Genomic DNA, 288,358 nt, shown 5'->3' with positions numbered 1-288,358 from the left:
CATCAAGTACAAATCTTCAACATCGGATCCTTATCAAATCAAGTTATTATTCTTTAACATCGGACTCTAATCAAACTATTCCTCAATTCAGTAATAATAAAGACTTTTCTGTTACCCAAGCATTCAGGCGCCTCACTCATTACCGTGATTCCACATCCTACATGATGAGACCTTGGCTAAAGCCTCTCTAACCTCCCATTCAGCCTTCCACGCCTGTTCCTACCCAGACCAACCCTCAGACGTGACAGGGAGGAATAGAGGGAGATGAACGAAATAAAGCAGGAAGAATAGAGGCATACTGGAGGAATAGCGGGAAGAATAGAGACATACTGGAGGAATAGTGGGAATAGAGGCATACTGGAGGAGTAGTGGGAATAAAGGCATGCTGGAGGAATAGTGGGAAGAATAGAGGCATACTGGGGGAATAGCGGGAAGAATAGAGACATACTGGAGGAATAGTGGGAATAGAGGCATACTGGAGGAATAGTGGGAATAAAGGCATGCTGGAGGAATAGTGGGAAGAATAGATGCATGCGGGAGGAATAGTGGGAAGAAAAGAGGCATACTGGAGGAATAGTGGGAAGAATAGAGGCATACTGGAGGAATAGTGGGAAGAATAGAGGCTTACTGGAGGAATAGTGGGAATAGAAGCATACTGGAGGAATAGTGGGAAGAATACTGGAGGAATAGCAGGAAGAATAGAGGCATACTGGAGGAATAGAGGCATACTGGAGGAATAGTGGAAAGAATAGAGGCATACTGGAGGAATAGTGGGAAGTATAGAGGCATACTGGAGAAATAGCGGGAAGAATGGAGGAATAGCGGGAAGAATAGAGGCATACTGGAGGAATAGTGGGAATAGAGGCATACTGGAGGTATAGCGGGAAGAATAGGCATACTGGAGGAATAGCAGGAAGAATAGAGGCATACTGGAGGAATAGTGGGAAGAATAGAGGCATACTGGATGAATAGTGGGAAGAAAAGAGGAATAGTGGGAAGAATAGAGGTATACTGGAGGAATAGAGGCATACTGGAGGAATAGTGGGAAGAATTGAGGCATACTGGAGGAATAGTGAGAAGAATAGAGGCATACTAGAGGAATAGTGGGAATAGAGGCATACTGGAGGAATAGCAGGGAGAATAGAGGCGTACTGGAGGAATAGCAGGAATAGAGGCATACAGGAAGAATAGCGGGAAGAATAGAGGCATACTGGAGGAATAGCAGGAAGAATAGAGACATACTGGAGGAATAGGGGAAGAATAGAGACATACTGCAGTAATAGTGGGAATAGAGACATACTGGAGGAATAGCGGGAAGAATAGAGGCATACTGGAGGAATAGCGGGAAGAATAGAGACATACTGGAGGAATAGCAGGAAGAATAGAGACATACTGGAAGAATAGCAGGAAGAATAGAGACATACTGGAGGAATAGCAGGAAGAATAGAGACATACTGGAGGAATAGGGGAAGAATAGAGGCATACTGGAGGAACAAAAGGAATAGAGGCATACTGCAGGAATAGTGGAAAGAATAGAGGCATACTGGAGGAATTGCAAGAAGAAAAGAGGCATACTGGAGGAAAAGCAGGAAGAATAGAGGCATACTGGAGGAATAGCAGGAAGAATAGGGGAATAGTAGGAACAATAAAGGCATACTGGAGGAAAAGCAGGAAGAATAGAGGAATACTGGAGGAATAGCAGGAAGAAGAGAGGAATACTGGAGGAATAGCAGGAAGAATAGAGACATACTACAGGAATAGTGGGAAGAATAGAGGCATACTGGAGGAATAGTGGGAAGAATAGAGGAATACTGGAGGAACAGAAGGAAGAATAGAGGAATACTGGAGGAATAGCAGGAAGAAGAGAGGAATACTGGAGGAATGGTAGGAAGAAGAGAGGCATACTGGAGGAATAGCAGGAAGAATAGAAGCATACTAGAAGAATAGAAGGAAGAATAGAGACATATTGGAGAAACAGAAGGAAGAATAGAGACATACTGGAGGAACAGAAGGAAGAAGAGAGACATACTGGAGGAACAGAAGGAAGAATAGAGACATAATGGAGGAACAGAAGGAAGAATAGAGGCATACTGGAGGAATAGCGGGAAGAATAAAGGCATACTAGAGGAATAGCAGGAAGAATAAAGTAATACTGGTGGAAAAGCAGGAAGAATAGAGGCATACTGGAGGAATAGCGGGAAGAATAGAGGAACAGTGGAGGAATAGCGGGAAGAATAGAGGGAAACTGGAGGAATAGTGGGAAGAATAGCGGCATACTGAAGGAAAAGCGGGAACAATAGAGGCATACTGGAGGAATAGCGGGAAGAATAGATGAATACTGGAGGAACAGAAGGAAGAATAGAGGCATGCTGGAGGAACAGCGGGAAGAATAGAGGAATACTGGAGGAACAGAGACATACTGGAGGAATGGCAGGAAGAATAGAGGCATACTGGAGAAATAGCAGGAAGAATAGAGACATACTGGAGGAATAGCAGGAAGAATAGAGGAATACTGGAGGAAGAGCAGGAAGGCTAGAGACATACTGGAGGAACAGAAGGAAGAATAGAGACATACTGGACGAACAGAAGGAAAAATAGAAGCATACTGGAGGAACGGCGGGAAGAATAGAGACATACTGAAGGAATGGTGGGAAGAATAGAAGCATACTGGAGGAATAGAAGGAAGATTAGAGACATACTGGAGGAACAGAAGGAAGAATAGAGACATACTGGTGGAACAGAAGGAAGAATAGAGGCATACTGGAGGAATAGCAGGAAGAATAGAGGTATACAGGAGGAACAGAAGGAAGAATAGAGGTATACTGGAGGAATAGCAGGAAGAATATAGGAATACTGGAGGAACAGAAGGAAGAATAGAGGCATACTGGAGGAATAGAGGCATGCTGGAAGATAAGTAGGAAGAATAGAGGAATACTGGAGGAACAGAAGGAAGAATAGAGGCATACTGGAGGAATACCGGGAAGAACAGAGGCATACTGGAGGAATAGTGGGAAGAATAGAGGCATACTGGAGGAATAGCAGGAAGAATAGAAGCATACTAGAGGAATAGCAGGAAGAATATAGGCATACTGGAGGAAAAGCCGGAAGAATAGAGGAATACTGGATAAATAGCGGGAAGAATAGAGGTATACTGGAGGAATAGCGGGAAGAATAGAGGAATACAGGAGAAATAACGGGAAGAATAGAGGCATACTGGAGGAACAGAAGGAAGAATAGAGACATACTGGAGGAACAGAAGGAAGAATAGAAGCATACTGAAGGAACGGCGGGAAGAATAGAGACATACCGAAGGAATGGTGGGAAGAATAGAGGCATACTGGAGGAATAGCAGGAAGAATAGAGGCATGCTGTAGGAATAGCAGGAAGAATAGACATACTGGAGAAACAGAAGGAAGAATAGACATAATGGAAGAACAGAAGGAATAACAGAGGAATACTGGAGGAATAGTGGGAATAATAGCGGCATACTGGAGGAAAAGAAGGAAGAATAGAGGCATACTGGAGAAAAAGCAGGAAGAATAGAGGAATCCAGGAGGAAAAGCTGGAAGAATAGAGAAATACTGGAGGAATAGCGGGAAGAATAGAGGAATAGCGGGAAGAATAGAGGCATACTGGAGGAATAGCAGGAAGAAAAGAGGAATACTGGATAAATAGCCGGAAGAATAGAGGCATACTGGAGGAATAGTAGGAAGAATAGAGGCATACTGGAGGAGTAGTGGGAATAGAGGCATACTAGAGGAATAGCAGGAAGAATAGAGGCATACTGGAGGAATAGTAGGAAGAATAGAGGCATACTGGAGGAAAAGCTGGAAGAATAGAGGCATACTGGATGAATAGCAGGAAGAATAGAGGAAAACTGGAGGAATTGAAGGAAGAATTGAGGAATAGAAGGAAGAAGAGAGGAATACTGGAGGAATAGTGGGTTGAATAGAGGCATAAAGGCGGAATAGTAGGAAGAATAGAAGCATACTGGAGGAATAGCAGGAAGAATATAGGCATACTGGAGGAAAAGCCGGAAGAACAGAGGCATACTGGAGGAATAGTGGGAAGAATAGAGGCATACTAGAGGAATATTGGGAATAGAGGCATACTGGAGGAATAGTGGGAAGAATAGAGGCATACTGGAGGAATAGTGGAAAGAAGAGAGGCATACTGGAGGAAGAGCGGGAAGAATACAGGCATACTGGAGAAATAGTGGGAAGAACAGAGACTTACTGGAGGAACAAAAGGAAGAATAGAGGCATACTGCAGGGATAGTGGAAATAATAGAGGCATACTGGAGGATTAGCAGCAAAAATAGAGGTATACTGGAGGAATAGCAGGAAGAAAAGAGGCATACTGGAGGAATAGTAGGAAGAATAGAGGAATACTGGAGGAACAGAAGGAAGAATAGAGGCATACTGGAGTAACAGAAGGAAGAATAGAGGAATTGTGGGAAGAATAAAGGCATACTGGAGGAATAGCAGGAACAATATAGGAATACTGTATGAAGAATAGAGGCATACTGGAGTAATAGGAGGAAGAATAGGGGAATAGTGGGAACAATAAAGGCATACTGGAGGAAAAGCAGGAAGAATAGAGGAATACTGGAGGAATAGCAGGAAGAAGAGAGGAATACTGGAGGAATAGCAGAAGAATAGAGGCATACTGGAGGAAGAGTGGGAAGAATAGAGGAATAGCGGGAAGAATAGAGGCATACTGGAGGAGTAGTGGGAATAGAGGCATACTGGAGCAATAGCAGGAAGAATAGTAGGAAGAATAGAGGCATACTGGTGGAGTAGTGGGAATAGAGGCATACTAGAGGAATAGCAGGAAGAAAAGAGGCATACTGGAGGAATAGTAGGAAGAATAGAGCCATACTGGAGGAAAAGCTGGAAGAATAGAGGCATACTGGATGAATAGCAGGAAGAATAGAGGAAAACTGGAGGAAATGAAGGAAGAATTGAGGAATAGAAGGAAGAAGAGAGGAATACTGGAGGAATAGTGGGTTGAATAGAGGCATAAAGGCGGAATAGTAGGAAGAATAGAAGCATACTGGAGGAATAGCAGGAAGAATATAGGCATACTGGAGGAAAAGCCGGAAGAATAGAGGCATACTGGAGGAATAGTGGGAAGAATAGAGGCATACTAGAGGAATAGTGGGAATAGCGGCATACTGGAGGAATAGTGGGAAGAATAGAGGCATACTGGAGGAATAGTGGAAAGAATAGAGGCATACTGGAGGAAGAGTGGGAAGAATAGAGGCATACTGGAGGAATAGCGGTAAGAATAGAGGAATAGTGGAGGAATAGCGGTAAGAATAGAGGCATACTGAAGGAGTAGTCGGAATAGAGGCATACTGGAGGAATAGTAGGAAGAATAGAGGCATACTGGAGGAAAAGCTGGAAGAATAGAGGCATACTGGATGAATAGCAGGAAGAATAGAGGAAATGAAGGAAGAATTGAGGAATAGAAGGAAGAAGAGAGGAATACTGGAGGAATAGTGGGTTGAATAGAGGCATAAATGCGGAATAGTAGGAAGAATAGAAGCATACTGGAGGAATAGCAGGAAGAATATAGGCATACTGGAGGAAAAGACGGAAGAATAGAGGCATACTGGAGGAATAGTGGGAAGAATAGAGGCATACTAGAGGAATAGTGGGAAGAATAGAGGCATACTGGAGGAATAGTGGGAAGAATAGAGGCATACTGGAGGAATAGTGGAAAGAAGAGAGGCATACTGGAGGAAGAGTGGGAAGAATAGAGGCATACTGGAGGAATAGAGGAATACTGGAGGAATAGCGGGAAGAATAGAGGCATACTGAAGGAGTAGTCGGAATAGAGGCATACTGGAGGAATAGCAGGAAGAATAGAGGCATACTGGAGGAATAGTAGGAAGAATAGAGGCATACTGGAGGAATAGTGGGAAGAATAGAGGCATACTGGAGGAATAGTGGGAAGAATAGAGACATACTGGAGGAATAGCGGGAAGAATAGAGACATAATGGAGTAATAGCAGGAAGAATAGAGACATACTGGAGGAATAAAGTAAGAATAAAGGCATACTGGGGGAATAGTGGGAATAGAGACATACTGGAGGAATAGCGGGAAGAATACAGGCATACTGGAGAAATAGTGGGAAGAACAGAGACATACTGGAGGAACAAAAGGAAGAATAGAGGCATACTGCAGGAATAGTGGAAATAATAGAGGCATACTGGAGGATTAGCAGCAAAAATAGAGGTATACTGGAGGAATAGCAGGAAGAAAAGAGGCATACTGGAGGAACAGAAGGAAGAATAGAGGAATACTGGAAAAATAGGAAGAATATAGACATACTTGAGGAATAGTAGGAAGAATAGAGGAATACTGGAGGAATAGCAGGAAGAATAGAGGTATAGTGGAGGAATAGCTGGAACAATAGAGGCATACTGGAGGAACAGAACGAAGAATAGAGACATACTGGAGGAACAGAAGGAAGAATAGAGGAATAGTGGGAAGAATAAAGGCATACTGGAGGAATAGCAGGAACAATATAGGAATACTGTATGAAGAATAGAAGCATACTGGAGTAATAGCAGGAAGAATAGGGGAATAGTGGGAACAATAAAGGCATACTGGAGGAAAAGCAGGAAGAATAGAGGAATACTGGAGGAATAGCAGGAAGAAGAGAGGAATACTGGAGGAATAGAGGCATACTGGAGGAATAGTGGGAAGAATAGAGGAATACTGGAGGAACAGAAGCAAGAATAAAGGAATACTGGAGGAATAGCAGGAAGAAGAGAGGAATACTGGAGGAATAGCAGGAAGAAGAGAGGCATACTGGAGGAACTGAAGGAAAAATAGAGACATACTGGAGGAACAGAAGGAAGAATAGAGACATACTGGAGAAACAGAAGGAAGAATAAAGGCATACTAGAAGATAAGCAGGAGGAATACTGGAGGAATAGCAGGAAGAATAGAGGCATACTGGAGGAATAGTGGGAAGGATAGAGGCATACTGGAGGAATAGCGGGAAGAATAGAGGCATACTGGAGGAATAGTGGGAAGGATAGAGGCATACTGGAGGAATAATGGGAAGAATAGAGGAATACTGGATGAATTGCAGGAAGAATAGAGGCATACTGGAGGAACAGAAGGAAGAATAAAGGAATACTGGAGGAACAGAAGGAAGAATAAAGGAATACTGGAGGAACAGAAGGTAGAATAAAGGAATACTGAAGGAAAAGCAGGAAGAATAGATGCATACTGGAGGAATAGCAGGAAGAATAGGGGAATATTTGGAAGAATAAAGAAATAGCAGGAAGAATAGAGGCATACTGGAGGAATAGCCGGAAGAATAGAGGAATACTGGAGGAATAGTGGGAAGAATAGAGGGAAACTGAAGGAATAGTGGGAAGAATAGAGGCATACTGGAGGAATAGCAGGAAGACTAGAGACATACTGGAGGAACAGAAGTAAGAATAGAGACATACTGGAGGAACAGAAGGAAGAATAGAGGCATATTGGAGGAACAGCGGGAAGAATACAGGAATACTGGATGAATAGCGGCATACTGGAGAAATAATGGGACGAATAGAGACATACTAGAGGAATAGAAGGAAGAATAGAGACATGCTGGAGGAACAGAAGGAAGAAAAGAAGCATACTGGAGGAACGGCGGGAAGAATAAAGACATCCTGAAGGAATGGTGGTAAGAATAGAGGCATACTGGAGGAATAGCAGGAAGAATAGAGGAATAGTGGGAAGAATAGAGACATACTGGAGGAATGGCAGGAAGTATAGAGACATACTGGAGGAATAGCAGAAAGAATAGAGGAATACTTTATAAATAGCTGGAAGAATAGAGGTATACTGGAGGAATAGCGGGAAGAATAGAGGTATACTGGAGAAATAATGGGAAGAATAGAGGCAAACTGGAGGAACAGAAGGAAGATTAGAGACATACTGGAGGAACAGAAGGAAGAATAGAAGCATACTGGAGGAATGGCAGGAAGAATAAAGACATACTGAAGGAATGGTGGGAAGAATAGAGTCATACTGGAGGAATAGCAGGAAGAATAGAGGCATACTAGAGGAATAGCAGGAAGAATAGACATACTGGAGGAACAGAAGGAAGAATAGACATACTGGAGGAACAGAATGAAGAATAGAGGAATACGGGAGGAATAGTAGGACGAATAAAGGCATACTGGAGGAATAGCAGGGAGAATAGAAGCATACTGGAGGAATAGCAGGAAGAATAGGGACATACTGGAAGAACAAAAGGAAGAATAGAGACATACTGGACGAACAGAAGGAAGAATAGAGGCATACTGGAAGATAAGAAGGAGGAATACTGGAGGAACAGAAGGAAGAATAGAGGAATACTAGAGGAATAGCAGGATTAATATAGGATTACTGGAGGAACAGATGGGAGAATAGAGGAATACTGGAGGAACAGAAGGAGGAAGAGAGGAATACTGGAGGATAGTGGGGACGAATAGAGGCATACTGGAGGAACAGTAGGAAGAATAGAAGCATACTGAAGGAATAGAAGGAAGAATACAGACATACTGGAGGAATAGAAGGAAGAATAGAGACATACTGGAAGAACAGAAGGAAGAATAGAGACATAGTGGAGGAACAGAAGGAAGATTAGAGGCATACTCGAAGATAAGCAGGAGGAATACTGGAGGAACAGAAGGAAAAACAGAGGCATACTGGAGGAGCATACTGGAGGAATAGCAGGAAGAATAGAGGCATACTGGAAGATAAGCAGGAAGAATAGAGTAATACTGGAGGAACAGCGGGAAGTATATAGGAATACTGGAGGAATAGCTGGCAGAATAGAGGAATACTGGAGGAACAGAAGGAAGAATAGAGGAATACTGGAGGAACAGAAGGAAGAAGAGAGGAATACTGGAGGAACAGAAGGAAGAATAGAGGAATACTGGAGGAATAGCAGGATTAATATAGGAATACTGGAGGACCAGACGAAGAATAGCGGCATACTGGAGGAACAGAAGGAAGAATAGAGGCATACTGGAGGAATAGTAGGAAGACTAGAGAATTGCTGGAGGAACAGAAGGAAGAATAGAGGAATACTGGAGGAATAGAAGGAAGAATAGAGACATACTGGAGGATCAGCGGGAAGAATAAAGGAATACTGGAGGAATAGCGGGAAGAATAGAGATATACTGGAGGAATAGCAGGAAGAATAGAAGCATACTGGAGGAACAGAAGGAAGAATAGATACATACTGGAGGAACAGAAGGAAGAATAGAGGCATACTGTAAGATAAGCAGGAGGAATAGCAGGAAGAATAGAAGAATACTGGAGGAACAGAAGGAAGAATAGAGGTATACTGGAGGAATAGCTGAAAGAATAGAGGCATGCTGGAAGATAAGCAGGAAGAATAGAGGAATACTGGAGGAACAGAAGGAAGAAGAGAGGAATACCGGAGGAACAGAAGGAAGAATAGAGGAATACTGGAGGAATAAGCAGGATTAATATAGGAATACTGGAGGAACAGAAGGAAGAATAGAGGAATACTGGAGGAACAGAAGGAGGACGAGAGGAATACTGGAGGAATAGTGTGACGAATAGAGGAATACTGGAGGAACAGAAGGAAGAAAAGAGGCACACTGGAGGAATAGGAGGAAGAATAGAGGCATAGTGGAAGATAAGCAGGAAGAATACAGGAATACTGGAGGAATAGAAGGAAGAATAAAGGCATACTGGAGGAATAGCGGGAAGAACAGAGGCATTCTGCAGTAATAGTGGGAAGAATAGAGGCAAACTGGAGGAATAGCCGGAAGAATAGTAGCATACTAGAGGAATAGCAGGAAGATTATAGGCATACTGGAGGAAAAGCAGGAAGAATAGAGGCATACTGGATGAATAGCGGGAAGAATAGAGGAATACTGGAGGAATAGCAGGAAGAAGAGAGGAATACTGGAGGAATAGGGGAAGAATAGAGACATACTGGAGGAACAGAAGGAAGAATAGAGGCATGCTGGAGGAATAACAGGAAGAATAGAGGCAGACTGGAGGAACAGATGGCAGAATAGAGGAATACTGGAGGAACAGAAGGAAGAATAGAGGAATAGTGGGAAGAATAAAGGCATACTGGAGGAATAGCAGGGAGAATAAAGGAACACTGGAGGAAAAGCAGGAAGAATAGAGGCATACTGGAGGAATAGAGGAAATCTGGAGGAATAGTGGGAAGAATAGCGGCATACTGGAGGAACAGAAGGAAGAATAGAGGCATACTGGAGGAATAGCAGGAAGACTAGGGACATACTGGAGGAACAGAAGGAAGAAGAGACATACTGGAGGAACAGAAGGAAGAATAGAGGAATGAATACTGGAGGAATAGAAGGAAGAATAGAGGCATACTGTAAGATAAGCAGGAGGAATACTGGAGGAATAGCAGGAAGAATAAGTGAATACTGGAGGAACAGAAGGAAGAATAGAGGTATACTGGAGGAATAGCAGGAAGAATATAGGAATACTGGTGGAACAGAAGGAAGAATAGAGGCATACTGGAGGAATAGCAGGAAGAATAGAGGCATGCTGGAAGATAAGCAGGAAGAATAGAGGAATACTGGAGGAACATAAGGAATAATAGAGGCATACTGGAGGAATAGCGGGAAGAACAGAGGCATCCTGGAGGAATAGCAGGAAGAGTAGAGGCATAATGGAGGAACAAAATGAAGAATAGAGGAATAGCGGGAAGAATAGAGGCATACTGAAGGAATAGTGGGAAGAATAGACGCATACTGGAGGAATAGCAGGAAGAATAGAGGCATACTGGAGGAACAGAAGGAAGAATAGAGGAATAGTGGGAAGAATAGAGGCAAACTGGAGGAATAGTGGGAAGAATAGAGGCAAACTGGAGGAATAGTGGGAAGAATAGAGGAATACTGGAGGAAAAGCGGAAAGAATAGAGTCATACTGGAGGAAAAGCGGGAAGAATAGAGGCATACTGGAGGAATAGTGGGAAGAATAGAAGAATACTGGAGGAACAGAAGGAAGAATAGAGGCATACTGGAGGAATAGCAGGAAGACTAGAGGCATGCTGGAAGATAAGCAGGTAGAATAGAGGCATACTGGAGGAACAGAAGGAAGAATAGAGGCATACTGGAGGAATAGCGGGAAGAACAGAGGCATACTGGAGGAATAGCGGGAAGAATAGAAGCATACTGGAGGAATAGCAGGAAGAATATAGGCATCCTGGAGGAAAAGCAGGAAGAATAGTGGAATAGTGGGAAGAATAGAGACATACTGGAGGAATGGCAGTAAGAATAGAGACATACTGGAGGAACAGCAGGAAGAATAGAGACATACTGGAGGAATAGCAGGAAGTAAAGAGGAATACTGGATAAATAGCGGGAAGAATACAGGCATACTGGAGGAATAGCGGGAAGAATAGATGCATACTGGAGGAATAGCAGGAAGAATAGAGTAATACTGGAGAAATAATGGGAAGAATAGAGGCATATTGGAGGAACAGAAGGAAGAATAGAGACATACTGGAGGAACAGCGGGAAGAATAGAGGAATAGCAGGAAGAATAGAGGCATACTGGAGGAATAGCGGGAAGAATAGAGGCATACTGGAGGAACAGAAGGAAGAATAGAGGCATAATGGAGGAATAGAGACATACTGGAGGAATAGCAGGAAGAAAGGAGGAATACTGGATAAATATCGGGAAGAATAGAGGCATACTGGCGGAATAGCAGGAAGAATAGAGGCATACTGGAGGAATAGTGGGAAGAATAGAGGAATAGCAGGAAGAATAGAGGCACACTGGAGGAAAAGCAAGAAGAATAGAGGCATACTGGAGTAATAGCAGGAATAATAGACATACTGGAGGAACAGAAGAAAGAATAGAGGCATAATGGAGAAACAGAAGGAAGAATAGAGGCATACTGGAGGAACAGCGGGAAGAATAGAGGAATACTGGAGGAATAGTGGGAAAAATAGAGACATACTGGAGGAATGGTGGGAAGAATAGAGGCATACTGGAGGAATAACAGGAAGAATAGAGGCAGACTGGAGGAACAGATGGCAGAATAGAGGAATACTGGAGGAACAGAAGGAAGAATAGAGGAATAGTGGGAAGAATAAAGGCATACTGGAGGAATAGCAGGGAGAATAAAGGAACACTGGAGGAAAAGCAGGAAGAATAGAGGCATACTGGAGGAATAGAGGAAATCTGGAGGAATAGTGGGAAGAATAGCGGCATACTGGAGGAACAGAAGGAAGAATAGAGGCATACTGGAGGAATAGCAGGAAGACTAGGGACATACTGGAGGAACAGAAGGAAGAAGAGACATACTGGAGGAACAGAAGGAAGAATAGAGGAATGAATACTGGAGGAATAGAAGGAAGAATAGAGGCATACTGTAAGATAAGCAGGAGGAATACTGGAGGAATAGCAGGAAGAATAAGTGAATACTGGAGGAACAGAAGGAAGAATAGAGGTATACTGGAGGAATAGCAGGAAGAATATAGGAATACTGGTGGAACAGAAGGAAGAATAGAGGCATACTGGAGGAATAGCAGGAAGAATAGAGGCATGCTGGAAGATAAGCAGGAAGAATAGAGGAATACTGGAGGAACATAAGGAATAATAGAGGCATACTGGAGGAATAGCGGGAAGAACAGAGGCATACTGGAGGAATAGCAGGAAGAGTAGAGGCATAATGGAGGAACAAAATGAAGAATAGAGGAATAGCGGGAAGAATAGAGGCATACTGAAGGAATAGTGGGAAGAATAGACGCATACTGGAGGAATAGCAGGAAGAATAGAGGCATACTGGAGGAACAGAAGGAAGAATAGAGGAATAGTGGGAAGAATAGAGGCAAACTGGAGGAATAGTGGGAAGAATAGAGGCAAACTGGAGGAATAGTGGGAAGAATAGAGGAATACTGGAGGAAAAGCGGAAAGAATAGAGTCATACTGGAGGAAAAGCGGGAAGAATAGAGGCATACTGGAGGAATAGTGGGAAGAATAGAAGAATACTGGAGGAACAGAAGGAAGAATAGAGGCATACTGGAGGAATAGCAGGAAGACAAGAGGCATGCTGGAAGATAAGCAGGTAGAATAGAGGCATACTGGAGGAACAGAAGGAAGAATAGAGGCATACTGGAGGAATAGCGGGAAGAACAGAGGCATACTGGAGGAATAGCGGGAAGAATAGAAGCATACTGGAGGAATAGCAGGAAGAATATAGGCATCCTGGAGGAAAAGCAGGAAGAATAGTGGAATAGTGGGAAGAATAGAGACATACTGGAGGAATGGCAGTAAGAATAGAGACATACTGGAGGAACAGCAGGAAGAATAGAGACATACTGGAGGAATAGCAGGAAGTAAAGAGGAATACTGGATAAATAGCGGGAAGAATACAGGCATACTGGAGGAATAGCGGGAAGAATAGAGGCATACTGGAGGAATAGCAGGAAGAATAGAGTAATACTGGAGAAATAATGGGAAGAATAGAGGCATATTGGAGGAACAGAAGGAAGAATAGAGACATACTGGAGGAACAGCGGGAAGAATAGAGGAATAGCAGGAAGAATAGAGGCATACTGGAGGAATAGCGGGAAGAATAGAGGCATACTGGAGGAACAGAAGGAAGAATAGAGGCATAATGGAGGAATAGAGACATACTGGAGGAATAGCAGGAAGAAAGGAGGAATACTGGATAAATATCGGGAAGAATAGAGGCATACTGGCGGAATAGCAGGAAGAATAGAGGCATACTGGAGGAATAGTGGGAAGAATAGAGGAATAGCAGGAAGAATAGAGGCACACTGGAGGAAAAGCAAGAAGAATAGAGGCATACTGGAGTAATAGCAGGAATAATAGACATACTGGAGGAACAGAAGGAAGAATAGAGGCATAATGGAGAAACAGAAGGAAGAATAGAGGCATACTGGAGGAACAGCGGGAAGAATAGAGGAATACTGGAGGAATAGTGGGAAAAATAGAGACATACTGGAGGAATGGTGGGAAGAATAGAGGTATACTGGATGAATAGCGGGAAGAATAGAGACATACTGGAGGAATAGCAGGAAGAAAGGAGGAATACTGGATAAATAGCGGGGAAGAATAGAAGCATACAGGAGGAATAGAGGCATACTGGAGGAATAGCAGGAAGAATAGAGGCATACTCGAGGAATAGGAAGAATAGAGGAATACTGGAGAAATAACGGGAAGAATAGAGGCATACTGGAGGAACAGAGGCATACTGGAGGAATAGCAGGAAGAATAGAGGCATACTCGAGGAATAGGAAGAATAGAGGATTACTGGAGGAATACCAGGAAGAATAGACATACTGGAGGAATACCAGGAAGAATAGACATACTAGAGGAATAGCAGGAAAAATAGAGACATGATGGAGGAGGGCGTGAGACTGATATGATGGAGGAGGGCGACAGACTGATATGACAGAGGAGAGCAACAGACTGATATGACGGAGGAGGGCGACAGACTGATGTGACGGAGGAGGGCGACAGGCTGATGTGACGGAGGAAAGCGACAGACTGATATGACGGAGGAGGGCGCCAGACTGATATGACGGAGGAGGGCGCCAGACTGATATGACGGAGGAGGGCGACCGACTGATACGACGGAGGAGGGCGACCGACTGATATGACGGAGGAGGACGACTGACTGATATGACGGAGGAGGGCGACCGACTGATATGACGGAGGAGGGCGACAGACTGCTGTGACGGAGGAGGGCGACAGACTGCTGTGACGGAGGAGGGCGGCAGACTGATGTGACGGAGGAGGGCAACAGACTGATGTGACGGAGGAAGGCGACATTGATGTGACGGAGGAGGGCGACACATTGATGTGACGGAGGAGGGCGCCAGACTGATATGACGGAGGGCGACAGACTGATATGACGGAGGAGGGCGATAGACTGATATGACGGAGGAGGGTGACGGAGGAGGGCGATAGACTGATATGACGGAGGAGGGCGACAGACTAATATGATGGAGGAGGGTGACGGAGGAGGGCGATAGACAGATATGACGGAGGAGGGCGACAGACTAATATGACGGAGGAGGGTGACGGAGGAGGGCGACAGACTGCTATGACGGAGGAGGGCGACAGACTGCTATGACGGAGGAGGGCGACAGACTGATATGACGGAGGAGGGCGCCAGACTGATATGACGGTGGAGGGCGCCAGACTGATATGACGGAGGAGGGCGACAGACTAATATGACGGAGGAGGGTGACGGAGGAGGGCGACAGACTGATATAACGGAGGAGGGCGACAGACTGCTATGACGGAGGAGGGCGACAGACTGATATGACGGAGGAGAGCGACAGACTGCTATGACGGAGGAGGGTGCTAGACTTATATGACGGAGGGCGCCAGACTGATATGACGGAGGTGGGCGACCGACTGATATGACGGAGTAGGGCGACAGACTGATATGACGGAGGAGGGCGACAGACTGATATGACGGAGGAGGGCGACAGGCTGATATGACGGAGGACGGCGACAGACTGATATGACGGAGGGCCACAGACTGATATGACGGAAGAGGGCGACAGACTGATATGATGGAGGAGGGTGATGGCGGAGGGAGACAGACTGATATGACGGAGGAGGGCAACCGACTGATATGACGGAGGACGGCGCCAGACTGATATGACGGAGGGCAACAGACTGATATGATGGAGGAGGGCGAAAGACTGATATGACGGAGGAGGGCGACAGACTGATATGACGGAGGAGGGCGACAGAATGATATGACGGAGGAGGGCGACCGACTGATATGACGGAGGAGGGCGACCGACTGATATGACGGAGGAGGGCGACAGAGTGATATGATGGAGGAGGGCGACCGACTGATATCACGGAGGAGGGCGACCGACTGATATGACGGAGGACGGCGACCGACTGAAATGACGGAGGACGGCGCCAGACTGATATAACGGAGGGCGACAGACTGATATGACGGAGGAGGGTGACGGAGGAGGGCGATAGACGGATATGACGGAGGAGGGCGATAGACTGATATGACAGAGGAGGGCGACAGACAAATATGACGGAGGAGGGTGACAGAGGAGGGCGACAGACTGATATGAAAGAGGAGGGCGACAGACTAAAATGACGGAAGAGGGCGACAGACTGCTATGACGGAGGAGGGCGACAGACTGCTATGACGGAGGAGGGTGACAGAGGAGGGCGATAGACTGATATGACGGAGGAGGGTGAAAGACTAATATGATGGAGGAGGGTGACGGAGGAGGGCGACAGACTGATATGACGGAGGAGGGCTACCGACTGATATGACGGAGGAGGGCTACCGACTGATATGACGGAGGAGGGCGACAGACTGATATGACGGAGGAGGGCGACCGACTGATATGACGGAGGAGGGCGACAGACTGATATGACGGAGGAGGGCGACCGACTGATATGACGGAGGAGGGCGACCGACTGATATGACGGAGGACGGCGCCAGACTGATATGACGGAGGGCGACAGATTGATATGACGGAGGAGGGCGATAGCCTGATATGACAGAGGAGGGCGACAGACAAATATGACGGAGGAGGGCGACCGACTGATATGACGGAGGAGGGCGACCGACTGATATGACGGAGGACGGCGCCAGACTGATATGACGGAGGGCGACAGATTGATATGACGGAGGAGGGCGATAGCCTGATATGACAGAGGAGGGCGACAGACAAATATGACGGAGGAGGGCGACAGACTGCTATGACGGAGGAGGGCGAGAGACTGCTATGACGGAGGAGGGTGACGGAGGAGGGCGATATACTGATATGACGGAGGAGGGCGACGGAGGAGGGCGACAGACTGATATGACGGAGGACAGCGGCAGACTGCTATGACGGAGGAGGGCGATAGACTGATATGACGGAGGAGGGTGACGGAGGAGGGCGACAGGCTGATATGACGGAGGAGGGCGACAGACTGATATGACCGAGGAGGGCGACAGACTGATATGACGGAGGAGGGCGCCAGACTGATATGACGGAGGAGACAGACTGATATGACGGAGCAGGGCGACAGACTAATATGACGGAAGAGGGAGACAGGCTGATATGACGGAGGAGGGCGACAGACTGATATGATGGAGGAGGGTGACGGCGGAGGGCGACAGACTGATATGACGGAGGAGGGCGACAGACTGATATGACGGAGGGGGCCACAGACTGATATGACGGAGGAGGGCGACAGGCTGATATGACGGAGGAGGGCGACAGACTGATATGATGGAGGAGGGTGACGGCGGAGGGCGACCGACTGATATGAAGGAGGACGGCGCCAGACTGATATGACGGAGGAGGGCGCCAGACTGATATGACGGAGGAGGGCGACAGACTGATATGACGGAGGAGGGCGATAGACTGATATGACGGAGGAGGGCGATAGACTGATATGACGGAGAAGGGCGACAGACTGATATGACGGAGGAGGGCGACAGACTGATATGACGGAGGACGGCGACCGACTGATATGACGGAGGACGGCGCCAGACTGATATGATGGAGGGCGACAGACTGATATGACGGAGGGCGATAGACTGATATGACGGTGGAGGGTGACGGAGGAGGGCGACAGACTGATATGACGGAGGAGGGCGACAGACTGATATAACGGAGGAGGGCGACAGAGTAATATGACGGAGGAGGGCGACAGACAGCTATGTCGGAGGAGGGCGACCGACTGATATGACGGAGGAGTGCGACAGACGGATATGACGGAGGAGGGTGACCGACGGATATGACGGCGGAGGGCGACAGACGGATATGACGGAGGAGGGCGACAGACTGATATGACGGAGGAGGGCGACAGACTGATATGACGGAGGAGGGCGACAGACTGATATGACGGAGGAGGGCGACAGGCTGATATGACGGAGGAGGGCGACAGACTGATATGATGGAGGAGGGTGACGGCGGAGGGCGACTGACTGATATGAAGGAGGACGGTGCCAGACTGATATGACGGAGGAGGGCGACAGACTGATATGTCGGAGGAGGGCGACCGACTGATATGACGGAGGAGTGCGACAGACGGATATGACGGAGGAGGGCGACCGACTGATATGACGGAGGAGGGCACCAAACTGATATGACGGAGGAGGGCGTGAGACTGATATGATGGAGGAGGGCGACAGACTGATATGACAGAGGAGAGCAACAGACTGATATGACGGAGGAGGGCGACAGACTGATGTGACGGAGGAGGGCGACAGGCTGATGTGACGGAGGAAAGCGACAGACTGATATGACGGAGGAGGGCGCCAGACTGATATGACGGAGGAGGGCGACCGACTGATACGACGGAGGAGGGCGACCGACTGATATGACGGAGGAGGGCGACCGACTGATATGACGGAGGAGGGCGACCGACTGATATGACGGAGCAGGGCGACAGACTGCTGTGACGGAGGAGGGCGACAGACTGCTGTGACGGAGGAGGGCGGCAGACTGATGTGACGGAGGAGGGCAACAGACTGATGTGACGGAGGAGGGCGACACATTGATGTGACGGAGGAGGGCGACACATTGATGTGACGGAGGAGGGCGCCAGACTGATATGACGGAGGGCGACAGACTGATATGACGGAGGAGGGCGATAGACTGATATGACGGAGGAGGGTGACGGAGGAGGGCGATAGACTGATATGACGGAGGAGGGCGACAGACTAATATGATGGAGGAGGGTGACGGAGGAGGGCGATAGACAGATATGACGGAGGAGGGCGACAGACTAATATGACGGAGGAGGGTGACGGAGGAGGGCGACAGACTGCTATGACGGAGGAGGGCGACAGACTGCTATGACGGAGGAGGGCGACAGACTGATATGACGGAGGAGGGCGCCAGACTGATATGACGGTGGAGGGCGCCAGACTGATATGACGGAGGAGGGCGACAGACTAATATGACGGAGGAGGGTGACGGAGGAGGGCGACAGACTGATATAACGGAGGAGGGCGACAGACTGCTATGACGGAGGAGGGCAACAGACTGATATGACGGAGGAGAGCGACAGACTGCTATGACGGAGGAGGGTGCTAGACTTATATGACGGAGGGCGCCAGACTGATATGACGGAGGAGGGCGACCGACTGATATGACGGAGTAGGGCGACAGACTGATATGACGGAGGAGGGCGACAGACTGATATGACGGAGGAGGGCGACAGGCTGATATGACGGAGGACGGCGACAGACTGATATGACGGAGGGCCACAGACTGATATGACGGAAGAGGGCGACAGACTGATATGATGGAGGAGGGTGACGGCGGAGGGAGACAGACTGATATGACGGAGGAGGGCAACCGACTGATATGACGGAGGACGGCGCCAGACTGATATGACGGAGGGCGACAGACTGATATGACGGAGGAGGGCGAAAGACTGATATGACGGAGGAGGGCGACAGACTGATATGACGGAGGAGGGCGACAGAATGATATGACGGAGGAGGGCGACCGACTGATATCACGGAGGAGGGCGACCGACTGATATGACGGAGGACGGCGACCGACTGAAATGACGGAGGACGGCGCCAGACTGATATAACGGAGGGCGACAGACTGATATGACGGAGGAGGGTGACGGAGGAGGGCGATAGACGGATATGACGGAGGAGGGCGATAGACTGATATGACAGAGGAGGGCGACAGACAAATATGACGGAGGAGGGTGACAGAGGAGGGCGACAGACTGATATGAAAGAGGAGGGCGACAGACTAAAATGACGGAGGAGGGCGACAGACTGCTATGACGGAGGAGGGCGACAGACTGCTATGACGGAGGAGGGTGACAGAGGAGGGCGATAGACTGATATGACGGAGGAGGGTGAAAGACTAATATGATGGAGGAGGGTGACGGAGGAGGGCGACAGACTGATATGACGGAGGAGGGCTACCGACTGATATGACGGAGGAGGGCTACCGACTGATATGACGGAGGAGGGCGACAGACTGATATGACGGAGGAGGGCGACCGACTGATATGACGGAGGAGGGCGACAGACTGATATGACGGAGGAGGGCGACCGACTGATATGACGGAGGAGGGCGACCGACTGATATGACGGAGGACGGCGCCAGACTGATATGACGGAGGGCGACAGACTGATATGACGGAGGAGGGCGATAGACTGATATGACGGAGGAGGGTGACGGAGGAGGGCGATAGACTGATATGACAGAGGAGGGCGACAGACAAATATGACGGAGGAGGGCGACAGACTGCTATGACGGAGGAGGGCGAGAGACTGCTATGACGGAGGAGGGTGACGGAGGAGGGCGATAGACTGATATGACGGAGGAGGGCGACGGAGGAGGGCGACAGACTGATATGACGGAGGACAGCGCCAGACTGCTATGACGGAGGAGGGCGATAGACTGATATGACGGAGGAGGGTGACGGAGGAGGGCAACAGGCTGATATGACGGAGGAGGGCGACAGACTGATATGACCGAGGAGGGCGACAGACTGATATGACGGAGGAGGGCGCCAGACTGATATGACGGAGCAGGGCGACAGACTGATATGACGGAAGAGGGCGACAGGCTGATATGACGGAGGAGGGCGACAGACTGATATGATGGAGGAGGGTGACGGCGGAGGGCAACAGACTGATATGACGGAGGAGGGCGACAGACTGATATGACGGAGGGGGCCACAGACTGATATGACGGAGGAGGGCGACAGGCTGATATGACGGAGGAGGGCGACAGACTGATATGATGGAGGAGGGTGACGGCGGAGGGCGACCGACTGATATGAAGGAGGACGGCGCCAGACTGATATGACGGAGGAGGGCGCCAGACTGATATGACGGAGGAGGGCGACAGACTGATATGACGGAGGAGGGCGATAGACTGATATGACGGAGGAGGGCGACAGACTGATATGACGGAGAAGGGCGACAGACTGATATGACGGAGGAGGGCGACAGACTGATATGACGGAGGACGGCGACCGACTGATATGACGGAGGACGGCGCCAGACTGATATGACGGAGGAGTGCGACAGACGGATATGACGGAGGAGGGCGACCGACTGATATGACGGAGGAGGGCACCAGATTGATATGACGGCTGAGGGCGACCGACTGATATGACGGAGTAGGGCGACAGACTGATATGACGGAGGAGCGCGAATGCAGGTATGGTGAGGTGTAACAGAATACGGGTATGGTGAGGTGTAACAGAATACGGGTATGGTGAGGTGTAACAGAATACGGGTATGGTGAGGTGTAACAGAATGCGGGTATGGTGAGGTGTAACAGAATGCGGGTATGGTGAGATGTAACAGAATGCGGGTATGGTGAGGTGTAACAGAATACGGGTATGGTGAGGTGTAACAGAATACGGGTATGGTGAGGTGTAACAGAATGCGGGTATGGTGAGGTGTAACAGAATGCGGGTATGGTGAGGTGTAACAGAATGCGGGTATGGTGAGGTGTAACAGAATGCGGGTATGGTGAGGTGTAACAGAATGCGGGTATGGTGAGGTGTAACAGAATGCGGGTATGGTGAGGTGTAACAGAATGCGGGTATGGTGAGGTGTAACAGAATGCGGGTATGGTGAGGTGTAACAGAATGCGGGTATGGTGAGGTGTAACAGAATGCGGGTATGGTGAGGTGTAACAGAATACGGGTATGGTGAGGTGTAACAGAATGCGGGTATGGTGAGGTGTAACAGAATGCGGGTATGGTGAGGTGTAACAGAATGCGGGTATGGTGAGGTGTAACAGAATGCGGGTATGGTGAGGTGTAACAGAATGCGGGTATGGTGAGGTGTAACAGAATGCGGGTATGGTGAGGTGTAACAGAATGCGGGTATGGTGAGGTGTAACAGAATGCGGGTATGGTGAGGTGTAACAGAATGCGGGTATGGTGAGGTGTAACAGAATACGGGTATGGTGAGGTGTAACAGAATGCGGGTATGGTGAGGTGTAACAGAATGCGGGTATGGTGAGGTGTAACAGAATGCGGGTATGGTGAGGTGTAACAGAATGCGGGTATGGTGAGATGTAACAGAATGCGGGTATGGTGAGGTGTAACAGAATGCGGGTATGGTGAGGTGTAACAGAATGCGGGTATGGTGAGGTGTAACAGAATACGGGTATGGTGAGGTGTGACAGAATACGGGTATGGTGAGGTGTAACAGAATACGGGTATGGTGAGGTGTAACAGAATACGGGTATGGTGAGGTGTAACAGAATACGGGTATGGTGAGGTGTAACAGAATACGGGTATGGTGAGGTGTAACAGAATACGGGTATGGTGAGATGTAACAGAATGCGGGTATGGTGAGGTGTAACAGAATGCGGGTATGGTGAGGTGTAACAGAATACGGGTATGGTGAGGTGTAACAGAATACGGGTATGGTGAGGTGTAACAGAATACGGGTATGGTGAGGTGTAACAGAATACGGGTATGGTGAGATGTAACAGAATGCGGGTATGGTGAGGTGTAACAGAATACAGGTATGGTGAGGTGTAACAGAATGCGGGTATGGTGAGGTGTAACAGAATACGGGTATGGTGAGGTGTAACAGAATACGGGTATGGTGAGGTGTAACAGAATACGGGTATGGTGAGGTGTAACAGAATACGGGTATGGTGAGGTGTAACAGAATACGGGTATGGTGAGGTGTAACAGAAACAGGTATGGTGAGGTGTAACAGAATACGGGTATGGTGAGGTGTAACAGAATACGGGTATGGTGAGGTGTAACAGAATACGGGTATGGTGAGGTGTAACAGAATACCGGTATGGTGAGGTGTAACAGAATACGGGTATGGTGAGGTGTAACAGAATGCGGGTATGGTGAGGTGTAACAGAATGCGGGTATGGTGAGGTGTAACAGAATACAGGTATGGTGAGGTGTAACAGAATACGGGTATGGTGAGGTGTAACAGAATACGGGTATGGTGAGGTGTAACAGAATACAGGTATGGTGAGGTGTAACAGAATACAGGTATGGTGAGGTGTAACAGAATACGGGTATGGTGAGGTGTAACAGAATACAGGTATGGTGAGGTGTAACAGAATACGGGTATGGTGAGGTGTAACAGAATGCAGGTATGGTGAGGTGTAATAGAATGCGGGTATGGTGAGGTGTAACAGAATACAGGTATGGTGAGGTGTAACAGAATACGGGTATGGTGAGTTGTACAGGTATGGTGAGGTGTAACAGAATACGGGTATGGTGAGATGTAACAGAATGCAGGTATGGTGAGGTGTAACAGAATACAGGTATGGTGAGATGTAACAGAATACAGGTATGGTGAGATGTAACAGAATGCAGGTATGATGAGGTGTAACAGAATACAGGTATGGTGAGGTGTAACAGAATGCAGGTATGATGAGATGTAACAGAATGCAGGTATGGTGAGGTGTAACAGAATACGGGTATGGTGAGATGTAACAGAATGCAGGTATGGTGAGGTGTAACAGAATACAGGTATGGTGAGATGTAACAGAATGCAGGTATGGTGAGGTGTAACAGAATACAGGTATGGTGAGGTGTAACAGAATACAGGTATGGTGAGGTGTAACAGAATGCGGGTATGGTGAGCTGTAGCTGATGCAGACAGAGGTAGTGAAGTCCAGCTGGGAGTGAAATGAAGCAAGGTGCAGGGAAACAGCAGGTTCAGGTACTCAGGCAGGTGGGAAGGTATATGGAGGGTGCAGGGTAAGTCCAGCAGGTTGGAGCAGGCAAGGTTCAGGCTAGAAGCGTATAACAAGTAGACAGGTAAGGCACAGGTACTCTCTCTCAGCAGCAGCTGAGAAACACGTTGCACTGGCAAAGGAAGGAAGGCTCTTGACCTTCCTAAATACTCAGTGCCGCCCTGTGACTGGCTGGAATGAGCACGTGACCTACCAGGATTGGACAGCCGGGATCACATGGCCGCAGGCAAGATGGCGGCGCCCATGCCAACGGAACCGAAACATCGCCAGACCTCACCAGGCCTAGTGACAATGTGCGCGCACAGAACCATGCGCAGCCAATGCCCCTCGCCAAACACCAGCACCGCTGCCAGAGACCCCCAGCCATAATGACCTCACAGGTAATACCCGGTGACTACCATGCCAAGAAACCCTGGCCATGACAGTGCCATATTGATATGATGGAGGAAAGCACCAGACTGATATGACGGAGGAGGGCACCAAACTCTAACATCGGCGTTTGGAACCGCTTACCTACACTCAGGCTCCTACCACTGGCACCTGGAACCGCTTCTGCTGTGTATGCGTTGACGAGCTGTGGCCCCATCTCCTGATTGGTGTCGGCTGATAGCTCCTGATCCCTCGCAATGTACCAGGCTCTGTACGGTACCTGGCAGAAGGCTTGAGGTACCTGGGCTCAATCCAGAACAGCCGGAGAACGGAATAGCGATTTGCGTAATTTTGTTGGTCGCAGGATTCAGATGGAGTTGTAAGGCAAACATGTTTATTGCTGAATAGTCTTTAAAAAGACCCTTCCCCTTAGCTTCAAAGGGGGTACAGCATACATAGATGATACAGCAGTCTTGATGTTCACAAAGATACGCACATACAGGGCTCGCATGCCCTTATTTTATGCCACTCCAATATACATTACCACAGGGGGTAAGTCTGCCCTGTGGTATCCAACCAATCACTTAAGTGCATGTGCTACCCACATGCACATTTAACATGGTCTCCTATGACCAGTGGGGAGTGGTCACTGCCCTGTGCCTGAGCCCACCTGCAGAGCTCGGTACACCCTTGGCTCCGTCCCGTCTGCAAGGGACAAAGTTTTCCCTCCAAAACGGATTTCCAGGAATCTGCTAAGGGACCATGCCTGCCACCTCTGCCTGAATCTGTGCGCCAAAAGGTGGGCAAGCAGGGTCCCCAGGCACAGTTTCCTGGCCATGGAGGGGAAGCCCTTTTGGTGCTCCCTGAAATCAATTATCTGGCTGCATTAGCTTCCTATGCATCTCCTTATACCATCCCCAGGTATGAAGCTGCATAGGAGGACATTTTATTTCTCTGGAAGTGGCTGGGGGTTCCAGCAAACCACATAGAGCCCTGGATACCCTGTGACTTCCACTGTACTCCCAGGCAGCAGCTGTTCCCCTCTCAGTGCTGGGGGTACAGGGAGCTCCCAGTCCCTAGCTGGGAGCGCATAGCACCGGACACGGACACCCCTTATACTGGGCGCCTAGCGCCAGACAAGCGATATACTGGGTGCCTAGTGCAGGACGCTGCTTATACTGGACCTTTAGCACAGGACACGGCTCATACTGGGCGCCTAGCGCAGGACACGGCTCACACTGGGCGCCTAGCGCAGGACACGGCTCACACTGGGCGCCTAGCGCAGGACACGGCTCACACTGGGCGCCTAGCGCAGGACACGGCTCATACTGGGTGCCTAGCGCAGGACACGGCTCATACTGGGCGCCTAGCGCAGGACACGGCTCATACTGGGTGCCTAGCGCAGGACACGGCTCATACTGGATGCCTAGCGCAGGACACGCGTTATACTGGGCAGGTAGCGCAGGATGCGAGTTATACTGGGCGGGTAGCGCAGGACGCGCGTTATACTGGGTGGGTAGAGGGGGACGCGGGTTATACTGGGCGGGTAGAGGGGGACGCGGGTAATACTGGGGGCCTGGCGCAGGACACGGGTTACACTGGGTGGGTAGAGCAGGACACGCGTTATACTGGGCGGGTAGTGCAAGACGCGGCTTATACTGGGAGGGTAGAGCAGGAAGCAGGTTATACTGGGTGGGTAGAGCAGGACACGGTTTATACTGGGCAGGTAGCACACGAGACGGGTTATACTGGGCGGGTAGAGCAGGACGCGGGTTAAACTGGGCGGGTAGAGCAGGAAGCGGGTTATACTGGGAATGTAGAGCAGGACGCGGGTTATACAGGGCGGGTACAGCGGGACGCGGGTTATACTGGGAGGGTACAGCGGGACGCGGGTTATACTGGGAGGGTACAGCGGGACGCGGGTTATACTGGGTAGAGCGGGACGCGGGTTATACTGGGCGGGTAGAGCGGGACGCGGGTTATACTGGGAGTGTAGCGTGGGTTGTGGGTTATACTGGGCGGGTAGAGCAGGACACGCTTTATACTGGGCGGGTGGAGGGGTACGGGGGTTATACTGGGTGGGTAGAGCGGGACGCGGATTATACTGGAGGCCTGGCACAGGACGTGGGTTATAGTGGGCGGGTAGAGCAGGAAGCGTGTTATACTGGGCGGGTAGAGCAGGACGCCGGATATACTGGGTGGGTAGAGGAGGACGTGGGTTATACTTGGACGGTAGAGGAGGACGCAGGTTGTAGTGGGAGGGTAGCGCAGGACGCGGGTTATCCTGGGAGGGTAGAGGAGGACGCGGGTTATACTGGGCGGGTAGAGCGGGACGCGGGTTATACTGGGCGGGAAGAGCGGAACGCGGGTTATATTGGGCGGGTAGAGGAGGACGCGGGTTATACTGGGTGGGTAGAGGAGGACGCGGGTTATACTAGGCGGGAAGAGGAGGATGCGGGTTATACTGGGCGGGTAGAGGAGGATGCGGGTTATACTGGGAGGGTAGAGCGGGAAGCGGGTTATACTGGCCAAGTAGCGCAGGTTATACTGGGCGGGTAGAGAGGTACGCGGGTTATACTGGGCGGGTAGAGCGGAACGCGGGTTATACTGGGAGGGTAGAGGGGGATGCGGGTTATACTGGGTGGGTAGAGGAGGACGCGGGTTATACTAGGCGGGAAGAGGAGGATGCGGGTTATACTGGGCGGGTAGAGGAGGACGCGGGTTATACTGGGAGGGTAGAGCGGGAAGCGGGTTATACTGGCCAAGTAGCGCAGGTTATACTGGGCGGGTAGAGAGGTACGCGGGTTATACTGGGCGGGTAGAGCGGAACGCGGGTTATACTGGGCGGGTAGAGGGGGATGCGGGTTATACTGGGTGGGTAGAGGGGGACGCGGGTTATACTGGGAGGGTAGAGCGGGACACTTGATATACTGGGCGGGAAGAGCGGGACATACACGGGGGCGGGTAGAGCGGAATGCGGGTTATACTGGGCGGGTAGAGGAGGACGCAGGTTATACTGGGCGGGTAGAGGAGGACACGGGTTATACTAGGCGGGTAGAGGAGGACGCGGGTTATACTGGGAGAGTAAAGGACGTGGGTTACACTGGGCGGGTAGAGGAGGACGCGGGTTATACTGGGAGGGTAGAGCGGGACGCGGGTTATACTGGCCAATTAACGTGGGTTATACTGGGCGGGTAGAGAGGTAGGTGGGTTATAATGGGCGGGTAGAGGGGGACGCGGGTTATACTGGGCGGGTAGAGGGGGACGCGGGTAATACTGGGGGCCTGGCGCAGGACACGGGTTACACTGGGTGGGTAGAGCAGGACACGCGTTATACTGGGCGGGTAGTGCAAGACGCGGCTTATACTGGGAGGGTTGAGCAGGAAGCAGGTTATACTGGGCGGGTAGAGCAGGACACGGTTTATACTGGGCAGGTAGCACACGAGACAGGTTATACTGGGCGGGTAGAGCAGGACGCGGGTTAAACTGGGCGGGTAAAGCAGGAAGCGGGTTATACTGGGAGGGTAGAGCAGGACGCGGGTTATACAGGGCGGGTACAGCGGGACGCGGGTTATACTGGGAGGGTAGAGAGGAACACGGGTTATACTGGGTAGAGCGGGACGCGGGTTATACTGGGCGGGTAGAGCGGGACGCGGGTTATACTGGGAGTGTAGCGTGGGTTGTGGGTTATACTGGGCGGGTAGAGCAGGACACGCTTTATACTGGGCGGGTGGAGGGGTACGGGGGTTATACTGGGTGGGTAGAGCGGGACGCGGATTATACTGGAGGCCTGGCACAGGACGTGGGTTATAGTGGGCGGGTAGAGCAGGAAGCGTGTTATACTGGGCGGGTAGAGCAGGACGCGGGATATACTGGGCGGGTAGAGGAGGACGTGGGTTATACTTGGACGGTAGAGGAGGACGCGGGTTGTAGTGGGAGGGTAGCGCAGGACGCGGGTTATCCTGGGAGGGTAGAGGAGGACGCGGGTTATACTGGGCGGGTAGAGCGGGACGCGGGTTATACTGGGCGGGTAGAGCGGAACGCGGGTTATATTGGGCGGGTAGAGGAGGACGCTAGTTATACTGGGCGGGTAGAGGAGGACACGGGTTATACTGGGCGGGAAGAGGAGGATGCGGGTTATACTGGGCGGGTAGAGGAGGACGCGGGTTATGCTGGGAGGGTAGAGCGGGACCCGGGTTATACTGGCCAAGTAGCGCAGGTTATACTGGGCGGGTAGAGAGGTAGGCGGGTTATACTGGGTGGGTAGAGCGGAACGCGGGTTATACTGGGCGGGTAGAGGGGGATGCGGGTTATACTGGGTGGGTAGAGGGGGACGCGGGTTATACTGGGAGGGTAGAGCGGGACACGGGATATACTGGGCGGGAAGAGTGGGACATACACGGGGGCGGGTAGAGCGGAACGCGGGTTATACTGGGCGGGTAGAGGAGGACGCAGGTTATACTGGGCGGGTAGAGGAGGACACGGGTTATACTAGGCGGATAGAGGAGGACGTTGGCTATACTGGGAGGGTAGAGGAGGACGCGGGTTATACTGGGAGAGTAAAGGACGCGGGTTATACTGGGCGGGTAGAGGAGGACGCGGGTTATACTGGGAGGGTAGAGCGGGACGCGGGTTATACTGGCCAATTAACGTGGGTTATACTGGGCGGGTAGAGAGGTAGGTGGGTTATAACGGGCTGGTAGAGCAGGACGCGGGTTATACTGGGCAGGTAGAGCGGGATGCGGGTTATACTGGGCGGGTGGAGCGGGACGCGGGTTATACTGGGACGGTAGAGGGGGACGCGGGTTATACTGGGCGGGTAGCGCGAGACGCGGGTTATACTGGGAGGGTAGTGCGGGACGCGGGTTATACTGGGAAGATAGCGCGGGACGCGGGTTATACTGGGCGGGTAGCGCGGGACGCGGGTTATACTGGGCGGGTAGAGCAGGACGTGGGTTATACTGGAGGCCTGGCACAGGACGCGGGTTTTACTGGGCGGGTAGAGCAGGAGGTGGGTTATACTTGGACGGTAGAGGAGGACGCGGATTGTAGTGGGAGGGTAGCGCAGGACGCGGGTTATACTGGGAGGGTAGAGGAGGACGAGGGTTATACTGGGCGGGTAGAGGAGGACGCGGGTTATATTGGGAGGGTAGAGGAGGACGTGGGTTATACTTGGACGGAAGAGGAGGACGCGGGTTGTAGTGGGAGGATAGAGGAGGACGAGGGTTATACTGGGCGGGTAGAGGAGGACGAGGGTTATACTGGGCGGGTAGAGGAGGACGCGGGTTATACTGGGAGGGTAGAGGAGGACGCGGGTTATACTGGGCGGGTAGAGCGGGACGCGGGTTATACTGGGCGGGTAGAGCGGAACGCGGGTTATATTGGGCGGGTAGAGGAGGACGCGGGTTATACTGGGAGGATAGAGCAGGACGCGGGTTATACTGGCCAAGTAGCGCGGGTTATACTGGGCGGGTAGAGAGGTAGGCGGGTTATACTGGGCAGGTAGAGCGGGACGCGGGTTATACTGGGCGGGTAGAGGGGGGACACGGGTTATACTGGGAGGGTAGAGGAGGACGCGGGCTATACTCGGCGGGTAGAGGAGGACGCGGGTTATACTGGGTGGGTAGAGGAGGACGCGGGTTATACTGGGAGGGTAGAGCGGGACACGGATTATACTGGGAGGGTAGAGCGGAATGCGGGTTATACTGGGCGGGTAGAGGAGGACGCGGGTTATACTGGGAGGGTAGAGCGGACGCGGGTTATCCTAGCCAAGTAGCGCGGGTTATACTGGGCGGGTAGAACGGAACGCGGGTTATACTGGGCGGGTAGAGGGGGACGCGGGTTATACTGGGCGGGTAGAGGGGGACGCGGGTTATACTGGGCGGGTAGAGGGGGACGCGGGTTATACTGGGCGGGTAGAGGGGGACTCGGGTTATACTGGGTGGGTAGAGGGGGACGTGGGTTATACTGGGAGGGTAGAGCGGGACGTGGGACATACACGGGGGCGGGTAGAGGGGGGATGCGGGTTATACTGGGCGGGTAGAGCGGGACGCGGGTTATACTGGGCAGGTAGAGCGGGATGCGGGTTATACTGGGCGGGTAGAGGGGGACGCGGGTTATACTGGGCGGGTAGAGGAGGACGTGGGTTATACTGGTAGGGTAGCGCGAGACGCGGGTTATACTTGACGGATAGAGCGGGACGTGGGTTATACAGGGCGAGTAGAGCAGGATGCGGGTTAAACTGGGTGGGTAGAGCGGGACGCGGGTTATACTGGGGGCCTGGCACAAGACGCGGGTTATACTGGGCCGGTAGAGCAGGAAGCGGGTTATACTGGGCGGGTAGCGCAGGACGCGGGTTATACTGGCCAAGTAGCGCGGGTTATAATGGGCGGGTAGAGCGGGACGCGGGTTATACTGGGCGGGTAGAGGGGGACGCGGGTTATAATGGGGGCCTGGCACAAGACGCGGGTTATACTGGGCAGGTAGAGCAGGAAGCGGGTTATACTGGGCGGGTAGCGCAGGACGCGGGTTATACTGCACGGGTAGAGCAGGATGCGGGTTATACTGGGCGGGTAGAGGACGCGGGCTATAATGGGCGGGTAGAGGACGCGGGTTAAACTGGGAGGGTAGAGCGGGACGCGGATTATACTGGGAGGGTAGAGCGGAACGCGGGTTATACAGGGCGGGTAGAGGAGGACGCGGGTTATACTGGGAGGGTAGAGCTGGAAGCGGGTTATACTGGCCAAGTAGCGCGGGTAATACTAGGCGGGTAGAGCGGAACGCGGGTTATACTGGGCGGGTAGAGGGGGATGCGGGTTATACTGGGTGGGTAGAGGGGGACGCGGGTTATACTGGGCGGGTAGAGGGGGACGCGGGTTATACTGGGCGGGTAGAGGGGGACTCGGGTTATACTGGGCGGGTAGAGCGGAACGCGGGTTATACTGGGCGGGTAGAGGGGGATGCGGGTTATACTGGGCGGGTAGAGCGGGACGCGGGTTATACTGGCCAAGTAGCACGGGTTATACTGGGCAGGTAGAGGGGGATGCGGGTTATACTGGGCGGGTAGAGCGGGACGCGGGTTATACTGGCCAAGTAGCACGGGTTATACTGGGCGGGTAGAGGGGGATGCGGGTTATACTGGGCGGGTAAAGCAGGACGCGGGTTATACTGGGCAGGTAGAGCGGGATGCGGGTTATACTGGGCGGGTAGAGGGGGACGCGGGTTATACTGGGCGGGTAGAGGAGGACGTGGGTTATACTGGGAGGGTAGCGTGAGACGCGGGTTATACTTGACGGATAGAGCGGGACGTGGGTTATACAGGGCGAGTAGAGCAGGATGCGGGTTAAACTGGGTGGGTAGAGCGGGACGCGGGTTATACTGGGGGCCTGGCACAAGACGCGGGTTATACTGGGCAGGTAGAGCAGGAAGCGGGTTATATTGGGCGGGTAGCGCAGGACGCGGGTTATACTGGCCAAGTAGCGCGGGTTATACTGGGCGGGTAGAGCGGGACGCGGGTTATACTGGGCGGGTAGAGCGGGACGCGGGTTATAATAGGGGCCTGGCACAAGACGCGGGTTATACTGGGCAGGTAGAGCAGGAAGCGGGTTATACTGGGCGGGTAGCGCAGGACGCGGTTTATGCTGGACGGGTAGAGCAGGATGCGGGTTATACTGGGTGGGTAGAGGATGCGGGTTATAATGCGCGGGTAGAGGACGCGGGTTATACTGGGAGGGAAGAGCAGGGCGCGGGTTATACTGGGCGGGTAGCGCAGGATGCGGGTTATACTGGGTGGGTAGAGGATGCGGGTTATAATGCGCGGGTAGAGGACGCGGGTTATACTGGGAGGGAAGAGCAGGGCGCGGGTTATACTGGGCGGGTAGCGCATGATGCGGGTTATACTGGGCGGGTAGAGGACCTGGGTTACACTGTGCGGGTAGAGGAGGACGCAGGTTATACTGGGAGGGTAGTGCAGGATGCGGGTTATACTGGGCGGGTAGAGGACGCAGGTTATACTGGGCGGGTAGAGGACGCGGGTTATACTGGGCGGGTAGAGGAGGACGCAGGTTATACTGGGAGGGTAGCGCAGGATGCGGGTTATACTAGGCAGGTAGAGGACGCAGGTTATACTGGGAGGGTAGCGCAGGATGCGGGTTATACTGGGCGGGTAGAGGAGGAAGCGGGTTATACTGTGAGGGTAGAGGAGGACGCGGGTTATACTGGGAGGAAAGAGCAGGACGCGGGTTATACTGGGCGGGTAGAGGACGCGGGTTACACTGGGCGGGTAGCGCAGGATGCGGGTTATACTGGGCGGGTAGTGCAGGTTGCGGGATATACTGGGCGGGTAGAGGAGGGCTCGGGTTATACTGGGCGGGTAGAGGAGGACGCCGGTTATAGTGGGAGGGTAGCGCAGGACGCGGTTTATACTGGGAGGGTAGAAGAGGACGCTGGTTATACTGGGCGGGAAGAGGAGGACGCGGGTTATACTGGGAGGGTAGAGGGGGACGCGGGTTATACTGGGAGGGTAGAGCGGGACGCGGGTTATACTGGGAGGGTAGAGCGGGACGCGGGATAAACTGGGCGGCTAGAAGGGGACGCGGGTTATACTGGGCGGGTAGAGGAGGACGCGAGTTATACTGGGCGGGCAGCGCAGGACGCAGGTTATACTGGGCGGGTTCGGCAGGACACGGGTTATACTGTGTGGGTAGAGGAGGACGCGGGTTACACTGGGCGGGTAGAGGAGGACGCGGGATATACTGGGACGGTAGAGGAGGACGCGGGATATACTAGGACGGTAGAGGAGGACGCGGGATATACTGGGAGGGTAGCGGAGGATGCGGGTTATACTAGGAGGGTAGCGCAGGACGCAGTTTATATTGGGCGGATAGAGGACCCGGGTTATACTGGGAGGGTAGAGGACGCGGGTTATACTGGGAGGGAGGGGGGACGCGGGTTATACTGGGCGGGTAGAGGGGGACGCGGGTTATACTGGGCGGGTAGATCGGGATGCGGGTTATACTGGGCGGGTAGAGGAGGACGCGGGTAATACTGGGAGGGTAGCGCAGGACGCGGGTTATACTGGGCGAGTAGAGCGGGACGCGGGTTATACTGGGCGGGTAGAGCGGGAAGCGGGTTATACTGGGCGGGTAGAGGGGGACGCGGTATATACTGGGAGGGTAGAGCCGGACGCGGGTTATACTGGGAAGGTAGAGGAGGACGTGGTTATACTGGGCGGGTAGAGGAGGACGCGGGATATACTGGGACGGTAGCAGAGGACGCGGGTTATACTAGGAGGGTAGCGCATGAGGCAGTTTATACTGGGCGGATAGAGGACGCGGGTTATACTGGGAGGGTAGAGGACGCGGGTTATACTGGGAGGGAGGGGGGACGCGGGTTATACTGGGCGGGTAGAGGGGGATGTGGGTTATACTGGGTGGGTAGATCGGGATGCGGGTTATACTGGGCGGGTAGAGGACGCGGGTAATACTGGGAGGGCAGAGCGGAACGCGGGTTATACTGGGTGGGTAGAGGAGGATTTGGGTTATACTGGGAGGGTAGCACAGGACGCGGGTTATACTGGGCGAGTAGAGCGGGACGCGGGTTATACTGGGCGGGTAGAGCGGGACGCGGGTTATACTGGGCGGGTAGAGCGGGAAGCGGGTTATACTGGGCGGGTAGAGGGGGACGCGCTATATACTGGGAGGGTAGAGCCGGACGTGGGTTATACTGGGAAGGTAGAGGAGGACGTGGTTATACTGGGCGGGTAGAGGAGGACGCGGGTTATACTGGGCGAGTAGAGCGGGACGCGGGTAATACTGAGCGGGTAGAGCGGGAAGCGGGTTATACTGGGCGGGTAGAGGGGGACGCGGTATATACTGGGAGGGTAGAGCGGGACGCGGGTTATACTGGGCGGGTAGAGCGGGACGCGGGTTATACTGGGCGGGTAGAGCGGGACGCGGGTTATACTGGGCGGGTAGAGGGGGACGCGGTATATACTGGGAGGGTAGAGCGGGACGCGGGTTATACTGGGAAGGTAGAGGAGGACGTGGTTAAACTGGGCGGGTAGAGGAGGAAGCAGGTTATACTGGGCGGGTAGAGGAGGACGCGGGTTATACTAGGCGGGTAGAGGGGGACGCGGGATATACTGGGAGGGAAGAGGGGGACGCGGGTTATACTGGCAGGGTAGAGGAGGACGCGGGTTATACTGGGAGGGTAGAGGGGGACGCGGGTTATACTGGGCGGGTAGAGCGGGACGCGGGATATACTGGGAGGGAAGAGGGGGACGCGGGTTATACTGGGAGGGTAGAGGAGGACGCGGGTTATAGTGGGCGGATAGAGGAGGACGCGGGTTATCCTGGCAGGGTAGAGCGGGACGCGGGTTATACTGGGAGGGTAGAGGGGGACGCGGGTTATACTGGGCAGGTAGAGGGGGACGCGGGTTATACTGGGAGGGTAGAGGGGGACGCGGGTTATACTGGGAGGGTAGAGCGGGACGCGGGTTATACTGGGAGGGTAGAGGGGGACGCAGGTTATACTGGGAGGGTAGAGGACGCGGGTTATACTGGGAGGGTAGAGGGGGACGCGGGTTACACTGGGCAGGTAGAGGGGGACGCGGGTTATACTGGGAGGGTAGAGGGGGACGCAGGTTATACTGGGCGAGTAGAGATCCGAGTTATACTGGGAGGGTATAGCGGGACCCGGGTTATACTGGGAGGGTAAAGCAGGACCCAGGTTATACTGGAGGGTAGAGGACGCAGGTTATACTGGGCGGGTAGAGGACGCGGGTTATACTGGGCGGGTAGAGGAGGACGCGGGTTATACTGGGCGGGTAGAGGGGGACGCGGGTTATACTGGGCGGGTAGAGTGGGACGCGGGTGATACTGGGCGGGTAGAGCGGGACGCGGGTTATACTAGGCGGATAGAGCGGGACGCGGGTTATACTGGGCGGGTAGCGCGGGACGCGGGTTATACTGAGCGGGTAGAGCGGGACGCGGGTTATACTGGGCGGGTAGAGGGGGACGCGGGTTATATTGGGCGGGTTCTGCAGGACGAGGGTTATGCTGGGCGGGTAAAGGAGGTCGCGGATTATACTGTGCGGGTATAGGAGGACGCGGGATATACTGGGCGGGTAGAGGAGGACGCCGGTTATACTGGGATGGTAGAGGAGGATGCGGGTTATACTGGGTATACTGGGAGGGTAGAGGACGCGGGTTATACTGGGAGGGAAGCGCAGGACCCAGGTTATACTGAGGGTAGAGGACGCGGGTTATACTGGGCGGATAGAGGAGGACGCGGGTTATACTGGGAGGGTAGAGGAGGCGGGTTATACTGGGCGGGTAGACACGGGTTATACTGGGCGGGTAGAGGAGGACGCGGGTAATACTGGGAGGGTAGAGCGGGACGCGGGTTATACTGGGCGGGTAGAGAGGGACTCGGGTTATACTGGGCGGTTAGAGGGGGATGCGAGTTTTACTGGGCGGGTAGATCGGGATGCGGGTTATACTGGGCGGGTAGAGGAGGATGCGGGTAATACTGGGAGGGTAGAGCGGGACGCGGGTTATATTGGGTGGGTAGAGGGGGACGCGGGCAATACTGGGAGGGTACAGCGGGACGCGCGTTATACTGGGCGGGTAGAGGAGGACGCGGGTTATACTGGAAGGGTAGCGCGGGACGCGGGTTATACTGGGCGGGGAGAGCAGGACGTGGGTTATACTGGGCGGGTAGTGGGGGACGCGGGTTAAACTGGGTGGGGATAGCGGGAAGCGGGATATACTGGGCGGGAAGAGCAGGACGCGGGTTATACTGGGAGGATAGAGCGGGACGCGGGTTATACTGGGAAGGTAGAGGACGCGGGTTATACTGGGCGGGTAGAGGAGGATGCGGGTTATACTGGGCGGGTAGAGGAGGACGCGGGTTATCCTGGGCGGGTAGAGGAGGACGCGGGTTATACAGGGCGAGTAGAGCAGGACGTGGGTTATACTGGGCAGGTAGAGGGGGACTCGGGTTATACTGGGCGGGTAGTGGATGACGCGGGTTATACTGGCAGAGTAGAGCGGGACGCGGGTTATACTGGGAGGATAGAGAGGGACTCGGGTTATACTGGGCGGGTAGTGGATGACGCAGGTTATACTGGCAGGGTAGAGCGGGACGCGGGTTATACTGGGCGGGTAGATTGGGACGCGGGTTATACTGGGAGGGTAGAGGGGGACTCGGGTTATACTGGGCGGGTAGAGGAGGACGCGGGTTATACTGGAAGGGGAGAGCAGGACGCGGGTTATACTGGGAGGGTAGAGACGCGGGTTATACTGGAAGGGTAAAGCGGGACGCGGGTTATACTGGGCGGGTAGAGCTGGACGCGGGTTATACTGAGAGGGTAGAGCGGGACCCGGGTTATACTGGGAGGGTAGAGCGGGATGCGGGTTATACTGGGAGGGTAGAGCGGGACGCGGGTTATACTGGGCTGGTAGAGCGGGACGCGGGTTAAACTGGGCGTGCAGAGCGGGACGCGGGTTATACTGGGCGGGTAGAGAGGGACGCGGGTTATACTGGGAGGGTAGAGGGGGACGCGGGTTATACTGGGAGGGTAGAGGGGGACGCGGGTTATACTGTGCGGGTAGAGGAGGAGGCGGGTTATGCTGGGCGGGTAGAGCGGGACGCGGGTTATGCTGGGAGGGTAGAGGGGGATGCAGGTTATGCTGGGAGGGAAGAGGGGGATGCGGGTTATACTGGGAGGGTAGAGCGGGACGCGAGTTATACTGGGCGGGTAGAGGGGGACGCGGGTTATACTGGGCAGGTAGAGGGTGACGCGGGTTATGCTGGGCGGGTAGAGGGGGACGCGGGTTATACTGGGAGGGTAAGAGGAGGACGCGGGTTATGCTGGGAGGGTAGAGGAGGTCCCGGGTATTACTGGGAGTGTAGAGGAGGACCCGGGTTATACTGGGAGGATAGAGGGGGGACGCGGGTTATGCTGGGCGGGAAGAGGGGGACGCGGGTTATACTGGGAGGGAAGTGGGGGACGCGGGTTATACTGGGCGGGTAGATCGGGACGCGGGTTATACTGGGAGGGTAGAGGACGCGGGTTATACTGGGCGGGTAGAGGGGGACGCGGGTTATACTGGGCGGGTAGAGGGGGACGCGGGTTATGCTGGGCGGGTAGAGGGGGACGTGGGTTATGCTGGGAGGGTAGAGGAGGACCCGGGTTATACTGGGCGGGTAGATCGGGACGCGGGTTATACTGGGAGGGTAGAGGAGGACGCGGGTTTTACTGGGCGGGTAGAGGGGGACGCGGGTTATACTGGGAGGGTAGAGGAGGACGCGGGTTATACTGGGAGGGTAGAGGGGGGACGTGGGTTATGCTGGGAGGGAAGAGGGGGACGCGGGTTATACTGGGCGGGTTGATCGGGACGCGGGTTATACTGGGAGGGTAGAGGAGGACGCGGGTTATACTGGGTGGGTAGAGGGGGACGCGGGATATACTGGGAGGGAAGAGGGGGACGCGGGTTATACTGGCAGGGTAGAGGAGGACGCGGGTTATACTGGGAGGGTAGAGGGGGACGCGGGTTATACTGGGCGGGTAGAGCGAGACGCGGGATATACTGGGAGGGAAGATGGGGACGCGGGTTATACTGGGAGGGTAGAAGAGGACGCGGGTTATACTGGGCGGATAGAGGAGGACGCGGGTTATCCTGGCAGGGTAGAGCGGGACGCGGGTTATACTGGGAGGGTAGAGGGGGACGCGGGTTATACTGGGCGGGTAGAGGGGGACGCGGGTTATACTGGGAGGGTAGAGGGGGACGCGGGTTATACTGGGAGGGTAGAGCGGGACGCGGGTTATACTGGGAGGGTAGAGGGGGACGCGGGTTATACTGGGAGGGTAGAGGACGCGGGTTATACTGGGAGGGTAGAGGGGGACGCGGGTTACACTGGGCAGGTAGAGGGGGACGCGGGTTATACTGGGAGGGTAGAGGGGGACGCGGGTTATACTGGGCGAGTAGAGATCCGGGTTATACTGGGAGGGTATAGCGGGACCCGGGTTATACTGGGAGGGTAAAGCAGGACCCAGGTTATACTGGAGGGTAGAGGACGCGGGTTATACTGGGCGGGTAGAGGACGCGGGTTATACTGGGCGGGTAGAGGAGGACGCGGGTTATACTGGGCGGGTAGAGGGGGACGCGGGTTATACTGGGCGGGTAGAGCGGGACGCAGGTTATACTGGGAGGGTAGAGCGGGACGCGGGTTATACTGGGCGGATAGAGTGGGACACGGGTTATACTGGGCGGGTAGCGCGGGACGCGGGTTATACTGGGCGGGTAGCGCGGGATGCGGATTATACTGAGCAGGTAGAGCGGGACGCGGGTTATACTGGGCGGGTAGAGGGGGACGCGGGTTATATTGGGCGGGTTCTGCAGGACGAGGGTTATGCTGGGCGGGTAAAGGAGGTTGCGGATTATGCTGTGCGGGTAGAGGAGGACGCGGGATATACTGGGTGGGTAGAGGTGGACGCCGGTTATACTGGGATGGTAGAGGAGGACGCGGGTTATACTGGGAGGGTAGAAGACGCGGGTTATACTGGGAGGGTAGCGCAGGACCCGGGATATACTGAGGGTAGAAGACGCGGGTTATACTGGGCGGATAGAGGACGCGGGTTATACTGGGAGGGAAGAGGAGGCGGGTTATACTGGGTGGGTAGACGTGGGTTATACTGGGCGGGTAGAGGACGCGGGTAATACTGGGAGGGTAGAGCGGGACGCGGGTTATACTGGGCGGGTAAAGGGGGACTCGGGTTATACTGGGCGGTTAGAGGGGGATGCGAGTTATACTGGGCAGGTAGATCGGGATGCGGGTTATACTGGGCGGGTAGAAGAGGATGCGGGTAATACTGGGAGGGTAGAGCGGGACGCGGGTTATATTGGGTGGGTAGAGGGGGACGCGGGCAATACTGGGAGGGTACAGCGGGATGCGGGTTATACTGGGCGGGTAGAGGAGGACGCGGGTTATACTGGGAGGGTAGCGCGGGACACGGGTTATACTGGGCGGGGAGAGCAGGACGTGGGTTATACTGGGCGGGTAGTGGGGGACGCGGGTTAAACTGGGCGGGGATAGCGGGAAGCGGGATATACTGGGCGGGTAGAGCAGGACGCGGGTTATACTGGGAGGATAAAGCGGGACGCGGGTTATACTGGGAAGGTAGAGGAGGACGCGGGTTATACTGGGCGGGTAGAGGAGGATGCGGGTTATACTGGGCGGGTAGAGGAGGACGCGGGTTATACTGGGCGGGTAGAGGGGGACGCGGGTTATACTGGGCGGGTAGAGGGGGACGCGGGTTATACTGGGCGGGTAGAGCGGGACGCGGGTTATACTGGGCGGATAGAGCGGGACGCGGGTTATAGTGGGCGGGTAGCGTGGGACGCGGGTTATACTGGGTGGGTAGCGCGGGACGCGGGTTATACTGAGCGGGTAGAGGAGGACCCGGGTTATACTGGGCGGGTAGATCGGGACGCGGGTTATACTGGGAGGGTAGAGGAGGACGCGGGTTATACTGGGCGGGTAGAGGGGGACGCGGGTTATACTGGGAGGGTAGAGGGGGACGCGGGTTATACAGGGAGGGTAGAGGGGGGACGCGGGTTATGCTGGGAGGGAAGAGGGGGACGCGGGTTATACTGGGCGGGTAGTTCGGGACGCGGGTTATACTGGGAGGGTAGAGGAGGACGCGGGTTATACTGGGAGGGTAGAGGGGGACGCAGGTTATACTGGGCGGGTAGAGGAGGACGCGGGTTATACTGGGAGGGTAGCGCAGGACCCAGGTTATACTGAGGGTAGAAGACACGGGTTATACTGGGCGGATAGAGGACGCGGGTTATACTGGGAAGGTAGAGGAGGCGGGTTATACTGGGTGGGTAGACGCGGGTTATACTGGGCGGGTAGAGGACGCGGGTAATACTGGGAGGGTAGAGCGGGACGCGGATTATACTGTGCGGGTAGAGGAGGACGCGGGATATACTGGGCGGGTAGAGGAGGACGCCGGTTATACTGGGATGGTAGAGGAGGATGCGGGTTATACTGGGAGGGTAGAGGACGCGGGTTATACTGGGAGGGTAGCACAGGACCCGGGTTATACTGAGGGTAGAGGACGCGGGTTATACTGGGCAGATAGAGGAGGACGCGGGTTATACTGGGAGGGTAGAGGAGGCGGGTTATACTGGGCGGGTAGACGCGGGTTATACTGGGCGGGTAGAGGAGGACGTGGGTAATACTGGGAGGGTAGAGCGGGACGCGGGTTATACTGGGCGGGTAGAGGGGGACTCGGGTTATACTGGGCGGTTAGAGGGGGATGCGAGTTATACTGGGCGGGTAGATCGGGATGCGGGTTATACTGGGCGGGTAGAGGAGGATGCGGGTAATACTGGGAGGGTAGAGCGGGACGCGGGTTATATTGGGTGGGTAGAGGGGGACGCGGGCAATACTGGGAGGGTACAGCGGGACGCGGGTTATACTGGGCGGGTAGAGGAGGACGCGGGTTATACTGGGCGGGGAGAGCAGGACGTGGGTTATACTGGGCGGGTAGTGAGGGACGCGGGTTAAACTGGGCGGGGATAGCGGGAAGCGGGATATACTGGGCGGGTAGAGCAGGACGCGGGTTATACTGGGAGGATAGAGCGGGACGCGGGTTATACTGGGAAGGTAGAGGAGGATGCGGGTTATACTGGGCGGGTAGAGGAGGATGCGGGTTATACTGGGCGGGTAGAGGAGGACGCGGGTTATACAGGGCGGGTAGAGTGGGACGTGGGTTATACTGGGCGGGTAGAGGGGGACTCGGGTTATACTGGGCGGGTAGTGGATGACGCGGGTTATACTGGCAGAGTAGAGCGGGACGCGGGTTATACTGGGAGGATAGAGAGGGACTCGGGTTATACTGGGCGGGTAGTGGATGACGCAGGTTATACTGGCAGGGTAGAGCGGGACGCGGGTTATACTGGGCGGGTAGATTGGGACGCGGGTTATACTGGGAGGGTAGAGGGGGACTCGGGTTATACTGGGCGGGTAGAGGAGGATGCGGGTTATACTGGAAGGGGAGAGCAGGACGCGGGTTATACTGGGAGGGTAGAGACGCGGGTTATACTGGAAGGGTAAAGCGGGACGCGGGTTATACTGGGCGGGTAGAGCGGGACGCGGGTTATACTGAGAGGGTAGAGCGGGACCCGGGTTATACTGGGAGGGTAGAGCGGGATGCGGGTTATACTGGGAGGGTAGAGCGGGACGCGGGTTATACTGGGCTGGTAGAGCGGGACGCGGGTTAAACTGGGCGTGCAGAGCGGGACGCGGGTTATACTGGGCGGGTAGAGAGGGACGCGGGTTATACTGGGAGGGTAGAGGGGGACGCGGGTTATACTGGGAGGGTAGAGGGGGACGCGGGTTATACTGTGCGGGTAGAGGAGGAGGCGGGTTATGCTGGGCGGGTAGAGCGGGACGCGGGTTATGCTGGGAGGGTAGAGGGGGATGCAGGTTATGCTGGGAGGGAAGAGGGGGATGCGGGTTATACTGGGAGGGTAGAGCGGGACGCGAGTTATACTGGGCGGGTAGAGGGGGACGCGGGTTATACTGGGCGGGTAGAGGGTGACGCGGGTTATGCTGGGCGGGTAGAGGGGGACGCGGGTTATACTGGGAGGGTAAGAGGAGGACGCGGGTTATGCTGGGAGGGTAGAGGAGGTCCCGGGTATTACTGGGTGTGTAGAGGAGGACCCGGGTTATACTGGGAGGATAGAGGGGGGACGCGGGTTATGCTGGGCGGGAAGAGGGGGACGCGGGTTATACTGGGAGGGAAGTGGGGGACGCGGGTTATACTGGGCGGGTAGATCGGGACGCGGGTTATACTGGGAGGGTAGAGGACGCGGGTTATACTGGGCGGGTAGAGGGGGACGCGGGTTATACTGGGCGGGTAGAGGGGGACGCGGGTTATGCTGGGCGGGTAGAGGGGGACGTGGGTTATGCTGGGAGGGTAGAGGAGGACCCGGGTTATACTGGGCGGGTAGATCGGGACGCGGGTTATACTGGGAGGGTAGAGGAGGACGCGGGTTTTACTGGGCGGGTAGAGGGGGACGCGGGTTATACTGGGAGGGTAGAGGAGGACGCGGGTTATACTGGGAGGGTAGAGGGGGGACGCGGGTTATGCTGGGAGGGAAGAGGGGGACGCGGGTTATACTGGGCGGGTTGATCGGGACGCGGGTTATACTGGGAGGGTAGAGGAGGACGCGGGTTATACTGGGTGGGTAGAGGGGGACGCGGGATATACTGGGAGGGAAGAGGGGGACGCGGGTTATACTGGCAGGGTAGAGGAGGACGCGGGTTATACTGGGAGGGTAGAGGGGGACGCGGGTTATACTGGGCGGGTAGAGCGAGACGCGGGATATACTGGGAGGGAAGATGGGGACGCGGGTTATACTGGGAGGGTAGAGGAGGACGCGGGTTATACTGGGCGGATAGAGGAGGACGCGGGTTATCCTGGCAGGGTAGAGCGGGACGCGGGTTATACTGGGAGGGTAGAGGGGGACGCGGGTTATACTGGGCGGGTAGAGGGGGACGCGGGTTATACTGGGAGGGTAGAGGGGGACGCGGGTTATACTGGGAGGGTAGAGCGGGACGCGGGTTATACTGGGAGGGTAGAGGGGGACGCGGGTTATACTGGGAGGGTAGAGGACGCGGGTTATACTGGGAGGGTAGAGGGGGACGCGGGTTACACTGGGCAGGTAGAGGGGGACGCGGGTTATACTGGGAGGGTAGAGGGGGACGCGGGTTATACTGGGCGAGTAGAGATCCGGGTTATACTGGGAGGGTATAGCGGGACCCGGGTTATACTGGGAGGGTAAAGCAGGACCCAGGTTATACTGGAGGGTAGAGGACGCGAGTTATACTGGGCGGGTAGAGGACGCGGGTTATACTGGGCGGGTAGAGGAGGACGCGGGTTATACTGGGCGGGTAGAGGGGGACGCGGGTTATACTGGGCGGGTAGAGCGGGACGCAGGTTATACTGGGAGGGTAGAGCGGGACGCGGGTTATACTGGGCGGATAGAGCGGGACACGCGTTATACTGGGCGGGTAGCGCGGGACGCGGGTTATACTGGGCATGTAGCGCGGGATGCGGGTTATACTGAGCAGGTAGAGCGGGACGTGGGTTATACTGGGCGGGTAGAGGGGGACGCGGGTTATATTGGGCGGGTTCTGCAGGACGAGGGTTATGCTGGGCGGGTAAAGGAGGTTGCGGATTATGCTGTGCGGGTAGAGGAGGACGCGGGATATACTGGGCGGGTAGAGGTGGACGCCGGTTATACTGGGATGGTAGAGGAGGACGCGGGTTATACTGGGAGGGTAGAGGACGCGGGTTATACTGGGAGGGTAGCGCAGGACCCGGGATATACTGAGGGTAGAAGACGCGGGTTATACTGGGCGGATAGAGGACGCGGGTTATACTGGGAGGGTAGAGGAGGCGGGTTATACTGGGTGGGTAGACGTGGGTTATACTGGGCGGGTAGAGGACGCGGGTAATACTGGGAGGGTAGAGCGGGACGCGGGTTATACTGGGCGGGTAGAGGGGGACTCGGGTTATACTGGGCGGTTAGAGGGGGATGCGAGTTATACTGGGCAGGTAGATCGGGATGCGGGTTATACTGGGCGGGTAGAAGAGGATGCGGGTAATACTGGGAGGGTAGAGCGGGACGCGGGTTATATTGGGTGGGTAGAGGGGGACGCGGGCAATACTGGGAGGGTACAGCGGGATGCGGGTTATACTGGGCGGGTAGAGGAGGACGCGGGTTATACTGGGAGGGTAGCGCGGGACACGGGTTATACTGGGCGGGGAGAGCAGGACGTGGGTTATACTGGGCGGGTAGTGGGGGACGCGGGTTAAACTGGGCGGGGATAGCGGGAAGCGGGATATACTGGGCGGGTAGAGCAGGACGCGGGTTATACTGGGAGGATAAAGCGGGACGCGGGTTATACTGGGAAGGTAGAGGAGGACGCGGGTTATACTGGGCGGGTAGAGGAGGATGCGGGTTATACTGGGCGGGTAGAGGACGCGGGTTATACTGGGCGGGTAGAGGGGGACGCGGGTTATACTGGGCGGGTAGAGGGGGACGCGGGTTATACTGGGCAGGTAGAGCGGGAAGCGGGTTATACTGGGCGGATAGAGCGGGACGCGGGTTATAGTGGGCGGGTAGCGTGGGACGCGGGTTATACTGGGTGGGTAGCGCGGGACGCGGGTTATACTGAGCGGGTAGAGGAGGACCCGGGTTATACTGGGCGGGTAGATCGGGACGCGGGTTATACTGGGAGGGTAGAGGAGGACGCGGGTTATACTGGGCGGGTAGAGGGGGACGCGGGTTATACTGGGAGGGTAGAGGGGGACGCGGGTTATACAGGGAGGGTAGAGGGGGGACGCGGGTTATGCTGGGAGGGAAGAGGGGGACGCGGGTTATACTGGGCGGGTAGTTCGGGACGCGGGTTATACTGGCAGGGTAGAGCAGGACGCGGGTTATACTGGGAGGGTAGAGGGGGACGCAGGTTATACTGGGCGGGTAGAGGAGGACGCGGGTTATACTGGGAGGGTAGCGCAGGACCCAGGTTATACTGAGGGTAGAAGACACGGGTTATACTGGGCGGATAGAGGAAGCGGGTTATACTGGGAAGGTAGAGGAGGCGGGTTATACTGGGTGGGTAGACGCGGGTTATACTGGGCGGGTAGAGGACGCGGGTAATACTGGGAGTGTAGAGCGGGACGCGGATTATACTGTGCGGGTAGAGGAGGACGCGGGATATACTGGGCGGGTAGAGGAGGACGCCGGTTATACTGGGATGGTAGAGGAGGATGCGGGTTATACTGGGAGGGTAGAGGACGCGGGTTATACTGGGAGGGTAGCACAGGACCCGGGTTATACTGAGGGTAGAGGACGCGGGTTATACTGGGCAGATAGAGGAGGACGCGGGTTATACTGGGAGGGTAGAGGAGGCGGGTTATACTGGGCGGGTAGACGCGGGTTATACTGGGCGGGTAGAGGAGGACGTGGGTAATACTGGGAGGGTAGAGCGGGACGCGGGTTATACTGGGCGGGTAGAGGGGGACTCGGGTTATACTGGGCGGTTAGAGGGGGATGCGAGTTATACTGGGCGGGTAGATCGGGATGCGGGTTATACTGGGCGGGTAGAGGAGGATGCGGGTAATACTGGGAGGGTAGAGCGGGACGCGGGTTATATTGGGTGGGTAGAGGGGGACGCGGGCAATACTGGGAGGGTACAGCGGGACGCGGGTTATACTGGGCGGGTAGAGGAGGACGCGGGTTATACTGGGCGGGGAGAGCAGGACGTGGGTTATACTGGGCGGGTAGTGAGGGACGCGGGTTAAACTGGGCGGGGATAGCGGGAAGCGGGATATACTGGGCGGGTAGTGCAGGACGCGGGTTATACTGGGAGGATAGAGCGGGACGCGGGTTATACTGGGAAGGTAGAGGAGGATGCGGGTTATACTGGGCGGGTAGAGGAGGATGCGGGTTATACTGGGCGGGTAGAGGAGGACGCGGGTTATACAGGGCGGGTAGAGTGGGACGTGGGTTATACTGGGCGGGTAGAGGGGGACTCGGGTTATACTGGGCGGGTAGTGGATGACGCGGGTTATACTGGCAGAGTAGAGCGGGACGCGGGTTATACTGGGAGGATAGAGGGGGACTCGGGTTATACTGGGCGGGTAGTGGATGACGCGTGTTATACTGGCAGGGTAGAGCGGGACGCGGGTTATACTGGGCGGGTAGATTGGGACGCGGGTTATACTGGGAGGGTAGAGGGGGACTCGGGTTATACTGGGCGGGTAGAGGAGGACGCGGGTTATACTGGAAGGGGAGAGCAGGACGCGGGTTATACTGGGAGGGTAGAGACGCGGGTTATACTGGAAGGGTAAAGCGGGACGCGGGTTATACTGGGCGGGTAGAGCGGGACGCGGGTTATACTGGGAGAGTAGAGCGGGACCCGGGTTATACTGGGAGGGTAGAGCGGGATGCGGGTTATACTGGGAGGGTAGAGCGGGACGCGGGTTATACTGGGCGGGTAGAGCGGGACGCGGGTTAAACTGGGCGGGTAGAGCGGGACGCGGGTTATACTGGGCGGGTAGAGAGGGACGTGGGTTATACTGGGAGGGTAGAGGGGGACGCGGGTTATACTGGGAGGGTAGAGGGGGACGCGGGTTATTCTGGGAGGGTAGAGGGGGACGCGGGTTATACTGGGAGGGTAGAGCGGGACGCGGGTTATACTGGGCGGGTAGAGGGGGACGCGGGTTATACTGGGCGGGTAGAGGGGGACGCGGGTTATACTGGGTGGGTAGAGGGGGACGCGGGTTATGCTGGGCGGGTAGAGGGGGACGCGGGTTATGCTGGGAGGGTAGAGGGGGACGCGGGTTATACTGGGAGGGTAGAGCAGGACATGGGTTATACTGGGAGGGTAGAGGGGGACACAGGTTATACTGGGAGGGTAGAGGACGCGGGTTATACTGGGAGGGTAGAGGGGGACGCGGGTTACACTGGGCAGGTAGAGGGGGACGCGGGTTATACTGGGAGGGTAGAGGGGGACGCAGGTTATACTGGGCGAGTAGAGATCCGGGTTATACTGGGAGGGTATAGCGGGACCCGGGTTATTCTGGGAGGGTAAAGCAGGACCCAGGTTATACTGGAGGGTAGAGGACGCGGGTTATACTGGGCGGGTAGAGGACGCGGGTTATACTGGGCGGGTAGAGGAGGACTCGGGTTATACTGGGTGGGTAGAGGGGGACGCGGGTTATACTGGGCGGGTAGAGTGGGACGCGGGTTATACTGGGCGGATAGAGCGGGACGCGGGTTATACTTTGCGGGTAGCGCGGGACGCGGGTTATACTGGGCGGGTAGAGGGTTACGCGGGTTATATTGGGCGGGTTCTGCAGGACGAGGGTTATGCTGGGCGGGTAAAGGAGGTCGCGGATTATACTGTGCGGGTAGTGGAGGACGCGGGATATACTGGGCGGGTAGAGGAGGACGCCGGTTATACTGGGATGGTAGAGGAGGACACGGGTTATACTGGGAGGGTAGAGGACGCGGGTTATACTGGGAGGGAAGCGCAGGACCCGGGTTATACTGAGGGTAGAGGACGCGGGTTATACTGGGCGGATAGAGGAGGACGCGGGTTATACTGGGAGGGTAGAGGAGGCAGGTTATACTGGGCGGGTAGACGCGGGTTATACTGGGCGGGTAGAGGAGGATGCGGGTAATACTGGGAGGGTAGAGCGGGACGCGGGTTATACTGGGCGGGTAGAGGGGGACTCGGGTTATACTGGGCGGTTAGAGGGGGATGCGAGTTATACTGGGCGGGTAGATCGGGATGTGGGTTATACTGGGCGGGTAGAGGAGGATGCGGGTAATACTGGGAGGGTAGAGCGGGATTCGGGTTATATTGGGTGGGTAGAGGGGGACGCGGGCAATACTGGGAGGGTACAGCGGGACGCGGGTTATACTGGGCGGGTAGAGGACGCGGGTTATACTGGGAGGGTAGCGCGGGACGCGGGTTATACTGGGCAGGGAGAGCAGGACGTGGGTTATACTGGGCAGGTAGTGGGGGACGCGGGTTAAACTGGGCGGGGATAGCGGGAAGCGGGATATACTGGGCGGGTAGAGCAGGACGCGGGTTATACTGGGAGGATAGAGCGGGACGCGGGTTATACTGGGAAGGTAGAGGAGGACGCGGGTTATACTGGGCGGGTAGAGGAGGATGCGGGTTATACTGGGCGGGTAGAGGAGGACGCGGGTTATCCTGGGCGGGTAGAGGACGCGGGTTATACAGGGCGAGTAGAGCAGGACGTGGGTTATACTGGGCGGGTAGAGGGGGACTCGGGTTATACTGGGCGGGTAGTGGATGACGCGGGTTATAGTGGCAGAGTAGAGCGGGACGCGGGTTATACTTGGAGGATAGAGGGGGACTCGGGTTATACTGGGCGGGTAGTGGATGACGCGGGTTATACTGGCAGGGTAGAGCGGGACGCGGGTTATACTGGGCGGGTAGATTGGGACGCGGGTTATACTGGGAGGGTAGAGGGGGACTCGGGTTGTACTGGGCGGGTAGAGGAGGACGCGGGTTATACTGGAAGGGGAGAGCAGGACGCGGGTTATACTGGGAGGGTAGAGACGCGGGTTATACTGGAAGGGTAAAGCGGGACGCGGGTTATACTGGGCGGGTAGAGCGGGACGCGGGTTATACTGGGAGGGTAGAGCGGGACCCGGGTTATACTGGGAGGGTAGAGCGGGATGCGGGTTATACTGGGAGGGTAGAGCGGGACGCGGGTTATACTGGGCTGGTAGCGCGGGACGCGGGTTAAACTGGGCGTGTAGAGCGGGACGCGGGTTATACTGGGCGGGTAGAGAGGGACGCGGGTTATACTGGGAGGGTAGAGGGGGATGCGGGTTATACTGGGAGGGTAGAGGGGGACGCGGGTTATACTGTGCGGGTAGAGGAGGAGGCAGGTTAAGCTGGGCGGGTAGAGCGGGACACGGGTTATACTGGGAGGGTAGAGGGGGACGCAGGTTATGCTGGGAGGGAAGAGGGGGACGCGGGTTATACTGGGAGGGTAGAGCGGGACGCGGGGTTATACTGGGCGGGTAGAGGGGGACGCGGGTTATACTGGGCGGGTAGAGGGGGACGCGGGTTATACTGAGCGGGTAGAGGGGGACGCGGGTTATGCTGGGCGGGTAGAGGGGGACGCGGGTTATTCTGGGAGGGTAGAGGAGGACGCGGGTTATGCTGGGAGGGTAGAGGAGGACCCGGGTATTACTGGGAGTGTAGAGGAGGACCCGGGTTATACTGGGAGGATAGAGGGGGGACGCGGGTTATGCTGGGCGGGTAGAGGGGGACGCGGGTTATACTGGGAGGGAAGAGGGGGACGCGGGTTATACTGGGCGGGTAGATCGGGACGCGGGTTATACTGGGAGGGTAGAGGAGGACACGGGTTATACTGGGCGGGGTAGAGGGGGACGCGGGTTATACTGGGCGGGTAGAGGGGGACGCGGGTTATGCTGGGCGGGTAGAGAGGGACGCGGGTTATGCTGGGAGGGTAGAGGAGGACCCGGGTTATACTGGGCGGGTAGATCGGGACGTGGGTTATACTGGGAGGGTGGAGGAGGACGCGGGTTATACTGGGCGGGTAGAGGGGGATGCGGGTTATACTGGGAGGGTAGAGGAGGACGCGGGTTATACTGGGAGGGTAGAGGAGGACCCGGGTATTACTGGGAGTGTAGAGGAGGAGCCGGGTTATACTGGGAGGATAGAGGGGGGACGCGGGTTATGCTGGGCGGGTAGAGGGGGAGGCGGGTTATACTGGGAGGGAAGAGGGGGACGCGGGTTATACTGGGCGGGTAGATCGGGACGCGGGTTATACTGGGAGGGTAGAGGACGCGGGTTATACTGGGCGGGTAGAGGGGGACGCGGGTTATACTGGGCGGGTAGAGGGGGACGCGGGTTATGCTGGGCGGGTAGAGGGGGACGCGGCTTATGCTGGGAGGGTAGAGGAGGACCTGGGTTATACTGGGCTGATAGATCGGGACGCGGGTTATACTGGGCGGGTAGAGGAGGACGCGGGTTATACTGGGCGGGTAGAGGGGGACGCGGGTTATACTGGGAGGGTAGAGGGGGGACGCGGGTTATGCTGGGAGGGAAGAGGGGGACGCGGGTTATACTGGGCGGGTAGATCGGGACACGGGTTATACTGGGAGGGTAGAGGAGGACGCGGGTTATACTGGGCGGGTAGAGGGGGACGCGGGATATACTGGGAGGGAAGAGGGGGACGCGGGTTATACTGGCAGGGTAGAGGAGGACGCTGGTTATACTGGGAGGGTAGAGGGAGACGCGGGTTATTCTGGGCGGATAGAGCGGGACGCGGGATATACTGGGAGGGACGAGGGGGACGCGGGTTATACTGGGAGGGTGGAGGAGGACGCGGGTTATACTGGGTGGATAGAGGAGGACGCGGGTTATCCTGGCAGGGTAGAGCGGGACGCGGGTTATACTGGGAGGATAGAGGGGGACGCGGGTTATACTGGGCGGGTAGAGGGGGACGCGGGTTATACTGGGAGGGTAGAGGGGGACGCGGGTTATACTGGGAGGGTAGAGCGGGACGCGGGTTATACTGGGAGGGTAGAGGGGGACGCAGGTTATACTGGGAGGGTAGAGGACGCGGGTTATACTGGGAGGGTAGAGGGGGACGCGGGTTACACTGGGCAGGTAGAGGGGGATGCGGGTTATACTGGGAGGGTAGAGGGGGACGCGGGTTATACTGGGCGAGTAGAGATCCGGGTTATACTGGGAGGGTATAGCGGGACCCGGGTTTATACTGGGAGGGTAAAGCAGGACCCAGGTTATACTGGAGGGTAGAGGACGCGGGTTATACTGGGCGGGTAGAGGACGCGTGTTATACTGGGCGGGTAGAGGAGGACACGGGTTATACTGGGCGGGTAGAGGGGGACGCGGGTTATACTGGGCGGGTAGAGCGGGACGCGGGTTATACTGGGCGGGTAGAGCGGGACGCGGGTTATACTGGGCGGATAGAGCGGGACGCGGGTTATACTGGGCGGGTAGCGCGGGACGCGGGTTATACTGGGCGGGTAGCGCTGGACGCGGGTTATACTGAGCGGGTAGAGCGGGACGCGGGTTATACTGGGCGGGTAGAGGGGGACGCGGGTTATATTGGGCGGGTTCTGCAGGACGAAGGTTATTCTGGGCGGGTAAAGGAGGTCGCGGATTATACTGTGCGGGTAGAGGAGGACGCGGGATATACTGGGCGGGTAGAGGAGGACGCCGGTTATACTGGGATGGTAGAGGAGGACGCGGGTTATACTGGGAGGGTAGAGGACGCGGGTTATACTGGGAGGGTAGCGCAGGACCCGGGTTATATTGAGGGTAGAGGACGCGGGTTATACTGGGCGGATAGAGGAGAACGCGGGTTATACTGGGAGGGTAGAGGAGGCGGGTTATACTGGGTGGGTAGACGCGGGTTATACTGGGTGGGTAGAGGACGCGGGTAATACTGGGAGGGTAGAGCGGGACGCGGGTTATACTGGGCGGGTAGAGGGGGATTCGGGTTATACTGGGCGGTTAGAGGGGGATGCCAGTTATACTGGGCAGGTAGATCGGGATGCGGGTTATACTGGGCGGGTAGAGGAGGATGCGGGTAATACTGGGAGGGTAGAGCGGGACGCGGGTTATATTGGGTGGGTAGAGGGGGACGCGGGCAATACTGGGAGGGTACAGCGGGACGCGGGTTATACTGGGCGGGTAGAGGATTACGCGGGTTATACTGGGAGGGTAGCGCGGGACACGGGTTATACTGGGCGGGGAGAGCAGGACGTGGGTTATACTGGGCGGGTAGTGGGGGACGCGGGTTAAACTGGGCGGGGATAGCGGGAAGCGGGATATACTGGGCGGGTAGAGCAGGACGCGGGTTATACTGGGAGGATAGAGCGGGACGCGGGTTATACTGGGAAGGTAGAGGAGGACGCGGGTTATACTGGGCGGGTAGAGGAGGACACGGGTTATACTGGGCGGGTAGAGGAGGACGCGGTTTATACTGGGCGGGTAGAGGGGGACGCGGGTTATACTGGGCGGGTAGAGCGGGACGCGGGTTATACTGGGCGGGTAGAGCGGGACGCGGGTTATACTGGGCGGATAGAGCGGGACGCGGGTTATACTGGGCGGGTAGCGCGGGACGCGGGTTATACTGGGCGGGTAGCGCGGGACGCGGGTTATACTGAGCGGGTAGAGGAGGACCCGGGTTATACTGGGCGGGTAGATCGGGACGCGGGTTATACTGGGAGGGTAGAGGAGGACGCGGGTTATACTGGGCGGGTAGAGGGGGATGCGGGTTATACTGGGAGGGTAGAGGGGGATGCGGGTTATACTGGGAGGGTAGAGGGGGACGCGGGTTATACTGGGAGGGTAGAGGGGGACGCGGGTTATGCTGGGAGGGAAGAGGGGGACGCGGGTTATAATGGGCGGGTAGATCGGGACGCGGGTTATACTGGGAGGGTAGAGGAGGATGCGGGTTATACTGGGAGGGTAGAGGGGGACGCGGGTTATACTGGGCGGGTAGAGGAGGACGCGGGTAATACTGGGCGGGTAGAGGGGGACGCGGGTTATACTGGGAGGGAAGAGGGGGACGCGGGTTATACTGGGAGGGTAGAGGAGGTCGCGGATTATACTGTGCGGGTAGAGGAGGACGCGGGATATACTGGGCGGGTAGAGGAGGACGCCGGTTATACTGGGATAGTAGAGGAGGACGCGGGTTATACTGGGAGGGTAGAGATCGCGGGTTATACTGGGAGGGTAGCGCAGGACCCGGGTTATACTGAGGGTAGAGGACGCGGGTTATACTGGGCGGATAGAGGAGGACGCGGGTTATACTGGGAGGGTAGAGGAGGCGGGTTATACTGGGCGGGTAGACGCGGGTTATACTGGGCGGGTAGAGGAGGACGCGGGTAATACTGGGAGGGTAGAGCGGGATGCGGGTTATACTGGGCGGGTAGAGGGGGACTCGGGTTATACTGGCGGTTAGAGGGGGATGCGAGTTATACTGGGCGGGTAGATCGGGATGCGGGTTATACTGGGCGGGTAGAGGAGGATGCGGGTAATACTGGGAGGGTAGAGCGGGACGCGGGTTATATTGGGTGGGTAGAGGACGACGCGGGCAATACTGGGAGGGTACAGCGGGACGCGGGTTATACTGGGCGGGTAGAGGAGGACGCGGGTTATACTGGGAGGGTAGCGCGGGACGCGGGTTATACTGGGCGGAGAGAGCAGGACGTGGGTTATACTGGGCGGGTAGTGGGGGACGCGGGTTAAACTGGGCGGGGATAGCGGGAAGCGGGATATACTGGGCGGGTAGAGCAGGACGCGGGTTATACTGGGAGGATAGAGCGGGACGCGGGTTATGCTGGGAGGGTAGAGGAGGACCCGGGTATTACTGGGAGTGTAGAGGAGGCCCCGGGTTATACTGGGAGGATAGAGGGGGGACGCGGGTTATGCTGGGCGGGTAGAGGGGGATGCGGGTTATACTGGGAGGGAAGAGGGGGACGCGGGTTATACTGGGCGGGTAGATCGGGATGCGGGTTATATTGGGAGGGTAGAGGAGGACGCGGGTTATACTGGGCGGGTAGAGGGGGACGCGGGTTATACTGGGCGGGTAGAGGTGGACGATGGTTATGCTGGGCGGGTAGAGGGGGACGCGGGTTATGCTGGGAGGGTAGAGGAGATCCCGGGTTATACTGGGCGGGTAGATCGGGACGCGGGTTATACTGGGAGGGTAGAGGAGGACGCGGGTTATACTGGGCGGGTAGAGGGGGACGCGGGTTATACTGGGAGGGTAGAGGGGGGACACGGGTTATGCTGGGAGGGAAGAGGGGGACGCGGGTTATGCTGGGCGGGTAGATCGGGACGCGGGTTATACTGGGAGGGTAGAGGAGGACGCGGGTTATACTGCGCGGGTAGAGGGGGACGCGGGTTATACTGGGAGGGTAGAGGGGGACGCGGGTTATACTGGGCGGGTAGAGGAGGACGCGGGTTATACTGGGCGGGTAGAGGGGGACACGGGTTATACTGGGCGGGTAGAGCGGGACGCGGGTTATACTGGGCGGATAGCGCGGGACGCGGGTTATACTGGGCGGGTAGCGCGGGACGCGGGTTATACTGGGCGGGTAGCGCGGGACGCGGGTTATTCTGAGAGGGTAGAGCGGGACGCTGGTTATGCTGGGAGGGTAGAGGAGGAACAGGTTATACTGGGCGGGTAGATCGGGACGCGGGTTATACTGGGAGGGTAGAGGAGGACGCGGGTTATACTGGGCGGGTAGAGGGGGACGCGGGTTATACTGGGAGGGTAGAGGGGGACGCGGGTTATACTGGGAGGGTAGAGGGGGGACGCGGGTTATGCTGGGAGGGAAGAGGGGGACGCGGGTTATACTGGGCGGGTAGATCGGGACGCGGGCTATACTGGGAGGGTAGAGGAGGACGCGGGTTATACTGGGAGGGTAGAGGGGGACGCGGGTTATACTGGGCGGGTAGAGGAGGACGCGGGTTATACTGGGCGGGTAGAGGGGGACGCAGGTTATACTGGGAGGGTAGAGGGGGACGCGGGTTATACTGGGAGGGTAGAGGAGGACGCGGGTTATACTGGGCGGGTAGAGGGGGACGCGGGTTATACTGGGCGGGTAGAGCGGGACGCGGGTTATATTGGGCGGGTAGAGCGGTACGCGGGTTATACTGGGCGGGTAGCCCGGGACGCGGGTTATACTGGGCGGGTAGCACGGGACGCGGGTTATACTGAGCGGGTAGAGCGGGACGCGGGTTATACTGGGCGGGTAGAAGGGGACGCGGGTTATATTGGGCGGTTTCTGCAGGACGAGGGTTTTGCTGGGCGGGTAAAGGAGGTCGCGGATTATACTGTGCGGGTAGAGGAGGACGCGGGATATACTGGGCGGGTAGAGGAGGACGCCGGTTATACTGGGATGGTAGAGGACGCGGGTTATACTCGGAGGGTAGAGATCGTGGGTTATACTGGGAGGGTAGCGCAGGACCCGGGTTATACTGAGGGTAAAGGACGCGGGTTATACTGGGCGGATAGAGGAGGACGCAGGTTATACTGGGAGGGTAGAGGAGGCAGGTTATACTGGGCGGGTAGAGGAGGACGCGGCTAATACTGGGAGGGTAGAGCGGGACGCGGGTTATACTGGGCGGGTAGAGGGGGAATCGGGTTATACTGGGCGGTTAGAGGGGGATGCGAGTTTTACTGGGCGGGTAGATCGGGATGCGGGTTATACTGGGCGGGTAGAGGAGGATGCGGGTAATACTGGGAGGGTAGAGCGGGATGCGGGTTATATTGGGTGGGTAGAGGAGGACGCGGGCAATACTGGGAGGGTACAGCGGGACGCGGGTTATACTGGGCGGGTAGAGGAGGACGCGGGTTATACTGGGAGGGTAGCGCGGGACGCGGGTTATACTGGGCGGGGAGAGCAGGACGTGGGTTATACTGGGCGGGTAGTGGGGGACGCGGGTTAAACTGGGCGGGGATAGCGGGAAGCGGGATATACTGGGCGGGTAGAGCAGGACGCGGGTTATACTGGGAGGATAGAGCGGGACGCGGGTTATACTGGGAAGGTAGAGGAGGACGCGGGTTATACTGGGCGGGTAGATCGGGACGCGGGTTATACTGGGAGGGTAGAGGAGGACGCGGGTTATACTGGGCGGGTAGAGGGGGACGCGGGTTATACTGGGAGGGTAGAGGAGGACGCGGGTTATACTGGGAGGGTAGAGGGGGGACGCGGGTTATGCTGGGAGGGAAGAGGGGGACACGGGTTATGCTGGGCGGGTAGATCGGGACGCGGGTTATACTGGGAGGGTAGAGGAGGACGCGGGTTATACTGGGCGGGTAGAGGGGGACGCGGGTTATACTGGGAGGATAGAGCGGGACGCGGGTTATACTGGGAAGGTAGAGGAGGACGCGGGTTATACTGGGCGGGTAGAGGAGGACGCGGGTTATCCTGGGCGGGTAGAGGAGGACGCGGGTTATACAGGGCGGGTAGAGCGGGACGTGGGTTATACTGGGCGGGTAGAGGGGGACTCGGGTTATACTGGGCGGGTAGTGGATGACGCGGGTTATACTGGCAGAGTAGAGCGGGACGCGGGTTATACTGGGAGGATAGAGGGGGACTCGGGTTATACTGGGCGGGTAGTGGATGACGCGGGTTATACTGGCAGGGTAGAGCGGGACGCGGGTTATACTGGGCGGGTAGATTGGGACGCGGGTTATACTGGGAGGGTAGAGGGGGACTCGGGTTATACTGGGCGGGTAGAGGAGGACGCGGGTTATACTGGAAGGGGAGAGCAGGACGCGGGTTATACTGGGAGGGTAGAGACGCGGGTTATACTGGAAGGGTAAAGCGGGACGCGGGTTATACTGGGCGGGTAGAGCGGGACGCGGGTTATACTGGGAGGGTAGAGCGGGACCCGGGTTATACTGGGAGGGTAGAGCGGGATGCGGGTTATACTGGGAGGGTAGAGCGGGACGCGGGTTATACTGGGCGGGTAGAGGGGGACGCGGGTTATACTGGGCGGGTAGAGGGGGACGATGGTTATGCTGGGCGGGTAGAGGGGGACGCGGGTTATGCTGGGAGGGTAGAGGAGGACCCGGGTTATACTGGGCGGGTAGATCGGGAAGCGGGTTATACTGGGAGGGTAGAGGAGGACGCGGGTTATACTGGGCGGGTAGAGGGGGACGCGGGTTATACTGGGAGGGTAGAGGAGGACGCGGGTTATTCTGAGCGGGTAGAGCGGGACGCTGGTTATGCTGGGAGGGTAGAGGAGGAACAGGTTATACTGGGCGGGTAGATCGGGACGCGGGTTATACTGGGAGGGTAGAGGAGGACGCGGGTTATACTGGGCGGGTAGAGGGGGACGCGGGTTATACTGGGAGGGTAGAGGGGGACGCGGGTTATACTGGGAGGGTAGAGGGGGGACGCGGGTTATGCTGGGAGGGAAGAGGGGGACGCGGGTTATACTGGGCGGGTAGATCGGGACGCAGGCTATACTGGGAGGGTAGAGGAGGACGCGGGTTATACTGGGAGGGTAGAGGGGGACGCGGGTTATACTGGGCGGGTAGAGGAGGACGCGGGTTATACTGGGCGGGTAGAGGGGGACGCGGGTTATACTGGGAGGGTAGAGGGGGACGCGGGTTATACTGGGAGGGTAGAGGAGGACGCGGGTTATACTGGGCGGGTAGAGGGGGACGCGGGTTATACTGGGCGGGTAGAGCGGGACGCGGGTTATATTGGGCGGGTAGAGCGGGACGCGGGTTATACTGGGCGGGTAGCGCGGGACGCGGGTTATACTGGGCGGGGTAGCGCGGGACGCGGGTTATACTGAGCGGGTAGAGCGGGACGCGGGTTATACTGGGCGGGTAGAAGGGGACGCGGGTTATATTGGGCGGGTTCTGCAGGACGAGGGTTTTGCTGGGCGGGTAAAGGAGGTCGCGGATTATACTGTGCGGGTAGAGGAGGACGCGGGATATACTGGGCGGGTAGAGGAGGACGCCGGTTATACTGGGATGGTAGAGGACGCGGGTTATACTGGGAGGGTAGAGATTGCGGGTTATACTGGGAGGGTAGCGCAGGACCCGGGTTATACTGAGGGTAAAGGACGCGGGTTATACTGGGCGGATAGAGGAGGACGCAGGTTATACTGGGAGGGTAGAGGAGGCGGGTTATACTGGGCGGGTAGAGGAGGACGCGGGTAATACTGGGAGGGTAGAGCGGGACGCGGGTTATACTGGGCGGGTAGAGGGGGAATCGGGTTATACTGGGCGGTTAGAGGGGGATGCGAGTTTTACTGGGCGGGTAGATCGAGACGCGGGTTATACTGGAAGGGTAAAGCGGGACGCGGGTTATACTGGGCGGGTAGAGCGGGACGCGGGTTATACTGGGAGGGTAGAGCGGGACCCGGGTTATACTGGGAGGGTAGAGCGGGATGCGGGTTATACTGGGAGGGTAGAGCGGGACGCGGGTTATACTGGGCGGGTAGAGCGGGACGCGGGTTAAACTGGGCGGGTAGAGCGGGACGCGGGTTATACTGGGCGGGTAGAGAGGGACGCGGGTTATACTGGGAGGGTAGAGGGGGACGCGGGTTATACTGGGAGGGTAGAGGGGGACGCGGGTTATACTGGGAGGGTAGAGGGGGACGCGGGTTATACTGGGAGGGTAGAGCGGGACGCGGGTTATACTGGGCGGGTAGAGGGGGACGCGGGTAATACTGGGAGGGTAGAGGAGGACGCGGGTTATGCTGGGAGGGTAGAGGAGGACCCGGGTATTACTGGGAGTGTAGAGGAGGACCCGGGTTATACTGGGAGGATAGAGGGGGGACGCGGGTTATGCTGGGCGGGTAGAGGGGGATGCGGGTTATACTGGGAGGGAAGAGGGGGACGCGGGTTATACTGGGCGGGTAGATCGGGACGCGGGTTATATTGGGAGGGTAGAGGAGGACGCGGGTTATACTGGGCGGGTAGAGGGGGACGCGGGTTATACTGGGCGGGTAGAGGGGGACGATGGTTATGCTGGGCGGGTAGAGGGGGACGCGGGTTATGCTGGGAGGGTAGAGGAGGACCCGGGTTATACTGGGCGGGTAGATCGGGACGCGGGTTATACTGGGAGGGTAGAGGAGGACGCGGGTTATACTGGGCGGATAGAGGGGGACGCGGGTTATACTGGGAGGGTAGAGGAGGACGCGGGTTATTCTGAGCGGGTAGAGCGGGACGCTGGTTATGCTGGGAGGGTAGAGGAGGAACAGGTTATACTGGGCGGGTAGATCGGGACGCGGGTTATACTGGGAGGGTAGAGGAGGACGCGGGTTATACTGGGCGGGTAGAGGGGGACGCGGGTTATACTGGGAGGGTAGAGGGGGACGCGGGTTATACTGGGAGGGTAGAGGGGGGACGCGGGTTATGCTGGGAGGGAAGAGGGGGACGCGGGTTATACTGGGCGGGTAGAGGAGGACGCGGGTTATACTGGGCGGGTAGAGGGGGACGCGGGTTATACTGGGAGGGTAGAGGGGGACGCGGGTTATACTGGGAGGGTAGAGGGGGACGCGGGTTATACTGGGAGGGTAGAGGGGGACGCGGGTTATACTGTGCGGGTAGAGGAGGAGGCGGGTTATGCTGGGCGGGTAGAGCGGGATGCGGGTTATACTGGGAGGGTAGAGGGGGACGCGGGTTATGCTGGGCGGGTAGAGGGGGACGCGGGTTATGCTGGGCGGGTAGAGGGGGACGCGGGTTTATACTGGGAGGGTAGAGGAGGACGCGGGTTATGCTGGGAGGGTAGAGGAGGACGCGGGTTATGCTGGGAGGGTAGAGGAGGACCCGGGTATTACTGGAAGTGTAGAGGAGGACCCGGGTTATACTGGGAGGATAGAGGGGGGACGCGGGTTATGCTGGGCGGGTAGAGGGGGGACGCGGGTTATACTGGTAGGGAAGAGGGGGACGCGGGTTATACTGGGAGGGTAGAGGGGGGACGCAGGTTATACTGGGAGGGAAGAGGGGGACGCGGGTTATACTGGGCGGGTAGATTGGGACGCGGGTTATATTGGGAGGGTAGAGGAGGACGCGGGTTATACTGGGCGGGTAGAGGGGGACGCGTGTTATACTGGGCGGGTAGAGGGGGACGCGGGTTATGCTGGGCGGGGTAGAGGGGGACGCGGGTTATGCTGGGAGGGTAGAGGAGGACCCGGGTTATACTGGGCGGCTAGATCGGGACGCGGGTTATACTGGGATGGTAGAGGAGGACGCGGGTTATACTGGGCGGGTAGAGGGGGACGCGGGTTATACTGGGAGGGTAGAGGAGGACGCAGGTTATACTGGGAGGGAAGAGGGGGACGCGGGTTATACTGGGCGGGTAGATCGGGACGCGGGTTATACTGGGAGGGTAGAGGAGGACGCGGGTTATACTGGGCGGGTAGAGGGGGGACGCGGGTTATAATGGGGGCCTGGCACAAGACGCGGGTTATACTGGGCAGGTAGAGCAGGAAGCGGGTTATACTGGGCGGGGTAGCGCAGGACGCGGGTTATACTGGACGGGTAGAGCAGGATGCGGGTTATACTGGGCGGGTAGAGGACGCGGGCTATAATGGGCGGGTAGAGGACGCGGGTTATACAGGGAGGGTAGAGCGGGACGCGAATTATACTGGGAGGGTAGAGCGGAACGCAGGTTATACAGGGCGGGTAGAGGAGGACGCGGGTTATACTGGGAGGGTAGAGCGGGACGCGGGTTTATACTGGCCAAGTAGCGCGGGTAACACTGGGCAGGTAGAGCAGAACGCGGGTTATCCTGGGCGGGTAGAGGGGGATGCGGGTTATACTGGGCGGGTAGAGGGGGACGCGGGTTATACTGGGCGGGTAGAGGGGGACTCGGGTTATTCTGGGCGGGTAGAGGGGGACGCGGGTTATACTGGGAGGGTAGAGCGGGACACAGGACATACACGGGGGCGGGGTAGAGGGGGATGCGGGTTATACTGGGCGGGGTAGAGCGGGATGCGGGTTATACTGGCCAAGTAGCACGGGTTATACTGGGCGGGGTAGAGGGGGATGCGGGTTATACTGGGCGGGTAGAGCGGGACACGGGTTATACTGGGCAGGTAGAGCGGGATGCGGGTTATACTGGGCGGGTAGAGGGGGACGCGGGTTATACTGGTCGGGTAGAGGAGGATGTGGGTTATACTGGGAGGGTAGCGCGAGACGCGGGTTATACTTGACGGATAGAGCGGGACGTGGGTTATACAGGGCGAGTAGAGCAGGATGCGGGTTAAAGTGGGTGGGTAGAGCGGGACGCGGGTTATACTGGGGGCCTGGCACAAGACGCGGGTTATACTGGGCAGGTAGAGCAGGAAGCGGGTTATACTGGGCGGGTAGCGCAGGACGCGGGTTATACTGGCCAAGTAGCGCGGGTTATACTGGGCGGGTAGAGCGGGACGCGGGTTATACTGGGCGGGGTAGAGCGGGACGCGGGTTATAATGGGGGCCTGGCACAAGACGCGGGTTATACTGGGCAGGTAGAGCAGGAACCGGGTTATACTGGGCGGGTAGCGCAGGACGCGGGTTATACTGGACGGGTAGAGCAGGATGCGGGTTATACTGGGTGGGTAGAGGACGCGGGTTATAATGGGCGGGTAGAGGACGCGGGTTATACTGGGAGGGAGGAGCAGGGCGCGGGTTATACTGAGCGGGGTAGCGCATGATGCGGATTATACTGGGCGGGTAGAGGACGTGGGTTATACTGGGCGGGTAGAGGAGGACGCAGGTTATACTGGGAGGGTAGTGCAGGTTGCGGGTTATACTGGGCGGGTAGAGGACGCAGGTTATACTGGGCGGGTAGAGGACGCGGGTTATACTGGGCGGGTACAGGAGGACACAGGTTATACTGGGAGGGTAGCGCAGGATGCGGGTTATACTGGGCAGGTAGAGGACGCAGGTTATACTGGGAGGGTAGCGCAGGATGCGGGTTATACTGGGCGGGTAGAGGAGGAAGCGGGTTATACTGGGAGGGTAGAGGAGGACGCGGGGTTATACTGGGAGGAAAGAGCAGGACGTGGGTTATACTGGGCGGGTAGAAGACGCGGGTTACACTGGGCGGGTAGCGCAGGTTGCGGGATATACTGGGCGGGTAGAGGAGGGCTCGGGTTATACTGGGCTGGTAGAGGAGGACGCCGGTTATAGTGGGAGGGTATCGCAGGATGCGGGTTATACTGGGAGGGTAGAAGAGGACGCAGGTTATACTGGGCGGGAAGAGGAGGACGCGGGTTATACTGGTAGGGTAGAGGGGGACGCGGGTTATACTGGGAGGGTAGAGCAGGGCGCGGGTTATACTGGGAGGGTAGAGCGGGACGCGGGTTAAACTGGGCGGGTAGAAGAGGACGCGGGTTATACTCGGCGGGTAGAGGGGGACGCGAGTTATACTGGGCGGGTCGCGCAGGACGCAGGTTATACTGGGCGGGTTCGGCAGGACGCAGGTTATACTGGGCGGGTTCGGCAGGACGCGGGTTATACTGTGTGGGTAGAGGAGGACGCGGGATACACTGGGCGGGGTAGAGGAGGATGCGGGATATACTGGGACGGTAGGGGAGGACGCGGGATATACTAGGACGGTAGAGGAGGACGCGGGATATACTGGGAGGGTAGCGGAGGATGCGGGTTATACTAGGAGGGTAGCGCAGGACGCGATTTATATTGGGCGGATAGAGGACGCGGGTTATACTGGGAGGGTAGAGGACGCGGGTTTATACTGGGAGGGAGGGGGGACGCGGGTTATACTGGGCGGTTAGAGGGGGACGCGGGTTATACTGGGCGGGTAGATCGGGATGCGGGTTATACTGGGCGGGTAGAGGAGGACGCGGGTAATACTGGGAGGGTAGAGTGGAACGCGGGTTATACTGGGTGGGTAGAGGAGGATGTGGGTTATACTGGGAGGGTAGCGCAGGACGCGGGTTATACTGGGCGAGTAGAGCGGGACGCGGGTTATACTGGGCGAGTAGAGCGGGACGCGGGTTATACTGGGCGGGTAGAGCGGGAAGCGGGTTATACTGGGCGGGTAGAGGGGGACGCGGTATACACTGGGAGGGTAGAGCCGGACGCGGGTTATACTGGGAAGTTAGAGGAGGACGTGGTTATACTGGGCGGGTAGAGGAGGATGCGGGATATACTGGGACGGTAGCAGAGGACGCGGGTTATACTAGGAGGGTAGCGCATGAGGCAGTTTATACTGGGCGGATAGAGGACGCGGGTTATACTGGGAGGGTAGAGGACGCGGGTTATACTGGGTGGGAGGGGGGACGCGGGTTATACTGGGCGGGTAGAGGGGGACGCGGGTTATACTGGGCGGGTAGATCGGGATGCGGGTTATACTGGGCGGGTAGAGGAGGACGCGGGTAATACTGGGACGGTAGAGCGGAACGCGGGTTATACTGGGTGGGTAGAGGAGGATGTGGGTTATACTGGGAGGGTAGCGCAGGACGCGGGTTATACTGGGCGAGTAGAGCGGGACGCGGGTTATACTGGGAAGGTAGAGGAGGACGTGGTTATACTGGGCGGGTAGAGGAGGACGCGGGTTATACTGGGCAGGTAGAGCGGGACGCGGGTTATACTGAGCGGGTAGAGCGGGAAGCGGGTTATACTGGGTGGGTAGAGGGGGACGCGGTATATACTGGGAGGGTAGAGCGGGACGCGGGTTATACTGGGCGGGTAGAGCGGGACGCGAGATATACTGGGCGGGTAGAGCGGGAAGCGGGTTATACTGGGCGGGTAGAGGGGGACGCGGTATATACTGGGAGGGTAGAGCGGGACGCGGGTTATACTGGGAAGGTAGAGGAGGACGTGGTTATACTGGGCGGGTAGAGGAGGAAGCAGGTTATACTGGGCGGGTAGAGGAGGACGCGGGTTATACTAGGCGGGTAGAGGGGGACGCGGGATATACTGGGAGGGAAGAGGGGGACGCGGGTTATACTGGCAGGGTAGAGGAGGACGCGGGTTATACTGGGAGGGTAGAGGGGGACGCGGGTTATACTGGGTGGGTAGAGCGGGACGCGGGATATACTGGGAGGGAAGAGGGGGACGCGGGTTATACTGGGAGGGTAGAGGAGGACGCGGGTTATACTGGGCGGATAGAGGAGAACGCGGGTTATCCTGGCAGGGTAGAGCGGGACGCGGGTTATACTGGGAGGGTAGAGGGGGACTCGGGTTATACTGGGCGGGTAGAGGGGGACGCGGGTTATACTGGGAGGGTAGAGGGGGACGCGGGTTATACTGGGAGGGTAGAGCGGGACGCGGGTTATACTGGGAGGGTAGAGGGGGACGCAGGTTATACTGGGAGGGTAGAGGACGCGGGTTATACTGGGAGGGTAGAGGGGGACGCGGGTTACACTGGGCAGGAAGAGTGGGACGCGGGTTATACTGGGAGGGTAGAGGGGGACGCAGGTTATACAGGGTGAGTAGAGATCCGGGTTATACTGGGAGGGTATAGCGGGACCCGGGTTATACTGGGAGGGTAAAGCAGGACCCAGGTTATACTGGAGGGTAGAGGACGCGGGTTATACTGGGCGGGTAGAGGACGCGGGTTATACTGGGCGGGTAGAGGAGGAAGCGGGTTATACTGGGCAGGTAGAGGGGGACGCGGGTTATACTGGGCGGGTAGAGCGGGACGCGGGTTATACTGGGCGGGTAGAGCGGGACGCGGGTTATACTGGGCGGATAGAGCGGGATGCGGGTTATACTGGGCGGGTAGCGCGGGACGCGGGTTATACTGGGCGGGTAGCGCGGGACGCGGGTTATACTGAGCGGGTAGAGCGGGACGCGGGTTATACTGGGCGGGTAGAGGGGGACGCGGGTTATATTGGGCGGGTTCTGCAGGACGAGGGTTATGCTGGGCGGGTAAAGGAGGTCGCGGATTATACTGTGCGGGTAGAGGAGGACGCGGGATATACTGGGCGGGTAGAGGAGGACGCCGGTTATACTGGGATGGTAGAGGAGGACGCGGGTTATACTGGGAGGGTAGAGGACGCGGGTTATACTGGGCGGGTAGACGCGGGTTATACTGGGCGGGTAGAGGAGGACGCAGGTAATACTGGGAGGGTAGAGCGGGACGCGGGTTATACTGGGCGGGTAGAGGGGGAATCGGGTTATACTGGGCGGTTAGAGGGGGACGCGGGTTATACTGGGCGGGTAGATCAGGACGCGGGTTATACTGGGAGGGTAGAGGAGGACGCGGGTTATACTGGGCGGGTAGAGGGGGACGCGGGTTATACTGGGCGGGTAGAGGGGGACGCGGGTTATGCTGGGCGGGTAGGGGTTATGCTGGGAGGGTAGAGGAGGACCCGGGTTATACTGGGCGGGTAGATCGGGACGCGGGTTATACTGGGAGGGTAGAGGAGGACGCGGGTTATACTGGGCGGGTAGAGGGGGACGCGGGTTATACTGGGAGGGTAGAGGAGGACGCGGGTTATACTGGGAGGGTAGAGGGGGGATGCGGGTTTTGCTGGGAGGGAAGAGGGGGACGCGGGTTATACTGGGCGGGTAGATCGGGACGCGGGTTATACTGGGAGGGTAGAGGAGGACGCGGGTTATACTGGGCGGGTAGAGGGGGACGCGGGTTATACTGGGAGGGTAGAGGAGGACGTGGGTTATACTGGGAGGGTAGAGGAGGACCCGGGTATTACTGGGAGTGTAGAGGAGGACCCGGGTTATACTGGGAGGATAGAGGGGGGACGCGGGTTATGCTGGGCGGGTAGAGGGGGACGCGGGTTATACTGGGAGGGAAGAGGGGGACGCGGGTTATACTGGGCGGGTAGATCGGGACGCGGGTTATACTGGGAGGGTAGAGGACGCGGGTTATACTGGGCGGGTAGAGGGGGACGCGGGTTATACTGGGCGGGTAGAGGGGGACGCGGGTAATGCTGGGCGGGTAGAGGGGGACGCGGGTTATGCTGGGAGGGTAGAGGAGGACCCAGGTTATACTGGGCGGGAAGATCGGGACGCGGGTTATACTGGGAGGGTAGAGGAGGACGCGGGTTATACTGGGCGGGTAGAGGGGGACGCGGGTTATACTGGGAGGGTAGAGGAGGACGCGGGTTATACTGGGAGGGTAGAGGGGGGACGCGGGTTATGCTGGGAGGGAAGAGGGGGACGCGGGTTATACTGGGCGGGTAGATCGGGACGCGGGTTATACTGGGAGGGTAGAGGAGGACGCGGGTTAAACTGGGCGGGTAGAGGGGGACGCGGGATATACTGGGAGGGAAGAGGGGGACGCGGGTTATACTGGCAGGGTAGAGGAGGACGCGGGTTATACTGGGAGGGTAGAGGGGGACGCGGGTTATACTGGGAGGGTAGAGGACGCGGGTTATACTGGGCGGGTAGACGCGGGTTATACTGGGCGGGTAGAGGAGGACGCAGGTAATACTGGGAGGGTAGAGCGGGACGCGGGTTATACTGGGCGGGTAGAGGGGGAATCGGGTTATACTGGGCGGTTAGAGGGGGACGCGGGTTATACTGGGCGGGTAGATCAGGACGCGGGTTATACTGGGAGGGTAGAGGAGGACGCGGGTTATACTGGGCGGGTAGAGGGGGACGCGGGTTATACTGGGCGGGTAGAGGGGGACGCGGGTTATGCTGGGCGGGTAGAGGGGGACGCGGGTTATGCTGGGAGGGTAGAGGAGGACCCGGGTTATACTGGGCGGGTAGATCGGGACGCGGGTTATACTGGGAGGGTAGAGGAGGACGCGGGTTATACTGGGCGGGTAGAGGGGGACGCGGGTTATACTGGGAGGGTAGAGGAGGACGCGGGTTATACTGGGAGGGTAGAGGGGGGATGCGGGTTTTGCTGGGAGGGAAGAGGGGGACGCGGGTTATACTGGGCGGGTAGATCGGGACGCGGGTTATACTGGGAGGGTAGAGGAGGACGCGGGTTATACTGGGCGGGTAGAGGGGGACGCGGGTTATACTGGGAGGGTAGAGGAGGACGTGGGTTATACTGGGAGGGTAGAGGAGGACCCGGGTATTACTGGGAGTGTAGAGGAGGACCCGGGTTATACTGGGAGGATAGAGGGGGGACGCGGGTTATGCTGGGCGGGTAGAGGGGGACGCGGGTTATACTGGGAGGGAAGAGGGGGACGCGGGTTATACTGGGCGGGTAGATCGGGACGCGGGTTATACTGGGAGGGTAGAGGACGCGGGTTATACTGGGCGGGTAGAGGGGGACGCGGGTTATACTGGGCGGGTAGAGGGGGACGCGGGTAATGCTGGGCGGGTAGAGGGGGACGCGGGTTATGCTGGGAGGGTAGAGGAGGACCCAGGTTATACTGGGCGGGAAGATCGGGACGCGGGTTATACTGGGAGGGTAGAGGAGGACGCGGGTTATACTGGGCGGGTAGAGGGGGACGCGGGTTATACTGGGAGGGTAGAGGAGGACGCGGGTTATACTGGGAGGGTAGAGGGGGGACGCGGGTTATGCTGGGAGGGAAGAGGGGGACGCGGGTTATACTGGGCGGGTAGATCGGGACGCGGGTTATACTGGGAGGGTAGAGGAGGACGCGGGTTAAACTGGGCGGGTAGAGGGGGACGCGGGATATACTGGGAGGGAAGAGGGGGACGCGGGTTATACTGGCAGGGTAGAGGAGGACGCGGGTTATACTGGGAGGGTAGAGGGGGACGCGGGTTATACTGGGAGGGTAGAGGACGCGGGTTATACTGGGCGGGTAGACGCGGGTTATACTGGGCGGGTAGAGGAGGACGCAGGTAATACTGGGAGGGTAGAGCGGGACGCGGGTTATACTGGGCGGGTAGAGGGGGAATCGGGTTATACTGGGCGGTTAGAGGGGGACGCGGGTTATACTGGGCGGGTAGATCAGGATGCGGGTTATACTGGGAGGGTAGAGGAGGACGCGGGTTATACTGGGCGGGTAGAGGGGGACGCGGGTTATACTGGGCGGGTAGAGGGGGACGCGGGTTATGCTGGGCGGGTAGAGGGGGACGCGGGTTATGCTGGGAGGGTAGAGGAGGACCCGGGTTATACTGGGCGGGTAGATCGGGACGCGGGTTATACTGGGAGGGTAGAGGAGGACGCGGGTTATACTGGGCGGGTAGAGGGGGACGCGGGTTATACTGGGAGGGTAGAGGAGGACGCGGGTTATACTGGGAGGGTAGAGGGGGGATGCGGGTTTTGCTGGGAGGGAAGAGGGGGACGCGGGTTATACTGGGCGGGTAGATCGGGACGCGGGTTATACTGGGAGGGTAGAGGAGGACGCGGGTTATACTGGGCGGGTAGAGGGGGACGCGGGTTATACTGGGAGGGTAGAGGAGGACGTGGGTTATACTGGGAGGGTAGAGGAGGACCCGGGTATTACTGGGAGTGTAGAGGAGGACCCGGGTTATACTGGGAGGATAGAGGGGGGACGCGGGTTATGCTGGGCGGGTAGAGGGGGACGCGGGTTATACTGGGAGGGAAGAGGGGGACGCGGGTTATACTGGGCGGGTAGATCGGGACGCGGGTTATACTGGGAGGGTAGAGGACGCGGGTTATACTGGGCGGGTAGAGGGGGACGCGGGTTATACTGGGCGGGTAGAGGGGGACGCGGGTAATGCTGGGCGGGTAGAGGGGGACGCGGGTTATGCTGGGAGGGTAGAGGAGGACCCAGGTTATACTGGGCGGGAAGATCGGGACGCGGGTTATACTGGGAGGGTAGAGGAGGACGCGGGTTATACTGGGCGGGTAGAGGGGGACGCGGGTTATACTGGGAGGGTAGAGGAGGACGCGGGTTATACTGGGAGGGTAGAGGGGGGACGCGGGTTATGCTGGGAGGGAAGAGGGGGACGCGGGTTATACTGGGCGGGTAGATCGGGACGCGGGTTATACTGGGAGGGTAGAGGAGGACGCGGGTTAAACTGGGCGGGTAGAGGGGGACGCGGGATATACTGGGAGGGAAGAGGGGGACGCGGGTTATACTGGCAGGGTAGAGGAGGACGCGGGTTATACTGGGAGGGTAGAGGGGGACGCGGGTTATACTGGGCGGGTAGAGCGGGACGCGGGATATACTGGAAGGGAAGAGGGGGACGCGGGTTATACTGGGAGGGTAGAGGAGGACGCGGGTTATACCGGGCGGATAGAGGAGGACGCGGGTTATCCTGGCAGGGTAGAGTGGGACGCGGGTTATACTGGGAGGGGAGAGGGGGACGCGGGTTATACTGGGCGGTTAGAGGGGGACGTGGGTTATACTGGGAGGGTAGAGGGGGACGCGGGTTATACTGGGAGGATAGAGCGGGACGCGGGTTATACTGGGAGGGTAGAGGGGGATGCAGGTTATACTGGGAGGGTAGAGGACGCGGGTTATACTGGGAGGGTAGAGGGGGACGCGGGTTACACTGGGCAGGTAGAGGGGGACGCGGGTTATACTGGGAGGGTAGAGGGGGACGCGGGTTATACTGGGCGAGTAGAGATCTGGGTTATACTGGGAGGGTATAGCGGGACCCGGGTTATACTGGGAGGGTAAAGCAGGACCCAGGTTATACTGGAGGGTAGAGGACGCGGGTTATACTGGGCGGGTAGAGGACGCGGGTTATACTGGGCGGGTAGAGGAGGACGCGGGTTATACTGGGCGGGTATAGGGGGACGCGGGTTATACTGGGCGGGTAGAGCGGGACGCGGGTTATACTGGGCGGGTAGAGGGCGATGCGGGTTATACTGGGCGGGTAGAGAGGGACGCGGGTTATACTGGGCGGGTAGAGGGGGACGCGGGTTATACTGGGCGAGTAGAGATCTGGGTTATACTGGGAGGGTATAGCGGGACCCGGGTTATACTGGGAGGGTAAAGCAGGACCCAGGTTATACTGGAGGGTAGAGGACGCGGGTTATACTGGGCGGGTAGTGGACGCGGGTTATACTGGGCGGGTAGAGGAGGACGCGGGTTATACTGGGCGGGTATAGGGGGACGCGGGTTATACTGGGCGGGTAGAGCGGGACGCGGGTTATACTGGGCGGGTAGAGGGCGATGCGGGTTATACTGGGTGGGTAGAGAGGGACGCGGGTTATACTGGGCGGGTAGCGCGGGACGCAGGTTATACTGGGCGGGTAGCGCGGGACGCGGGTTATACTGAGCGGGTAGAGCGGGACGCGGGTTATACTGGGCGGGTAGAGGGGGACGCGGGTTATATTGGGCAGGTTCTGCAGGACGAGGGTTATGCTGTGCGGGTAAAGGAGGTCGCGGATTATACTGTGCGGGTAGAGGAGGACGCGGGATATACTGGGCGGGTAGAGGAGGACGCCGGCTATACTGGGATGGTAGAGGAGGACGCGGGTTATACTGGGAGGGTAGAGGACGCGGGTTATACTGGGAGGGTAGCGCAGGACCCGGGTTATACTGAGGGTAGAGGACGCGGGTTATACTGGGCGGATAGAGGAGGACGCGGGTTATACTGGGAGGGTAGAGGAGGCGGGTTATACTGGGTGGGTAGACGCGGGTTATATTGGGTGGGTAGAGGGGGACGCGGGCAATACTGGGAGGGTACAGCGGGACGCGGGTTATACTGGGCAGGTAGAGGAGGACGCGGGTTATACTGGGAGGGTAGCGCGGGACGCGGGTTATACTGGGCGGGGAGAGCAGGACGCGGGTTGTACTGGGCGGGTAGTGGGGGACGCGGGTTAAACTGGGCGGGGATAGCGGGAAGCGGGATATACTGGGCGGGTAGAGCAGGACGCGGGTTATACTGGGAGGATAGAGCGGGACGCGAGTTATACTGGGAAGGTAGAGGAGGACGCGGGTTATACTGGGCGGGTAGAGGAGGATGCGGGTTATACTGGGCGGGTAGAGGAGGACGCGGGTTATACTGGGCGGGTAGAGGGGGACGCGGGTTATGCTGGGCGGGTAGAGCGGGACGCGGGTTATACTGGGCGCGTAGAGCGGGACGCGGGTTATACTGGGCGGGTAGCGCGGGACGCGGGTTATACTGGGCGGGTAGCGCGGGACGCGGGTTATACTGAGCGGGTAGAGCGGGACGCGGGTTATACTGGGCGGGTAGAGGGGGACGCGGGTTATATTGGGCGGGTTCTGCAGGACGAGGGTTATGCTGGGCGGGTAAAGGAGGTCGCGGATTATACTGTGCGGGTAGAGGAGGACGCGGGATATACTGGGCGGGTAGAGGAGGACGCCGGCTATACTGGGATGGTAGAGGAGGACGCGGGTTATACTGGGAGGGTAGAGGACGCGGGTTATACTGGGAGGGTAGCGCAGGACCCGGGTTATACTGAGGGTAGAGGACGCGGGTTATACTGGGCGGATAGAGGAGGACGCGGGTTATACTGGGAGGGTAGAGGAGGCGGGTTATACTGGGTGGGTAGACGCGGGTTATACTGGGCGGGTAGAGGACGCGGGTAATACTGGGAGGGTAGAGCGGGACGCGGGTTATACTGGGCGGGTAGAGGGGGACTCGGGTTATACTGGGCGGTTAGAGGGGGATGCGAGTTATATTGGGCGGGTAGATCGGGAAGCTGGTTATACTGGGAGGGTAGAGGAGGACGCGGGTTATACTGGGCGGGTAGAGGGGGACGCGGGTTATACTGGGAGGGTAGAGGGGGACGCGGGTTATACTGGGCGGGTAGAGGAGGACGCGGGTTATACTGGGCGGGTAGAGGGGGACGCGGGTTATACTGGGAGGGTAGAGGGGGACGCGGGTTATACTGGGAGGGTAGAGGAGGACGCGGGTTATACTGGGCGGGTAGAGCGGGACGCAGGTTATACTGGGCGGGTAGAGCGGGACGCGGGTTATACTGGGCGGGTAGAGCGGGACGCGGTTTATACTGGGCGGGTAGAGCGGGACGTGGGTTATACTGGGCGGGTAGCGCGGGACGCGGGTTATACTGGGCGGGTAGCGCGGGACGCGGGTTATACTGAGCGGGTAGAGCGGGACGCGGGTTATACTGGGCGGGTAGAGGGGGACGCGGGTTATATTGGGATGGTAGAGGAGGACGCGGGTTATACTGGGAGGGTAGAGGACGCGGGTTATACTGGGAGGGTAGAGCAGGACCCGGGTTATACTGAGGGTAGAGGACGCGGGTTATACTGGGCGGATAGAGGAGGACACGGGTTATACTGTGAGGGTAGAGGAGGCGGGTTATACTGGGCGGGTAGACGCGGGTTATACTGGGCGGGTAGAGGAGGACGCGGGTAATACTGGGAGGGTAGAGCGGGACGCGGGTTATACTGGGCGGGTAGAGGGGGACTCGGGTTATACTGGGCGGTTAGAGGGGGATGCGAGTTATACTGGGCGGGTAGATCGGGATGCGGGTTATACTGGGCGGGTAGAGGAGGATGCGGGTAATACTGGGAGGGTAGAGCGGGACGCGGGTTATATTGAGTGGGTAGAGGGGGACGCGGGCAATACTGGGAGGGTACAGCGGGACGCGGGTTATACTGGGCGGGTAGAGGAGGACGCGGGTTATACTGGGAGGGTAGCGCGGGACGCGGGTTTTACTGGGCGGGGAGAGCAGGACGTGTGTTATACTGGGCGGGTAGTGGGGGACGTGGGTTAAACTGGGCGGGGATAGCGGGAAGCGGGATATACTGGGCGGGTAGAGCAGGACGCGGGTTATACTGGGAGGATAGAGCGGGACGCGGGTTATACTGGGAAGGTAGAGGAGGACGCGGGTTATACTGGGCGGGTAGAGGAGGATGCGGGTTATACTGGGCGGGTAGAGGAGGACGCGGGTTATCCTGGGCGGGTAGAGGAGGACGCGGGTTATACAGGGCGGGTAGAGCGGGACGTGGGTTATACTGGGCGGGTAGTGGAGGACGCGGGTTATACTGGCAGAGTAGAGCGGGACGCGGGTTATACTGGGAGGATAGAGGGGGACTCGGGTTATACTGGGCGGGTAGTGGATGACGCGGGTTATACTGGCAGGGTAGAGCGGGACGCGGGTTATACTGGGCGGGTAGATTGGGACGCGGGTTATACTGGGAGGGTAGAGGGGGACTCGGGTTATACTGGGCGGGTAGAGGAGGATGCGGGTTATACTGGAAGGGGAGAGCAGGACGCGGGTTATACTGGGAGGGTAGAGACGCGGGTTATACTGGAAGGGTGAAGCGGGACGCGGGTTATACTGGGCGGGTAGAGCGGGACACGGGTTATACTGGGAGGGTAGAGCGGAACCCGGGTTATACTGGGAGGGTAGAGCGGGACGCGGGTTATACTGGGAGGGTAGAGGGGGACGCGGGCAATACTGGGAGGGTACAGCGGGACGCGGGTTATACTGGGCGGGTAGAGGGGGACGCGGGTTATACTGTGCGCGTAGAGGAGGAGGCGGGTTATGCTGGGCGGGTAGAGCGGGACGCGGGTTATGCTGGGAGGGTAGAGGGGGACGCGGGTTATGCTGGGAGGGAAGAGGGGGACGCGGGTTATGCTGGGAGGGTAGAGGGGGACCCGGGTTATACTGTGCGGGTAGAGGAGGAGGCGGGTTATGCTGGGCGGGTAGAGCGGGACGCGGGTTATGCTGGGAGGGTAGAGGGGGACGCGGGTTATGCTGGGAGGGAAGAGGGGGACGCGGGTTATACTGGGAGGGTAGAGCGGGACGTGGGTTATACTGGGCAGGTAGAGGGGGACGCGGGTTATACTGGGCGGGTAGAGGGGGACGCGGGTTATACTGGGCGGGTAGAGGGGGACGCGGTTTATGCTGGGCGGGTAGAGGGGGACGCGGGTTATACTGGGAGGGTAGAGGAGGACGCGGGTTATGCTGGGAGGGTAGAGGAGGACCCGGGTATTACTGGGAGTGTAGAGGAGGACCCGGGTTATACTGAGAGGATAGAGGGGGGACGCGGGTTATGCTGGGCGGGTAGAGGGGGACGCGGGTTATACTGGGAGGGAAGAGGGGGACGCGGGTTATACTGGGCGGGTAGATCGGGACGCGGGTTATACTGGGCGGATAGAGCGGGACGCGGGTTATACTGGGAGGGTAGAGGAGGACGCGGGTTATACTGGGAGGGTAGAGGGGGGATGCGGGTTTTGCTGGGAGGGAAGAGGGGGACGCGGGTTATACTGGGCGGGTAGATCGGGACGCGGGTTATACTGGGAGGGTAGAGGAGGACGCGGGTTATACTGGGCGGGTAGAGGGGGACGCGGGTTATACTGGGAGGGTAGAGGAGGACGTGGGTTATACTGGGAGGGTAGAGGAGGACCCGGGTATTACTGGGAGTGTAGAGGAGGATCCGGGTTATACTGGGAGGATAGAGGGGGGACGCGGGTTATGCTGGGCGGGTAGAGGGGGACGCGGGTTATACTGGGAGGGAAGAGGGGGACGCGGGTTATACTGGGCGGGTAGATCGGGACGCGGGTTATACTGGGAGGGTAGAGGACGCGGGTTATACTGGGCAGGTAGAGGGGGACGCGGGTTATACTGGGCGGGTAGAGGGGGACGCGGGTAATGCTGGGCGGGTAGAGGGGGACGCGGGTTATGCTGGGAGGGTAGAGGAGGACCCAGGTTATACTGGGCGGGAAGATCGGGACACGGGTTATACTGGGAGGGTAGAGGAGGACGCGGGTTATACTGGGCGGGTAGAGGGGGATGCGGGTTATACTGGGAGGGTAGAGGAGGACGCGGGTTATACTGGGAGGGTAGAGGGGGGACGCGGGTTATGCTGGGAGGGAAGAGGGGGACGCGGGTTATACTGGGCGGGTAGATCGGGACGCGGGTTATACTGGGAGGGTAGTGGAGGACGCGGGTTAAACTGGGCGGGTAGAGGGGGACGCGGGATATACTGGGAGGGAAGAGGGGGACGCGGGTTATACTGGCAGGGTAGAGGAGGACGCGGGTTATACTGGGAGGGTAGAGGGGGACGCGGGTTATACTGGGCGGGTAGAGCGGGACGCGGGATATACTGGAAGGGAAGAGGGGGACGCGGGTTATACTGGGAGGGTAGAGGAGGACGCGGGTTATACCGGGCGGATAGAGGAGGACGCGGGTTATCCTGGCAGGGTAGAGTGGGACGCGGGTTATACTGGGAGGGGAGAGGGGGACGCGGGTTATACTGGGCGGTTAGAGGGGGACGTGGGTTATATGGGGAGGGTAGAGGGGGACGCGGGTTATACTGGGAGGGTAGAGCGGGACGCGGGTTATACTGGGAGGGTAGGGGGGGACGCAGGTTATACTGGGAGGGTAGAGGACGCGGGTTATACTGGGAGGGTAGAGGGGGACGCGGGTTACACTGGGCAGGTAGAGGGGGACGCGGGTTATACTGGGAGGGTAGAGGGGGACGCGGGTTATACTGGGCGAGTAGAGATCTGGGTTATACTGGGAGGGTATAGCGGGACCCGGGTTATACTGGGAGGGTAAAGCAGGACCCAGGTTATACTGGAGGGTAGAGGACGCGGGTTATACTGGGCGGGTAGAGGACGCGGGTTATACTGGGCGGGTAGAGGAGGACGCGGGTTATACTGGGCGGGTATAGGGGGACGCGGGTTATACTGGGCGGGTAGAGCGGGACGCGGGTTATTCTGGGCGGGTAGAGGGCGATGCGGGTTATACTGGGCGGGTAGAGAGGGACGCGGGTTATACTGGGCGGGTAGAGGGGGACGCGGGTTATACTGGGCGAGTAGAGATCTGGGTTATACTGGGAGGGTATAGCGGGACCCGGGATATACTGGGAGGGTAAAGCAGGACCCAGGTTATACTGGAGGGTAGAGGACGCGGGTTATACTGGGCGGGTAGAGGACGCGGGTTATACTGGGCGGGTAGAGGAGGACGCGGGTTATACTGGGCGGGTATAGGGGGACGCGGGTTATACTGGGCGGGTAGAGCGGGACGCGGGTTATACTGGGCGGGTAGAGGGCGATGCGGGTTATACTGGGCGGGTAGAGAGGGACGCGGGTTATACTGGGCGGGTAGCGCGGGACGCAGGTTATACTGGGCGGGTAGCGCGGGACGCGGGTTATACTGAGCGGGTAGAGCGGGACGCGGGTTATACTGGGCGGGTAGAGGGGGACGCGGGTTATATTGGGCAGGTTCTGCAGGACGAGGGTTATGCTGTGCGGGTAAAGGAGGTCGCGGATTATACTGTGCGGGTAGAGGAGGACGCGGGATATACTGGGCGGGTAGAGGACGCCGGCTATACTGGGATGGTAGAGGAGGACGCGGGTTATACTGGGAGGGTAGAGGACGCGGGTTATACTGGGAGGGTAGCGCAGGACCCGGGTTATACTGAGGGTAGAGGACGCGGGTTATACTGGGCGGATAGAGGAGGACGCGGGTTATACTGGGAGGGTAGAGGAGGCGGGTTATACTGGGTGGGTAGACGCGGGTTATATTGGGTGGGTAGAGGGGGACGCGGGCAATACTGGGAGGGTACAGCGGGACGCGGGTTATACTGGGCGGGTAGAGGAGGACGCGGGTTATACTGGGAGGGTAGCGCGGGACGCGGGTTATACTGGGCGGGGAGAGCAGGACGCGTGTTGTACTGGGCGGGTAGTGGGGGACGCGGGTTAAACTGGGCGGGGATAGCGGGAAGCGGGATATACTGGGCGGGTAGAGCAGGACGCGGGTTATACTGGGAGGGTAGAGCGGGACGCGCGTTATACTGGGCGGGTAGAGGGGGACTCGGGTTATACTGGGCGGTTAGAGGGGGATGCGAGTTATACTGGGCGGGTAGATCGGGAAGCTGGTTATACTGGGAGGGTAGAGGAGGACGCGGGTTATACTGGGCGGGTAGAGGGGGACGCGGGTTATACTGGGAGGGTAGAGGGGGACGCGGGTTATACTGGGCGGGTAGAGGAGGACGCGGGTTATACTGGGCGGGTAGAGGGGGACGCGGGTTATACTGGGAGGGTAGAGGGGGACGCGGGTTATACTGGGAGGGTAGAGGAGGACGCGGGTTATACTGGGCGGGTAGAGCGGGACGCGGGTTATACTGGGCGGGTAGAGCGGGATGCGGGTTATACTGGGCGGGTAGAGCGGGACGCGGGTTATACTGGGCGGGTAGAGCGGGACGTGGGTTATACTGGGCGGGTAGCGCGGGACGCGGGTTATACTGGGCGGGTAGCGCGGGACGCGGGTTATACTGAGCGGGTAGAGCGGGACGCGGGTTATACTGGGCGGGTAGAGGGGGACGCGGGTTATATTGGGATGGTAGAGGAGGACGCGGGTTATACTGGGAGGGTAGAGGACGCGGGTTATACTGGGAGGGTAGAGCAGGACCCGGGTTATACTGAGGGTAGAGGACGCGGGTTATACTGGGCGGATAGAGGAGGACACGGGGTATACTGTGAGGGTAGAGGAGGCGGGTTATACTGGGCGGGTAGACGCGGGTTATACTGGGCGGGTAGAGGAGGACGCGGGTAATACTGGGAGGGTAGAGCGGGACGCGGGTTATACTGGGCGGGTAGAGGGGGACTCGGGTTATACTGGGCGGTTAGAGGGGGATGCGAGTTATACTGGGCGGGTAGATCGGGATGCGGGTTATACTGGGCGGGTAGAGGAGGATGCGGGTAATACTGGGAGGGTAGAGCGGAACGCGGGTTATATTGAGTGGGTAGAGGGGGACGCGGGCAATACTGGGAGGGTACAGCGGGACGCGGGTTATACTGGGCGGGTAGAGGAGGACGCGGGTTATACTGGGAGGGTAGCGCGGGACGCGGGTTTTACTGGGCGGGGAGAGCAGGACGTGTGTTATACTGGGCGGGTAGTGGGGGACGTGGGTTAAACTGGGCGGGGATAGCGGGAAGCGGGATATACTGGGCGGGTAGAGCATGACGCGGGTTATACTGGGAGGATAGAGCGGGACGCGGGTTATACTGGGAAGGTAGAGGAGGACGCGGGTTATACTGGGCGGGTAGAGGAGGATGCGGGTTATACTGGGCGGGTAGAGGAGGACGCGGGTTATCCTGGGCGGGTAGAGGAGGACGCGGGTTATACAGGGCGGGTAGAGCGGGACGTGGGTTATACTGGGCGGGTAGTGGAGGACGCGGGTTATACTGGCAGAGTAGAGCGGGACGCGGGTTATACTGGGAGGATAGAGGGGGACTCGGGTTATACTGGGCGGGTAGTGGATGACGCGGGTTATACTGGCAGGGTAGAGCGGGACGCGGGTTATACTGGGCGGGTAGATTGGGACGCGGGTTATACTGGGAGGGTAGAGGGGGACTCGGGTTATACTGGGCGGGTAGAGGAGGACGCGGGTTATTCTGGAAGGGGAGAGCAGGACGCGGGTTATACTGGGAGGGTAGAGACGCGGGTTATACTGGAAGGGTAAAGCGGGACGCGGGTTATACTGGGCGGGTAGAGCGGGACACGGGTTATACTGGGAGGGTAGAGCGGGACCCGGGTTATACTGGGAGGGTAGAGCGGGACGCGGGTTATACTGGGAGGGTAGAGCGGGACGCGGGTTATACTGGGCGGGTAGAGCGGGACGCGGGTTAAACTGGGCGGGTAGAGCGGGACGCGGGTTATACTGGGCGGGTAGAGAGGGACGCGGGTTATACTGGGAGGGTAGAGGGGGACGCGGGTTATACTGGGAGGGTAGAGGGGGATGCGGGTTATACTGGGAGGGTAGAGGGGGACGCGGGTTATACTGTGCGGGTAGAGGAGGAGGCGGGTTATGCTGGGCGGGTAGAGGGGGACGCGGGCAATACTGGGAGGGTACAGCGGGACGCGGGTTATACTGGGCGGGTAGAGGGGGACGCGGGTTATACTGTGCGGGTAGAGGAGGAGGCGGGTTATGCTGGGCGGGTAGAGCGGGACGCGGGTTATGCTGGGAGGGTAGAGGGGGACGCGGGTTATGCTGGGAGGGAAGAGGGGGACGCGGGTTATACTGGGAGGGTAGAGGGGGACGCGGGTTATACTGTGCGGGTAGAGGAGGCGGGTTATGCTGGGCGGGTAGAGCGGGACGCGGGTTATGCTGGGAGGGTAGAGGGGGACGCGGGTTATGCTGGGAGGGAAGAGGGGGACGCGGGTTATACTGGGAGGGTAGAGCGGGACGTGGGTTATACTGGGCGGGTAGAGGGGGACGCGGGTTATACTGGGCGGGTAGAGGGGGACGCGGGTTATACTGGGCGGGTAGAGGGGGACGCGGTTTATGCTGGGCGGGTAGAGGGGGACGCGGGTTATACTGGGAGGGTAGAGGAGGACGCGGGTTATGCTGGGAGGGTAGAGGAGGACCCGGGTATTACTGGGAGTGTAGAGGAGGACCCGGGTTATACTGAGAGGATAGAGGGGGGACGCGGGTTATGCTGGGCGGGTAGAGGGGGACGCGGGTTATACTGGGAGGGAAGAGGGGGACGCGGGTTATACTGGGCGGGTAGATCGGGACGCGGGTTATACTGGGCGGATAGAGCGGGACGCGGGTTATACTGGGCGGGTAGAGGGGGACGCGGGTTATACTGGGCGGGTAGCGCGGGACGCGGGTTATACTGAGCGGGTAGAGCGGGACGCGGGTTATGCTGGGAGGGTAGAGGAGGACCCGGGTTATACTGGGCGGGTAGATCGGGATGCGGGTTATACTGGGCGGGTAGAGGGGGACGCGGGTTATACTGGGAGGATAGAGGAGGACGCGGGTTATACTGGGAGGATAGAGGAGGACGCGGGTTATACTGGGAGGGTAGAGGGGGGACGCGGGTTATGCTGGGAGGGAAGAGGGGGACGCGGGTTATACTGGGCGGGTAGATCGGGACGCGGGTTATACTGGGAGGGTAGAGGAGGACGCGGGTTATACTGGGCGGGTAGAGGAGGACGCGGGTTATACTGGGAGGGTAGAGGAGGACACGGGTTATACTGGGAGGGTAGAGGGGGGACGCGGGTTATGCTGGGAGGGAAGAGGGGGACGCGGGTTATGCTGGGCGGGTAGATCGGGACGCGGGTTATACTGGGAGGGTAGAGGAGGATGCGGGTTATACTGGGCGGGTAGAGGGGGACGCGGGTTATACTGGGAGGTTAGAGGGGGACGCGGGTTATACTGGGCGGGTAGAGGAGGACGCGGGTTATACTGGGCGGGTAGAGGGGGACGCGGGTTATACTGGGAGGGTAGAGGGGGACGCAGATTATACTGGGAGGGTAGAGGGGGACGCGGGTTATACTGGGCGGGTAGAGGGGACGCGGGTTATACTGGGCGGGTAGAGCGGGACGCGGGTTATACTGGGCGGGTAGAGCGGGACGCGGGTTATACTGGGCAGATAGAGCGGGACGCGGGTTATACTGGGCGGGTAGCGCGGGACGTGGGTTATACTGGGCGGGTAGCGCGGGACGCGGGTTATACTGAGCGGGTAGAGCGGGACGCGGGTTATGCTGGGAGGGTAGAGGAGGACCCGGGTTATACTGGGCGGGTAGATCGGGACGCGGGTTATACTGGGAGGGTAGAGGAGGACGCGGGTTATACTGGGCGGGTAGAGGGGGACGCGGGTTATACTGGGAGGATAGAGGAGGACGCGGGTTATACTGGGAGGGTAGAGGGGGGACGCGGGTTATGCTGGGAGGGAAGAGGGGGACGCGGGTTATACTGGGCGGGTAGATCGGGACGCGGGTTATACTGGGAGGGTAGAGGAGGACGCGGGTTATACTGGGCGGGTAGAGGGGGACGCGGGTTATACTGGGAGGGTAGAGGGGGACGCGGGTTATACTGGGCGGGTAGAAGGGGACGCGGGTTATACTGGGAGGGTAGAGGGGGACGCGGGTTATACTGGGAGGGTAGAGGGGGACGCGGGTTATACTGGGCGGGTAGAGGGGGACGCGGGTTATACTGGGCGGGTAGAGCGGGACGCGGGTTATACTGGGCGGGTAGAGGGGGACGCGGGTTATATTGGGCGGGTTCTGCAGGACGAGGGTTATGCTGGGCGGGTAAAGGAGGTCGCGGATTATACTGTGCGGGTAGAGGAGGACGCGGGATATACTGGGCGGGTAGAGGAGGACGCCGGTTATACTGGGATGGTAGAGGAGGACGCGGGTTATACTGGGAGTGTAGAGGACGCGGGTTATACTGGGAGGGTAGCGCAGGACCCGGGTTATACTGAGGGTAGAGGACGCGGGTTATACTGGGCGGATAGAGGAGGACGCGGGTTATACTGGGAGGGTAGAGGAGGCGGGTTATACTGGGCGGGTAGACGCGGGTTATACTGGGCGGGTAGAGGACGCGGGTAATACTGGGAGGGTAGAGCGGGACGCGGGTTATACTGGGCGGGTAGAGGGGGACTCGGGTTATACTGGGCGGTTAGAGGGGGATGCGAGTTATACTGGGCGGGTAGATCGGGATGCAGGTTATACTGGGCGGGTAGAGGAGGATGCGGGTAATACTGGGAGGGTAGAGCGGGACGCGGGTTATATTGGGTGGGTAGAGGGGGACGCGGGCAATACTGGGAGGGTACAGCGGGACGCGGGTTATACTGGGCGGGTAGAGGAGGACGCGGGTTATACTGGGAGGGTAGCGCGGGACGCGGGTTATACTGGGCGGGGAGAGCAGGACGTGGGTTATACTGGGCGGGTAGTGGGGGACGCGGGTTAAACTGGGCGGGGATAGCGGGAAGCGGGATATACTGGGCGGGTAGAGCAGGACGCGGGTTATACTGGGAGGATAGAGCGGGACGCGGGTTATACTGGGAAGGTAGAGGAGGACGCGGGTTATACTGGGCGGGTAGAGGAGGATGCGGGTTATACTGGGCGAGTAGAGGAGGACGCGGGTTATCCTGGGCGGGTAGAGGAGGACGCGGGTTATACAGGGCGGGTAGAGCGGGATGTGGGTTATACTGGGCGGGTAGAGGGGGACTCGGGTTATACTGGGCGGGTAGTGGATGACGCGGGTTATACTGGCAGAGTAGAGCGGGACGCGGGTTATACTGGGAGGATAGAGGGGGACTCGGGTTATACTGGGCGGGTAGTGGATGACGCGGGTTATACTGGCAGGGTAGAGCGGGACGCGGGTTATACTGGGCGGGTAGATTGGGACGCGGGTTATACTGAGAGGGTAGAGGGGGACTCGGGTTATACTGGGCGGGTAGAGGAGGACGCGGGTTATACTGGAAGGGGAGAGCAGGACGCGGGTTATACTGGGAGGGTAGAAACGCGGGTTATACTGGAAGGGTAAAGCGGGACGCGGGTTATACTGGGCGGGTAGAGCGGGACGCGGGTTATACTGGGAGGGTAGAGCGGGACCCGGGTTATACTGGAAGGGTAGAGCGGGACGCGGGTTATACTGGGAGGGTAGAGCGGGACGCGGGTTATACTGGGCGGGTAGAGCGGGACGCGGATTAAACTGGGCGGGTAGAGCGGGACGCGGATTAAACTGGGCGTGTAGAGCGGGACGCGGGTTATACTGGGCGGGTAGAGAGGGACGCGGGTTATACTGGGAGGGTAGAGGGGGACGCGGGTTATACTGGGAGGGTAGAGGGGGACGCGGGTTATACTGTGCGGGTAGAGGAGGCGGCGGGTTATGCTGGGCGGGTAGAGGGGGACGCGGGTTATACTGGGAGGGAAGAGGGGGACGCGGGTTATACTGGGAGGGTAGAGCGGGACGCGGGTTATACTGGGCGGGTAGAGGGGGACGCGGGTTATACTGGGCGGGTAGAGGGGGACGCGGGTTATACTGGGCGGGTAGAGGGGGACGCGGGTTATGCTGGGCGGGTAGAGGGGGACGCGGGTTATGCTGGGAGGGTAGAGGAGGACGCGGGTTATGCTGGGAGGGTAGAGGAGGACCCGGGTTATACTGGGAGGATAGAGGGGGGACGCGGGTTATGCTGGGCGGGTAGAGGGGGGACGCGGGTTATGCTGGGAGGGAAGAGGGGGACGCGGGTTATACTGGGAGGGTAGAGGGGGGACGCGGGTTATACTGGGAGGGAAGAGGGGGACGCGGGTTATACTGGGCGGGTAGATCGGGACGCGGGTTATATTGGGAGGGTAGAGGAGGACGCGGGTTATACTGGGCGGGTAGAGGGGGACGCGGGTTATACTGGGCGGGTAGAGGGGGACGTGGGTTATGCTGGGCGGGTAGAGGGGGACGCGGGTTATGCTGGGAGGGTAGAGGAGGACCCGGGTTATACTGGGCGGGTAGATCGGGACGCGGGTTATACTGGGAGGGTAGAGGAGGACGCGGGTTATACTGGGCGGGTAGAGGGGGACGCGGGTTATACTGGGAGGGTAGAGGAGGACGCGGGATATACTGGGAGGGAAGAGGGGGACGCGGGTTATACTGGGCGGGTAGAGGGGGACGCGGGTTATGCTGGGAGGGTAGAGGAGGACCCGGGTTATACTGGGCGGGTAGATCGGGACGCGGGTTATACTGGGAGGGTAGAGGAGGACGCGGGTTATACTGGGCGGGTAGATCGGGACGCGGGTTATACTGGGAGGGTAGAGGAGGACGCGGGTTATACTGGGCGGGTAGATCGGGACGCGGGTTATACTGGGCGGGTAGAGGGGGACGCGGGTTATACTGGGAGGGTAGAGGAGGACGCGGGTTATACTGGGAGGGAAGAGGGGGACGCGTGTTATACTGGGCGGGTAGATCGGGACGCGGGTTATACTGGGAGGGTAGAGGAGGACGCGGGTTATACTGGGCGGGTAGAGGGGGACGCGGGTTATACTGGGAGGGTAGAGGAGGAAGCGGGTTATACTGGGAGGGAAGAGGGGGACGCGGGTTATACTGGGCGGGTAGATCGGGACGCGGGTTATACTGGGAGGGTAGAGGAGGACGCGGGTTATACTGGGCGGGTAGAGGGGGACGCGGGTTATACTGGGAGGGTAGAGGAGGACGCGGGTTATACTGGGAGGGTAGAGGAGGACCCGGGTATTACTGGGAGGGTAGAGGGGGACGCGGGTTATACTGGGAGGGAAGAGGGGGACGCGGGTTATACTGGGAGGGTAGAGGGGGGACGCGGGTTATACTGGGAGGGAAGAGGGGGACGCGGGTTATACTGGGCGGGTAGATCGGGACGCGGGTTATATTGGGAGGGTAGAGGAGGACGCGGGTTATACTGGGTGGGTAGAGGGGGACCCGGGTTATACTGGGCGGGTAGGTCGGGACGCGGGTTATATTGGGAGGGTAGAGGAGGACGCGGGTTATGCTGGGCGGGTAGAGGGGGACGCGGGTTATGCTGGGAGGGTAGAGGAGGACCCGGGTTATACTGGGCGGGTAGATCAGGACGCGGGTTATACTGGGAGGGTAGAGGAGGACGCGGGTTATACTGGGAGGGAAGAGGGGGACGCGGGTTATACTGGGCGGGTAGAGGGGGACGCGGGTTATGCTGGGAGGGTAGAGGAGGACCCGGTTTATACTGGGCGGGTAGATCGGGACGCGGGTTATACTGGGCGGGTAGAGGGGGACGCGGGTTATACTGGGAGGGTAGAGGAGGACGCGGGTTATACTGGGAGGGAAGAGGGGGACGCGGGTTATACTGGGCGGGTAGATCGGGACGCGGGTTATACTGGGAGGGTAGAGGAGGACGCAGGTTATACTGGGAGGGAAGAGGGGGACGCGGGTTATACTGGGCGGGTAGATCGGGATGCGGGTTATATTGGGAGGGTAGAGGAGGACGCGGGTTATGCTGGGCGGGTAGAGGGGGATGCGGGTTATGCTGGGAGGGTAGAGGAGGACCCGGGTTATACTGGGCGGGTAGATCAGGACGCGGGTTATACTGGGAGGGTAGAGGAGGACGCGGGTTATACTGGGAGGGAAGAGGGGGACGCGGGTTATACTGGGCGGGTAGAGGGGGACGCGGGTTATACTGGGAGGGTAGAGGAGGACGCGGGTTATACTGGGAGGGTAGAGGAGGACCCGGTATTACTGGGAGGGTAGAGGGGGACGCGGGTTATACTGGGAGGGAAGAGGGGGACGCGGGTTATACTGGGAGGGTAGAGGGGGGACGCGGGTTATACTGGGAGGGAAGAGGGGGGCGCGGGTTATACTGGGCGGGTAGATCGGGACGCGGGTTATATTGGGAGGGTAGAGGAGGACGCGGGTTATACTGGGTGGGTAGAGGGGGACCCGGGTTATACTGGGCGGGTAGATCGGGACGCGGGTTATATTGGGAGGGTAGAGGAGGACGCGGGTTATGCTGGGCGGGTAGAGGGGGACGCGGGTTATGCTGGGAGGGTAGAGGAGGACCCAGGTTATACTGGGCGGGTAGATCGGGACGCGGGTTATACTGGGCGGGTAGAGGGGGACGCGGGTTATACTGGGAGGGTAGAGGAGGACGCGGGTTATACTGGGAGGGAAGAGGGGGACGCGGGTTATACTGGGCGGGTAGATCGGGACGCGGGTTATACTGGGAGGGTAGAGGAGGACGCAGGTTATACTGGGAGGGAAGAGGGGGACGCGGGTTATACTGGGCGGGTAGAGGGGGACGCGGGTTATACTGGGAGGGTAGAGGAGGACGCGGGTTATACTGGGAGGGTAGAGGGGTACGCGGGTTATACTGGGCGGGTAGATCGGGACGCGGGTTATACTGGGAGGGTAGAGGAGGACGCGGGTTATACTGGGCGGGTAGAGGAGGACCCGGGTATTACTGGGAGGGTAGAGGAGGACCCGGGTTATACTGGGGTAACCCCTCAGGGCCGCGGCCGCCATGAACCACGAGGGGGCAGCACCGGCCACAGTCACTGTTATCCCGATGTGACAGAGAGATTCCCATAGACGTCACGTGACAGCAGAGAACCCGGAAGTGCGGTGGAACGCAAACAGGAAGTGACAGAGGGGAAGTACAGTAAGTACTTCCGGGTTCCTGAATGGCTGTTCTGGAGCCGAAGAGGGAGAGACTGCGGCCCCGTCCTCATCTATCTGTGTATGGGGTCTGTCCTTATACCTATATAATGTCACTGAGGGGTCTGTCCTGTATATTATATACCTATATTATATATATGATATCACTTAGGGGTCTGTCCTGTATATTATATACCTATATTATATATATGATATCACTTAGGGGTCTGTCCTGTATATTATATACCTATATTATATATATGATATCACTGAGGGGTCTGTCCTGTATATTATATACCTATATTATATATATGATATCACTGAGGGGTCTGTCCTGTATATTATATACCTATATTATATATATATATGATATCACTGAGGGGTCTGTCCTGTATATTAAATACCTGTATTGTATATATGATATCACTGAGGGGTCTGTCCTGTATATTATATACCTATATTATATATATGATATCACTGAGGGGTCTGTCCTGTATATTATATACCTATATTATATATATGATATCACTGAGGGGTCTGTCCTGTGTATTATATACCTATATTATATATATGATATCACTGAGGGGTCTGTCCTGTATATTATATACCTATATTATATATATATATATGATATCACTGAGGGGTCTGTCCTGTATATTATATACCTATATTATATATATATGATATCACTGAGGGGTCTGTCCTGTATATTATATACCTGTATTATATATATATGATATCACTGAGGGGTCTGTCCTGTGTATTATATACCTGTATTATATATATATGATATCACTGAGGGGTCTGTCCTGTATATTATATACCTATATTATATATATATGATATCACTGAGGGGTCTGTCCTGTGTATTATATACCTGTATTATATATATGATATCACTGAGGGGTCTGTCCTGTATATAATATACCTGTATTATATATATATATCACTGAGGGATCTGTCCTGTATATTATATACCTGTATTATATATATATGATATCACTGAGGGGTCTGTCCTGTATATTATATACCTGTATTATATATATATATGATATCACTGAGGGGTCTGTCCTGTATATTATATACCTGTATTATATATATATGATATCACTGAGGGGTCTGTCCTGTGTATTATATACCTGTATTATATATATGATATCACTGAGGGGCCTGTCCTGTATATTATATACCTGTATTATATATATGATATCACTGAGGGGTCTGTCCTGTATATTATATACCTGTATTATATATATGATATCACTGAGGGGTCTGTCCTTATACCTATATGATATCACTGAGGGGTCAGTCCTGTATATTATATACCTATATTATATATATGATATCACTGAGGGGTCTGTCCTGTATGTTATATACCTGTATTATATATATGATATCACTGAGGGATCTGTCCTGTGTATTATATACCTATATTATATATATGATATCACTGAGGGGTCTGTCCTGTATCTGTATTATATATATGATATCACTGAGGGATCTGTCCTGTATGTTATATACCTATATTATATATATGATATCACTGAGGGGTCTGTCCTGTATGTTATATACCTATATTATATATATGATATCACTGAGGGGTCTGTCCTGTATGTTATATACCTGTATTATATATATATATCACTGAGGGGTCTGTCCTGTGTATTATATACCTATATTATATATATGATATCACTGAGGGGTCTGTCCTGTATATTATATACCTATATTATATATATGATATCACTGAAGGAGTTTGTCTTGTATATCATATACCTGTATTATATATATGATATCACTGAAGGAGTTTGTCTTGTATATCATATACCTGTATTATATACATGATATCACTGAGGGGTCTGTCCTGTATATTATATACCTATATTATATATATGATATCACTGAGGGGTCCGTCCTGTATCTGTATTATATATATGATATCACTGAGGGATCTGTCCTGTATGTTATATACCTATATTATATATATATATGATATCACTGTGGGGTCTGTCCTGTGTATTATATACCTATATTATATATATGATATCACTGAGGGGTCTGTCCTGTATATTATATACCTATATTATAGACATGATATCACTGAGGGATCTGTCCTGTGTATTATATACCTATATTATAGACATGATATCACTGAGGGTCTGTCCTGTATCTGTATTATATATATCACTGAGGGATCTGTCCTGTATGTTATATACCTATATTATATATATGATATCACTGAGGGGTCTGTCCTGTATATTATATACCTATATTATATATATGATATCACTGAGGGATCTGTCCTGTGTCTTATATACCTATATTATAGATATGATATCACTGAGGGGTCTGTCCTGTATATTATATACCTATATTATATATATGATATCACTGAGGGGTCTGTCCTTATACCTATATGATATCACTGAGGGATCTGTCCTGTGTATTATATACCTATATTTTATATATGATATCACTGAGGGGTCTGTCCTGTATATTATATACCTATATTATATATATGATATCACTGTGGGGTCTGTCCTGTGTATTATATACCTATATTATATATATGATATCACTGAGGGATCTGTCCTGTGTCTTATATACTTATATTATAGATATGATATCACTGAGGGTCTGTCCTGTATCTGTATTATATATATCACTGAAGGAGTTTGTCCTGTATATTATATATATGATATCACTGAGGGGTCTGTCCTGTATCTGTATTATATATATAATATCACTGAAGGAGTTTGTCCTGTATATTATATACCTGTATTATATATAATATCACTGAAGGAGTTTGTCTTGTATATTATATACCTGTATTATATATATGATATCACTGAGGGGTCTGTCCTGTATATTATATACCTGTATTATATATATGATATCACTGAGGGATCTGTCCTGTGTATTATATACCTATATTATAGATATGATATCACTGAGGGGTCTGTCCTGTATCTGTATTATATATATGATATCACTGAGGGATCTGTCCTGTGTCTTATATACCTATATTATAGATATGATATCACTGAGGGTCTGTCCTGTATCTGTATTATATATATCACTGAAGGAGTTTGTCCTGTATATTATATATATGATATCACTGAGGGGTCTGTCCTGTATCTGTATTATATATATAATATCACTGAAGGAATTTGTCCTGTATATTATATACCTGTATTATATATAATATCACTGAAGGAATGTGTCTTTTATATTATATACCTGTATTATATATATGATATCACTGAGGGGTCTGTCCTGTATATTATATACCTGTATTATATATATGATATCACTGAGGGATCTGTCCTGTGTATTATATACCTATATAATAGACATGATATCACTGAGGGGTCTGTCCTGTATCTGTATTATATATATGATATCACTGCGGGATCTGTCCTGTGTCTTATATACCTATATTATATATATGATATCACTGAAGGAGTTTGTCTTGTATATCATATACCTGTATTATATATATGATATCACTGAGGGATCTGTCCTGTATGTTATATACCTGTATTATATATATAATATCACTGAAGGAGTTTGTCCTGTATATTATATACCTGTATTATATATAATATCACTGAAGGAGTTTGTCTTGTATATTATATACCTGTATTATATATATGATATCACTGAGGGGTCTGTCCTGTATGTTATATACCTATATTATATATATGATATCACTGAGGGGTCTGTCCTGTATCTGTATTATATTTAATATCACTGAAGGAGTTTGTCCTGTATCTACTGTATATTATATACATATTATATTACTCTTGGGCTTTCTTTCTCCCCCCCCCCCCTAGATCTGGCACAAGTGGTAGAACGAGCTAAACATAAAGCTTTGGCTGTTCCCTCAGACAATGTATTAGGTGGTTGTTCTGCCACCATCGATGCTATATCTAATAGGCACATCCGGGTTAATAATTGTTACCGCACGAGTACTACCATCAATCATCTAGCTAAATCCTTCTGGCCAATCATCAGTACTGACGAGGCGTTACTACCATGCAATCATTTCTCTTTGATGTCCTGTTACCGTAGAGACAAGAACCTTAGCGCAGAATGACATCACACAGGCACAACCATGAGAGGTACCTTTATGGGCACCCTAAGTTGGGTTTCTTTAGATGTTCTAATTGCACTACTTGTAGCTACTTACAGATAGGGTTACAGGTGTTACATATAATATACGGTACCATGTAACCTGCACAAGTACGTATACCATCTACGCAATTACCTGTCCACGCTCCAAAATGTATATAGGGAAGGCAGAATGTACCCGTAGAATTGGCATGGCTCACCATCGATCGGCAATTAGGGCAGCTATCGCCACTGGCACTAGTGATCAGCCAATCCGGAGAGCCACCGTTTGTTTGGCTATATATATATATATATATATATATAGCACCTGGAAAGTGTTCATAGCGCGTCACATTTTGTTATGTTACAGCCTTATTCCAAAATGGAATAAATTAAAGTTTTGTCCTCAAAATTCTACACCCAACACCCCATAATGACCCAGTGTAAAAAGTTTTTTTTAAGATGTTTGCAAATTTAACAAAAAAAACCACTCAGGCTCGTATTCAATTTGAAGCGTTAAGTCCGGATCCGCGTTAAGTTACCGCCGCCGACGTCATTATCGCCTGTTTTGGTTTTACCCCGTGTTCAATTTGAAAGACTTTCTGCCTAGGCGGAGTCAATGCGATGTAATAGGCGGTAATGTATCGCCTATGAATGGCTGGCGGAAAAAAGTGTAGAATTGGGGTTTTAGGGTGCAACGTTTGGGGAACCCCCTTGAAACGTTCACACGGTACCCCAAAGGTAATCTGCGTCAAAAAAAACTTAAGGACACCCCAAAAATTGACTTTGAAAAAGGGGCAGGCAAAAAAAAGTTGGGGTACAAACTTAAAAACTAGCGAACTAGACTCTGGGGGGTCCCCAAGTGTTTTTTTTTTTTACTGGTGTTTGCGGCAGGTGGATTTTTCACGATTTTTTTCAAATTCACTTTTTCAACTTTAAATATCCTGACCCCCATTTTCATGTACCCCCAAATTTGCTGGGATAAGTTATTTTCTGGAAAAAATACTCCTGAATACTTTTCAGCATCAGGTATAGAAAACGCTATTTAGCAGCTTTTGAGCCCATTTAAAACACCAAATACCTTCAGCAAGCCAAATCGGGGGGTACCATAGGGAACCCCCATGTCAGAGCATCATATGGGGGGCGACAGGCTGATTTCCCCAAATCTGACAGTACTTTCCGCTTGTTACAGTATCGCCAGGTGCCGTTTACACGCAACTTTCAAATTGAATACGGAGAAAAGCCTGGACGCCTGCGATACTTTAACGCCTGCAAAACAGGCAAAGTCGGCGTTAAGTCCGGGCCACATTAACTTAACGCGGTTCGGCTGAAATTGAATACGGCCCTTAAGCTGCACACACACACACAACGATTTTGTTACCAACGATTTTCTGAACGATTTTCTGTCAGATTATCAGATTTTTTAAAAGTGTAATGAACGATTTTTTTGAACTACAAACGATTTTTGCATATTCCCTTAATGAAGGAAGATCGCTCAGTTGGTCAGTCTGACTAAACTACAAACGTGAACGCGCATAAACGATACTCGTTCATCGGTTTAATTCAGAAAGTGAACGTTTTTTTCAACGATTGAACGATAAACGGTATCGTTATCGATAATCGTTCAAAAAATTGTGTGTGTATGCACCTTAAGAAATCTCATGTACATAAGTATTCACAGCCTTTGCCATGAAGCTCAAAATTGAGCTCAGGTGCATCTTGTTTCCACTGATCATCCTTGAGATGTTCCTACAGCTTAATTGGAGTCCACCTGTGGTAAAATCAGTTGATTGGACATGATTTTGAAAGGCATACACCTGTCTATGGGCCTGATTCAGACCCGGGTTGATGGTGGCCCAGAGCGCATGCGCACGACGGAGCCTGCTCCGTCATGCGCATGCGCGAGACCCGGATAGCGACGGGCAAGCCTTCGCTCCGTGTCTCGCACCAAAGGGGGCATGCTGTTGATGTTGAGTGACAGCACGCCCCCTTTGGTGGGCAGGCTGGGGGAGTGGCTGCCCAAACGGAGGCGTTCCCATGTGAATGCCTCCGTTTGGGGGCGGCCCCACTGAGTGATGTCAGTGTGAGAGATTTCGGCTCTGTTAGAGCCGAAATCTCTCTGGGGCTTGCGGCCACAAGACCCTACCACAAGGGTCTCGTCGCAAGCCCGATGGTCACAATGGTCTTGACCATCGCGACCATCTTCTTGGCCGCTCGCTATAGCTATGGGTGGTCACCCACAGCTATGCGAGCGGCCAGGAGGCCGTTCTAAAACAGAAATAGCCCGGCCCTGATTCAGAGCGAGCGCTCTGTCAGACCGCCCGGCTCTGAATCAGGGCCTATATACGGTCCCACACGTGACAGTGCATGTCAGAGCACAGACCAAGCATGAAGTCCAAGGAATTGTCTGTAGACCTCCAAGACAGGATTGTCTCGAGGCATAAATCTGGGGAAGGGTACAGAAAAATATCTACTGCTTTGAAGGTCCCATATATAATATATATACTGCCATTCAAAAGTTTGCTAGACAATTTTGTGTTTTACATGAAAACTGACTTATTTATCAATATGATTTGCACAATGAATAGATCATATAGTGAAGACATTGACAATAATGATTTTTATTTGAAATAATAATTTTGTCCTTCAAACTTTGCTTTCGTCACATAATGCTCCTTCTGCAGCAATTACAGCATTACAGACCTTCGGCACCTAGCTGTTACTTTGTTGAGGTAATCTGAAGAAATGTCGCCCCACGCTTCCTGAAGCACCTCCCACCCCACGCTTCCTGAAGCACCTCCCACCCCACGCTTCCTGAAGCACCTCCCACCCCACGCTTCCTGAAGCACCTCCCACCCCACGCTTCCTGAAGCACCTCCCACAAGTTGGATTGGCTTGATGGGCACTTCTTGCGTACCATACGGTCAAGCTGCTCCCACAACAGCTCAATGGGGATGAGATCTGGTGACTGCGCTGGCCACTCCATTACAGACAGAATACCGGCTGCCTGCTTCTTCCCTAAATAGTTCTTGTATAATTTGGAGGTGTGCTTTGGGTCATTGTCGTGTTGGAGGTGGAAATTGGCTCCAATCAAGCGTTGCCCACAGGGTATGACATGGCGTTGCAAAATGGAGTGATAGCCATCCTTATTCACAATCCCTTTTACCTTGTACAAATCTCCCACTTTACCAGCACCAAAGCAGCCCCAGACCATCACATTACCTCCACCATGCTTGACAGATGGCGTCAGGGACTCTTCCAGCATTTTTCTCTTGTTCTGCGTCTCACAAATGTTCTGTGTGATCCAAACACCTCAAACTTCGATTCGTCTGTCCATAACACTTTTTCCAATCTTCCTCTGTCCAATGTCTGTGTTCTTTTGCCCATATTAATCTTTTCCTGTTATTGGCCAGTCTCAGATATGGCTTTTTCTTGGCCACTCTGCCTAGAAGGCCAGCATCCCGGAGTCGCCTCTTCACTGTAGACGTTGACACTGGCGTTTTGCGGGTACCATTTAATGATGCTGCCAGTTGAGGACTTGTGAGGCGTCTATTTCTCAAACTAGAGACTCTAATGTACTTATCTTCTTGCACAGTTGGGCACCGGGGCCTCCCACTTCTCTTTCTACTCTGGTTAGAGCCTGTTTGTGCTGTTCTCTGAAGGGAGTAGTACACACCATTGTAGGAAATGTTCAGTTTCTTGGCAATTTCTTGCATGGAATAGCCTTCATTTCTAAGAACAAGAACAGACTGTCGAGTTTCACATGAAAGTTCTCTTTTTCTGGCCATTTGGAGAGTATAATCGAACCCACATATGTGATGCTCCAGATACTCAACTAGCTCAAAGGAAAGACAGTTTTATAGCTTCTCTAATGAGCAAACCCGTTTTCAGCTGTGCTAACATAATTGCACAGGGGTTTTTAAGGGTTTTCTAATCAGCCATTAGTCTTCTAACGTGCTTAGCAAACACAATGTATCATTAGGACACTGGAGTGATGGTTTCTGGAAATGGGCCTCTAGACACCTATGTAGATATTCCTTTAACCACTTAACTGACAAATTATTTTTCCAAAAAACGCTCCAAACTTTTTATGATTGAATTAGATAAAGAACATAATTTTAAACGTATCCATCACTATTATATTTGAAAATTATTTTTTTTTTTAAAACACCGTATACCATAAAATAGCAATTTTTATGTTATACTGTAGTGATGACCATTGACAGCTGTACCATCGATGGTTCAATCATCGCTAGAAGCCATCAATTGCTTAGCGATTGGTCGAGATCTGTGTAGACCACAACTGCCGATGTTTCCTAAACATCGATTGATGTTTGCCATCGATGGTGCAACATTGATGGCCACCATTAATGGCAAACCACTTGTTTTCAGTCAGACCATCGATGGTTTGCAAACCAACGATGGTCGGTTGCCATCCCTAATCAGAGGCTCTGCGATATCTATTGATACATATACCTGTGTGTGTGTGTGTGTGTGTGTATATATATCTTTATCTATATATATATATATGTGTGTGTGTGTATATATTATACACACACACATGGAACAGTAATAATATATATATTATATCTGTATGTATGTGTGTGTGTATATATATATATATATGTATATATATATGTGTGTGTGTGTGTGTGTATATATATATATATATATATATATATATATATTATATCTGTGTGTGTGTGTATATATATATATATTTATTCTGCCCGGCAGGCAAGCTCTTCGACTGGAGTTTTTGAATTGTGTCCGGCAGAGCTGATGGACTTTGGAATGGATACATCCTCAGTCACCGTCGCACAGCCATATTCTTGCCTAGCTCAGTGCTGTAGATGGCCCGGGTTGTAGCTTTTCTGCATTAGATGTCATCCCGTTTGGATATCCGTTTAGAAAGGTATCTAACTCCACTTCCTTACAAAAAGAGGTGAAAGCCTGTGCTGAGGAGCAATAGTTTGATCACAACGGATGTTTCTCAGAGGAAGTTTCTTGGGTATTCCCAAGTCTACTATTCGGTACTAAGGAGGCAGCCTTGGAATCTGCTAAAAACTTGCTTGGCTTCACCTTACTTATGAAGGTGCGATTCTTTGAACAGATGGTGTATTTGTTCCTGCTGCAGACTCGTGCTGGTTATGGCAGGAATATATTCTACCAGAGAAGAATGTGCTTCCAGTGCGAGCTAGTAGGTGGGCTTGCCTTATTCTAGGTTGGTGTCATTTACACACTCAACTGGTTAGAGATATGCTTGCCACAGTAGGTACAGATTGTGGACATCATATCCTGAAGCTTAAGGCCTAGTCGTTGGCAGCCAACGCAAGTTCTTTGTAATGCTTATTTTTACAGTTCTTGTTCCTATTTGGACCATAATCAAGTGACCGGTGGTAAAAGCACCAAACTCGGTCCATCATCTTGGTCTTTTGTAAAGGTCTTTGAGCATTCTCTGATTAATTGGGAAAATCTGGCTTTTGAAACTAATAAAAGTCCCCCGATATTTTCATGGTGACCATCCGGACTACCCATCCAGGTTATGTTTTTTCCCCTTTCCTTTTTTTCACATATTTTGTTGAAGGTTAGGTAGGAGGCTGACAAACTGGCGCTATCAGTGTGATCTATCTGCAACCTGTGAGGCCTACTTGGGACTGGAAACCTTGGACAGTTGTAGTTAATGGCAGCAACATTGGTACCTACAAAAAGTTATAGTGCATGTTGACTCATGCAAGAAAAGTTTTAGAAGGGTTTGCAGATGATTTTGAGGGGTTACCATCTCCCTCATAACAGAATAGTTTGGGATATCCCCTTTGTGAGTTTTTGCCCCCATTTTGCCTTTGACAAATTCTGACAGTCTCCTTGTTGATATCACTCTTACCTGTATTTGTAAGACATGGACCTAATTAGTCATTAGTGGCATTCAGTCACAGTGACAATAATAATAAAACAGGGACTTGACTGGGGAGTGAACATGATATATATTTAATCCTAAGATTGAAAAAGACACAGGTCCATTGTGGTGACCTAGAAAGACAATAATACAAAACAAAACCCTAATGTGACTGTTGGCAATTTAGCTTCAATAGTTGGTCCTTCTTCAAAGGTGAGAGGTGATTGCTGGGAATAGGACATTATACAGTAACACCGGGGGATGTTTCTGGGGGGTTTGACTAGAGAGGTGACTGCTGGGAATGGGACATTATACAGTAACACCGGGGGATGTGTCTGGGTGATGACCGGAGAGGTGACTGCTGGAAAGGGGACATTATACAGTAACACCGGGGGATGTGTCTGGGTGATGACTGGAGAGGTGACTGCTGGGAATGGGACATTATACAGTAACATCAGGGGATGTGTTTGGGTGATGACTGGAGAGGTGACTGCTGGGAATGGGATATTATACAGTAACACCAGGGGATGTGTCTGGGTGATGACTGGAGAGGTGACTGCTGGGAATAGGACATTATACAGTAACACCAGGTGATGTGTCTGGGTGATGACTGGAGAGGTGACTGCTGGGAATAGGACATTATACAGTAACACCACTAAGCGGCGGGTTGTAAATCCTGGCGGTTTCTAAATGACACCAAAACATCCGCTTAGTAATTTTAGCTCTGTTCTATTCTGTTCTACAATGTGTTTTGACGGCGGTTTTGTCCTTACTAAATCTGTGGATAGCAAAACCGCAGCCAAACCACCACCAAGCCGCTGGGGTTTAGAACACGCCGCTTAGTAAGTTTTGCCCTAATTCCGTATTTATACAGACCTGCTTATACAAACACCTCTTACGTCAGAGAGACTCACTACAGTCATCTCATTGGTAAACTCTCAGGGCAGGGCCCTCCGCCCTTTGGTCTTTTCTGTTCACCCTCCCAGGGCACTGACTCTTTGACTGCTGTTGTTGTTATGTCACCCAGCTGTGTAGACATTGATTGATTCCCGACCCGTACTGTTTGGATGTATTGTTAGTTTCCCAGTTCAGCACTACAGACACTTTGCGGCACTATATAAATAAAAGATGCTAATAATAATCCTAGGGCATGAGACTACTCTGATACTAATACGTATCCTTGCGGGATAAGGTCCATGTGTCTTACCTGTGTTCTTTCCTCTCATCCAGAAAATGGAGCCTTCAGAAGAACCTGAGGATCGGTACATAAAAGGCCACCGCCTGACCAGGTCACTTGGTAAGCGCCTTCCTCTCCTATCTTACTATAAAAGTGAACATAAGTATCAGATGAAAGAGCTTATTCCCCTCTAGTCCCATGCACTAATCCTGATTTATACTTTAGGGACATCTTAATAAGCTATTGGGAAGAGTTCTGTATTACTTTTAACTCCAGGTAATCGCCACTTATTTATTCTAAACTGGAGGTAATTTAAAAAAAAAAAAAAAATATGGAGTTAATTTGCCTACAGTTTAAAGACCATTTACCTCCACTTTCTACCCTCCCCAGCAATGTAGAAAATTTTCTGTGAAAAATTTATTTTTTTATTTTTTTTTTTTTACTGCAAACACAAAAACATCTTTCAGGACTTGTTATAAATGACAGATATTTTATTTGTCATTTATTTTATTTTTCATAAGAAATCTTTAACTCTCATCTTAAATATGTCTAGAAAAAGGAAATTTTTTTTTTTTTTTAAAGCTTCATTTCTTTACTTTATAGACACATTTTTAAACATTAGATTTTCAAAAGCAAAAGCTGCTTATTCCGGTAAGTAGTAATCCCCTCGCTGCGGAAGCTTTCCCCACTACTGTGCTGAACAGATTTTGGAACTGGTCAATTTCCTACATCAACATCAGTCATTTTACCAACAGAATTTGTCAGAAAATACCATTAGGTTGTTTATACCTACTGCCACGGGGGGGGGGATTCTATTCCCGATGTTGGCACTACTGTAAATGGTCAGATATGTGTGCTGCTGGGCATCGCACTTCCAGGAGAATTGAATCCCCCAGTAAAGAAAATGTACCAAAGACTACTAAAAAACCAAAAGGATTTTTTTTTTATATTAAAAAAAATTACAAAGTGAACTTAAAGCTAACGTAAGTATTGTTCATTCTGATATTTAGTAGAAATACGTTTGGCATTAATCTTCCTTTCAAAAACAGCAACGAAAAACAAACAGAATCTATAGGCACAGGTTTTCATAAACCTATTTTTTATTTTAAATTGCACTTGAAAATGTATAATGTGTAAGTATAATAGAAGTGGTCCAACAAAGCTCACCATTTTGAAAACTGAAAGAATTCTGTCTGTTTCTGAAGAGTGGTTGGTCGGCCGGTGTTCCAACTCGAAAAAACAGGAAACCCAACTGATATAATAACAAGATTACAGAAAAATTGTCCAATTCAACCATGCATGGAACTGTAAATCTGGGCACACAATCCTCCTGCCATGCTGGGCTTCTTCCCATGTACACAGTCTTGATCAGCATGTTCCTGATAACATGGAGTACAACAAGGGTTACCAAACAGGACTAGAACCTCATAAGCAAGTCTCCATGTACATCATACCGCAAAACTGCCCACACCTCTTGTGACCTTCACCTATAGCATCTGTCATTCACATAGAACACCTGTCTTCTCCAGTACTTGCTTGTCCCCAGGACTAAAACTGGAGTTAGTGAAACATCACTTGATAAATTACTACTAGGATCAGGATATAGTTTTATTTATAAGGTTCCACAAAGTATCCGAGGTGCCGGGAATAATCACAGAAACCATAAAACACCAGATGACTAAACTGATTGTACCACAACGGGGCACCAGATTATATGCAGGATTCAGTATCAATGATAACCAGCATGCAAAGCCAGGAATAACAGAATCAGGTGTCACAGCAGGAGGTAATCCAGGTGGAATAGAATGAGCAAGGTAGAGGTACGCTGGCAGTGGTCAGTTCAGGCAGCAGACAATAAGCAGAGGTGGGGTATACAGGCATTGGTCAGTTCAGGCAGCAGACAATAAGCAGAGATGGGGTATACGGGCATTGGTCAGGTCAGGCAGCAGACAATAAGCAAAGATGGGGTATACAGCCATTGGTCAGGCCAGACAGCAGACAAACAGAGATGGGGTATACAGGCATTGGTCAGGTCAGACAACAGACAATAAGCAGAGATGGGGTATACAGGCATTGGTCAGGTCAGGCAGCAGACAATAAGCAGAGATTGGGGTATACAGGCATTGGTCAGGTCAGGCAGCAGACAATAAGCAGAGATTGGGGTATACAGGCATTGGTCAGGTCAGGCAGCAGACAATAAGCAGAGATTGGGGTATACAGGTATTGGTCAGGTCAGGCAGCAGACAATAAGCAGAGATGGGGTATACAGGCATTGGTCAGGTCAGGCAGCAGACAATAAGCAGAGATGGGGTATACAGGCATTGGTCAGGTCAGGCAGCAGACAATAAGCAGAGATGGGGTATACAGGCATTGGTCAGGTCAGACAGCAGACAATAAGCAGAGATGGGGAATACAGGCATTGGTCAGTTCAGGCAGCAGACAATAAGCAGAGATGGGGAATACAGGCATTGGTCAGTTCAGGCAGCAGACAATAAGCCGAGATGGGGAATACAGGCATTGGTCAGTTCAGGCAGCAGACAATAAGCAGAGATGGGGTATACAGGCATTGGTCAGTTCAGGCAGCAGACAATAAGCAGAGATGGGGTGTACAGGCTTTGGTCAGTTCAGGCAGCAGACAATAAGCAGAGATGGGGTATACAGGCATAGGTCAGGCAGCAGACAATAAGCAGAGATGGGGTATACAGGCAATGGTCAGGTCAGGCAGCAGACAATAAGCAGAGATGGGGTGTACAGGCTTTGGTCAGTTCAGGCAGCAGACAATAAGCAGAGATGGGGTATACGGGCATTGGTCAGGTCAGGCAGCAGACAATAAGCAGAGATGGGGTATACAGCCATTGGTCAGGCCAGACAGCAGACAAACAGAGATGGGGTATACAGGCATTGGTCAGGTCAGACAGCAGACAATAAGCAGAGGTGGGGTATACAGGCATTGGTCAGGCAGCAGACAATAAGCAGAGATGGGGTATACAGGCATTGGTCAGGTCAGGCAGCAGACAATAAGCAGAGGTTGGGTATACAGGCATTGGTCAGTTCAGGTAGCAGACAATAAGCAGAGATGGGGTATACAGGCATTGGTCAGGTCAGGCAGCAGACAATAAGCAGAGATGGGGTATACAGGCATTGGCCAGGTCAGGCAGCAGACAATAAGCAGAGGTTGGGTATAGAGGCATTGGTCAGGTCAGGCAGCAGACAATAAGCAGAGATGGGGTATACAGGCATTGGTCAGGTCAGGCAGCAGACAATAAGCAGAGGTTGGGTATAGAGGCATTGGTCAGGTCAGGCAGCAGACAATAAGAGATGGGGTATACAGGCATTGGTCAGGTCAGGCAGCAAATAAGCAGAGATGGGGTATACAGGCATTGGTCAGGTCAGGCAGCAGACAATAAGCAGAGGTGGGGTATACAGGCATTGGTCAGGTCAGGCAGCAGACAATAAGCAGAGATGGGGTATACAGGCATTGGTCAGTTCAGGCAGCAGACAATAAGCAGAGATGGGGTATACAGGCATTGGTCAGTCCAGTCTGTCTGTACCAGGATTGCCGGATCTTGGACTTCTCTGACCATCATCCACATCCTTCTGGTCTCTACCATAGCTTGCCTCTCCTCATCCATGGCTTTGGTCTTCCTACATCTGGTATCGGATGTAGCTGGATCTTTCCCCACAGTGACTGGACGGCTGATGAACTTAGCTGTGTCCTTCGGACTATTCGATATCTGTTCATGGCATTCTCCTCTACTGTGGCTGCCCCGGATTCCTATTGCCACTACTGTTGTACTACTAAATGCATTTTATCTTCTGCTTCTGTTGGCATTTTGTCACTTTGCCTGTAACTGGCGCCATATTCTCCTATACCCTCCATCTAGGTGTTACCATCAATCCGTAGACTACAAACCATCACTGGTGTGGTTTTGCTTACTCTACCTGCACTTAGTATACACTCTCATTCTGCTCTGTCCCATTTATCCTCCTCCTCGCTATTAATTCAGCTTACCCTCTGATTATATTTCTATCATCACAACTGCAGCTTACTTAGTCCTGGCTTCGGCCTAGACAACTGCCATCTGCTCCCCTCCCCTCACTCGTCTTTTCACACTGAAATCTATCATGAATGCTGTCGCGGGTTTCATTTAGCTTATTTGCTTTACTCTTTGTCGCCTTCTCCCCTCTGCAAACTGCTCCACAACCGCCACAGAATTCAGCCCTCAATCATTCACGTCTTCCTCAGTCTCCGATCTGATTTCTGGCCACACACTCCCAGCCTCTCTGCTCCTCTATAGAACGCTGCCTCACGCAAATATCGCCTCCTCCACTCCCACGTCCAGGATCTGTGCTGCCACCTAACCTGGAACTCACTACTTTGCCCCATAAGTTTTTTTTCCTACCTCCGCACCTTCCGCCAACCTCAAGACTCCATTCTTTATACATTTGTGTCAGTCCTCGTAGCTCTCTACTCAGTTTCTCTGACCTCCGTCTACCCTTTCTTTTAGTTCACCCTTCTTGTTACACTGTAGGCCCTCCTCCTAGCACTATCCCTGACAATAGTGGACATATACCTTTCAGTTATAACATAAAAATCACTGACTGGTGAAGTGAATAACATTACAATGGCTCCTTATAAGATGAGGGACATATTGTCAGAAAGTTAACACTCTTTTCTTGAAGTTGATTTGTTGGTCAAGCGTAAGGATCTGAGCGACTTTGACAAGGTCCAAATTGTGGTGGCTAGATGACTGGGTTAGAGCATATACAAAACGTCCGGTCTTGTGGGGGGTGTTCCCTGTATACAATGGTTAGTGCCTACCAAAACTGGTCCAAGATAGGACAACCAGAAACTGGCGACGGGGTCATGGGTGTCCCAGGCTCATTGATGCACGTGGGGAGGGAAGGCTAGCCCAGCTGGTCCTATCCCACAAAAGAGTTACTGTAGCACAATTTGCTGAGAACGTTAATTCTGGCTCTGATAGAAAGATGTCAGGGATAGGTATGGGATCCCGGCAGTCAGAATCCCTAGTGCCTAAACCCAGCCCTCCCCCCCCTAACCTCAGTACTTACCATCAGGATGCTGTCCCTGGGATTTTGACAGGTGTTGAGATTCCGGCATTATAACGGTCGGGATTTTGACCGGATCCCAGAGGTCAGAACACACAGAGCATCACAGCTTGGTCAGAGTGCCTATGTTGACCACAATCCACCGCTGTTGGACTTGTGAGCTTTAGAACTGGACCATGGAGCAATGGCAGAAGGTGGCCCGGTCTGATGAAATCGCGTTTTCTTTTACATCTTGTGGACAGCTGGTGAGTGTGTGTCATTTACCTTGGGAAGAGAATGAACCAGGATGCTCTAAAGGAAGAAGGCAGCCGGCAGAGGCAGTGTGATGCTCTGGGCAATGTTCTGCTGGGAAACCTTGGGTCCCGACATGTTGACACGTACCACTTACCTAAACATTGTTGCAGACCAAGTGCACCCCATCATGACAACGGAATTTCCTGATGGCGGTGGCCTCATTCAGCAGGATACTGTGTCCTGCCTCACTGCAAACCTTGTTCAGGAATTTTTTTTTTACACAATCTGTTTTTTTTGAAAGAGGACCAAACATATCCAAGTAAAATACAGAAAAGAAATGGAGTGGATACAGTTAATAACAGTAAATTATTCCATTCCGAATAATACAAATCGATTCATAATCTAATATAAAAAAAAAAACCCTCAATATTACTATACAATAAATCAATAAGAAAACCAGAGTAAGAAAAATAAAAGAAAATTTTGACCAGAAAAAAGGAAGGAAAATCGGGGAAGGAAAGTCTGAGGGAAAAGGGGGATTTAGCAGATTGAACAAAAGAGAACACATTCTAAATGGGGTTACTCCAACACATCTTCAGAGAGAGCGCAAATATACAATACTTAATTGCCTCCTTAAAAAAAAAAAAGGGAAAAACAAACCTGAAGTCATGAAAAAACAGATACAGAAACATTATGCGGCCCATTAAACTTGGAGTATTGTGCGGAATTTTTGAACAACAGCCAGGGAAGCCAGACATCTGTAGAGTCGGTAAGATTATCGTTAGAAAAATATATAATATCCTCCATATCCCTGTAATAATCTATTCTCTTAAACCAGTCTTTGATGGAGGGAGGGGAGGTAGATTTCCACAAAACAGGTATGACAGCTTTAGCCGCATTGTTTAAATGCCTCAATAAAGAATTTTTGTAGGAAGCCGTGGAAGATGAGGTTATATTTAAAAGTCAGAAACCCGGGTCTCTAGGGACTTCTCCTCCAAGTATTAATTTAGAACACTCAAACACATTTAACCAAAATGGGATTAGAGAGGGACAGTCCCACCATATATGGAGCATGCTACCCAGAGCAGAGTTACATCTCCAACAGGTTTTTGTTACCTGTGGAAACATTTTATTTAAAATTACGGGATATCTATACCAGCGTGATATAACTTTATAAAGAGTTTCAAGAGTAGCTATGTAGGAGGAACTGGCAAAAGTGTTATTAAATACTAACTCCCAATCAATGTCTTGAACTTTGTCATGGAATTCTTTTTCCTAAACTTTAGTAAATACCGGGGGTAATTCGAACAGAGTAGCAATAATTAGTGAATATAATGTAGATAGAGTATGAGACGGCGTTTGAGAAGCTGAACATAAGGATTCAAATAAAGTGGGATATCTATTAAGATCAGAAAGCTTACATGAGGTGGAAATAAAATGTCGTACCTGAAGGTATTTCCAGAAATCAGACTTGGGTAAGTTCCACTATTCTTGGAGCTCTACAAATGGACGCACCCCTGACGAACCAACCAACTTACCTAATCTAAAATGGCCCTCAATTAACCAACTTTGAAAGGACCGTGAGGAGTGTTCCGGAGAGAAATCAGAGTTGCCCAGGAAGGAAGGAAGTTTCTTCAAACAACGTAATGTGGGTGTTATAGTGGGGTGTTTACCAGTTGGGAGCTTAGGAAGCCAAGGAACTATTTCTATAGCCTGAGCCAGGCTACTTTCCTCCAACCTAATCCATTGTCTGGAACCTTAGCCCGAGTCCATTCCAGATCTCGATTAAGCATATTAGCATGGTAATAACTAGCGATGTGGGGAAGCTGTAAGCCACCATCTTGTTTACGTCGGTATAGGATAGAATGTTTAAAACGTGGTGTGGAGTTATTCCAGACAAATCTACGAATACTACATTCCATATCAATAAACCATGATGGAGGAATGTGAATTGGAAGGGTTTGCATTAAGTATAGAATCTTTGGGAGGGAATTCATTTTCACCACGTTAATCCTGCCAATCCAGGACAAACGTAAGTTACGCCATTTAGTGAAATCATTACGTATAGTTTGTAATAATGGTGTGAAATTATTCGAGAACAATTGAGATAAATCTTTAGTCAGATATACTCCCAAATATTTAAGTCTAGTAGGGTGCCAGACAAAAGAGAAGGATTGTTTCAAAAAATTTACCAAGGATGGAGGTGCGTTCAAGCTCATAGCTACAGATTTAGAGTGATTAATTTTAAAGTTGGAAAGCCTGCCAAATCTCTGAAATTCTAGTATAAGGTTTGGGAGGGAGGTAGTCGGATTAGTAATCAATGCTAAAAGATCATCAGCGAAAAGGGCTAATTTATATTCCTGACCACCTAATTGGATACCTGAGATATTCGTATTTAATCGAATGGCCCTCGCCAGAGCCTCCATACATAGAACAAATAAAAGTGGGGAGAGTGGGCACCCCTGCCTCGTGCCGTTTGATATAGCAAATGAATCAGAAAGAGACCCGTTTACCTTGATTTTTGCTGTAGGGGTGTCATATAAAGCTAGAATTCTCTGTAAACAAGCAGGTCCCAAACCCAAATGGCGCAAAAGACCTGACATAAACTCCCAGTGAACCCTGTCGAAAGCTTTTTCTGCATCGGTCGATAAAATAATGGACTGAGAAGAAGAGAGAGATGCTTGGTGTATTAAATTGATAACTTTGGTGGTGTTATCTCTAGCCTCACGACCCAAGACAACACCAACCTGGTCATCATGAATCAATTTTAGTTAAAGAGTCCTCAACCGGTTGGCTAGGAGTTTTGCGAAAAGCTTCAAGTCAATGTTTAGTAGTGAAATAGGCCTATAACTAGGGCATAAGGTGGGGTCCTTTACCATCTTTAGGTAGGACATTCAGGAATGGTTTGAGGAACATGACAAAGAGTTCAGGGTGTTGACTAGGCCTCCAATTTCCCCAGATCTCAATTAGATTAAGGGTCTGTGGAATGTGCTGGGAAAGCAAGTCCGAGCCATGGACCCATCATTCTTGGTCCTGCAAGCCTTAATGAATCCTAATCTTCGCTGCTTCTACCCTTTCGCTGTCTTTGGTATTATCATTGTGTTTATGTAATTGTGTCTGTATCACCTTGTGACGCCCTGTAAATAAATGTTGATAATATTATTGTGTATACTGCTTATCTTAGTGTAGCCGCCAGCAAGCTCAGTAAAAACACACAGCAAACACTCTCTAGGCCAGTTTCATTTTGGTTTTTACAAAAATTACATATTTGCAAATTTGTCTCTTCCAGGTCATTGTTGGCCATTGGCTATAAGCGGTGTAATAGTCTGTGTATTGTTCTATGTCTTACCTATAAGACCTATATATAGACTTTCTCGTATTGCTACCTTAGTGGTGTCAGCCTGTTGTATTTGTCTTCTGTTAGTCCCTCTAATCAGTGTTTTCTTGTTCTCTGGACAGATTGGGCTTCGGAGAGAAACACCGCGAGATGTAACAACCGAATTTCATCAGAGGACTATAAAAAGGAAGAACCAAGCGTTATTAAATGTAACCAAGGAAGACGTGCCCGAAACCTAATCGCAGAACCAGTTTCACACATGAAATGTATCCCAGGCTCGCCCACACAGCTCACACTTCCTCAGATTAAGGAGGAATGGGTCTCGTGTGAAGAAGACGATACAAAGGACACAGAGAGTTATTTGCCAGAACAAAACGATGAGGGTTCAGTGTCTCGTGGAGAAGGAAAGCTCGCAGTCACCCTCACAGATCATCCACGGCCTCCACCTGCTCACGTTAATCAGGAAACCGTCTCCTGTCAGAGAGGCCGTCTGGCCAACGCTGCACCCGATGATGACGCACAGTATACAGCTATTCAGATTAAGGAGGAATCGTGTGAAGAAGGTAATGTGATTGTCACCGAAATGTATACACCCAAAGACCATAAGCACCATGTATCTCCCACGCATGCTGAGTCCGCTGCATGTGACCCTCTCCGATACGCTCTGCCTAAGCCCACACAATATACGTCTTACATGAAGGAGGAATCTGATTCGTACGAAGAAGAGACTCTTTCCGATACGGAAGTGCATACCCCTACTGACTATATCCCCGTTATCATTAAGGAGGAGTCGCTCTCATGCGATGAAGACAATCTCACAGACACTGACTACTATAAACCCACGACTGACAGCGATCCAGATTACTCATACCCAGGCGCTAAAGAGTATCCATGCCCTCAGTGCGCAAAGTGTTTTAATACGCCCCTTGAGCTGGCTAGGCACAAGCGCAGCCACTTGCGGGGGAAAACATTTACCTGCTCCGTGTGCGGGAAAATTTTTAGCAGTAAATCCGATTTAGCCAGACACGAGAGAATTCACACGGGGGAGAAGCCCTTTTTATGCTACGAGTGTGGAAAATGTTTTAGTAAAAAATCAGATGTTATTAGGCACGAGAAAATTCACACCGGGGAGAAGCCGTTTACCTGTCCCGAATGCGGTAAATGTTTTAGCCGGGACTCGCATCTTCTTAGACACCAGAGAATTCACACGGCGGAGAAAGCATTTACCTGCTCTGAGTGTGGGAAAATCTTTACGCGGGAAACCCAGCTTATCCGGCACCTGAGAATCCACACAGGGGAGAAGCCCTTTTCATGTTCCGAATGCGGCAAATGTTTCCGCAAGAAATCCGACGTCGTCAGACATGAGAAGATTCACACGGGAGAGAAACCGTTTGTTTGCTCTGAGTGCGGAAAATGTTTTAGCCGCCATTCACATCTCGTCATCCATCGGCGAGTTCACACTGGTGAGAAGACCTTTTCCTGTTCCGAATGCGGCAAAAGTTTCACCCAGTACTCCACCCTTATTTCTCACCGTAGGATCCACACAGGCGAGAAGCCCTTTTCTTGCACAGAATGCGGGAAATGTTTTGCCCAGAAAAGAGATCTCAATAAGCACATGACTTCTCACACTGGCGTCAAGCCGTACCCGTGTTCCGAATGCGGGAAAAGTTTTGTTTTGAAATATGAACTGAGAAAACATGTAAGAATCCATACGGAAGAGAAACACTTTGTGTGCACCGAGTGTGGGAAATGCTTCATCACAAAGTCCGATCTCGTGCGGCATCAGAGAATTCACACCGGCGAGAAGCCCTTCGCCTGTTCGGAATGTGGGAAGTGCTTCAGCCGACATACATATCTAGGGATACATCAGAGGGTTCACACTGGGGAGAAGCCCTTCATTTGCTCTGAATGTGGGAAGTGTTTCAGTCAGCGGACAGCCCTGGCAGCGCACGGGCGGACTCACACCGGTGGTAGACCGTTCGCTTGCTCTGAGTGTGGCAAATGTTTCAGCAAAAAATCTGATCTTCTCAGACATCAGAGGATTCACACAGGCGAGAAGCCGTTCACGTGCCCAGAATGCGGCAAGTGTTTCAGCCGACACACCTATCTCATGATACACAAAAGAATTCACACCGGGGAAAAGCCTTTTCTCTGCTCTGAGTGTGGAAAGCACTTCACCTATAAGTCCCACCTAGTCCGCCATCACCGGATCCACGCAGCTGAAGGAACCTCTCCTTACTCTGAATGAGTAACGTTGTAAATAGGCAAGCATTTTCTTTTATTACTCCTGACGTGGAACATGTACGAAGAAAGCCCCATCTGAGTGGACATTTTTAGGATAGAACAAATGAACACTCGCGGAAGCACTTGATGAGTCCTCAGAATGTCTTGAAGGCCACCACCATGACATCAGAAGTGCTTACAGCAACTTCTTTATTTTAGTCGGTATATCTAGCAATATAGGAAATAGAAACTTGAAATGATTTTGTGTTATGCATGAGTGTTGTCAAACGTACTGTAGACTAATAAGTATTAGGTAGCTGTATTCCACGTGGCAATCCGTAAGGAAATGCAGTGTAGTGGTATGAGGTTGATGTGTGACCATATAGTTTAGTGTGTTGAATTCCACAAGGACCGAACATCTCCCCAACGTTCCAGGAACAGGGGGAGACCTTGGACAATGGGTAAAGCCGTATAAGGTCTCGGTATTTCACATTGTGGCGATTGTTAATCATTGTCAGAAAATGAAATTAAAAAATCATCTTTCACCTAAACAAACATTTCTCCAACTATTTTAGCAGCCTTCATACATACAAATCAATGTACCCGACATTCCCATTCAAGAGACACTTCCTATTTCATGTCCTGAGTAGAACCCACCTAGGTATCTCCTCACCGGAAAGCCCTAGACTAGTCTTGGTGCTTTATATGATTTAATATATCTATGTAATGCTGGGTGGATGGTATAGTCACCATGTATGAAATGGTACTGAAGGCACTGCAATCATTTTCATAATCCGTGTTTGAGAAAACCTCTGTATAACTTTGTAACCACTGGATATAGCTAATGTGTCAATAACATTCACAGGCCCCTTTAGCAACCTATAATGATCTTCGATGAATCGATTTCAGGGTGAACCAGACCTTATCCAGATCTGTGTGAGCCTGATTGAGAAGAAAGTGAAAATATAGTCCCCCTCAGTGGTGTTTTTATTGTATCTGCTTTGTAATGTGCATTGGCCGTAAGTCATGATTTATGGATTGCGGCCAGTAGGAGTTACTGCATCCTGAGGGTTACTGGAATAAATGGCCCATCCCTGCTGTGTTGTAGAAGAGCGTTCTCATGTGTAGAACCCATTATTAGATATGTTTTCAGGCACAAGTGAGACAGGTTTCCTCTGGGCAAGGGGGGAAACTAATGGAACGAGCTTAGAATTTGGCCATATTTCGGGATGAGTACCTGTCCATACCGCCTAGCCTTTAGCAAGCAGCAGGTAGGAATACGTGGTAGTTTTCTGTTTGTCATCAAAAGATAGAAAATCATTTTGAAACCAAATCTAACAAATGAATAATAAAATCCTGTAGTTGTCTCTTGACTCGTAGGTAAAACATAATGAGACTCTTTCTGGTAAACCAGAGGTTCCCAGACCTGGTCCTTAAGGCACCCTAATGGTCCAGGTTTTAAGGATATCCATGCTTAAGCGCAGTTGATTTATTTAGGACTTCAATCAGTTTTATTATACCATCTGTGCACAATCATGGATTTTCTTAAAGCCTGTACTGTTAGGGTGCCTTGGGGATGGAGTTTGGGGACCCCTGTGCTGAACCATTGTTAGGTTGAGTATAAATGTCACAAGCAGTGCTGCCATTTATTTACAGGATACACAACATCGCCAGTGAGCATTTAAGAAAAATGAAAACCCTCCCAGGTTTTGTAGTTGACCCACATTCTAAAGCACTGTCAACACAACATGTCATTTGAAATATACACACACACACACATTTATTTATATATATATACACACACACACACATACATACATACATACATACATACACACACGCAAATATATACATTTTAAAATAATGTTGCTCCATAATTAGTGTCATTTTATGTGTATGTATACAGGTTGTCTCCCATATCCAAATATTCTCAAATACGGAATTATTTTAGCATGACTGAGATGGTGAAACCTTTGCTTTCTGATGGTTCAATGTACGCAAACTTTGTTTAAGGCACAAAATTATTAAAAATAAAGTATAATATTACCTTCAGGCTCTGTGTATAAGGTGTATACGAATTTCATGGATGTACACAAACTTTGTTTGAGTCATAAAATTATTGAAAATATTGTATAAAATGACCTGCAGGCTGTGTGTATATAATACATAAATGCATTCTGTGTGTATATTTGGGTCCCATTCCCAAGATATCTCATTATGGAATGCAAATATTCCAATATCCAAAATACCCCTGGTCCCAAGCATTTTGGATATGGGAGACTCAGTCTGTGGTGTGTGTGTGTGTGTGTGTATGCATGCATGCATGCATGTATGTGTATATATATATATTAGGGATGTGCAGGCTCGGATAGGTTCGAGTTTGCACGTGGAGTTCGGATTTTTCCCTCCAAAAAAACGGAACTCAGAAAGAGGCAAAACGTCATCTTGCATGGACGAACATCATCATTCCTGGTCAAAAGTCCAGGAATGATGATGTTCGTCCGTGCAAGATGACGTTTTGCCTCTTTCTGAGTTCCGTTTTTTTGGAGGGAAAAATACGAACTCCACGTGCAAACTCGAACCTATCCGAGCCTGCACATCCCTAATATATATATATATATATATATATATATATATATATATATATCCGGCACTCCCAATAATGAATCCAGACTGTTGTCGGTGCCCTCACAAGTTTCAGATACAAGTAGCCAAAGGTGCGGCAGTAATCAAACTGTCTTTAGGTTACAAATTACAATAAACCATAAACATACTTATATACAGAGTTACTCACCCCTCGTGTACCACGCCTGCTTCCCGGGACGAGACTACCCACCCGCCCGTAGTCGCCACCTGGTGACGTCATCGCGCTGTTCACCCAGATGCTGGACGTCAGCTCTGTGAATCCCATCACCATAGTAACAGCATCTATGCAAATGATACACAGTGATTAGAAATCTGTCGAACCCGGAAAGACAGAGCAAAAGTTTAGAGCGTATGTCCGCACATCACTCTGTTATTGGGAATGTAAAGAGCGTATGTCCGCACATCACTCTGCTATTGGGAATGCCCTAGCTTCCGGAACAAGTGAGCAACCGGTTGAAATGAAGCACCCTTTAAACCGTCTCCATAACAGGATGACAGATCATATAATTCCTACGTTGAGGGGTGGTAATCGCTCATTAAAATGACTAGATGGATAGCTCGTTTGGGAGCTATCATCCGAGGGGTCTTAATGAAACTATTTCTTATGGATGCTTTCTATAGAACTAGGTGCCCAAATCCTGTTTTATATGTATTATTAGTAATATAAGGGGTTAAAAAAACGCTCATCCAGAGATTCCTTTTAGAATTGTATAGGGAGGTATAGAAGTATGGTGCAATGCATTTGGATTATAGGTTCTACGGATTTCTAATAACTGAATAACTTTACTGTGTATTATTGGCATAGACGCTAAAGGCCCCCATACACGGTAGAATCAAAGTTGGTAAGATCAGTTGTACGAATTCCCTTGAAATTCTTCATAAGATGTACGATTGATCATTAAGATCATATGTCAAGATGCATAGAAGTGTATCACATCATACACAATCAGTTGAGATCTCTCTGCAAAACCATCTGATCTGCGATCCAACTAGACGACGGCGGGGACGCGCATCGGGGTCGCAGAAGACTCAAAATACAACTATTTTCAAACGATTGGTCTGTACAACCTGTAGAAAATGGCAAAATCGTGTTAAAAATCGTCCCGTGTATGGCCACCTTAACTGCTACTATGGTGGTGGGATTTACAGAGCTGACGTGCTGCGTCTGGGTGAACAGCGAGATGACGTCATCCGGTGGCGACTACGGGCTGATGGGCAGTCCCATCCCAGGGAGCCGGCGTGGTACACGTGGGGTGAGTGCAATCTGTAACCTGGAGACAGTTTGATTACTGAAACATTGTTATACAAAGCTTCCAGCTCCTGAGTGATTTTGTTTGCAACTTGAGTGCTGCACCTTTGGCTATTTGTGTGTGTGTGTGTGTGTGTATATATATTATATATATATATATGTGTATATATTCTCTTGTCCACAGAATGAGAATGTTATGAAGGTAAATCTGTGCATTTTGTGACTGATATACCAGTGTTAAAACATTAAAAGTGGAAGCATGAACTATTGTGGGACCAATCTCCGTTATTTCACCATACCCTTTATGTCTTGTTTATTTTTTCCTTTTTTAAAACTGTTCTCACCTATCGGCAGCTCTGAGACACACACACACACATATATATATATATATATATACACACATACTCCAACGCGTTAACAAAGATGCCTGGATGGGTTATATAGATTCTGGGTATGAAGATGTTACTTACACACACACTCACTAGTAAATTGAACCCTACCTATGCTGGGTCATCTCAGTATAAACCATTTGCATGTCGACCTAATGACCCTGACGACCTTCAGTACACATCGACCTTTAGTCCCTGTCGACATTCAGTCCCAGTCGACCTATTGCCTGTCAACCTTAAGTACCTGTTGACCTTGTTACTAGTCGACATTTAGACCCTGTCGACCTTCAGTCCCTGTCTATCTTCCATTGTCTAACCAAACATTGTCTATCTAGACAATGCAGACCTAATGATCCACACCCATCAATATAGATTACATTCAATAACATAACTTATTTGAGGTAGGTATCATCACTAAGCAGGTTTTTTTTGTTGTTTGTGCGCTCATATCCTTCCTTCCATGACTCAGTTTGTGGGTATTGTACAGATCTAACGTCTATCTGGATGATGATGGACATTTATTGTGGGCAGTGACCTGGAATCTATGTGATAACTAAGGTTGATTTGTGGGTGTTTTAAAGTAATAACCTGTGTTTATGACACATGCGGAATCCCACCTGACTGGATGTGTGCATAATCAATCAAACCCTGTGTCCACTCAGTGTTAACTATACTTACCAATGGAAACTTCTGTCCTGGGTGTTTGAGCGATCAGTCATGCGCATACTTATTGTTGGGAGTACATGCCAGTTAGAAAATATACTGCTTTTATTGGTTCATTTGCCAGATGAGGTGCTGACTGGCACAAACTGGGGGGACTACTACTAGGGGCACTACAAGGGGAGGGGACTACTACTAGGGGCACTGCATAGGGGGGAGGGGACTACACTGGGGGCACTGTATAGGGGGGAGGGGACTAACACTGGGGGCACTGTATAGGGGGGAGGGGACTAGCACTGGGGGCACTGCATCGGGGGACCGGGGCTCTATATAAAGGGCAATACTGGGGGTACTGCATAGGGGGGAGACTACAACTTGGGCCACTATTTAAGGGGCACTGCATAAGGGTTACCACTATTGGGGCACTGCATGGGGGTGGACTGCTACTGGGGGCACTATATAAGGGCACTGCATAGGGGTACCACTACTGGGTGCACTGCACATGGGGTACCACTACTGGGGGCACTATACAGGGGGGACCACTACTGGGGGCACGGTATAAGCAGCATTGCATAGGGGTACCACTACTGGGGGCACTATATAAGGGGCTTACTACTGGGGGCACTACACAGGGGGGACCACTACTGGTGGCACTGCATAGGGGGGATCACTACTGGAGGCCTGCATAAGGGGGTCCTCTCCTGGGGCACTGCATATGGGCACCACTACTGGGTGCTGCCCCAAATCTTTTTATGTTTACTTTACATTAATCCCATTTGGACCTGCCTCCTCCCTGGAACACTTGAGGGGAGGGGGGCTCCGGCCACAGTGCCTACACGCTACTCCTCTGCCAGGGCCGCCTGCATGCATTTGCCCCCCAGGCTAAAAGTTGCCAGCCAGCCCCTGGAGAAACCATCTTATTTTTCTGCTAACAGGTGTCCATGATTCGCTCAGCAGGTAGCCGCTGCTTTCATCACACACCTGTCAGCAGCTATCACACCATCATTGTTCACTCTTTAGACACAATATCAGCTTATGTTGTCATAAACACCTACACAATATTTACGTCTGATTAACTGTTATTCTGATGTTATTCTATTGTCCCGGTTATTATCGTGAATCTACACACTCTGTCTGCGAGGTCCCCTTGCGGAAAAATACGTGACTTTTCATCACTACTATGCTGTTGACATTATGCTGTGATTGTTTCCATTTTGCATGAATGTTTACTTATAATAGCTGACTTCCATATCATATGTGGACCTCCCAGACTTCCTGGGTAGTGATGGCCATCGACCATTGATGTTTCAACATCATTGATGGTTTATGGGCAATGTCGAATGCTTTTACCATTGATGGGGTAGAACCAGATGGTTTCCCTCCATCGGTGTAAGCATACACAAATTTTTTATATTTTTTTTTACAAAGTGCCAGGGCAAAGAGCATAGCCCCACCCCCATGTTCTGATTGGCCCACAGGCCAGTCAGTAAAAAAAACAGGGATGACCATTGGTTGGTGAAACCATTGATGGTTATCCATTGAATAGATGGTAGTCATCGATGGCAACTACACTGATGGCCCTCCCTATTCCTGGGGTACTTTATACTTTTCTCAAGGTATATAACACAACATACACTAGAATATAGAGCAATGATATTCTGTGTTCGTTCTAGCACTCCGCACCTGTCACAACCCGTACAGTTCTTTCCTGTCTGGGGTGTCGCTCTCTGCTCTGGTGCCTCTAGCACTCTCAGTTAATGCAACAAACTAATGAGATAGTGTGTGTTAAAAGCTAGAATTAACACTAGGGGCTCGATCCACTTAAGTGCGAATTGCAAGTAGCGAGTTTGTTTCTTTAAACTCACACACTTCACCTTGAAGCATGCTCCCGAGAATTCTCCAATCCAATTAAAAATGCCTATTCGCACTACTCGCAGTGGAGGGGTGCGAATCGCCTGCCAAATGAGAAATGCATAAAAATGTGGGGAGACCATCCTGGACCCCCCAAAATGGATAATTCATTAGCAGGACTGTATAGATGGCTGTTTGTGGCCATTAGGAAGATACTGTAGATTTTGAATGAGTGTCAAATGGCGTATTTGTGCTTTTTTTTTTATTTAAATGCAAGAAAACTATAAAAAAAAAAAAAAAAAAGTTTTTGTTTAATCTCAAATGAACTAAATGAAAAATGCAAAAAAAAAACACTTTGAAAAAGGGAAAAAAAATGATAAAAACAATTGTTTTTCAACTAAAAATATATTGTAATTAAATTTGGGGGCCTAAACTAACAAAAAAAATTATTTGGGGGTAATTTGAGGACTTTTTTTTACCTCAAAAAATGACATGTAATTGGACTAAATAGGCTAATTAGAAACTTCCAATTGCCTAATTGGTCATTAGGGAGGGGGGGGGTGTCCAAGGGGTTCAGCACAGTGTCCCCACATTTTCACCTTAAAATAAAGATTTTCCTTTCCATCTCTCACCCTCAGGGAGGTGCGCGTGGAAACTTGCGAATTCAGTCTGACTGATCAGTGCGAGTTGCTAATTGGATAGCAAAATGAATTCGCTATGCGAATTCGAAGTGAAAATCGCAACTCGTATCGAATAAGATTGATCCCTTAGTGTAACTATTGATTGATTGGTACTTGCAGGCGTTTAAGATCGGGATGGACTTCGGCAACCAATGATTACCAACCATAAGTGTTCCCAATCCAATGGGCCTACTTTTTCCATTGAATTGCGGGTATTTGATGGTTGTTAGCAACAAGATGCTGCTTTCCCACTCAGGCTGCGTACGCCATCGCAGTGACAAATTTCTGCACGCCAATACAACAGAGGTCACACGGACAGGCATGCCTGCGTTTCTCCGACCAGTCCCCCCGCCATCACCCCCAAATGCTCACTGCCTGTCACTCGCTATGCGCTGGCTTCCTCTGTGCATCCGTAATCGCAGTGCCATGGCTCCGCAGGAGTGGTGTGGTGGATACGCACGGGCAGTACTGAACAATCCGCGTAGGCCGTTGCGCTCCGTGCTGAGTCGGGTCCTATGTGCGCTTGCGTGGAGCTCCGGCTGCTTCTGCGCACGTAGTGACCATCGCATGGCTATGACGTTGGTTAGCAGCCATCACATCACTTTATGTCGGAAAGCCGGCGACCATTCCATGCCAAGCCTCCGATGCCCGTGGCTGGGTTACACGTTGGGCATATGGCAATGCCTGTTCTCTATGTATGTGGAGGCTCTGCAGAGCGTCCTGTGGTGCTGCCATCATGTAATCCGCGTCTTCCATCCCCTCCTGTACCTCATGCACCCTACCAGGGGCTTGGGGGGTCCTCACACACACGCCTACCCCCGGAGGGTGACAGTGACCCTCCTTCCGCCATGACAGGTGCCTGAGGTAATAATAACCAGCCGCTTCCCGCCGTCACTCTGACACCAGGACACGCCCCCTCGCCGTGCCTTCCCGCCCAGTCTCAGCCAATAGAGGGGCGGGGCCCGTGCTCTCCCTGCTGTCAGTGCGCATGCTCAGAGCTGCCGCCAAGGCTGGCTAGAGGGAAAGATTTGTGTCCGCCCCAGCGCCATCTTACTGTGGTCACACTCCTTATCACAGCCAGGAAAGCGGACTTCGACAAAATGGCGGTCTAATTGGAAGGCATAGATATTGTCCAGGAGACAGAAGATGCACTGTGAGGTAAAAGTAGCTCTAGTAGTAGGAAATCACCTCACACGTCACTAACAGCCAGGCTAATGTATAATGTATATTATTTATATAGGAAGAAGACAGCAAGAGAGGTGAGACCCCCCCCCCTATACTATTATTATATATAACATATCACTATACTCAGGACCCCCCTATACTATTATTATATATAACATATCACTATACTCAGGACCCCCCTATACTATTATTATATATAACATATCACTATACTCAGGAGACACCTGTACTGTTATTATATATAACATTATATCACTATACTCAGGACCCCCCTGTACTATTATTATATATAACATATCACTATACTCAGGACCCCCCTATACTATTATTATATATAACATATCACTATACTCAGGAGACACCTGTACTGTTATTATATATAACATTATATCACTATACTCAGGGCCCCCCTGTACTATTATTATATATAACATTATATCACTATACTCAGGAGACACCTGTACTGTTATTATATATAACATTATATCACTATACTCAGGGCCCCCCTGTACTGTTATTATATATAACATTATATCACTATACTCAGGAGACACCTGTACTATTATTATATATAACATATCACTATACTCAGGAGACACCTGTACTGTTATTATATATAACATTATATCACTATACTCAGGACCCCCCTGTACTATTATTATATATAACATTATATCACTATACTCAGGAGACACCTGTACTGTTATTATATATAACATTATATCACTATACTCAGGGCCCCCCTGTACTGTTATTATATATAACATTATATCACTATACTCAGGAGACACCTGTACTGTTATTATATATAACATTATATCACTATACTCAGGACCTCCCTGTACTGTTATTATATATAACATTATATCACTATACTCAGGGCCCCCCTGTACTGTTATTATATATAACATTATATCACTATACTCAGGGCCCCCCTGTACTGTTATTATATATAACATTATATCACTATACTCAGGAGACACCTGTACTGTTATTATATATAACATTATATCACTATACTCAGGACCCCCCTGTACTGTTATTATATATAACATTATATCACTATACTCAGGACCTCCCTGTACTATTATTATATATAACATATCACTATACTCAGGAGACACCTGTACTGTTATTATATATAACATATCACTATACTCAGGGCCCCCCTGTACTGTTATTATATATAACATTATATCACTATACTCAGGGCCCCCCTGTACTATTATTATATATAACATTATATCACTATACTCAGGAGACACCTGTACTGTTATTATATATAACATTATATCACTATACTCAGGGCCCCCCTGTACTGTTATTATATATAACATTATATCACTATACTCAGGAGACACCTGTACTGTTATTATATATAACATTATATCACTATACTCAGGGCCCCCCTGTACTGTTATTATATATAACATTATATCACTATACTCAGGAGACACCTGTACTGTTATTATATATAACATTATATCACTATACTCAGGAGACACCTGTACTGTTATTATATATAACATTATATCACTATACTCAGGACCTCCCTGTACTATTATTATATATAACATATCACTATACTCAGGAGACACCTGTACTGTTATTATATATAACATTATATCACTATACTCAGGACCCCCCTGTACTATTATTATATATAACATTATATCACTATACTCAGGACCCCCCTGTACTATTATTATATATAACATTATATCACTATACTCAGGACCCCCCTATACTATTATTATATATAACATTATATCACTATACTCAGGGCCCCCCTGTACTGTTATTATATATAACATTATATCACTATACTCAGGGCCCCCCTGTACTATTATTATATATAACATATCACTATACTCAGGACCCCCCTATACTATTATTATATATAACATTATATCACTATACTCAGGGCCCCCCTGTACTATTATTATATATAACATTATATCACTATACTCAGGAGACACCTGTACTGTTATTATATATAACATTATATCACTATACTCAGGGCCCCCCTGTACTATTATTATATATAACATTATATCACTATACTCAGGACCCCCCTGTACTATTATTATATATAACATTATATCACTATACTCAGGACCCCCCTGTACTATTATTATATATAACATTATATCACTATACTCAGGACCCCCCTGTACTGTTATTATATATAACATTATATCACTATACTCAGGACCCCCCTATACTATTATTATATATAACATATCACTATACTCAGGACCCCCCTATACTATTATTATATATAACATATCACTATACTCAGGAGACACCTGTACTGTTATTATATATAACATTATATCACTATACTCAGGGCCCCCCTGTACTGTTATTATATATAGCATTATATCACTATACTCAGGACCCCCCTGTACTATTATTATATATAACATTATATCACTATACTCAGGACCCCCCTATACTATTATTATATATAACATTATATCACTATACTCAGGACCCCCCTGTACTATTATTATATATAACATTATATCACTATACTCAGGACCCCCCTGTACTGTTATTATATATAACATTATATCACTATACTCAGGGCCCCCCTGTACTATTATTATATATAACATTATATCACTATACTCAGGACCTCCCTGTACTATTATTATATATAACATTATATCACTATACTCAGGACCTCCCTGTACTATTATTATATATAACATTATATCACTATACTCAGGAGACACCTGTACTGTTATTATATATAACATTATATCACTATACTCAGGACCCCCCTGTACTATTATTATATATAACATATCACTATACTCAGGACCTCCCTGTACTATTATTATATATAACATTATATCACTATACTCAGGACCCCCCTGTACTGTTATTATATATAACATTATATCACTATACTCAGGACCCCCCCTGTACTATTATTATATATAACATATCACTATACTCAGGGCCCCCCTGTACTATTATTATATATAACATTATATCACTATACTCAGGACCCCCCTATACTATTATTATATATAACATTATATCACTATACTCAGGACCCCCCTGTACTATTATTATATATAACATTATATCACTATACTCAGGACCCCCCTGTACTGTTATTATATATAACATTATATCACTATACTCAGGGCCCCCCTGTACTATTATTATATATAACATTATATCACTATACTCAGGACCTCCCTGTACTATTATTATATATAACATTATATCACTATACTCAGGACCTCCCTGTACTATTATTATATATAACATTATATCACTATACTCAGGAGACACCTGTACTGTTATTATATATAACATTATATCACTATACTCAGGACCTCCCTGTACTATTATTATATATAACATTATATCACTATACTCAGGAGACACCTGTACTGTTATTATATATAACATTATATCACTATACTCAGGACCCCCCTGTACTATTATTATATATAACATATCACTATACTCAGGACCTCCCTGTACTATTATTATATATAACATTATATCACTATACTCAGGACCCCCCTATACTATTATTATATATAACATATCACTATACTCAGGGCCCCCCTGTACTGTTATTATATATAACATTATATCACTATACTCAGGAGACACCTGTACTGTTATTATATATAACATTATATCACTATACTCAGGACCCCCCTGTACTATTATTATATATAACATATCACTATACTCAGGGCCCCCCTGTACTATTATTATATATAACATTATATCACTATACTCAGGACCTCCCTGTACTATTATTATATATAACATTATATCACTATACTCAGGACCCCCCTGTACTATTATTATATATAACATTATATCACTATACTCAGGACCCCCCTGTACTGTTATTATATATAACATTATATCACTATACTCAGGGCCCCCCTGTACTATTATTATATATAACATTATATCACTATACTCAGGACCTCCCTGTACTATTATTATATATAACATTATATCACTATACTCAGGACCCCCCTGTACTATTATTATATATAACATTATATCACTATACTCAGGACCCCCCTGTACTATTATTATATATAACATTATATCACTATACTCAGGACCCCCCTGTACTGTTATTATATATAACATTATATCACTATACTCAGGACCCCCCTGTACTGTTATTATATATAACATTATATCACTATACTCAGGAGACACCTGTACTGTTATTATATATAACATTATATCACTATACTCAGGAGACACCTGTACTGTTATTATATATAACATTATATCACTATACTCAGGACCCCCCTGTACTATTATTATATATAACATTATATCACTATACTCAGGGCCCCCCTGTACTATTATTATATATAACATTATATCACTATACTCAGGACCCCCCTGTACTGTTATTATATATAACATTATATCACTATACTCAGGGCCCCCCTGTACTATGATTATATATAACATTATATCACTATACTCAGGGCCCCCCTGTACTGTTATTATATATAACATTATATCACTATACTCAGGGCCCCCCTGTACTATGATTATATATAACATTATATCACTATACTCAGGGCCCCCCTGTACTGTTATTATATATAACATTATATCACTATACTCAGGGCCTCCCTGTACTATTATTATATATAACATATCACTATACTCAGGACCCCCCTGTACTGTTATTATATATAACATTATATCACTATACTCAGGAGACACCTGTACTGTTATTATATATAACATTATATCACTATACTCAGGACCCCCCTGTACTGTTATTATATATAACATTATATCACTATACTCAGGAGACACCTGTACTGTTATTATATATAACATATCACTATACTCAGGACCCCCCTGTACTGTTATTATATATAACATTATATCACTATACTCAGGGCCCCCCTGTACTATTATTATATATAACATTATATCACTATACTCAGGACCCCCCTGTACTATTATTATATATAACATTATATCACTATACTCAGGGCCCCCCTGTACTATTATTATATATAACATTATATCACTATACTCAGGACCCCCCTGTACTATGATTATATATAACATTATATCACTATACTCAGGACCCCCCTGTACTATTATTATATATAACATTATATCACTATACTCAGGACCCCCCTGTACTATTATTATATATAACATTATATCACTATACTCAGGGCCCCCCTGTACTATTATTATATATAACATTATATCACTATACTCAGGGCCCCCCTGTACTATTATTATATATAACATTATATCACTATACTCAGGAGACACCTGTACTGTTATTATATATAACATATCACTATACTCAGGAGACACCTGTACTATTATTATATATAATATTATATCACTATACTCAGGACCCCCCTGTACTATTATTATATATAACATTATATCACTATACTCAGGACCCCCCTGTACTATTATTATATATAACATTATATCACTATACTCAGGACCCCCCTGTACTGTTATTATAAATAACATATCACTATACTCAGGACCACCCTGTACTGTTATTATATATAACATTATATCACTATACTCAGGGCCCCCCTGTACTATTATTATATATAACATTATATCACTATACTCAGGAGACACCTGTACTGTTATTATATATAACATTATATCACTATACTCAGGACCTCCCTGTACTATTATTATATATAACATTATATCACTATACTCAGGGCCCCCCTGTACTGTTATTATATATAACATTATATCACTATACTCAGGACCCCCCTGTACTGTTATTATATATAACATTATATCACTATACTCAGGAGACACCTGTACTGTTATTATATATAACATATCACTATACTCAGGACCCCCCTGTACTATTTTTATATATAACATTATATCACTATACTCAGGGCCCCCCTGTACTATTATTATATATAACATTATATCACTATACTCAGGGCCCCCCTGTACTATTATTATATATAACATTATATCACTATACTCAGGACCTCCCTGTACTATTATTATATATAACATTATATCACTATACTCAGGACCCCCCTGTACTGTTATTATATATAACATTATATCACTATACTCAGGGCCCCCCTGTACTATTATTATATATAACATTATATCACTATACTCAGGAGACACCTGTACTGTTATTATATATAACATTATATCACTATACTCAGGACCTCCCTGTACCATTATTATATATAACATTATATCACTATACTCAGGACCCCCCTGTACTATTATTATATATAACATTATATCACTATACTCAGGACCCCCCTGTACTATTATTATATATAACATTATATCACTATACTCAGGACCTCCCTGTACTATTATTATATATAACATTATATCACTATACTCAGGACCCCCCTGTACTATTATTATATATAACATTATATCACTATACTCAGGACCTCCCTGTACTATTATTATATATAACATTATATCACTATACTCAGGACCCCCCTGTACTGTTATTATATATAACATTATATCACTATACTCAGGACCCCCCTGTACTGTTATTATATATAACATTATATCACTATACTCAGGACCCCCCTGTACTATTATTATATATAACATTATATCACTATACTCAGGACCTCCCTGTACTATTATTATATATAACATTATATCACTATACTCAGGACCCCCCTGTACTGTTATTATATATAACATTATATCACTATACTCAGGACCCCCCGGTACTGTTATTATATATAACATTATATCACTATACTCAGGACCCCCCTCTACTATTATTATATATAACATTATATCACTATACTCAGGACCTCCCTGTACTATTATTATATATAACATTATATCACTATACTCAGGACCCCCCTGTACTGTTATTATATATAACATTATATCACTATACTCAGGGCCCCCCTGTACTATTATTATATATAACATTATATCACTATACTCAGGAGACACCTGTACTGTTATTATATATAACATTATATCACTATACTCAGGACCTCCCTGTACTATTATTATATATAACATTATATCACTATACTCAGGGCCCCCCTGTACTATTATTATATATAACATTATATCACTATACTCAGGGCCCCCCTGTACTATTATTATATATAACATTATATCACTATACTCAGGGCCCCCCTGTACTATTATTATATATAACATTATATCACTATACTCAGGACCTCCCTGTACTATTATTATATATAACATTATATCACTATACTCAGGACCCCCCTGTACTGTTATTATATATAACATATCACTATACTCAGGAGACACCTGTACTGTTATTATATATAACATTATATCACTATACTCAGGACCTCCCTGTACTATTATTATATATAACATTATATCACTATACTCAGGACCCCCCTGTACTATTATTATATATAACATATCACTATACTCAGGACCCCCCTGTACTATTATTATATATAACATATCACTATACTCAGGACCCCCCTGTACTATTATTATATATAACATTATATCACTATACTCAGGATCCCCCTGTACTATTATTATATATAACATTATATCACTATACTCAGGGCCCCCCTGTACTATTATTATATATAACATTATATCACTATACTCAGGACCCCCCTGTACTGTTATTATATATAACATTATATCACTATACTCAGGAGACACCTGTACTGTTATTATATATAACATTATATCACTATACTCAGGACCCCCCGTACTATTATTATATCACTATACTCAGGACCACCCTGTACTATTATTATATCACTATACTCAGGACCCCCCTGTACTATTATTATATCATTATACTCAGGACCCCCCTGTACTATTATTATATCACTATACTCAGGACCCCCCTGTACTATTATTATATCACTATACTCAGGACCCCCCTGTACTATTATTATATATAATATTATATCACTATACTCAGGACCCCCCTGTACTATTATTATATATAACATTATATCACTATACTCAGGGCCCCCCTGTACTGTTATTATATATAACATTATATCACTATACTCAGGACCCCCCTGTACTGTATATATATATATATAACATTATATCACTATACTCAGGGCCCCCCTGTACTGTTGTTATATATAACATTATATCACTATACTCAGGAACCCCCTTGTACTATTATTATATCACTATACTCAGGACCCCCCTGTGCTATTATTATATATAACATTATATCACTATACTCAGGACCCCCCTGTACTATTTTTATATATAACATTATATCACTATACTCAGGACCCCCCTGTACTATTTTTATATATAACATTATATCACTATACTCAGGACCCCCTGTACTGTTATTATATATAACATTATATCACTATACTCAGGATCCCCCTGTACTATTATAAATACCATTATATCACTATACTCAGGACCCCCCTGTACTATTATTATATATAACATTATATCACTATACTCAGGACCCCCCTGTACTGTTATTATATATAACATTATATCACTATACTCAGGATCCCCCTGTACTATTATAAATACCATTATATCACTATACTCAGGACCCCCCTGTACTATTATTATATATAACATTATATCACTATACTCAGGACCCCCCTGTACTGTTATTATATATAACATTATATTACTATACTCAGGACCCCCCTGTACTGTTATTATATATAACATTATATCACTATACTCAGGACCCCCCTGTACTATTATTATATATGACATTATATCACTATACTCAGGACCCCCCTGTACTATTATATACCACTATACTCAGGGTATGAGGAGTCAACTGTACTATTAAATATCACTATACTCGGGGTATGAGGAGACCCCTGTACTGTTATGTATCACTATACTCAGTGTATGAGGTGTCCCCTGTAGTATTATATATCACTATACTCTGTGTCACTGTATGAGGAGTCCCCTGTACTAATATATATCACAATACTCAGGGTATGAGGAGTCCCCCGTACTATTATATATCGCTATACTCACTGTATGAGGAGACCCCTGTACTATTATGTATCACTATACTCAGTGTCACTGTATGAGGAGTCACTTGTACTATTATATATCTTATACTCAGTGTATGAGGAGTCCCCTGTACTATTATATATCACTATACTCACTGTATGAGTAGTCCCCTGTACTATTATATATCACTGTATGAGCAGTCCCCTGTACTATTATATATCACTGTATGAGCAGTCCCCTGTACTATTATATATCACTGTATGAGTAGGCCCCTGTACTATTATATATCACTGTATGAGGTGTCCCCTGTACTATTATATATCACTATACTCACTGTATGAGCAGTCCTCTGTACTATTATATATCACTGTATGAGCAGTCCCCTGTACTATTATATATCACTGTATGAGCAGTCCCCTGTACTATTATATATCACTGTATGAGTAGTCCCCTGTACTATTATATATCACTGTATGAGGAGTCCCCTGTACTATTATATGTCACTATACTCAGTGTATGAGGAGTCCCCTGTACTATTATATATCACTATACTCAGTGTATGAGGAGTCCCCTGTACTATTATATATCACTGTACTCAGTGTATGAGGAGTCCCCTGTACTATTATCACTATAATCAGTGTCAGTGTATGAGGAGTCCCCTGTACTATTATCACTATAATCAGTGTCAGTGTATGAGGAGTCCCCTGTACTATTATATATCACTATACTCAGTGTCAGTGTATGAGTCCCCTGTACTATTATATATCACTGTACTCAGTTTCACTGTACTGTATGAGGAGTCCCCTGTACTATTATAAATCACTGTATGAGGAGTCCCCTGTACTATTATATGTCACTATACTCAGTGTATGAGGAGTCCCCTGTACTATTATATATCATTATACTCAGTGTATGAGGAATCCCCTGTACTATTATATATCACTATATTCAGTGTCAGTGTATGAGGAGCCCCTTGTACTATTATATATCACTATACTGAGTGTCAGTGTATGAGGAGCCCCTTGTACTATTATATATCACTATACTGAGTGTCAGTGTATGAGGAGCCCCTTGTACTATTATATATCACTATACTGAGTGTCAGTGTATGAGGAGTCCCCTGTACTATTATATATCACTATAATCAGTGTCAGTGTATGAGGAGCCCCTTGTACTATTATATATCACTATACTCAGTGTATGAGGAGTCCCCTGTACTATTATATATCACTATACTGAGTGTCAGTGTATGAGGAGCCCCTTGTACTATTATATATCACTATACTGAGTGTCAGTGTATGAGGAGCCCCTTGTACTATTATATATCACTATACTGAGTGTCAGTGTATGAGGAGTCCCCTGTACTATTATATATCACTATAATCAGTGTCAGTGTATGAGGAGCCCCTTGTACTATTATATATCACTATACTCAGTGTATGAGGAGTCCCTTGTACTATTATATATCACTATACTGAGTGTCAGTGTATGAGGAGCCCCTTGTACTATTATATATCACTATACTGAGTGTCAGTGTATGAGGAGCCCCTTGTACTATTATATATCACTATACTGAGTGTCAGTGTATGAGGAGTCCCCTGTACTATTATATATCACTATACTGAGTGTCAGTGTATGAGGAGTCCCCTGCACTATTATATATCACTGTATGAGCAGTCCTCTGTACTATTATATATCACTGTATGAGGAGCCCCCTGTACTATTATATATCACTATACTCAGTGTCAGTGTATGAGCAGTCCCCTGTACTATTATATATCACTGTATGAGCAGTCCTCTGTACTATTATATATCACTGTATGAGGAGCCCCCTGTACTATTATATATCACTATACTCAGTGTCAGTGTATGAGTCCCCTGTACTATTATATATCACTATAATCAGTGTCAGTGTATGAGGAATCCCCTGTACTATTATATATCACTATAATCAGTGTCAGTGTATGAGGAGTCCCCTGTACTATTATATATCACTATACTCAGTGTCAGTGTATGAGTCCCCTGTACTATTATATATCACTGTACTCAGTTTCACTGTACTGTATGAGGAGTCCCCTGTACTATTATAAATCACTGTATGAGGAGTCCCCTGTACTATTATATGTCACTATACTCAGTGTATGAGGAGTCCCCTGTACTATTATATGTCACTATACTCAGTGTATGAGGAATCCCCTGTACTATTATATATCACTATACTCAGTGTCAGTGTATGAGGAGTCCCCTGTACTATTATATATCACTATATTCAGTGTCAGTGTATGAGGAGTCCCCTGTACTATTATATATCACTATACTCCGTGTATGAGGAGTCTATATATCACTATACTGAGTGTCAGTGTATGAGGAGTCCCCTGTACTATTATATATCATTATACTCAGTGTATGAGGAATCCCCTGTACTATTATATATCACTATACTCAGTGTCAGTGTATGAGGAGTCCCCTGTACTATTATATATCACTATATTCAGTGTCAGTGTATGAGGAGTCCCCTGTACTATTATATATCACTATACTCCGTGTATGAGGAGTCTATATATCACTATACTGAGTGTCAGTGTATGAGGAGTCCCCTGTACTATTATATATCACTATACTCAGTGTATGAGGAGCCCCCTGTACTATTATATATCACTATACTGAGTGTCACTGTATGAGCAGTCCTCTGTACTATGATATATCACTGTATGAGGAGTCCCCTGTACTGGTATAGAACTATGATCCTCCGATATATATGGGCACAGGTTCTGAGGCTGAGCGACGCAGGATGGACAATGCCTGGATGGAGGCGACTCAGAAGATTTTGGGTCTGACGCTGGACATCATCAGCCTGCTGACGAGAAAGGTGAGGGATGTGGGGTAACGTCATTATTACTCTGTGGTGTAGCCTGGTCTTCGCTCTCGTGCAATGCTGCTCACCCTGCAAAGGGTTATTTCCGATTAGCCGACACATTGTACATTCATCTGATAGTGTATAGACGAGGACTGTATATTTGTCGGAGAGAGATGAAATCTGCAAGGCGCACGGCTTGCAGAGTATAATCCTATTTATGGAGAAACTTCATATGTCCCATTCGCTGAGAAGCTCCAGCCACCTACGTATCCCTCACTGGTCCTGATTCATAGGGGGAGATCCATGCAACTCCGATAGACGTTCATGGGCGGGTACACTCATATGCGGGCGTGTCGGGGCGTGCTGGTGTCTGGGACTGCGTCGGAAGATACATTTCTACGGGCACCGGCAACAATGTACAGATGTGTCCACATACGTCTAGCCCCCTTGCTCGTCAAAGAGCCCTTGTAGTCGCGCAACACCGTGGCGTGACTCGGTAGCACCAATTGTCTTTACGTGCAACTTTTTCCCTTCAAATGCGTCTTATTCACGCAGCGAATAGGACGCACAACAGCTTCTGCTGATTGAAATATGTGGCATGCCTGTTCTGTATGCGACTACATCTCCATGTGTGACGCTACGTTACCATGTCACAGCCGCTGCCAGTGTAGTGTAGGCAGATTCAGCTGCAGTCGCACACAGATATAGGCATGCCACATAACAATTTAATTAGCAGAAGCTACTTGTGCATCCTATTTGCTTTGCTGTGCGTATAAGACTCATTTGAAGGGAAGCCCGAAAAGACGCTTTGCGCTCCCCAGTCACATGGCGCTCACGTGTTATGTGTAGCGCGACCTGTAGCGCACAGAGAATAGAATGTAAATGGACATATCTGTACTGTCGAACATTCTGAGCAACCGTAGAGTTGGTTTGATGTCTGATGGTGTGGCTGATGGGTGCGCAATGGTGCACAATGTAGCGGACTAGAGCCGCAGCCAACGGGCATCTCATTAGACAGCCCATCAGCTGCGGCATCACAGTAGTGACTGTGACAGTGTGGCAGCCGCTACTGCAAATTTCTGCTAATTCCGCACACGAAGGCTGTCTACTGAGATGCCCTTCGGCAGCAGCTCTAATCTGCTGCGGTGCGCAAATAAGTGCACCATTGAGCGTATGTTTCATGGCTACCTCAAGATCAGAGACGATTTACAACCTTAGGGCCAAATATAATAGGGTGAGAGGATAGAAAATGTGACAGTTTAGCATATCTTCAAAATGGGAAAATATTCGGATGAGATTTTATATCGTATGTTTTTTAAGTCTAAAAACATGAGCGTTTCCATGTTCTCAGACTCTTATTACATTGGGCGAGTTTCCATGTTCTCATACTCTATTACATTGGGCGAGTTTCCATGTTCTCAGACTATTATTACATTGGGGGAGTTTCCATGTTCTCAGACTCTATTACATTGGGGGAGTTTCCATGTTCTCAGACTCTTATTACTTTGGGGGAGTTTCCATGTTCTCAGACTCTATTACATTGGGCGAGTTTCCATGTTCTCAGACTCTTATTACATTGGGGGAGTTTCCATGTTCTCAGACTCTATTACATTGGGGGAGTTTCCATGTTCTCAGACTCTATTACATTGGGCGAGTTTCCATGTTCTCAGACTCTTATTACATTGGGGGAGTTTCCATGTTCTCAGATTCTATTACATTGGGCGAGTTTCCATGTTCTCAGACTCTAGTACATTGGGCGAGTTTCCATGTTCTCAGACTCTTATTACATTGGGCGAGTTTCCATGTTCTCAGACTCTTATTACATTGGGGGAGTTTCCATGTTCTCAGATTCTATTACATTGGGTGAGTTTCCATGTTCTCAGATTCTATTACATTGGGCGAGTTTCCCTGTTCTCAGATTCTATTACATTGGGGGAGTTTCCATGTTCTCAGACTCTTATTACATTGGGGGAGTTTCCATGTTCTCAGACTCTAGTACATTGGGCGAGTTTCCATGTTCTCAGACTCTTATTACATTGGGGGAGTTTCCATGTTCTCAGATTCTATTACATTGGGTGAGTTTCCATGTTCTCAGATTCTATTACATTGGGCGAGTTTCCCTGTTCTCAGATTCTATTACATTGGGCGAGTTTCCATGTTCTCAGACTCTATTACATTGGGCGAGTTTCCATGTTCTCAGATTCGATTACATTGGGCGAGTTTCCATGTTCTCAGATTCTATTACATTGGGCGAGTTTCCATGTTCTCAGACTCTATTACATTGGCGAATTTCCATGTTTTCAGATTCTATTACATTGGGCGAGTTTCCATGTTCTCAGACTCTTATTACATTGGGGGAGTTTCCATGTTCTCAGACTCTTATTACATTGGGGGAGTTTCCAAGTTCTCAGACTCTATTACATTGGGGGAGTTTCCATGTTCTCAGACTCTTATTACATTGGGGGAGTTTCCATGTTCTCAGACTCAAGTACATTGGGCGAGTTTCCATGTTCTCAGACTCTTATTACATTGGGGGAGTTTCCATGTTCTCAGATTCTATTACATTGGGGGAGTTTCCATGTTCTCAGATTCTATTACATTGGGCGAGTTTAAAAAGTGTGAGAGGTTACTGCTAGACTCTGACTTTTTCTAATCTCTCGCCCTATTGCATTTGGCCCTTAGTGCTCAATCCAATTAGGTGCGAATTGCAAGTAGCGAGTTTCTTTAAACTCTCACACATCGCCACGAAGTGCGCTCCCTACAATTCTCCAATCCAATTAAAAATGTCTATTCGCACTACTCGCAGCGGAGGGGTGCGAATTGACTGCCAAATGAGATTTGCGAGAAATGCATAAAAATGTGGGGAGACCATCCTGGACCCCCCAAAATGGATAATTTTGTTAGCAGGACTGTATAGACGGCTGTTTGTGGCCATTAGGAAGTTACTGTAGGTTTTGAAATGGTGTCAAATGGCGTATTTGTGCTTTTTTTTTTTTTTTTTAAATGCAAGAAAAAGAAAACTTTTTTCGTTTAATTTCAAACGAATTAAATGAAAACTGCAATAAAAAAGTAGGAAAAAGGGTGATTTTGGGGTACTTTGAGGGCACCTTGAAAAATGGAAAAAAATTATAAACAATTATTTTTCAACTAAAAAATTATTGTAATTAAATTTGGGGGCCTAAACTAACAAAAAAGTTGATTTGGGGGTAATTTGAGGACATTTTTTTTTTTTTTTTACCTCAAAAAATTATATGTAATTATTGGACTAAATAAGCTAATTAGAAACTTCCAATTGCCTAATTGGTCATTTGGGGAGTGTCCAAGGGGTTCAGCACAGTATCCCCACATTTTCACCTTAAAATAACGATTTTCCTTTCCATTGCTCACCCTCGGGGAGGTGCGCGTGGAAACTTGCGAATTCAGTCTGACTGATCAGTGCGAGTTGCTAATTGGATTGCAAAATGAATTCGCTATGCGAATTCGAAGTGAAAATCGCATCTCGCAATTCGCACCTAATAGGATTAACCCCTTAGTGTTTATTTAGGTGTAAACTATGGTTATATTTCAAAATGGGTCCCATTACGGGAAGAGATTTGAAGGACGCAGGCCAGACAAAACTGACACGTCCGGTTTTGTTTGGTAATTTTGTCCAAATAAATTGCTCCTTTCTACTGTATGTGAGCTCTGATGTCGGCTACACCCCATCAGTCTTGCCGAATTTGATTGTCCCCGGTTTACACCAGCTGGAACCGTGATCCCCATCATTGTGTGTATGTTATAGGTTTGATCTAGTTGTTAAGTTGTCTGTGCAAAGCATGGGGGTCATTCCATGTCAAGTGGACAAAGTTTGAAGATCATCCGACCAAATTTTAGTTCACAATATGCAATAGTAGCAAAACTATGGCCTGCAGTATGGTGGTGATGGGGGGGGGGTGTATTGCTATTAAGTTATCCCATGTTTCCTGTAAAATTTTATCACAATTGGATATGGTCAGGTGGGGACCCCTGGTCCTCCTGGCATGGAATGATCTGGTCATAGGACTTTGTGTTTGACCTTTGGTGGACACCGATCCAGATCATCTGTGATCTTGTAAACCAATCGGTCTTAACGTCGGCTTAACCAGAAATGTACTACTCTTCAATCAGATAGTTAAACATATCCAACGAACACTGTTCATAGACAATCACATCAAGAAGATACTTTGTAACTCTCTACTAAATTATTTTAACATTGAAATTCAGTTCAGTGGGAACACATTTGGCCAGACTGAGAAGTGATTCTGGTCTGCTGATGTCATCCAGCTCTTTGTGGTGCCATTCTCCCACCGTTATATAGTCTTTGGCCAGTTCTGTCTTTCTCATAAGCTTTTAGAATGGACACAATAAGCTTTAGCCTTTAGCCATGGTAAAGTTACTGATGTAACGATACTGGAAGCCTCTTTTATAGAATCAGCAGTAATGGAGTGCGTGATAGCAGGGAAAGTGGTTTGTATTGAGGATGTCTTTCACTTTACGCAGTAACATTATTTGGCTTTCTCCACTATGTAGGATGACGTTGTAGTGAGAAAGTCCGGTGGCCGAGTCATCATTGAGCCTGCTTCTCGCTCACTGATGCATGAGAGAGACAATGACCAGAAGATCCTGGAACTCACCAACAAGATCATTCAGCTGCTGACTGGAGAGGTGAATGCTGGGAATGGGACATTATACAGTAACTTCAAGGGATGTCTGGGTGATGAGTCCTTTGTGATGATGGTTTTTCCATCTTATATAGGAGTTAGCGGCCAAGAAGGCAGATGTTTGTAAGGACGAGATCATGGACAATAGCCAGGCTGTCTGCTCAGTTGGTAAGAACATAATATGTCTCATTATTTATAAATGAAATGTCATATACTCTGTACGGAGGCCATATTTCTGTGACTGTACCTCTTACTGTGCGGGAGTTGCTATACAGCGTTCTCAGTAGACTACAGTATAATAAATGATACAGGACGAGAAGTAACGATTCTATGGGATGTGGTTTCAATATATACCGTCTTTATATTCACTCTCGTATGTTTCATTGGAAGATCACTTAATTCTCTGTCATTTTTCTGTACAAAGCTCTTGTTTCACTAGTAAGTGACTAAGAATATCCTCCCAACTAATGATGATACAACATAGTATTGTTCTAGATTCATAGTTATTCCATGTGGGTGCTAATGTTATCATTGTTGTAACTTTCTTCTCTCTGTCCTCATAGGACAGTGGGACATTAGCAGTGGTGGAGCTCTCTGTTATCAGGCTGCTGTATAATGCTATGACTACCAGAGGATACATTTCTGGTGGCCCTTAGCTCCGACAGTGGTTGTGTCTATTCCACCACGGTCCCTCTAGAACCAAACTCTTCAGACTCCAGAGTCTGGCTTGATGTGAGTAAATGAAGAGCAGGGAGGAGGCGTCAGATAGGACGGAGAGGCAGGAAAGAGATTGGCTGGTCATACACAGCTTGTTTATGTATGCTGGTAGCAGCTAGTAACACTTCCCCTGCGCTGCATTCTGGTTGGTGGATTATATTGTGACTGTAATAGTAAGACGCAATGTACTCTGCAATGTGTAATATTATAAATCCTGGGAAGCGGGTGTGAGGAGCGGTAACAGCCTGTGTGTTCAGCAGATTGTACAGATCATCGATAACGGGCATGGGCCAAATAACGTTGCATTCAGCAGCCAATCAGCCAGCGGAGGATCTAATAATGAGCCAGGAAAGATGTTTGTCCGCTAGACTGCCGGCTATGCATAGTTGTACATACAGCGACTGTTTTCAGCTCCATCTTTTGCACCAAGGATAGGGGTGGTGTCACTACGCACTAATAACGAGCGTACGCATGGGGCCATCCCCCCACAGAGATACATACAGTTAAGTGCGGACAATGCGGGAACAATCATGGCCGACTTGCGTTCAATTCTGCATCTGCCGCTTGGTGTGTTACCAGATGTCAAGTTCCACTATATCATAATATGTTTGGGTTTTGTGGTCCCTATCTGCTACTTTGCCAAACCTGCTCTTTGCTCTCCCTAACAGGTGGATCAGGCTCCAGTTTAGGGTTCCACCACCCTACGTCCTCCCGGAACTCTGCCAAGGAGGACACTCCTGTCCATGAGAATAATCGGAGAGGCTTTATCTGGAAGGACTCTACGTCGTGTGAGAAGCCTCCAGTATCTCTCAGAGATGTGTCCAAGGAAAATCTCTCAGACAGTGATACAGAACGTGTATATGCTCATGTGAAAGGAGATCTGGCCATGGACGATAAAGAAGACCTCACTGGCATTTATACCCAGGAAGATTATTCTTCTATTAATATTAAGATAGAAACTCTCTCTGAGGAAGAAGACCTCACAGACTCTGACACCCATTCTCCCACAGGTCACACTCCGTATTCTTCCATTAATATTAAGGAGGAACCAGTCTCCGGCATGGAGGAAAGTCTCACCAAGAAGGACTATACATCTCTACGTATAAAGGAAGAGTCCAGCTCCTGTGAAGAAGACATCACAGACACTGATATTTATTCTCCCTCAGCCCGTACACCGTCAGGCTCCATCCGGAGGAAGCCTGGAAGAAAACTGAATGCTTCTCAGATAGTTGAACCCAACACTGAAGGTATGTATTGCTGCATGGACTGTAAGAAGTCTTACCCGACCAACTCGCGCCTTATTAAACACCAGCGGGTCCACAGAACCAAGACCATCCCCTGCCCACAATGTGGGAAACACTTCTCCTGTAACTCCGCTCTTACCAGGCATCAGACTGCGCATACAGTGGAGAAGCTGTTCACCTGCCCAGACTGTGGCAAATGCATGTCATCCAAGCCGGCCCTCACAGTCCACCAGAGGACCCACCAAGGGGAGAAGCCCTTCTCCTGCACCGAGTGCGGGAGACGTTTCCTCTTCAAATCCCACCTCGTCAGACACCAGATAAAGCACACCGGGGAGAAGCCCTTCTCCTGCTCCGAGTGCGGCAAGTCATACAGCAGCAAGGCTGCCATCGTCATGCACCAGAGACTCCACACGGGAGACGCCTTATATCCCTGCGCCGAGTGCGGGAAATGCTTCGTACAGAAGAACCACCTGCAGCAGCACCTGAATATACACACGGGGGAAAAGCCCTATGCCTGCCCCGAGTGCGGAAAGCGCTTTATACAGAAGAGTAACCTGAAGCAGCACATGAGCGTCCATGTCCCTAAGAAGAAGGAGACCTTCTCCTGCCCTGTGTGTGGCAAATGTTACAAACGGAGGGCCGACTTTAGGTGGCACATGCTGATACACCTAGGTGAGAAGTAATCCCAGCTTCCGCCCCCGCATCAGGGAAATGTGTGAGCTGACCGTATACATCTCTCCTACACGCATTGGACTATTAGTCATACTAAGCTTGTGTAAGTGATGTGAGAGACCTACCTGGCGTCTGTCTGCAGGCGGGAACGCAATTCGTTTTATAATGGCGGTAGGGAAAGGTGTTACGTGACCATAGACATCGCTCCAACACGCATTGGACTATTGGTCATTCTATGCTTGTGTAAGTAATGTGAGAGACCTACCTGGCATCTGTCTGCAGGCGGCAATGCAATCTGTTTTATAATGGTGGCAGAAGCCTGATGAGAGCAGGAACATTTTGTTTATCTCATTGAAATAAAACATTGTGGTAAAGAGAATGACTATAGAGAGATCAATTCGGAATCTTATGAATTAGCAATAATCTATGGGATCAGCTTCATGGCTTAGATGGCTGCACGGAGGCCAGACAACGATTATATACTTTGAGTTAGCTGAAACCTACGAGACCATATTAACAGTTTGTCACAACTCTAGGGAAATTGGCCTCCTGTGATGGGATACTGGGGTCTGAGATATGTCTTCCTCATAGGACGGCACGGGGCTAGGAAATCAGGTCACAGGATAAGTAGACGAAGGCAGACTGTAGTGAAGCAGGAGCTAGGTACGAGATGATCAAGGTAAAGCACAGAACTTTATTTGATAATTAAATGACGGAAGACTCTTGAAAAAGGTAGTCCGAGCAATATTCAGAGGAACGTGAGCTAGACTAAGAACTGAATCCGGAAGGACGAGGAAAGGAGCTCTTGAGGCTTGGTAATAGCAGAAGACTTTGGTTCAGATGCTTAGCACTGGGACTCAGAGGAGAACAGCAGGAATCCGTAGTCAGAAGTACCGAGCAAATCCTCAGCTAGATGATGCAGGAATCCTAGGTCAGAAGTGCTAAGGAATACTCAGCTAGACAGATGCAGGAGACATTGTTCAGATACTGAGTAATGTTCTGTACTGCTAATGCTGAAGTCTTCACACTGGAACCCTGGGCTGAGCACAGGTAACTAATAGCCAGAATCATTTAAGCAAAATTACTGAGTTAGACTCGGTTAAATAGTAACAAAAGTTCTTGGGCAAAATACTGGGCTATGCTGAGTTAAACGATTGCTTGGATGCTTGATTAGAAATACTGGGCTATACTCAGTTATACGATGGCCTGGATGATTGATTAGAAATACTGGGCTATGCTGAGTTATACGATGGCCTGGATGCTTGATTAGAAATACTGAGCTATACTCAGTTATACGATGGCCTGGATGATTGATTAGAAATACTGGGCTATGCTGAGTTATACGATGGCCTGGATGCTTGATTAGAAATACTGAGCTATACTCAGTTATACGATGGCCTGGATGCTTGATTAGAAATACTGGGCTATGCTGAGTTATACGATGCCCTGGATGCTTGATTAGAAATACTACGCTATTCTCAGTTATTCAATGGCCTGGATGCTTGATTAGAAATACTGGGCTATACTCAGTTATACGATGGCCTGGATGCTTGATTAGAAATACTGGGCTATGCTCAGTTATACGATGGCCTGGATGCTTGATTAGAAATACTGAGATATACTGAGTTATACGATGGCCTGGATGCTTGATTAGAAATACTGGGCTATACTGAGTTATACGATGGCCTGGATGCTTGATTAGAAATACTGGGCTATACTCAGTTATACGATGGCCTGGATGCTTGATTAGAAATACTGGGCTATACTCAGTTATACGATGGCCTGGATGCTTGATTAGAAATACTGGGCTATACTGAGTTATACGATGGCCTGGATGCTTGATTAGAAATACTGGGCTATACTCAGTTATACGATGGCCTGGATGCTTGATTAGAAATACTGAGCTATACTCAGTTATACGATGGCCTGGATGCTTGATTAGAAATACTGGGCTATACTCAGTTATACGATGGCCTGGATGCTTGATTAGAAATACTGGGCTATGCTGAGTTATACGATGGCCTGGATGCTTGATTAGAAATACTGGGCTATGCTGAGTTATACGATGGCCTGGATGCTTGATTAGAAATACTGGGCTATACTCAGTTATACGATGGTCTGGATGCTTGATTAGAAATACTGAGCTATACTCAGTTATACGATGGCCTGGATGCTTGATTAGAAATACTGGGCTATGCTGAGTTATACGATGGCCTGGATGCTTGATTAGAAATACTGGGCTATGCTCAGTTATACGATGGCTTGGATACTTGATTAGAAATACTGGGCTATGCTGAGTTATACGATGGCCTGGATGCTTGATTAGAAATACTGGGCTATACTCAGTTATACGATGGCCTGGATGCTTGATTAGAAATACTGGGCTATACTGAGTTATACGATGGCCTGGATGCTTGATTAGAAATACTGGGCTATACTCAGTTATACGATGGCCTGGATGCTTGATTAGAAATACTGAGCTATACTCAGTTATACGATGGCCTGGATGCTTGATTAGAAATACTGGGCTATACTCAGTTATACGATGGCCTGGATGCTTGATTAGAAATACTGGGCTATGCTGAGTTATACGATGGCCTGGATGCTTGATTAGAAATACTGGGCTATGCTGAGTTATACGATGGCCTGGATGATTGATTAGAAATACTGAGCTATACTCAGTTATACGATGGCCTGGATGCTTGATTAGAAATACTGAGCTATACTCAGTTATACGATGGCCTGGATGCTTGATTAGAAATACTGGGCTATGCTGAGTTATACGATGGCCTGGATGCTTGATTAGAAATACTGGGCTATACTCAGTTATACGATGGTCTGGATGCTTGATTAGAAATACTGAGCTATACTCAGTTATACGATGGCCTGGATGCTTGATTAGAAATACTGGGCTATGCTCAGTTATACGATGGCTTGGATACTTGATTAGAAATACTGGGCTATGCTGAGTTATACGATGGCCTGGATGCTTGATTAGAAATACTGGGCTATGCTCAGTTATACGATGGCTTGGATACTTGATTAGAAATACTGGGCTATGCTGAGTTATACGATGGCCTGGATGCTTGATTAGAAATACTCAATATTGAATTTTTATTAATTTTGGTCACAAAATATAAACATACAATAAAATAACAATACAAAATAATAATATAAATAACAGAATAGGGACAGGGAAAAAATTGGCCCTAGGGCCAGAGTACATCAACATAAATCACAAAAATATCAAAGTACCGTTAACATACCGTACAATGAATTACATATAAACAATATATTATAAAACATATATCAAACAACCAACATATAAAATTCTCCCATCATTAAGAATCTAACACCGGCAAAGTAAGGCCAGCAATGCTTTGAGAGCGTCGGGACTCTGCTCGATATTCACTCCAACTGAACCAAATCATTAATGGATTCTTGTCTGAAGTGGAGTATGAGACTCCCGCTATCTCAAAATCACAATGGGCTTGTATTTTATCCTCTATAGTATCTAATTTTGGTATAACGTCTGAACGCCAATGATAAGCAATAAGAGACTTAGTGGCAATTAAAATATGCCCCATCATATATTTATCCCCCAAAGAGGTATTGCCGTGGTAAACATGAAATAGTGCTAAAAAGGGGTCTGGAGGTATAGAAATCCCAGTCACTTTGGAGATTAACAGAAATACCTGATGCCACAATATATTCAATTTTGGACATGCCCAAAATACATGATAAATATCTCCAATTTGGCCGAATTTGCGCCAGCATTGATTAGGGAGGGAAGGCCAGATCCTATGAAGCCTGTCGGGAGTTAAATACATCCTGTGAATAAGTTTATAAAACATTTCCACATGTGAAATACACTTAGAAATATGGAAGCATGACTTGAAAATGGAGCCCCAGTCATCTTCCGTGATAGACCTAGAGAGATCAAATTCCCATTTCAAGAGAGCCGGAAAAGTTACAGGTTTGGAAGCACTTACCAGTAAACCATACCACCAAGAGATACTTTTCTTATATCACCCCGAGGTAAGCCTCTCAAAAATATATTTTGGGGTAGTCTGCAAAGGCCGAGAGCCTAATTCTAAACTGTGCAACCAATGGCGTAACTGTGAATATTTATAGAAATCTCTTGATGAAATGGAATACAATTCCTGAATGCGGGAGAATTACACCATTAAACATTACATCATTCAATGAGGTCACTCCCTGAGCCACCCATGTATCAAATTTCAAATTAGGAATCAAAACAGCTATACTTTTCAAAGTAAGGTTAGTAGTGGGGAGGTGAAACTCATTCAATCTAGCTACAGTTTTATGCCATGCAGATACAGAGGCACTTATAGCCATTGAGAAAGAAGGCAACTGGCTTTTACAGGTAAGCGGTAACCATAGTAAATCAGATAATGAAAAAGAATGAGACATATTCCGCTCTAAATGTACCCATGGTTTAGGAACCTCCAAATCAAACCAATCCCCAAGCTGACATAAAATACATGCCCACTGGTACAATTCTAGGTCTGGAAATGCAAGACCTCCCTCCGTCTTAGGTAAAGACAGAATACGTCTAGACAATCTAGGTTTTTTTGACTTCCAAACATACTTTGAAAAAACACCATAGAATTTAGATAACAATGACAAAGGAAGTAGCTTAGGAATGGTGCGAAATAGGTACATTAACTTGGGTAACAGTACCATTTTTAAAGCAGCAATACGGCCCAACCAGGAAACTTCCTGTAACATCCAATCAGCTGTCAAAAGTGAACATTTAGTCAAGAGGGGGAGGTAGTTACAAGACACAGCATCAACCTCCCTTTTTGGAATCTGAACCCCCAAATATGTAAGACTCTTATCTTGCCATGCATAGTTGTAACCCACTTTAAGCCTAGCCAGAAGCTCAGGAGAAAAATTTATAGGAAGTGCCTCTGTCTTAGCTGTATTTAGTTTATAATAAGACACTCGGGAATATTGTTCTAATATCATATGTAATGACGACAATGAGGATTCAGGGCTAGTAAGGCACATCAATACGTCATCAGCAAACAAACAGATTTTGTGAGATGAGCTCCCCGACTGAGGACCCTGTATAGCAATAGTTTCCCTGATGGTTTCTGCCATTGGTTCTATAGCAAGCGCGAAAATCAAAGGGGAAAGCAGGCAACCCTGCCGAGTGCCATTCGATATTGAAAAGGCAGAGGAGAGAAGGCCGTTCACAAAAACTTTAGCTGAGGGATTAGAGTAAAGGGCCATTATAGATGACAAAGCTCTATCCCGCAACCCAAATAGACTCAGAACCTCAGACAAATAACCCCAATGCAATCTGTCAAATGCTTTTTCGGCATCCAATGAAAGCAATAATAATGGATCTCCAGATACAGCAAACAAATCTACCAAGTTGAAAACTCGCCTAGTGTTATCTGAAGGTTGTCTACCCAAAACAAACCCAGCGTGATCTTGGTTAATCAATGAGGGTATTAATGGACCCAACCGCCCTGCTATTAATTTGGCATATACCTTAACATCAGTATTCAAAAGTGCTATTGGTCTGTAGTTGGTAACCAATAAGGGGTTCTTTCCGGGTTTGGGAAGTGCCACAATATGCGCCTCCAACATCTCTCTGGGGAAATATCCTATGTCCGAAGCTTCATTATACACTAACTTGAGAGCTGGAACCAATTCTTCCTTAAAAGTTTTATAAAAAGCATTGATATAACCATCTGGCCCGGGAGCTTTATCTAAAGGCAAGGACTCTATGGCCGCAGCTATTTCTTCCTCTGACCAAGGATTGCCAAGAGAGTGAATGAAATCATCCTGTAAAGATGGGAGTTTAATAGCATTCAAAAACTTAGCAATCTCATCCGGCTTAGGCTGAAAAACTTGCAGATCCCTAGATAAATTGTATAGTTGCGAATAGTACTCGGCAAAAGTATTAGCTATATCCAGAGGATCCGACACTTTTGCACCAACTTTATTGAAAATCACACGAATTCTCTTCTTGGCCAGTTTCCCCCTCAATTTCCGCGCCAGCATTCTACCCGCTCTATCACCCTGAACATAGAACCTTTGTTTTAGCCTAAATAAGTTCCTATGCACCTCTTGCAATGTGAAACTATTCCATTCATCCCTGACCTTAATCAGGTCTTTAAAAATAATAACATCAGAAGGGGAACACTTATGTCGCTCCTCCAAATCTTTTAATTGAGCTTCCAGAGCAGCCTGTCGTTGTAAATTGACCTTCTTAATACGTGCTGCTGATTGAATAGCTGTCCCTCTAACTACTTCTTTTAATGTACACCAATAATTAAAAATAGAAGGGTCTGTTGGTTTAATAGTTTCCATATACATAGAGAGGGCACGGGAAAGAGCCTGTTTAGATTCCAAATCAGACAGAAGATAAGCTCCTAACCTCCAAGGCCTAGGCGCCATACAAGGAGACCCTAATACCCACTCCAAACAAAGAGGCGCATGATCAGACCAGGTCATAGGAAGTATAACAGCCTGCCGGACCTGTTGTAAAGTCCACTTATCTGCCAAAGCTAAATCAATTCTGGAATATGATCTGTGGACAGTAAAAGGTATAGTCCCGTACTGTCGGATGTTTTGCCCTCCACATATCAAACAAATCATATTCCGTTAAAAGATTTTGAAAGGCCCGAGAATGGTCCTGCAGCGATGTAGCCTTCAATCTAATCGTGGGGGAAGATCTATCAACCCTCTGATCAAGAACCATATTAAAGTCACCTAAAACCATAACCGCACCCTTACAACGTTTTTGCAAATCAGTACAGAAGCGTCAACAGAATGCCACCTGTTTAGTATTGGGGACATAGACAGATACCAAAGTGACCAATTGGTCTTCTAATTTAATACTTAAAATCAAATAACGCCCATGCACATCTGCATGTTGTGATTGTAGAGCAAAATTACTGGAACGAGAAATTAAAATAGCTACTCCAGCCTTTTTTTCCGGTCCATTTGCAGTGTAACATTGAGGATAATTATGGTCAGAAAACTTAGGCGGAGAAGAAGCAGCAAAATGGGTTTCCAGTATAGCTACCACACGGGCCTTAGCCTTTGCAAAGTATCGCAAAGCAAGACGTCTCTTATTTGGGGAGTTTAACCCCTTGACATTTAGTGATATAACTTTAACCATAAACAATGATAATGAAGATATCGCATTTCAGCATATAAAACAATACGTATAAAATACAATCGATGTACCAAAGGGGGGAGAAGGGAAGAAGAAAAAAAAAAAAAAAGACATTAAAAAATAATAAAATAAAAACAACAATACAAAATAAACAAACTGAAATAGCTCCCATATGGAACTAGAGGAGGCCACCAATTAGGATGGCACTAACTAGAAAAAGGGGGGTAGAGGCCCCTCTTCCACCACTCCTAACACATATAAAATTTCCACATTTAAATAACATCGTGTAATGACACTATTATTCTGAAAAAAACAAAGATTAATGGGAAGTAGCAGTAATTGAACACAGAAAAATCACTGAGTCCCGGCAACTCATTGAAAACTTCTCGCTTAAAGGACATAACCTCTACAGATGCATCTTACCAGGAACTGTCCAGAATAAATTCGTGGGTACCCATAAAATGACGGCCCAATCAGCACTTAAAAATGAAACAGCAAAACTTGCAAAAAGAAAGCTGGCCCTCAACCATTCGAACCCACAAGAGACCATTCTTTTTGGATACGAGGACTTGGTGTTTTCTGTACTGGGTCATCAGCCAATGTTCCAAGAACGAAGTAGTTGAAGACCATCATCTGGAGTAGAAACTATAACTGTGGATCCATTCCGAGATACGATCAGCTTTGTTGGGAAGCACCATCGGTACAAGACCTCTGCCTTCCGGAGAGCACTTGTAACTTGATGAAACGATCGGCGTTGAGCTAAAGTGGTCGCAGAGATCTCTCCAAATATTTGTAGATCTCCCAGCACTGCAGCGGAAGAATCAGTCGCACATGCAGCTCGAAGTATCGCCTCTTTGATGTGGTAATAATGCAGTCTCATTAGTGTGTCTCGAGGAACCCCAGCAGGGGCATTTTTTGCACGAGGCAAACGATGCATACGATCAACTAAGAACTCAGTAATAGTGGTAGTGGGTAAGAGCTTCGTAAAGATATCCGTAACAAAGTCCTGAAGGTCCCGAAAACCTACGGATTCTGGAATCCCACGTATCTTTATATTATTGCGATGAGACCGGTCTTCAAGGTCACCAACTTTATTTCGCAAGGCCGTAACCTCAGATTGAAGCTGCTCGTGCGAGTTAATCAGGTTGTTATGGGATCCAACCACTTCCTCCATCTTAGTTTCCAAATGATCGGTGCGGGATCCCAAATCATCAATTGACTGCTGACAGGACTGTAAAGCAGTCCGAAACTCCAAGGAAATATCTTCTTTAAAGGACGCCAAAAGTTGTTTCATGGACCCCACTGTTAAAGGTTCCCCATCACCAGGGGTAGCGACAGGAGGTAAGGCATTAGCAGCAATCGGGGATGACTGTGTTAAAGACATTGGTCCTTTAACCTTGGTGTCACGAGACGCAGCTTCCATAGCACCTCGAGCAGGTGAGCGTTGTTTAAAGAAGCTCACAGGAGGCACCACACTGGGCGCACGCTGACGTTTAGGCCCCATTGATGAAAAGTGAGTAAAATAGATTAGAGAACACCTGAAGACCAATGAGACGGCTTGATAATACAACGAATTCACAGATCTTAAATAGCGTCAGAACATATAGGAGTGGTGAAAGAAAGTCATATCTTGTTAATCACTGGTCATAATGATAGCTAATATAGGATCAAGCAACTCTGTGGAGTATACTCTCCAACTGGCAAAATGTAATACCAAAGCTGCTGTAGACAGGCAGAGCAAATGTGCAGGAAACATCACTTAGGCAGATATACAGGCACTCTTATTTCCAGTGCTGCAGCAGAGCTTGTCATGCCTCTTCCAAGATGGTGGTTGCTTAATCCTCCGGAGCTCCACTAACTACAGGGACCCAAAGGGCATCTCTGGGCCAAGTATCAAGATGCAGGGAGGCAAAGGGTTACCTGCAGTCCAGCCCAGCAAGAGGGAGAGCCGCCGATCAGCCGCGATCGCGCCTGCGCAGACCGCGACTACCGCCCGGCCTCTAACTTTAGTCCCCGGCTTCAGAGCAGGAGCAGGCCCCGACGCTGGAACTCTGACTCCCGTAGCGGCTCCGGCCTCCAGACGCTCACCGAGTGAGGAGGATGTTAGGAGGAGCCCTGGAATCCGATGGAGGACCAAGGTAAGTTACTTGGGGCCCCAAAATGTGCCAAAGTAGCAGGAGCTATCGGCGCCCACGTCCTACTCGGCCGCTAGTTAAGCCACGCCCCTTGATTAGAAATACTGAGCTATACTCAGTTATACGATGGCCTGGAGGCTTGATTAGAAATACTGGGCTATACTCAGTTATACGATGGCCTGGATGCTTGATTAGAAATACTGAGCTATACTGAGTTATACGATGGCCTGGATGCTTGATTAGAAATACTGGGCTATGCTGAGTTATACGATGGCCTGGATGCTTGATTAGAAATACTGGGCTATGCTCAGTTATACGATGGCCTGGATGCTTGATTAGAAATACTGGGCTATGCTCAGTTATACGATGGCCTGGATGCTTGATTAGAAATACTGGGTTATGCTCAGTTATACGATGGCCTGGATGCTTGATTAGAAATACTGGGCTATACTCAGTTATACGATGGCCTGGATGCTTGATTAGAAATACTGGGCTATGCTCAGTTATACGATGGCCTGGATGCTTGATTAGAAATACTGAGCTATGCTCAGTTATACGATGGCCTGGATACTTGATTAGAAATACTGGGCTATGCTCAGTTATACGATGGCCTGGATGCTTGATTAGAAATACTGGGCTATACTCAGTTATACGATGGCCTGGATGCTTGATTAGAAATACTGGGCTATACTGAGTTATACGATGGCCTGGATGCTTGATTAGAAATACTGAGCTATACTGAGTTATACGATGGCCTGGATGCTTGATTAGAAATACTGGGCTATACTGAGTTATATGATGGCCTGGATGCTTGATTAGAAATACTGGGCTATACTGAGTTATACGATGGCCTGGATGCTTGATTAGAAATACTGGGCTATACTGAGTTATACGATGGCCTGGATGCTTGATTAGAAATACTGGGCTATACTGAGTTATACGATGGCCTGGATGCTTGATTAGAAATACTGAGCTATGCTCAGTTATACGATGGCCTGGATGCTTGTTAGAAATACTGAGCTATGCTCAGTTATACGATGGCCTGGATGCTTGATTAGAAATACTGAGCTATACTCAGTTATACGATGGCCTGGATGCTTGATTAGAAATACTGGTCTATACTGAGTTATTCGATGGCCTGGATGCTTGATTAGAAATACTGGGCTATGCTCAGTTATACGATGGCCTGGATGCTTGATTAGAAATACTGGGCTATGCTCAGTTATACGATGGCCTGGATGCTTGATTAGAAATACTGAGCTATACTCCGTTATACGATGGCCTGGATGCTTGATTAGAAATACTGGGCTATACTCAGTTATACGATGGCCTGGATGCTTGATTAGAAATACTGGGCTATGCTCAGTTATACGATGGCCTGGATGCTTGATTAGAAATACTGAGTTATACGATGGCCAGGATGCTTGATTAGAAATACTGAGCTATACTCAGTTATACGATGGCCTGGATGCTTGATTAGAAATACTGGGCTATGCTCAGTTATACGATGGCTTGGATGCTTGATTTGAAATTCTGGGCTATGCTCAGTTATACGATGGCCTGGATGCTTGATTAGAAATACTGGGCTATGCTCAGTTATACGATGGCTTGGATGCTTGATTAGAAATACTGGGCTATGCTCAGTTATACGATGGTCTGGATGCTTCATTAGAAATACTGGGCTATACTCAGTTATACGATGGCCTGGATGCTTGATTAGAAATACTGAGTTATACGATGGTCTGGATGCTTGATTAGAAATACTGGGCTATACTCAGTTATACGATGGCCTGGATGCTTGATTAGAAATACTGGGCTATACTGAGTTATACGATGGCCTGGATGCTTGATTAGAAATACTGGACTATACTCAGTTATACGATGGCCTGGATGCTTGATTAGAAATACTGGGCTATACTGAGTTATACGATGGCTTGGATGCTTGATTAGAAATACTGGGCTATGCTCAGTTATACGATGGCCTAGATGCTTGATTAGAAATACTGAGCTATACTCAGTTATACGATGGCCTGGATGCTTGATTAGAAGTAAACGACAGCAAAAGTTCTCTAGGTCAGGAACAAACGTAGATCCGATAGGAGAGATTGCACAGGCACTGACTGAGAGTCCAGGAAGGGTTTATATACCCAGTGCCTGCTGATGGTTGGGCAGTTACTCTCAGCTGACCTGAGAGCTGTGCAGGATTGGCAGATGCAGTATCAGGTGACCAGGCCAAGATGGCTGCCCCCATGGTCAGGAGAAGCCAGCGTGGATATAGTGGAGCAGCGCCATGCTGTGAAGATAACATCAGGTAAGTGGAGCGAGGACCAGCAGCTGGTAGCGGGACTGAGCGCTAATCTCCCCGACAGCGCCAGAATGTTCCGAGTGGTGGACGACGCTTACAGCTGCGGGAAGAGAGGCCATACATAACAGTGCACCAGAACCTGGTCAGGCGGAGCGCGGCTGTCTGGACCCTCCGCTGCGATCCGACAGCCTGGCTCCTGACACAGATATTATTCTCATTTACTTATATAGCGCGCACATATTCGGCAGCACATTACAGAGAATATTTGGCCCTGACCCAGTGAGCTTACACTCTATGGGCCTGATTCAGAGCCACTCGTAAGCAGCAGCTCGTTCGCTCTGAGCGATGTTTGCCCAACTGCGCATGCGTACGGATCGTTATACGCATGCGTGAACCATTCAGTGCGGCCGAAATTCATGTGCTCGCAAAATAGCGAATGCCTGATAATTTGAGAGACAGAAAGAGGCGTATGTGGGTGGTAACGGGAAGGTGCTTGAAAACGGGGAGTGGAGATCCGATCGCAGGCGTGCTTAAAGGTCAAAACGGGCGTTTTATGGGTGTGCATATTTAAAACAGCAGCGTCATTGACCACGTCACTAGGTTATTTTATAGTCAGAACTGCTCGCAAAATTGTGGTAGCAAAAACCAACCACAAGAATAGCGAGCAGTTCATACGCTGGTCGATGTACTCGATTAATCTAATAGCGGACATGACGTAGGATGCGAGCGGCCAGGGGGCGTTGTTTTCCAAAAAACGAACGCAAGTTTTGTTCGCTCGTTTAGACCTAGAGGCGTGAACAGACCGCAAACAGCGAACGGTTCATTTGAATAGCCACCCCTTGTTTTAGAACGAACGACCGCAAATAGCGAGTGGCTCTGAATGAGGGCCTATATTCCCTATCTCACACACACACACACTAGGGCTACTGTCTGAAGTCTTTGGTGTGTGGGAGGAAACCCGAGTACCCAGAGGAAGCCAACACAAGCACAGGGAGAATATATAAACTCCACGCAGTTACAGCCTTTGTGAGAATCGAACCCAAGATCTCAGTGCTGTGAGGCAGTAATGCTAACCACTACACCAACCATGCTGCACTCGGAACAGGGATTGCACTGTGGGCCTGCTGCTCACTTGCGCATAAAGTGGCAGCAAATCTAGATGCTTCCAGCAATTGGAACACCATGTGAAACCCCCCTCCCCAAAGGCAAGCCATCATCGCTAGTATCTGCATCACTAGTATCTAGTAGCCGCTTCCCTGCCGCAGGAGGTCCGACGATCACCTCTGTGCTGCCAATGCCTCTTTCCCACCTAGTAACGGCCAATCAGCTGCCAAGCTTCCAGGTTCCTGAGCTTGCCCTCGGGCACCTGCGTTACGGTGTACCGCCCGAGTCACACGCCCCACTCAGAGTCGCTCATAACTTCTCTCTTGCGTTAGGCTTCAGGTGACTTTCCAAAACCTTTTCCAGACCTTCTGTCTTCCAACCTCTTAGTCATTCATTGTGTAACCCTGTATTTGTCTGCTTATTCCCGCAATGTGATGGTTACCTTAAAGGTGATTAAATCTGACTCTGGTAACGGGCAGTGATCGCTGTATTAGAGGTGATTTCAGTTCCGAGCGATGTGCGCCGAGTGGTGCCAGAACGTTTGGGTGAAGTTGCTCTGCGATCCGTATCTTCGCTCATTTTTCCCCATAGAGGTGCGCTGGAAATAAGCAAAGGTTGTGCATGGTCGTTATAGGGTAATGTGACGGGCGGACAGCGTGGTGATGTCAGGCGGCACATCTCGTACAAAGTACATTTGTAATGTGGGGAGATTTAGTTGATCTTTCTGCCTCTCTATGCGGAACCGCGTCGTGTTCAGTTCCACAGTAAGTAGGCGAATGACTTCTGTAATGAGATTCCGTGTGGTGCGGAAGATGGAGCCGTGGCTGGTGCATTATTCCTGGATGTTGCCAAAGCTTTCCCCACTATGGTTCACACTGTTATACACATAGGTCAGCGATCAGGTATGGTTACACAGGCCAGAGAGTGGTGTCACTCCTATTTACTAATAAGGTGCCGATTTCTGACTCCCAACACTACACTAGATGTTACCTGTGGTGTCGCTAAAGGGTCTGTACTGGGACTACCACCAAACCTGCCTACAAACCACCACCAAACCGGCCTACCAATGACCACCAATCCTGCCTACCAACGACCACCAAACTGGCCTACCAACCACCACCAAACCTGCCTACCAACCACCACCAAACCTGCCTAACACCAAACCGGCCTACCAATGACCACCAAACCGGCCTACCAATGACCACCTAACCGGCCTACCAATGACCACCTAACCGGCCTACCAATGACCACCTAACAGGCCTACCAACCACTACCTCGCTGGTAGATTCTAGTCCCCAGACGGTGACACTATTAGCTTTGGGGCTGCTGGTCTCATTACCTGTTAGCAGAGCAGCGGTAGGGAAGATGTGCAGCAGAATGACACTGGGTGGATTTAACATTCTGTAAATGGCCCCACTAGGTCACAGTCACTACGCTGAGCCAGAGTGTATAAGGTGGTAAATGTGTTGCACAGTTCTTTGGAGCTGGTGGCGGTTTAGTGAACCAGGTAGAACAACAAGTAGCATAAAACACAGATATAACAGGTGTACAAATAGTAGTAATGTATTGCTGTGGGGTTGTAATGGTGTGGCGGGTGTCATAGTGGTAAATACACTGGCGGATAGTAGCACTGTGCCACACTAATGTAGCGCTGGTGATATAGAGGCTATGCAGAGCTTGGTCAGTATATCTGCGGGAGTCCCTGGGGTGCGTCCATACACTAAGAACGTCAGGGAGGCAAGACGTGCATGTCGGTGGTCAGGCCTAGAGACGGCCGGCTTAGTTACCTGGGCACTGAGGATGGAGGCAGCACAGGAGCACTTCGCATCAAACACCTACCCAGCCTACCTACCACCACCACCTAACAGGTCTAACCACTAAATAACCTACCTATAACCACTTAATGGCCTACCTACCACCACATAATGGGGTACCAATCACCACATAACCCACCTACCAATCACCACCTAACCATTCTAACTACCACCACTTAGACTTACTAACCACCTATTCGACCTACCTACCACCACCTAACCAGCCTACCACCAACCACCACATAACCCACCTACCAATCACCACCTAACCATTCTAACTACACCACCTAGCAGACTTACTAACCACCTAATCGACCTACCTACCACCACCTAACCTGTCTACCTACTACCACCTAACTGCTTACCATCCACCACCTATTCGCTCTACCTACCACCATCTAACATACCCACCACCACCTAACCGGCCTACCTACCAGTAAGAGACTTACCAACCACCACCTAACAGCCTACCAGCCATCTCTTATCAGCTTCTAACCACCTATATGCAGATGACACCATCTTCTGATTTCTCTTTACCACGTCATTTATTTTCTATTAAGCACAGAGCAGTGTTTTCCTCCATTCTTTTCTTTTGTACCTGACTCTTCCCATCAAATGTGTTACAAAATCATCTGCTTCACAAGAGAACCTAGAAGACAGTCTCTTGCCTGCATCTATCATTCAGTGCAAAGTGCTGTTCTCTCTGCGGGGCAGGGGCACAGACAGGAGGCATAGAGGAGAGGGGGTGCAGGGGTATAGAGGAGGTGGTGGGGGCAGGGGCACAGACAGGAGGCATAGAGGAGAGGGGTGCAGGGGTATAGAGGAGGTGGTGGGGGCAGGGGCACAGATAGGAGGCATAGAGAAAAGGGGGTGCAGGGGTATAGAGGAGGTGGTGGGGGCAGGGGCACAGATAGGAGGCATAGAGGAGAGGGGGTGCAGGGGAATAGAGGAGGTGGTAGGGGCACAGATAGGAGGCATAGAGGAGAGGGGGTGCAGGGGTATAGAGGAGGTGGTGGGGGCAGGGGCACAGACAGGAGGCATAGAGGAGAGGGGGTGCAGGGGTATAGAGGAGGTGGTGGGGGCAGGGGCACAGATAGAAGGCATAGAGAAAAGGGGGTGCAGGGGTATAGAGGAGGTGGTGGGGGCAGGGGCACAGATAGGAGGCATAGAGGAGAGGGGGTGCAGGGGTATAGAGGAGGTGGTGGGGGCAGGGGCACAGATAGGAGGCATAGAGGAGAGGGGGTGCAGGGGTATAGAGGAGGTGGTGGGGGCAGGGGCACAGATAGGAGGCATAGAGGAGAGGGGGTGCAGGGGTATAGAGGAGGTGGTGGGGGCAGGGGCACAGACAGGAGGCATAGAGGAGAGGGGGTGCAGAGGTATAGAGGTGGTGGGGGCAGGGGCACAGACAGGAGGCATAGAGGAGAGGGGGTGCAGAGGTATAGAGGAGGTGGTGGGGGCAGGGGCACGGAGAGGGGGTGCAGGGGTATAGAGGTGGTGGGGGCAGGGGCACAGACAGGAGGCATAGAGGAGAGGGGGTGCAGGGGTATAGAGGAGGTGGTGGGGGCAGGGGCACAGACAGGAGGCATAGAGGAGAAGGGGTGCAGGGGTATAGAGGAGGTGGTGGGGGCAGGGGCACAGACAGGAGGCATAGAGGAGAGGGGGTGCAGGGGTATAGAGGAGGTGGTGGGGGCAGGGGCACAGACAGGAGGCATAGAGGAGAGGGGGTGCAGGGGTATAGAGGAGGAGGTGGGGGCAGGGGCACAGACAGGAGGCATAGAGGAGAGGGGGTGCAGGGGTATAGAGGAGGTGGTGGGGGCAGGGGCACAGATAGGAGGCATAGAGTAGAGGGGTTGCAGGGGTATAGAGGAGGTGGTGGGGGCAGGGGCACAGATAGGAGGCATAGAGTAGAGGGGTTGCAGGGGTATAGAGGAGGTGGTGGGGGCAGGGGCACAGATAGGAGGCATAGAGGAGAGGGGGTGCAGGGGTATAGAGGAGGTAGTGGGTGCAGGGGCACAGATAGGAGGCATAGAGGAGAGGGGCTGCAGGGGTATAGAGGAGGTGGTGGGGGCAGGGGCACAGATAGGAGGCATAGAGGAGAGGGGGTGCAGGGGTATAGAGGAGGTGGTGGGGGCAGGGGCACAGACAGGAGGCATAGAGGACAGGGGGTGCAGGGGTATAGAGGGGCTGGTGGGGGCAGGGGCACAGACAGGAGGCATAGAGGAGAGGGGTACAGGGGTATAGAGGAGGTGGTGGGGGCAGGGGCACAGACAGGAGGCATAGTGGAGAGGGGGTGCAGGGGTATAGAGGAGGTGGTGGGGGCAGGGGCACAGACAGGAGGCATAGAGGACAGGGGGTGCAGGGGTATAGAGGGGCTGGTGGGGGCAGGGGCACAGACAGGAGGCATAGAGGAGAGGGGTGCAGGGGTATAGAGGAGGTGGTGGGGGCAGGGGCACAGACAGGAGGCATAGTGGAGAGGGGGTGCAGGGGTATAGAGGAGGTGGTGGGGGCAGGGGCACAGACAGGAGGCATAGAGGAGAGGGGGTGCAGGGGTATAGAGGAGGTGGTGGGGGCAGGGGCACAGATAGGAGGCATAGAGAAAAGGGGGTGCAGGGGTATAGAGGAGGTGGTGGGGGCAGGGGCACAGATAGGAGGCATAGAGGAGAGGGGGTGCAGGGGTATAGAGGAGGTGGTGGGGGCAGGGGCACAGATAGGCATAGAGGAGAGGGGGTGCAGGGGTATAGAGGAGGTGGTGGGGGCAGGGGCACAGACAGGAGGCATAGAGGAGAGGGGGTGCAGAGGTATAGAGGAGGTGGTGGGGGCAGGGGCACAGACAGGAGGCATAGAGGAGAGGGTGCAGAGGTATAGAGGAGGTGGGGGCAGGGGCACAGACAGGAGGCATAGAGGAGAGGGGGTGCAGGGGTATAGAGGTGGTGGGGGCAGGGGCACAGACAGGAGGCATATAGGAGAGGGGGTGCAGGGGTATAGAGGAGGTGGTGGGGGCAGGGGCACAGACAGGAGGCATAGAGGAGAGGGGGTGCAGGGGTATAGAGGAGGTGGTGGGGGCAGGGGCACAGACAGGAGGCATAGAGGAGAGGGGGTGCAGGGGTATAGAGGAGGTGGTGGGGGCAGGGGCACAGATAGGAGGCATAGAGGAGAGGGGGTGCAGGGGTATAGAGGAGGTGGTGGGGGCAGGGGCACAGATAGGAGGCATAGAGGAGAGGGGTTGCAGGGGTATAGAGGAGGTGGTGGGGGCAGGGGCACAGATAGGAGGCATAGAGGAGAGGGGGTGCAGGGGTATAGAGGAGGTAGTGGGTGCAAGGGCACAGATAGGAGGCATAGAGGAGAGGGGCTGCAGGGGTATAGAGGAGGTGGTGGGGGCAGGGGCACAGATAAGAGGCATAGAGGAGAGGGGGTGCAGGGGTATAGAGGAGGTAGTGGGGGCAGGGGCACAGATAGGAGGCATAGAGAAGAGGGGGTGCAGGGGTATAGAGGAGGTAGTGGGGGCAGGGGCACAGACAGGAGGCATAGAGGAGAGGGGTGCAGGGGTATAGAGGAGGTGGTGGGGGCAGGAGCACAGACAGGAGGCATAGAGGAGAGGGGGTGCAGGGGTATAGAGGAGGTGGTGGGGGCAGGGGCACAGATAGGAGGCATAGAGAAAAGGGGGTGCAGGGGTATAGAGGAGGTGGTGGGGGCAGGGGCACAGATAGGAGGCATAGAGGAGAGGGGGTGCAGGGGTATAGAGGAGGTGGTGGGGGCAGGGGCACAGATAGGAGGCATAGAGGAGAGGGGGTGCAGGGGTATAGAGGAGGTGGTGGGGGCAGGGGCACAGACAGGAGGCATAGAGGAGAGGGGGTGCAGGGGTATAGAGGAGGTGGTGGGGGCAGGGGCACAGATAGAAGGCATAGAGAAAAGGGGGTGCAGGGGTATAGAGGAGGTGGTGGGGGCAGGGGCACAGATAGGAGGCATAGAGGAGAGGGGGTGCAGGGGTATAGAGGAGGTGGTGGGGGCAGGGGCACAGATAGGAGGCATAGAGGAGAGGGGGTGCAGGGGTATAGAGGAGGTGGTGGGGGCAGGGGCACAGATAGGAGGCATAGAGGAGAGGGGGTGCAGGGGTATAGAGGAGGTGGTGGGGGCAGGGGCACAGACAGGAGGCATAGAGGAGAGGGGGTGCAGAGGTATAGAGGTGTTGGGGGCAGGGGCACAGACAGGAGGCATAGAGGAGAGGGGGTGCAGAGGTATAGAGGAGGTGGTGGGGGCAGGGGCACGGAGAGGGGGTGCAGGGGTATAGAGGTGGTGGGGGCAGGGGCACAGACAGGAGGCATAGAGGAGAGGGGGTGCAGGGGTATAGAGGAGGTGGTGGGGGCAGGGGCACAGACAGGAGGCATAGAGGAGAAGGGGTGCAGGGGTATAGAGGAGGTGGTGGGGGCAGGGGCACAGACAGGAGGCATAGAGGAGAGGGGGTGCAGGGGTATAGAGGAGGTGGTGGGGGCAGGGGCACAGACAGGAGGCATAGAGGAGAGGGGGTGCAGGGGTATAGAGGAGGAGGTGGGGGCAGGGGCACAGACAGGAGGCATAGAGGAGAGGGGGTGCAGGGGTATAGAGGAGGTGGTGGGGGCAGGGGCACAGATAGGAGGCATAGAGTAGAGGGGTTGCAGGGGTATAGAGGAGGTGGTGGGGGCAGGGGCACAGATAGGAGGCATAGAGTAGAGGGGTTGCAGGGGTATAGAGGAGGTGGTGGGGGCAGGGGCACAGATAGGAGGCATAGAGGAGAGGGGGTGCAGGGGTATAGAGGAGGTAGTGGGTGCAGGGGCACAGATAGGAGGCATAGAGGAGAGGGGCTGCAGGGGTATAGAGGAGGTGGTGGGGGCAGGGGCACAGATAGGAGGCATAGAGGAGAGGGGGTGCAGGGGTATAGAGGAGGTGGTGGGTGCAGGGGCACAGACAGGAGGCATAGAGGAGAGGGGTGCAGGGGTATAGAGGAGGTGGTGGGGGCAGGGGCACAGACAGGAGGCATAGTGGAGAGGGGGTGCAGGGGTATAGAGGAGGTGGTGGGGGCAGGGGCACAGACAGGAGGCATAGAGGACAGGGGGTGCAGGGGTATAGAGGGGCTGGTGGGGGCAGGGGCACAGACAGGAGGCATAGAGGAGAGGGGTGCAGGGGTATAGAGGAGGTGGTGGGGGCAGGGGCACAGACAGGAGGCATAGTGGAGAGGGGGTGCAGGGGTATAGAGGAGGTGGTGGGGGCAGGGGCACAGACAGGAGGCATAGAGGAGAGGGGGTGCAGGGGTATAGAGGAGGTGGTGGGGGCAGGGGCACAGATAGGAGGCATAGAGAAAAGGGGGTGCAGGGGTATAGAGGAGGTGGTGGGGGCAGGGGCACAGATAGGAGGCATAGAGGAGAGGGGGTGCAGGGGTATAGAGGAGGTGGTGGGGGCAGGGGCACAGATAGGCATAGAGGAGAGGGGGTGCAGGGGTATAGAGGAGGTGGTGGGGGCAGGGGCACAGATAAGAGGCATAGAGGAGAGGGGGTGCAGGGGTATAGAGGAGGTAGTGGGGGCAGGGGCACAGATAGGAGGCATAGAGAAGAGGGGGTGCAGGGGTATAGAGGAGGTAGTGGGGGCAGGGGCACAGATAGGAGGCATAGAAGAGAGGTGGTGCAGGGGTATAGAGGAGGTAGTGGGTGCAGGGGCACAGATAGTAGGCATAGAAGAGAGGTGGTGCAGGGGTATAGAGGAGGTAGTGGGGGCAGGGGCACAGATAGGAGGCATAGAGGAGAGGTGGTGCAGGGGTATAGAGGAGGTAGTGGGGGCAGGGGCACAGATAGGAGGCATAGAGAAGAGGGGGTGCAGGGTTATAGAGGAGGTGGTGGGGGCAGGGGCACAGACAGGAGGCATAGAGAAGAGGGGTTGCAGGGGTATAGAGGAGGTGGTGGGGCAGGGGCACAGACAGGAGGCATAGAGAAAAGGGGGTGCAGGGGTATAGAGGAGGTGGTGGGGGCAGGGGCACAGATAGGAGGCATAGAGGAGAGGGGGTGCAGGGGTATAGAGGAGGTGGTGGGGGCAGGGGCACAGATAGGAGGCATAGAGGAGAGGGGGTGCAGGGGTATAGAGGAGGTGGTGGGGGCAGGGGCACAGATAGGAGGCATAGAGGAGAGGGGGTGCAGGGGTATAGAGGAGGTGGTGGGGGCAGGGGCACAGACAGGAGGCATAGAGGAGAGGGGGTGCAGAGGTATAGAGGAGGTGGTGGGGGCAGGGGCACAGACAGGAGGCATAGAGGAGAGGGGGTGCAGAGGTATAGAGGAGGTGGTGGGGGCAGGGGCACGGAGAGGGGGTGCAGGGGTATAGAGGTGGTGGGGGCAGGGGCACAGACAGGAGGCATAGAGGAGAGGGGGTGCAGGGGTATAGAGGAGGTGGTGGGGGCAGGGGCACAGACAGGAGGCATAGAGGAGAGGGGGTGCTGGGGTATAGAGGAGGTGGTGGGGGCAGGGGCACAGACAGGAGGCATAGAGGAGAGGGGGTGCAGGGGTATAGAGGAGGTGGTGGGGGCAGGGGCACAGACAGGAGGCATAGAGGAGAGGGGGTGCAGGGGTATAGAGGAGGAGGTGGGGGCAGGGGCACAGACAGGAGGCATAGAGGAGAGGGGGTGCAGGGGTATAGAGGAGGTGGTGGGGGCAAGGGCACAGATAGGAGGCATAGAGTAGAGGGGTTGCAGGGGTATAGAGGAGGTGGTGGGGGCAGGGGCACAGATAGGAGGCATAGAGTAGAGGGGTTGCAGGGGTATAGAGGAGGTGGTGGGGGCAGGGGCACAGATAGGAGGCATAGAGGAGAGGGGGTGCAGGGGTATAGAGGAGGTAGTGGGTGCAGGGGCACAGATAGGAGGCATAGAGGAGAGGGGTGCAGGGGTATAGAGGAGGTGGTGGGGGCAGGGGCACAGACAGGAGGCATAGTGGAGAGGGGGTGCAGGGGTATAGAGGAGGTGGTGGGGGCAGGGGCACAGACAGGAGGCATAGAGGACAGGGGGTGCAGGGGTATAGAGGGGCTGGTGGGGGCAGGGGCACAGACAGGAGGCATAGAGGAGGGGTGCAGGGGTATAGAGGAGGTGGTGGGGGCAGGGGCACAGACAGGAGGCATAGTGGAGAGGGGGTGCAGGGGTATAGAGGAGGTGGTGGGGGCAGGGGCACAGACAGGAGGCATAGAGGAGAGGGGGTGCAGGGGTATAGAGGAGGTGGTGGGGGCCTGGGGCACAGATAGGAGGCATAGAGAAAAGGGGGTGCAGGGGTATAGAGGAGGTGGTGGGGGCAGGGGCACAGATAGGAGGCATAGAGGAGAGGGGGTGCAGGGGTATAGAGGAGGTGGGTGGGGCAGGGGCACAGATAGGCATAGAGGAGAGGGGGTGCAGGGGTATAGAGGAGGTGGTGGGGGCAGGGGCACAGACAGGAGGCATAGAGGAGAGGGGGTGCAGAGGTATAGAGGAGGTGGTGGGGGCAGGGGCACAGACAGGAGGCATAGAGGAGAGGGGGTGCAGAGGTATAGAGGAGGTGGGGGCAGGGGCACAGACAGGAGGCATAGAGGAGAGGGGGTGCAGGGGTATAGAGGTGGTGGGGGCAGGGGCACAGACAGGAGGCATATAGGAGAGGGGGTGCAGGGGTATAGAGGAGGTGGTGGGGGCAGGGGCACAGACAGGAGGCATAGAGGAGAGGGGGTGCAGGGGTATAGAGGAGGTGGTGGGGGCAGGGGCACAGACAGGAGGCATAGAGGAGAGGGGGTGCAGGGGTATAGAGGAGGTGGTGGGGGCAGGGGCACAGATAGGAGGCATAGAGGAGAGGGGGTGCAGGGGTATAGAGGAGGTGGTGGGGGCAGGGGCACAGATAGGAGGCATAGAGGAGAGGGGTTGCAGGGGTATAGAGGAGGTGGTGGGGGCAGGGGCACAGATAGGAGGCATAGAGGAGAGGGGGTGCAGGGGTATAGAGGAGGTAGTGGGTGCAAGGGCACAGATAGGAGGCATAGAGGAGAGGGGCTGCAGGGGTATAGAGGAGGTGGTGGGGGCAGGGGCACAGATAAGAGGCATAGAGGAGAGGGGGTGCAGGGGTATAGAGGAGGTAGTGGGGGCAGGGGCACAGATAGGAGGCATAGAGAAGAGGGGGTGCAGGGGTATAGAGGAGGTAGTGGGGGCAGGGGCACAGATAGGAGGCATAGAAGAGAGGTGGTGCAGGGGTATAGAGGAGGTAGTGGGTGCAGGGGCACAGATAGTAGGCATAGAAGAGAGGTGGTGCAGGGGTATAGAGGAGGTAGTGGGGGCAGGGGCACAGATAGGAGGCATAGAGAAGAGGGGGTGCAGGGTTATAGAGGAGGTGGTGGGGGCAGGGGCACAGACAGGAGGCATAGAGAAGAGGGGTTGCAGGGGTATAGAGGAGGTGGTGGGGCAGGGGCACAGACAGGAGGCATAGAGGAGAGGGGGTGCAGGGGTATAGAGGAGGTGGTGGGGGCAGGGGCACAGACAGGAGGCATAGAGGAGAGGGGTGCAGGGGTATAGAGGAGGTGGTGGGGGCAGGGGCACAGACAGGAGGCATAGAGGAGAGGGGGTGCAGGGGTATAGAGGAGGTGGTGGGGGCAGGGGCACAGACTGGAGGCATAGAGGAGAGGGGGTGCAGGGGTATAGAGGAGGTGGTGGGGGCAGGGGCACAGACAGGAGGCATAGAGGAGAGGGGGTGCAGAGGTATAGAGGAGGTGGTGGGGGCAGGGGCACAGACAGGAGGCATAGAGGAGAGGGGGTGCAGAGGTATAGAGGAGGTGGTGGGGGCAGGGGCACAGACAGGAGGCATAGAGGAGAGGGGGTGCTGGGGTATAGAGGTGGTGGGGGCAGGGGCACAGACAGGAGGCATAGAGGAGAGGGGGTGCAGTGGTATAGAGGAGGTAGTGGGGGCAGGGGCACAGATAGGAGGCATAGAGGAGAGGGGGTGCAGGGGTATAGAGGAGGTTTTGGGGGCAGGGGCACAGATAGGAGGCATAGAGGAGAGGGGGTGCAGGGGTATAGAGGAGGTAGTGGGGGCAGGGGCACAGACAGGAGGCATAGAGGGGAGGTGGTGCAGGGGTATAGAGGAGGTAGTGGGGGCAGGGGCACAGATAGGAGGCATAGAAGAGAGGTGGTGCAGGGGTATAGAGGAGGTAGTGGGTGCAGGGGCACAGATAGTAGGCATAGAAGAGAGGTGGTGCAGGGGTATAGAGGAGGTAGTGGGGGCAGGGGCACAGATAGGAGGCATAGAGAAGAGGGGGTGCAGGGTTATAGAGGAGGTGGTGGGGGCAGGGGCACAGACAGGAGGCATAGAGAAGAGGGGTTGCAGGGGTATAGAGGAGGTGGTGGGGCTGGGGCACAGACAGGAGGCATAGAGGAGAGGGGGTGCAGGGGTATAGAGGAGGTGGTGGGGGCAGGGGCACAGACAGGAGGCATAGAGGAGAGGGGTGCAGGGGTATAGAGGAGGTGGTGGGGGCAGGGGCACAGACAGGAGGCATAGAGGAGAGGGGGTGCAGGGGTATAGAGGAGGTGGTGGGGGCAGGGGCACAGACTGGAGGCATAGAGGAGAGGGGGTGCAGGGGTATAGAGGAGGTGGTGGGGGCAGGGGCACAGACAGGAGGCATAGAGGAGAGAGGGGTGCAGAGGTATAGAGGAGGTGGTGGGGGCAGGGGCACAGACAGGAGGCATAGAGGAGAGGGGGTGCAGAGGTATAGAGGAGGTGGTGGGGGCAGGGGCACAGACTGGAGGCATAGAGGAGAGGGGGTGCAGGGGTATAGAGGTGGTGGAGGCAGGGGCACAGACAGGAGGCATAGAGGAGAGGGGGTGCAGTGGTATAGAGGAGGTAGTGGGGGCAGGGGCACAGATAGGAGGCATAGAGGAGAGGGGGTGCAGGGGTATAGAGGAGGTTTTGGGGGCAGGGGCACAGATAGGAGGCATAGAGGAGAGGGGGTGCAGGGGTATAGAGGAGGTAGTGGGGGCAGGGGCACAGACAGGAGGCATAGAGGGGAGGTGGTGCAGGGGTATAGAGGAGGTAGTGGGGGCAGGGGCACAGATAGGAGGCATAGAGAAGAGGGGGTGCAGGGGTATAGAGGAGGTAGTGGAGGCAGGGGTACAGAGGATAGGGGGCATAGAGGAGAGGTGGAGCAGGGGTACAGAGGAGGTAGTGGGGGCAGGGGCACAGATAGGAGGCATAGAGAAGAGGTGGTGCTGGTGGGGGCAGGGGCACAGATAGGAGGCATAGAGGAGAGGGGGTGCAGGGGTATAGAGGAGGTGGTGGGGGCATTGGCACAGACAGGAGGCATAGAGAAGAGGGGTTGCAGGGGTATAGAGGAGGTGGTGGGGCAGGGGCACAGACAGGAGGCATAGAGGAGAGGGGGTGCAGTGGTATAGAGGAGGTGGTGGGGGCAGGGGCACAGATAGGAGGCATAGAGGAGAGGGGTTGCAGGGGTATAGAGGAGGTGGTGGGGGCAGGGGCACAGATAGGAGGCATAGAGGAGAGGGGGTGCAGGGGTATAGAGGAGGTAGTGTTTGCAAGGGCACAGATAGGAGGCATAGAGGAGAGGGGCTGCAGGGGTATAGAGGAGGTGGTGGGGGCAGGGGCACAGATAAGAGGCATAGAGGAGAGGGGGTGCAGGGGTATAGAGGAGGTAGTGGGGGCAGGGGCACAGATAGGAGGCATAGAGAAGAGGGGGTGCAGGGGTATAGAGGAGGTAGTGGGGGCAGGGGCACAGATAGGAGGCATAGAAGAGAGGTGGTGCAGGGGTATAGAGGAGGTAGTGGGTGCAGGGGCACAGATAGTAGGCATAGAAGAGAGGTGGTGCAGGGGTATAGAGGAGGTAGTGGGGGCAGGGGCACAGATAGGAGGCATAGAGGAGAGGGGGTGCAGGGGTATAGAGGAGGTGGTGGGGGCAGGGGCACAGATAGGAGGCATAGAGAAAAGGGGGTGCAGGGGTATAGAGGAGGTGGTGGGGGCAGGGGCACAGATAGGAGGCATAGAGGAGAGGGGGTGCAGAGGTATAGAGGAGGTGGTGGGGGCAGGGGCACGGAGAGGGGGTGCAGGGGTATAGAGGTGGTGGGGGCAGGGGCACAGACAGGAGGCATAGAGGAGAGGGGGTGCAGGGGTATAGAGGAGGTGGTGGGGGCAGGGGCACAGACAGGAGGCATAGAGGAGAAGGGGTGCAGGGGTATAGAGGAGGTGGTGGGGGCAGGGGCACAGACAGGAGGCATAGAGGAGAGGGGGTGCAGGGGTATAGAGGAGGTGGTGGGGGCAGGGGCACAGACAGGAGGCATAGAGGAGAGGGGGTGCAGGGGTATAGAGGAGGAGGTGGGGGCAGGGGCACAGACAGGAGGCATAGAGGAGAGGGGGTGCAGGGGTATAGAGGAGGTGGTGGGGGCAGGGGCACAGATAGGAGGCATAGAGTAGAGGGGTTGCAGGGGTATAGAGGAGGTGGTGGGGGCAGGGGCACAGATAGGAGGCATAGAGTAGAGGGGTTGCAGGGGTATAGAGGAGGTGGTGGGGGCAGGGGCACAGATAGGAGGCATAGAGGAGAGGGGGTGCAGGGGTATAGAGGAGGTAGTGGGTGCAGGGGCACAGATAGGAGGCATAGAGGAGAGGGGCTGCAGGGGTATAGAGGAGGTGGTGGGGGCAGGGGCACAGATAGGAGGCATAGAGGAGAGGGGGTGCAGGGGTATAGAGGAGGTGGTGGGTGCAGGGGCACAGACAGGAGGCATAGAGGAGAGGGGTGCAGGGGTATAGAGGAGGTGGTGGGGGCAGGGGCACAGACAGGAGGCATAGTGGAGAGGGGGTGCAGGGGTATAGAGGAGGTGGTGGGGGCAGGGGCACAGACAGGAGGCATAGAGGACAGGGGGTGCAGGGGTATAGAGGGGCTGGTGGGGGCAGGGGCACAGACAGGAGGCATAGAGGAGAGGGGTGCAGGGGTATAGAGGAGGTGGTGGGGGCAGGGGCACAGACAGGAGGCATAGTGGAGAGGGGGTGCAGGGGTATAGAGGAGGTGGTGGGGGCAGGGGCACAGACAGGAGGCATAGAGGAGAGGGGGTGCAGGGGTATAGAGGAGGTGGTGGGGGCAGGGGCACAGATAGGAGGCATAGAGAAAAGGGGGTGCAGGGGTATAGAGGAGGTGGTGGGGGCAGGGGCACAGATAGGAGGCATAGAGGAGAGGGGGTGCAGGGGTATAGAGGAGGTGGTGGGGGCAGGGGCACAGATAGGCATAGAGGAGAGGGGGTGCAGGGGTATAGAGGAGGTGGTGGGGGCAGGGGCACAGATAAGAGGCATAGAGGAGAGGGGGTGCAGGGGTATAGAGGAGGTAGTGGGGGCAGGGGCACAGATAGGAGGCATAGAGAAGAGGGGGTGCAGGGGTATAGAGGAGGTAGTGGGGGCAGGGGCACAGATAGGAGGCATAGAAGAGAGGTGGTGCAGGGGTATAGAGGAGGTAGTGGGTGCAGGGGCACAGATAGTAGGCATAGAAGAGAGGTGGTGCAGGGGTATAGAGGAGGTAGTGGGGGCAGGGGCACAGATAGGAGGCATAGAGGAGAGGTGGTGCAGGGGTATAGAGGAGGTAGTGGGGGCAGGGGCACAGATAGGAGGCATAGAGAAGAGGGGGTGCAGGGTTATAGAGGAGGTGGTGGGGGCAGGGGCACAGACAGGAGGCATAGAGAAGAGGGGTTGCAGGGGTATAGAGGAGGTGGTGGGGCAGGGGCACAGACAGGAGGCATAGAGAAAAGGGGGTGCAGGGGTATAGAGGAGGTGGTGGGGGCAGGGGCACAGATAGGAGGCATAGAGGAGAGGGGGTGCAGGGGTATAGAGGAGGTGGTGGGGGCAGGGGCACAGATAGGAGGCATAGAGGAGAGGGGGTGCAGGGGTATAGAGGAGGTGGTGGGGGCAGGGGCACAGATAGGAGGCATAGAGGAGAGGGGGTGCAGGGGTATAGAGGAGGTGGTGGGGGCAGGGGCACAGACAGGAGGCATAGAGGAGAGGGGGTGCAGAGGTATAGAGGAGGTGGTGGGGGCAGGGGCACAGACAGGAGGCATAGAGGAGAGGGGGTGCAGAGGTATAGAGGAGGTGGTGGGGGCAGGGGCACGGAGAGGGGGTGCAGGGGTATAGAGGTGGTGGGGGCAGGGGCACAGACAGGAGGCATAGAGGAGAGGGGGTGCAGGGGTATAGAGGAGGTGGTGGGGGCAGGGGCACAGACAGGAGGCATAGAGGAGAGGGGGTGCTGGGGTATAGAGGAGGTGGTGGGGGCAGGGGCACAGACAGGAGGCATAGAGGAGAGGGGGTGCAGGGGTATAGAGGAGGTGGTGGGGGCAGGGGCACAGACAGGAGGCATAGAGGAGAGGGGGTGCAGGGGTATAGAGGAGGAGGTGGGGGCAGGGGCACAGACAGGAGGCATAGAGGAGAGGGGGTGCAGGGGTATAGAGGAGGTGGTGGGGGCAAGGGCACAGATAGGAGGCATAGAGTAGAGGGGTTGCAGGGGTATAGAGGAGGTGGTGGGGGCAGGGGCACAGATAGGAGGCATAGAGTAGAGGGGTTGCAGGGGTATAGAGGAGGTGGTGGGGGCAGGGGCACAGATAGGAGGCATAGAGGAGAGGGGGTGCAGGGGTATAGAGGAGGTAGTGGGTGCAGGGGCACAGATAGGAGGCATAGAGGAGAGGGGTGCAGGGGTATAGAGGAGGTGGTGGGGGCAGGGGCACAGACAGGAGGCATAGTGGAGAGGGGGTGCAGGGGTATAGAGGAGGTGGTGGGGGCAGGGGCACAGACAGGAGGCATAGAGGACAGGGGGTGCAGGGGTATAGAGGGGCTGGTGGGGGCAGGGGCACAGACAGGAGGCATAGAGGAGGGGTGCAGGGGTATAGAGGAGGTGGTGGGGGCAGGGGCACAGACAGGAGGCATAGTGGAGAGGGGGTGCAGGGGTATAGAGGAGGTGGTGGGGGCAGGGGCACAGACAGGAGGCATAGAGGAGAGGGGGTGCAGGGGTATAGAGGAGGTGGTGGGGGCCTGGGGCACAGATAGGAGGCATAGAGAAAAGGGGGTGCAGGGGTATAGAGGAGGTGGTGGGGGCAGGGGCACAGATAGGAGGCATAGAGGAGAGGGGGTGCAGGGGTATAGAGGAGGTGGGTGGGGCAGGGGCACAGATAGGCATAGAGGAGAGGGGGTGCAGGGGTATAGAGGAGGTGGTGGGGGCAGGGGCACAGACAGGAGGCATAGAGGAGAGGGGGTGCAGAGGTATAGAGGAGGTGGTGGGGGCAGGGGCACAGACAGGAGGCATAGAGGAGAGGGGGTGCAGAGGTATAGAGGAGGTGGGGGCAGGGGCACAGACAGGAGGCATAGAGGAGAGGGGGTGCAGGGGTATAGAGGTGGTGGGGGCAGGGGCACAGACAGGAGGCATATAGGAGAGGGGGTGCAGGGGTATAGAGGAGGTGGTGGGGGCAGGGGCACAGACAGGAGGCATAGAGGAGAGGGGGTGCAGGGGTATAGAGGAGGTGGTGGGGGCAGGGGCACAGACAGGAGGCATAGAGGAGAGGGGGTGCAGGGGTATAGAGGAGGTGGTGGGGGCAGGGGCACAGATAGGAGGCATAGAGGAGAGGGGGTGCAGGGGTATAGAGGAGGTGGTGGGGGCAGGGGCACAGATAGGAGGCATAGAGGAGAGGGGTTGCAGGGGTATAGAGGAGGTGGTGGGGGCAGGGGCACAGATAGGAGGCATAGAGGAGAGGGGGTGCAGGGGTATAGAGGAGGTAGTGGGTGCAAGGGCACAGATAGGAGGCATAGAGGAGAGGGGCTGCAGGGGTATAGAGGAGGTGGTGGGGGCAGGGGCACAGATAAGAGGCATAGAGGAGAGGGGGTGCAGGGGTATAGAGGAGGTAGTGGGGGCAGGGGCACAGATAGGAGGCATAGAGAAGAGGGGGTGCAGGGGTATAGAGGAGGTAGTGGGGGCAGGGGCACAGATAGGAGGCATAGAAGAGAGGTGGTGCAGGGGTATAGAGGAGGTAGTGGGTGCAGGGGCACAGATAGTAGGCATAGAAGAGAGGTGGTGCAGGGGTATAGAGGAGGTAGTGGGGGCAGGGGCACAGATAGGAGGCATAGAGAAGAGGGGGTGCAGGGTTATAGAGGAGGTGGTGGGGGCAGGGGCACAGACAGGAGGCATAGAGAAGAGGGGTTGCAGGGGTATAGAGGAGGTGGTGGGGCAGGGGCACAGACAGGAGGCATAGAGGAGAGGGGGTGCAGGGGTATAGAGGAGGTGGTGGGGGCAGGGGCACAGACAGGAGGCATAGAGGAGAGGGGTGCAGGGGTATAGAGGAGGTGGTGGGGGCAGGGGCACAGACAGGAGGCATAGAGGAGAGGGGGTGCAGGGGTATAGAGGAGGTGGTGGGGGCAGGGGCACAGACTGGAGGCATAGAGGAGAGGGGGTGCAGGGGTATAGAGGAGGTGGTGGGGGCAGGGGCACAGACAGGAGGCATAGAGGAGAGGGGGTGCAGAGGTATAGAGGAGGTGGTGGGGGCAGGGGCACAGACAGGAGGCATAGAGGAGAGGGGGTGCAGAGGTATAGAGGAGGTGGTGGGGGCAGGGGCACAGACAGGAGGCATAGAGGAGAGGGGGTGCTGGGGTATAGAGGTGGTGGGGGCAGGGGCACAGACAGGAGGCATAGAGGAGAGGGGGTGCAGTGGTATAGAGGAGGTAGTGGGGGCAGGGGCACAGATAGGAGGCATAGAGGAGAGGGGGTGCAGGGGTATAGAGGAGGTTTTGGGGGCAGGGGCACAGATAGGAGGCATAGAGGAGAGGGGGTGCAGGGGTATAGAGGAGGTAGTGGGGGCAGGGGCACAGACAGGAGGCATAGAGGGGAGGTGGTGCAGGGGTATAGAGGAGGTAGTGGGGGCAGGGGCACAGATAGGAGGCATAGAAGAGAGGTGGTGCAGGGGTATAGAGGAGGTAGTGGGTGCAGGGGCACAGATAGTAGGCATAGAAGAGAGGTGGTGCAGGGGTATAGAGGAGGTAGTGGGGGCAGGGGCACAGATAGGAGGCATAGAGAAGAGGGGGTGCAGGGTTATAGAGGAGGTGGTGGGGGCAGGGGCACAGACAGGAGGCATAGAGAAGAGGGGTTGCAGGGGTATAGAGGAGGTGGTGGGGCTGGGGCACAGACAGGAGGCATAGAGGAGAGGGGGTGCAGGGGTATAGAGGAGGTGGTGGGGGCAGGGGCACAGACAGGAGGCATAGAGGAGAGGGGTGCAGGGGTATAGAGGAGGTGGTGGGGGCAGGGGCACAGACAGGAGGCATAGAGGAGAGGGGGTGCAGGGGTATAGAGGAGGTGGTGGGGGCAGGGGCACAGACTGGAGGCATAGAGGAGAGGGGGTGCAGGGGTATAGAGGAGGTGGTGGGGGCAGGGGCACAGACAGGAGGCATAGAGGAGAGAGGGGTGCAGAGGTATAGAGGAGGTGGTGGGGGCAGGGGCACAGACAGGAGGCATAGAGGAGAGGGGGTGCAGAGGTATAGAGGAGGTGGTGGGGGCAGGGGCACAGACTGGAGGCATAGAGGAGAGGGGGTGCAGGGGTATAGAGGTGGTGGAGGCAGGGGCACAGACAGGAGGCATAGAGGAGAGGGGGTGCAGTGGTATAGAGGAGGTAGTGGGGGCAGGGGCACAGATAGGAGGCATAGAGGAGAGGGGGTGCAGGGGTATAGAGGAGGTTTTGGGGGCAGGGGCACAGATAGGAGGCATAGAGGAGAGGGGGTGCAGGGGTATAGAGGAGGTAGTGGGGGCAGGGGCACAGACAGGAGGCATAGAGGGGAGGTGGTGCAGGGGTATAGAGGAGGTAGTGGGGGCAGGGGCACAGATAGGAGGCATAGAGAAGAGGGGGTGCAGGGGTATAGAGGAGGTAGTGGAGGCAGGGGTACAGAGGATAGGGGGCATAGAGGAGAGGTGGAGCAGGGGTACAGAGGAGGTAGTGGGGGCAGGGGCACAGATAGGAGGCATAGAGAAGAGGTGGTGCTGGTGGGGGCAGGGGCACAGATAGGAGGCATAGAGGAGAGGGGGTGCAGGGGTATAGAGGAGGTGGTGGGGGCATTGGCACAGACAGGAGGCATAGAGAAGAGGGGTTGCAGGGGTATAGAGGAGGTGGTGGGGCAGGGGCACAGACAGGAGGCATAGAGGAGAGGGGGTGCAGTGGTATAGAGGAGGTGGTGGGGGCAGGGGCACAGATAGGAGGCATAGAGGAGAGGGGTTGCAGGGGTATAGAGGAGGTGGTGGGGGCAGGGGCACAGATAGGAGGCATAGAGGAGAGGGGGTGCAGGGGTATAGAGGAGGTAGTGGGTGCAAGGGCACAGATAGGAGGCATAGAGGAGAGGGGCTGCAGGGGTATAGAGGAGGTGGTGGGGGCAGGGGCACAGATAAGAGGCATAGAGGAGAGGGGGTGCAGGGGTATAGAGGAGGTAGTGGGGGCAGGGGCACAGATAGGAGGCATAGAGAAGAGGGGGTGCAGGGGTATAGAGGAGGTAGTGGGGGCAGGGGCACAGATAGGAGGCATAGAAGAGAGGTGGTGCAGGGGTATAGAGGAGGTAGTGGGTGCAGGGGCACAGATAGTAGGCATAGAAGAGAGGTGGTGCAGGGGTATAGAGGAGGTAGTGGGGGCAGGGGCACAGATAGGAGGCATAGAGGAGAGGGGGTGCAGGGGTATAGAGGAGGTGGTGGGGGCAGGGGCACAGATAGGAGGCATAGAGAAAAGGGGGTGCAGGGGTATAGAGGAGGTGGTGGGGGCAGGGGCACAGATAGGAGGCATAGAGGAGAGGGGGTGCAGGGGTATAGAGGAGGTGGTGGGGGCAGGGGCACAGATAGGAGGCATAGAGGAGAGGGGGTGCAGGGGTATAGAGGAGGTGGTGGGGGCAGGGGCACAGACAGGAGGCATAGAGGAGAGGGGGTGTAGAGGTATAGAGGAGGTGGTGGGGGCAGGTGCACAGACAGGAGGCATAGAGGAGAGGGGGTGCAGAGGTATAGAGGAGGTGGGGGCAGGGGCACAGACAGGAGGCATAGAGGAGAGGGGGTGCAGGGGTATAGAGGTGGTGGGGGCAGGGGCACAGACAGGAGGCATATAGGAGAGGGGGTGCAGGGGTATAGAGGAGGTGGTGGGGGCAGGGGCACAGATAGGAGGCATAGAGGAGAGGGGGTGCAGGGGTATAGAGGAGGTTTTGGGGGCAGGGGCACAGATAGGAGGCATAGAGGAGAGGGGGTGCAGGGGTATAGAGGAGGTAGTGGGGGCAGGGGCACAGACAAGAGGCATAGAGGGGAGGTGGTGCAGGGGTATAGAGGAGGTAGTGGGGGCAGGGGCACAGATAGGAGGCATAGAGAAGAGGGGGTGCAGGGGTATAGAGGAGGTAGTGGAGGCAGGGGTACAGAGGATAGGGGGCATAGAGGAGAGGTGGAGCAGGGGTACAGAGGAGGTAGTGGGGGCAGGGGCACAGATAGGAGGCATAGAGAAGAGGTGGTGCTGGTGGGGGCAGGGGCACAGATAGGAGGCATAGAGGAGAGGGGGTGCAGGGGTATAGAGGAGGTAGTGGAGGCAGGGGTACAGAGGATAGGGGGCATAGAGGAGAGGTGGTGCAGGGGTACAGAGGAGGTAGTGGGGGCAGGGGCACAGATAGGAGGCATAGAGGAGAGGTGGTGCTGGTGGGGGCAGGGGCACAGATAGGAGGCATAGAGGAGAGGGGGTGCAGGGGTATAGAGGAGGTGGTGGGGGCAGGGGCACAGACAGGAGGCATAGAGGAGAGGGGGTGCAGAGGTATAGAGGAGGTGGTGGGGGCAGGGGCACAGACAGGAGGCATAGAGGAGAGGGGGCGCAGGGGTATAGAGGTGGTGGGGGCAGGGGCACAGACAGGAGGCATAGAGGAGAGGGGGTGCAGGGGTATAGAGGTGGTGGGGGCAGGGGCACAGACAGGAAGCATATAGGAGAGGGGGTGCAGGGGTATAGAGGAGGTGGTGGGGGCAGGGGCACAGACAGGAGGCATAGAGGAGAGGGGGTGGTGGGGGCAGGGGCACAGACAGGAGGCATAGAGGAGAGGGGGTGCAGGGGTATAGAGGAGGTGGTGGGGGCAGGGGCACAGATAGGAGGCATAGAGGAGAGGGGGTGCAGGGGTATAGAGGAGGTGGTGGGGGCAGGGGCACAGATAGGAGGCATAGAGGAGAGGGGTTGCAGGGGTATAGAGGAGGTGGTGGGGGCAGGAGCACAGATAGGAGGCATAGAGGAGAGGGGGTGCAGGGGTATAGAGGAGTTAGTGGGTGCAGGGGCACAGATAGGAGGCATAGAGGAGAGGGGCTGCAGGGGTATAGAGGAGGTGGTGGGGGCAGGGGCACAGATGAGAGGCATAGAGGAGAGGGGGTGCAGGGGTATAGAAGAGGTAGTGGGGGCAGGGGCACAGATAGGAGACATAGAGAAGAGGGGGTGCAGGGGTATAGAGGAGGTAGTGGGGGCAGGGGCACAGATAGGAGACATAGAGAAGAGGGGGTACAGGGGTATAGAGGAGGTAGTGGGGGCATGGGCACAGATAGGAGGCATAGAGAAGAGGGGGTGCAGGGGTATAGAGGAGGTGGTGGGGGCAGGGGCACAGACAGGAGGCATAGAGGAGAGGGGTTGCAGGGGTATAGAGGAGGTGGTGGGGCAGGGGCACAGACAGGAGGCATAGAGGAGAGGGGGTGCAGGGGTATAGAGGAGGTGGTGGGGGCAGGGGCACAGACAGGAGGCATAGAGGAGAGGGGTGCAAGGGTATAGAGGAGGTGGTGGGGGCAGGGGCACAGACAGGAGGCATAGAGGAGAGGGGGTGCAGGGGTATAGAGGAGGTGGTGGGGGCAGGGGCACAGACAGGAGGCATAGAGGAGAGGGGGTGCAGGGGTATAGAGGAGGTGGTGGGGGCAGGGGCACAGACAGGAGGCATAGAGGAGTGGGGGTGCAGAGGTATAGAGGAGGTGGTGGGGGCAGGGGCACAGACAGGAGGCATAGAGGAGAGGGGGTGCAGAGGTATAGAGGAGGTGGTGGGGGCAGGGGCACAGACAGGAGGCATAGAGGAGAGGGGGTGCAGGGGTATAGAGGTGGTGGGGGCAGGGGCACAGACAGGAGGCATAGAGGAGAGGGGGTGCAGGGGTATAGAGGAGGTAGTGGGGGCAGGGGCACAGATAGGAGGCATAGAGGAGAGGGGGTGCAGGGGTATAGAGGAGGTGGTGGGGGCAGGGGCACAGATAGGAGGCATAGAGAAGAGGGGGTGCAGGGGTATAGAGGAGGTAGTGGAGGCAGGGGTACAGAGGATAGGGGGCATAGAGGAGAGGTGGTGCAGGGGTACAGAGGAGGTAGTGGGGGCAGGGGCACAGATAGGAGGCATAGAGGAGAGGTGGTGCTGGTGGGGACAGGGGCACAGATAGGAGGCATAGAGGAGAGGGGGTGCAGGGGTATAGAGGAGGTGGTGGGGGCAGGGGCACAGATAGGAGGCATAGAGGAGAGGGGGTGCAGGGGTATAGAGGAGGTAGTGGGGGCAGGGTTACAGAGGATAGGGGGCATAGAAGAGGTGGGGTACAGAGGATAGGGGGCATAGAGGAGGCAGGGGCACAGAGGATAGGGGGCATAGAAGAGGTAGGGGCACAGAGGATAGGGGGCATGGAAGAGGCAGGGGCACAGAGGATAGGGGGCATAGAGGAGAGGTGGTGCAGGGGTATAGAGGAGGTAGTGGGGGCAGGGGCACAGAGGATAGGGGCATTGAAGAGGCAGGTGCACAGGATAGGGGGCATAGAAGAGGCAGGGGCACAGGATAGGGGGCATAGAAGAGGCAGGGGCACAGGAAAGGGGGCATAGAGAAGGGGGTGCAGGGGTATAGAGGAGGTAGTGGGGGCAGGGGCACAGAGGATAGGGGGTATAGAGGAGGTAGTGGTGGCAGGGGCACAGAGGATAGGGGCATAGAAGAGGCAGGGGCACAGAGGATAGGGGGCATAGAAGAGGCAGGGGCACAGGATAGGGGGCATAGAAGAGGCAGGGGCACAGGAAAGGCGGCATAGAGAAGGGGGTGCAGGGGTATAGAGGAGGTAGTGGGGGCAGGGGCACAGAGGATAGGGGGCATAGAGGAGGTGGGGGCACAAAGGATAGGGGGTACAGAGGATAGGGAGTATAGAGAGATGGTGCAGGGGTATAGAGGTAGTGGGGGCAGGGGCACAGAGGATAGGGGGCATAGAAGAGGCAGGGGCACAGAGGATAGGGGGCATAGAGGAGGTGGGGGTACAGAGGATAGGGGGCATAGAAGAGGCAGGGGTATAGAGGATAGGGGGGATAGAGGAGAGGTGGTGCAGGGGTATAGAGGAGGTAGTGGGGGCAGGGGCACAGGATAGGGGGCATAGAAGAGGCAGGGGCACAGAGGAGGCAGGGGCATAGAGGAGAGGTGATGCAGGGGTATAGAGGAGGTAGTGGGGGCAGGGGCACATGGGATAGGGGGCATAGAAGAGGCAGGGGCACAGGATAGGGGGCATAGAAGAGGCAGGGGCACAGGAAAGGGGGCATAGAGAAGGGGGTGCAGGGGTATAGAGGAGGTAGTGGGGGCAGGGGCACAGAGGATAGGGGGTATAGAGGAGGTAGTGGTGGCAGGGGCACAGAGGATAGGGGCATAGAAGAGGCAGGGGCACAGAGGATAGGGGGCATAGAAGAGGCAGGGGCACAGGATAGGGGGCATAGAAGAGGCAGGGGCACAGGAAAGGCGGCATAGAGAAGGGGGTGCAGGGGTATAGAGGAGGTAGTGGGGGCAGGGGCACAGAGGATAGGGGGCATAGAGGAGGTGGGGGCACAAAGGATAGGGGGTACAGAGGATAGGGAGTATAGAGAGATGGTGCAGGGGTATAGAGGTAGTGGGGGCAGGGGCACAGAGGATAGGGGGCATAGAAGAGGCAGGGGCACAGAGGATAGGGGGCATAGAGGAGGTGGGGGTACAGAGGATAGGGGGCATAGAAGAGGCAGGGGTATAGAGGATAGGGGGGATAGAGGAGAGGTGGTGCAGGGGTATAGAGGAGGTAGTGGGGGCAGGGGCACAGGATAGGGGGCATAGAAGAGGCAGGGGCACAGAGGAGGCAGGGGCATAGAGGAGAGGTGATGCAGGGGTATAGAGGAGGTAGTGGGGGCAGGGGCACATGGGATAGGGGGCATAGAAGAGGCAGGGGCATAGAGGAGAGGTGATGCAGGGGTATAGAGGATGTAGTGGGGGCAGGGGTACCGAGGATAGGGGGCATAGAAGAGACAGGGGCACAGAGGATAGGGGGCATAGAAGAGGTGGGGGTACAGAGGATAGGGGGCATAGAAGAGGCAGGGGCATAGAGGAGAGGTGGTGCAGGGGTATAGAGGAGGTAGTGGGGGCAGGGGCACAGACAGGAGGCATAGAGGAGAGGGGGTGCAGGGGTATAGAGGAGGTGGTGGGGGCAGGGGCACAGATAGGAGGCATAGAGGAGAGGGGGTGCAGGGGTATAGAGGGGCTGGTGGGGGCAGGGGCACAGACAGGAGGCATAGAGGAGGGGTGCAGGGGTATAGAGGAGGTGGTGGGGGCAGGGGCACAGACAGGAGGCATAGTGGAGAGGGGGTGCAGGGGTATAGAGGAGGTGGTGGGGGCAGGGGCACAGACAGGAGGCATAGAGGAGAGGGGGTGCAGGGGTATAGAGGAGGTGGTGGGGGCAGGGGCACAGATAGGAGGCATAGAGAAAAGGGGGTGCAGGGGTATAGAGGAGGTGGTGGGGGCAGGGGCACAGATAGGAGGCATAGAGGAGAGGGGGTGCAGGGGTATAGAGGAGGTGGTGGGGGCAGGGGCACAGATAGGCATAGAGGAGAGGGGGTGCAGGGGTATAGAGGAGGTGGTGGGGGCAGGGGCACAGATAAGAGGCATAGAGGAGAGGGGGTGCAGGGGTATAGAGGAGGTAGTGGGGGCAGGGGCACAGATAGGAGGCATAGAGAAGAGGGGGTGCAGGGGTATAGAGGAGGTAGTGGGGGCAGGGGCACAGATAGGAGGCATAGAAGAGAGGTGGTGCAGGGGTATAGAGGAGGTAGTGGGTGCAGGGGCACAGATAGTAGGCATAGAAGAGAGGTGGTGCAGGGGTATAGAGGAGGTAGTGGGGGCAGGGGCACAGATAGGAGGCATAGAGGAGAGGTGGTGCAGGGGTATAGAGGAGGTAGTGGGGGCAGGGGCACAGATAGGAGGCATAGAGAAGAGGGGGTGCAGGGTTATAGAGGAGGTGGTGGGGGCAGGGGCACAGACAGGAGGCATAGAGAAGAGGGGTTGCAGGGGTATAGAGGAGGTGGTGGGGCAGGGGCACAGACAGGAGGCATAGAGAAAAGGGGGTGCAGGGGTATAGAGGAGGTGGTGGGGGCAGGGGCACAGATAGGAGGCATAGAGGAGAGGGGGTGCAGGGGTATAGAGGAGGTGGTGGGGGCAGGGGCACAGATAGGAGGCATAGAGGAGAGGGGGTGCAGGGGTATAGAGGAGGTGGTGGGGGCAGGGGCACAGATAGGAGGCATAGAGGAGAGGGGGTGCAGGGGTATAGAGGAGGTGGTGGGGGCAGGGGCACAGACAGGAGGCATAGAGGAGAGGGGGTGCAGAGGTATAGAGGAGGTGGTGGGGGCAGGGGCACAGACAGGAGGCATAGAGGAGAGGGGGTGCAGAGGTATAGAGGAGGTGGTGGGGGCAGGGGCACGGAGAGGGGGTGCAGGGGTATAGAGGTGGTGGGGGCAGGGGCACAGACAGGAGGCATAGAGGAGAGGGGGTGCAGGGGTATAGAGGAGGTGGTGGGGGCAGGGGCACAGACAGGAGGCATAGAGGAGAGGGGGTGCTGGGGTATAGAGGAGGTGGTGGGGGCAGGGGCACAGACAGGAGGCATAGAGGAGAGGGGGTGCAGGGGTATAGAGGAGGTGGTGGGGGCAGGGGCACAGACAGGAGGCATAGAGGAGAGGGGGTGCAGGGGTATAGAGGAGGAGGTGGGGGCAGGGGCACAGACAGGAGGCATAGAGGAGAGGGGGTGCAGGGGTATAGAGGAGGTGGTGGGGGCAAGGGCACAGATAGGAGGCATAGAGTAGAGGGGTTGCAGGGGTATAGAGGAGGTGGTGGGGGCAGGGGCACAGATAGGAGGCATAGAGTAGAGGGGTTGCAGGGGTATAGAGGAGGTGGTGGGGGCAGGGGCACAGATAGGAGGCATAGAGGAGAGGGGGTGCAGGGGTATAGAGGAGGTAGTGGGTGCAGGGGCACAGATAGGAGGCATAGAGGAGAGGGGTGCAGGGGTATAGAGGAGGTGGTGGGGGCAGGGGCACAGACAGGAGGCATAGTGGAGAGGGGGTGCAGGGGTATAGAGGAGGTGGTGGGGGCAGGGGCACAGACAGGAGGCATAGAGGACAGGGGGTGCAGGGGTATAGAGGGGCTGGTGGGGGCAGGGGCACAGACAGGAGGCATAGAGGAGGGGTGCAGGGGTATAGAGGAGGTGGTGGGGGCAGGGGCACAGACAGGAGGCATAGAGGAGAGGGGGTGCAGAGGTATAGAGGAGGTGGGGGCAGGGGCACAGACAGGAGGCATAGAGGAGAGGGGGTGCAGGGGTATAGAGGTGGTGGGGGCAGGGGCACAGACAGGAGGCATATAGGAGAGGGGGTGCAGGGGTATAGAGGAGGTGGTGGGGGCAGGGGCACAGATAGGAGGCATAGAGGAGAGGGGTTGCAGGGGTATAGAGGAGGTGGTGGGGGCAGGGGCACAGATAGGAGGCATAGAGGAGAGGGGGTGCAGGGGTATAGAGGAGGTGGGTGGGGCAGGGGCACAGATAGGCATAGAGGAGAGGGGGTGCAGGGGTATAGAGGAGGTGGTGGGGGCAGGGGCACAGACAGGAGGCATAGAGGAGAGGGGGTGCAGAGGTATAGAGGAGGTGGTGGGGGCAGGGGCACAGACAGGAGGCATAGAGGAGAGGGGGTGCAGAGGTATAGAGGAGGTGGGGGCAGGGGCACAGACAGGAGGCATAGAGGAGAGGGGGTGCAGGGGTATAGAGGTGGTGGGGGCAGGGGCACAGACAGGAGGCATATAGGAGAGGGGGTGCAGGGGTATAGAGGAGGTGGTGGGGGCAGGGGCACAGACAGGAGGCATAGAGGAGAGGGGGTGCAGGGGTATAGAGGAGGTGGTGGGGGCAGGGGCACAGACAGGAGGCATAGAGGAGAGGGGGTGCAGGGGTATAGAGGAGGTGGTGGGGGCAGGGGCACAGATAGGAGGCATAGAGGAGAGGGGGTGCAGGGGTATAGAGGAGGTGGTGGGGGCAGGGGCACAGATAGGAGGCATAGAGGAGAGGGGTTGCAGGGGTATAGAGGAGGTGGTGGGGGCAGGGGCACAGATAGGAGGCATAGAGGAGAGGGGGTGCAGGGGTATAGAGGAGGTAGTGGGTGCAAGGGCACAGATAGGAGGCATAGAGGAGAGGGGCTGCAGGGGTATAGAGGAGGTGGTGGGGGCAGGGGCACAGATAAGAGGCATAGAGGAGAGGGGGTGCAGGGGTATAGAGGAGGTAGTGGGGGCAGGGGCACAGATAGGAGGCATAGAGAAGAGGGGGTGCAGGGGTATAGAGGAGGTAGTGGGGGCAGGGGCACAGATAGGAGGCATAGAAGAGAGGTGGTGCAGGGGTATAGAGGAGGTAGTGGGTGCAGGGGCACAGATAGTAGGCATAGAAGAGAGGTGGTGCAGGGGTATAGAGGAGGTAGTGGGGGCAGGGGCACAGATAGGAGGCATAGAGAAGAGGGGGTGCAGGGTTATAGAGGAGGTGGTGGGGGCAGGGGCACAGACAGGAGGCATAGAGAAGAGGGGTTGCAGGGGTATAGAGGAGGTGGTGGGGCAGGGGCACAGACAGGAGGCATAGAGGAGAGGGGGTGCAGGGGTATAGAGGAGGTGGTGGGGGCAGGGGCACAGACAGGAGGCATAGAGGAGAGGGGTGCAGGGGTATAGAGGAGGTGGTGGGGGCAGGGGCACAGACAGGAGGCATAGAGGAGAGGGGGTGCAGGGGTATAGAGGAGGTGGTGGGGGCAGGGGCACAGACTGGAGGCATAGAGGAGAGGGGGTGCAGGGGTATAGAGGAGGTGGTGGGGGCAGGGGCACAGACAGGAGGCATAGAGGAGAGGGGGTGCAGAGGTATAGAGGAGGTGGTGGGGGCAGGGGCACAGACAGGAGGCATAGAGGAGAGGGGGTGCAGAGGTATAGAGGAGGTGGTGGGGGCAGGGGCACAGACAGGAGGCATAGAGGAGAGGGGGTGCTGGGGTATAGAGGTGGTGGGGGCAGGGGCACAGACAGGAGGCATAGAGGAGAGGGGGTGCAGTGGTATAGAGGAGGTAGTGGGGGCAGGGGCACAGATAGGAGGCATAGAGGAGAGGGGGTGCAGGGGTATAGAGGAGGTTTTGGGGGCAGGGGCACAGATAGGAGGCATAGAGGAGAGGGGGTGCAGGGGTATAGAGGAGGTAGTGGGGGCAGGGGCACAGACAGGAGGCATAGAGGGGAGGTGGTGCAGGGGTATAGAGGAGGTAGTGGGGGCAGGGGCACAGATAGGAGGCATAGAAGAGAGGTGGTGCAGGGGTATAGAGGAGGTAGTGGGTGCAGGGGCACAGATAGTAGGCATAGAAGAGAGGTGGTGCAGGGGTATAGAGGAGGTAGTGGGGGCAGGGGCACAGATAGGAGGCATAGAGAAGAGGGGGTGCAGGGTTATAGAGGAGGTGGTGGGGGCAGGGGCACAGACAGGAGGCATAGAGAAGAGGGGTTGCAGGGGTATAGAGGAGGTGGTGGGGCTGGGGCACAGACAGGAGGCATAGAGGAGAGGGGGTGCAGGGGTATAGAGGAGGTGGTGGGGGCAGGGGCACAGACAGGAGGCATAGAGGAGAGGGGTGCAGGGGTATAGAGGAGGTGGTGGGGGCAGGGGCACAGACAGGAGGCATAGAGGAGAGGGGGTGCAGGGGTATAGAGGAGGTGGTGGGGGCAGGGGCACAGACTGGAGGCATAGAGGAGAGGGGGTGCAGGGGTATAGAGGAGGTGGTGGGGGCAGGGGCACAGACAGGAGGCATAGAGGAGAGAGGGGTGCAGAGGTATAGAGGAGGTGGTGGGGGCAGGGGCACAGACAGGAGGCATAGAGGAGAGGGGGTGCAGAGGTATAGAGGAGGTGGTGGGGGCAGGGGCACAGACTGGAGGCATAGAGGAGAGGGGGTGCAGGGGTATAGAGGTGGTGGAGGCAGGGGCACAGACAGGAGGCATAGAGGAGAGGGGGTGCAGTGGTATAGAGGAGGTAGTGGGGGCAGGGGCACAGATAGGAGGCATAGAGGAGAGGGGGTGCAGGGGTATAGAGGAGGTTTTGGGGGCAGGGGCACAGATAGGAGGCATAGAGGAGAGGGGGTGCAGGGGTATAGAGGAGGTAGTGGGGGCAGGGGCACAGACAGGAGGCATAGAGGGGAGGTGGTGCAGGGGTATAGAGGAGGTAGTGGGGGCAGGGGCACAGATAGGAGGCATAGAGAAGAGGGGGTGCAGGGGTATAGAGGAGGTAGTGGAGGCAGGGGTACAGAGGATAGGGGGCATAGAGGAGAGGTGGAGCAGGGGTACAGAGGAGGTAGTGGGGGCAGGGGCACAGATAGGAGGCATAGAGAAGAGGTGGTGCTGGTGGGGGCAGGGGCACAGATAGGAGGCATAGAGGAGAGGGGGTGCAGGGGTATAGAGGAGGTGGTGGGGGCATTGGCACAGACAGGAGGCATAGAGAAGAGGGGTTGCAGGGGTATAGAGGAGGTGGTGGGGCAGGGGCACAGACAGGAGGCATAGAGGAGAGGGGGTGCAGTGGTATAGAGGAGGTGGTGGGGGCAGGGGCACAGATAGGAGGCATAGAGGAGAGGGGTTGCAGGGGTATAGAGGAGGTGGTGGGGGCAGGGGCACAGATAGGAGGCATAGAGGAGAGGGGGTGCAGGGGTATAGAGGAGGTAGTGGGTGCAAGGGCACAGATAGGAGGCATAGAGGAGAGGGGCTGCAGGGGTATAGAGGAGGTGGTGGGGGCAGGGGCACAGATAAGAGGCATAGAGGAGAGGGGGTGCAGGGGTATAGAGGAGGTAGTGGGGGCAGGGGCACAGATAGGAGGCATAGAGAAGAGGGGGTGCAGGGGTATAGAGGAGGTAGTGGGGGCAGGGGCACAGATAGGAGGCATAGAAGAGAGGTGGTGCAGGGGTATAGAGGAGGTAGTGGGTGCAGGGGCACAGATAGTAGGCATAGAAGAGAGGTGGTGCAGGGGTATAGAGGAGGTAGTGGGGGCAGGGGCACAGATAGGAGGCATAGAGGAGAGGGGGTGCAGGGGTATAGAGGAGGTGGTGGGGGCAGGGGCACAGATAGGAGGCATAGAGAAAAGGGGGTGCAGGGGTATAGAGGAGGTGGTGGGGGCAGGGGCACAGATAGGAGGCATAGAGGAGAGGGGGTGCAGGGGTATAGAGGAGGTGGTGGGGGCAGGGGCACAGATAGGAGGCATAGAGGAGAGGGGGTGCAGGGGTATAGAGGAGGTGGTGGGGGCAGGGGCACAGACAGGAGGCATAGAGGAGAGGGGGTGCAGAGGTATAGAGGAGGTGGTGGGGGCAGGGGCACAGACAGGAGGCATAGAGGAGAGGGGGTGCAGAGGTATAGAGGAGGTGGGGGCAGGGGCACAGACAGGAGGCATAGAGGAGAGGGGGTGCAGGGGTATAGAGGTGGTGGGGGCAGGGGCACAGACAGGAGGCATATAGGAGAGGGGGTGCAGGGGTATAGAGGAGGTGGTGGGGGCAGGGGCACAGATAGGAGGCATAGAGGAGAGGGGGTGCAGGGGTATAGAGGAGGTTTTGGGGGCAGGGGCACAGATAGGAGGCATAGAGGAGAGGGGGTGCAGGGGTATAGAGGAGGTAGTGGGGGCAGGGGCACAGACAAGAGGCATAGAGGGGAGGTGGTGCAGGGGTATAGAGGAGGTAGTGGGGGCAGGGGCACAGATAGGAGGCATAGAGAAGAGGGGGTGCAGGGGTATAGAGGAGGTAGTGGAGGCAGGGGTACAGAGGATAGGGGGCATAGAGGAGAGGTGGAGCAGGGGTACAGAGGACGTAGTGGGGGCAGGGGCACAGATAGGAGGCATAGAGAAGAGGTGGTGCTGGTGGGGGCAGGGGCACAGATAGGAGGCATAGAGGAGAGGGGGTGCAGGGGTATAGAGGAGGTAGTGGAGGCAGGGGTACAGAGGATAGGGGGCATAGAGGAGAGGTGGTGCAGGGGTACAGAGGAGGTAGTGGGGGCAGGGGCACAGATAGGAGGCATAGAGGAGAGGTGGTGCTGGTGGGGGCAGGGGCACAGATAGGAGGCATAGAGGAGAGGGGGTGCAGGGGTATAGAGGAGGTGGTGGGGGCAGGGGCACAGACAGGAGGCATAGAGGAGAGGGGGTGCAGAGGTATAGAGGAGGTGGTGGGGGCAGGGGCACAGACAGGAGGCATAGAGGAGAGGGGGCGCAGGGGTATAGAGGTGGTGGGGGCAGGGGCACAGACAGGAGGCATAGAGGAGAGGGGGTGCAGGGGTATAGAGGTGGTGGGGGCAGGGGCACAGACAGGAAGCATATAGGAGAGGGGGTGCAGGGGTATAGAGGAGGTGGTGGGGGCAGGGGCACAGACAGGAGGCATAGAGGAGAGGGGGTGGTGGGGGCAGGGGCACAGACAGGAGGCATAGAGGAGAGGGGGTGCAGGGGTATAGAGGAGGTGGTGGGGGCAGGGGCACAGATAGGAGGCATAGAGGAGAGGGGGTGCAGGGGTATAGAGGAGGTGGTGGGGGCAGGGGCACAGATAGGAGGCATAGAGGAGAGGGGTTGCAGGGGTATAGAGGAGGTGGTGGGGGCAGGAGCACAGATAGGAGGCATAGAGGAGAGGGGGTGCAGGGGTATAGAGGAGTTAGTGGGTGCAGGGGCACAGATAGGAGGCATAGAGGAGAGGGGCTGCAGGGGTATAGAGGAGGTGGTGGGGGCAGGGGCACAGATGAGAGGCATAGAGGAGAGGGGGTGCAGGGGTATAGAAGAGGTAGTGGGGGCAGGGGCACAGATAGGAGACATAGAGAAGAGGGGGTGCAGGGGTATAGAGGAGGTAGTGGGGGCAGGGGCACAGATAGGAGACATAGAGAAGAGGGGGTACAGGGGTATAGAGGAGGTAGTGGGGGCATGGGCACAGATAGGAGGCATAGAGAAGAGGGGGTGCAGGGGTATAGAGGAGGTGGTGGGGGCAGGGGCACAGACAGGAGGCATAGAGGAGAGGGGTGCAGGGGTATAGAGGAGGTGGTGGGGGCAGGGGCACAGACAGGAGGCATAGAGGAGAGGGGGTGCAGGGGTATAGAGGAGGTGGTGGGGGCAGGGGCACAGACAGGAGGCATAGAGGAGAGGGGGTGCAGGGGTATAGAGGAGGTGGTGGGGGCAGGGGCACAGACAGGATGCATAGAGGAGTGGGGGTGCAGAGGTATAGAGGAGGTGGTGGGGGCAGGGGCACAGAGAGGAGGCATAGAGGAGAGGGGGTGCAGAGGTATAGAGGAGGTGGTGGGGGCAGGGGCACAGACAGGAGGCATAGAGGAGAGGGGGTGCAGGGGTATAGAGGTGGTGGGGGCAGGGGCACAGACAGGAGGCATAGAGGAGAGGGGGTGCAGGGGTATAGAGGAGGTAGTGGGGGCAGGGGCACAGATAGGAGGCATAGAGGAGAGGGGGTGCAGGGGTATAGAGGAGGTGGTGGGGGCAGGGGCACAGATAGGAGGCATAGAGAAGAGGGGGTGCAGGGGTATAGAGGAGGTAGTGGAGGCAGGGGTACAGAGGATAGGGGGCATAGAGGAGAGGTGGTGCAGGGGTACAGAGGAGGTAGTGGGGGCAGGGGCACAGATAGGAGGCATAGAGGAGAGGTGGTGCTGGTGGGGACAGGGGCACAGATAGGAGGCATAGAGGAGAGGGGGTGCAGGGGTATAGAGGAGGTGGTGGGGGCAGGGGCACAGATAGGAGGCATAGAGGAGAGGGGGTGCAGGGGTATAGAGGAGGTAGTGGGGGCAGGGTTACAGAGGATAGGGGGCATAGAAGAGGTGGGGTACAGAGGATAGGGGGCATAGAGGAGGCAGGGGCACAGAGGATAGGGGGCATAGAAGAGGCAGGGGCACAGAGGATAGGGGGCATGGAAGAGGCAGGGGCACAGAGGATAGGGGGCATAGAGGAGAGGTGGTGCAGGGGTATAGAGGAGGTAGTGGGGGCAGGGGCACAGAGGATAGGGGCATTGAAGAGGCAGGTGCACAGGATAGGGGGCATAGAAGAGGCAGGGGCACAGGATAGGGGGCATAGAAGAGGCAGGGGCACAGGAAAGGGGGCATAGAGAAGGGGGTGCAGGGGTATAGAGGAGGTAGTGGGGGCAGGGGCACAGAGGATAGGGGGTATAGAGGAGGTAGTGGTGGCAGGGGCACAGAGGATAGGGGCATAGAAGAGGCAGGGGCACAGAGGATAGGGGGCATAGAAGAGGCAGGGGCACAGGATAGGGGGCATAGAAGAGGCAGGGGCACAGGAAAGGCGGCATAGAGAAGGGGGTGCAGGGGTATAGAGGAGGTAGTGGGGGCAGGGGCACAGAGGATAGGGGGCATAGAGGAGGTGGGGGCACAAAGGATAGGGGGTACAGAGGATAGGGAGTATAGAGAGATGGTGCAGGGGTATAGAGGTAGTGGGGGCAGGGGCACAGAGGATAGGGGGCATAGAAGAGGCAGGGGCACAGAGGATAGGGGGCATAGAGGAGGTGGGGGTACAGAGGATAGGGGGCATAGAAGAGGCAGGGGTATAGAGGATAGGGGGGATAGAGGAGAGGTGGTGCAGGGGTATAGAGGAGGTAGTGGGGGCAGGGGCACAGGATAGGGGGCATAGAAGAGGCAGGGGCACAGAGGAGGCAGGGGCATAGAGGAGAGGTGATGCAGGGGTATAGAGGAGGTAGTGGGGGCAGGGGCACATGGGATAGGGGGCATAGAAGAGGCAGGGGCACAGGATAGGGGGCATAGAAGAGGCAGGGGCACAGGAAAGGGGGCATAGAGAAGGGGGTGCAGGGGTATAGAGGAGGTAGTGGGGGCAGGGGCACAGAGGATAGGGGGTATAGAGGAGGTAGTGGTGGCAGGGGCACAGAGGATAGGGGCATAGAAGAGGCAGGGGCACAGAGGATAGGGGGCATAGAAGAGGCAGGGGCACAGGATAGGGGGCATAGAAGAGGCAGGGGCACAGGAAAGGCGGCATAGAGAAGGGGGTGCAGGGGTATAGAGGAGGTAGTGGGGGCAGGGGCACAGAGGATAGGGGGCATAGAGGAGGTGGGGGCACAAAGGATAGGGGGTACAGAGGATAGGGAGTATAGAGAGATGGTGCAGGGGTATAGAGGTAGTGGGGGCAGGGGCACAGAGGATAGGGGGCATAGAAGAGGCAGGGGCACAGAGGATAGGGGGCATAGAGGAGGTGGGGGTACAGAGGATAGGGGGCATAGAAGAGGCAGGGGTATAGAGGATAGGGGGGATAGAGGAGAGGTGGTGCAGGGGTATAGAGGAGGTAGTGGGGGCAGGGGCACAGGATAGGGGGCATAGAAGAGGCAGGGGCACAGAGGAGGCAGGGGCATAGAGGAGAGGTGATGCAGGGGTATAGAGGAGGTAGTGGGGGCAGGGGCACATGGGATAGGGGGCATAGAAGAGGCAGGGGCATAGAGGAGAGGTGATGCAGGGGTATAGAGGATGTAGTGGGGGCAGGGGTACCGAGGATAGGGGGCATAGAAGAGACAGGGGCACAGAGGATAGGGGGCATAGAAGAGGTGGGGGTACAGAGGATAGGGGGCATAGAAGAGGCAGGGGCATAGAGGAGAGGTGGTGCAGGGGTATAGAGGAGGTAGTGGGGGCAGGGGCACAGAGGATAGGGGGCATAGAGGAGAGGGGGTGCAGGGCTATAGAGGAGGTGGTGGGGGCAGGGGCACAGAGGATAGGGGGCATAGAGGAGAGGTGGTGCAGGGGTATAGAGGAGGTAGTGGGGGCAGGGGCACAGAGCATAGGGGGCATTGAAGAGGTGGGGGTACAGAGGATAGGGGGCATAGAGGAGAGGTGGTACAGGGGTATAGAGGAGGTGGTGGGGCAGGGGCACAGAGGATAGGGGGCATAGAAGAGGCAGGGGCATAGGATAGGGGGCATAGAGGAGAGGTGGTACAGGGGTATAGAGAAGGTAGTGAGGGCAGGGGCACAGCAGATAGGGGGCATAGAAGAGGTTGGGGTACAGAGGATAGGGGGCATAGAAGAGGTGGGGGTACAGAGGATAGGGGGCATAGAAGAGGTGGGGGTACAGAGGATAGGGGGCATAGAAGAGGTGGCGGTACAGAGGATAGGGGGCATAGAGGAGAGGTGGTTCAAGGGTATAGAGGAGGTAGTGGGGGCAGGGGCACAGAGGATAGGGGGCATAGAGGAGGTGGGGGCACAGAGTATAGGGGGCATAGAAGAGGCAGGGGCACAGAGGATAGGGGGCATAGAGGAGAGGTGATGCAGGGGTATAGAGGAGGTAGTGGGGGCAGGGGCACAAAGGATAGGGGGCATAGAAGAGGCAGGGGCACAGAGGATAGGGGGCATTGAAGAGGCGGGGGTACAGAGGATAGGGGGCACAGAGGAGAGGTGGTGCAGGGGTATAGAGGAGGTAGTGGGGGCAGGGGCACAGAGGATGGGCATAGAAAAGGCAGGGGCACAGAGGATAGGGAGCATAGAAGAGGTGGGGGCACAGAAGATAGGGGAAATAGAAGAGGTGGGGTACAGAGGATAGGGGGCATAGAAGAGGTGGGGGTACAGAGGAGAGGTGGTGCAGGGGTATAGAGGAGGCAGTGGGGGCAGGGGCACAGAGGATAGGGGTCATAGAAAAGGCAGGGGCACAGAGGATAGGGAGCATAGAAGAGGTGGGGGCACAGAAGATAGGGGGAATAGAAGAAGTGGGGGTCCAGAGGATAGGGGGCATAGAAGAGGTGGGGGTACAGAGGAGAGGTGGTGCAGGGGTATAGAGGAGGCAGTGGGGGTAGAGCCGCCATCAGGGGGAAACTGCCAGTCCTGGAATCCCAGGCCCGGGCAGAGAGGGGGCCCACACCTAGCTCCTACCTAGAGGCCGGCCCGGGGCCAAGGTGACATCTGCCTCTCGGGGCGGTACAACTTTGCTTGGCCACTGCAGTGCTACAAATAGGACGGGTGCCGCGATGGATTAGTGAGGCTGAGTGGCGCGCCCGGCTGTCTATGCCTCCCTCCTCCTACGTTGGCACGCAGACATTAGGACGTTGTGACACCCTAACACCGACCAGCTAGAAGAATGACACCCTGCAAGAGAGGAGCGAGCACTCTGATCCCCGGCCAGCCTGAGCTGCTCCCCAGCCACCCTGAGCCGCTCCCCGGCCAGCCTGAGCCGCTCCACAGCCAGCCTGAGCCGCTCCCCGGCCAGCCTGAGCCGCTCCCCAGCAGTGACCACAAACAAGAAGGGGAGCAGAGGCGGAAACAGAAGAAGAGGTGAGAAAAGAGGGGACACAAGATCATTACACACACTGTATACGGGAAAGGGTGGAGGTGGCCTTGGGGAAACAAAATCAATATACATATATATTATAAGGAGTGTGTGGGGGAAGGCACAAATGCAATAACTGTATACAAGTGATGGGGAGTGTTAAAAAAATGAGACAAAAGGGACTGGCTGGGGAGACACTGCGGGGCTGGGGAGACACTGCGGGGCTGGAGTTGCCGCAATGGGTGGTCTTTTACAGATTATTAGTGACGGGGCTGTTACAGATTATTAGTGCTGGGGCTGTTACATATTATTAGTGCTGGGGCTGTTACAGATTATTAGTGACGGGGCTGTTACAGATTATTAGTGCTGGGGCTGTTACAGATTATTAGTGACGGGGCTGTTACAGATTATTAGTGACGGGGCTGTTACAGATTATTAGTGCTGGGGCTGTTACAGATTATTAGTGACGGGGCTGTTACAGATTATTAGTGCTGGGGCTGTTACAGATTATTAGTGCTGGGGCTGTTACAGATTATTAGTGCTGGGGCTGTTACAGATTATTAGTGACGGGGCTGTTACAGATTATTAGTGACGGGGCTGTTACAGTGTATTAGTGCTGGGGCTGTTACATATTATTAGTGCTGGGGCTGTTACAGATTATTAGTGCTGGGGCTGTTACAGATTATTAGTGCTGGGGCTGTTACAGATTATTAGTGCTGGGGCTGTTACAGATTATTAGTGCTGGGGCTGTTACAGATTATTAGTGACGGGGCTGTTACAGTGTATTAGTGCTGGGGCTGTTACATATTATTAGTGCTGGGGCTGTTACAGATTATTAGTGCTGGGGCTGTTACAGATTATTAGTGACGGGGCTGTTACAGATTATTAGTGCTGGGGCTTTTACAGATTATTAGTGCTGGGGCTGTTACAGATTATTAGTGACGGGGCTGTTACAGATTATTAGTGCTGGGGCTGTTACAGATTATTAGTGCTGTGGCTGTTACAGATTATTAGTGACGGGGCTGTTACAGATTATTAGTGCTGGGGCTGTTACAGATTATTAGTGACGGGGCTGTTACAGATTATTAGTGCTGGGGCTGTTACATATTATTAGTGCTGTGGCTGTTACAGATTATTAGTGACGGGGCTGTTACAGATTATTAGTGCTGGGGCTGTTACAGATTATTAGTGACGGGGCTGTTACAGATTATTAGTGCTGGGGCTGTTACATATTATTAGTGCCGGGGCTTTTACAGATTATTAGTGCCGGGGCTTTTACAGATTATTAGTGCCGGGGCTTTTACAGATTATTAGTGCCGGGGATTTTACAGATTATTAGTGACGGGGCTGTTACAGATTATTAGTGCTGGGGTTTTTACAGATTATTAGTGCTGGGGCTTTTACAGATTATTAGTGCTGGGGCTTTTACAGATTATTAGTGACGGGGCTGTTACAGATTATTAGTGACGGGGCTGTTACAGATTGTTAGTGACGGGGCTGTTACAGATTGTTAGTGACGGGGCTGTTACAGATTATTAGTGCTGGGGCTGTTACAGATTATTAGTGCTGGGGCTGTTACAGATTATTAGTGCTGGGGCTGTTACAGATTATTAGTGCTGGGGCTTTTACAGATTATTAGTGACGGGGCTGTTACAGATTATTAGTGACGGGGCTGTTACAGGTTATTAGTGCTGGGGCTGTTACAGGTTATTAGTGACGGGGCTTTTACAGGTTATTAGTGCTGGGGTTTTTACAGATTATTAGTGATGGGGCTGTTACAGATTATTAGTGCTGGGGCTGTTACAGATTATTAGTGCTGGGGCTGTTACAGACTATTAGTGCCGGGGTTTTTACGGATTATCGGTGATGGGGCTTTTACAGATTATCGGTGATGGGGTTTTTACGGATTATTGGTGACGGGGCTTTTATGGATTATAGGTGACGGGGCTTTTACGGAGTATAGGTGACGAGGCTTTTACGGAGTATAGGTGACGAGGCTTTTACGGAGTATAGGTGACGAGGCTTTTACAGATTATTAGTGACGGGGCTTTTACGGATTATCAGTGATGGAGTTTTTATGGATTATTAGTGACGGGGCTTTTACGGATTATTAGTGACGGGGCTGTTACATATTATTAGTGATGGAGTTTTTATGGATTATTGGTGACGGGGCTGTTACAGATTATTAGTGACGGGGCTTTTACAGATTATCAGTGATGGAGTTTTTATGGATTATTGGTGACGAGGCTTTTACGGAGTATAGGTGACGAGGCTTTTACGGATTATTGGTGACGAGGCTTTTATGGATTATTTGTGACGGGGCTTTTACGGAGTATAGGTGACGGGGCTTTTATGGATTATTGGTGACGAGGCTTTTACGGATTATTAGTGATGGAGTTTTTATGGATTATTGGTGACGAGGCTTTTATGGATTATTGGTGACGGGGCTTTTACGGAGTATAGGTGACGGGGCTTTTATGGATTATTGGTGACGAGGCTTTTACGGATTATTGGTGACGAGGCTTTTACGGATTATTGGTGACGAGGCTTTTACGGATTATTAGTGACGGAGTTTTTACGGATTATTGGTGACGAGGCTTTTACGGATTATAGGTGACGGGGCTTTTACGGAGTATAGGTGACGGGGCTTTTACGGATTATTGGTGACGAGGCTTTTACGGATTATTGGTGACGGGGCTTTTACGGATTATTGGTGACAGGGGCTTTTACGGATTATTGGTGACGGGGCTTTTACGGATTATTGGTGACGGGGCTTTTACGGATTATTGGTGACGGGGCTTTTACGGATTATTGGTGACGGGGCTTTTACGGATTATTGGTGACGGGGCTGTTACGGATTATTAGTGACGGGGCTGTTACGGATTATTAGTGACGGGGCTGTTACAGTGTATTAGTGCTGGGGCTGTTACATATTATTAGTGCTGGGGCTGTTACAGATTATTAGTGCTGGGGCTGTTACATATTATTAGTGCTGGGGCTGTTACAGATTATTAGTGCTGGGGCTTTTACAGATTATTAGTGCTGGGGCTTTTACAGATTATTAGTGACGGGGCTGTTACAGATTATTAGTGCTGGGGCTGTTACAGATTATTAGTGCTGGGGCTGTTACAGATTATTGGTGACGAGGCTTGTACAGATTATTAGTGATGGGGCTGTTACAGATTATTAGTGACGGGGCTGTTACAGGTTATTAGTGCTGGGGCTGTTACAAGTTATTAGTGACGGGGCTTTTACAGGTTATTAGTGCTGGGGTTTTTACAGATTATTAGTGACGGGGCTGTTACAGATTATTAGTGCTGGGGCTGTTACAGATTATTAGTGCTGGGGCTGTTACAGATTATTAGTGCTGGGGCTGTTACAGATTATTGGTGACGAGGCTGTTACAGATTATTAGTGCTGGGGCTGTTACAGATTATTAGTGCTGGGGCTGTTACAGATTATTAGTGCTGGGGCTGTTACAGATTATTGGTGACGAGGCTTGTACAGATTATTAGTGATGGGGCTGTTACAGATTATTAGTGACGGGGCTGTTACAGGTTATTAGTGCTGGGGCTGTTACAAGTTATTAGTGACGGGGCTTTTACAGGTTATTAGTGCAGGGGTTTTTACAGATTATTAGTGACGGGGCTGTTACAGATTATTAGTGCTGGGGCTGTTACAGATTATTAGTGCTGGGGCTGTTACAGACTATTAGTGCCGGGGTTTTTACGGATTATCGGTGATGGGGCTTTTACAGATTATCGGTGATGGGGTTTTTACGGATTATTGGTGACGGGGCTTTTATGGATTATTGGTGACGGGGCTTTTATGGAGTATAGGTGACGAGGCTTTTATGGATTATAGGTGACGGGGCTTTTACGGATTATCAGTGATGGAGTTTTTATGGATTATTAGTGACGGGGCTTTTACGGATTATCAGTGATGGAGTTTTTATGGATTATTAGTGACGGGGCTTTTACGGATTATTAGTGATGGAGTTTTTATGGATTATTAGTGACGGGGCTTTTATGGATTATTAGTGCTGGGGCTGTTACAGATTATTAGTGATGGAGTTTTTATGGATTATTGGTGACGAGGCTTTTATGGATTATAGGTGACGGGGCTTTTACGGAGTATAGGTGACTAGGCTTTTATGGATTATTGGTGACGGGGCTTTTACGGATTATTGGTGACTGGGTTTTTATGGATTATTGGTGACTGGGTTTTTATGGATTATTGGTGACGGGGCTTTTACGGATTATAGGTGATGGGGCTTTTGCGGATTATTGGTAACGGGGCTTTTACGGATTATAGGTGACGGGGCTTTTGCGGATTATTGGTAACGGGGCTTTTACGGATTATTGGTGACGGGGCTTTTACGGATTATTAGGGTGTTTTCCGGATATCTATTACAACAGAAAGAGAAAAAGAAATGTCCTCTTTGTTGGCGCACTGGTAAACAGTATAAAATATAACCTTTATTTATTAAATATTTAAAATGTATACTCCTGAAGTGCAATATAGAATTACAGCATGTAACAAAATAAAATAAAACTTGATTAAATAAATGTTTGTGTTGTGATCCCTCTATTTATCTCACTAAATCAAATAATTGATGGATTATCCTGACTCCTAAATTCACAGTATTGTTATGTATCAATTTTAATCAGTGGTCCTAGAAAAATAGTGAGCGAATAAATGCATCAGTGACATGTTATGAATCTAATAGCAACAGGGATTTATCCAATACCACTAGATATCGCTATCGTATAAGTATTCCATAACGCACACTCGGTATGGTGTATAAATGATTTAGAACATATAATGATTTGTGTGTTTATTTTTCATATCTGGTAATGTCCAGATGAGATATAGGGGGTCATTCAGACCCACTCGCAAGCGGCAGTACGCTCGCAAGTGGGTCGATGTTCCCCACTGCGCATGCGCACGATGGAGGGAGCTCCGTCGTGCGCATGCGCGAGACCCGGCGAGCGACGGGGAATCCGTCGCTCGGAATCTCGCACCAAAGGGGGCGTGCTGTCGATGGTGACTGACAGCACGCCCCCTTTGGTGGGCGTGCCTGCCAGACGGAGGTGTTCCCAAGGGAACGCCTACCGTCTGAAGCCGGCCCCACTGACATCACTAGTGATGTCAGTGGGAGTGATTTTGGCTCTGATAGAGCCAAAATCACTCCAGGGCTTGTGGCTGGGAAACCCGACCGCAGGGTTTCACTCGCAAGTCCGATGGTCGCGATGGTCAAGACCATCGCGACCATCTTTTTAGATGCTCGTATATGCTGTGGGTGGTGACCCACAGCTATACGAGCGTCCAGGAGGACGCTCCATTTTAATGGAGGAGGGCCCTGATTCAGAGCGAGCGCTCTGGTCAGAGCGTCCGGCTCTGAATCAGGGCCATAATGTCCAGATGAGATATAATGTCCAAATGAGATATAATGATGTCCAGATGAGATATGTAACTTCTTGGCATGATATGGAATTAGTCTGTGAGAGGTAGAATGTAATACTACAGCTGGTGGAGTGTCTCTGACTTTTTTGGGACCTTGAGAGATCCACCAGGGAAGAGAAGGCTGTAACCATGACGTGCCATTGAGTGTAGTAACCTTAGCGAGTGTACCCAGCAGGTGGCACCCCGAGTATGACTGAGAATGGAAATGTAACCTAGTGTGAAGGAATAGGCTGAGGGGTACAGGAAGGAATCCAAGTTAGAGTGATCATCCCACAGTGCGAGCTCTTGTGGCAAGAACCATACTTTGAAGATGAAGTTCTAGCTGATATTTCTTCACTGAGCGTTTGTCTAGTTCCCATATTACCACCACTTATTACCTGTAACCTGCTGCATCCAACCAACCAAACAATACTGGTGCTGTACAGGGGCAAATAGTCCAAAGGAACAAGCTATAGAAGATGCTGCCCACCTCCGAGGGAATTTGCATATCTCTCTCTAATACCAAATACAAAATATATATATATAGCGTATGAATCAGCGGCACTCCAAAAACAACACACTTCACAAACGCAGGTGAGTTCAACGTTTCGATGCTTTTAATGCTTCGTTTTCAAGATAACAAAATACAGTAGGAACAGCTACTTACATAGACCCCACACCACACCACGTGCACAGCCGCGGCATCCGGGTTCTGCCTCTGGGCGCCACTGAATGACGTCACAAGCGCGACCCGTTGCCGAGGCAACAACCAAAATCTAAAAGCAAAAACAAAATGCGGAGGAGTGTAAACAACAACAGTATCAAAATAATAACACATACAGACAATTGCATAACATACTTTAGCAGCATAATACATATGCTTATTAGTGCAAAAAATCTCTTCCCAATAACATTAAATGTTTTTCATATGTATTATGCTGCTAAAGTATGTTATGCAATTGTCTGTATGTGTTATTATTTTGATACTGTTGTTGTTTACACTCCTCCGCATTTTGTGTTTTTGCTTTTAGATTTTGGTTGTTGCCTCGGCAACGGGTCGCGCTTGTGACGTCATTCAGTGGCGCCCAGAGGCAGAACCCGGATGCCGCGGCTGTGCACGTGGTGTGGTGTGGGGTCTATGTAAGTAGCTGTTCCTACTGTATTTTGTTATCTTGAAAACGAAGCATTAAAAGCATCGAAACGTTGATCTCACCTGCGTTTGTGAAGTGTGTTGTTTTTGGAGTGCCGCTGATTCATACGCTGTATTGGGGAAGTATTTGCACTTCCCACGGAGGGCACCCAAACCTATATTTTTTCATGGGAGTGCCATCTACTTGTGACTGGTATATATATATATATATATGTATATATGGTGGCGCTGTACAGACTAGCTCACACTAGTATCATTAAATGACCGGTACTACGCAGTATGGGTCAGGTACATCGGGAATATGCGTCCAGCTAGTGCCCAGCTGCCCCTGATACCGCTGCGCCTATACAGAAGAGTATTGTGGGCTTGTTATAAATGCAATCATGGTAAATGTAGCACATCCTCTCAGGTATTTAATATGAAAACCTTTTCTTACCTGCATTGCAGACAGCAGTAATTGGGGGGTACATTACCTGCGTGTTTTATACATCAGTGCATTTAATACACGGGGGGACTTATTGCTGTGTTTCCATCATAACCCCCAGCAGTAATATATGTTAGGCATTTACTTGATGTTACTAATTTGATAAATATATTTATCTGCCCTATATGTATATTATTGATTAGTATTGCATATTGTGGATTATTAATTATACTAGTCTGTAGCTTATTACATCTGCATGACCAGGGACAGCTCTGTGCTGGTTCACCCACAGAAGCTCCAACTCTTCTGAAGGTAGGTGTTCTGACACTTCTGTGCTGGTTCACCCACAGAAGCTCCTATTCTTCTGGAGGTAGGTGTTCTGACACCTCTGTGCTGGTTCACCCACAGAAGCTCCTATTCTTCTGGAGGTAGGTGTTCTGACACCTCTGTGCTGGTTCACCCACAGAAGCTCCTATTCTTCTGGAGGTAGGTGTTCTGACACCTCTGTGCTGGTTCACCCACAGAAGCTCCGACTCTTCTGGAGGTAGGTGTTCTGACACCTCTGTGCTGGTTCACCCACAGAAGCTCCAACTCTTCTGGAGGTAGGTGTTCTGACACCTCTGTGCTGGTTCACCCACAGAAGCTCCGACTCTTCTGAAGGTAGGTGTTCTGACACCTCTGTGCTGGTTCACCCACAGAAGCTCCGACTCTTCTGGAGGTAGGTGTTCTGACACCTCTGTGCTGGTTCACCCACAGAAGCTCCGACTCCTCTGGAGGTAGGTGTTCTGACACCTCTGTGCTGGTTCACCCACAGAAGCTCCGACTCTTCTGGAGGTAGGTGTTCTGACACCTCTGTGCTGGATCACCCACAGAAGCTCCGACTCTTCTGGAGGTAGGTTTTCTGACACCTCTGTGCTGGTTCACCCACAGAAGCTCCGACTCTTCTGGAGGTAGGTTTTCTGACACCTCTGTGCTGGTTCACCCACAGAAGCTCCGACTCTTCTGGAGGTAGGTTTTCTGACACAAGAAGCTCTGACTCTTCTGGAGGTAGGTGTTCTGACACTTCTGTGCTGGTTCACCCACAGAAGCTCCTATTCTTCTGGAGGTAGGTGTTCTGACACCTCTGTGCTGGTTCACCCACAGAAGCTCCTACTCTTCTGGAGGTATGTGTTCTGACACCTCTGTGCTGGTTCACCCACAGAAGCTCCAACTCTTCTGAAGGTAGGTGTTCTGACACCTCTGTGCTGGTTCACCCACAGAAGCTCCGACTCTTCTGGAGGTAGGTGTTCTGACACCTCTGTGCTGGTTCACCCACAGAAGCTCCTATTCTTCTGGAGGTAGGTGTTCTGACACCTCTGTGCTGGTTCACCCACAGAAGCTCCGACTCTTCTGAAGGTAGGTGTTCTGACACCTCTGTGCTGGTTCACCCACAGAAGCTCCGACTCTTCTGGAGGTAGGTGTTCTGACACCTCTGTGCTGGTTCACCCACAGAAGCTCCAACTCTTCTGGAGGTAGGTGTTCTGACACCTCTGTGCTGGTTCACCCACAGAAGCTCCGACTCTTCTGGAGGTAGGTTTTCTGACACCTCTGTGCTGGTTCACCCACAGAAGCTCCGACTCTTCTGGAGGTAGGTTTTCTGACACCTCTGTGCTGGTTCACCCACAGAAGCTCCGACTCTTCTGGAGGTAGGTTTTCTGACACAAGAAGCTCTGACTCTTCTGGAGGTAGGTGTTCTGACACCTCTGTGCTGGTTCACCCACAGACGCTCCTATTCTTCTGGAGGTAGGTGTTCTGACACCTCTGTGCTGGTTCACCCACAGAAGCTCCTATTCTTCTGGAGGTAGGTGTTCTGACACCTCTGTGCTGGTTCACCCACAGAAGCTCCTATTCTTCTGGAGGTAGGTGTTCTGACACCTCTGTGCTGGTTCACCCACAGAAGCTCCGACTCTTCTGAAGGTAGGTGTTCTGACACCTCTGTGCTGGTTCACCCACAGAAGCTCCGACTCTTCTGGAGGTAGGTGTTCTGACACCTCTGTGCTGGTTCACCCACAGAAGCTCCGACTCTTCTGGAGGTAGGTGTTCTGACACCTCTGTGCTGGTTCACCCACAGAAGCTCCGACTCTTCTGGAGGTAGGTTTTCTGACACCTCTGTGCTGGTTCACCCACAGAAGCTCCGACTCTTCTGGAGGTAGGTTTTCTGACACCTCTGTGCTGGTTCACCCACAGAAGCTCCGACTCTTCTGGAGGTAGGTTTTCTGACACAAGAAGCTCTGACTCTTCTGGAGGTAGGTGTTCTGACACCTCTGTGCTGGTTCACCCATAGACGCTCCTATTCTTCTGGAGGTAGGTGTTCTGACACCTCTGTGCTGGTTCACCCACAGAAGCTCCTACTCTTCTGGAGGTATGTGTTCTGACACCTCTGTGCTGGTTCACCCACAGAAGCTCCAACTCTTCTGAAGGTAGGTGTTCTGACACCTCTGTGCTGGTTCACCCACAGAAGCTCCGACTCTTCTGGAGGTAGGTGTTCTGACACCTCTGTGCTGGTTCACCCACAGAAGCTCCGACTCTTCTGGAGGTAGGTGTTCTTTATATATTACTATCCAGCTGTAATTACATGGCTATAACAAAGATGTAGTCTATCATACTGGGCCCTGTGTAGGACCAACCAGACCAATTCAGATAATGTGACGTTTCTGGTGGAAATCTCCAGGAACTGACGTTACATATCTACATTAGTGTTTTCTTGACAATCCAGTTGATATCCCCCTAATGGATGCAGCTAGTTTCTCCATACTTGTTAGGCAGACAGTACCTCGCCTATTTGACTATGGGGCACATTTATCATGACATGTTTGAGGTTATACCCCCGAAACTCCGGGGTGAGTCGCAAATATTAAGTTTTCCCCCTGATGTACAGTATGAAGGAGGGTCCATAGCAGATCCCTCCATTCCGGCTGACAGACGCATTCCCTATAGGTTTCTATGCTGCCAGATTTACCAACGTCCGGAATGCGATGAATTCTGGAGACTGGTCCCTGCCGCTAAGGCCATCTGAAGATAGCGATAGCCGCTGTAGTCTATGGGGTACACCGCACATAATTAGCCAGAGGAACCTTCCCCGGCAATGGCAGCCATGTTTGTCTGCAGGGCTGATCTGTGCAGTGATTCTGTGTGCTATAGGGTAAATTAAACTATTCAAATTAAAAGAAATCGGTGTCAGGTTCCCCCTGCCCTCCCCTCCTAACACAAAAAAAACGTAACCAGCCCTGGACCTCTGAGCCCGATCTGGGACAGGAAAATAAGGGGGAAAACCGATGTGAGGTTTCCCCTATTGCCCTATAACCAATGGCCCCTTAAAAAGTGGGAGGCACATATAGAAACCGTTGTAATTCCTACACCGTTCACCTGATTTGGATGTAATTACCATCAAATGAAATCTGAAAGTCTGCAGGTAAAGCACATCTTGTTTGTTTCATTACATAGCCATTGTGGTGGTGACTAGAGGCCAAAATATGAATATTCTGTCACTGTCCCAATATTTATGCACCTGACTGTATGTGATACTGCATACATGTAACATGTACATTACCCTATTTATGTACATTATACACTGTATGTTATATATTATATAACATACACAGGGTAATGTACACATATTACATGTATGTAGTATAACATATAACACACAGTACATGGTGTGTAATACACAGTATAGTAGAGATATATAATATATACCATACAGTGTATAATGTAACATACAGGGTAATGTACACATAATATGTAACATATAACACACAGTACATATAATATACATACATGGTGTGTAAGTTACAGTATAGTATATATATATTATACCATACAGTGTATAATGTAACATACAGGGTAATGTACACATGTAACATGTATGTAGTATAACATATAACACACAGTACATATAATATACATATATGGTGTGTAATATACAGTATAGTACAGATATATATATTATACCATACAGTGTATAATGTAACATACAGGGTAATGTACACATGTAACATGTATGTAGTATAACATATAGCACACAGTACATATACATAGAGGAATAATAACCAGCAGCCTCTCACATCTCTGTTACACCCATTCATTATCCGGGGACATAATTATATCACCTCACCCTGTTATTCCCACTGCCCCAATCCAACATGGCCGCCGGAGCGTCACCCTGGTTGCCGTAGTGACGTAAATGCTCAGCATGTGATCAGAGCAAACACTAGAGCCGAAACATATTGAAAACAATAACGTCGCAGATAAGCGAATACGCAGCCATTATTGTGTGGTTTATATCCTCGTTTAATACATAATACAACAGAAAATGCGGCCATGTTCTTGTAGTCACGACACTACTTACTGAGTAATGACGCTGCTAATATGATGTCATCACTCTCGGACTGACTTCTCCATGCTGTATCGTGGGTAATGTATTATATATAGTAATAGTTATATAATTGTTATATAGGAGAGAGGGGACTGTACAGTGATATATGAGGGGGAATAACACAGCTCCCAGCACACACTGATATGTGGTATTATTATTATATAGGGGAGAGGGGACTGTACAGTGATATATGAGGGGGAATAACACAGCTCCCAGCACACACTGATATGTGGTATTATTATTATATAGGGGAGAGGGGACTGTACAGTGATATATGAGGGGGAATAACACAGCTCCCAGCACACACTGATATGTGGTATTATTATTATACAGGGGAGAGGGGACTGTACAGTGATATATGAGGGGGAATAACACAGCTCCCAGCACACACTGATATGTGGTATTATTATTATATAGGGGAGAGGGGACTGTACAGTGATATATGAGGGGGAATAACACAGCTCCCAGCACACACTGATATGTGATATTATTATTATATAGGGGACAGGGGACCGTACAGTGATATATGAGGGGGAATAACACAGCTCCCAGCACACACTGATATGTGGTATTATTATTATATAGGGGAGAGGGGACCGTACAGTGATATATGAGGGGGAATAACACAGCTCCCAGCACACACTGATATGTGGTATTATTATTATATAGGGGAGAGGGGACTTTACAGTGATATATGAGGGGGAATAACACAGCTCCCAGCACACACTGATATGTGGTATTATTATTATACAGGGGGAGAGGGGACTGTACAGTGATATATGAGGGGGAATAACACAGCTCCCAGCACACACTGATATGTGCTATTATTATTATATAGGGGAGAGGGGACAGTACAGTGATATATGAGGGGGAATAACACAGCTTCCAGCACACACTGATATGTGGTATTATTATTATATAGGGGAGAGGGGACTGTACAGTGATATATGAGGGGGAATAACACAGCTCCCAGCACACACTGATATGTGGTATTATTATTATATAGGGGAGAGGGGACAGTACAGTGATATATGAGGGGGAATAACACAGCTCCCAGCACACACTGATATGTGCTATTATTATTATATAGGGGAGAGGGGACTGTACAGTGATATATGAGGGGGAATAACACAGCTCCCAGCACACACTGATATGTGGTATTATTATTATTATATAGGGGACAGGGGACCGTACAGTGATATATGAGGGGGAATAACACAGCTCCCAGCACACACTGATATGTGGTATTATTATTATATAGGGGAGAGGGGACAGTACAGTGATATATGAGGGGGAATAACACAGCTCCCAGCACACACTGATATGTGGTATTATTATTATATAGGGGAGAGGGGACTTTACAGTGATATATGAGGGGGAATAACACAGCTCCCAGCACACACTGATATGTGGTATTATTATTATACAGGGGGAGAGGGGACTGTACAGTGATATATGAGGGGGAATAACACAGCTCCCAGCACACACTGATATGTGCTATTATTATTATATAGGGGAGAGGGGACAGTACAGTAATATATGAGGGGGAATAACACAGCTTCCAGCACACACTGATATGTGGTATTATTATTATATAGGGGAGAGGGGACTGTACAGTGATATATGAGGGGGAATAACACAGCTCCCAGCACACACTGATATGTGGTATTATTATTATATAGGGGAGAGGGGACAGTACAGTGATATATGAGGGGGAATAACACAGCTCCCAGCACACACTGATATGTGCTATTATTATTATATAGGGGAGAGGGGACTGTACAGTGATATATGAGGGGGAATAACACAGCTCCCAGCACACACTGATATGTGGTATTATTATTATATAGGGGGGAGGGGACTGTACAGTGATATATGAGGGGGAATAACACAGCTCCCAGCACACACTGATATGTGGTATTATTATTATATAGGGGGGAGGGGACTGTACAGTGATATATGAGGGGGAATAACACAGCTCCCAGCACACACTGATATGTGGTATTATTATTATATAGGGGAGAGGGGACTGTACAGTGATATATGAGGGGGAATAACACAGCTCCCAGCACACACTGATATGTGGTATTATTATTATATAGGGGAGAGGGGACTGTACAGTGATATATGAGGGGGAATAACACAGCTCCCAGCACACACTGATATGTGGTATTATTATTATATAGGGGGAGAGGGGACTGTACAGTGATATATGAGGGGGAATAACACAGCTCCCAGCACACACTGATATGTGCTATTATTATTATATAGGGGAGAGGGGACAGTACAGTGATATATGAGGGGGAATAACACAGCTCCCAGCACACACTGATATGTGGTATTATTATATAGGGGAGAGGGGACTGTACAGTGATATATGAGGGGGAATAACACAGCTCCCAGCACACACTGATATGTGGTATTATTATTATATAGGGGAGAGGGGACAGTACAGTGATATATGAGGGGGAATAACACAGCTCCCAGCACACACTGATATGTGGTATTATTATTATATAGGGGAGAGGGGACTGTACAGTGATATATGAGGGGGAATAACACAGCTCCCAGCACACACTGATATGTGCTATTATTATTATATAGGGGAGAGGGGACTGTACAGTGATATATGAGGGGGAATAACACAGCTCCCAGCACACACTGATATGTGGTATTATTATTATATAGGGGGAGAGGGGACTGTACAGTGATATATGAGGAGGAATAACAGCGCTCCCAGCACATACTGATATGTGGTATTATTATTATAGGGGGGGAATAACACAGCCCCCAGCACACACTGATATGTGGTATTATTATTATATAGGGGAGAGGGGACTGTACAGTGATATATGAGGGGAATAACACAGCTCCCAGCACACACTGATATGTGGTATTATTATTATATAGGGGAGAGGGGACAGTACAGTGATATATGAGGGGGAATAACACAGCTCCCAGCACACACTGATATGTGGTATTATTATTATATAGGGGGAGAGGGGACTGTACAGTGATATATGAGGGGGAATAACACAGCTCCCAGCACACACTGATATGTGCTATTATTATTATATAGGGGGAGAGGGGACTGTACAGTGATATATGAGGGGGAATAACACAGCTCCCAGCACACACTGATATGTGGTATTATTATTATATAGGGGAGAGGGGACTGTACAGTGATATATGAGGGGGAATAACACAGCTCCCAGCACACACTGATATGTGGTATTATTATTATATAGGGGAGAGGGGACTGTACAGTGATATATGAGGGGGAATAACACAGCTCCCAGCACACACTGATATGTGGTATTATTATTATACAGGGGAGAGGGGACTGTACAGTGATATATGAGGGGGAATAACACAGCTCCCAGCACACACTGATATGTGGTATTATTATTATATAGGGGAGAGGGGACTGTACAGTGATATATGAGGGGGAATAACACAGCTCCCAGCACACACTGATATGTGATATTATTATTATATAGGGGACAGGGGACCGTACAGTGATATATGAGGGGGAATAACACAGCTCCCAGCACACACTGATATGTGGTATTATTATTATATAGGGGAGAGGGGACAGTACAGTGATATATGAGGGGGAATAACACAGCTCCCAGCACACACTGATATGTGGTATTATTATTATATAGGGGAGAGGGGACTTTACAGTGATATATGAGGGGGAATAACACAGCTCCCAGCACACACTGATATGTGGTATTATTATTATACAGGGGGAGAGGGGACTGTACAGTGATATATGAGGGGGAATAACACAGCTCCCAGCACACACTGATATGTGCTATTATTATTATATAGGGGAGAGGGGACAGTACAGTGATATATGAGGGGGAATAACACAGCTTCCAGCACACACTGATATGTGGTATTATTATTATATAGGGGAGAGGGGACTGTACAGTGATATATGAGGGGGAATAACACAGCTCCCAGCACACACTGATATGTGGTATTATTATTATATAGGGCAGAGGGGACAGTACAGTGATATATGAGGGGGAATAACACAGCTCCCAGCACACACTGATATGTGCTATTATTATTATATAGGGGAGAGGGGACTGTACAGTGATATATGAGGGGGAATAACACAGCTCCCAGCACACACTGATATGTGGTATTATTATTATTATATAGGGGACAGGGGACTGTACAGTGATATATGAGGGGGAATAACACAGCTCCCAGCACACACTGATATGTGGTATTATTATTATATAGGGGAGAGGGGACAGTACAGTGATATATGAGGGGGAATAACACAGCTCCCAGCACACACTGATATGTGGTATTATTATTATATAGGGGAGAGGGGACTTTACAGTGATATATGAGGGGGAAGGACACAGCTCCCAGCACACACTGATATGTGGTATTATTATTATACAGGGGGAGAGGGGACTGTACAGTGATATATGAGGGGGAATAACACAGCTCCCAGCACACACTGATATGTGCTATTATTATTATATAGGGGAGAGGGGACAGTACAGTGATATATGAGGGGGAATAACACAGCTTCCAGCACACACTGATATGTGGTATTATTATTATATAGGGGAGAGGGGACTGTACAGTGATATATGAGGGGGAATAACACAGCTCCCAGCACACACTGATATGTGGTATTATTATTATATAGGGGAGAGGGGACAGTACAGTGATATATGAGGGGGAAGAACACAGCTCCCAGCACACACTGATATGTGCTATTATTATTATATAGGGGAGAGGGGACTGTACAGTGATATATGAGGGGGAATAACACAGCTCCCAGCACACACTGATATGTGGTATTATTATTATATAGGGGGGAGGGGACTGTACAGTGATATATGAGGGGGAATAACACAGCTCCCAGCACACACTGATATGTGGTATTATTATTATATAGGGGGGAGGGGACTGTACAGTGATATATGAGGGGGAATAACACAGCTCCCAGCACACACTGATATGTGGTATTATTATTATATAGGGGAGAGGGGACTGTACAGTGATATATGAGGTGGAATAACACAGCTCCCAGCACACACTGATATGTGGTATTATTATTATATAGGGGAGAGGGGACTGTACAGTGATATATGAGGGGGAATAACACAGCTCCCAGCACACACTGATATGTGGTATTATTATTATATAGGGGGAGAGGGGACTGTACAGTGATATATGAGGGGGAATAACACAGCTCCCAGCACACACTGATATGTGCTATTATTATATAGGGGAGAGGGGACAGTACAGTGATATATGAGGGGGAATAACACAGCTCCCAGCACACACTGATATGTGGTATTATTATATAGGGGAGAGGGGACTGTACAGTGATATATGAGGGGGAATAACACAGCTCCCAGAACACACTGATATGTGGTATTATTATTATATAGGGGAGAGGGGACAGTACAGTGATATATGAGGGGGAATAACACAGCTCCCAGCACACACTGATATGTGGTATTATTATTATATAGGGGAGAGGGGACTGTACAGTGATATATGAGGGGGAATAACACAGCTCCCAGCACACACTGATATGTGCTATTATTATTATATAGGGGAGAGGGGACTGTACAGTGATATATGAGGGGGAATAACACAGCTCCCAGCACACACTGATATGTGGTATTATTATTATATAGGGGGAGGGGACTGTACAGTGATATATGAGGGGGAATAACACAGCTCCCAGCACACACTGATATGTGGTATTATTATTATATAGGGGGGAGGGGACTGTACAGTGATATATGAGGGGGATTAACACAGCTCCCAGCACACACTGATATGTGGTATTATTATTATATAGGGGAGAGGGGACTGTACAGTGATATATGAGGGGGAATAACACAGCTCCCAGCACACACTGATATGTGGTATTATTATATAGGGGGGAGGGGACTGTACAGTGATATATGAGGGGGAATAACACAGCTCCCAGCACACACTGATATGTGGTATTATTATTATATATGGGGGAGGGGACTGTACAGTGATATATGAGGGGGAATAACACAGCTCCCAGCACACACTGATATGTGGTATTATTATTATATAGGGGGAGAGGGGACTGTACAGTGATATATGAGGAGGAATAACAGCGCTCCCAGCACATACTGATATGTGGTATTATTATTATAGGGGGGGAATAACACAGCCCCCAGCACACACTGATATGTGGTATTATTATTATATAGGGGAGAGGGGACTGTACAGTGATATATGAGGGGAATAACACAGCTCCCAGCACACACTGATATGTGGTATTATTATTATATAGGGGAGAGGGGACAGTACAGTGATATATGAGGGGGAATAACACAGCTCCCAGCACACACTGATATGTGGTATTATTATTATATAGGGGGAGAGGGGACTGTACAGTGATATATGAGGGGGAATAACACAGCTCCCAGCACACACTGATATGTGCTATTATTATTATATAGGGGGAGAGGGGACTGTACAGTGATATATGAGGGGGAATAACACAGCTCCCAGCACACACTGATATGTGGTATTATTATTATATAGGGGGGAGGGGACTGTACAGTGATATATGAGGGGGAATAACACAGCTCCCAGCACACACTGATATGTGGTATTATTATTATATAGGGGAGAGGGGACTGTACAGTGATATATGAGGGGGAATAACACAGCTCCCAGCACACACTGATATGTGGTATTATTATTATATAGGGGGGAGGGGACTGTACAGTGATATATGAGGGGGAATAACACAGCTCCCAGCACACACTGATATGTGGTATTATTATTATATAGGGGAGAGGGGACTGTACAGTGATATATGAGGGGGAATAACACAGCTCCCAGCACACACTGATATGTGGTATTATTATTATATAGGGGGGAGGGGACTGTACAGTGATATATGAGGGGGAATAACACAGCTCCCAGCACACACTGATATGTGGTATTATTATTATATAGGGGGGAGGGGACTGTACAGTGATATATGAGGGGGAATAACACAGCTCTCAGCACACACTGATATGTGGTATTATTATTATATAGGGGGAGAGGGGACTGTACAGTGATATATGAGGAGGAATAACAGCGCTCCCTGCACATACTGATATGTGGTATTATTATTATAGGGGGGGGAATAACACAGCCCCCAGCACACACTGATATGTGGTATTATTATTATATAGGGGAGAGGGGACTGTACAGTGATATATGAGGGGAATAACACAGCTCCCAGCACACACTGATATGTGGTATTATTATTATATAGGGGAGAGGGGACAGTACAGTGATATATGAGGGGGAATAACACAGCTCCCAGCACACACTGATATGTGGTATTATTATTATATAGGGGGAGAGGGGACTGTACAGTGATATATGAGGGGGAATAACACAGCTCCCAGCACACACTGATATGTGCTATTATTATTATATAGGGGGAGAGGGGACTGTACAGTGATATATGAGGGGGAATAACACAGCTCCCAGCACACACTGATATGTGGTATTATTATTATATAGGGCGGAGGGGACTGTACAGTGATATATGAGGGGGAATAACACAGCTGCCAGCACACACTGATATGTGGTATTATTATTATATAGGGGAGAGGGGACTGTACAGTGATATATGAGGGGGAATAACACAGCTCCCAGCACACACTGATATGTGGTATTATTATTATAGGGGGGGAGAGGGGACTGTACAGTGATATATGAGGGGGAATAACACTGCTCCCAGCACACACTGATATGTGGTATTATTATTATATAGGGGAGAGGGGACTGTACAGTGATATATGAGGGGGAATAACACAGCTCCCAGCACACACTGATATGTGCTATTATTATTTCTACTTCAGGGTCCATAGGGTATCCACAGGATACCTTGGGGTATAGGTGTGACGTCAGTCGCAGGGCACCAAAGAGTTAAGCTTTCAGCCTCCCAGGTTGCACTAGGTCCCCCTCCTATACCCCGCCCCCGGGCCAAGGCACCCCAGTTTAGTTTGGTGCCCGGCCGGCGTCGGGTGCACCTGTCGGAGTGGGGGCTAGAAGAGCCCCTGAAGCTTTCTTCAGTGCAGCTGTGGCTGCACATCTGGATGTACAGCATGGACAGTCAGTCCTGACGTCCATGCTGTCTTCCCTACACCCCCGCCGGTACCAGAGTGCCGGTACCGATCCGGGGATGCTGGTGAGCATCTGGGGTCACAGCTAGCGGTGACCCCAGATGTTCCGGACCATGGCCGGATCCAAGGGGGACAAAGGTAAGCAGCGGGGTCCCGCGGTGTGTCCCCGCTGGTCACATGGTCCTAAGTCCCCAGGCATGGGGCTCCCTGGGGACTGGCTGCAGCGTGGAGCCAGGTACTGAACCTGCGCTTTCCACTACCCCCTGGGACAGCGGACCACAGCAGAGCGGTAGCGCTGCGGCATCCCAGGGGTTAAATGCATGCCAGGGGAGCGCGCCTTCCCTGTCTCACAGCCGGCGCCTCCCCCGCTGCACACAGCCCTCTCTGCACTGTGCTGACTGGTCCTGTGTCAGCGCTCCTCCCCCAGGCCAGCTTCTCTCTGCTCCTCGGCGGCCATCTTCTCTGCAACGCATGGTGAACACTGCTGGAAGTCTGGAAGGAAGCATCGTGGTCTGGGTCCCCCCGCATACCTCTCCTCCGCTGTGGCTCAGGTCTGTGTATGCAGCGCTGTGTCCTACCAGGCCCTGTGTCTGTGTAGTTGAGTGATCAGCGCTGTTAGTGCAGGAATTGTTATTTCTCTGCATTGTATGTGACTGTGCTAGCGCTGCCTGTAACTTTTCTTCTCTAAACTGTCAGCTTTATTACTGTCCCTGTTTTTTCTGCTAAAGCCCTTGCGGTGCGGTGCTGCAGGGTGGTCTCTCGCCTATTTAATACTTAATTGGTGAGAGAGGTCACATACGTGGTGCCATCATGTCTGAAAGTGATTTTCCCCTCCGGCTACAGTGTACCACGTGCAAAGTACCGTTAGCGGAGGGGGAGGGTAGCGCGGAGGGCCTTTGCCGGCAGTGTTTGTCCATGGCGCGGCCTATTACGGTTACAGCACCGGTACAGGAGCCGCCCTGGGCTTGTTTCGCTCAGGCGTTAACAGCTTTAGTGGGCCAGTTAGCTCCGCAGCCCGCGTTTACTCCGATGGGTTTGTCCCAGCAGTCTGTGGTGTCGTCACCCATGCAGGGGTTCCCACGACAATTGGTGGTACCCCACAGTCTCCCTATTTCCCCGCTCCCGGGTTCTCAGGAGCCAGCGTGGGTTAACTCCCTGACGAGTTCTGTACAGCACTTGTCGGATGTGTTGCAAGGGGAGTCTGTGATGCGGCCTCATAAAAGGCCGGTGGCGTCTCTGTCCGCTCCTTATGAGAATGACGAAGGGACGTCTGATGATGGGGAGATTCTGGATCCTTACGATCAGGAACCTCTCCATACTAAGGACGCTGATGCTAAGTCCAAAGTATATATTCCCGGACTTATTCGGGCGGTCCGCACAGCCGTGGTGATTGAGGACGAAGTTCCCCCAGCGGCTAAATCTAAGTATGCCTTTTTCAAAGATGTGAAGGGCGATGCCACAGTCTTTCCTCTTTCGGGTCAGTTGGTGGACCATTTAGAGGAAGCGTGGAAACAACCTGGCAAAAGATACCAGCCGCAGAAACCTCTGGCGGTGGCTTATCCGTTCGCGGATAATTATTTTGCTAAGTGGGAATCCCCTCCACAGGTGGATTCTCACGTGACCCGTCTTGTCCGTAGTGCCACATTGCCGATGCCATCCATGTCCTCCCTTAAGGATGCTACGGACCGCAAGGTAGAAATCTGCCTGAAGTCCGCTTATTCCCTTGCAGGGGGGGCAGCACGGCCGGCTATGGCCATTTGCTGGGTTGCCAGAGCGATGGAGCGCTGGGCGGATTCATTAGAGGCTTCTTTTGAATCCGACTGTCCGGCCGAACAGGCGGAGTTGATTGGCAATCTCCGTGATTCGGCCACCTACATCAACGAGGCGGCTCTAGACATTAGTACTCTGGTGTCTAGAATTTCTTCAGCAGCGGTAGCTGCTCGTCGCACCTTGTGGCTGCGATCCTGGAAGGCGGACGCAGATTCCAAGAAAGGTCTGGAAGCGTTGCCGTTTACCGGAGAAGTTCTCTTCGGTCCGGATCTGGATAAGATTGTGGCCACGCTGGCGGCAGCCAAATCTGCTTGTCTCCCGTCGGCCGCTGCTCCTTCTGGTTCTGGACCATCGTCCTTTCGGTCATCTAGGGCCCAGGGCAGACCCAAACCACAGTCCTTTCCTCAACAGGCTGGCCCTAAGAAATCGGTCAAGCCCCGGAAACAGGCATGGAGTACCAGACGTCCGGCCCCCAAGCCAGATGACAAGCCTGCGGCCTGACGGTCCGGGTCTTCCCTTGGGGGATCCCAGGGTGGGAGGCCGCCTGCTGCAGTTCTCCCGGTGTTGGTCGTTCACTACGACAGACACTTGGGTTCTGGAGGTGGTCTCCCACGGGTACGCCCTCTCCTTCCGGCACAGACCCCCGGCTCGATTCTTCACCACGGGTCTACCATCAGACCGGAACACGGCTACGGAGCTGCGGAAGGTATTGCACACCATGCTCCAGGCTGGAGTTATAGTGCCTGTTCCATTCTCCCAGAGGGGCCAGGGTTTCTATTCCAATCTATTTTTGGTACAGAAACCCAATGGGTCATATCGTCCGATTCTCAACCTCAAAGCACTCAACAAGTCTTTGCGGGTCCCGAAGTTTCGGATGGAGACCCTACGGTCCATCATTCTGGCGCTGGAACCTGGGGACTACATGGTGTCATTGGACATACAGGACGCTTACCTGCATGTCCCTATTCTTTTGCGCCATCAAGAGTTCCTTCGGTTTGCAATCCGCAGCGACCACTTCCAGTTTCGGGCGTTACCTTTTGGCCTGGCGACAGCACCACGTGTTTTCACCAAGGTGATGGAGGTCATGGCGGCTTCTCTGCGGCTGCAAGGAGTCCGCATGTTGCCGTACTTGGACGACCTGTTATTGGTGGCAGGATCTCCAGAGCTCCTGTTACACCACTTGGACCTGACCATTGCACTGCTGCAACGGCACGGCTGGCTAATCAACTGGTAGAAGTCCACTCTAATCCCGTCTCGGAGGATTCTGCATCTTGGAGCCTTATTGGACTCGGGACAGCAAAGGATCTTCGTGACGGAGGACAAGATCTCTGCTTTACAGTCAAGGGTGCGCAGTTGTCTGCACAGCCGCCGGGTGTCCTTACACTCGGCGATGAGGTTACTCCGCTCCATAGTGTCGGTGTTCGACATGGTGGAATACGCCCAGTTTCACTCCAGACCTCTGCAGCACCTGATCCTGTCCAAGTGGAACGGGCTGCCTCAGTCTCTGAAGTTCCAGACGATTGTGCTCACCCCGGAGGTTCGCCTGTCCCTTGCGTGGTGGTTAAAGACGACCCACCTCAACAAGGGACGTCCGTTCTGGGTTCCAAATTGGGTCCTGTTGACAACGGACGCCAGTCTTCGGGGCTGGGGAGCAGTTTCGGGTCCACACTTGTTCCAGGGCAGGTGGACGCCGACAGAAGCGGAGCTTCCAATAAATATCTTGGAACTCCGTGCGGTCTTCAATGCTCTCCTGCAGGCACAGCGGTTTCTCCAGGGTCACCCGGTGCAGGTCCAGTCGGACAATGCTACCACCGTGGCCTACATAAACAGGCAAGGAGGAACTCGCAGTCGGGCGGCTCTCGTAGAGGTCTCTCGGATCCTGGTTTGGGCGGAGCGCAATCTTCCGGCCTTATCAGCGGTCTTCATCCCGGGAGTGCTAAATTGGGAGGTGGACTTTCTAAGTCGCCAGGACGTTCATCCAGGGGAATGGTCCCTGCACCCGGACGTTTTTCAACTACTGGTGGACAGGTGGGGTCTTCCAGAAATCGACCTCATGGCGTCCCGGCACAACAACAAGTTGCCGGTGTACGGGTCTCGCACAAGAGACGAAGGGGCGTCTCTGGTGGATGCTCTGTCCGTCCGGTGGACGTTCAGGTTCGCATACCTGTTCCCTCCGGTCTCCCTTCTTCCACGGGTAATCCGGAAATTCAAACAGGAAGGAGGGACGCTCCTGTTGATAGCTCCCGCGTGGCCCAGACGGCACTGGTTCTCAGACCTTCAGGGTCTGTCCGTGGACAGTCCTCTGCGGTTGCCGCTACGACCGGACCTTCTGTCTCAGGGTCCTTGTCTTCACCCGGTCCTGACTCGGCTGTCTTTGACGGCGTGGCTGTTGAGACGGCCATGCTGAGGTCCCGGGGGTTTTCCAGCTCTGTGGTGCGTACCATGTTACGAGCTCGGAAACCGTCTTCCGCGAGGATATACCATCGCGTGTGGCATACGTTCTTCCAGTGGTGTCGACCGAGAGGTTATGCACCGCGGGAGTTTCGTCTGTCTCGGATTCTCGCCTTCCTGCAAGCGGGACTAGATCATGGGCTTCGCCTTGCTTCTTTGAAGGTACAGGTTTCGGCCCTATCTGTCTGGTTTCACCGTAGGATTGCTACAATCCCGGATGTGCGCACCTTTATGCAAGGTGTTCTCCGTATTCAGCCGCCCTTTGTTCCACCTGTGGCGCCTTGGGATTTGGCTGTGGTCCTGAGGGCTCTCCATGGACCGCCGTTTGAACCACTGGGCTCAGTGGATCTTAAATGGCTAACAGCTAAGACTGTTTTCCTTCTGGCCGTTGCTTCGGCCAGACGTGTTTCTGAGTTAGGGGCTCTTTCTTGTAGACCCCCTTTCTTGGTTTTTCATGGGAACAGGGCAGTGCTCCGCACTCGGCCCGAGTTTCTTCCCAAAGTTGTTTTCCAGTTTCATGTTAACGAGGAAATAGTTGTTCCGGCCTTTAACTCACCGGGTCTTTCCGTGGGTGAGGCCTCTTTGGATGTTGTGCGGGCCTTAAGGACTTATGTTGACCTTAAGGACTTATGTTCTTCGTTTAGGAAGTCGGACGCTTTGTTTGTCCTCTATGGCTTCTGTAAAAAGGGTTGGCCTGCTTCAAAGCAAACTTTGGCAGCCTGGATCCGTATGGCTATTTCTGAAGCTTATCTTCATGAAGGCCTACCGGTCCCTCCTTCTCTGAAGGCTCATTCCACTAGGTCTGTGGGTCCTTCGTGGGCAGCTCGACGTGGTGCCTCGGCAGTTCAGATCTGCAAGGCTGCTACGTGGTCTTCTGTCCATACCTTCGTGAGGTATTACAGGTTTGACACCTTCGCCTCTCAGGATGCTTCCTTCGGGCGGCGGATTCTCCTTTCTGCACAGGAGCGTCCCCACCCTTAAAGGATACTGCTTTGGGACATCCCCAAGGTATCCTGTGGATACCCTATGGACCCTGAAGTAGAAAAAATGAGATATGGTAAGAACTTACCCTTGTTATCTCTATTTCTACGAAGTCCATAGGGTTCCACAGGACTCCCGCCCTGTCGCACCTGTGCTGCAGATGGGCTTTGCTCTGGTCACCGGTTTTCCATCTCCCTCTGGTGAGAATGTGATTCTTGTATGTGTCCAGATTTTTGTTCTCTCTCTTCCTTCTCCTCCTCCGGCCTATGGCTTGGTAACTAACTGAGGTGCCTTGGCCTGGGGGCGGGGTAAAGGAGGGGGACCTAGTGCATCCTGGGAGGCTGAAAGCTTAACTCTTTGGTGCCCTGCGACTGACGTCACACCTATACCCCAAGGTATCCTGTGGAACCCTATGGACTTCGTAGAAATAGAGATAACAAGGGTAAGTTCTTACCATATCTCATATTATAGGGGGAGAGGGGACTGTACAGTGATATATGAGGGGGAATAACACAGCTCCCAGCACACACTGATATGTGCTATTATTATTATATAGGGGAGAGGGGACTGTACAGTGATATATGAGGGGGAATAACACAGCTCCTAGCACACACTGATATGTGGTATTAGTATTATATAGGGGGGAGAGGGGGCCGTACAGTGATATAAGAGGGGGAATAACACAGCTCCCAGCACACACTATGTGGTATTATTATTATATAGGGGAGAGGGGACTGTACAGTGATATATGAGGGGGAATAACACAGCTCCCAGCACATACTGATATGTGGTATTATTATTATATAGGGGAGAGGGGACTGTACAGTGATATATGAGGGGGAATAACACAGTTCCCAGCACACACTGATATGTGCTATTATTATTATATAGGGGAGAGGGGACTGTACAGTGATATATGAGGGGGAATAACACAGCTCCCAGCACACACTGATATGTGCTATTATTATTATATAGGGGAGAGGGGACCGTACAGTGATATATGAGGGGGAATAACACAGCTCTCAGTACACACTGATATATGCTATTATTATATAGGGGGAGGGGACTGAACACTGATATATGAGGGGGAATAACACAGCTCCCAGCACACACTGATATGTGGTATTATTATATAGGGGAGAGCAGACTGTACAGTGATATATGAGGGGGAATAACACAGCTCCCAGCACACACTGATATGTGCTATTATTATTATATAGGGGAGAGGGGACCGTACAGTGATATATGAGGGGGAATAACACAGCTCTCAGTACACACTGATATGTTCTATTATTATTATATAGGGGAGAGGGGACTGTACAGTGATATATGAGGGGGAATAACACAGCTCCCAGCACACACTGATATGTACTATTATTATTATATAGGGGGGAGGGGACTGTACAGTGATATATGAGGGGGAATAACACAGCTCCCAGCACACACTGATATGTGGTATTATTATATAGGGGGGAGGGGACTGTACAGTGATATATGAGGGGGAATAACACAGCTCCCAGCACACACTGATATGTGCTATTATTATATAGGGGAGAGCAGACTGTACAGTGATATATGAGGGGGAATAACACAGCTCCCAGCACACACTGATATGTGCTATTATTATTATATAGGGGAGAGGGGACCGTACAGTGATATATGAGGGGGAATAACACAGCTCTCAGTACACACTGATATGTTCTATTATTATTATATAGGGGAGAGGGGACTGTACAGTGATATATGAGGGGGAATAACACAGCTCCCAGCACACACTGATATGTGCTATTATTATTATATAGGGGGGAGGGGACTGTACAGTGATATATGTGGGGGAATAACACAGCTCCCAGCACACACTGATATGTGCTATTATTATATAGGGGATAGGGGACTGTACAGTGATATATGAGGGGGAATAACACAGCTCCCAGCACACACTGATATGTGGTATTATTATTATATAGGGGAGAGGGGACTGTACAGTGATATATGACGGGGAATAACACAGCTCCCAGCACATATAATATGTGGTATTATTATTATATAGGGGAGAGGGGACTGTACACTGATATATGAGGGGGAATAACACCGCTCCCAGCACACACTGATATGTGGTATTATTATTATTATATAGGGAGAGGGGACTGTACAGTGTTATATGAGGGGGAATAACACAGCTCCCAGCATACACTGATATTTGGTATTATTATTATATAGGGGAGAGGGGACTGTACAGTGATATATGAGGGGGAATAACACAGCTCCCAGCACACACTGATATGTGGTATTATTATATAGGGGGAGAGGGGACCGTACAGTGATATATGACGGGGAATAACACAGCTCCCAGCACATATAATATGTGGTATTATTATTATATAGGGGAGAGGGGACTGTACAGTGATATATGAGGGGGAATAACACCGCTCCCAGCACACACTGATATGTGGTATTATTATTATTATATAGGGAGAGGGGACTGTACAGTGTTATATGAGGGGGAATAACACAGCTCCCAGCATACACTGATATTTGGTATTATTATTATATAGGGGAGAGGGGACTGTACAGTGATATATGAGGGGGAATAACACAGCTCCCAGCACACACTGATATGTGGTATTATTATATAGGGGGAGAGGGGACTGTACAGTGATATATGAGGGGGAATAACACAGCTCCCAGCACACACTGATATGTGGTATTATTATTATTATTATTATTATATAGGGGAGAGGGGACTGTACAGTGATATATGAGGGGGAATAACACAGCTCCCAGCACACACTGATATGTGGTATCATTATTATATAGGGGAGAGGGGACTGTACAGTGATATATGAGGAGGAATAACACAGCTCCCAGCACACACTGATATGTGGTATTATTATTATACAGGGGAGAGGGGACTGTACAGTGACATATGAAGGGGAATAACACAGCTCCCAGCACACTGATATGTGGTATTATTATTATATAGGGTGGAGAGGGGACTGTACAGTGATATATGAGGGGGAATCACACAGCTCCAGCACACACTATGTGGTATTATTATTATATAGGGGAGAGGGGACTGTACAGTGCTATATGAGGGGGTATAACACAGCTCTCAGCACACACTGATATGTGGTATTATTATTATATAGGGGAGAGGGAACTGTACAGTGATATATGAGGGGGGATAACACAGCTCCCAGCACACACTAATATGTGTATTATTATTATATATAGGGGAGAGGGGACTGTACAGTGATATATGAGGGGGAATAACACAGCTCCCAGCACACACTGATATGTGGTATTATTATTATATAGGGGAGAGGGGACTGTACAGTGATATATGAGGGGGAATAACACAGCTCCCAGCACACACTGATACGTGCTATTATTATTATATAGGGGAGAGGGGACTGTACAGTGATATATGGAGGGAATAACACAGTTCCCAGCACACACTGATATGTGGTATTATTATTATATAGGGGAGAGGGCACTGTACAGTGATATGAGGGGGAATAACACAGCTCTCAGCACACACTGATATGTGGTATTATTATTATATAGGGAAGAGGGGACTGTACAGTGATATATGAGGGGGGATAACACAGCTCCCAGCACACACTGGGCCTGATTTGGACCCGCTCGCGAGCGCAGGACGCTCACAAGCGGGTCGATGGTGCCGAAGTGCGCATGCGCACGACGGAGGGAGCTCCGTCATGCGCATGCGCGAGACCCGGTGAGCGACGAGGAATCCGTCGCTCGAGGTCTCGCACCAAAGGGGGCGTGCTGTCGATGGTGAGTGACAGCACGCCCCCTTTGGTGGGTGTGCCTGGGGCGTGGCTGCCAGACGGAGGCGTTCCCATGGGAACGCCTACTGTCTGAGTCCGGCCCCACTGACATCAGTAGTGATGTCAGTTTGTAGTTTTTTTGGCTCTGATAGAGCCAACATCACTCTAGGGCTTGCGGCAGAGAGACCCTACCGCAGGGTCTCGTCGCAAGCCCGATGGTCGCGATGGTCTTGACCATCGCGACCATCATTATGGAAGCTCGCTATAGCTGTGGGTGGTAACCCACAGCTATGTGAGCATCCATGAGGCCGCTCCAAGAACAGGTAGTAGGGCCCTGATTCAGAGCGAGTGCTCTGGTCAAAGCGTTCGGCTCTGAATCGGACCCACTGATATGTGTATTATTATCATTATATAGGGGAGAGGGGACTGTACTGTGATATATGGAGGGAAAACACAGCTCCCAGCACACACTGATATGTGGTATTATTATTATATAGGGGAGAGGGGACTGTACTGTGATATATGGAGGGAAAACACAGCTCCCAGCACACACTGATATGTGGTATTATTATTATATAGGGGAGAGGTGACTGTACAGTGATATATGAGGGGGAATAACACCGCTCCCAGCACACACTGATATGTGCTATTATTATTATATAGGGGGGAGGGGACCGTACAGTGATATATGAGGGGGAATAACACAGCTCCCAGCACACACTGATATGTGGTATTATTATATAGGGGAGAGGGGACTGTACAGTGATATATGGAGGGAATAACACAGCTCTCAGCACACACTGATATGTAGTATTATTATTATATAGGGGAGAGGGAACTGTACAGTGATATATGAGGGGGGATAACACAGCTCCCAGCACACACTAATATGTGTATTATTATTATATATAGGGGAGAGTGGACTGTACAGTGATATATGAGGGGGAATAACACAGCTCCCAGCACACACTGATATGTGGTATTATTATTATATAGGGGATAGGGGACTGTACAGTGCTATATGAGGGGGAATAACACAGCTCCCAGCACACACTGATATGTGGTATTATTATTATATAGGGGATGTGTCTGGGTGATGACCGGAGAGGTGACTGCTGGGAATGGGACATTATACAGTAACATATAGTCTGGGTGATGACTGGAGAGGTGACTGCTGGGAATGGGACATTATACGGTAACACCAGGGGATGTGTCTGGGTGATGACTGGAGAGGTGACTGCTGGGAATGGGACATTATACGGTAACACCAGGAGATGTGTCTGGGTGATGACTGGAGAGGTGACTGCTGGGAATGGGACATTATACGGTAACACCAGGGGATGTGTCTGGGTGATGACTGGAGAGGTGACTGCTGGGAATGGGACATTATACAGTAACACGAGGGGATGTATCTGGGTGATGACTGGAGAGGTCACTGCTGGGAATGGGACATTATACAGTAACACCGGGGGATGTGTCTGGGTGATGACTGGGGAGGTGACTGCTGGGAAGGGGACATTATACAGTAACACCGGGGGATGTGTCTTGGTGATGACTGGAGAGGTGACTGCTGGGAATGGGACATTATACAGTAACACCAGGGGATGTGTCTGGGTGATGATTGGAGAAGTGACTGCTGGGAATGGGACATTATACAGTAACACCAGGGGATGTGTCTGGGTGATGGCTGGAGAAGTGACTGCTGGGTATGGGACATTATACAGTAACACCAGGGGATGTGTCTGGGTGATGACCGGAGAAGTGACTGCTGGGAAAGGGACATTATACAGTAACACCGGGGGATGTGTCTGGGTGATAACCGGAGAATTGACTGCTGGGAATAGGACATTATACAGTAACACCGGGGGATGTGTCTGGGTGATAACCGGAGAAGTGACTGCTGGGAATGGGACATGATACAGTAACATCGGGGGATGTGTCTGGGTGATGACTGGAGAGGTGACTGCTGGGAATGGGACATTATACAGTAACACCAGGGGATGTGTCTGGGTGATGACCGGAGAGGTGACTGCTGGGAATGGGACATTATACAGTAACACTGGGGGATGTGTCTGGGTGATGACTGGAGAGGTGACTGCTGGGAATGGGACATTATATATAGTAACACCAGGGGATGTGTCTGGGTGTTGACCGGAGAGGTGACTGCTGGGAATAGGACATTATACAGTAACACCAGGGGATGTTTCTGGGTGATGATTGGAGAGATGACTGCTGGGAATGGGACATTATACAGTAACACCAGGGGATGTGTCTGGGTTGTGACTGGAGAGGTGACTGCTGGGAATAGGACATTATACAGTAACACCAGGGGATGTGTCTGGGTGATAACCGGAGAATTGACTGCTAGGAATGGGCCATTATACAGTAACACCATGGGATGTGTCTGGGTGATGACTGGAGAGGTGACTGCTGGGAATAGGACATTATACAGTAACACCAGGGGATGTGTCTGGGTGATGACTGGGGAGGTGACTGCTGGGAATGGGACATTATACAGTAACACCAGGGGATGTGTCTGGGTGATGACTGGAGAGGTGACTGCTGGGAATAGGACATTATACAGTAACACCAGGGATGTGTCTGGGTGATAGACTATCATTATGTGTGTGTCAAGTTCCTATAAGGTGTCAGGATGTCACTGTCTATGTCTCCATGCAGGAGGGGAGTATATAGAGGAACACAGGGTCTGTACAAGGACGTGATGATGGAGAATCACCGGACCCTCACATCACTGGGTAAGAGGAGATTATATCACGGTCCTGTCTGTGTACATAGGAGATGTCATCCCTGTATATATATATATATATATATATACTCATTGTGAACAGTGATATTGTATAGTATAAATGCAGGTCAGATATATACATCAGATGCGTGTGTTATACACAATACAATAAATGGAGTTGTCAGTGTAAGGGGACTATAAGAAAAGAAACCTTCATACAATATGATGTTTAGGGGAAAGTTTGACTCCATGGTTAGGGTGTCATTTGGAAAGAAGCCCCCACCCTGCTTTATATATGTATTCAGTGTTTAGAATGTTTGTAGGAATGTGACCTTAGGTGCGGTGAGAGCTTCATCCAAGACATGAAAGTAGATAACCAATGTGACTGGATGACCTCAGTGACATGGCAGCCATCCTGACCTTAGGGGACGGGTCTCTGGCCACACTGAGACCGACCTTCTTAATCCAGTATGAATGCTCAGATATACCGAGCCTATGAAATCGACTCCAAGAAGTAAATCTAAAAATCCTAAATGTATCGTGGGTGCAGCAGAAACACCTCGTAGAAAGGAAGACCGGGCTTTAACCTAAATTTCGGCACCAAGAGGCTTCTATCATACACGACACCTGGAAATGCTGGACAATGATTACATATTTTGTTAGTCACAGCTCAGTCATGGCTGACCGTAACCTAGGAAGCCTCACTCTTTCTAATTTAGGTGTCTGGATGGATGGTCTTCCTGACGCAACTGATAAACCTCTTCTCACAGTAATGCGACTCTTCCAAAAACCGCTATCTGAAGTAAATGGGTATTGCGTGTGCCCCCTGCTGTTAGTGTAGTTATAGCAGAAGACTTTCACTTCCTCTACTTTGACAGGAGGAGCAGCTCTCCCAAATATTGAGAAGGGGTCAAAGGCTTTTATAGTAAACTAGCTGATGTACACGGTTCCACCCAGGTAGATCTTAGATATCTACTGTTTACATTTTAATCTCACCACTCCAGTAACACATTAATCCTTCACTTCTATAGTAAACACTGCTATAGTAAGACATTACCCTACCTCACCTGTGTACTAACACATTCCACTCTCTAACCTCTGTAGTAACACATTATCCTCGCTCACCTCTGTAGTAACACATTTTACCTCCCTCGCCTTTGTTGTAACACATTCGATATTCTCCTCCCTCACCTGTGTACAAATACAATCCCTCGCCCACACCTGTAGTAACACATTATTCTCACTCACAACTGTAGTTACTTATTCCCCTTTCTCACCTCTGGAGAAACACAAACCTCTCGCTCACACCTGTAGTAACACATTACCCCCAGTCACCCCTATAGTAACACATTTCTCTCCCTCACCAACGTAGTGACAGTTGGTATTTGAATATTCAGCTGTGCTGCAGCCACAATGAGACAGACAGGACATTGCACAGGGGGAGGAAACATTTTAGCCCTTTTCACCCCCTTCAGAGTAGAATTTAGAAAAATCCCTTCTTAGTGGGCACCTACGTCATGCAAGGCATATACTCCCCGATTTTCATGTTTCTAGGTCCAAGGGCTTGGGCTGGGCGTTGATGAGTCAGTCAGTCAGGACGACTGATTATATATATAGCGTTCCCGCTAGGCTGTTTTAGCGGGGCGCGGCGCCCTGCCCTCCTTCTGGAGGGCAAAAAGCACCCTGCCCTTCAGGAGGAGGGCAAAAAGTGCCCTGCCCTCACAGCCTGCGGGTGCCGTTCTCACCCGCGGGACGCAGTGTCCCGCGGGTGGAGAAACATGTGGTGTCCCGGTTACCGCCGGAGAATAGACGCCGGGCGCATGCGCCCGGCATCTATTCTCCCTTTCTGCAGCGCTTGGGGGCTGCCCAGCATGTCCGTAAGCGCCGGGCACGCCCCCAAGTATGATGAAAAGGGGATGCATCTTATAGACACGCCCCCTTTTCATGACCACGCCCACTTTTCGGGCGCATAAGGTTGCCCTCTCTAGCTCCAGCGCCCTGCCTTCCGCCGGAGCTAGAGTATATATATATATATATGGGAGCCTTGCATGGGAATAAAAATGTACTACAAGAAATAATGAAGGCCTTTGGATCCACTGTCAGACTGGGGAATGTTAAAAATGGAGAGCAGTCAACACCATTGTTAACGTCCACATAAGTGGTTGTCCAGAAAAAGTCATATAATCTTGTTGGTCACAGAGAACCCAAGGGTAATATAATAAGATTTACAGGCGACACTGGCTAACGTCGGTGCTCATGAGCCCACCATCTGGCAAATGCTGTACAAGAATGCATGAGAGGCTAACAGAGGAAGCCTGTACTCTCCAAGAAGACCTGCTGCCCATTTAACGTTTCCTATAGAACCAACTGGATTAGCCAGAAGGAAAAAAAAAAAATTCTGTGGCTGGTTGACCCTAAAATAATACTTTTTTTCCTCAAATGAGAAACCTACTGTTTGAAGAAAACACAGTGATTGCAGTGTCGTGGCTTGTTCCTGCTTTGTAGAGAACACAGTGATTGCAGTGTCGTGGCTTGGCGCTGCTTTGTAGAGAACACAGTGATTGCAGTGTCATGGCTTGTTGCTGCTTTGTAGAGAACACAGTGATTGCAGTGTCGTGGCTTGGTGCTGCTTTGAAGAACACACAGTGATTGCAGTGTCGTGGCTTGGTGCTGCTTTGTAGAAAACACAGTGATTGCAGTGTCGTGGCTTGGTGCTGCTTTGTAGAGAACACAGTGATTGCAGTGTCGTGGCTTGGTGCTGCTTTGTAGAATACACAGTGATTGCAGTGTCGTGGCTTGGTGCTGCTTTGTAGAAAACACAGTGATTACAGTGTCGTGGCTTGGTGCTGCTTTGTAGAAAACACAGTGATTGCAGTGTCGTGGCTTGGTGCTGCTTTGTAGAAAACACAGTGATTGCAGTGTTGTGGCTTGTTCCTGCTTTGTAGAAAACACAGTGATTGCAGTGTCGTGGCTTGGTGCTGCTTTGAAGAAAACACAGTGATTGCAGTGTCGTGGCTTGGTGCTGCTTTGTAGAGAACACAGTGATTGCAGTGTCGTGGCTTGGTGCTGCTTTGAAGAAAACACAGTGATTGCAGTGTCGTGGCTTGGTGCTGCTTTGTAGAAAACACAGTGATTGCAGTGTTGTGGCTTGTTGCTGCTTTGCTGCCACGGGCCCAGGACCACTTGCCTTCATTTCAGGAACTCTGAATGAGAGGATTGTACCAGCAAATTCTACAGGAAATTGTCAGAGTGTACAGTACTGTGCAAAAGTATTGGGCAGGTGTGGAAAAAGTGCTGTAAAGTAATGCTGGGTACACAACGATGTGCAACAGGACCCGGCAGGGGTCCCTGCATCGGCAATTGCATACACACATGCCGATGTCTGGAGCGATGGCGGGACATGCTGCATTTGGCAGAATGGCCTTGCTGACTTTGTCCCCCGTCGCTGACAATGCACGGGAGTGCGCATGGTCAGCGACATTGAGTGTACACACTAGACGATGTTGCTGACATGCCGTCCGATCTGGCCGGATCGGACGATGACATATCATCTAGTGTGTACGCCCATAAGAATGCTTTCAAAAATAGAAGAGTTACTAGTTTACTTTGCATTTTGTTAATTAATAAAAGTGAATGAACAGAAGAGAAATCTAAATCAAATCAATATTTGGTGTGACCACCCTTTGCCCTCAAAACAGCATCAGTTCTTCTAGGTACACTTGCACACAGTTTTTGAAGGATCTCGGCAGGGAGGTTGTTCCAAACATCTTGGAGAACTAACCACAGATCTGTGGTTGTAGCTTGCTCAGATCCTTCTGTCTCTTCATGTAATCCCAGACAGACTTGGTGATGATGAGATCAGGGCTCTGTGGGGGCCATATCATCACTTCCAGGACTCCTTGTTCTTCTTTACGCTGAAGATAGTTCTTAATGACATTGGCTGTATGTTTGGTGTCGTTGTCCTGCTGCAGAATAAATTTGGAGCCAATCAGATGCCTCCATGATGGTATTGCATGATGGATAAGTACCTGCCTGTATTTCTTAGAATTGAGGACACCATTAATCCTGAAAAATTCCCAACTCCATTTTGTCAGGGTGCGGCCTGGGATCGGCCGCTACTCACCATTGCTCCGGCTTCCCATGATCTTCCTGCGGGTGGCGCACTGAGTATTCTCCTCGGGGTCTGCTAGGACTTCCATATGTGCATCCTCGTCCCATGGTGGTGGTCATGGGCGCAGCCATGTTGGTCTCTATCACCTGACTAGTCCCTCATCCAGTGGTAGCCTTGCCAGCTCAGCTGACTCTCTCCTCCAATGGACGGCTACCTAAGGGTATAAAGCAGGACTCCAGGTACCAGGAAGTTGCCTGTTCACCTTCGTTCACTCTCCAGTGACTGTGACCATTACATCGCTCCAGGCTCCATTCTGATATTCTCTGGTGCTTCTCCGCCTTAGGATCTCCAGTGTGCTCGTTCTGTTCTTGCGCTGATTTCTGGTGTTCAGCTCTCATGCTGACTTCTGGTGTTCAGCTCTCACGCTGATTTCTGGTGTTATATATTTCAGCTCTCAGGCTGATTTCTGGTGTTATATATTTCAGCTCTCAGGCTGATCCCTAGTGTTATGTATTTCAGCTCTTAACGTTGATCCCTAGTATTATCTATTTCAGCTCCCGCCCTGATATCTACTTTTACCTATTTCAGCTCTCACGCTGATTCCTAGTGTTATATATTTCAGCTCTCGCGCTGATCTCTACTGTTATATATTTCAGCTCTCACGCTGATCCCTAGTGTTATATATTTCAGCTCTCACGCTGATCTCGTGTTATATTCTATTACCTTTGTGGTGATCTCCTGTGCATTTACTCAGTACCCTGTCCTGCGTCTGGATCCCAAGTGCACTCAGTACCCTATCCTTCGCCTGGATACAAGTACACTCAGTACCCTATCCTTAATACACTTTCTCTAGTCTCAGTGATATTCCCCAGGTTCCCTCCTACGAGTTAATCTCTAGTGAATCTTCTATGTGCAGTTTTCCAGTGTATTCCCTACGAGTAATCTCCAGTGTATTTCCTATGTGGCATTTACCAGTGTATCCTCTAGAGTTACTCTCCAGTGAACCTTCTATGTGCAATTCTCCAGTGTATCCCCTACATGTAATCCTCCAGTGAACCCTCTACGTGTTATTCTCTAGTGTATCTTCTACGAGACATTATCCAGTGATACCCTTTACGTGCCATCCTCCAGTGTGCCCTCTACGAGTCATTGTTCAAGTACATCCTCTATGTGTCTCTCACCAGTGTATCCTCTACGAATTATTTTCCAGTGTGGGTAGTTATCTTCCTCTACCCTGCCACCATGTCTCATTGCTAGTTTCTGGGTACCTGACCAGAGGGCCGCAACCTGCCAACTGGGTGCTGCAAAGCCCAATGGGAGGTGTCACTGGGGAAAACCACCAGTGGGTTAGACTCCGTGTCACTCCACACCCTAGTACCCTGACTTCCAGCCCTCTTAACGAAGTTCCCTGTGCGTGGTAGTGACACATTTGCTGAAATGCAGCCCCAAACTTGCAAGGAACCTCACCATGCATCACTGTTGCCTGCAGACACTCATTATTGTACCGCTCTCCAGAGTTTCGGTGAACAAACTACCTTCCGTTACAGCCAAATATTTAAAATTTTGATACAGCCAAATATTTAAAATTTTGACTCATCAGTCCAGAGCACCTGCTGCCAATTTTCGGCACCCCAGTTCTTATGTTTTCATGCATAGTTGAGTCGCTTGGCCTTGTTTCCACATCGAAGGGATGGCTTTTTGGTGCAATTTTTTCATGAATACCACTTCTGGCCAGACTACTCTGAACAGTATATGGGTGTACCTGGGTCCCACTGGTTTCTGCCAGTTCTGAGCTGATGGCACTGTTGGACATCTTCCAATTTCAAAGGGAAGTAAGCAAGATGTGTCTGTCATCTGATGCACTAAGTTTCCTTGGCCGACCTCTGCGTCTACAAACCTCAACGTTGCCCGTTTTTGTGCTTCTTCAAAAAAGCTTGAACAGCACATCACGAAACCCCGGTCTGCTTTGAAATCTTTGCCTGGGAGAGACCTTGCTGATGCTGTATAGCTACCTTGTGTCTTGTTGCTGTGCTCAGTCTTGCCATGGTGTATGACCTATCTATGTATCTCATATCTATCTATCTCATATCTATTTATCTATCATATATTTCTATCTCTCATATCTATCTATGCACACACTCTTTGGTGAAATTAGTGTGGGATCAGAGACTAGTGGGTTAGATTTAGGCACAACTAGTGGGGGAGTTAGGGTTAGGCACCAAGGGAGGAGGGCTAGGTTTAGGCAATAATGGGGAGGGTAAAGGTAGTAGGTTAGGATACTTACCTAACCCCTGTCGGGATACCGCTGTTAGTATTTTGACAGCTGGCATCCCGACTGCCGATATTTCATACCCAACCCCAATAATACTACTGTGATTTGCATTGCTAAATTCACTGCTCCTATATGATGGAGAAGTTCATCCGGTTTCCGTGTAATAGCAGAGCATCCGATGTAGGATTGGGGCTTGTTAAAGTAACAATCAAGAATGTGGACGTTCCTTGAATGTTTTGGATCTACCATGAATCACTTTTGGGCTTCTCAATAATTCATATAATATATAAGCATAGACAACAGGATTCATACTATTAAATTGCAGGATTATTAACATTTTTATATGTCTGACCACCATATATTTTTCCCAGCAGAACTACAAAAAGATCCATCTGCTCATATTAATGAAGAACCAGTCTCATGTTATGGTGGAAACTTCCCAGACACTGACATTTATACACCCACAGATCATACGCAAGATACTTTTCCTCATAATATGGAGGAACCAGGATCTTCATCCAGTGTTGAAACAAAACCATATTCTTGCTCTGAATGTGGGAAATGTTTTGCTAAGAAAGGAAATTTGCTAAAGCATGAAGAACTCCATAAAGGAAAGAAATCGTATTCTAGTTCTAAAGGAGGGAAATGTTTCAACAATACATCATATCTGAAAGTACATCAAGGTATCCACACAGGAGAGAAGCCCTATTCCTGCTCTGAGTGTGGGAGATGTTTTGTCAGTACATCATGTCTGAGAGTGCATCAGAGACTTCATACAGGGGCGAGTCTTCATTCCTGCTCAGAATGTGGGAAATGCTTTACCAGACAATCACACCTTAAAGAGCATCTAAGAAGTCACACAGGGGAGAAGCCATACACTTGCTCAGAGTGTGGAAAATCTTTTACCTGTAAATCAGATCTAAAAAAGCATCAGAGAATCCACACAGGAGTGAAGCCCTATTCCTGCTCTGAGTGTGGGAAATGTTATACTAGGAAAGACGATCTGAAAAAGCATCAGAGACTTCATACAGGAGAGAGACCATATTCTTGTCCTGAATGTGATAAGTGTTTTACCTGTACGTCAAGCCTGAAGAGACATGAGCGATTCCATACTGGAGAGAGAACACATTCCTGCACTGAGTGTGGCAAATACTTTACAACCAGTCAGCACCTTCTTATACACCAGAGACTCCACACAGGAGAGAAACCATATCCCTGCTCTGAGTGTGATAAGTGTTTTGCTAGGAAAGAAGAGCTAAAAACACATCAGAGGCTCCATACAGGGGAGAATCCATATTCCTGCTCTGAGTGTGGCAAATTTTTTACTAGTACTTCAAATCTGAAAGAACATGAACGAGTTCACACAGGAGAGAAGCCATATTCCTGCTCTGAGTGTGGTAAATGTTTTACCACACAATTACAACTGAAAATACATAACCAAAGTCACACAGGGGAGAAGCCATATTGCTGCTCTGAGTGTGGCACATGTTACAGAACTAAATCAGCTCTTGTTGCACATCAGAGAACCCACACAGGAGAGAAGCCATTTCCATGTTCTGAGTGTGGCAAATGTTTTACTAGTACATCAGGTCTGATAACACATCAGAGACTCCACACAGGAGAGAATCCATTTCCATGTTCTGAGTGTGGCAAATGTTTTACTAGTACATCAGGTCTGATAACACATCAGAGAACCCATACAGGAGAGAAGCCATTTCCATGTTCTGAGTGTGGCAAATGTTTTACTAGTACATCAGGTCTGATAACACATCAGAGACTCCACACAGGAGAGAAGCCATATTCTTGTCCCGAGTGTGGGAAAAGTTTTACCTGTACATCAAATCTGAAAACACATGAAAGAAATCACACAAGAGAAATACTATAACCCTGCTCTGAGTGCGGGAAATGTTATAGACGTAAATCACATCTTGTTGCATATTAGAGAATCCACACAGCTCAGAAGCCAGAATCCACCTAATGTGCAGTAAAGTTACATCTGAGAGAACATCCGACAAACTATATGAAGGTGAAACCAATAACTGCCTATACTAATGATAACAGCTGCGGAGGGAGACACAGTGGGCATCCCGGCCTTTCACATGATGGACACATGATCACATTAGTATAAGGTTGTATATTTGGATGCTGAGAATATCCGCCCCCTGTGGCTGCTTTACGTCTGGCCCATTTTGTACAAGTTCCAATAGAGGTCCAGCTGGGGAGCGTAGCCCCTTGGAGGTGTACTGTGGATATAGTCAGCCAGTAGCTTCATTTGTATTGTCACTAGAGTATCTCAATGCTTATGATTGTCTTGTAATAAAATGTACATGTGAATTCTTAGCACCACAACACGAGAGAAGCCTTGTGATCCCCTCACAATGACCTATATTCCTCGATTATCTTCATGTAAATTCTAATAAAGTATATAAATAAACTATTTCTTTCTGAAACGCAATGGCGGCCTACAAGAATGGCGCAATTCAATGGTCAGCTGAGCACAGACAGGAACCTTGGGAGGATACATAGTCCGGCTCCTCCATTGTGTTTGTTTCCTGTCTCTTACCTACGTGAGCGCATTTAGGAGACTTTAGTTTTATTCTTGTGGACTCACCTTTGCTTCCCAGGGGGTCTGCAGGGTCCCAGTGATGCATCAGAACTTTTAGCTGTTTTGTGTGTTACCTCCTTTCCCTCTCAGTGAGGCTGATGGTGATTCAGGAGTGCACCATTTGGCGGGAGCGTATCTTGAGTGTTACCTCCTTTCCCTCTCAGTGAGGGTAAAGTAACACTAGTGCAGGACAATGTGAGGCTAGCTGTCCTATTGCAGGAGAATGTGAGGCTAGCTGTCTTATTGCAGGAGAATGTGAGGCTAGCTATCCTCCTATTGCAGGAGAATGTGAGGCTAGCTATCCTATTGCAGGAGAATGTGAGGCTAGCTGTCCTATTGCAGGAGAATGTGAGGCTAGCTCTCCTCCTATTGCAGGAGAATGTGAGGCTAGATGTCCCCCTATTGCAGGAGAATGTGAGGCTAGCTGTCCTCCTATTGCAGGACAATGTGAGGCTAGATGTCCTCCTATTGCAGGACAATGTGAGGCTAGATGTCCTCCTATTGCAGGAGAATGTGAGGCTAGCTGTCCTATTGCAGGAGAATGTGAGGCTAGCTGTCCTCCTATTGCAGGAGAATGTGAGGCTAGCTGTCCTTCTATTGCAGGAGAATGTGAGGCTAGCTGTCCTCCTATTGCAGGAGAGTGTGAGGCTAGCTGTCCTCCTAGTGCAGGAGAATCTGAGGCTAGCTGTCCTCCTAGTGCAGGAGAATCTGAGGCTAGCTGTCCTCCTAGTGCAGGAGAATCTGAGGCTAGCTGTCCTCCTAGTGCAGGAGAATCTGAGGCTAGCTGTCCTCCTAGTGCAGGAGAATGTGAGGCTAGCTGTCCTTCTATTGCAGGAGAATGTGAGGCTAGATGTCCTTCTATTGCAGGAGAATGTGAGGCTAGCTGTCCTCCTAGTGCAGGAGAATGTGAGGCTAGCTGTCCTTCTATTGCAGGAGAATGTGAGGCTAGATGTCCTTCTATTGCAGGAGAATGTGAGGCTAGCTGTCCTCCTATTGCAGGAGAATGTAAGGCTAGCGGTCCTCCTATTGCAGGAGAATGTGAGGCTAGCGGTCCTCCTAGTGCAGGAGAATGTGAGACTAGCGGTCCTCCTAGTGCAGGAGAATGTGAGGCTAGCTGTCCTATTGCAGGACAATGTGAGGCTAGATGTCCTATTGCAGGATAGTGTAAAGCTAGCGGTCCTATTGCAGGAGAATGTGAGGCTAGATGTCCTATTGCAGGAGAATGTGAGGCTAGCTGTCCTATTGCAGGAGAATGTGAGGCTAGCAGTCCTCCTATTGAAGGAGAATCTGAGGCTAGCTGTCCTCCTAGTGCAGGAGAATCTGAGGCTAGCTGTCCTCCTAGTGCAGGAGAATGTGAGGCTAGCTGTCCTATTGCAGGCGAATGTGAGGCTAGCTGTCCTTCTATTGCAGGAGAATGTGAGGCTAGATGTCCTTCTATTGCAGGAGAATGTGAGGCTAGCTGTCCTCCTATTGCAGGAGAATGTAAGGCTAGCGGTCCTCCTATTGCAGGCGAATGTGAGGCTAGCTGTCCTTCTATTGCAGGAGAATGTGAGGCTAGATGTCCTTCTATTGCAGGAGAATGTGAGGCTAGCTGTCCTCCTATTGCAGGAGAATGTAAGGCTAGCGGTCCTCCTATTGCAGGAGAATGTGAGGCTAGCGGTCCTCCTAGTGCAGGAGAATGTGAGGCTAGCTGTCCTCCTAGTGCAGGAGAATGTGAGGCTAGCTGTCCTATTGCAGGACAATGTGAGGCTAGATGTCCTATTGCAGGAGAATGTGAGGCTAGCAGTCCTCCTATTGCAGGAGAATGTGAGGCTAGCAGTCCTCCTATTGCAGGAGAATGTAAGGCTAGCAGTCCTCCTATTGCAGGAGAATGTGAGGCTAGCGGTCCTTTTGCAGGAGAATGTGAGGCTAGCAGTCCTCCTATTGCAGGAGAATGTGAGGCTAGCTGTCCTCCTAGTGCAGGAGAATGTAAGGCTAGCTGTCCTCCTATTGCAGGAGAATGTGAGGCTAGCAGTCCTCCTATTGCAGGAGAATGTGAGGCTAGTGGTCCTATTGCAGGAGAATGTGAGGCTAGCGGTCCTCCTATTGCAGGAGAATGTGAGGCTAGCGGTCCTATTGCAGGATAATGTAAAGCTAGCGGTCCTCCTATTGCAGAAGAATGTAAGCCTAGTGGTCCTCCTATTGCAGGAGAATGTGAGGCTAGCGGTCCTCGTAGTGCAGGAGAATGTGAGGCTAGCTGTCCTATTGCAGGAGAATGTGAGGCTAGCTGTCCTCCTATTGCAGCAGAATGTGAGGCTAGCGGTCCTCCTATTGCAGGAGAATGTAAGGCTAGCGGTCCTCCTATTGCAGGAGAATGTAAGGCTAGCTGTCCTATTGCAGGAGAATGTGAGGGTAGCTGTCCTCCTATTGCAGGAGAATGTGAGGCTAGCAGTCCTCCTATTGCAGGAGAATGTGAGGCTAACTGTCCTCCTATTGCAGGAGAATGTGAGGCTAGCTATCCTATTGCAGGAGAATGTGAGGCTAGCTGTCCTATTGCAGGAGAATGTGAGGCTAGATATCCTATTGCAGGAGAATGTGAGGCTAGCGGTCCTATTGCAGGATAATGTAAAGCTAGCGGTCCTCCTAGTGCAGGAGAATGTGAGACTAGCGGTCCTCCTAGTGCAGGAGAATGTGAGGCTAGCTGTCCTATTGCAGGACAATGTGAGGCTAGATGTCCTATTGCAGGATAGTGTAAAGCTAGCGGTCCTATTGCAGGAGAATGTGAGGCTAGATGTCCTATTGCAGGAGAATGTGAGGCTAGCTGTCCTATTGCAGGAGAATGTGAGGCTAGCAGTCCTCCTATTGAAGGAGAATCTGAGGCTAGCTGTCCTCCTAGTGCAGGAGAATCTGAGGCTAGCTGTCCTCCTAGTGCAGGAGAATGTGAGGCTAGCTGTCCTATTGCAGGCGAATGTGAGGCTAGCTGTCCTTCTATTGCAGGAGAATGTGAGGCTAGATGTCCTTCTATTGCAGGAGAATGTGAGGCTAGCTGTCCTCCTATTGCAGGAGAATGTAAGGCTAGCGGTCCTCCTATTGCAGGAGAATGTGAGGCTAGCGGTCCTCCTAGTGCAGGAGAATGTGAGGCTAGCTGTCCTCCTAGTGCAGGAGAATGTGAGGCTAGCTGTCCTATTGCAGGACAATGTGAGGCTAGATGTCCTATTGCAGGAGAATGTGAGGCTAGCAGTCCTCCTATTGCAGGAGAATGTGAGGCTAGCGGTCCTTTTGCAGGAGAATGTGAGGCTAGCAGTCCTCCTATTGCAGGAGAATGTGAGGCTAGCTGTCCTCCTAGTGCAGGAGAATGTAAGGCTAGCTGTCCTCCTATTGCAGGAGAATGTGAGGCTAGCAGTCCTCCTATTGCAGGAGAATGTGAGGCTAGTGGTCCTATTGCAGGAGAATGTGAGGCTAGCGGTCCTCCTATTGCAGGAGAATGTGAGGCTAGCGGTCCTATTGCAGGATAATGTAAAGCTAGCGGTCCTCCTATTGCAGAAGAATGTAAGCCTAGTGGTCCTCCTATTGCAGGAGAATGTAAGGCTAGCGGTCCTATTGCAGGAGAATGTGAGGGTAGCTGTCCTCCTATTGCAGGAGAATGTGAGGCTAGCAGTCCTCCTATTGCAGGAGAATGTGAGGCTAACTGTCCTCCTATTGCAGGAGAATGTGAGGCTAGCTATCCTATTGCAGGAGAATGTGAGGCTAGCTGTCCTATTGCAGGAGAATGTGAGGCTAGATATCCTATTGCAGGAGAATGTGAGGCTAGCGGTCCTATTGCAGGATAATGTAAAGCTAGCGGTCCTCCTATTGCAGGAGAATGTGAGGCTAGCGGTCCTCCTATTGCAGGAGAATGTGAGGCTAGCTGTCCTCCTAGTGCAGGAGAATGTGAGGCTAGTTGTCCTATTGCAGGATAATGTAAAGCTAGCGGTCCTCCTATTGCAGGAGAATGTAAGGCTAGCTGTCCTCCTATTGCAGGAGAATGTGAGGCTAGCTGTCCTATTGCAGGAGAATGTGAGGCTAGCTATCCTCCTATTGCAGGAGAATGTGAGGCTAGCTGTCCTCCTATTGTAGGAGAATGTGAGGCTAGCTGTCCTATTGCAGGAGAATGTGAGGCTAGCTGTCCTATTGCAGGAGAATGTGAGGCTAGCTGTCCTCCTATTGCAGGAGAATGTGAGGCTAGCTGTCCTATTGCAGGAGAATGTGAGGCTAGCTGTCCTCCTATTGCAGGAGAATGTGAGGCTAGCTGTCCTCCTATTGCAGGAGAATGTGAGGCTAGCTGTCGTCCTATTGCAGGAGAATGTGAGGCTAGCTGTCCTCCTATTGCAGGAGAATGTGAGGCTAGCTGTCCTATTGCAGGAGAATGTGAGGCTAGCTGTCGTCCTATTGCAGGAGAATGTGAGGCTAGCTGTCCTCCTATTGCAGGAGAATGTGAGGCTAGCTGTCCTATTGCAGGAGAATGTGAGGCTAGCTGTCCTCCTATTGGAATAGGAGGTAAGGCTAGCTGTCTGCCAATGGAAGAAGCATTGGAAAGGTCTCTGCTGTACAGTATCTTGTGGACTAGGACTCTGGGACATATTCGCCAATGGGAACTATCCCGATACCTTGGCAAAAAATCTTTTCTCCTACAGATAAGCTATTTTTATTTACAGTCAGGTGCATAAATATTGGGACAGTGACAGAATTGTCATATTTTGGCCTCTATTCACCACCACAATGGCTTTGAAATGAAAAAAACAAGATGTGATTTAACTGCAGACTTTCAGATTTAATTTGAGGGTAATTACATCCAAATCAGGTGAACGGTGTAGGAATTACAACGGCTTCTATATGTGCCTCCCACTTTTTAAGGGGCCAAAAGTAATGGGACTATCAACTCAAAAGCTATTTCATGGACAGGTGTGGGCTATTCCCTCGTTATTTCATTATCAATTAAGCAGGTAAAAGGTCTGGAGTTGATTCTAGGTGTGACATTTGCATTTGGAATCAGTTGCTGTCGACTCTCAATACGAGATCCAAAGAGCTGTCACTATCAGTGAAGCAGGCCATCGTTAGGCTGATAAATCAACACAAACCCATAAGAGATAGCAAAAACATTAGGTGTGGCCAAATCAACTGTTTGGAACATTCTTAAAAAGAAAGAACGCACCGGAGAGCTCAGCAGCACCAAAAGACCCGGAAGACCACGGAAAACAACTGTGGTGGATGACAGCATAATTATTTCCCTGGTGAAGAAAAACCCCTTCACAACAGTTGGCCAAATCAAGAACACTCTCCAGGAGGTAGATGTATATGTGTCAAAGTCAACAATCAAGAGAAGACTTCACAAGAGTGAATATAGATGGTTCACCACAAGATTTAAACCATTGGTGAGCCTCAAAAACAGGAAGACCAGATTAGAGTTTGCCAAACAACATCTAAAAAAGCCGTTACAGTTCTGGAACAACATCCTATGGACAGATGAGACAAAGATCAACTTGTACCAGAGTGATGGGAAGAGAAGGAAAGGAACTGCTCATGATCCAAAACATACCACCTCATCAGTGAAGCATGGTGGTGGTAGTGTCATGGCGTGGGCATGTATGGCTGCCAATGGAACTGGTTCCCTTGTATTTATTGATGATGTGACTGCTGACAAAAGCAGCAGAATGAATTCTGAAGTGTTTCGGGCAATATTATATGCTCATATTCAGTCAAATGCTTCAGAACTCATTGGACGGCGCTTCACAGTGCAGATGGACAATGACCCGAAGCATACTGCAAAAGCAACCAAAGAGTTTTTTAAGGCTAAAAAGTGGAATGTTATGCAATGGCCAAGTCAATCCCCTGACCTGAATCCGATTGAGCATGCATTTCACTTGATGAAGACAAAACTGAAGGGAAAATGCCCCAAGAACAAGCAGGAACTGAAGACATTTGCAGTAGAGGCCTGGCAGAGCATCACCAAGGATGAAACCCAGCGTCTGGTGATGTCTATGCGTTCCAGACTTCAGGCTGTAATTGCCTGCAAAGGATTTGCAACAAAGTATTAAAAAGTGAATGTTAGATTTAGGATTGTTTAGTTTGTCCCATTACTTTTGGCCCCTTTAAAAGTGGGAGGCACATATAGAAACCTTTGTAATTCCTACACCGTTCACCTGATTTGGATGTAATTACCCTCAAATTAAATCTGAAAGTCTGCAGTTAAATCACATCTTGTTTGTTTCATTTCAAAGCCATTGTGGTGGTGAATAGAGGCCAAAATATGAAAATTCTGTCAATGTCCCAATATTTATGCACCTGACTGTATCAGTGTGTGCAGGGAGCTGTATTATTCCCCCTCATATATCACTGTACAGTCCCCACTCCCCCTATATAATAATAACACCACATATCAGTGTGTGCTGGGAGCTGTGTTATTCCCCCTCATATATCACTGTACAGTCCCCTCTCCCCTATATAATAATAATACCACATATCAGTGTGTGCTGGCAGCTGTGTTATTCCCCCTCATATATCACTGTACAGTCCCCTCTCCCCTATATAATAATAATACCACATATCAGTGTGTGCTGGGAGCTGTGTTATTCCCCCTCATAAATCACTGTATAGTCTCCTCTATATAATAACACCACCCTAACAGGTGGTGCCCACCGTGTGAATGTGTTAAAAAAAATCACAGCAAGGATTGGAGTAAAAACGTAAAATTTTTATTGACAAGGAATAGAATAATAAGTATGATGCAAAGTAAACAAAGGACAATAGAATTCAATATAAATCACTCACTAAGGAAAAACCCTCCTATAAAGCTTTATATGGTTGCCCCACCCGGCAGGGAGGTGCCGCCGATCCCCGGTAGGGTGTTATCAGCAATTGCCAATTAAAGGAGAGTATACACAAAATGAAGTAAAGATTCTCTATGCAAGAACTGCTGTTCTTTACCGCCACCTAAACTAAACTGGAAATCCCCCTAAAAATATCCTCTGTAAAGAGTGACAGGCCTTCTGCATTAAGGTGGACACCATCGGGAAGATATAAATGGACATCCCGAAACCGTATCAGACGATGAGCCACTACGCATCCCCCTCTGGCTGACATGGCCTTGGCCACTAAGGAATTAACTTTACGCCTGGCCTCATCCATTTCTACACCACGTTTCTTACAGCGCCAAAAGCGCCGAGGTACAATTGCGGACCACACCACCTTGCAAAAGGACCAAGCCCTACAGATCATGTCCAAATCCTTCACCATACACATACGCAAATCTAAAGATGTCCTTTTCCCCAGGTCGTTTCCTCCAAGATGAATAACTAGGACTTTAGGGACTCCAAAACTCCGGGCAGCAGCTAACAACAGTTGAGTAAGGGAACCCCAACACATCTCCTCCATCCCTAGCCATCTCACTCTATGAACCTCGGAGAAAATGGACGTGTTGTGGGCTACCTGGGACTTGGAGGCCCAGAACACACAGGAATCTCCTATAATCCACGCCGACTTAACGTCAAATCCACCTGTAAACAAAATGGTAGTTTTCCGTCAGGCACAACAATCATACATCAAGATCCCATTTAAACGCAAATGGGGATGTGTGTGTTGGGGGGGCGCACTAAGGAAGGGGTGATGACTAGCCTCGCGGTAAATACTTAAAAACATTATTGAGGTGCAAACAGCCTATCAGTCCCCCACACAGAATTTTTTATTCATTTCTCAGAGTGACCGTAATGATGAAACGGCGGTGAGTAGCCTATGGCCCTGGTTATGAGGCATAAGGAGAGCCTGCAAGCGTCTTCCCCGGCCGTACATATGGCCTGAGTGTTTGCCTTTCGAGTGTGGTGAAACCCAACGTGGCAGCACCAATCCGAAATGATTTAGTTCTGAACTTTTCAAGCATTTTAATTTTTAAGACTGAATTAAACTGGTACTTTGTGATAGGGAAACCGTTCAAATGGATCAACCAAGGGATGTGGTCAAAATCACGATGACAGGGACTCCGGGGGTCAGAATGCAGATGCCAGAATCCCGACACTTAGCAGAATCCCGGCGCCAACATCCCGACCACCGGAATCCCGAAGGTAAGTAACGGGGTTAGGGGGAGCGTTAAGTTTAGGCACTAAGGAGGGGGAGGTTAAGTTTAGGCACTGGGGGGGGAGGGTTAGGTATACTTACCTGGAGGCGTCTGCATTCTAGCCTGGTCAGGATGCTGGCATCGTGATTCTGACCGCCGAGATCCCGAGCGCCGGCATGCCGTACTTGGAAAGAAGTAATGAGTCTCTCCATACCAGCACACCCCACAAAAGCCTGAGCCACGTCCGCAGGCTTTGAAGGCACTACCAATGACTGATTTGCCAAGCACCATGGAAAGCCAACAGAAAATGGGGAACTCGTAGGCAGTTGCTCCACACTTTCCATCGCAGCCTGCAAGTGAGGCACAAAGCAGACATCGATAGGACGCCTCCTGCCATCAGGGCATAGGGGTGACACAGGCCCAACCTTTCAACGCTTTGGCAAACAGAACACTTTTGGCAAGGCTGGGCTTCAAGAAGAGCTGACCAAAATCAGATATTCCAGCCAGGGACTAATGCACGCATTGCTTGATGCCCACTCTTACCTCTATATGCGCTTGATGAACGGAACTCCTCCCATTCTGCCCAATAGGACTGGTATGATTGAAGACTACCAGGGGAACGCTGGCCCTCAATGCCTGCCTGATAACCTGCAAAACATCAGAGACATGCGTCACCAATCGCTGCAAAGTGTGGCGCAAGCTCTCTGAATCTAACCCAGTTACAGTGCATCCGGAAAGTATTCACAGCGCGTCACTTTTTCACATTTTGTTGTGTTACAGCCTTACTTCAAAATAGAATAAATTAATTTTTGTCCTCAAAATTCTACACACAATACCCCATATTGACAACGTGTAAGTTTTTTTGAGATTTTGGCAAATTTAATAATAAAAAAAAAAAAACACTAAGAAATCACATGTACATAAGTATTCACAGCCTTTGCCATGAAGCTCAAAATTTAGCTCAGGTGCACCTTGTTTCCACTGATCATCCTTCAGATGTTCCTACAGCTTAATTGGTGTCCACCTGTGGTAAATTCAGTTGATTGGACATTATTTTGAAAGGCATACACCTGTCTATATAAGGTCCCACACTTGACAGTGCATGTCAGAGCACAAACCAAGCATGAAGTCCAAGGAATTGTCTGTAGACCTCCGGGACAGGATTGTCTCGAGGCACATATCTGGGGAAGGGTACAGAAAAATGTCTGCTGCTTTGAAGGTTCCAATGAGTACAGTGGCCTCCATCATCCATAAATGAAAGAAGTTTGGAACCACCAGGACTCTTCCTAGAGTTGGCTGTCCATCTAAACTGAGCGATCGGGGGAGAAGTGCCCTAGTCAGGGAGGTGACCAAGAACCCGATGGTCACTCTGTCAGAGGTACAGCATTCCTCTGTGGAGAGATGAGAACCTTCCAGAAGGACAACCATCTCTGCAGTAATCCACCAATCAGGCCTGTATGGTAGAGTGGCCAGACGGAAGCCACTCCTAAGTAAAAAGCACATGGCAGCCCACCTGGAGATTGCCAAAATGCACATGAAGGACTCTCAGACCATGAGAGACAAAGATTGAACTCTTTGGCGTGAATGGCAGGCGTGCTGTTTGGAGGAAACCAGGCACCGCTCATCACCAGGCCAATACCATCCCTACAGTGAAGCATGGTGGTGGCAGCATCATGCTGTGGGGATGTTTCTCAGCGGCAGGAACTGGGAAACTAGTCAGGATAGAGGGAAAGATGAATGCAGCAATGTACAGAGACATCCTGGATGATAACCTGCTCCAGAGCGTTCTTGACCTCAGACTGGGGCGACGGTTCATCTTTCAGCAGGACAACGACCCTAAGCACACAGCCAATATATCAAAGGTGTGGCTTCAGGAAAACTCTCTGAATGTCCTTGAGTGGCCCAGCCAGAGCCCAGACTTGAATCCGATTGAACATCTCTGGAGAGATCTGATAATGGCTGTGCACCGACGCTTCCCATCCAACCTGATGGAGCTTGAGAGGTGCTGCAAAGAGGAATGGGCGAAACTGCCCAAAGATAGGTGTGCCAAGCTTGTGGCATCATATTCAAAAAGACTGGAGGCTGTAATTGCTGCCAAAGGTGCATCAACAAAGTATTGAGCAAAGGCTGTGAATACTTATGTACATGTCATTTCTTAGTTTTTTTTTATTCAATTTGCAAAAATCTCAAAAAAACTTTTTACACGTTATCATTATGGGGTATTGTGTGTAGAATTTTGAGGACAAAAATGAATTTATTCCATTTTGGAATAAGGCTGTAACATAACAAAATGTGGAAAAAGTAAAGCGCTGTGAATACTTTCCGGATGCACTGTATACTATACAGCACATCAGAGATCAAGTTCTCATACCCTAGGTCATGGAGCTCTTGAAAAAGCACATGGAAGGATATGCAACATAACATGAGTGTTGCGAACAGCCAGACCACAGCAATGAGTTAGTCGCCTAGATTGTCGCACCAAATAATGCCGGTATTAGGCACTTCCCTACAACTCCATTGTCACCAATGGGGTATAGTTACTAAAGTGCAGGTTTTTAGAAGTGGAGATGTTGCCCATAGCAACCAACCACATCTAGCACCTTCGAGAAGATAATAGCTAGAATCTGATTGGTTGCTATGGGCAACATCTCCACTTGTAAAAACTCTCACTTTAGTAACTATACCCCCATGATTGGGAAGCACATGCGCAAGAAATGGTTCAGACCCATTCTGCCGGCCAAGAGTTGGTGCAACAGGGCCTTCAGAATATGTTCAGCTAGACAATGGATGTGCAACCTCCAACACTTCAGCTACTGTACAACTACGCATCCCAGCATGCCCTTCCATAGTTTTAGCATGCTCTAATAGCAAGACTATTGGCAGGACAGCCTGAGATGTATAGTTCTACAGCAACCGTGGTGCTAGAGGCAAGCCCATGAACCTGAAGGAATCAGGGTACAGGGACAACTCATCATCTATCTTCCCCAATTATGCACCTGGACTTAACCATCAGGAGTGCACTAGCTCTGAATGTGACACAATTCAATCGGAATGGTGTCAATCACTGAAGCACCAGCCCCTCCTCCTTTTATCCCCTTATTTTTAACGTCAAGGGACAGTTCCACTACAGATTCTGGGGAGCAGCACGGTCACTAGTCCACAAGTGTACTGTAAAAGAACCATTCAATCAACTTGTCCATTATACCAATGGGAGATGGGGTTAGGGTTACCCTAACCCTTACTTAGCACTGCCTACTCCACCCGAGCTGGCAGCGTGATGTCCCAACCAAACTTTGAAGTCGAGAGCCTCTAGTTGACTTGAACATGGCACGCACCAAATGGAAGTCTGATTACATTGCATTTGCTTCAGGTCACTAGCTTTGAACACATATCCCGAGCCAAATAATATAGGGCAGGTTAGAGCACACAATCTATACGCGCTCACGTATTCAAGGGCAGAGGAGCACTGCTACATTATCAGAGCACACCTCACCACCCAAGGGGCTGCCCACAGCATCTAAACTACGCTCGCTGGAACTACCAAAGGACCTACGCCTATCGTGGCTGTCATGCCTTGCGTTCTTAAAAGCATGCTTGTGCGACCCACTGAAAAACTCACTGTACGTAGAAGACACAACTGAAAGGACATTGGCCACCAATTCACCTGAGGTCCCAGGATGATCAGCCACAGAGATGCACCCGGACAAACCAGCACCAGACATGCCCTCTTGGCCAGGATGGGAAACAGATACTGAACCTGAAACAGAAGACACTGCAGTGGTCAGAGGCGGAACAGAACCCTCACTGGGCAGAACCTGTGAGGTGGCAGAGACTACACAGCTCGGGAGCGCAATGCAAAGGAGGGAGACACAGGGGGAACAGAGATGGGAACAGCAAACTGAAGTCCTAAGGGTGAAGCAGCTGCCCCGCCAGAGAGTTCAGCTGCCCCTGAAGCTGAAACACAGGTGAGCCTGGAGAAAGTGCTGTAGCAGAGCTGCAGCCCAGGGAGGATTGTGCGGGTATCCACCTAGGTCACCACAGCCCCACCAACTGCCAGCAAGACTAGGGAGAGAGTACCTGGGAGCTCCCCGACTTCCCAGTCACTACCTGTAAGAGAGGCCACCCCACAAAACCTACAGTGACAGTACACATCACCACAGCAAGCCACCATGCACATACGGGGAGTGAGGCCTAAGGAGAAGCTCACCACCCTGCACTATGGGGTGCACAGCAACAAGGAAACGGCAGTGTTGGGGTTCTGGATACCCTTGCCATAGCATTACTATCGGGAGACACAGGAAACGATCCAGGGTAAGGGCCACGCCAAAAAATTTAATGAGCGCACACCGGTCTTTACACCCCCTGGCTACCGTCCCACCGTGGGAGAACAGGAGTCAATGACAGGGGAGAACTACAATGTGCACACACTCACAATCCCATATAACACCTCAGTTACCAGCACCCGACCAGCTAGATAACCTCTACGGCCCCAGTGGCTGAAGCCACCGGCAGGGCAGGGATGAAAACTTGGCCGTATCCACGGCCACATCCAAGAAGTTATTAGCCCTGTCGCCAGGTCCACAGCTGCAGACTGAGTAGAGGAGGATCCAATGATTACTGGGCAAACCAGGTCAGCATCTGTGATGCTATGCACTTACAGATAGCCGAACCTGATCAACAAGACCAGGTGTTACCCATGGCCTAACCAAGACCCCTTTATAAGAATGTTGAGCAGTGCCCGCAACCCCCACCCAGAAGATGGGGTCTCGACTGACACAACAAAGCAGCAGGGAAGAGGGGAACCAGATCCTAGCTGTCGATAGATAAGAAACGAGTGGGTGAGTGTACAGTGTGCCGGGGACGTTGCATGGTTAGCAAATTAATCTAAAACATGCAATGTTAGGTCATGTTTGTCTACTCTCCCAAATTCCTGTGTAACTCGATAACCTCACTCTGGCAGGCGTCTTAATTCAAGATGTTTATTGTTCAATGTCTTTAAAAAGACTAGTCCCTTGCTAAAGGTGCCTGAGACAATCACAGCGTACAGATGTTGTACAATTCTTCCTGAGGTTCAGAAGATACACACATTCAGGGTTATCTTCTTATCCAGTTCTAACACATAATACCACGGGGGTGAGCCGGCCCTGGGTCCCTTATCCAATCAAGCTAAGTGCGTGTACACTTACACGATGAGCTAGATACAGAGATGAACGCCATCGAGATTACATACGCAGATCGAGCGATGGTTTGCCATCGCGTATGCGTATAAGCCACACGGCGCGTGCACAGCGATAGCATTGCGATTACAGACGCTCATGGGAAGCCATCACAAAGTGACAGGTGAATTGCGTTTGGGGGTGGTAACGGGGGTGGTCAGAAAAGCACAGGCGTGTCTGTAAGATAGAACGCCGTTTAATGGACGTGCATAAATTAGCCACTGTGATAGCATTGTGAATGTCACTCTTCTGTCGCTGAGACCACCTGGACTGGTAGCAACTGTCACTCTTCTGTCGCTGAGACCACCTGGGCAGGTAGGAGCCGTCAATCTTCTAACGCTGAGACCACCTGGACAGGTAGCAACTGTCACTCTTCTGTCGCTGAGACCACCTGGACAGGTAGGAGCCGTCACTCTTCTGTCTCAAAGGTGATTGTTGGTGTGACTGACAGAATGTAGAGTGACGTGATGAGTGAGGTATGTGATGGTTGTTGGTGTACCTCACTCATCACGTCACTCTACATTCTGTCAGTCACACCAACCTCACATACCTCACTCATCACGTCACTCTACATTCTGTCAGTCACACCAACCCTCACATACCTCACTCATCACGTCACTCTACATTCTGTCAATCACACCAACCCTCACATACCTCACTCATCACGTCACTCTACATTCTGTCAGTCACACCAACCCTCACATACCTCACGCATCATGACACTCTACTTTCTGTCAGTCACACCAACACTCACATACCTCACTCATCACATCACTCTACATTCTGTCACACCAACCATCACATACCTCACTCATTACGTCACTCTACATTCTGTCACTCACACCAACACTCACATACCTCACTCATCACGTCACTCTACATTCTGTCAGTCACACCAACCCTCACATACCTCACTCATCACGTCACTCTACATTCTGTCAGTCACACCAACCCTCACATACCTCACTCATCACGTCACTCTACATTCTGTCACACCAACCCTCACATACCTCACTCATCACGTCACTCTACATTCTGTCAGTCACACCAACCCCCACATACCTCACTCATCACGTCACTCTACATTCTGTCAGTCACACCAACCCTCACATACCTCACTCATCATGTCACTCTACATTCTGTCAGTCACACCAACAACCCTCACATACTTCACTCATCACGTCACTCTACATTCTGTCAGTCACACCAACAACCCTCACATACCTCACTCATCACGTCACTCTACATTCTGTCAGTCACACCAACAACCCTCACATACCTCACTCATCACGTCACTCTACATTCTGTCAGTCACACCAACAACCCTCACATACCTCACTCATCACGTCACTCTACATTCTGTCAGTCACACCAACAACCCTCACATACCTCACTCATCACGTCACTCTACATTCTGTCAGTCACACCAACCCTCACATACCTCAGTCATCACGTCACTCTACATTCTGTCACTCACACCAACCCTCACATACCTCACTCATCACATCACTCTACATTCTGTCACACCAACCCTCACATACCTCACTCATCACATCACTCTACATTCTGTCAGTCACACCAACAGCCCTCACATACCTCACTCATCACGTCACTCTACATTCTGTCAGTCACACCAACAGCCCTCACATATCTCACTCATCACGTCACTACATTCTGTCAGTCACACCAACACTCACATACCTCACTCATCACGTCACTCTACATTCTGTCAGTCACACCAACCCTCACATACCTCACTCATCACGTCACTCTACATTCTGTCAGTCACACCAACCCTCACATACCTCACTCATCACGTCACTCTACATTCTGTCACTCACACCAACCCTCACATACCTCACTCATCACATCACTCTACATTCTGTCACACCAACCCTCACATACCTCACTCATCACGTCACTTTACATTCTATCAGTCACACCAACCCTCACATACCTCACTCATCACGTCACTCTACATTGTCAGTCACACCAACCCTCACATACCTCACTCATCACTTCACTCTACTTTCTGTCAGTCACACCAACAGCCCTCACATACCTCACTCATCACGTCACTCTACATTCTGTCACTCACACCAACCCTCACATACCTCACTCATCACGTCACTCTACATTCTGTCACTCACACCAACCCTCACATACCTCACTCATCACGTCACTACATTCTGTCACACCAACCCTCACATACCTCACTCATCACGTCACTCTACATTCTGTCAGTCACACCAACCCTCACATACCTCACTCATCACGTCACTCTACATTCTGCCAGTCACACCAACAACCCTCACATACCTCACTCATCACATCACTCTACATTCTGTCAGTCACACCAACCCTCACATACCTCACTCATCACTCTACATTCTGTCAGTCACACCAACCCTCACATACCTCACTCATCACGTCACTCTACATTCTGTCAGTCACACCAAAACTCACATACCTCACTCATCACGTCACTCTACATTCTGTCAGTCACACCAACCCTCACATACCTCACTCATCACGTCACTCTACATTCTGTCACTCACACCAACCCTCACATACCTCACTCATCACGTCACTCTACATTCTGTCAGTCACACCAACCCTCCCATACCTCACTCATCACGTCACTCTACATTCTGTCAGTCACACCAACAACCCTCACATACCTCACTCATCACATCACTCTACATTCTGTTAGTCACACCAACCCTCACTCATCACATCACTCTACATTCTGTTAGTCACACCAACCCTCACATACCTCACTCATCACGTCACTCTACATTCTGTCAGTCACACCAACCCTCACATACCTCACTCATCACGTCACTCTACATTCTGTCACACCAACCCTCACATACCTCACTCATCACGTCACTCTACATTCTGTCAGTCACACCAACCCCCACATACCTCACTCATCACGTCACTCTACATTCTGTCAGTCACACCAACCCTCACATACCTCTCTCATCACGTCACTCTACATTCTGTCACTCACACCAACCTCACATAACTCACTCATCACGCCACTCTACATTCTGTCAGTCACACCAACCCTCACATACCTCACTCATCACGTCACTCTACATTCTGTCACTCACACCAACCTCACATAACTCACTCATCACGCCACTCTACATTCTGTCAGTCACACCAACCCTCACATACATCACTCATCACGTCACTGTACATTCTGTCACTCACGCCAACCTCACATAACTCACTCATGACGCCACTCTACATTCTGTCACTCACACCAACCTCACATACCTCACTCATCACGTCACTCTACATTCTGTCACTCACACCAACCTCACATAACTCACTCATCACGCCACTCTACATTCTGTCACTCACACCAACCTCACATACCTCACTCATCACGTCACTCTACATTCTGTCAGTCACACCAACCCTCACATACCTCACTCATCACGTCACTCTACATTCTGTCAGTCACACCAACCCTCACATACCTCACTCATCACCTCACTCTACATTCTGTCAGTCACACCAACCTTCACATACCTCACTCATCATGACACTCTACTTTCTGTCAGTCACACAAACACTCACATACCTCACTCATCACGTCACTCTACATTCTGTCAGTCACACCAACCATCACATACCTCACTCATCACATCACTCTACATTCTGTCAGTCACACCAACCCTCACATACCTCACTCATCACATCACTCTACATTCTGTCAGTCACACCAACCCTCACATACCTCACTCATCACATCACTCTACATTCTGTCAGTCACACCAACCCTCACATACCTCACTCATCACGTCACTCTACATACTGTCAGTCACACCAACCCTCACGTCACTCTACATTCTGTCAGTCACACCAACCCTCACATACCTCACTCATCACGTCATTCAACATTCTGTCAGTCACACCAACCCTCACCTACCTCACTCATCACGCCACTCTACATTCTGTCAGTCACACCAACCCTCACATACCTAACTCATCACATCACTTTACATTCTGTCAGTCACACCAACCCTCACATACCTCACTCATCACGTCACTCTACATTCTGTCAGTCACACCAACCCTCACCTACCTCACTCATCACGTCACTCTACATTCTGTCAGTCACACCAACCTTCACATACCTCACTCATCACGTCATTCTACATTCTGTCAGTCACACCAACCCTCACCTACCTCACTCATCACGCCACTCTTCTGTCAGTCACACCAACCCTCACATACTTCACTCATCACGTCACTCTACATTCTGTCAATCACACCAACCCTCACATACCTCACTCATCACGTCACTCTACATTCTGTCACACCAACCCTCACCTACCTCACTCATCACGTCACTCTACATTCTGTCAGTCACACCAACCCTCACCTACCTCACTCATCACGTCACTCTACATTCTGTCAGTCACACCAACCCTCACATACCTCACTCGTCATGTCACTCTACATTCTGTCAGTCACACCAACCTTCACATACCTCACTCATCATGACACTCTACTTTCTGTCAGTCACACCAACCCAAACATATCTCACTCATCACGTCACTCTACATTCTGTCACACCAACCCTCACATACCTCACTCATCACGTCTCTCTACATTCTGTCAGTCACACCAACCCTCACCTACCTCACTCATCACGTCACTCTACATTCTGTCAGTCACACCAACCCTCACATACCTCACTCATCACGTCACTCTACATTCTGTCAGTCACATCAACCTTCACATACCTCACTCATCATGACACTCTACTTTCTGTCAGTCACACCAACCCTCACATATCTCACTCATCACATCACTCTACATTCTGTTAGTCACACCAACCCTCACATACCTCACTCATCACATCACTCTACATTCTGTCAGTCACACCAACCCCCACCTACCTCACTCATCACGTCACTCTACATTCTGTCAGTCACACCAACCCTCACATACCTCACTCATCACGTCACTCTACATTCTGTCAGTCACACCAACCCTCACATACCTCACTCATCACGACACTCTACTTTCTGTCAGTCACACTAACCCTCACATACCTCTCTCATCACGATACTCTACATTCTGTCAGTCACACCAACCCTCACATACCTCACTCATCACGTCACTCTACATTCTGTCAGTCACACCAACCCTCACATACCTCACTCATCATATCACTCTACATTCTGTCAGTCACACCAACCCTCACACAACTCACTCATCACATCACTCTACATTCTGTCAGTCACACCAACCCTCACATACCTCACTCATCACGACACTCTACATTCTGTCAGTCACACCAACCCTCACATACCTCACTCATCACGTCACTCTACATTCTGTCAGTCACACCAACCCTCACATACCTCACTCATCACGTCACTCTACATTCTGTCAGTCACACCAACCCTCACCTACCTCACTCATCACGTCACTCTACATTCTGTCAGTCACACCAACCCTCACATACCTCACTCATCACGACACTCTACATTCTGTCACTCACACCAACAACCCTCATATACCTCACTCATCACGACACTCTACATTCTGTCAGTCACACCAAACCTCACATACCTCACTCATCACATCACTCTACATTCTGTCAGTCACACCAACCCTCACATACCTCACTCTACATTCTGTCAGTCACATCAACCCTCACGTCACTCTACATTCTGTCAGTCACACCAACCCTCACATACCTCACTCATCACGTCATTCTACATTCTGTCAGTCACACCAACCCTCACCTACCTCACTCATCACGCCACTCTACATTCTGTCAGTCACACCAACCCTCACATACCTCACTAATCACATCACTCTACATTCTGTCAGTCACACCAACCCTCACATACCTCACTCATCACGTCACTCTACATTCTGTCAGTCACATCAACCTTCACATACCTCACTCATCATGACACTCTACTTTCTGTCAGTCACACCAACCATCACATACCTCACTCATCACGATACTCTACATTCTATCAATCACACCAACAACCATCACATACCTCACTAATCACGTCACTCTACATTCTGTCACACCAACCCTCACCTACCTCACTCATCACGACACAGTGTGTGCTGGGAGCTGTGTTATTCCCCCTCATATATCACTGTACAGTCCCCTCTCACCTATATAATATTAATACCACATATCAGTGTGTGCTGGGAGCTGAGTTATTCCCCCTCATATCTTACTGTACGGTCCCCTCTCCCCTATATAATAATACCACATATCAGTGTGTGCTGGGAGCTGTGTTATTCCTCCTCATATATCACTGTATGGTCCCCTCTTCCCCTATATTATAATAATACCACATATCAGTGTGTGCTGTGAGCTGTTATTCCCCCTCATATATCACTGTACAGTCCCCTCTCCCATATATAATAATACCACATATCAGTGTGTGCTGGGAGCTGTGTTATTCCCCTCATATATCACTGTACGGTCCCCTCTCCCCTATATAATAATAATAGTATATATCAGTATGTGCTGGGAGCTGTGTTATTCCCCCTCATATATCACTGTACAGTCCCCTCTCCCCTATATAATAATACCACATATCAGTGTGTGCTGGGTGCTGCGTTCTTCCTCCTCATATATCACTGTACAGTCCCCTCTCCCCTATATAATAATAATACCACATATCAGTGTGTGCTGGGAGCTTTGTTTTTCCCCCTCATATATCACTGTACAGTCCCCTTCCTCCTATATAATAATAATACCATATATCAGTGTATGCTGGGAGCGGTGTTATTCCCCCTCATATATCACTGTACAGTCCCCACTCACCCTATATAATAATAATAGCACATATCAGTGTGTGCTGGGAGCTGTGTTATTCCCCCTCATATATCACTGTATAGTCCCCTCTCCCCTATATAATAATAATACCACATATCAGTTTATGCTGGGAGCTGTGTTATTCCCCCTCATATATAACTGTACAGTCCCCTCTCCCCTATATAATAATATCACATATCAGTGTGTGCTGGGAGCTGTGTTATGCCCCCTCATATATCACTGTACAGTCCCCTCTCCCCTATATAATAATAATACCACATATCAGTGTGTGCTGGGAGCTGTGTTATTCCCCCTCATATATCACTGTACAGTCCCCTCTCCCCTATATAATAATAATACCACATATCAGTGTGTGCTGGGAGCTGTGTTATTCCCCCTCATATATCACTGTACTGTCCCCTCTCCCCTATATAATAATACCACATATCAGTGTGTGCTGGGAGCTCTGTTATTCCCCCTCATATATCAGTGTACAGTCCCCTCTCCCCTATATAATAATAATACCACATATCAGTGTGTGCTGGGAGCTGTGTTATTCCACCTCATATATCACTGTACGGTCCCCTCTCCCTATATAATAATAATACCACATATCAGTGTGTGCTGGGAGCTGTGTTATTCCCACATATATCACTGTACAGTCCCCTCTCCCCTATATAATAATAACACAACATATCAGTGTGTGCTGGGAGCTGTGTTATTCCCCCTCATATATCACTGTACAGTCCCCTCTCCCCTATATAATAATAATACCACATATCAGTGTGTGCTGGGAGCTGTGTTATTCCCCCTCATATATCACTGTACAGTCCCCTCTCCCCTATATAATAATAATACCACAAATCAGTGTGTGCTGGGAGCTGTGTTATTCCCCCTCATATATCACTGTACTGTCCCCTCTCTCCTATATAATAATACCACATATCAGTGTGTGCTGGGAGCTGTGTAATTCCCCCTCATATATCACTGTACAGTCCCCTCTCCCCTATATAATAATACCACATATCAGTGTGTGCTGGGAGCTGTGTTATGCCCCCTCATATATCACTGTACAGTCCCCTCTCCCCTATATAATAATAATACCACATATCAGTGTGTGCTGGGAGCTGTGTTATTCCCCCTCATATATCACTGTACAGTCCCCTCTCCCCTATATAATAATAATACCACATATCAGTGTGTGCTGGGAGCTGTGTTATTCCCCCTCATATATCACTGTACTGTCCCCTCTCCCCTATATAATAATACCACATATCAGTGTGTGCTGGGAGCTCTGTTATTCCCCCTCATATATCAGTGTACAGTCCCCTCTCCCCTATATAATAATAATACCACATATCAGTGTGTGCTGGGAGCTGTGTTATTCCCCCTCATATATCACTGTACGGTCCCCTCTCCTTATATAATAATAATACCACATATCAGTGTGTGCTGGGAGCTGTGTTATTCCCTCATATATCACTGTACAGTCCCCTCTCCCCTATATAATAATAACACCACATATCAGTGTGTGCTGGGAGCTGTGTTATTCCCCCTCATATATCACTGTACAGTCCCCTCTCCCCTATATAATAATAATACCACATATCAGTGTGTGCTGGGAGCTGTGTTATTCCCCCTCATATCACTGTACTGTCCTCTCTCTCCTATATAATAATAATACCACATATCAGTGTGTGCTGGGAGCTGTGTTATTCCCCCTCATATATCACTGTACAGTCCCCTCTCCCCTATATAATAATAACACCACATATCAGTGTGTGCTGGGAGCTGGGTTATTCCCCCTCATATATCACTGTACGGTCCCCTCTCCCTATATAATAATAATACCACATATCAGTGTGTGCTGGGAGCTGTGTTATTCCCCCTCATATATCACTGTACAGTCCCCTCTCCCCTATATAATAATAATACCACATATCAGTGTGTGCTGGGAGCTGTGTTATTCCCCCTCATATATCACTGTACAGTCCCCTCTCCCCTATATAATAATAATACCACATATCAGTGTGTGCTGGGAGCTGCGTTATTCCCCCTCATATATCACTGTACTGTCCCCTCTCCCTTATATAATAATAATACCACATATCAGTGTGTGCTGGGTGCTGCGTTATTCCCCCTCATATATCACTGTACAGTCCCCTCTCCCCTATATAATAATAACACCACATATCAGTGTGTGCTGGGAGCTGTGTTATTCCCCCTCATATATCACTGTACAGTCCCCTCTCCCCCTATATAATAATAACACCACATATCAGTGTGTGCTGGGAGCTGTGTTATTCCCCCTCATATATCACTGTACAGTCCCCTCTCCCCTATATAATAATAATACCACATATCAGTGTGTGCTGGAAGCTGTGTTATTCCCCCTCATATATCACTGTACAGTCCCCTCTCCCTTATATAATAATAATAGCACATATCAGTGTGTGCTGGGAGCTGTGTTATTCCCCCTCATATATCACTGTACAGTCCCCTCTCCCCTATATAATAATAATACCACATATCAGTGTGTGCTGGGAGCTGTGTTATTCCCCCTCATATATCACTGTACTGTCCCCTCTCCCTTATATAATAATAATACCACATATCAGTGTGTGCTGGGTGCTGTGTTATTCCCCCTCATATATCACTGTACAGTCCCCTCTCCCCTATATAATAATAATACCACATAGTGTGTGCTGGGAGCTGTGTTATTCCCCCTCATATATCACTGTACAGTCCCCTCTCCCCTATATAATAACACATATCAGTGTGTGCTGGGAGCTGTGTTATTCCCCCTCATATATCACTGTACAGTCCCCTCTCCCCTATATAATAATGATAGTACATATCAGTGTGTGCTGGGAGCTGTGTTATTCCCCCTCATATATCACTGTACAGTCCCCTCTCCCCTATATAATAATAATACCACATATCAGTGTGTGCTGGGAGCTGTGTTATTCCTCCTCATATATCACTGTACAGGCCCCTCTCCCCTATATAATAATAATACCACATATCAGTGTGTGCTGGGAGCTGTGTTATTCCTCCTCATATATCACTGTACAGTCCCCTCTCCCCTATATAATAATAATACCACATATCAGTGTGTGCTGGGAGCTGTGTTATTCCCCCTCATATATCACTGTACGGTCCCCTCTCCCCTATATAATAATAATAACACATATCAGTGTGTGCTGGGAGCTGTGTTATTCCCCCTCATATATCACTGTACAGTCCCCTCTCCCCTATATAATAATAATAGCACATATCAGTGTGTGCTGGGAGCTGTGTTATTCCCCCTCATATATCACTGTATGGCCCCCTCTCCCCTATATAATAATAATACCACATATCAGTGTGTGCTGGAAGCTGTGTTATTCCCCCTCATATATCACTGTACAGTCCCCTCTCCCCTATATAATAATACCACATATCAGTGTGTGCTGGGAGCTGTGTTATTCCCCCTCATATATCACTGTACAGTCCCCTCTCCCCCCCTATATAATAATAATACCACATATCAGTGTGTGCTGGAAGCTGTGTTATTCCCCCTCATATATCACTGTACAGTCACCTCTCCCCTATATAATAATGATACCACATATCAGTGTGTGCTGGGAGCTGTGTTATTCCCCCTCATATATCACTGTACAGTCCCCTCTCCCCTATAAAATAATAATACTACATATCAGTGTGTGCTGGGAGCTGTGTTATTCCCCCTCATATATCACTGTACAGTCCCCTCTCCCCTATATAATAATAATACCACATATCAGTGTGTGCTGGGAGCTGTGTTATTCCCCCTCATATATCACTGTACAGTCCCCTCTCCCCTATATAATAATAATACCACATATCAGTGTGTGCTGGGAGCTGTGTTATTCCTCCTCATATATCACTGTACAGGCCCCTCTCCCCTATATAATAATAATACCACATATCAGTGTGTGCTGGGAGCTGTGTTATTCCTCCTCATATATCACTGTACAGTCCCCTCTCCCCTATATAATAATAATACCACATATCAGTGTGTGCTGGGAGCTGTGTTATTCCCCCTCATATATCACTGTACAGTCCCCTCTCCCCTATATAATAATAATAGCACATATCAGTGTGTGCTGGGAGCTGTGTTATTCCCCCTCATATATCACTGTATGGCCCCCTCTCCCCTATATAATAATAATACCACATATCAGTGTGTGCTGGAAGCTGTGTTATTCCCCCTCATATATCACTGTACAGTCCCCTCTCCCCTATATAATAATACCACATATCAGTGTGTGCTGGGAGCTGTGTTATTCCCCCTCATATATCACTGTACAGTCCCCTCTCCCCCCCTATATAATAATAATACCACATATCAGTGTGTGCTGGAAGCTGTGTTATTCCCCCTCATATATCACTGTACAGTCCCCTCTCCCCTATATAATAATAATAATAATAATAACCACATATCAGTGTGTGCTGGGAGCTGTGTTATTGCCCCTCAAATATCACTATATGGTCCCCTCTCCCCTATATAATAATAATATAACGACATATAATACATTACCTTCTTACAACATGGAGGAGGAGTCAGTCAGTGAATGATGACATCATCACACGTGCGTCTTTTCCTTTAGATCTATGTGTGGGGACTATAAGAACATGGCTGCTTTGCGAACTTTATATTTATTAAACGCAATATAAGCCACAAGACTATGGCTGCCTGGGTTTCTGAATGAAAAGATGTTGCTACAGATTGTTGTATACAGATCGTCCTCTATTGTTCAGCTGATTAATTGCTCTGCGCATGCGCGTTGCTACGGCAACCAGGGTGACGCTCCGGCGGCCATGTTGGATTGGGGCAGTGGGAATAACAGGGTGAGGTGATATAATTATGTCCCCGGATAATGAATGGGTGTAACAGAGATGTGAGAGGCTGCTGGTTATTATTCCTCTATGTATATGTTCTGTGTGTTATACTACATACATGTTACATGTGTACATTATCCTGTATGTTATATTATACACTGTATGGTATATATTATATATCTGTACTATACTGTATATTACACACCATATATGTATATTATATGTACTGTGTGTTATATGTTATACTACATACATGTTACATATTATGTGATCATTACCGTGTATGTTACATTATACATATAGTTATATGACTGTATCACATAGAATGTGTGCATTACACCTTGTACAAGAGTCCCAATTTCGGTAGATAGTCCCACTTTTAGGGGACTGAGCCGCTGTCTCACAATCACAAAACTTTCAGTATATATAAAAAATGCTCAATATAGATATAATAGTAAATAAAATATATAAAAAAAATCACAGAAACATTCAAAACATAACAATATACATGAATGTGAAACAGATAAAACTTAAATAATAAACTAATATAGCACCTAAATGGTATCGGTTCGTAAACTACATAACAGACTCTTAGGGGCTGATTCAGCATTGCAGGTAAGTACACGGCTGGACCCAGATTCCAGATTATCAGGAGCCTGTGCATGCACAGAAGGGGGTCCTGGGTGATCGCACGCAGCCCCTGCTATCTCTCTGGCAGATTGGCAGACAGAGGCATTTAAGGTGTGGGGGTGGGTTGGCCAGCCTGTGTAAGCTGAGGCTCGGTCACAGTGCTGGGAACAGTGGGTGTCATACACGAGCTGCATTTGCATATTAGTAAGGACGGAATTGCAGAGATACTTGTGTGCATCTTAGCAATCCCGTCCTGAGCTGTATCACCCCTGAGATACCTGTATATTAGTAAGGACGGAATTGCAGAGATACTTGTGTGCATCTTAGCAATCCCGTCCTGAGCTGTATCACCCCTGAGATACCTGTATATTAGTAAGGACGGAATTGCAGAGATACTTGTGTGCATCTTAGCAATCCCGTCCTGAGCTGTATCACCCCTGAGATACCTGTATATTAGTAAGGACGGAATTGCAGAGATACTTGTGTGCATCTTAGCAATCCCGTCCTGAGCTGTATCACCCCTGAGATACCTGTATATTAGTAAGGACGGAATTGCAGAGATACTTGTGTGCATCTTAGCAATCCCGTCCTGAGCTGTATCACCCCTGAGATACCTGTATATTAGTAAGGACGGAATTGCAGAGATACTTGTGTGCATCTTAGCAATCCCGTCCTGAGCTGTATCACCCCTGAGATACCTGTATATTAGTAAGGACGGAATTGCAGAGATACTTGTGTGCATCTTAGCAATCCCGTCCTGAGCTGTATCACCCCTGAGATACCTGTATATTAGTAAGGATGGAATTGCAGAGATACTTGTGTGCATCTTAGCAATCCCGTCCTGAGCTGTATCACCCCTGAGATACCTGTATATTAGTAAGGACGGAATTGCAGAGATACTTGTGTGCATCTTAGCAATCCCGTCCTGAGCTGTATCACCCCTGAGATACCTGTATATTAGTAAGGACGGAATTGCAGAGATACTTGTGTGCATCTTAGCAATCCCGTCCGGAGCTGTATCACCCCTGAGATACCTGTATATTAGTAAGGACGGAATTGCAGAGATACTTGTGTGCATCTTAGCAATCCCGTCCTGAGCTGTATCACCCCTGAGATACCTGTATATTAGTAAGGACGGAATTGCAGAGATACTTGTGTGCATTTTAGCAATCCCGTCCTGAGCAGTATCACCCCTGAGATACCTGTATATTAGTAAGGACGGAATTGCAGAGATACTTGTGTGCATCTTAGCAATCCCGTCCTGAGCTGTATCACCCCTGAGATACCTGTATATTAGTAAGGACGGAATTGCAGAGATACTTGTGTGCATCTTAGCAATCCCGTCCTGAGCTGTATCACCCCTGAGATACCTGTATATTAGTAAGGACGGAATTGCAGAGATACTTGTGTGCATCTTAGCAATCCCGTCCTGAGCTGTATCACCCCTGAGATACCTGTATATTAGTAAGGACGGAATTGCAGAGATACTTGTGTGCATCTTAGCAATCCCGTCCGGAGCTGTATCACCCCTGAGATACCTGTATATTAGTAAGGACGGAATTGCAGAGATACTTGTGTGCATCTTAGCAATCCCGTCCTGAGCTGTATCACCCCTGAGATACCTGTATATTAGTAAGGACGGAATTGCAGAGATACTTGTGTGCATTTTAGCAATCCCGTCCTGAGCAGTATCACCCCTGAGATACCTGTATATTAGTAAGGACGGAATTGCAGAGATACTTGTGTGCATCTTAGCAATCCCGTCCTGAGCTGTATCACCCCTGAGATACCTGTATATTAGTAAGGACGGAATTGCAGAGATACTTGTGTGCATCTTAGCAATCCCGTCCTGAGCTGTATCACCCCTGAGATACCTGTATATTAGTAAGGACGGAATTGCAGAGATACTTGTGTGCATCTTAGCAATCCCGTCCTGAGCTGTATCACCCCTGAGATACCTGTATATTAGTAAGGACGGAATTGCAGAGATACTTGTGTGCATCTTAGCAATCCCGTCCGGAGCTGTATCACCCCTGAGATACCTGTATATTAGTAAGGACGGAATTGCAGAGATACTTGTGTGGATCTTAGCAATCCCGTCCTGAGCTGTATCACCCCTGAGATACCTGTATATTAGTAAGGACGGAATTGCAGAGATACTTGTGTGCATCTTAGCAATCCCATCCTGAGCTGTATCACCCCTGAGATAACTGTATATTAGTAAGGACGGAATTGCAGAGATACTTGTGTGCATCTTAGCAATCCCGTCCTGAGCTGTATCACCCCTGAGATACCTGTATATTAGTAAGGAAGGAATTGCAGAGATACTTGTGTGCATTTTAGCAATCCCGCCCTGAGCTGTATCACCCCTGAGATACCTGTATGTTAGTAAGGACGGAATTGCAGAGATACTTGTGTGCGTCTTAGCAATCCCGTCCTGAGCTGTATCACCCCTGAGATAACTGTATATTAGTAAGGACGGAATTGCAGAGATACTTGTGTGCATCTTAGCAATCCCGTCCGGAGCTGTATCACCCCTGAGATACCTGTATATTAGTAAGGACGGAATTGCAGAGATACTTGTGTGCATCTTAGCAATCCCGTCCTGAGCTGTATCACCCCTGAGATACCTGTATGTTAGTAAGGACGGAATTGCAGAGATACTTGTGTGCATCTTAGCAATCCCGTCCTGAGCTGTATCACCCCTGAGATACCTGTATATTAGTAAGGACGGAATTGCAGAGATACTTGTGTGCATCTTAGCAATCCCGTCCTGAGCTGTATCACCCCTGAGATACCTGTATATTAGTAAGGACGGAATTGCAGAGATACTTGTGTGCATCTTAGCAATCCCGTCCTGAGCTGTATCACCCCTGAGATACCTGTATATTAGTAAGGACGGAATTGCAGAGATACTTGTGTGCATCTTAGTAATCCCGTCCTGAGCTGTATCACCCCTGAGATACCTGTATATTAGTAAGGACGGAATTGCAGAGATACTTGTGTGCATCTTAGCAATCCCGTCCTGAGCTGTATCACCCCTGAGATACCTGTATATTAGTAAGGACGGAATTGCAGAGATACTTGTGTGCATCTTAGCAATCCCGTCCTGAGCTGTATCACCCCTGAGATACCTGTATATTAGTAAGGACGGAATTGCAGAGATACTTGTGTGCATCTTAGCAATCCCGTCCTGAGCTGTATCACCCCTGAGATACCTGTATATTAGTAAGGATGGAATTGCAGAGATACTTGTGTGCATCTTAGCAATCCCGTCCTGAGCTGTATCACCCCTGAGATACCTGTATATTAGTAAGGACAGAATTGCAGAGATACTTGTGTGCATCTTAGCAATCCCGTCCTGAGCTGTATCACCCCTGAGATACCTGTATGTTAGTAAGGACGGAATTGCAGAGATACTTGTGTGCATCTTAGCAATCCCGTCCTGAGCTGTATCACCCCTGAGATACCTGTATATTAGTAAGGACGGAATTGCAGAGATACTTGTGTGCATCTTAGCAATCCCGTCCGGAGCTGTATCACCCCTGAGATACCTGTATATTAGTAAGGACGGAATTGCAGAGATACTTGTGTGCATCTTAGCAATCCCATCCTGAGCTGTATCACCCCTGAGATAACTGTATATTAGTAAGGACGGAATTGCAGAGATACTTGTGTGCATCTTAGCAATCCCGTCCTGAGCTGTATCACCCCTGAGATACCTGTATATTAGTAAGGACGGAATTGCAGAGATACTTGTGTGCATTTTAGCAATCCCGCCCTGAGCTGTATCACCCCTGAGATACCTGTATGTTAGTAAGGACGGAATTGCAGAGATACTTGTGTGCGTCTTAGCAATCCCGTCCTGAGCTGTATCACCCCTGAGATAACTGTATATTAGTAAGGACGGAATTGCAGAGATACTTGTGTGCATCTTAGCAATCCCGTCCGGAGCTGTATCACCCCTGAGATACCTGTATATTAGTAAGGACGGAATTGCAGAGATACTTGTGTGCATCTTAGCAATCCCGTCCTGAGCTGTATCACCCCTGAGATACCTGTATGTTAGTAAGGACGGAATTGCAGAGATACTTGTGTGCATCTTAGCAATCCCGTCCTGAGCTGTATCACCCCTGAGATACCTGTATATTAGTAAGGACGGAATTGCAGAGATACTTGTGTGCATCTTAGCAATCCCGTCCTGAGCTGTATCACCCCTGAGATACCTGTATATTAGTAAGGACGGAATTGCAGAGATACTTGTGTGCATCTTAGCAATCCCGTCCTGAGCTGTATCACCCCTGAGATACCTGTATATTAGTAAGGACGGAATTGCAGAGATACTTGTGTGCATCTTAGTAATCCCGTCCTGAGCTGTATCACCCCTGAGATACCTGTATATTAGTAAGGACGGAATTGCAGAGATACTTGTGTGCATCTTAGCAATCCCGTCCTGAGCTGTATCACCCCTGAGATACCTGTATATTAGTAAGGATGGAATTGCAGAGATACTTGTGTGCATCTTAGCAATCCCGTCCTGAGCTGTATCACCCCTGAGATACCTGTATATTAGTAAGGACAGAATTGCAGAGATACTTGTGTGCATCTTAGCAATCCCGTCCTGAGCTGTATCACCCCTGAGATACCTGTATATTAGTAAGGACGGAATTGCAGAGATACTTGTGTGCATCTTAGCAATCCCGTCCTGAGCTGTATCACCCCTGAGATACCTGTATATTAGTAAGGACGGAATTGCAGAGATACTTGTGTGCATCTTAGCAATCCCGTCCTGAGCTGTATCACCCCTGAGATACCTGTATATTAGTAAGGACGGAATTGCAGAGATACTTGTGTGCATCTTAGTAATCCCGTCCTGAGCTGTATCACCCCTGAGATACCTGTATATTAGTAAGGACGGAATTGCAGAGATACTTGTGTGCATCTTAGCAATCCCGTCCTGAGCTGTATCACCCCTGAGATACCTGTATATTAGTAAGGACGGAATTGCAGAGATACTTGTGTGCATCTTAGCAATCCCGTCCTGAGCTGTATCACCCCTGAGATACCTGTATATTAGTAAGGACGGAATTGCAGAGATACTTGTGTGCATCTTAGCAATCCCGTCCTGAGCTGTATCACCCCTGAGATACCTGTATATTAGTAAGGATGGAATTGCAGAGATACTTGTGTGCATTTAGCAATCCCGTCCTGAGCTGTATCACCCCTGAGATACCTGTATATTAGTAAGGACAGAATTGCAGAGATACTTGTGTGCATCTTAGCAATCCCGTCCTGAGCTGTATCACCCCTGAGATACCTGTATGTTAGTAAGGACGGAATTGCAGAGATACTTGTGTGCATCTTAGCAATCCCGTCCTGAGCTGTATCACCCCTGAGATACCTGTATATTAGTAAGGACGGAATTGCAGAGATACTTGTGTGGATCTTAGCAATCCCGTCCTGAGCTGTATCACCCCTGAGATACCTGTATATTAGTAAGGACGGAATTGCAGAGATACTTGTGTGCATCTTAGCAATCCCGTCATGAGCTGTATCACCCCTGAGATACCTGTATGTTAGTAAGGACGGAATTGCAGAGATACTTGTGTGCATCTTAGCAATCCCGTCCTGAGCTGTATCACCCCTGAGATACCTGTATATTAGTAAGGACGGAATTGCAGAGATACTTGTGTGCATTTTAGTAATCCCGTCCTGAGCTGTATCACCCCTGAGATACCTGTATATTAGTAAGGACGGAATTGCAGAGATACTTGTGTGCATCTTAGCAATCCCGTCCTGAGCTGTATCACCCCTGAGATACCTGTATATTAGTAAGGACGGAATTGCAGAGATACTTGTGTGCATCTTAGCAATCCCGTCCTGAGCTGTATCACCCCTGAGATACCTGTATATTAGTAAGGACGGAATTGCAGAGATACTTGTGTGCATCTTAGCAATCCCGTCCGGAGCTGTATCACCCCTGAGATACCTGTATATTAGTAAGGATGGAATTGCAGAGATACTTGTGTGCATCTTAGCAATCCCGTCCTGAGCTGTATCACCCCTGAGATACCTGTATATTAGTAAGGACGGAATTGCAGAGATACTTGTGTGCATCTTAGCAATCCCGTCCTGAGCTGTATCACCCCTGAGATACCTGTATATTAGTAAGGACGGAATTGCAGAGATACTTGTGTGCATCTTAGCAATCCCGTCCTGAGCTGTATCACCCCTGAGATACCTGTATATTAGTAAGGACGGAATTGCAGAGATACTTGTGTGCATCTTAGCAATCCCGTCCTGAGCTGTATCACCCCTGAGATACCTGTATATTAGTAAGGACGGAATTGCAGAGATACTTGTGTGCATCTTAGCAATCCCGTCCTGAGCTGTATCACCCCTGAGATACCTGTATATTAGTAAGGACGGAATTGCAGAGATACTTGTGTGGATCTTAGCAATCCCGTCCTGAGCTGTATCACCCCTGAGATACCTGTATATTAGTAAGGACGGAATTGCAGAGATACTTGTGTGCATCTTAGCAATCCCGTCCTGAGCTGTATCACCCCTGAGATACCTGTATATTAGTAAGGACGGAATTGCAGAGATACTTGTGTGCATCTTAGTAATCCCGTCCTGAGCTGTATCACCCCTGAGATACCTGTATATTAGTAAGGACGGAATTGCAGGATACTTGTGTGGATCTTAGCAATCCCGTCTGACCTGTATCACCCCTGAGATACCTGTATATTAGTAAGGACGGAATTGCAGAGATACTTGTGTGCATCTTAGCAATCCCGTCCGGAGCTGTATCACCCCTGAGATACCTGTATATTAGTAAGGACGGAATTGCAGAGATACTTGTGTGCATCTTAGCAATCCCGTCCTGAGCTGTATCACCCCTGAGATACCTGTATATTAGTAAGGACGGAATTGCAGAGATACTTGTGTGCATCTTAGCAATCCCCTCCTGAGCTTGTATCACCCCTGAGATACCTGTATATTAGTAAGGACGGAATTGCAGAGATACTTGTGTGCATCTTAGCAATCCCCGTCCTGAGCTGTATCACCCCTGAGATTAGTAAGGATGGAATTGCAGAGATACTTGTGTGCATCTTAGCAATCCCGTCCTGAGCTGTATCACCCCTGAGATAACTGTATATTAGTAAGGACGGAATTGCAGAGATACTTGTGTGCATCTTAGCAATCCCGTCGGAGCTGTATCACCCCTGAGATACCTGTATATTAGTAAGGACGGAATTGCAGAGATACTTGTGCTGCATCTTAGCAATCCCGTCCTGAGCTGTATCACCCCTGAGATACCTGTATATTAGTAAGGACGGAATTGCAGAGATACTTGTGTGCATCTTAGCAATCCCGTCCTGAGCTGTATCACCCCTGAGATACCTGTATATTAGTAAGGATGGAATTGCAGAGATACTTGTGTGCATCTTAGCAATCCCGTCCTGAGCTGTATCACCCCTGAGATACCTGTATATTAGTAAGGACGGAATTGCAGAGATACTTGTGTGCATCTTAGCAATCCCGTCCGGAGCTGTATCACCCCTGAGATACCTGTATATTAGTAAGGACGGAATTGCAGAGATACTTGTGTGCATCTTAGCAATCCCGTCCTGAGCTGTATCACCCCTGAGATACCTGTATATTAGTAAGGATGGAATTGCTGAGATACTTGTGTGCATCTTAGCAATCCCGTCCTGAGCTGTATCACCCCTGAGATACCTGTATATTAGTAAGGACGGAATTGCAGAGATACTTGTGTGCATCTTAGCAATCCCGTCCTGAGCTGTATCACCCCTGAGATACCTGTATATTAGTAAGGACGGAATTGCAGAGATACTTGTGTGCATCTTAGCAATCCCGTCCTGAGCTGTATCACCCCTGAGATACCTGTATATTAGTAAGGACGGAATTGCAGAGATACTTGTGTGCATCTTAGCAATCCCGTCCTGAGCTGTATCACCCCTGAGATACCTGTATATTAGTAAGGACGGAATTGCAGAGATACTTGTGTGCATCTTAGCAATCCCGTCCTGAGCTGTATCACCCCTGAGATACCTGTATATTAGTAAGGACGGAATTGCAGAGATACTTGTGTGCATCTTAGCAATCCCGTCCTGAGCTGTATCACCCCTGAGATACCTGTATATTAGTAAGGACGGAATTGCAGAGATACTTGTGTGCATCTTAGCAATCCCGTCCTGAGCTGTATCACCCCTGAGATACCTGTATATTAGTAAGGACGGAATTGCAGAGATACTTGTGTGCATCTTAGCAATCCCGTCCGGAGCTGTATCACCCCTGAGATACCTGTATATTAGTAAGGATGGAATTGCAGAGATACTTGTGTGGATCTTAGCAATCCCGTCCTGAGCTGTATCACCCCTGAGATACCTGTATATTAGTAAGGACGGAATTGCAGAGATACTTGTGTGCATCTTAGCAATCCCGTCCTGAGCTGTATCACCCCTGAGATACCTGTATATTAGTAAGGACGGAATTGCAGAGATACTTGTGTGCATCTTAGCAATCCCATCCTGAGCTGTATCACCCCTGAGATACCTGTATATTAGTAAGGACGGAATTGCAGAGATACTTGTGTGCATCTTAGCAATCCCGTCCGGAGCTGTATCACCCCTGAGATACCTGTATATTAGTAAGGACGGAATTGCAGAGATACTTGTGTGCATCTTAGCAATCCCGTCCTGAGCTGTATCACCCCTGAGATACCTGTATATTAGTAAGGACGGAATTGCAGAGATACTTGTGTGCATCTTAGCAATCCCGTCCTGAGCTGTATCACCCCTGAGATACCTGTATATTAGTAAGGACGGAATTGCAGAGATACTTGTGTGCATCTTAGCAATCCCGTCCTGAGCTGTATCACCCCTGAGATACCTGTATATTAGTAAGGACGGAATTGCAGAGATACTTGTGTGCATCTTAGCAATCCCGTCCTGAGCTGTATCACCCCTGAGATACCTGTATATTAGTAAGGACGGAATTGCAGAGATACTTGTGTGCATCTTAGCAATCCCGTCCTGAGCTGTATCACCCCTGAGATACCTGTATATTAGTAAGGACGGAATTGCAGAGATACTTGTGTGCATCTTAGCAATCCCGTCCTGAGCTGTATCACCCCTGAGATACCTGTATATTAGTAAGGACGGAATTGCAGAGATACTTGTGTGCATCTTAGCAATCCCGTCCGGAGCTGTATCACCCCTGAGATACCTGTATATTAGTAAGGACGGAATTGCAGAGATACTTGTGTGCATCTTAGCAATCCTGTCCTGAGCTGAATCACCCCTGAGATAATGGTAAAATGCCCGACCTTTGTATAAAGTGCCATAATTAGCTGCATCCTGTGTGCGTGACCACTCTAATATATATGTCACTCTGAATTTCCACAGTCACTAAGTCTTGGGGGGCACCAGGTAAATGCCAAATGTGACAATAAATAGGTACCTAGGTCATAGGATTAAGCCATCAACGTTACCATCAATTTTAACTTGTGAAGTATGTGAAGGTAGAGTCACTGTGGACAGATGATTAGTGAAGGTAGAGTCACTGTGGACAGGTGATTAGTGAATGTAGAGTCACTGTGGACAGGATATTAGTGAAGGCAGAGTCACTGTGGACAGGTGATTAGTGAATGCAGAGTCACTGTGGACAGGTTATTAGTGAATGTAGACTCACTGTGGACATGTGATTAGTGAATGTAGAGTCACTGGACAGGATATTAGTGAATGTAGAGTCACTGTGGACAGGTTATTAGTGAATGTAGAGTCACTGTGGACATGTGATTAGTGAATGTAGAGTCACTGTGGACAGGATATTAGTGAAGGTAGAGTCACTGTGGACAGGTTATTAGTGAAGGTAGAGTCACCGTGGACAGGTTATTAGTGAAGGCAGAGTCACCGTGGACAGGTGATTAGTGAATGCAGAGTCACTGTGGACAGGTTATTAGTGAATGTAGACTCACTGTGGACATGTGATTAGTGAATGTAGAGTCACTGGACAGGATATTAGTGAATGTAGAGTCACTGTGGACAGGTTATTAGTGAATGTAGAGTCACTGTGGACATGTGATTAGTGAATGTAGAGTCACTGTGGACAGGATATTAGTGAATGTAGAGTCACTGTGGACAGGATATTAGTGAATGTAGAGTCACTGTGGACAGGTTATTAGTGAAGGTAGAGTCACTGTGGACAGGTTATTAGTGAAGGTAGAGTCACCGTGGACAGGTTATTAGTGAAGGTAGACTCACCGTGGACATGTGATTAGTGAAGGTAGAGTCACAGTGGACAGGTGATTAGCGAATGCAGGGTCACCGTGGACAGGTGATTAGCGAATGCAGGGTGACCGTGGACAGGTGATTAGCGAATGTAGGGTCACCGTGGACAGGTGATTAGCGAATGCAGAGTCACCGTGGACAGGTGATTAGCGAATGCAGAGTCACCGTGGACAGGTTATTAGCGAATGCAGAGTCACCTTGGACAGGTGATTAGAGAATGCAGAGTCACCGTGGACAGGTGATTAGCGAATGTCACCATGGACAGGTGATTAGTGAATGCAGAGTCACCGTGGACAGGTGATTAGTGAAGCTAGAGTCACCGTGGACAGGTTACTAGTGAAGCTAGAGTCACCGTGGACAGGTGATTAGTGAATGTAGAGTCACTGTGGACAGGTAATATTAGTGAAGGTAGAGTCACCGTGGACAGGTTATTAGTGAAGCTAGGGTCACCGTGGACGGGTGATTAGGGAAGGTAGAGTCACCGTGGACGGGTGATTAGTGAAGGTAGAGTCACCGTGGATGGGTGATAAGTGAAGGTAGGGTCACCATGGACGGGTGATTAGTGAAGGAAGGGTCACCGTGGACGGGTGATTAGTGAATGTAGAGTCACCGTGGACGGGTGATTAGTGAAGGTAGGGTCACCGTGGATGGGTGATTAGTGAAGGAAGGGTCACCGTGGATGGGTGATTAGTGAAGGTAGGGTCACCGTGGATGGGTGATTAGTGAATGCAGAATCAACGTGGACGGGTGATTAGTGAATGTAGAGTCACTTTGGACAGGTGATTAGTGAATGTAGTGTCACTGTGGACAGGTGATTAGTGAAGGTAGAGTCACTTTGGACAGGTGATTAGTGAATGTAGTGTCACTGTGGACAGGTTATTAGTGAAGGTAGAGTCACTGTGGACAGGTTATTAGTGAAGGTAGAATCACTGTGGACAGGTAATATTAGTGAAGGTAGAGTCACTATGTACAGGTGATTAGTGAAGGTAGAGTCGCTGTGGACAGGTTATTAGTGGTCACTGTAGACAGGTTATTAGTGAAGGCAGAGTCACCGTGGACAGGTGATTAGTGAATGTAGAGTCACTGTGGACAGGTGATTAGTGAAGGTAGAGTCACTGTGGACAGGTGATTAGTGAAGGTAGAGTCACTGTGGACAGGTGATTAGTGAATGTGGAGTCACTGTGGACAGGTAATATCAGTGAAGGTAGAGTCACTGTGGACAGGTAATATTAGTGGTCTCTGTGGACAGGTTATTAGTGAAGGTAGAGTCACTGTGGACAGGTTATTAGTGAAGATAGAGTCACTGTGGATAGGTAATATTAGTGAAGGTAGAATCACTGTGGACAGGTAATATTAGTGAAGGTAGAGTCACTATGTACAGGTGATTAGTGAAGGTAGAGTCGCTGTGGACAGGTTATTAGTGGTCACTGTAGACAGGTTATTAGTGAATGCAGAGTCACCGTGGAAAGGTGATTAGTGAATGTAGAGTCACTGTGGACAGGTGATTAGTGAAGGTAGGGTCACCGTGGACAGGTGATTAGGGAAGGTAGAGTCACTGTGGACAGGTGACTACAGAAGTTAGAGTCACTGTGGACAGGTGATTAGTGAAGGTAGAGTCACTTTGGACAGGTGATTAGTGAATGTAGTGTCACTGTGGACAGGTTATTAGTGAAGGTAGAGTCACTGTGGACAGGTTATTAGTGAAGGTAGAATCACTGTGGACAGGTAATATTAGTGAAGGTAGAGTCACTATGTACAGGTGATTAGTGAATGTAGTGTCACTGTGGACAGGTTATTAGTGAATGCAGAGTCACCGTGGACAGGATATTAGTGAAGGTAGAGTCACCGTGGACAGGTGATTAGTGAATGCAGAGTCACCGTAAAGGGTGATTAGTGAATGCAGAGTCACCGTGGACAGGTGATTAGTGAATGCAGAGTCACCGTGGACAGGTGATTAGTGAATGCAGAGTCACCGTGGACAGGTGATTAGTGAATGTAGAGTCACCGTGGACAGGTGATTAGTGAAGCTAGAGGACAGGTTATTAGTGAAGGTAGGGTCACCGTGGACAGGTGATTTGGGAAGGTAGAGTCACTGTGGACAGGTGATTAGTGAAGGTAGAGTCACTTTGGACAGGTGATTAGTGAATGTAGAGTCACTGTGGACAGGTGATTAGTGAAGGTAGAGTCACTGTGGATAGGTAATATTAGTGAAGGTAGAATCACTGTGCACAGGTAATATTAGTGAAGGTAGAGTCACTATGTACAGGTGATTAGTGAATGTAGAGTCGCTGTGGACAGGTTATTAGTGGTCACTGTAGACAGGTTATTAGTGAATGCAGAGTCACCGTGGACAGGTGATTAGTGAATGTAGAGTCACTGTGGACAGGTGATTAGTGAAGGTAGGGTCACCGTGGACAGGTGATTAGGGAAGGTAGAGTCACTGTGGACAGGTGACTACAGAAGTTAGAGTCACTGTGGACAGGTGATTAGTGAAGGTAGAGTCACTTTGGACAGGTGATTAGTGAATGTAGTGTCACTGTGGACAGGTTATTAGTGAAGGTAGAGTCACTGTGGACAGGTTATTAGTGAAGGTAGAATCACTGTGGACAGGTAATATTAGTGAAGGTAGAGTCACTATGTACAGGTGATTAGTGAATGTAGTGTCACTGTGGACAGGTTATTAGTGAATGCAGAGTCACCGTGGACAGGATATTAGTGAAGGTAGAGTCACCGTGGACAGGTGATTAGTGAATGCAGAGTCACCGTAAAGGGTGATTAGTGAATGCAGAGTCACCGTGGACAGGTGATTAGTGAATGCAGAGTCACCGTGGACAGGTGATTAGTGAATGCAGAGTCACCGTGGACAGGTGATTAGTGAATGTAGAGTCACCGTGGACAGGTGATTAGTGAAGCTAGAGGACAGGTTATTAGTGAAGGTAGGGTCACCGTGGACAGGTGATTTGGGAAGGTAGAGTCACTGTGGACAGGTGATTAGTGAAGGTAGAGTCACTTTGGACAGGTGATTAGTGAATGTAGAGTCACTGTGGACAGGTGATTAGTGAAGGTAGAGTCACTGTGGATAGGTAATATTAGTGAAGGTAGAATCACTGTGCACAGGTAATATTAGTGAAGGTAGAGTCACTATGTACAGGTGATTAGTGAATGTAGAGTCGCTGTGGACAGGTTATTAGTGGTCACTGTAGACAGGTTATTAGTGAATGCAGAGTCACCGTGGACAGGTGATTAGTGAATGTAGAGTCACTGTGGACAGGTGATTAGTGAAGGAAGAGTCACTGTGGACAGGTTATTAGTGGTCACTGTGGACAGGTGATTAGTGAAGGTAGAGTCACTGTGGACAGGTGATTAGTGAATGTAGAGTCACTGTGGACAGGTGATTAGTGAATGTAGTGTCACTGTGGACAGGTAATATTAGTGAAGGTAGAGTCACTGTGAACAGGTAATATTAGTGGTCACTGTGGACAGGTTATTAGTGAAGGTAGGGTCACTGTGAACAGGTTATTAGTGAAGGTAGAGTCACTGTGAACAGGTGATTAGTGAAGGTAGAGTCATTGTGGACAGGTGATTAGTGAATGTAGTCACTGTGGACAGGTGATGGGTGAATGTAGAGTTACGGTGGATGGGTGATGGGTGAAGGCAGAGTCACGGTGGACAGTTTATTAGTGAATGTAGTCACTGTGGACAGGTTATTAGTGAAGGCAGACTCACTGTGGACAGATTATTAGTGAATGTAGTCACTGTGAACAGGTGATTAGTGAAGGTAGAGTCACCGTGGACAGGTGATTAGTGAAGGTAGAGTCACTTTGGACAGGTGATTAGTGAATGTAGAGTCACTGTGGACAGGTGATTAGTGAAGGTAGAGTCACTGTGGATAGGTAATATTAGTGAAGGTAGAATCACTGTGCACAGGTAATATTAGTGAAGGTAGAGTCACTATGTACAGGTGATTAGTGAATGTAGAGTCGCTGTGGACAGGTTATTAGTGGTCACTGTAGACAGGTTATTAGTGAATGCAGAGTCACCGTGGACAGGTGATTAGTGAATGTAGAGTCACTGTGGACAGGTGATTAGTGAATGTAGTGTCACTGTGGACAGGTAATATTAGTGAAGGTAGAGTCACTGTGGACAGGTAATATTAGTGGTCACTGTGGACAGGTTATTAGTGAAGGTAGGGTCAATGTGAACAGGTTATTAGTGAAGGTAGAGTCACTGTGGACAGGTGATTAGTGAAGGTAGAGTCATTGTGGACAGGTGATTAGTGAATGTAGTCACTGTGGACAGGTGATGGGTGAATGTAGAGTTACGGTGGATGGGTGATGGGTGAAGGCAGAGTCACGGTGGACAGTTTATTAGTGAATGTAGTCACTGTGGACAGGTTATTAGTGAAGGCAGAGTCACTGTGGACAGATTATTAGTGAATGTAGTCACTGTGAACAGGTGATTAGTGAAGGTAGAGTCACCGTGGACAGGTGATTAGTGAAGGTAGAGTCACTTTGGACAGGTGATTAGTGAATGTAGAGTCACTGTGGACAGGTGATTAGTGAAGGTAGAGTCACTGTGGATAGGTAATATTAGTGAAGGTAGAATCACTGTGCACAGGTAATATTAGTGAAGGTAGAGTCACTATGTACAGGTGATTAGTGAATGTAAAGACGCTGTGGACAGGTTATTAGTGGTCACTGTAGACAGGTTATTAGTGAATGCAGAGTCACCGTGGACAGGTGATTAGTGAATGTAGAGTCACTGTGGACAGGTGATTAGTGAAGGAAGAGTCACTGTGGACAGGTTATTAGTGGTCACTGTGGACAGGTGATTAGTGAAGGTAGAGTCACTGTGGACAGGTGATTAGTGAATGTAGTGTCACTGTGGACAGGTAATATTAGTGAAGGTAGAGTCACTGTGGACAGGTAATATTAGTGGTCACTGTGGACAGGTTATTAGTGAAGGTAGGGTCACTGTGAACAGGTTATTAGTGAAGGTAGAGTCACTGTGGACAGGTGATTAGTGAAGGTAGAGTCATTGTGGACAGGTGATTAGTGAATGTAGTCACTGTGGACAGGTGAAGGTAGAGTCATGGTGGACAGGTGATGGGTGAATGTAGAGTTACGGTGGATGGGTGATGGGTGAAGGCAGAGTCACGGTGGACAGTTTATTAGTGAATGTAGTCACTGTGGACAGGTTATTAGTGAAGGCAGAGTCACTGTGGACAGATTATTAGTGAATGTAGTCACTGTGAACAGGTGATTAGTGAAGGTAGAGTCACCGTGGACAGGTGATTAGTGAAGGTAGAGTCACTTTGGACAGGTGATTAGTGAATGTAGAGTCACTGTGGACAGGTGATTAGTGAAGGTAGAGTCACTGTGGATAGGTAATATTAGTGAAGGTAGAATCACTGTGCACAGGTAATATTAGTGAAGGTAGAGTCACTATGTACAGGTGATTAGTGAATGTAGAGTCGCTGTGGACAGGTTATTAGTAGTCACTGTAGACAGGTTACTAGTGAATGCAGAGTCACCGTGGACAGGTGATTAGTGAATGTAGAGTCACTGTGGACAGGTGATTAGTGAAGGAAGAGTCACTGTGGACAGGTTATTAGTGGTCACTGTGGACAGGTTATTAGTGAAGGTAGAGTCACTGTGGACAGGTAATTAGTGAATGTAGAGTCACTGTGGACAGGTGATTAGTGAATGTAGTGTCACTGTGGACAGGTAATATTAGTGAAGGTAGAGTCACTGTGGACAGGTAATATTAGTGGTCACTGTGGACAGGTTATTAGTGAAGGTAGGGTCACTGTGAACAGGTTATTAGTGAAGGTAGAGTCACTGTGGACAGGTGATTAGTGAAGGTAGAGTCATTGTGGACAGGTGATTAGTGAATGTAGTCACTGTGGACAGGTGAAGGTAGAGTCACGGTGGACAGGTGATGGGTGAATGTAGAGTTACGGTGGATGGGTGATGGGTGAAGGCAGAGTCACAGTGGACAGTTTATTAGTGAATGTAGTCACTGTGAACAGGTGATTAGTGAAGGTAGAGTCACTGTGGACAGGTGATTAGTGAAGGCAGAGTCACTGTGGAGAGGTTATTAGTGAAGGTGGAGTCACGGTGGACAGGTGATGGGTGAAGGCAGAGTCACGGTGGACAGGTGATGGGTGAATGTAGAGTTACGGTGGACAGGTGATGGGTGAAGGCAGAGTCACGGTGGACAGTTTATTAGTGAAGATAGAGTTACTGTGGACAGGTTATTAGTGAATGTAGTCACTGGACAGGTTATTAGTGAAGGTAGAGTCACTGTGGACAGGTGATTAGTGAAGGCAGAGTCACCGTGGACAGGATATTAGTGAAGGTAGAGTCACCGTGGACAGGATATTAGTGAAGGTAGAGTCACCGTGGACAGGATATTAGTGAAGGTAGAGTCACCGTGGACAGGTGATTAGTGAATGCAGAGTCACCATGGACAGGTGATTAGTGAATGCAGAGTCACCGTGGACAGGTGATTAGTGAATGCAGAGTCACCGTGGACAGGTGATTAGTGAATGTAGAGTCACCGTGGACAGGTTATTAGTGAAGCTAGAGTCACCGTGGACAGGTTATTAGTGAAGGTAGAGTCACTGTGGACAGGTAATATTAGTGGTCACTGTGGACAGGTTATTAGTGAAGGTAGGGTCACTCTGGACAGGTTATTAGTGAAGGCAGAGTCACGGTGGACAGGTTATTAGTGAATGCAGAGTCACGGTGGACAGGTGATTAGTGAATGCAGAGTCACTGTGGACAGGATATTAGTGAAGGTAGAGTCACTGTGGACAGGTGATTAGTGAAGGTAGAGTCACTGTGGACAGGTGATTAGTGAAGGCAGAGTCACTGTGGACAGGTTATTAGTGAAGGCAGAGTCACGGTGGACAGGTGATGGGTGAAGGCAGAGTCACGGTGGACAGGTGATGGGTGAATGTAGAGTTACGGTGGACAGGTGATGGGTGAAGGCAGAGTCACGGTGGACAGTTTATTAGTGAAGATAGAGTTACTGTGGACAGGTTATTAGTGAATGTAGTCACTGGACAGGTTATTAGTGAAGGTAGAGTCACTGTGGACAGGTGATTAGTGAAGGCAGAGTCACCGTGGACAGGATATTAGTGAAGGTAGAGTCACCGTGGACAGGATATTAGTGAAGGTAGAGTCACCGTGGACAGGTGATTAGTGAATGCAGAGTCACCGTGGACAGGTGATTAGTGAATGCAGAGTCACCGTGGACAGGTGATTAGTGAATGCAGAGTCACCGTGGACAGGTGATTAGTGAATGTAGAGTCACCGTGGACAGGTTTTTAGTGAAGCTAGAGTCACCGTGGACAGGTTATTAGTGAAGGTAGAGTCACTGTGGACCGGTAATATTAGTGGTCACTGTGGACAGGTTATTAGTGAAGGTAGGGTCACTCTGGACAGGTTATTAGTGAAGGCAGAGTCACGGTGGACAGGTTATTAGTGAATGCAGAGTCACGGTGGACAGGTGATTAGTGAATGCAGAGTCACTGTGGACAGGATATTAGTGAAGGTAGAGTCACTGTGGACAGGTGATTAGTGAAGGTAGAGTCACTGTGGACAGGTGATTAGTGAAGGTAGAGTCACTGTGGACAGGTGATTAGTGAAGGCAGAGTCACTGTGGACAGGTTATTAGTGAAGGCAGAGTCACGGTGGACAGGTGAAGGTAGAGTCACGGTGGACAGGTGATGGGTGAAGGCAGAGTCACGGTGGACAGGTGATTAGTAAATGCAGAGTTACTGTGGACAGGTAATAGTGAATGCAGAATCACTGTGGACAGGTTATTAATGAATGCAGGGTCACTGTGGACAGGTGATTAGCGAAGGTAGAGTCACTGTGGACAGCTGATTAGCAAAGGTAGAATCACTGTGGACAGGTTATTAGCGAAGGCAGAGTCACTGTGGACAGGTGATTAGTGAATGCGGAGTCACTGGACAGTTATTAGTGAATGCGGTGTCACAGTGGACAGGTGATTAGTGAATGTACAGTCACGGTGGACAAGTTATTAGGGAATGCGGAGTCACTGTGGACAGTTATTAGTGAATGTAGTCACTGTGGACAGGTTATTAGTGAAGGCAGAGTCACGGTGGACAGGTGAAGGTAGAGTCACGGTGGACAGGTGATGGGTGAAGGCAGAGTCACGGTGGACAGGATAATAGTGAATGCAGGGTCACTGTGGACAGGTGATTAGCGAAGGTAGAGTCACTGTGGACAGCTGATTAGCAAAGGTAGAATCACTGTGGACAGGTAATATTAGTGAATGTGGAGTCACTGTGGACAGGTGATTAGCGAAGGTAGAGTCACTGTGGACAGCTGATTAGCAAAGGTAGAATCACTGTGGACAGGTTATTAGCGAAGGCAGAGTCACTGTGGACAGGTGATTAGTGAATGCGGAGTCACTGGACAGTTATTAGTGAATGCGGTGTCACAGTGGACAGGTGATTAGTGAATGTACAGTCACGGTGGACAAGTTATTAGGGAATGCGGAGTCACTGTGGACAGTTATTAGTGAATGTAGTCACTGTGGACAGTTTATTAGTGAAGGCAGAGTCACAGTGGACAGGTGAAGGTAGAGTCACGGTGGACAGGTGATGGGTAAATGTAGAGTTACGGTGGACAGGTGATGGGTGAAGGCAGAGTCACGGTGGACAGGTGATGGGTGAAGGCAGAGTCACGGTGGACAGGTGATGGGTGAAGGCAGAGTCACGGTGGACAGGTGATGGGTGAAGGCAGAGTCACGGTGGACAGGTGATGGGTGAAGGCAGAGTCACGGTGGACAGGTGATGGGTGAAGGCAGAGTCACGGTGGACATGTGATGGGTGAAGGCAGAATCACTGTGTACAGGTTATTAGTCAATGTAGAGTCACTGGGGACAGGTGATTAGTGAATGCAGAGTCACTGCGGACAGGTGATTAGTGAAGGTAGAGTCACTGTGGTCAGGTGTTTAATGAATGCGGAGAGTCACTGTGGACAGGAGATTAGTAAAGGTAGAGTCACTGTGGACAGGTGATTAGTGAAGGTAGAGTCAATGTGGTCAGGTGATTAGTGAATGCGGAGAGTCACTGTGGACAGGAGATTAGTGAAGGTAGAGTCACTGTGGACAGGTGATTAGCGAAGGTAGAGTCACTGTGGACAGGATATTAGTGAATGTGGAGTCACTGTGGACAGGTGATTACCGAATGTAGAGTCACTGTCGTCAGGTTATTAGCGAATTTAGAGTCATTGTGGACAGGTAATATTAGTGAAGGTAGAATCACTGTGGACAGGTGACATTAGTGAAGGTAAAGTCACTATGGACAGGTGATTAGTGAATGTAGTGTCACTGTGGACAGGTAATATTAGTGAAGGTAGAGTCACTGTGGACTGGTTGTTAGTGGTCACTGTGGAGAGGTGATTACTGAAAGTAGAGTCACGGTGGACAGGTGATTAGTGAAAGTAGGGTCACTGTGGACAGGTTATTAGAGAAGGTAGAGACACTGCGGACAGGTGTTTAGTGAATGCAGAGTCACTGCGGACAGGTGATTAGTGAATGCAGAGTCACTGTGGACAGGTGATTAGTGAAGGTAGAGTCACTGTGGTCAGGTTATTAGTGAATGCGGAGAGTCACTGTGGACCGAGATTAGTGAAAGTAGAGTCACTGGACAGGTGATTAGTTAATGCGGAGAGTCACTGTGGACATGTGATTAGTGAGTGTGGAGTCATTGTGAACAGGATATTAGTGAAGGTAGAGTCACTGTGGTCAGGTGATTAGTGAAGGTAGAGTCACTGTGGACAGGTGATTAGTGAAGGTAGAGTCACTGTGGACAGGTGATTAGTGAAGGCGGAGTCACTGTGGACAGATGATTAGTGAAGGTGGAGTCACTGTGGACAGGTGATTAGAGAATGTAGAGTCACTGTGGACAGGTGATTAGCGAATGTAGAGTCACTGTGGACAGGTGATTAGAGAATGTACAGTCACTGTGTACAAGTAATATTAGTGAAGGTAGAGTCACTGTGGACAGGTTATTAGTGAATGTAGTCACTGTGGACAGTTTATTAGTGAAGGCAGAGTCACAGTGGACAGGTGAAGGTAGAGTCACGGTGGACAGGTGATGGGTAAATGTAGAGTTACGGTGGACAGATGATGGGTGAAGGCAGAGTCACGGTGTACAGGTGATGGGTGAAGGCAGAATCACTGTGTACAGGTTATTAGTGAATGTAGAGTCACTGGGGACAGGTGATTAGTGAATGCAGAGTCACTGCGGACAGGTGATTAGTGAAGGTAGAGTCACTGTGGTCAGGTGATTAGTGAAGGTAGAGTCACTGTGGATAGGTAATATTAGTGAAGGTAGAATCACTGTGGACAGGTAATATTAGTGAAGGTAGAGTCACTATGTACAGGTGATTAGTGAATGTAGAGTCACTGTGGACAGGTGATCAGTGAAGGCGGAGTCACTGTGGACAGATGATTAGTGAAGGTGGAGTCACTGTGGACAGGTGATTAGAGAATGTAGAGTCACTGTGGACAGGTGATTAGCGAATGTAGAGTCACTGTGGACAGGTGATTAGCGAATGTAGAGTCACTGTGCACAGGTGATTAGAGAATGTACAGTCACTGTGTACAAGTAATTTTAGTGAAGGTAGAGTCACTGTGGACAGGTTATTAGTGAAGGTAGAGTCACTGTGGATAGGTAATATTAGTGAAGGTAGAATCACTGTGGACAGGTAATACTAGTGAAGGTAGAGTCACTATGTACAGGTGATTAGTGAATGTAAGGTCGCTGTGGACAGGTGATTAGTGAATGTAGAGTCACTGTGGACAGGTGATTAGTGAAGGCGGAGTCACTGTGGACAGATGATTAGTGAAGGTAGAGTCACTGTGGACAGATGATTAGTGAAGGTAGAGTCACTGTGGACAGATGATTAGTGAAGGTAGAGTCACTGTGGACAGGTAATATTAGTGAAGGTAGAGTCACTGAGGACAGGTGATTAGTGAAGGTAGAGTCACTGTGAACAGGTTATTAGTGGTCACTGTGGACAGGTGATTAGTGAAAGTAGGATCACTGTGGTCAGATGATTAGTGAAGGTAGTCACTGTGGACAGGTAATATTAGTGAAGGTAGAGTCACTGTGGACAGGTTATTAGTGGTCACTGTGAACAGGTGATTAGTGAAAGTAGGGTCACGGTGGACAGGTGATTAGAGAAGGCAGAGTCACTGTGGACAGGTGATTATTGAAGGCAGAGTCACTGTGGACAGGTGATTAGTAAATGCAGAGTCACTGTGGACAGGTAATAGTGAATGCAGAATCACTGTGGACAGGATAATAGTGAATGCAGGATCACTGTGAACAGGTTATTAATGAATGCAGGGTCACTGTGGACAGGTGATTAGTGAATGCAGGGTCACTGTGGACAGGTGATTAGTGAATGCAGAGTCACTGTGGACAGGTGGTTAGTGAATGCAGAGTCACTGTGGACAGGTTAATAGTGAATGTAGAGTCACTGTGTACAGTTTATTAGTGAATGTAGAGACACTGTGTACAGGTTATTAGTGAATGTAGTTACTGTGGACAGGTGAAGGTAGAGTCACTGTGGACAGGAGATTAGCGAAGGTAGAGTCACTGTGGACAGGAGATTAGTGAATGTGGAGTCACTGTGGACAGGTGATTAGTGAATGTGGAGAGTCACTGTGGACAGGTGATTAGCGAAGGTAGAGTCACTGTGGACAGGTGATTAGCGAATGTAGGATCACTGTGGACAGGTGATTAGCGAATGTAGAGTCACTGTGGACAGGTGATTACCGAATGTAGAGTCACTGTGGTCAGGTGATTAGCGAATGTAGAGTCACTGTGGACAGGTAATATTAGTGAAGGTAGAATCACTGTGGACAGGTAATATTAGTGAAGGTAGAGTCACTGTGGTCAGGTGATTAGTGAATGTAGTGTCACTGTGGACAGGTGATTAGTCAAAGTAGGGTCACTGTGGTCAGGTGATTAGTGAAGTTAGAGTCACTGTGGACAGGTAATATTAGTGAAGGTAGAGTCACTGTGGACAGGTTATTAGTGGTCACTGTGGACAGGTGATTACTGAAAGTAGGGTCACGGTGGACAGGTGATTACTGAAAGTAGGGTCACGGTGGACAGGTGATTAGTGAAGGTAGAGTCACTGCGGACAGGTGATTAGTGAAGGTAGAGTCACTGCGGACAGGTGATTAGTGAAGGTAGAGTCACTGCGGACAGGTGATTAGTGAAGGCAGAGTCACTGCGGACAGGTGATTAGTGAAGGCAGAGTCACTGAGGACAGGTGGTTAGTGAATGCGGAGAGTCACTGTGGACATGTGATTAGTGAGTGTGGAGTCACTGTGGACAGGATATTAGTGAAGGTAGAGTCACTGTGGACAGGTGATTAGTGAAGGCAGAGTCACTGTGGACAGGATATTAGTGAAGGAAGAGTCACTGTGGACAGGTGATTAGTGAAGGCAGAGTCACTGTGGACAGGTGATTAGTGAAGGCAGAGTCACTGTGGACAGGTGATTAGTGAAGGCAGAGTCACTGTGAACAGGTGATTAGCGAAGGCGGAGACACTGTGGACAGATGATTAGCGAAGGTGGAGTCACTGTGGACAGGTGATTAGCGAATGTAGAGTCACTGTGGACAGGTGATTAGCGAATGTAGAGTCACTGTGCACAGGTGATTAGAGAATGTACAGTAACTGTGTACAAGTAATATTAGTGAAGGTAGAGTCACTGTGGACAGGTTATTAGTGAAGGTAGAGTCACTGTGGATAGGTAATATTAGTGAAGGTAGAATCACTGTGGACAGGTAATATTAATGAAGGTAGAGTCACTATGTACAGGTGATTAGCGAATGTAGAGTCACTGTGGACAGGTGATTAGCGAATGTAGGGTCACTGTGGACTGGTGATTAGTGAATGTAGAGTCACTGTGGACAGGTGATTAGTGAATGTAGAGTCACTGTGGACAGGTGATTAGAGAAGGTAGAGTCACTGTGGACAGGTTATTAGTGAAGATAGAGTCACTGTGGATAGGTAATATTAGTGAAGGTAGAATCACTGTGGACAGGTAATATTAGTGAAGGTAGAGTCACTATGTACAGGTGATTAGTGAAGGTAGAGTCGCTGTGGACAGGTTATTAGTGGTCACTGTAGACAGGTTATTAGTGAATGCAGAGTCACCGTGGAAAGGTGATTAGTGAATGTAGAGTCACTGTGGACAGGTGATTAGTGAAGGTAGGGTCACCGTGGACAGGTGATTAGGGAAGGTAGAGTCACTGTGGACAGGTGACTACAGAAGTTAAAGTCACTGTGGACAGGTGATTAGTGAAGGTAGAGTCACTTTGGACAGGTGATTAGTGAATGTAGTGTCACTGTGGACAGGTTATTAGTGAAGGTAGAGTCACTGTGGACAGGTTATTAGTGAAGGTAGAATCACTGTGGACAGGTAATATTAGTGAAGGTAGAGTCACTATGTACAGGTGATTAGTGAATGTAGTGTCACTGTGGACAGGTTATTAGTGAATGCAGAGTCACCGTGGACAGGATATTAGTGAAGGTAGAGTCACCGTGGACAGGTGATTAGTGAATGCAGAGTCACCGTAAAGGGTGATTAGTGAATGCAGAGTCACCGTGGACAGGTGATTAGTGAATGCACAGTCACCGTGGACAGGTGATTAGTGAATGCAGAGTCACCGTGGACAGGTGATTAGTGAATGTAGAGTCACCGTGGACAGGTGATTAGTGAAGCTAGAGGACAGGTTATTAGTGAAGGTAGGGTCACCGTGGACAGGTGATTTGGGAAGGTAGAGTCACTGTGGACAGGTGATTAGTGAAGGTAGAGTCACTTTGGACAGGTGATTAGTGAATGTAGAGTCACTGTGGACAGGTGATTAGTGAAGGTAGAGTCACTGTGGATAGGTAATATTAGTGAAGGTAGAATCACTGTGCACAGGTAATATTAGTGAAGGTAGAGTCACTATGTACAGGTGATTAGTGAATGTAGAGTCGCTGTGGACAGGTTATTAGTGGTCACTGTAGACAGGTTATTAGTGAATGCAGAGTCACCGTGGACAGGTGATTAGTGAATGTAGAGTCACTGTGGACAGGTGATTAGTGAAGGTAGGGTCACCGTGGACAGGTGATTAGGGAAGGTAGAGTCACTGTGGACAGGTGACTACAGAAGTTAGAGTCACTGTGGACAGGTGATTAGTGAAGGTAGAGTCACTTTGGACAGGTGATTAGTGAATGTAGTGTCACTGTGGACAGGTTATTAGTGAAGGTAGAGTCACTGTGGACAGGTTATTAGTGAAGGTAGAATCACTGTGGACAGGTAATATTAGTGAAGGTAGAGTCACTATGTACAGGTGATTAGTGAATGTAGTGTCACTGTGGACAGGTTATTAGTGAATGCAGAGTCACCGTGGACAGGATATTAGTGAAGGTAGAGTCACCGTGGACAGGTGATTAGTGAATGCAGAGTCACCGTAAAGGGTGATTAGTGAATGCAGAGTCACCGTGGACAGGTGATTAGTGAATGCAGAGTCACCGTGGACAGGTGATTAGTGAATGCAGAGTCACCGTGGACAGGTGATTAGTGAATGTAGAGTCACCGTGGACAGGTGATTAGTGAAGCTAGAGGACAGGTTATTAGTGAAGGTAGGGTCACCGTGGACAGGTGATTTGGGAAGGTAGAGTCACTGTGGACAGGTGATTAGTGAAGGTAGAGTCACTTTGGACAGGTGATTAGTGAATGTAGAGTCACTGTGGACAGGTGATTAGTGAAGGTAGAGTCACTGTGGATAGGTAATATTAGTGAAGGTAGAATCACTGTGCACAGGTAATATTAGTGAAGGTAGAGTCACTATGTACAGGTGATTAGTGAATGTAGAGTCGCTGTGGACAGGTTATTAGTGGTCACTGTAGACAGGTTATTAGTGAATGCAGAGTCACCGTGGACAGGTGATTAGTGAATGTAGAGTCACTGTGGACAGGTGATTAGTGAAGGAAGAGTCACTGTGGACAGGTTATTAGTGGTCACTGTGGACAGGTGATTAGTGAAGGTAGAGTCACTGTGGACAGGTGATTAGTGAATGTAGAGTCACTGTGGACAGGTGATTAGTGAATGTAGTGTCACTGTGGACAGGTAATATTAGTGAAGGTAGAGTCACTGTGAACAGGTAATATTAGTGGTCACTGTGGACAGGTTATTAGTGAAGGTAGGGTCACTGTGAACAGGTTATTAGTGAAGGTAGAGTCACTGTGAACAGGTGATTAGTGAAGGTAGAGTCATTGTGGACAGGTGATTAGTGAATGTAGTCACTGTGGACAGGTGATGGGTGAATGTAGAGTTACGGTGGATGGGTGATGGGTGAAGGCAGAGTCACGGTGGACAGTTTATTAGTGAATGTAGTCACTGTGGACAGGTTATTAGTGAAGGCAGACTCACTGTGGACAGATTATTAGTGAATGTAGTCACTGTGAACAGGTGATTAGTGAAGGTAGAGTCACCGTGGACAGGTGATTAGTGAAGGTAGAGTCACTTTGGACAGGTGATTAGTGAATGTAGAGTCACTGTGGACAGGTGATTAGTGAAGGTAGAGTCACTGTGGATAGGTAATATTAGTGAAGGTAGAATCACTGTGCACAGGTAATATTAGTGAAGGTAGAGTCACTATGTACAGGTGATTAGTGAATGTAGAGTCGCTGTGGACAGGTTATTAGTGGTCACTGTAGACAGGTTATTAGTGAATGCAGAGTCACCGTGGACAGGTGATTAGTGAATGTAGAGTCACTGTGGACAGGTGATTAGTGAATGTAGTGTCACTGTGGACAGGTAATATTAGTGAAGGTAGAGTCACTGTGGACAGGTAATATTAGTGGTCACTGTGGACAGGTTATTAGTGAAGGTAGGGTCAATGTGAACAGGTTATTAGTGAAGGTAGAGTCACTGTGGACAGGTGATTAGTGAAGGTAGAGTCATTGTGGACAGGTGATTAGTGAATGTAGTCACTGTGGACAGGTGATGGGTGAATGTAGAGTTACGGTGGATGGGTGATGGGTGAAGGCAGAGTCACGGTGGACAGTTTATTAGTGAATGTAGTCACTGTGGACAGGTTATTAGTGAAGGCAGAGTCACTGTGGACAGATTATTAGTGAATGTAGTCACTGTGAACAGGTGATTAGTGAAGGTAGAGTCACCGTGGACAGGTGATTAGTGAAGGTAGAGTCACTTTGGACAGGTGATTAGTGAATGTAGAGTCACTGTGGACAGGTGATTAGTGAAGGTAGAGTCACTGTGGATAGGTAATATTAGTGAAGGTAGAATCACTGTGCACAGGTAATATTAGTGAAGGTAGAGTCACTATGTACAGGTGATTAGTGAATGTAGAGACGCTGTGGACAGGTTATTAGTGGTCACTGTAGACAGGTTATTAGTGAATGCAGAGTCACCGTGGACAGGTGATTAGTGAATGTAGAGTCACTGTGGACAGGTGATTAGTGAAGGAAGAGTCACTGTGGACAGGTTATTAGTGGTCACTGTGGACAGGTGATTAGTGAAGGTAGAGTCACTGTGGACAGGTGATTAGTGAATGTAGTGTCACTGTGGACAGGTAATATTAGTGAAGGTAGAGTCACTGTGGACAGGTAATATTAGTGGTCACTGTGGACAGGTTATTAGTGAAGGTAGGGTCACTGTGAACAGGTTATTAGTGAAGGTAGAGTCACTGTGGACAGGTGATTAGTGAAGGTAGAGTCATTGTGGACAGGTGATTAGTGAATGTAGTCACTGTGGACAGGTGAAGGTAGAGTCATGGTGGACAGGTGATGGGTGAATGTAGAGTTACGGTGGATGGGTGATGGGTGAAGGCAGAGTCACGGTGGACAGTTTATTAGTGAATGTAGTCACTGTGGACAGGTTATTAGTGAAGGCAGAGTCACTGTGGACAGATTATTAGTGAATGTAGTCACTGTGAACAGGTGATTAGTGAAGGTAGAGTCACCGTGGACAGGTGATTAGTGAAGGTAGAGTCACTTTGGACAGGTGATTAGTGAATGTAGAGTCACTGTGGACAGGTGATTAGTGAAGGTAGAGTCACTGTGGATAGGTAATATTAGTGAAGGTAGAATCACTGTGCACAGGTAATATTAGTGAAGGTAGAGTCACTATGTACAGGTGATTAGTGAATGTAGAGTCGCTGTGGACAGGTTATTAGTAGTCACTGTAGACAGGTTACTAGTGAATGCAGAGTCACCGTGGACAGGTGATTAGTGAATGTAGAGTCACTGTGGACAGGTGATTAGTGAAGGAAGAGTCACTGTGGACAGGTTATTAGTGGTCACTGTGGACAGGTTATTAGTGAAGGTAGAGTCACTGTGGACAGGTAATTAGTGAATGTAGAGTCACTGTGGACAGGTGATTAGTGAATGTAGTGTCACTGTGGACAGGTAATATTAGTGAAGGTAGAGTCACTGTGGACAGGTAATATTAGTGGTCACTGTGGACAGGTTATTAGTGAAGGTAGGGTCACTGTGAACAGGTTATTAGTGAAGGTAGAGTCACTGTGGACAGGTGATTAGTGAAGGTAGAGTCATTGTGGACAGGTGATTAGTGAATGTAGTCACTGTGGACAGGTGAAGGTAGAGTCACGGTGGACAGGTGATGGGTGAATGTAGAGTTACGGTGGATGGGTGATGGGTGAAGGCAGAGTCACAGTGGACAGTTTATTAGTGAATGTAGTCACTGTGAACAGGTGATTAGTGAAGGTAGAGTCACTGTGGACAGGTGATTAGTGAAGGCAGAGTCACTGTGGAGAGGTTATTAGTGAAGGTGGAGTCACGGTGGACAGGTGATGGGTGAAGGCAGAGTCACGGTGGACAGGTGATGGGTGAATGTAGAGTTACGGTGGACAGGTGATGGGTGAAGGCAGAGTCACGGTGGACAGTTTATTAGTGAAGATAGAGTTACTGTGGACAGGTTATTAGTGAATGTAGTCACTGGACAGGTTATTAGTGAAGGTAGAGTCACTGTGGACAGGTGATTAGTGAAGGCAGAGTCACCGTGGACAGGATATTAGTGAAGGTAGAGTCACCGTGGACAGGATATTAGTGAAGGTAGAGTCACCGTGGACAGGATATTAGTGAAGGTAGAGTCACCGTGGACAGGTGATTAGTGAATGCAGAGTCACCATGGACAGGTGATTAGTGAATGCAGAGTCACCGTGGACAGGTGATTAGTGAATGCAGAGTCACCGTGGACAGGTGATTAGTGAATGTAGAGTCACCGTGGACAGGTTATTAGTGAAGCTAGAGTCACCGTGGACAGGTTATTAGTGAAGGTAGAGTCACTGTGGACAGGTAATATTAGTGGTCACTGTGGACAGGTTATTAGTGAAGGTAGGGTCACTCTGGACAGGTTATTAGTGAAGGCAGAGTCACGGTGGACAGGTTATTAGTGAATGCAGAGTCACGGTGGACAGGTGATTAGTGAATGCAGAGTCACTGTGGACAGGATATTAGTGAAGGTAGAGTCACTGTGGACAGGTGATTAGTGAAGGTAGAGTCACTGTGGACAGGTGATTAGTGAAGGCAGAGTCACTGTGGACAGGTTATTAGTGAAGGCAGAGTCACGGTGGACAGGTGATGGGTGAAGGCAGAGTCACGGTGGACAGGTGATGGGTGAATGTAGAGTTACGGTGGACAGGTGATGGGTGAAGGCAGAGTCACGGTGGACAGTTTATTAGTGAAGATAGAGTTACTGTGGACAGGTTATTAGTGAATGTAGTCACTGGACAGGTTATTAGTGAAGGTAGAGTCACTGTGGACAGGTGATTAGTGAAGGCAGAGTCACCGTGGACAGGATATTAGTGAAGGTAGAGTCACCGTGGACAGGATATTAGTGAAGGTAGAGTCACCGTGGACAGGTGATTAGTGAATGCAGAGTCACCGTGGACAGGTGATTAGTGAATGCAGAGTCACCGTGGACAGGTGATTAGTGAATGCAGAGTCACCGTGGACAGGTGATTAGTGAATGTAGAGTCACCGTGGACAGGTTTTTAGTGAAGCTAGAGTCACCGTGGACAGGTTATTAGTGAAGGTAGAGTCACTGTGGACCGGTAATATTAGTGGTCACTGTGGACAGGTTATTAGTGAAGGTAGGGTCACTCTGGACAGGTTATTAGTGAAGGCAGAGTCACGGTGGACAGGTTATTAGTGAATGCAGAGTCACGGTGGACAGGTGATTAGTGAATGCAGAGTCACTGTGGACAGGATATTAGTGAAGGTAGAGTCACTGTGGACAGGTGATTAGTGAAGGTAGAGTCACTGTGGACAGGTGATTAGTGAAGGTAGAGTCACTGTGGACAGGTGATTAGTGAAGGCAGAGTCACTGTGGACAGGTTATTAGTGAAGGCAGAGTCACGGTGGACAGGTGAAGGTAGAGTCACGGTGGACAGGTGATGGGTGAAGGCAGAGTCACGGTGGACAGGTGATTAGTAAATGCAGAGTTACTGTGGACAGGTAATAGTGAATGCAGAATCACTGTGGACAGGATAATAGTGAATGCAGGGTCACTGTGGACAGGTGATTAGCGAAGGTAGAGTCACTGTGGACAGCTGATTAGCAAAGGTAGAATCACTGTGGACAGGTTATTAGCGAAGGCAGAGTCACTGTGGACAGTTATTAGTGAATGCGGTGTCACAGTGGACAGGTGATTAGTGAATGTACAGTCACGGTGGACAAGTTATTAGGGAATGCGGAGTCACTGTGGACAGTTATTAGTGAATGTAGTCACTGTGGACAGTTTATTAGTGAAGGCAGAGTCACAGTGGACAGGTGAAGGTAGAGTCACGGTGGACAGGTGATGGGTAAATGTAGAGTTACGGTGGACAGGTGATGGGTGAAGGCAGAGTCACGGTGGACAGGTGATGGGTGAAGGCAGAGTCACGGTGGACAGGTGATGGGTGAAGGCAGAGTCACGGTGGACAGGTGATGGGTGAAGGCAGAGTCACGGTGGACAGGTGATGGGTGAAGGCAGAGTCACGGTGGACAGGTGATGGGTGAAGGCAGAGTCACGGTGGACATGTGATGGGTGAAGGCAGAATCACTGTGTACAGGTTATTAGTCAATGTAGAGTCACTGGGGACAGGTGATTAGTGAATGCAGAGTCACTGCGGACAGGTGATTAGTGAAGGTAGAGTCACTGTGGTCAGGTGTTTAATGAATGCGGAGAGTCACTGTGGACAGGAGATTAGTAAAGGTAGAGTCACTGTGGACAGGTGATTAGTGAAGGTAGAGTCAATGTGGTCAGGTGATTAGTGAATGCGGAGAGTCACTGTGGACAGGAGATTAGTGAAGGTAGAGTCACTGTGGACAGGTGATTAGCGAAGGTAGAGTCACTGTGGACAGGATATTAGTGAATGTGGAGTCACTGTGGACAGGTGATTACCGAATGTAGAGTCACTGTCGTCAGGTTATTAGCGAATTTAGAGTCATTGTGGACAGGTAATATTAGTGAAGGTAGAATCACTGTGGACAGGTGACATTAGTGAAGGTAAAGTCACTATGGACAGGTGATTAGTGAATGTAGTGTCACTGTGGACAGGTAATATTAGTGAAGGTAGAGTCACTGTGGACTGGTTGTTAGTGGTCACTGTGGAGAGGTGATTACTGAAAGTAGAGTCACGGTGGACAGGTGATTAGTGAAAGTAGGGTCACTGTGGACAGGTTATTAGAGAAGGTAGAGACACTGCGGACAGGTGTTTAGTGAATGCAGAGTCACTGCGGACAGGTGATTAGTGAATGCAGAGTCACTGTGGACAGGTGATTAGTGAAGGTAGAGTCACTGTGGTCAGGTTATTAGTGAATGCGGAGAGTCACTGTGGACCGAGATTAGTGAAAGTAGAGTCACTGGACAGGTGATTAGTTAATGCGGAGAGTCACTGTGGACATGTGATTAGTGAGTGTGGAGTCATTGTGAACAGGATATTAGTGAAGGTAGAGTCACTGTGGTCAGGTGATTAGTGAAGGTAGAGTCACTGTGGACAGGTGATTAGTGAAGGTAGAGTCACTGTGGACAGGTGATTAGTGAAGGCGGAGTCACTGTGGACAGATGATTAGTGAAGGTGGAGTCACTGTGGACAGGTGATTAGAGAATGTAGAGTCACTGTGGACAGGTGATTAGCGAATGTAGAGTCACTGTGGACAGGTGATTAGAGAATGTACAGTCACTGTGTACAAGTAATATTAGTGAAGGTAGAGTCACTGTGGACAGGTTATTAGTGAATGTAGTCACTGTGGACAGTTTATTAGTGAAGGCAGAGTCACAGTGGACAGGTGAAGGTAGAGTCACGGTGGACAGGTGATGGGTAAATGTAGAGTTACGGTGGACAGATGATGGGTGAAGGCAGAGTCACGGTGTACAGGTGATGGGTGAAGGCAGAATCACTGTGTACAGGTTATTAGTGAATGTAGAGTCACTGGGGACAGGTGATTAGTGAATGCAGAGTCACTGCGGACAGGTGATTAGTGAAGGTAGAGTCACTGTGGTCAGGTGATTAGTGAAGGTAGAGTCACTGTGGATAGGTAATATTAGTGAAGGTAGAATCACTGTGGACAGGTAATATTAGTGAAGGTAGAGTCACTATGTACAGGTGATTAGTGAATGTAGAGTCACTGTGGACAGGTGATCAGTGAAGGCGGAGTCACTGTGGACAGATGATTAGTGAAGGTGGAGTCACTGTGGACAGGTGATTAGAGAATGTAGAGTCACTGTGGACAGGTGATTAGCGAATGTAGAGTCACTGTGGACAGGTGATTAGCGAATGTAGAGTCACTGTGCACAGGTGATTAGAGAATGTACAGTCACTGTGTACAAGTAATTTTAGTGAAGGTAGAGTCACTGTGGACAGGTTATTAGTGAAGGTAGAGTCACTGTGGATAGGTAATATTAGTGAAGGTAGAATCACTGTGGACAGGTAATACTAGTGAAGGTAGAGTCACTATGTACAGGTGATTAGTGAATGTAAGGTCGCTGTGGACAGGTGATTAGTGAATGTAGAGTCACTGTGGACAGGTGATTAGTGAAGGCGGAGTCACTGTGGACAGATGATTAGTGAAGGTAGAGTCACTGTGGACAGGTGATTAGCGAATGTACAGTCACTGTGTACAAGTAATTTTAGTGAAGGTAGAGTCACTGTGGACAGGTAATATTAGTGAAGGTAGAGTCACTGAGGACAGGTGATTAGTGAAGGTAGAGTCACTGTGAACAGGTTATTAGTGGTCACTGTGGACAGGTGATTAGTGAAAGTAGGATCACTGTGGTCAGATGATTAGTGAAGGTAGTCACTGTGGACAGGTAATATTAGTGAAGGTAGAGTCACTGTGGACAGGTTATTAGTGGTCACTGTGAACAGGTGATTAGTGAAAGTAGGGTCACGGTGGACAGGTGATTAGAGAAGGCAGAGTCACTGTGGACAGGTGATTATTGAAGGCAGAGTCACTGTGGACAGGTGATTAGTAAATGCAGAGTCACTGTGGACAGGTAATAGTGAATGCAGAATCACTGTGGACAGGATAATAGTGAATGCAGGATCACTGTGAACAGGTTATTAATGAATGCAGGGTCACTGTGGACAGGTGATTAGTGAATGCAGGGTCGCTGTGGACAGGTGATTAGTGAATGCAGGGTCACTGTGGACAGGTGATTAGTGAATGCAGAGTCACTGTGGACAGGTGGTTAGTGAATGCAGAGTCACTGTGGACAGGTTAATAGTGAATGTAGAGTCACTGTGTACAGTTTATTAGTGAATGTAGAGACACTGTGTACAGGTTATTAGTGAATGTAGTTACTGTGGACAGGTGAAGGTAGAGTCACTGTGGACAGGAGATTAGCGAAGGTAGAGTCACTGTGGACAGGAGATTAGTGAATGTGGAGTCACTGTGGACAGGTGATTAGTGAATGTGGAGAGTCACTGTGGACAGGTGATTAGCGAAGGTAGAGTCACTGTGGACAGGTGATTAGCGAATGTAGGATCACTGTGGACAGGTGATTAGCGAATGTAGAGTCACTGTGGACAGGTGATTACCGAATGTAGAGTCACTGTGGTCAGGTGATTAGCGAATGTAGAGTCACTGTGGACAGGTAATATTAGTGAAGGTAGAATCACTGTGGACAGGTAATATTAGTGAAGGTAGAGTCACTGTGGTCAGGTGATTAGTGAATGTAGTGTCACTGTGGACAGGTGATTAGTCAAAGTAGGGTCACTGTGGTCAGGTGATTAGTGAAGTTAGAGTCACTGTGGACAGGTAATATTAGTGAAGGTAGAGTCACTGTGGACAGGTTATTAGTGGTCACTGTGGACAGGTGATTACTGAAAGTAGGGTCACGGTGGACAGGTGATTACTGAAAGTAGGGTCACGGTGGACAGGTGATTAGTGAAGGTAGAGTCACTGCGGACAGGTGATTAGTGAAGGTAGAGTCACTGCGGACAGGTGATTAGTGAAGGCAGAGTCACTGCGGACAGGTGATTAGTGAAGGCAGAGTCACTGCGGACAGGTGATTAGTGAAGGCAGAGTCACTGCGGACAGGTGGTTAGTGAATGCGGAGAGTCACTGTGGACATGTGATTAGTGAGTGTGGAGTCACTGTGGACAGGATATTAGTGAAGGTAGAGTCACTGTGGACAGGTGATTAGTGAAGGCAGAGTCACTGTGGACAGGATATTAGTGAAGGAAGAGTCACTGTGGACAGGTGATTAGTGAAGGCAGAGTCACTGTGGACAGGTGATTAGTGAAGGCAGAGTCACTGTGGACAGGTGATTAGTGAAGGCAGAGTCACTGTGAACAGGTGATTAGCGAAGGCGGAGACACTGTGGACAGATGATTAGCGAAGGTGGAGTCACTGTGGACAGGTGATTAGCGAATGTAGAGTCACTGTGGACAGGTGATTAGCGAATGTAGAGTCACTGTGCACAGGTGATTAGAGAATGTACAGTAACTGTGTACAAGTAATATTAGTGAAGGTAGAGTCACTGTGGACAGGTTATTAGTGAAGGTAGAGTCACTGTGGATAGGTAATATTAGTGAAGGTAGAATCACTGTGGACAGGTAATATTAATGAAGGTAGAGTCACTATGTACAGGTGATTAGCGAATGTAGAGTCACTGTGGACAGGTGATTAGCGAATGTAGGGTCACTGTGGACTGGTGATTAGTGAATGTAGAGTCACTGTGGACAGGTGATTAGTGAATGTAGAGTCACTGTGGACAGGTGATTAGAGAAGGTAGAGTCACTGTGGACAGGTGATTAGTGAATGCAGAGTCACTGTGGACAGGTGATTAGTGAATGCAGAGTCTCTGTGGACAGGTGATTGGTGAAGGTAGAGTCACTGTGGACAGGTGATTGGTGAAGGTAGAGTCAACGTGGACAGGTAATAGTGAAGGTAGAGTCACCGTGGACAGGTGATTAGAAAGGTGGAGTCACCGTGGACAGGTGATTAGTGAATGTGGAGTCACCGTGGACAGGTGATTAGTGAATGTGGAGTCACTGTGGACAGGTGATTAGGACAGGTTATTAGTGAATGTAGAGTCACTGTGGACAGGATATTAGTGAAGGTAGAGTCACTGTGGACAGGTTATTAGAGAATGCAAAGTCACTGTGGACAGGTTATTAGTAAAGGCAGAGTCACTGTGGACAGGTGATTAGTGAAGGCAGAGTCACTGTGGACAGGTGATTAGTGAAGGTAGAGTCACTGTGGACAGGTGATTAGTGATGGTAGAGTCACTGTGGACAGGTTATTAGTGAATGTAGAGTCACTGTGGACAGGATATTAGTGAAGGTAGAGTCACTGTGGACAGGTTATTAGAGAATGCAAAGTCACTGTGGACAGGTTATTAGTAAAGGCAGAGTCACTGTGGACAGGTGATTAGTGAAGGCAGAGTCACTGTGGACAGGTCATTAGTGAAAGTGGAGTTCCTGTGGACAGGTGACTAGTGAAGACAGAGTCACTGTGGACAGGTGATTAGTGAAGGCGGAGTCACTGTGGACAGGTGATTAGTGAAGGCGGAGTCACTGTGGACAGGTGATTAGTGAAGGCTGAATCACTGTGGACAGGTGATTAGTGAAAGCAGAGTCACTGTGGACAGGTGATTAGTGAAAGCATAGTCACTGTGTACAGGTGATTAGTGAAGGCAGAGTCACTGTGTACAGGTGATTAGAGAAGGTAGAGTCACTGTGGACAGGTGAAGTGAAGGTAGGGTCACTGTGGACAGGTAATATTAGTGAATGTGGAGTCACTGTGGACAGGTGATTAGCGAAGGTAGAGTCACTGTGGACAGCTGATTAGCAAAGGTAGAATCACTGTGGACAGGTTATTAGCGAAGGCAGAGTCACTGTGGACAGGTGATTAGTGAATGCGGAGTCACTGGACAGTTATTAGTGAATGCGGAGTCACAGTGGACAGGTGATTAGTGAATGTACAGTCACGGTGGACAGGTTATTAGGGAATGCGGAGTCACTGTGGACAGTTATTAGTGAATGTAGTCACTGTGGACAGTTTATTAGTGAAGGCAGAGTCACAGTGGACAGGTGAAGGTAGAGTCACGGTGGACAGGTGATGGGTAAATGTAGAGTTACGGTGGACAGGTGATGGGTGAAGGCAGAGTCACGGTGGACAGGTGATGGGTGAAGGCAGAGTCACGGTGGACAGGTGATGGGTGAAGGCAGAGTCACGGTGGACAGGTGATGGGTGAAGGCAGAGTCACGGTGGACAGGTGATGGGTGAAGGCAGAGTCACGGTGGACAGGTGATGGGTGAAGGCAGAGTCACGGTGGACATGTGATGGGTGAAGGCAGAATCACTGTGTACAGGTTATTAGTCAATGTAGAGTCACTGGGGACAGGTGATTAGTGAATGCAGAGTCACTGCGGACAGGTGATTAGTGAAGGTAGAGTCACTGTGGTCAGGTGTTTAATGAATGCGGAGAGTCACTGTGGACAGGAGATTAGTAAAGGTAGAGTCACTGTGGACAGGTGATTAGTGAAGGTAGAGTCAATGTGGTCAGGTGATTAGTGAATGCGGAGAGTCACTGTGGACAGGAGATTAGTGAAGGTAGAGTCACTGTGGACAGGTGATTAGCGAAGGTAGAGTCACTGTGGACAGGATATTAGTGAATGTGGAGTCACTGTGGACAGGTGATTACCGAATGTAGAGTCACTGTCGTCAGGTTATTAGCGAATGTAGAGTCATTGTGGACAGGTAATATTAGTGAAGGTAGAATCACTGTGGACAGGTGACATTAGTGAAGGTAAAGTCACTATGGACAGGTGATTAGTGAATGTAGTGTCACTGTGGACAGGTAATATTAGTGAAGGTAGAGTCACTGTGGACTGGTTGTTAGTGGTCACTGTGGAGAGGTGATTACTGAAAGTAGAGTCACGGTGGACAGGTGATTAGTGAAAGTAGGGTCACTGTGGACAGGTTATTAGAGAAGGTAGAGACACTGCGGACAGGTGTTTAGTGAATGCAGAGTCACTGTGGACAGGTGATTAGTGAATGCAGAGTCACTGTGGACAGGTGATTAGTGAAGGTAGAGTCACTGTGGTCAGGTTATTAGTGAATGCGGAGAGTCACTGTGGACCGAGATTAGTGAAAGTAGAGTCACTGGACAGGTGATTAGTTAATGCGGAGAGTCACTGTGGACATGTGATTAGTGAGTGTGGAGTCATTGTGAACAGGATATTAGTGAAGGTAGAGTCACTGTGGTCAGGTGATTAGTGAAGGTAGAGTCACTGTGGACAGGTGATTAGTGAAGGTAGAGTCACTGTGAACAGGTGATTAGTGAAGGCGGAGTCACTGTGGACAGATGATTAGTGAAGGTGGAGTCACTGTGGACAGGTGATTAGAGAATGTAGAGTCACTGTGGACAGGTGATTAGCGAATGTAGAGTCACTGTGGACAGGTGATTAGAGAATGTACAGTCACTGTGTACAAGTAATATTAGTGAAGGTAGAGTCACTGTGGACAGGTTATTAGTGAATGTAGTCACTGTGGACAGTTTATTAGTGAAGGCAGAGTCACAGTGGACAGGTGAAGGTAGAGTCACGGTGGACAGGTGATGGGTAAATGTAGAGTTACGGTGGACAGATGATGGGTGAAGGCAGAGTCACGGTGTACAGGTGATGGGTGAAGGCAGAATCACTGTGTACAGGTTATTAGTGAATGTAGAGTCACTGGGGACAGGTGATTAGTGAATGCAGAGTCACTGCGGACAGGTGATTAGTGAAGGTAGAGTCACTGTGGTCAGGTGATTAGTGAAGGTAGAGTCACTGTGGATAGGTAATATTAGTGAAGGTAGAATCACTGTGGACAGGTAATATTAGTGAAGGTAGAGTCACTATGTACAGGTGATTAGTGAATGTAGAGTCACTGTGGACAGGTGATCAGTGAAGGCGGAGTCACTGTGGACAGATGATTAGTGAAGGTGGAGTCACTGTGGACAGGTGATTAGAGAATGTAGAGTCACTGTGGACAGGTGATTAGCGAATGTAGAGTCACTGTGGACAGGTGATTAGCGAATGTAGAGTCACTGTGCACAGGTGATTAGAGAATGTACAGTCACTGTGTACAAGTAATTTTAGTGAAGGTAGAGTCACTGTGGACAGGTTATTAGTGAAGGTAGAGTCACTGTGGACAGGTAATACTAGTGAAGGTAGAGTCACTATGTACAGGTGATTAGTGAATGTAAGGTCACTGTGGACAGGTGATTAGTGAATGTAGAGTCACTGTGGACAGGTGATTAGTGAAGGTGGAGTCACTGTGGAAAGATGATTAGTGAAGGTAGAGTCACTGTGGACAGGTGATTAGCGAATGTACAGTCACTGTGTACAAGTAATTTTAGTGAAGGTAGAGTCACTGTGGACAGGTAATATTAGTGAAGGTAGAGTCACTGAGGACAGGTGATTAGTGAAGGTAGAGTCACTGTGAACAGGTTATTAGTGGTCACTGTGGACAGGTGATTAGTGAAAGTAGGATCACTGTGGTCAGATGATTAGTGAAGGTAGTCACTGTGGACAGGTAATATTAGTGAAGGTAGAGTCACTGTGGACAGGTTATTAGTGGTCACTGTGAACAGGTGATTAGTGAAAGTAGGGTCACGGTGGACAGGTGATTAGAGAAGGCAGAGTCACTGTGGACAGGTGATTATTGAAGGCAGGGTCACTGTGGACAGGTGATTAGTGAATGCAGGGTCGCTGTGGACAGGTGATTAGTGAATGCAGGGTCACTGTGGACAGGTGATTAGTGAATGCAG

General features: G+C 50.4%; 3 protein-coding genes across 4 annotated transcripts; 2 read left to right on the top strand and 1 right to left on the bottom strand.

Moving 5' to 3' along the window:
• Positions 1-84,848: 84,848 nt before the first annotated feature.
• On the top strand, positions 84,849-109,253 carry LOC148439548 (uncharacterized). 2 transcript variants are annotated; one of them, XM_088464602.1, is made up of 3 exons: positions 84,849-84,934; positions 96,085-96,151; positions 104,795-109,253. In XM_088464602.1, exons 1-3 carry the CDS (start codon positions 84,872-84,874, stop codon positions 106,918-106,920), a joined length of 2,256 nt encoding a protein of 751 aa, XP_088320728.1. In that variant the 5' UTR covers positions 84,849-84,871; the 3' UTR covers positions 106,921-109,253. The 2 variants fall into 2 exon arrangements, with proteins under 2 accessions (XP_088320728.1, XP_088320729.1); XM_088464603.1 differs by having other exon boundaries at positions 84,851-84,927.
• Positions 109,254-115,396: 6,143 nt separating this feature from the next.
• Positions 115,397-223,382, top strand: LOC148439547 (uncharacterized). The gene is made up of 8 exons (XM_088464597.1): positions 115,397-115,528; positions 115,611-115,629; positions 127,324-127,424; positions 131,961-132,095; positions 132,187-132,259; positions 133,477-134,441; positions 213,281-213,286; positions 222,342-223,382. Exons 1-8 carry the CDS (start codon positions 115,517-115,519, stop codon positions 223,380-223,382), a joined length of 2,352 nt encoding a protein of 783 aa, XP_088320723.1. The 5' UTR covers positions 115,397-115,516.
• Positions 223,383-230,801: 7,419 nt separating this feature from the next.
• On the bottom strand, positions 230,802-237,728 carry LOC148439546 (uncharacterized). Its single transcript, XM_088464606.1, has 4 exons — positions 237,649-237,728; positions 235,832-235,924; positions 232,711-232,815; positions 230,802-231,613 (listed from the first exon to the last, which is right to left on the bottom strand). Exons 2-4 carry the CDS (start codon positions 235,887-235,889, stop codon positions 231,051-231,053), a joined length of 726 nt encoding a protein of 241 aa, XP_088320732.1. The 5' UTR covers positions 235,890-235,924; positions 237,649-237,728; the 3' UTR covers positions 230,802-231,050.
• Between the last annotated feature and the right edge of the window lie 50,630 nt (positions 237,729-288,358).

The sequence above is a fragment of the Taudactylus pleione genome, unplaced genomic scaffold, assembly GCF_031769625.1.
Source record: "Taudactylus pleione unplaced genomic scaffold, aTauple2 ptg001716l, whole genome shotgun sequence".
Taxonomy (NCBI): domain Eukaryota; kingdom Metazoa; phylum Chordata; class Amphibia; order Anura; family Myobatrachidae; genus Taudactylus; species Taudactylus pleione.
This window is presented reverse-complemented; position numbering and strand designations above follow the sequence as displayed.

What these genes read in the sequence shown, in the direction of transcription:
- LOC148439546 (XM_088464606.1), bottom strand. Translation starts at nt 235,889, where the DNA reads ATGTCTGGTGCTGGTTTGTCCGGGTGCATCTCTGTGGCTGATCATCCT. An exon ending in TGATCATCCTGGGACCTCAG is followed by an intron (nt 232,816 to 235,831) that starts GTGAATTGGTGG and finishes GATGTTTTGCAG; the next exon opens with GTTATCAGGCAGGCATTGAG. An exon ending in TTCATCAAGCGCATATAGAG is followed by an intron (nt 231,614 to 232,710) that starts GTAAGAGTGGGC and finishes TTTTGTTTACAG; the next exon opens with GTGGATTTGACGTTAAGTCG.
- LOC148439547 (XM_088464597.1), top strand. An exon ending in TCAGCCTGCTGACGAGAAAG is followed by an intron (nt 127,425 to 131,960) that starts GTGAGGGATGTG and finishes TCCACTATGTAG; the next exon opens with GATGACGTTGTAGTGAGAAA. An exon ending in TTCAGCTGCTGACTGGAGAG is followed by an intron (nt 132,096 to 132,186) that starts GTGAATGCTGGG and finishes CATCTTATATAG; the next exon opens with GAGTTAGCGGCCAAGAAGGC.
- LOC148439548 (XM_088464602.1), top strand. Translation starts at nt 84,872, where the DNA reads ATGGCTGTTCTGGAGCCGAAGAGGGAGAGACTGCGGCCCCGTCCTCAT. An exon ending in CTCATCTATCTGTGTATGGG is followed by an intron (nt 84,935 to 96,084) that starts GTCTGTCCTTAT and finishes CCTCTCATCCAG; the next exon opens with AAAATGGAGCCTTCAGAAGA. An exon ending in CCGCCTGACCAGGTCACTTG is followed by an intron (nt 96,152 to 104,794) that starts GTAAGCGCCTTC and finishes TTCTCTGGACAG; the next exon opens with ATTGGGCTTCGGAGAGAAAC.